Genomic DNA, 279,266 nt, shown 5'->3' on the forward strand with positions numbered 1-279,266 from the left:
TGTTTTTATTTTAGATTTCCAGCATCTGCAGTATTTTGCTAATGTTTAATTGCAAATCTGCATCAATTACTTCATTTTCCACATAGCACAGAAAATAATGTTTTCCTTTTAGAGGACTGAAATATTTATTAGGTTTCTGAGAAACAACATTTTGCACTAATTTTGTTCTAAAATAACATGACTTTATTAAAATGATATATTGTGATACACACTGGATATAGCATTTCCCAGTAAACGCTGCACGTTTTTTCTCAATAAATCTTCTTGAATCATTTCATTTTGATCCCGCCACATACAAGGGCCAGTCAATGCACCTCACAAAAAAGAATGTAAATTAGAAGAAAATACTACATAAAATTTTTTAAAATATAAGGCATATCCTGAGGCGTTGCTTGCAGGCCTGGGTCGGAAGCCAGCTCTGTGTCTGGCAGGGCCAGATGTGGAGGAGGCACGTCTGGATGAAGGCTGCAGGATGGGCTAAGGCTCAGAGTGAGGCTAGGCTTTGGTTGACATCTGGAGAACCTGAGCCCCCGCATACCTCCTCAAAGGAAGACAGTCGCTAATTGATCATTAGACAACTGAGGGTCTGAGCCCGCGTTAGGCTGGCAGGAACCCCTCATAAGTAGACTGGCTCACTATAAAATATGTGAATGCATTTCCACCATCCTCTTGACCGCAGCACAGACACACATCATACTCCAGGGAATGGTGGTTCCACCATTTGGTGATGCGGGGCTTCAACAGAAGCTATTTGCCTCTCAGGAAACCTATCATGGCAGGTACTATTCCCTGGATATACGAATGTGGGTTCTCATACCTGGCCTCCAGGTAACCCCTTTCAGCAGCTGTCGTCCTAAGCCTTGGAGTTTCCTCACCAGCTGTATGATGGACTGCCACTTTCAGCATGGTAGAAAGACCCATACAGGAGACTTTATGAGAAACCAGTCACCTTGACATTTTAGATATCCAAGTTCAGTGCTGTGTATTTGACATTAATTGCTTAATCCAGGTCCTTGTGTTTTGGCAGAGAGATATGCTCACCTTAAGACTGACTCCCTCTCCAGTATACTCAATCACATGTCAGTTTAGACAAGAACCCTCCTTCCCTGCAACTGTTTCCACTTTTTGCCACAACTTGACCACATTGGTTGGTCCGGAATCTTGCTCTTCTGTTCCATATCTGGGGGTTCTCAACCATGAAGAATTGTTTGGACACATGTCTTCTATGGCACATGCTTAACCTATATTGGGAATTTGCTGTCATTGTAAAAAAGACCAAAGTGGCCTTTGCCTTCTTCTCAGTGCTGTGTCAAGGCTAAAGTACCAGGTGCTGATTTGAATTAACGTTTAGGACAGATGCCCTTGTATCTTCTAAGCAATACCTTCCAGATCCCCTATTGAGTTATGCAAAGCCATAAGACACTTGGGAGCACCTATATATCCACTGGTTCGACCATTATCCAATTTCAATTGATTCCATATTGCTTATAAAATTGGCTGTATTGAACCATGAGAAAATCATTTACTTACAATCTTTATTAAAAATACAGAATATGTTTATGTCTACCTCAGATTCTTGCTGTCTAGCAGACGTGTTGGCACACAAGGAAAAGAAATGTAGCGAATAGAATCTCAGAATATCATGGCCTGTTTCCTGCCTTGTTCATTTCTCAATTGCACTATAATGTAGTGTGCAAAGGACATTTCTACAAAATTGCAGAACACCTAGACACCCCCTCATCCCATCTCGAGGACAATGGCAGGTGCCAGTAGACATGGTGCAGACAGGTTTGAAGTATATATTGTTCTGATGAAACAGTCATTAACAGAGTGTTAACTCTGTTTCTCTCTCCACAGACGCTGCCTGACTAGCTGAGTGTCTTCCAGCATTTTCTGTTTTTAATTTCAGATTTCCAGCATCCGCAGTATTTTGCTTTTGTTGAAGTATATGGAGGGCGGTTTTCAGGGCTCCGAATCTATTATCAATCTTAGCAGTTCTTCCCTCTAAACCTTTATGATCATTTTCCTATAGGTTTCTTACCAAGTCAAAATGGATTAAGTGATATGGAAATAATGAAACTGTTATATTAGGTTGCTAGATAGTAGGGATACAGGGGTAGATTTTCCCCGGGGGTTCCACAATCTCTCGGCGTAACAACGGAATCGCTCCGGGGATTCCAGAAAGGTGAGAGGACAAACAGGAGAACCCACTCCATCACCCTCCTTACCCAGTCTAGCCTATATGTGACTGCAGTCCCATACCAATGTGGTTGACTCTTAACCACTCTGAAGTAGCAGAGAAAGCCACTCATTTCAAAAAGAAAGCCCACCCCCACTTTCTCAGGGCAATTAGAGATGGACCATAAATGTGAGCCTTGCTAGTGACACCCAAACCTCAAGAATGAATTAAAAAAATTACTAATATTTCAATAAACTGTAGAACAAGGTTTTAAAGTTCTGTATGAAAGTAATTGCTGTAAGGAAAGATGCCAATACATAAATTGTTAATGTTAGTAACCCCCTTAACCACAATGTAATGTAAGAAACATAGAAAATAGGAGCAGGAGTAGGCCATTTGGCCCTTGGAGCCTGCTCCACCATTCAATATGAATCATGGCTGATCCTCTATCTCAATACCATATTCCCGCTCTCTCCCCATACCCCTTGATGCCTTCTGTATCTAGAAATCTATCTATCTCCTTAAATATATTCAGTGACTTGGCCTCCGCAGATTTCTGTGGTAGAGAATTCCACAGGTTCACCACCCTCTGAATGAAGAAATTTCTCCTCATCTCAGTCCTACATGTCCTAACCCATATCCTGAGACTGTGACCCGTCGTTCTGGACCCCTCAGCCAGGGAAAACATCCTCCCTGCAACCAGCCTTTCTAGCCCTGTCAGATTTTTATACGTTTCAATGAGATCCCCTCTCATTCTTCTAAACTCTAGTGAATACAGGCCTAGTCAATCCAATCTCTCCTCATACGACAGTCCTGCCATCCCAGGAATCAGTCTGGTGAACCTTCGCTGCACTCCCTCTATGGCAAGTAGGGATACAGGGGTATCCCTAATTGCACAGCTATTAATTTGAGGTGTTGAACAGTATGATGGTGCCCATGGAAGAAACAACAGCATGGCCAGTGTGTTACCTTGCCTGCCTTTGTCAGATTATTGAACTTTTTCCAGCACTGGTCTGCCATTCTGGAGCTGAGAGAGGTGGGACCCAGTGCCACTGCCATCTTCCTCCATATGGCACACATTTTAAACCACATTGATCGCCATTCTCACATTTAATTGTTTTCATTCATAAATATAATACATATTCATTAGTTTGATCGATTTGTTTATTACTTGAAGAAATTTAATAGCCACAGTTATTGAAGATCAGTTGTGCAGTTATAATCTGATCCTGCTCAAACACCAGCTGCAACATGGTCTGAATTCTTAACAGGTTATGCAAAGAAATCAATGTAACATGAAAGCAAAGATCATGTGGTTTAAAACAGTCATGTGAAGTGATTACAAATTGTTCATGTGTCAGTCACCCGATGGCCATTTTGAAGGAGATAATTCAAGTCAAATGGACTTAGTAACAAAATCAGCCAGGGTTACCACTACTGATTGTTATTGAGTGACCCCCTGCTAGGAGCCCTGGCAGCAGCTCTAAAGTGCTAGATTGTATAAATGCAGAGATTAGACAAGCGTGTAAGAAAGGCATAGTGGTCTTAATGGGGGACTTTAACCTTCACATAGATTGGGAAAAGCAGACCAGCAACTGTCAGAAAGGTAGTGAATTTCTTGAGTGTGTCCGGGATAGTTTTCTACAGCAGTATGTCCTAGAGGCAACAAGGGGGCAAGCCATACTAGATTTAGTAATGAGTAATGAACTAGATTTAGTTAACGGCTTAACTGTGCGTGAACATCTATCCAATAGTGATCATAACATGATCGAGTTCAATGTAGTATTTGAAAGGGAAAAAAGTGAATCAGCTGCTAAGATTCTAGACTTGGGCAAGGCCGACTTCAATGGGATGAGACAGAGACTGTCCACAGTAAACTGGGCAAATCTGTTAATGGGTAAAACGACTGATGATCAGTGGGAAATGTTTAAAGAAACATTTAACGTGATACAGAATCGGTTTATACCCCTGAGGGGCAAGAACTCTACTTGCCAAAAAAAACAGCCATGGACAACGAAAGAGGTAAGGGACAGTATAAGACATAAGGAAAGGGCATACAAAAAGGCAAAAAATGGCACAGATCCTGAAAAATGGGAAAGATACAAAGATCAACAAAGAGTCACAAAACAGATAGTAAGGGCTACAAAAAGAGTGTATGAAAAGAAACTCGCAAGGGATATCAAAACCAATACGAAGAACTTTTATAGTTATATTAGGAAAAAGAGGGTGGTCAGGAGCAGTGTTGGCCCCTTAAAAACTGAAAGTGGGGATATCGTCATTGACAATGGGGAAATGGCGGACATATTGAACGATTACTTTGCGTCAGTATTTACAGTAGAAAAAGAGGATAGCATGCCGGAAATCCCAAGAAAACTAATATTGAATCAGGGACAGGGACTCGATAAAATTAACATAAGTAAAGCAACAGTAATGAAGAAAATAACAGCACTAAAGAGTGACAAATCCCCAGGACCAGATGGTTTCCATCCCAGGGTTTTAAAGGAAGTAGGTGAGCACATTGCGGATGCCCTAACTATAATCTTTCAAAGTTCTCTAGATTCAGGAACTGTCCCTCTTGATTGGAAAATTGCACATATCACTCCGCTTTTTAAGAAAGGAGAGAGAGGGAAACCGGGGAATTATAGACCAGTTAGCCTAACATCTGTTGTGGGGAAAATGCTGGAGTTCATAATTAAGGATAGGGTGACTGAACACCTCGAGAATTTTCAGTTAATCAGAGAGAGCCAGCATGGATTTGTGAAAGGTAGGTCGTGCCTGACAAACGTGATTGAATCTTTTGAAGAGGTGACTAAAGTAGTGGACAGGGGAATGTCAATGGATGTTATTTATATGGACTTCCAGAAGGCATTTGATAAGGTCCCACATAAGAGACTGTTAGCTAAGATAGAAGCCCATGGAATCGAGGGAAAAGTACGGACTTGGTTAGGAAGTTGGCTGAGCGAAAGGCGACAGAGAGTAGGGATAATGGGAAGGTACTCACATTGGCAGGATGTGACTAGTGGAATCCCGCAGGGATCTGTCTTGGGACCTCAATTATTCACAATATTTATTAACGACTTAGATGAAGGCATAGAAAGTCTCATATCTAAGTTTGCCGATGACACACAGATTGGTGGCATTGTAAGCAGTGTGGATGAAAACATAAAATTACAAAGCGATATTGATAGATTAGGTGAATGGGCAAAACTGTGGCAAATGGAATTCAATGTAGACAAATGTGAGGTCATCCACTTTGGATCAAAAAAGGAAAGAACAGGGTACTTTCTAAATGGTAAAAAGTTAAAAACAGTGGATGTCCAAAGGGACTTAGGGGTTCAGGTACATAGATCATTGAAGTGTCATGAACAGGTGCAGAAAATAATCAAGGCGGCTAATGGAATGCTGGCCTTTATATCTAGAGGACTAGAGTACAAGGGGGCAGAAGTTATGCTGCAGCTATACAAAACTCTGGTTAGACCGCACCTGGAGTACTGCGAGCAGTTCTGGGCACCGCAACCTTCGGAAGGACATATTGGCCTTGGAGGGAGTGCAGCGTAGGTTTACTAGAATGATACCCGGACTTCAAGGGTTAAGTTACGAGGAGAGATTACACAAATTGGGGTTGTATTCTCTGGAGTTTCGAAGGTTAAGGGGTGATCTGATCAAAGTTTATAAAATATTAAGGGGAACAGATAGGGTGGATAGAGAGAAACTATTTCCGCTGGTTGGGGATTTTAGGAGTTGGGGGCACAGTCTAAAAATTAGAGCCAGACCTTTCAGGAGCGAGATTAGAAAACATTTCTACACACAAAGGGTGGTAGAAATTTGGAACTCTCTTCCGCAAACAGCAATTGATACTAGCCAAAGGCAGGTATATGGAGTTAGATTCCAGATCAGCCATGATCTTATCAAATGGCGGAGCAGGCACAAGGGGTTGAATGGCCTACTCCTGTTCCTATGTTCCTATGGGTGAGGATAGGTTTGGGCTTGGCTATGATGCCCTCTGCAAGGAGCTTACACGTGAAGGTAAGGATCAGGGGATGGCCAGTACCCAAGGAAACATAATTGAGCAAGGAGCCAAAACCTTCAGGAAAAGAAGATCGGGGAAGAATAACATTGGCAGATTTATAAACACAAGGAGGATCCATATGTATGTTTCCTAAAAAAGTTTCATCTATGGGAGAGCTTGAGCAGATGTTTTTTTTGGCTGCCACAGCCTTCACATTTGCTGTGACACCACTGACACTGGGAGAAGACTAAAGTTACCATTTGTGCCACCAGCATTCAAAACACAACAAACAGGATATTCAAAATAACTTGAGGAACATGGGAATTTTACACCACAGTATTTATAAAGGCAAATGGGAGCCAAGTAGATTCACTGATTAAGTTCCTGCTTGTTGTTATTGTTATGCATTGAAAAATGCATGTGTAACAAATGGATTTTCAATATCAGGACTCTCAAGTCAAGCACTCATGTATTTTTTTTAATGCTGGAAGTTTCAAATAAGTTACAATCAGGAAATGCAACATTACAGCTCAGGATTTCTTCAGGAAATAATTAAATTTAACCTTCTATGAATAACAATTGTCATTCATAATCATAGTGACATGGTTTGTGCCTGTTTGCAATGTTTAAATGATTTATGTGACCAGATTTCAACTAAGTGCTGAGGGAAAAGCCCAGCCACAGGAGATTGTTTTACTGTCTCAATTCCTCCATGGTGCTGTATAGAATTTCAAAGGAACTCACTAAAGGTCCTTATAGACTGAACAGGCTGGGGCTCTTTTCTCTAGAAAAGAGAAGGCTGAGGGGGAGACCTAATAGAAGTCTTTAAAATTATGATGGGGTTTCATAGGGTAGACGTACAAAAGATGTTTCCACTTGTGGGGGAGTCCAAAACTAGGGGCCATAATTATAAGATAGTCACTAATAAATCCAGTAAAGTATTCAGTGGAAACTTCTTTACCCAGAGAATCGTTAGAATGTGGAACTTGCTACCACATGGAGTAGTTGAGGCGAATAGCATAGATGCCTTTATGGGCAAGCCAAATAAGTATGAGGGAGAAAGGAATGGAAGGATATGCTGATAGGGTTAGATGAAGTAGGGTGGGAGGAGGTTGGTGTGGAGCATAAACACCAGCATCGGCCAGTTGGGCCAAATTGTCTGTTTCTAAACTGTAAATTCTATGTAATAGTATTCACACAGATTACATTCACTGACAATGCCGTAAGATTATCTTTGAAATCTGAAACACATTGTACACCATTTACAATGTTATCGTGTAATAAAATACTACTTATTTTCCTTTTGCAACTTACAATGTCACAACAAACATTTTTCTAGCAAATACAAATACCCGGGCCTGGATTTTCATTCTGGGACCCTGGGTGTGGTGTAACTCCAAGTGTTTCTGCAAATTTTACCCTTACAGTAAAAGTAAAGCTACAACCATCATTTAGACTTTCCCCTTTTTCTCTGGTGACAGCAGTAGGGAGCTCTGCGAGGTCCAAACGGCCTGCCAGTGAGTAAGAGGGCAAGGAAGAGAACATCCAAACGGTCAACAAATTTTGCTCCCCTTGTGTCAGTACAGATAAAATGGGTTGCTCTTATTCCTGTCACTATTTCTGAAACATTATCAGGACAGAAACAAGGCCTACATTAGACTGCAAAGACAATTTGCATTGTCATATGATAATTATTCCCTCTCTTACCTGAAGCCTTGAACCTCTTTCCATTACAGCCCTTCTCTTCCTATTTTATCGATACCACTATGCTCAGTGTTTTCTGCATTTTCTTCTCTTTTCTCCAAAGCTGTCCTTCAACACCGCCAACTTGCATTTATATAGCGCCTTTAATAGTAAAGCATCCTAAGGTGCTTCACAGGAGCATTACCAGACAAAATTTGGCACCAAGTCACATAAGGAGATATTAGGACAGGTGACCAAAAGCTTGGTCAAAGAGGTACGTTTTAAGGAGCGTCTTGAACACAAGAATAAGAAATAGGAGCAGAAGTAGGCTACATGGCCCCACAAGCCTGCTCTGCCATTCAATAAGATCATGGCTGATCTTCGATCTCAACTCCACTTTCTCGCCCGATCCCCATATCCTTTGATTCCCTTAGAGTCCAAAAATCTATCGATCTCAGTCTTCAATATACTCAATGACTGAGCGTCCACAGCCCTCTGAGCTAGAGAATTCCAAAGATTCACAGCCCTGAGTGAATAAATTCCTCCTCATCTCAGTCTTAAATGTCCGACCCCTTATCCTGAGATTATGTCCCCTACTTCTAAACTCTCCAGCCAGGGGAAACATCCTCTCAGTATCTACCATGTCAAGCCCTCTTAGAATCATATGTTTCAATGAAATCACCTCTTATTCTTCTAAACTCCAGAGTATAGGCCCATTCTACTCAATCTTTCCTCGTAGGACAACCCTCCCATCCCAGGAATCAGTTTAGTGAATTAACTGAGTTGCACCACCTCTAAGGCGAGTATATCCTTCCTTAGGTTAGGAGACCAAAACTTTTTTCTTTTATTCGTTCATGGGATTTGGGTGTCGCTGGGAAGGCCAGCATTTATTGCCCATCCCTAATACTGCACACAGTACTCCAGGTGTGGTCTCACTGAAGCCTTGTACAGTTGCAGCAAGAATATTTTAATAAAACACACACTCTTACCTTAGACAAACACATTCTCGGGACGCCCTTACTTCCTTATCACCTCCCCGCCTCACTCTTGTTTACCCTCACATATTCACTCACATTCACAGTCCTTTATAAACAAACAATATCTCACTTTCTCCCCAATAGACTTCTTTTTCATTCACCCTCACATTTCCTTCAAGAAGTGAGTACAAACCTCCCTTAATACAGTCTTACATTCACTTCTTCAAGTGAGCGATTCCAATAAATGGACAGAACACCTGCCTGCATAGAAGTACGGCTGCTGAGATCCATTCACCTACAACATGACCCCATTTTCATAACAGAGCTTTATACAAAGACAAAGCCAATAACTCAAATCAAACACCGAGGACTGGTTTTGATTATATATAATCCTCTTATTATAGCTTTAGAGGACTCCTTGTCATAGATTGGAATGGCAGCCAATAGAAATATTAGAGTGTACTGGGATCTCCAATTACAGCAACCCTGCAGGGATGAGCAAACTAGCACCAAATTAGGTTTGACCAGAACTGACCCACCCCATCAGCTATCTCAGCACACCATGTAACTGACCCTGGGAACTTAATTGTATCAAAGTTCTGTGCAGAATCATAGAATCTTAGAAAGGTTACAGCATGGAAGGAGGTCATTCGGCCCATCGAATCCATGCCAGCTCTATGCAGGAGCAATTCAGATCGTCCCATTACCCCGCCCTAATCCCCGTAGCCCTGCAAATCTTTTACTTTCAAGTACTTATCCAGTTCCCATTTGAAGGTAATGATTGAATCTGCCTCCACCACCCCCACCGGCAATGCATTAGAGATCCTAACCACTCGCTGTGTAAAAAAGTTTTTTCTCATGTGCACTTTGATTCTTTTGCCAAACACCTTAAATCTATGTCCTCTGGTCTTGACCCTTCTGCCAATGGGAACAGTTTCTCTCTAACTACTCTGTCTAAACCCTTCATGATTTTGAATACCTCTATCAAATCTCCTCGCAACAGTCTCTGTTCCAAGAAGAACAACCCCAGCTTCTCCAGTCTATCCATGTAACTAAAGCCCCTCATCCGTGGAATCATTCTAGTAAATCTCTTCTGCACCCTCTCTAAGGTCTTCACATCTTTCCTAAAGTGCGGAGCCCAGAACTGGACACAATACTCCAGTTGTGGCCGAACCAGTGTTTTATAAAGGTTCATCATGACTTCCATACTTTTGTACTCTATGCCTCTATTTATAAAGCCCAGAGTCCCGTATGCTTTTTTAACCGCTTTCTCAACCTGCCCTGCAACCTTCAACAATTTGTGCACATATACCCCCAGATCTCTGTTCCTGTACCCCTTTTAGAATTGCCCTCTAGTTAATATTGCCTCTCCTCGTACCTCCTACCGAAATGTATCACTTCGCATTTTTCTGCGTTAAATTTCATCTGTCACGTGTCCGCCCATGCCACCAGCTTGTTGATATCCTCGAAGTCTATCACTATCCTCCTCACTGTTTACTACTCTTCCAAGTTTTGTGTCATCTGCAAATTTTGAAATTGTGCCCTGTACACCCAAGTCCAAGTCATTAATTTATATCAAGAAAAGCAGTGGTCCCAGCACCGGCCCCTGGGGAACACCACTGTACACCTCCCTCCAATCCAAAAAACAACCGTTCACCACTACTCTGTTTCCTGTCCCTTAGCCAATTGTTTATCCCTGTTGCTACTGCCCCCTTTAGTCCATGGGTCGCAATCTTGATGATAAGCCTACCATGCAGCACTTTATCAAACATCTTTTGAAAGTCCATATACACTACATCAAATGCATTGCCCTCATCTACCCTCTGTTACCTCATCAAAAACTCTATCAGGTTAGTTAATTGATTTGCCTTTAACAAACCCGTGCTGGCTTTCCCTAATCAATCTACACTCATCCAAGTGACTGTTAATTCTGTCCCGGATTATCGTTGCTAAAAGTTTCCCTACCACTGAGTTTAAACTGACTGGCCTGTAGTTGCTGACTTTATCCTTACCCTTTTTTTGAACAAGGGTGTAACATTTACAATTCTCCAGTCCTCTGGCACCACCCCCGTATCTACGGATGTTTGGAAGATTATGACCAGTACCTCTGCAATTTACACGCTTACTTCCCTCAGCAACTTAGGATGCATCCCATCCGGACCGGGTGACTTATCTACTTTAAGTACAGCTAGCCTTTCAAGTACCTTTTCTTTATAAATTTTTAGCCTATCCAGTATCTCAACTATATCTTCCTTTACTGAGACTCTGCAGCATCTTCTTCCTAGGTAAAGACAGATGTAAAGTACTCATTTAGTACCTCAGCCATCCCCTCAGGGTCCAGGAGTAGATCTCCATTATGATCCCTAAATCGGCCACACCCCTCTTCTTACTATCCGTTTACATGCCTGTAGAAGACTTTTGGATTCCCTTTTGTGTTGGCCGCCAGTCCATTCTCAATCTCTCTTTGCCCCTCTTGTTTGCTTTTTCACTTCCCCTCAGAGTTAGCTGATGTCAGGCATCACGGCAGTCGGGGTGTTATAATAGACCTCAATGTCCCTAGGCTAGAAAAGGAGAAAGGAATCAGCAAATGTTCCACCTTCAGAGGTGAAGCCTCAGTGGGTGTCGGCTGTGGCTTAGTGGGTAACACTCTTGCCTCAGTCAGGAGGTTGTAGGTTCAAGTCCCACTCCAAGGCCTTGAGCACATAATCTAGGCCAACACCTCAGGGAGTACTGCACTATTGGAGGTGCCAGCTTTCGGATGAGACGTTAAACTGAGGCCCAGTCAGCCTTCTCAGGTGGACGTAAAAGGTCCCATGGCACTATTTTGAAGAAAAGCATGAGGGTTCTCCCTGGTGTCCTGGCCAATATTTATCCCTCAATCAACATCGGATAATTTAAAACAAATTATCTGGTCATTATCACATTGCTGTTTGTAAGACCTTATTGTGCACAAATTAGCTGCCGCGTTTCCTACATTACAACAGTTACTACACTTCAAAAGTACTTCACTGGCTGTAAAGCGTCGTGAAAGGTACTATATAAATGCAAGTTCTTTCCAGTTCAGCTTGGTGCCTTCCATAGCTAAATAGCTGATGCTTATTCATACTTGTGGAAAATTGCACACTTGACTGAGGTACTGAAGAGTGGCCAGTGCCTTTGGAATGACCTTTGGAATGAGTCACCATCTTCAGGAGAGGAAGAGAAGCTTTGTGTAGCCATTGAGTGCAGGATGAGAAAATGTCAACAACTTAGAAATTCAACAGCTTGATAACTCTTTCTAGCCAAAAGCAATAAGTATGTAAAAATATTTACCATTAATACCTTCAGTGGAGGGCTGTGTTTTTACATCTTCCATTGTTATATTCAGCACAAAAAAAACTGTATGAACTACACAGATGCCAACATCATAGCTCAGTTTGTGATCTCTGTTGTGTTATATTTAAATGCTCTCTGCTGAGAACACTTTTGCTGTTAATGGAAAAAATATATTTATGCCTATGGTGCTCACTGACTATCTGATCTGCAGTCTTCTGTCTCCGGCAGGCAAGACATGAGGTGCATTCTATTAATAAAATGCATATTTAGACTCTTTATTCTTGCCTTTTGTTGAGTTGCTAATGATGGGAAACTGAGTGTGTTGGCATCTCTCTCTCCCTGGGCCTGTTGAAATACAATTCAAAATTGGTAGGTAGCATGAATAATGTCCCTATTTGCAATTCATCTCGAGTGCACTTGTCATGCGCCATTTGACAGGGGACCTGAACCAGCTCTTTAAAATGATGACAAGCATGGATAATGTACGTGCATTTAGGCTATGGTCGCAGAATTAGAAGATATAGAATCATAGAATTATACAGCACTGAAGGCAGCCATTCATGGGGCTTGAGTGATAGTACAAATTAAAGAATTTGTGTCGCTCTCTCAGAGTAGTGAATATTTGGAATAGAGGCTGTTAATGCTATGTTGATGGACGGGTTTTAAGAAAGATAAATATCTGATTAAGAAAGAACTTTCTTCATACACTGGAGGACTGGTATTGATTCTATATAACCCTCTTATTATAGCTTTAGATGACTACTCGCTATAGATTTGAATGGCAGCCAAACAGCATTTTGGGTGCTCCAATTTCAGCAACTCTGCAGATAAGCAAACTAGCACCAAATTAGGGGGAAAAAAGCAAAATACTGCGGATGTTGGAAGTCTAAAAATAAAAACAGAAAATACTGGATAACACTCAGGTCAGGCAGCATCTGTGGAGAGAGAAACAGAGTTAAAGTTTCAGGTCGATGACCTTTCATCAGAACTCAAAGATGTTAGAGATGAGCAGTTTTTAAGCAAGTATAGGACCAGAGAAAAAGGGCGGGGGGGAAGGAAAAAAAAACATAGCGTAAGGTCTGTGATAGGGTAGAGGGCAGGAGTGATTAATCAGACCAGGAAAATTGACCCTGGGACTTCCCTTGTCTGCAAGGCGTGTGCTGAGTTAGTTGATGTCAGGCATTGTGACAGTGAGAGTGCTAGAATAGACCGCAATGTCTGTCAGCTAGGGGCGGAATAAGAAATCAGCAAAGGCTCCACCTCAGCTTGCTGCCTTAGATACAATGAGTTGCCTTGAGTTATGAGCATGATTTTTTTAAAAATTCGGAGCCAGGAACTCGGTAAGTAACGTGAGTAACCCAGAAGTCAAGTGGGTGCGTCGCATTCTGCGATTGCAACATAATTGAAGGCAATTATTCTTGCTTCTGGGCTCCCCAGGTGACAGCCAGCCAGATTGGCTGCCTGTCGTAAGGGAAAGGAGCTGCGAGTCAGGGCGAGATCGTGGGCCATGGACGACATTGGTGGGGGGGTGGCACCTTGGAGAAGGTCGGGCCGGGGGGGGGAGGCCTTGGAGAAGATTGGGATCAGGGAGATGATCGGATCGGCAGTAGCAGGTCTACCATCCGGAAGAGGGTGGGGGGCGGGGGCGGCCAATCGCTGGTGTCCCATTACATCAGGTGAGCTTGTTGGGCCTGGATGAAGCACTCCTGCTCCTCTGGGCCCACAAATAGTGCAATAAAGGCACTCACCTCATGGATCTGGCCCTTCTCACCTGCTTCCACCTGAAGGGAGTCAAAAGCGATAGGAAACCAGTGCAGGTGAGCTTAAATTTGTTTCAGCTTTAGAATCCACAAAAAAATTAAGTACCTCATCTATTGCAATGTGGTACATTGCCCCTTTAACAATCCACCCATCGGCATTAAGTGGGGATGGGACTTCAGTGTTGCAGATGCATGCGCATCCAAGTGCGCCTGGGATAATCCCACAAGTGGGCGCGTTGGATCTGGGTTGTGGTCCCACTTCAAAAAACAAATAGACCACAGACGGAGGCTAGTCAACCCAGGTTATAACATACCGGTAGATAGAAAACGGGCGGTAGCAGATGGGCTGTCCATTTTAATGTCGTCCGATTTACCTTTACTGACGGGTGAAAAACGGGCGGAAATCAATGGAAAGGAAAATTGGGATAAGGTGAAAAATGGGCGGCCAATCTACTACCGCAATCTACCCCAAATTGTGCCTGTGTTGGCTCTTTACTCCAGAAATCCAAAATTAATCCTACTGCCCTGCTCTTTCATCATAACTCTGTATCTCTGCTTCAAATGTTTATCTACTCTTCCCTTAAAAATGCGATGGTCTCTGCTTCAACTATTCCCTGTAGCAAAGCTTTCTATACGTCAACAAACCTTTGTATAAAGAAAACTCTCAAACTCTCTCCTCACTCTCCATGACAATTTTAAATTGATTAACACGGTCTCTTCAACCAGAGGAAATCATTTTTCGCTGTTCACCCTATCAAAATCCTTCCTAATCTTAAATGCCTTCATTAAATATCCTCTCAGCCTTTTCTCATCCAGTGGAAAGAGTTTCAGATTCTGAAGTGTCTCATCATAACGATAGTTTCTCATCCTCATCTCATGTTCAATTACTCAATTTTCTTCAGTGAAGAACATTTTAATTGAATTAGCCTATTCTTGCACTTTAGAGCTTTGAGTTCTGGAATTATTCTTGCCGCTCTTCCAAACCCTTTGTAACCCAGCACTGTCTTTTTAAAATAAGGCGTTCAAAATTGCACACTTGGATCCTGAAATTACGCTGTGTGAATATTAGCACAGCTGTGTTAAGTTGCAACAGAGGCAAAACCCTTTTAAAAAGAACAAGATGACACCCCCATTAATATAGCAAAAGGGATTACATAGGAATACATTCAATGCAGTCCACCATGTATGAAGGAAAGACTTGTTAATGTATCCCTCTGGGATTGCATTTTACCAATTTCAAATTAGGATGTGTTCAAATTTTCTGTGTTTCCTGCACCAAACAGCATTGCCTTGTACTTTCCATGCCAAGTGAAACAAGGAGTATTGGAATGCCATCTGTCATTCCTCAACTCATCCAATTAACTTGTTCAGATACCATTGCATGGTATCAACTTCTCCTCCACTGGTCACCCAGTCACATAACTATTGTCGTCTGTAAAGTTGACAATCTGGAAAATTAAGTGTTTTCCATTTAGCATGCATCCATCACATCATGCCTTTCAAAAGCATCACATGGAAGTGTGGTCTTAGAGATGTTCCACCTCTGTCACACTTCAGGGTATTAGACCTCAGGGCTTCAAATTTAAAGCATCACACATCTGTAGGCCAAAAACTAGTGATCCAATTGACTAAATGAATCATAGAATCTTCCAGCAGAGAAGGAGGCCATTCAGCCCATCGTGCCTGTGCCGGCTCTTTGAAAGAACTAGTCAATTAGTCCCACTCCCCTGCTCTTTCCCCATAGCCCTGCAATTTTTTCCTTTTTAAATTACAAACAATTACAAAGAAAGTATTCCACAGAAACAGGCCATTCGGCCCAACAGGTCCATGCCGGTGTTTATGTTCCACGTGAGCCTCCTCCCACCCTTCATCTAACCCTATCAACATATCCTTCTATTCCCTTCTCCCTCATGTATTTAGCTAGCTTCCCCTTAAATGCATCTATGCTAGTCACCTCAACTACTTCTTGTGGTAGCAAGTTCCACATTCTTACCACTTGCTGGGGGAATAAGTTGCTCCTGAATTCCCTATTGGATTTATTAGTAATGATCTTATATTTATGGCCCCTAGTTCTGGTCTCCCCCACAAGTGGAAACATCTTCTCTATGTCTACCCTATCAAGCCCTTTCATAATCTTTCCTGATAGATATAACCTCTCATTTCTGGTATCATCCGAGTAAATCTTTTTTGCACCATCTCCAGTGCCTCTATATCCTTTTTATAGTGTGTAGTGTGGACACCAGAACTGTTCGCATTAACCTAAGTGTGATCAAACCAAGGTTCTGTACAAGGTGAGCATAACTTCTCTGCATTTCAATTCTATCCCTCTAGAAATGAACCGCAGTACTTGGTTTGCTTTTTTTAAAAAAAAACCTGCATTGCTACATTTGGTGATATGTGTATCTGTACCCCTAAATCCCCCTGCTCCTCTACCCCGTTTAGACTCTTACTTTCCAAGGAGTATGTGGCTTCCTTATTCTTCCTACCAAAACGTGCCACCTCAAACTTATCTATATTGAATTAATTTGCCAATTACATGCCCATTCTGCAAGTTTATTAATGTCTTCTTGTATTTTGTCACAGTCCTCCTCAGTATTAACTACAGCCCCCTAATATGGTATCGTTCCCAAATTTTGAAATTGTATTTCTGATTTCAGGAGTCCAAATCATTTATGTAAATGGTGAACAAGTGGTCCCAGCACTGATCCTTGTGGAACACTACTTCCCACCTTTTGCCAGTCTGAGTAATTACCTTTAACCCCTACTCTCTGTTCTGTAGTCAGCTTGCTATCCATTCTGCGACTTGTCCCCCGACTCCACATGCTCTGACCTTAGTCACGAGCCTACTATGCGGTACCTTATTGAAAGGCCTTTTGAAAATCCAAATATATTACATCTACTGCATTGCTCTTGACTATACTTCCTGTTACTTCTTCAAAGAATTCAATAAGGTTGGTCAAGCATGACCTTCCCTTTTGAAATCCATGCTGACTATTCTTTATTATATTTTAGGTTTCTAGATGTTTTTCTATTACATCTTTGAGTATGGATTCCATTATCTTTCCTACCACAGATGTTAAGCTAATTGGTCTATAGTTCCCTGGACTTGTTCTATTTCCCTTTTTAAATACAGGAATCGCATTAGTTGTCAGCCAGTACTCTGGCACTATTCCCTTTTCTAATCAATTTCTATATATATGTAATAGTGCCTCTGCTATCTCTTTCCTAACTTATTTTAATATTCATGAATGCAATCCATCCAGAACAGGGGTTTTATTCTCTCTAAGTTTGATTAGATTGTCAATTATCTCCCCCTTCCTATCTTAAATTTCTGTATATCTTTTTAATCTCTTCTTCTAATGTCATGCCCACCATATTAGTCTCCCTGTCAAATACTGAAGCAAAAGTAATTATTTAATATTTCTGCCATTTTGCTGTCATTACCTGTGAGTTTATCATGTTTATCCCTTAGTGGCCCTATCCCTATCCTGATTTTTCTTTTGTTATTGATGTGTCTGTAAAATATTTTACTATATTTTTGATATTCCTTGATAATTCAATCTTGTGTTTTCTTTTTACCTTCCTAATAGTTTTTTTGAATGCTTTCTTAACCTCTTCGTATTCCCTTTTGTCATCCTTTTCTTTGTTGTCTGTGTACTTAGTGTATGCCTTTTTCTTTATTTTCAATTTTGCCCTTATTTCTTTATTCATCCATGGTGGTTATTACTGAGTCCAGGAGAAATATATCCAGTAGAAAGGGATATATTTCTACTGGACTCATTTTAAATGTTTCCCACTGCTGTTCTATTCCTTTGTTTGTCAGTAAATTTTTCCACTTTATTTTTCCTAGTTCCATTCTCATCTCCTCAAAATCATCTTTTTTTTCCAATTTATTACTTTGGCCTTTGTCTTACTTATTAAACCTTATTATGTTGTGATTGCTATTGTCTAGATGTTCCCCTATGCTTAATTCACTTCTCTTGTCTGTTCTGGTTCATTTCCCATTACTAGATCCAGCAGTGCTTCTTCTCTTGTTGGGCTTTTTACATACTGGGTGAAAAATGAGTCCTGCACAAATTGTAAAAACTCCATTCGCTTTACCTACCTCTTGCTAGTTTATTTGGGAGTAGTTAAAATCTCCCATGATTATCATTCTGTGCCCTTTACTTATTTCACATATTTGCTTACATGTTTCTTCCTCTACCTCCTTTCCAATATTAGGTGGTCTGTAGTATACCCCTATTAGCATGATCGATCCCTTGTCTTTTATTTCGTTCCATATCGATTCGGTTTCTATCCTTCTGTTAGTTATGTCCCTTATTTCCCACTGTCATTATGTTATCTCTAAATAGTACAGCTACTCTACCCCCTTTTCTTCTTTCCCTATCCTTTCTGATTAAGTTATAACCTGCAATTTTTAGTTGCCAGTCCTGTTCTTTATATAGCCATGTTTCAGTTATTCCTACTACATCTGGTTCCTCGCTTCAGATTATTACCTCCAGTTCCCCGGTTTTATTTTGGACGCTGTGTATATTGCTGTGCAGGCAGTTTAAATCTTCTTTAGTAGTCTTTATTTATCCAAATCCTTTTTGAAAGTTACTTTTGAATCTGCTTCACCATCCTTTCAGGCAGTGCATTCCAGATCATAACTCCCTGAGTAAAAAAAACAACTCCTCACTTCCTCCCTAGCTCTTTGGTCAATTATCTTAAATCTGTGACCTCTGGTTTCCGGCCCTTCTGCTAGTGGAAACAGTTTTTCCTTATTTACTCTACAAAACCCTTCATAATTTCAGATACCTCTATTAAATATCCCCTTAACCTTCTCGGCTTTAAAAAGAGAATAATCCCAGCTTCTCTATTCTCTCCACCTAGCTGAAGTCCATCATCCCTGATACCATTCTAGTAAATTTCCTCTGAACCTTCTCTAAGGCCTTGACATCCTTCCTAAAGTGTGGTGCCCAGAATTGGACAATACTTCAGCTGAGGCATAACCAGTGAGTTATAAAGTTTTATTATAACTTTGTTGCTTTTGTACTCTCTACCTCTACTTATAAAGCCAAGGATCCCGAATGCTTTAACAGCCCTTCCAATTTTTCCTTTCAAGTACTTATCCAGTTCCCTTTTGAAAGCCACGATTGAATCTGCCTCCACCACCCCCATCGGCAGTGCATTCCAGATGTGTAAAACAGTTTTTTCAGGACATTGCTGCAGGAGTTCCTCAAGGCAGTGTCCTAGGCCCAACCATCTTCAGCTGCTTCATCAATGACCTTCCCTCCATCATAAGGTCAGAAATGGGAATGTTCGCTGATGATTGCACGGTGTTCAGTTCCATTCGCAAACCCTCAGATAATGAAGCAGTCCGTGCCCACATGCAGCAAGACCACAACAACATCCAGGCTTGTGCTGATATGTGGCAAGTAACATTCGCGCAGACAAGTGCCAGGCAATGACCATCGCCAACAAGAGAGAGTCTAACCACCTCCCCATGACATTCGACGGCATTACTATCTCCGAATCCCCCACCATCAACATCCTGGGGGGGTCACCATTGACCAGAAACTTAACTGGACCAGCCATATAAATACTGTGGCTGCAAGAGCAGGTCAGAGGCTGGGTATTCTGTGGCAAGTGACTCACCTCCTGACTCCCCAAAGTCTTTCCACCATCTACAAGGCACAAGTCAGGAGTGTGATGGAATACTCTCCACTTGCCTGGATGAGTGCAGCTCCAACAACACTAAAGAAGCTCGACGCCATCCAGGACAAAGCAGCCCGCTTGATTGGCACCCCATCCACTACCCTAAACATTCACTCCCTTCACCACCGGTGCACCATGGCTGCAGTGTGTACCATCCACAGATGCACTGCAGCAACTCATCAAAGCTTCTTCGACAGCACCTCCCAAACCCGCAATCTCTACCACCTAGAAGGACAAGGGCAGCAGGCACATGGGAACACCACCACCTGCACATTCCCTTCCAAGTCACAAACCATCCCGGCTTGGAAACGTATCGCCGTTCCTTCATCGTCGCTGGGTCAAAATCCTGGAACTCCCTACCCATCAGCACTGTGGGAGAACCTTCACCACACAGACTGCAGCGGTTCAAGGTGGCGTCTCACCACCACCTTCTTAAGGGCAATTAGGGATGGGCAATAAATGCTGGCCTCGCCAACGATGCCACATCCCATGAACGAATAAAAAAAGTTTTTCCTCATGTCGCATTTGGTTCTTTTGCCAATCACCTTAAATCTGTACCCTCTGGTTCTGGATCCTTCCGCCAATGGGAACAGTTTCTCTGTATCTATTCTGGAGTAGGACTTGTATCCACAACTTTCTGACTCAGAGGCAAGAGTGCTACCACTGACTCTCTCCTACTCTCACACCACAGTCAGAACCTCTGACTGACTGAACAATTCCACAAGAGGTCTAGTAGAGCAATTGCTTTCTCGGCATTGTTTAAGTATCAGCCTTGGTTCAGCAGTAGCACACTTGCCTAGGAGTCAGAAGGTTGTGGTTTTAAGTCTCACTCCAGAGCCAAGCACATAATCTAGGCTCAGATTTCAGTGCACTACTGAGGGAGTGCTGCGCTGTCGGAGGTGCCGTCTTTTGGATGAGACGTTAAACCGAGGGCCTGTCTACCCTCTCACTCAGGTGGACGTAAAAGTTCCCATGGCAGGGGAAATCTCCACAGTGCCCTGGTCAATATTTATCTCAAACAATATCACAGACATATTATCTGGTCATTATCTCATTGATGTTTTCGGGACCTTGCTGTGTGCAAATTGGCCGCCGCATTTCCCTACAATTGTGATTGCACTCCAAAAGTACTTAATTCACTATAAAGCGCTTTGGGATGTCCTGGGGTCATGAAAGATGCTATATAGTTCTTTGTCGTTTCTTTATGAAAATTTTAAAGAGGAATTGCATAGAAATTGCAACAGAAAGAGGATGTTCAGTCCATGTTGGTATTTATCCTCCACATGCACTGTAATCCTCATCCTGTGTGCCTGCCTTGTTCCATATCTCTTTATTCCCCTTTCCTTCAACCACCTGTGTAATGTATTCTTAAATGTTCACATGGTCTTTGCTTAAATCACTAATATGGTAGTGCATTCCACAGCCTCTGGGTAAGAAAAGTTTCTCCTGCTTTCTGTTCTAAATCTCTTAAAATTACTTTTATATCAATGCCCCTTTGTTCTAGACCTCTCAACCACTGGAAACAGTTTCCATCAGATTTATGGTGCAATACTATTTTGCCTTCGTATGTCTCACACACATAGTAACAGTGACATCAGGAGACCTGCCATTTCAGGTTAGGTAAAATACCTAAGATGCACTTAGCTGCGGTAAGTCACAGGGTCAGGCAGTATGAAACACTACCAACAGAACAAGGGTCAGGTCCTTTTTTGTTCTTGTGTACTCTAGAATCCTTAAAATTCCCAGTGGATTTGTGAGCTATGACTTATTACTAATAACACCAAATGTTACCTGCCTTTTATCACCTCTGTGCCCCTTAGATGAACATTGGTTGAATTCTATTACTGAACTTGATGCTGTTGATTACCGTCCCTGAATTGATGCAGACATTGAATTTAACATTGTCTGATGATTCATTGATTTGAGAGCTTTGTGCACATTGGGTCAAGGGGAGGCCTTTCTATCTGGGACCTTAATTAATTGTTGATGCAGTTTCATAATCTGAATGACCGGGCCATCTTACTCCCCCAACTGTAATTGGTCTATAATTTGTTGACTCAGAAACATAGAAAATAGGAGTAGGCCATTCGGCCCTTCTAGCCTGCTCCGCCATTCAATGTGATCAAGGCTGATCCTCCATCTCAATACCATATTCCCGCTCGCCCCATACCCCTCGATGCCTTTTGTGGCCAGAAATCTAGTGATTTCCCTCTTAAATATATTCAGTGACGTGGCCTCCACAGCCTTCTGTGGTGGAGAATTCCACAGGTTCACCATCCTCAGTGAAGAAATTTCTCCTCTTCTCAGGCCTAAATGTCCTAACCCGTATCCTGAGACTGTGACCCCTGGACCCCCCAGCCAGGGGAAACATCCTCTCTGCATCCAGTCTGTCTAGCCCTGTCAGAATTTTATATATTTCAAAGAGATCCCCTCTCATTCTTCTAAATTCTAGTGAATACAGGCCTGGCCAACCCAATCTCTCCTCATACAACAGTCCTGCCATCCCAGGAATCAGTCTGGTGAACCTTCACTGCACTCCCTCTATGGCAAGTATATCCTTTCTTAGGTAAGGAGACCAAAACTGCACACAATACTCCAGGTGTGGTCTCACCAAGGCCCTGTGTAACTGCAGTAAGACATCCTTGCTCCTGTACTCAAATTCTCTTGCAATGAAGACCAACATACCACTTGCCTTCCAAATCGCTTGCTGCACCTGCACGTTTGCTTTCAGTGACTGGTGTACAAGGACACCCAGGTCCCTTTGTACATCAACGTTTCCCAATCTATCACCATTTAAATAATACTCTGCCTTTCTGTTTTTCCTTCCAAAGTGAATAGCTTCACATTTATCCACGTTATACTGCATCTGCCATGTATTTGCCCACTCACTCAACTTGTCGAAGTCACCTTGAAACCACTTTGCATCCTCCTCGCAATTCACAATCCCACCTAGTTTTGTGTCATCAGCAAACTTGGAAATATCACATTTGGTTCCCTCATGCAAATCATTGATATGTATTGTGGATAGCTGGGGCCCAATCACCGATCCCTGCGGTACTCCACTAGTCACCCCCTGCCACCCTGAGAAAGACCCATTTATTCCTACTCTCTGTTTCCTGTCAGTTAACCAATTTTCAATCCATGCCAGTATATTACTGCCAATCCCATGTGCTTTAATTTTGCACACTAACCTCTTATGTGGGACTTTATCAAAGGCCTTCTGAAAATCCAAATACACCACATCCACTGGTTCTCCCTTATCTATCCTACCAGTTACATGCTCAAAAAACTCCAGTAGGTTTGTCAAACATGATTTCACTTCCATAAATCCATGTTGACTTTGTCTAATCCTATTGATATTTTCTAAGTGTCCTGTTATCACATCCTTTATAACAGACTTTAGCATTTTCCCTACTGTTGATGTTAGGCTAACCAGTCTGTAGTTCCCTATTTTCTCTCTTCCCCCCTTTTTTAAATAGTGAGGTTATATTTGCCACCCTCCAATCTGCAGGAACTGTTCCATAATCTATAGAATTTTAGAAGATGACAACCAATGCATCCACTATTTCCACGGCTACCTCTTTTAGTGCTCTGGGATGCAGATTATCAGGCCCTGGGGATTTATCGGCTTTCAGTCCATTAATTTCTCCAGCACTGTTTTCTTACTAATACTAATTTCCTTTAACTCCTCCTTCTCACTAGACCCTTGGTTCCCTAGCATTTCTGGGAAGTTATCTGTGTCCTCTTCCATGAAGACGGAACCAAAGTATTTGTTTAATTGCTCTGCCATTTCCTTGTTCCCCATTATAAATTCTCCCATTTCTGACTGTAAGGGACCTACATTTGTCTTCACTAATCTTTTTCTTTTTACAAACTTGTAGAAGCTTTTACAGTCTACTTTTATGTTCCTTGTAAGTTTACTCTCATACTCTATTTTTCCCCTCTTAATCAATCTCTTGGTCCTTTTTTGCTGAATTCTAAACTGCTCCCAATCCTCAGGCTTGCTACTTTTTCTGGCAACTTTATATCACTCCTCTTTGGATCTAATACTATCATTAAATTTCTTTTGATAGCCACGGTTGGGCCGCTTTTCCTTTTGTGTTTTCGTGCTGGAACTCAAGAATAACTCCTTTTTTTCCACATTACCTATTCTCCAGTCATCAAGTACAAGTCTGGTGCTTGTGGAGCTCCCAGATATATTTTCCAGAATCTCACTTATTGCTTCATTCATTCACTTAAGAATATTATGGTTACTGCCATTTGGTGTTGGGCAGATATTTATTATTCTAGGGCCTTGAAATTTGTGGGTGCCCATTTTTGGATGTGGGAGGAGCACAGGATCCAATCCCAGTGCCTGAATGCGGAGGCCTGATACGCCCCCAATATTGGGCCTGGGGCCTCATTTCCATAGAACCAGTGAGCTGCGCAGAGCTGCAGGCAAATCCTAATTGAGGATCGAGCCACTGCTAGGTGCCACAGAGGTCCTCAGGTAAGTGAGCAAGGGTGGACGATTGGGCCTCGGGCCAGGATGAGGCAATTGGTGACCGGGGGTGGGCGATTGGTGGCCGGGGGAGGCAGCAATGAGGGATAGGGCTGGTAGCAGTAGCAAAGGAGGGTTGGTGGGTGGGGGGGGGGGGGCGGCCTACATTCTTTTAAGATGGGGTAGAGAGGAGCACTCCTGCTCCTCAAATGTGGGGGCCTTCCTGCCGGTTAGCGCCAATTTTGTGCTGTGCGAGTTCAACACATGGCAAGTGAAGCGCTAGGGAATTCGAAAATCGAGACCGGGTCTTGCAAGATGAGCAGGATCCTAATTTAAATAAATTATTCTGCCTTTCAAAAAGGTTCCCGACATGCGTTCCTGTTGCCAGCGCATCTACTTTATCCAATATTGTGGGCAGCGCGCTTCCGGATGGAAATTTGTGGGCGCTTCTTGCCCGCCATATTGGGAGCTTAGTAGGCCGGTTAGAGCCCGAAGAATGGGCATGGCACAGCCGAATTTCTAGGCCTGGGCTTTGTCATACTACATGTTTTAATGTGTATTTCATCCTTCTGTGCTGGCAAGCAGCAATCAATATGCATGCTTTTTCACCCACTTCCAAGCAGTGGATGGCTCCCATTCTCCACCTTCATCCTCAGTGTCTCCAGTCCCCAGAAATCTGCATTACTTCTGAGGCCCTCGTCCTACATTACACTGGAAAAACCCAGGGAATACATTCAAAAAAAAAGGTTGACCAAAAAAAGCAGGAAGCTCAAGAAAATGACAACCATTCAACAGCAAATCCCACAAGATAACAAAAGAAACACTACACAATTAAAAGGGAACCGAGTTCAATAGCTGAACATATACACAAAGGATTATTTAAAATTGGGAAGCAATGTTGAGAAAGTGAAACTAGGAGTAATGGAATGAACAGCTAACGGTGAAGCTATTTCAGTAATAAAAATAAACTGGAGTAGGATGACATGATGGAATCAAAATCTCCCATGGGTATGATATGTATTATGAAGTCTGTTCTTATAACCATATGAAGCATTGGAACCTAGGTACCCGAATACAAAGACAAAAGCTGCATCAGGTTAAAATCATGCTGGGTGATATTACTAACTCGTTAAAGTGTTTATATGAATTTTTTTTTTAAAAATGGTATTCTAATAAAAGGTGTTAAGCCATTTACACGTTATTTGAAATTATTGCACAGCGTGATTTTAATCTATGTGTTATTAATTTGTACGCATCAAACTGCATTGCAGTCCACCATCTGGATCATGCCCTTGAAATCGGTCAAAAACGTAAGTTAATATTAGGCCAGATAGAATACAGTTTCATATGCGTGCTGCAGGAGAGAGAGGTTGAACAGAGGATGCATGTTTAACAACTTGTATTAATATAGTGCCTTTAATGTAGTAAAATGTCCCTCGGCACTTCACAGGAGCGTTATCAAACAAAATTTGACACCGAGCAACATAAGGAGATATTAGGACAGGTGATCAAAAGCTTGGCCAGGGATAGATTTTAATGAGCGTCTTAAAAGGAGAAGAGGTAGAGAGAGGTTTAGCGAGAGAATTCCAAAGCTTAGGGCTTAGGCAGCAGAAGGCAAAGCTGCCAATGGCTTGCCACAATAAGGGATGGGAAAACAAATGAAAAGTTACTTTGGCCACCCTCACAGACTTCCCAATGACCGCTTTAAGAGCAATATTGACAGAGGTTTGAAAGAAGTTTATTTGGGGAATGGTGTGCAGTACGGGGAGATTAAACAGAGGCAGAAAATAAATGCAACAGAATTTTAAAATGTAGTCTGATACTGTCTTGCTGCACTTCACAGGATTTCTGCATTTCTGATGGATTATTTCACTGCATGTTGAATACAGATTTTAATTATGGACTGACACTCTTCTATATATCACAGACCACCTCAGAGAACAAAATAACTGCCACCTTCATGCTGAATGGAAACAGGGGACCCAATGGAAAAACAAGTTCTGTTTTGGTCTGGATTTTGTACCTGAACATCCAGTTGAGATTCACATGACTTCTGTCTCTTGGTCAGAATGCAAGTAATAAGCCATTTTGTTTGCCCTGTCAATCTTTGCTGAAGAACTGCATAGTTTAGCTGTCAGTCTTGATTTTTTTTTTTTTTAATTTTCCCTCCATAACTTTCTGAAAATTCTACAACCTCACCATGTCCTGAAGCCATTGACTCTTTATGATTCCTTGTTCATGTATGCGCCTTGGCAGCCTGTTAGACCATGATGGGGCATCACAGCTGAGGCCTTTCCTGTCTACGCCCAAATTCCACACTTCCACACACGCTTCCAGCAGGAGTCATTGGATAGCAATCAGGAGCGGGAACCCGCTCCAATTTTCCCTTCCCGAACACAACAACAATTTGTATTTATATAAAGCTCCTTGCACAGAGAACAGCAAGTCAGAATGTCTGACTAATTTGATTGAATTTTTTGAGGGGGTGACTAGGCGTGTGGATGAGGGTAACGCAGTGGATGTGGTATACATGGATTTCAGTAAGGCCTTCGATAAAGTCCCCCACAGGAGACTGGTCAAGAAGGTACGAGCCCATGGAATCCAGGGTGCCTTGGCACTTTGGATACAAAACTGGCTTAGTGGCAGAAGGCAGAGGGTGATGGTCGAAGGTTGTTTTTGTGACTGGAAGCCTGTGGCCAGTGGGGTACCACAGGGATCGGTGCTGGGTCCCTTGCTGTTTGTGGTCTACATTAATGACTTGGATATGAATGTAAAAGGTATGATCAGTAAGTTCGCTGATGATACAAAAATTGGTAGGGTGGTAAATAGCGAGGAGGATAGCCTCAGTCTGCAGGACGATATCGATGGGTTGGTCAGATGGGCGGAACAGTGGCAAATGGAATTTAACCTGGAAAAGTGCAAGGTGATGCACTTTGGAGGGACTAACAAGGCAAGGGAATACACAATGAATGGGAGGACCCTAGGCAAGACAGAGGGTCAGAGGGATCTTGGTGTGCAAGTTCACAGATCCCTGAAGGCGGCGGAACAGGTAGATAAGGTGGTAAAGAAGGCATATGGGATACTTGCCTTTATTAGCCGAGGCATAGAATATAAGAGCAAGGAGGTTATGATGGAGCTGTATAAAACACTGGTTAGGCCACAGCTGGAGTACTGTGTGCAGTTCTGGTCGCCACACTACAGGAAGGATGTGATCGCTTTGGAGAGGGTGCAGAGGAGATTCACCAGGATGTTACCAGGGCTGGAGCGCTTCAGCTATGAAGAGAGACTGGGAAGATTGGGTTTGTTTTCCTTGGAGCAGAGGAGGCTGAGGGGGGACATGATTGAGGTGTACAAAATTATGAGGGGCACAGATAGGATGGATACTAAGGAGCTTTTTCCCTTCGTTGAGGGTTCTATAACAAGGGGACATAGATTCAAGGTAAAAGGCGGGAGGTTTAGAGGGGATTTGAGAAAGAACTTTTTCACCCAGAGGGTGGTTGGAGTCTGGAACTCACTGCCTGAAAGGGTTGTGGAGGCAGGAACCCTCACAACATTCAAGAAGCATTTGGATGAGCACTTGAAATGCCATAGCATACAAGGCTACGGACCAAATGCTGGAATATGGGATTAGAGTAGACAGGGCTGATGGCCGGCGCGGACACGATGGGCCGAAGGGCCTCTATCCATGCTCTATGACTCTATGACTCTATGACTCTATGAGAATGCTTTCTGGAAATGAATAGCAGAGGGAAAGGAGAGATGAAAAACAGGGATTAGGAAGGGGAAGCAAAGGTCTGGTCAAAAATAAAGGTTTTATGGAGGTTTCTGAAAGCAGGAGGTCTCAAGTGGAGGGAATTTCAATAGGTAATCCTGAGGATGTGGGCATAGTGGCTCAAGGAGCAGTTGCCAATGATGGAGTGGCGGGAACAGGGTACAAGAAGTAGCCCAACAAATTGACGGTGTATATGAGACATAGGGCTGGAGAAGATTGCAGCAATAAGGTAAGGCAAGACCACAAAGAAATCTGAATGTGAGGACATGAATCTTATAGTTGATCTATTGGGGTAAAGGAAGAAAATGGAGCTTAGCAAGTACAGGTGTGGTGGGGGTTTTGGGCCTTCATCCAGGAGACCACAGGACATTACAATATATCCAGAATGCAGTTTACATTGGGTAGAATCAGGGTTGCTGTGAAGCGGAGCATTTAAAAAGTTGACCCTTGCGATGAACGCATGGACTAGGATCTCAGCAATGGTGCAGGAGAGGTAAAGCTGGAGATAGGAAATATTTCTGGTACAAAAAAGTGTCCTACTGATGGGTTAGATGTGAAGAAGGAAGCTCAGTTTGGAGAAAAGCAGGGCACCAAGGCTTTGTGGTTGTGGGCTAAGAAGCTTGGCTCAGAGTCGAGCAGGACACAGAGATTTCACATTCTGGGCTAGGTTTGATTTGGTAGCTGAGGAGGTTAATAGAATGCAGGGCAGAGGAACAGAGGTGTTGCCAGGAGCCAAAGAAGACAACTTCAGTTTTACCAAGGTTAAGCTGGAGAAAGCTATGACTTATCCAGGCCTTAATGTTGGACAGGCAGAAGATGGTAACAGTGGTCAAATCAAAGATTGAAGCAGAATGGTAAATCTGGATGTCCTCATTATACATGTGGAAGATAGCTCCATGTTTTTGAATGATGTCAAGAGGAGGCAGCATGCAAATGATGAGGAGGACAGAAGCAATGTTGGAACTTGCATTTATATAACACCTTTCACAACCTCAGGACGCCCTAAAGAATTTTACAGCCAATTACGTACTTCTGAAATGTAATCACTGTTGTAATGTTGGGAAGCACAGTAGCCAATTGTATGCAGCAAAGTCTCACAAACAGCAATGAGATAATGACTAGATCACCTGTTTTATTGATGTTGTTTGAGGAATAAATATTGGCCAGGGCACCGGGGAGAATTCTCCTGCCACGCGATCTGTAGGTGGTGCTGTTCTACATACATTAAACGGCGCATTAAACCATTTGCATCTTCAAGTGGACATTAAAGATGTTATGGCTGAAGAAGAGAGATAGGAGCTTGTTTATAAGACTACAATATAGGACTAGAGACAGAAGAGAGATTGGACTTATGGCGGTAGGTAGTTGGAGAGAATGGAAAGGTTGAGCCTGAAATATTTGTAGAGTAAGGTGATAACAGCAGAGGTAGGAACAGCTAAATGATGTCAGTGAGACAGCGCTCAGGAAGGGAATTTGGGCGGATCAGAGTTGGGGCAAGAGATGATTAGGGAATCAGATGGCGAGTTTCATGGATGTGATAAGATTCTTGAGGGATGAGCGATGGATGGTGGGGGGGGGGAAGAAACAGTTGAGTGTGGGAGACAGGGGCTCATTTGGGAGAAAGTTTGGAGGCGGTATGTATGGATGACCTCAATTTTGTAATTTATTTTTTAAAATTCTCAGGAGGTGGGCAATATTGGCAAGCCCGAACTTTTTGCACATTCCTAGTTGCCTTAAGAAGACGCCTCATAGAATCGTAGAAAATTTATGACATAGGAGGCCATTCGGCCCATCGTTTCCGCACCAGCTGTGAATCTAGCCTAATCCCATTTTCCCACATTTGGTCCGTACCCCTGCAGGTCACGGCTCTTCAGGTGAACATCTAGGTATTTTTTTTAAATAAGTTGAGGGTTTCTTTCTCTGCCGCCCTCTCAGGCAGTGAGTACCAGACCCCCACCACTCTCTGGGTGAAAAACATTTTCCTCATTTCCACTCTAATCCTTCTATCAATCACTTTAAATTTATGCCCCCTGGTTATCGACCCCTCCGCCAAGGGAAATAGGTTCTTCCTATTCAGTCTATCTGGGCCCCTCATAATTTTGTACACCTCAGCCTCCTCTGTTCCAAGGAAAACAACCCCAGCCTATCCAACCTGTCATCATAGCTAAAATTCTCCAGTCCTGGCAACATCCTCGTAAATCACCACTGCACCCTCTCTAGTGTAATTATATCCTTCCTGTAATGTGGTGACCAGAACTGTACACAGTACTCAAGTGTTTTATACAGTTCCAGCATAACATCCCTGCTTTTATATTCTATGCCTCGGCTAATAAAGGAAAGCATTCCATGTGCCTTCTTAACCACCTTATCTACCTGACCTGCTACCTTCAGGGATCTGTGGACATGCACTCCAAGGTCCCTTACTTCCTCTACACCTCTCAGTATCCTCCCATTTATTGTGTATTCCCTTGCCTTGTTTGCTCTCCACCATATGCATAACCTCACTTCTCCTGATTGAACTCCATTTGTCACTTTTCTGCCCATCTGACCAGTCCATTGATATCTTCCTGCAGTCTACAGCTTTCCTCTGCACTATCAACCGCACGGCCTACCTTTGTGTCATCCACAAATTTCTTAATCATGCCCCCTACGTTTAAGTCCAAATCGTTAATGTATACCACAAAAAGCAAAGGACCTAGTACCGAGCCCTGCGGCACCCCACTGGAAACAACCTTCCAGTCGCAAAAACACCAGTCGACCATTACCCTTTGCTTCCCGCCACTGAGCCAATTTTGGATCCAATTTGCCACATTCCCTTAGATCCCATGGGCCTTTACTTTTTTGACCAATCTGTCATGTGGGACCTCGTCAAAAGACTTGCTAAAATCCATGTAGATTACATCAATTACGCTACCCTCATCTATCCTCCTGGTCACCGCCTCCTTCCAGTTTTTACAGCTGCATAGCTACTCAACCACTTCAGATGTCATTAAGAGTCAACCACATAGAGAGTGGACCAGAGTCTTGTATCGACCAGACCAATCAGGGTGGCAGATTCCCTTCACTGAAGGAAATTTATAAACCTTTGGGTTTTTACTCCAACAGATAGCTTTCAAGGTATTTTTTGTTTTCTGGTGCCAACCCACATATAGAAGATTTATTAAATTCAATTTTACAAATTGCTATTGTGGGAGCTTTTTTAAAAAATTGTTCTGAGGATGTGGGCCAGGCCGAGTTTATTGCCCATCACTAATTTCCCTGAGAAAATGGTGGTGGCCTTCTCCTGGAACTACAGCAGTATCCAAATGTTTTCCTTATTTTTGAACTTAATGCCTTGCTAGGCCATTTCAGGGAGCATTAAGAGTCAACCATAATGTGGAAGTGGAGTCATGTGAAGTCCAGACACTTCCCTGAATGTCATTATTGAAACAGTTAGTTACTAGCCCAGTACTATAACCACTACACGTCTGTACCTGGACATGAAGGACTAACTGTAGTAGTGATAAGATGAGGATGGAACATAGGAAAAGGAGTTGGCCATTCAGCCCCTCAAGCCTGTTCTGCCATTCAATCAAATCATGCTAATCTGTACCTCAACTCCATTTACCCACTTTTGATCCATATCCCTTGATATCCTTACCTAACAAAAATCTATCAAACGTCTCAGTCTTGAAAATTTCAATTGATCCAGCATCTACAGTCTTTTGGGGAAAGATTTCCACTACCCTTTGTGTTAAAAAGTGCTCCTAAGTGGCCTAGCTCTAATTTTAAGATTGTGCCCCCTTGTTCTGGATTCCCCCACCAGATGAAACAGGTTCTTTATTTCTCTGTATCTATTCTATCAAGTCCCTTTATCATTTAAACACCTCAAATAGATCATCTCTCAATCTTCTAAACTCAAGGGAATGTAAGCCAAGTTTATGCAACCTGTCCTCATAATTGAACTCTTTAAGCCCTGGTCTAATTCTGGTGAATCTGCATTGCACTCCCTCCAAGACCAATATATCCTTTCTTGTGACGGAGGCCAAAACGATGGCTTTGATTTTACCAGCGTTTAATTTGGAGGAGATTGCAGTTCATCCAGAACTGGATGTTGGACAAGCAGTCTGACAACACAGAGGCAATGGAGGAATTAAGAGAGCTGGTGGTGAGTTAGGTGTTGTCAGCGTACATGTGGAACCTGAAGTCATGCCTTCGGATAATGTTGCCGAGCAGCAGCATGTAGATGACAAATAGGAGGGGGCCAAGGATAGATCCTCAGGGGACTCCAGAGGTAACGGTGAGGAGTTGACTCCATAACCTAGACTGGCACTCCAGTGTGGTACGGAGGGAGTGCTGCAGTGTAGGAGGTGCTGTCCCACGTACGAGACATTAAACTGAGCTCTATCTGTCCCTTCAGGTAGACATTAAAGATCCTATGGCTGAAGAAGAAAAGCTGTAAATTGTAATAGTGCTCTGATTAACATCCTTCAACAAACACCACCAAAAACTGATTAACTCGTCATTCATCTCGTTGCTGTTTGTGGGATGTCTCTGTGTGCAAAATGGCTATTGCTTTGGTTACAGAACAACAGTCACTTCACATCAAAGTAGGGAGGAGAAAATCAGCTAGGGTCTTAGTCCCAATCCATACTAAGGGGCTCCTGTTGGAAAGTGCATGTGTGTGATATCAATTGAGGATGGGATTGGGCTCCAATAACCTGCCAGCATTCATTTCTCTATGCACACACATGAAGAAAGGCCACTGGTGTACAACTGTGTGGGAACTGTACTCCAACTGAATTTCACAGCTTCAGAAGGAGGTGAGAAAATTGGAGAGAATTTCATTTAGCAGAGTTTTTAAAAAAAACTTGCATTTATATAGCGCCTTTCACGACCTTGGGATGTACCAAAGTACTTTACAACCAATGAAGTACTTTTGAAGTGTAGTCACTGGTTTAATGTAGGAAGTGCAGCAGCTAATTTGCACACAGCAAGCTCCCACAAACAGCAATGAAATAATTGACCAGATAATTTGTTTTTAGATGTTGGTTAAACGACAACAGTTGACTAAGACACCGGGGAGTAAAACATCCCAAGGTGCTTCACAGGAGCGTCATTAGAAAATATTTGACACCGTGCCACATAAGGAGATATTAGGGCAGGTGACCAAATGTTTGGTCAAAGAGGTAGGTTTTAAGGAGGAGGGAGAGGTAGGGAGGGAATTCCAGAGCTTAGGGCCTAGACAACCGAAGGCACGGCCGCCAATGGACAGGCGAAGGAAATCAGGGATGCACAAGAGGCCAGCAGAGTTCTCGGAGGGTTGTAGGGCTGGAGGAGGTTACAGAGATAGGGAGGGACGAGGCCATGGAGGGATTTAAACCCAAGAATGAGAATTTTAAATTTGAGGCGTTACATGAAAAAGGTCTTTGGAACCTGTTTTTAGTCAGTTAGGGACTTACATTTACTGATGTGAATCTCAGGTCAAAAACAAGTAGCAGGACGGTGGAGAAACAAACAAAAAGGCAATTTATTATTCAAAGATAAAACCAGTAAGAAAAAATAATCAATTTTAAATGTAGAATATTGCTAAGAATGACATGCATTAAACATTAAAGTAGCATTACAGAGTAAAAAAGTAAGATGGAGAACAGAAGAAAAGTTTTTCAAACTTGTTTTTTTTCCACAATGGTTTAGAACCAGTAAAAACAAAAGATTTGCATTTATTTAGCACCTTTCATGACCTCGGGACGTCCCAAAGCGCTTTACAGACAATGAAGTATTTTTTGAAGTATAGTCTTTGTTGCAATGTAGGAAACGCAGCAGCCAATTTGCACACAGCAAGGTCCTACAAACAGCAATGAGATAATGCTCAGATAATCCATTTTAGTGATGTTGGTTGAGGGATAAATATTGATGAGGACATGGGGAGAACTCCCTTGATCTTCTTCAAATAGTGCCATGGGATCTTTTACGTCCACCTGAGAGGGCAGGTGGAGCCTTGGTTTAAAATCTCATCCGAAAGACAGTACCTCAGGCAGTGCAGCACTCCATCAATACTGCTCAAGTCTTAAGAGTGGGGCTTGACCCACTTCTGGCTCAGGTGAGAGTGCTATCACTGAGCCATGGCTGACACCTTTTTATCAATATGATGCTATTATTACAATAATAACATTTCTGTAGACATCTGAGTATGATTTCTACTCTAATTTGAGAGGATTTTGGAGCATCACAAAGTGTGATTTAAAATATTTTAAAAATGGTCGGTCCAAGGAACACACAATTCCCAGGAGCTGCTGACAGTCCGGGGTTAAAATATTTGTTCCAGGTACAGGCTGGAATAACTTCAAACCACACATCTCAGCACGCAATGGGGTTGCTTCCAAAGTAAATCTAAGCAGAATGAAATGCATTACTTCAGATTGAAAAGTAACTAGTGTCATACTACACTGCCTGCACATTGAAGTCTTTATGCTGGCAGTACTCCCATTTCTTGATTTACAATATTGATGCCAGTATGAAACTGCAGCACAAGCAGGTCCAAGAGAGGTGAACTTTTATAACTTGTTTTGCACCATTAATCAGATGGATTTATACATGGGGACCTGACAATTTTGTTTTAAAAAAGGTTTGCAATTGTTGTTTGCGATTGTTTTCATAGTATACAGGAACACTGCAACTGCTAACGTATATTTCAGAGTGGCTTGCAAATGACCACAGCAATTGCCTGTACTAAGCAGTAATTGCAGGATAACCCCAAAAATTTCCTGCATGTCACAGAATCATACAGCACAGAAGGAGGCCATTCGGCCCATCGTGCCTGTGCCGACTCTTTTAAAGAGCTATCCAATTAGTCCCACTTTCCTGCTTTTTCCCCATAACCCTGCAATTTTTTCCTTAACAACAACTTGCATTTATATAGCACCTTTAATGTAGTAAAACATTGCAAGGTGCTTCACATGAGCGTTATCAAACAAAATTTGACACCAAGCCACATAAGGAGATATTAGGACAGGTGACCAAAAGCTTGGTCAAAAAGGTAGGGTTTGAGGAGCATCTTAAAGGAGGAGCGAGAGGTAGAGGGGTTTAGGGAGGGAATTCTAGAGCTTAGGGCCAAGCAGCTGAAGGCACGACTGCCAATGGTGGAGCGATTAAAAATTGGGGATGTGTAAGCGGCAAGAGTTGGAGGAGCACAGAGATCTCAGAGGGCTGTAGGGCTGGAGGAGGTTACAGAGGTAGGGAGCTGCGAGGCCATGGAAAGATTTGAAAACAAGGATGAGAATTCTAAAAATCGAGGCGTTACCGGACCGGGAGCCAATGTAGCACAGCGAGCACAGCAGTGATGGGTGAACAGGACTAGATGTCAGTTAGAATAAGGACAGCAGAGTTCAAGTATATATTTTATTCCCTTTTGAAAGTTACCAATGAATCTGCTTCCACCACCTTTTCAGCCAGTGCATTCCAGATCATGACAACTCGCTGCGTAAAAAAATTTCTCCTCATCTCATCCCTGGTTCTTTGGCCAATTACCTTAAATCTGTGTCCTCTAGTTACCGACCTTACTCCCAGCGGAAACAGTTTCTCCCTATCTACTCTATCAAAAATCTTCATAATTTTGAACACCTCTATTAAATCGTTCCTTCTCCCTCCCCCAAAATCTTTTCTCAGTTGTTCACATCATTAAAATTCATTTCCTCCTCCTTACTTCCCACAGTGGTATTGTACTTTCTGAAGCTGTGCTTGGTGTACCACTGAACCATGGAGATTGTATTATGGAAAGCTGCATTTGGGCTAAACATTTGACAAATGCAGCCTTTTAGAATAAGGTAAACTCAGCTTATAACAATTTGTAATATATATAAAAAATACTTAGAGATGTAAAAGAAAAATATACATGTTTCAAGAGAAAAGATATGATTTTCCACATTATGTCCAATTATACCTTGGAATAAGACAAAATGTTTGACAGGTGGAGCATTTTAGTTCTAGTACCTTGTGGCCTCACACCACCTTCTCCAGCCTTACTCTAGTCTCCTGTGCATCCCTCCTTTTGCAGTGCATGTGTGTAAACGCACGAACCATGCTAAACAAGGTTGGTGAGCTGCAGGCGCAAATAGCCACATGGGAATACGATGTTGTGGCGATAACAGAGATCTGGCTCAAAAAACGGCGGGATTGGGTACTAAGTATTCCTGGATACAAGGTGTTCAGGAAAGATAGGGAAGGAAAGAAAGGAGGAGGTTGTGGGGTGGGGGGGGGTGGGGGTTGTTGCTGGCAGTATTGATTAAGGAGAATATTGCAGTGCTGGAGAGAAAGGATGTCCTGGAGGGGTCAAGGATAGAATCTATTTGGTTAGAGTTAAGAGTCAATAGAGGTGCCATTCACTACTGGGTGTATTCTATAGGCCACCAACCAGTGGGAAGGATAAAGAGGAGCAAATTTGCAGGGAAATTACAGAGAGGTGCAAAAGCTATAGAGTAGTGATAACAGGGACTTCGACTATCCTAATATAGACTGGTATAGTAATAATATAAGGGGCAAAGTGGGGGGGGGGGGGGGGGGGGGGGGGGGAGGAATTTTTGAAATGTGTTCAGGATATCTTTCTCGAACAGTATGTTTACGGCCCAACAAGGAAGGAAGCTTTGCTATACTTAGTTCTAGGGAATGAGGCGGGCCAAGTGGAGCAAGAGTCAGTGGGGGAGCATTTAGGGAGCAGCGATCATAGTATCAAAGTTTAGAATAGCTTTGGATAAAGACACGGACCACTCTAAAGTAAAAATACTCAAATGGAGGAGGGCCAATTTCAGTGGGATGAGAACAGATCTGGTCCGGGTAAATTGGAATCAAAGATTGGCAGGCAAAACTGTAATTGAACAGTAAGTGGCCTTTAAAGAGGAGATGGTTTGGGTACAGTCTGGTACATTTCCACGAGGGAGAAAGGTAGGGCAACCAAAGCCAGGGCTCGTTGGATGACAAAAGAGATAGAGAGTAAGATAAAGCGGAAAAAAGGGCTAATGTCAGATGTGAGGTTGGTAACACAAGTGAGACCCAGGCAGAATATAAAAAGTTTAGAGAGGAAATGAAAAAGGAAATAAGGGGGGCAAAGAGAGAGTATGAGAATAGATTGGCGGCCAACATAAAAGGGAATCCAAAAGTCTTCTACAGGCATGTAAACAGTAAATGAATAGTAAGAGAAGGGGTGGGGCTGATTAGGGACCATAAAGGAGATCTACTCATGGAGGCAGAGGGCATGGCCAAAGTACTAAATGAGTACTTTGCATCTGTCTTTACCAAGGAAGAAGATGCTGCCAGAGTCTCAGTAAAGGAAGATATAGTTGAGAAACTGGATGGGCAAAAAACTGATAAAGAGGTACTAGAAAGGCTGGCTGTACTTAAAGTAGATAAGTCACCCGGTCCAGATGGGATGCATCCTAGGTTGCTGAGGGAAGTAAGTAGAAATTGCAGAGGTACTGGCCATAATCTTCCAATCATCCATAGATACAGGGGTGGTTCCAGAGAACTGGAGAATTGCAAATGTTACACCCTCGTTCAAAATAGGGAGTAAGAATAAACCCAGCAAATGTAGGCCAGTCAGTTTAACCTCGGTGGTGCGGAAACTTTTAGAAACATAAGGTTAAATCTCACGGGATCCAAGGTGAGGTAGCCAATTGGATACAAAATTGGATTGACGACAGAAGACAGAGGGTGGTTGTAGAGGGTTGTTTTTCAAACTGGAGGCCTGTGACCAGCGGTGTCCCTCAGGGATCGGTGCTGGGTCCGCTGTTATTTGTTATTTATATTAATGATTTGGATGAGAATTTAGGAGGCATGGTTAGTAAGTTTGCAGATGACACCAAGATTGGTGGCATTGTGGACAGTGAAGAAGGTTATCTAGGATTGCAACGGGATCTTGATAAATTGGGCCAGTGGGCCGATGAATGGCAGATGGAGTTTAATTTAGATAAATGTGAGGTGATGCATTTTGGTAGATTGAATCGGGCCAGGACCTACTCCGTTAATGGTAGGGCGTTGGGGAGAGTTATAGAACAAAGAGATCTAGGAGTACAGGTTCATAGCTCCTTGAAAGTGGAGTCACAGGTGGATAGGGTGGTAAAGAAGGCATTCAGCATGCTTGGTTTCATTGGTCAGAACACTGAATACAGGAGTTGGGATGTCTTGTTGAAGTTGTACAAGACATTAGTAAGGCCACACTTGGAATACTGTGTACAGTTCTGGTCACCCTATTATAGAAAGGATATTATTAAACTAGAAAGAGTGCAGAAAAGATTTACTAGGATGCTACCAGGACTTGATGGTTTGACTTATAGGGAGAGGTTGGATAGACTGAGACTTTTTTCCCTGGAGAGTAGGAGGTTTAGGGCTGATCTTATAGAAGTCTATAAAATAATGAGGGGCATAGATAAGGTAGATAGTCAAAATCTTTTCCCAAAGATAGGGGAGTCTAAAACGAGGGGGCATAGATTTAAGGTGAGAGGGGAGAGACACAAAAGGGTCCAGATGGACAATTTTTTCACTCAAAGGGTGGTGAGTGTCTGGAACGAGCTGCCAGAGGCAGTAGTAGAGGCGGGTACAATTTTGTCTTTTAAAAAGCATTTGGACAGTTACATGGGTAAGATGAGTATAGAGGGATATGGGCCAAGTGCAGGCAATTGGGACTAGCTTAGTGGTATAAACTGGGCGACATGGACATGTTGGGCCGAAGGGCCTGTTTCCATGTTGTAAACTTCTATGATTCTATGATTCTAATCCGGGACAGAATTAACAGTCACTTGGACGAGTGTGGATTGATTAGGGAAAATCAGCACAGATTTGTTAAAGACAAATCATGTTTAACTAACCTGATTGAGTTTTTTGATGAGGTAACAGAGAGTAGATGAGGGCAATGCAGTTGATGTGGTGTATATGGATTTTCAAAAGGAGTTTGATAAAGTGCTGCCTGGTAGGCTTGTCATCAAGATTGCGGCCCATGGAATAAAGGGGACAGTAGCAACATAGATACAGAATTAGCTAAGTGACAGGAAACAGAGAGTAGTGGTGAATGGTTGTTTTTTGGACTGAAGGGAGGTGTAAAGTGGTGTTCCCCAGGGGTCGGTGCTGGGACCACTGCTTTTCTTGATATATATTAATGACTTGGACTTGGGTGTACAGGGCACAATTTCAAAATTTGCAGATGACACAAAACTTGAAAGGGTAGTGAACAATGAGGAGGATAGTGATAGACTTCAAGAGAATATACACAGGCTGGTGGCATGGGCGGACACGTGGAAGATGAAATTTAACGTAGAAAAATGCGAGGTGATGCATTTCGGTAGTGAAAATGAGGAAAGGCAATATAAACTAGAGGACACAATTCTAAAGGGGATAAAGGAACAGAGAGATCTGGGGGTATATATACACACCAATCGTTGAAGGTTGTAGGGCAAGTTGAGAAATCGGTTAAAAAAGCATATGGGATCCTGGGCTTTATAAATAGAGGCATAGAGTACAAAAGTATGGAAGTCATGATGAACCTTTATAAAACAATGGTTCAGCCACAACTGGAGTATTGTGTCCAGTTCTGGGCACTGCACTTTAGGAAAGATGTGAAGGCCTTAGAAAGGGTGCAGAAGAGATTTACTAGAATGATTCCAGGGATCAGGGACTTTAGTTACATGTATAGACTGGAGAAGCTGGGGTTGTTTTCTTGGAACAGAGAAGTTGTGAGGAGATTTAATAGAGGTATTCAAAACCATGAAGGGTCTAGACAGAGTAGATAGAGAGAAACTGTTCCCATAGATTTAAGATGATTGGCAAAAGAACCAAAGGTGACATGAGGAAAAACTTTTTTTTTAAAAACACAGCAGGTGGTTATGATCTGGAATGCACTGCCTGAGGGGGTGGTGGAGGCAGATTCAATCATGGCCTTCAAAAGGAAACTGGATAAGTACTTGAAAGGAAAAAAATTGCAGGGCTACGGGGATACGTCAGGGGAGTGGGACTAGCTGGATTGCTCTTGCTTAGTGCCGGCACGGACTCGATGGGCCGAACGGCCTCCTTCCGTGTTGTTTCTATGATTCTCTGCCCTGTTGCTCTTCCACTGCTGGCCATGACTTCAGTCACTCTACTCCATCTGTAAACCTCTTTGCCTTGCTGCTATTCTACTTGCCGTGAAGAGTCACATCGAAACATAGCAAATAGGAGCAGGCGTAGGCCATTCGGCCCTTCAAGCCTGCATCGCATTCAATATGATCATGGCTGATCCTCCATCTCAATACCATATTCCCGCTCTCTCCCCATACCTCTTAATGCCTTCTGTGTCTAGAAATCTATCTCCTTCTTAAATATATTCAGTGACTTGACCTCCACAGCCTTCTGTGGTAGAGAATTCCACAGGTTCACTACCCTCTGAGTGAAGAAATTTCTCCTCATCTCAGTCCTAAATGTCCTACCCCATATCCTGAGACTGTGACCCCTCGTTCTGGACCCCCCAGCCAGGGGAAACTTCCTCCCTGAATCCAGTCTGTCTCGCCCTGTCAAAATATTATGCGTTTCAATGAGATCCCCTCTCATTTTTCCAGACTCTAGTGAATACAGGCCTAGTCAACCCAAGCTCTCCTCATATGACAGTCCTGCCATCCCAGGAATCAGTCTAGTGAACCTTCGCTGCACTCCCTCTATGGCAAGTATATCCTTTCTTAGGTAAGGAGACCAAAACTGCACACAATACTCCAGATGTGGTCTCACCAAGGCCCGGTATAACTGCAATAAGACATCCTTGCTACTGTACTTAAATCCTCTTGCAATGAAGGCCAACATACCATTTGCCTTCCTAACTGCTCGCTGAAACTGCATGTTTGCTTTCAGTGACTGGTGTACAAGGACATCCAGGTCCCTTTATACATCAACATTTCCCAATCTACCATTTATCACGTTAAAAATAATCTTTTCAACCATCCTTCAGTCATCTCTCTTGACTCTTACATAGGAGTAAAGGAAGAACATAGGAACAGGAGTAGGCTGTTCAGCCACTCCAGCCTGTTCTGCTATTCAATTAGATCATGATCGGTACCTCAACTCCATTTACCTGCCTTTGCTCCATTCCCCTTAATACTCTTACCTAACAAAAATCTATTAATCTCAGTTTTGAATTTTTCAAGTGACCTGCAGCTGGGGATTCTTATTGTTCACAGACCAAGAAAACAGCTTTTCTGGTTCTGGCTGATCTTACTTCTTCCGTGTATAGAGAGAAACATTATGCATGCGCAGAGATGGCAAGTCGCTATGTATTCTGGGGTGTGTTCAGCCATAGCCAGAGAAGCTGTTTTCAAGGGGCCCTGTGCGAGTAGCACAAACGGAGGCTGGAAAACCTGACTGTCTACTCCAAGAACAGATAGTTGGCAACTGTCACACTTCAGGGTCTGTTGACCAGTTTTCCACAGAAAGGTCTTAGAGAAAAGGAGTTGCTTTAAATATTGTGTTTTAAAATGTAGTGTATGCATATGGAGAGTTGTGAGGTTGTAGAATTCATTTCCAGGGTTAGTGGTTGAAGCAGATAACTATGTTTAACTAAATTAGCACAAATACTGTGGAGGACAAATTCCTGGAATGTATACAAGATTGTTTTCTAGATCAGTATGTTGAGGACCCAACTAGGGAACAGGCTATTTTACATCTAGTATTGTGCAATGAGAAAAGGTTAATTAATAATCTTGTTGTAAAGGAGCCCTTAGGGAAGAGTGACCATAATATGATAGACTTCTTCATTAAGTTTGAAAATTATGTAGTTCAATCCAAAAGTAGGGTCTTAAATCTAAAGAAAGGAAACTACGAAGATATGAGGCGCAAGTTGGTTGATTGGGGAACTACATTAAAAGGTATGACGGTAGACAGGCAATGGCTATCATTTAAATAATTAATACATAATTTGCAACAAATATGTATTCCTTTAAGGTACAAAAACCCAACAGAAAAAGTGGTCCAACTGTGGCTAACAAGAGAAATTAAAGAGAATATTAAATCAAAGGAAGAGGCATATAAAGTTGCCAGAAAAAGCAGTAAGCCTGAGGATTGGGAGCATTTTAGAATTCAGCAAAGGAGGACCAAGAAATTGATAAAGAAAGAGATTATAGAATATGAGAGTAAACTAGCGAGAAACATAAAAACAGATTGTAAAAGCTACTATAGGTATGTAAAAAGGAAAAGACTAGCGAAGGCAAATGTGGGTCCCTTACAGACAGAGACGGGAGAATTTATAATGGGCAATAAGGAAATGGCAGAGAAATTAAACAAATACTTTGTGTCTGTCTTCACGGAGAAATTAATGGGACTGAAAGTCGATAAATCCCAAGGACCTGATGATCTACATCCCAGGGATTTGAAAGAGGTGGCTATAGAGATAGTGGATGCATTGGTTGTCATCTTCCTAAATTCTATAGAATCTGGAATGGTTCCTGCAGATTGAAAGGTAGCAAATGTAACCCCACTATTTAAGAAAGGAGGGAGAGAGAAAACAGGGAACTACAGACATCAGTAGTAGGAAAAATGTTAGAATCTATTATAAAGGATGTGATAACAGGACACTTAGAAATAATAATAAGATTTGGCAGAGTCAACATGGATTTATGAAAGGGAAATCACATTTGACAAACCTATTGGCGTTCTTTGAGGATGTAACTAGTAGAATAGATAAGGGGGAACCAGTGGATGTGATGTATTTGGATTTTCAGAAGGCTTTCGATAAGGTCCCACACAGGAGGTTGGTAAACATAGTTAGAGCACATGGAATTGGGGGTAAAATACTGGCATGGATTGAGAATTGGTTAACAGACAGAAAACAGACAGTAGGAATAAACGGGTCTTTTTCAGGTTGGCAGACTGTGACTAGTGGGGCACTGCAGGGATCGGTGCTTGGGCCCCAGCTATTCACAATCTATATCAATGATTTGGATGAGGGGACCAAATGTAATATTTCCAAGTTTGCTGATGACACAAAACTAGGTGGGAATGTGAGTTGTGAGGAGGATGCAAAGAGGCTTCAAGAGGATATAGACCGGCTAAGTGAGTGGGCAAGAACATGGCAGATGGAATATAATGTGGAAAAATGTGAAGTCGTCCACTTTGGTAGGAAAAACAGAAATGCAGAGTATTTTTTAAAATGGTGAGAGATTGGGAAATGTTGTTGTACAAAGGGACCTGGGTGTCCTTGTACATGAGTCACTGAAAGCTAACATGCAGGTGCAGCAAGCAATTAGGAAGGCAAATGGTATGTTGGCCTTTATTACAAGAGGATTTGAGTACAGGAGTAAAGATGTCTTACTGCAATTATATAGGGCCTTGGTGAGACCCCATTGGAGGATTGTGTACAATTTTGGTCTCCTTACCTAAGAAAGGATATACATGCCATAGAGGGAGTGCAACGAAGGTTCACCAGACTGATTCCAGGAATGGCGGGATTGTCGCATGAGGAGAGATTGAATAGACTTGGCCTGTATTCTCTAGAGTTTAGAAGAATGAGAGGTGATCTCATTGAAACATACAAAACTCTTACCGGGCTCGACAGGGTAGATGCAGGGAGGATGTTTCCCCTGGCTGGGGAGTCTAGAACCAGGGGTCACAGTCTCAGAATAAGGGGTAGGCCATGTAGGACTGAGATGAGGAGAAATTTCTTCACTCAGAGGGTGGTGAATCTTTGGAAATCTCTACCCGAGGGTTGTGGAGGCTGAGTCACTGAGTACATTCAAAACAGAAATCGATAGATTTCTAGATATTAAAGGCATCAAGGGATATGGGGATAGTGCAGGAAAATGGCATTGAGGTAGAAGATCAGCCATGATCTTGCTGAATGGCAGAGCAGGCTCGAGGGGCTCCCATTTCCCTATTGCTGCTCCCATTTCTTATGTCAATATTGAAGATTAGATTGAATAGGTGGGTGAAGTAAAAGGGGATAAAGGTGAAAGGGGGAATGGGAGGACTATTTGCTCACGTGGAGGGTAAATGCTGATTGTGGACTGGTTAGGCCCAGCGGCCTGTTTCTGTGTTGTAACATCTAGGTATTTCTAAGTTTAAAAAAAGGCTCAGAGATGGTAGGTATTTAAGATACTAATGAGCATGCTTCGTTGTTGTTTCTCCATGGGCTGTGGATAATGAGTAGTTTGTTAACTTGTCTTGGTAATTATTGAACAACTTTTTGGCAGGCCTTCCCCTTCTGACTGTGAACAAGAAAGAAAGAAAGCGAGAGAAAGAAAGAGAGACTTGCTTTAATATAGTGCCTTTCATGACCACAGGACATCCCAAAGCACTATACAGCCAATGAAGTACTTTTTTTTTTGAAGTATAGTAACTGTTGCAATGTAGGAACTATGGCAGTCAAAATGCACACAGCAAGCTCCCACAAACAGCAATGTGAAAATTACCAGATTCTGTTTGAACGATGTTGGTTGAGGAATAAATATTGGCCAGGACACTGGGGAGAACTCCCCTGGTCGCCTGCGAGTAATGCCATGGGATTGTTTACACCCATCCGAGAGAAGATGGGGCATCAGTTTAACATCTCATCCGAAAGATGGCATCTCTGACAGTGCAGCACTTCCTCAGTACTGCAGGGGAGACCAGAACTAAGGGACATAAATATAAGATAGTCACTATTAAATTCAATAGGGAATTCAGGAGACACTTCTTTACCCAGAGGATGGTTAGAATATGGAACTCGCTGCCACAAGGAGTAGTTGAGGCGACTAGCATAGATGCATTTAAGGGGAAGCCAAACACATGAGTTGAATAGGAATAGAAAGATATGTTGATGGGTGGAAGGAGTCTCATGTGGAGCATAAACACCAGCATGGAGCTGTTGCACCAAATGGCCTGTTTCTGTGCTGTATATTCTATGTTATCTATGTCAGCCAGCCACCGATGTGCGGAAGGGCAGTGCGATTATTACTTTGTATTATTATGCCATGATAAATACTGATTCAATTAAATGAATCTGATCATAACCATTGCTTTGTATATTCACCCAGTGTGAAATGAATAAGCTTAGCTATTTTCGACTGGCTTGATCTCACCAAGCGTTCACTCAGTCCAGCCTTCCGGAGGTTGAAGAAGTTCACGTGTGCAAGACACAAATATCGGGTTCAGATCACAAGGGGGGGATTCTATTGTTGCACCCCTTGGTTATGCTGTCATAAAAGTAGATATAGGGCAGTAAGAGTTAACTCCAATAAAACTAAGACATTCAGACTGCTTACAGAGTTGACCGATGCCACTGAACAAGGTAGCTATGGCACATCTGAATTCGTGGAATGAGCCTTTGGCTTAGTGGTAGCATTCTTGCCTCCGTGCCAGAAGCTGCAGTGTTCATAGCCTGTGGTGGTGATTGGAGACGAGAGCTCTGGCTCTGAATTCAGGATTAACATCCACTGTGTGTTTGGTGGGTGAAGGTTGCCCCTCCTCACTATATGGGTTGTGGGAGCCCATAAAATCCTCCTGCTGCAACCCTAGGACTGTTGGCTAGTATAAAGATGACTTATAGCCATGGAAGGACTGTTCATGTTATGGTCTGTCAGACGGCGAATCCTTCCACTATTTCACACCCTTCTCCAAAGGGAAGAGTGATATGAAAACAACCACCTGAATTTGGTAACAACACAGGTGACATAAAAATGAAAGTTGAGGCATTGTTTGGACGATTTATTTTTTAAAAAAAACCTCTTGTATTTATTTTTAAAAAATAAATCACCCACCTTCATATAGACACACGCACATAGAGGCTTGTAGCGTACAGCCTTCCAACTGAACCACGTCGTGTGGAATTAGAGCTAAAAAGTCCACGTAATTAACGGAATAACCGGCAGAGGGGTTGAAAAAACAGACAGACAGACAGAGAGAGAAAGGAAGGGGCGGTGCACATGTTGCTAGAGAGCTGGAGGGGGCAGCAGTGCATGAAACCTGCTCTAAGTAGGAAGACGATCAAAACCGAAAGAGAGAAACCAGCCACGGGAGCTTTTTCCATTCCTCTCCTTCCCTTCCCCTTTTTAAAAAAAAAATAACATCCTAGTGCACATTTCAAACCAGTTTATACATGTAGTTTGGCATTTTAAAAAAATATATTAATCCTGTCCCATCCCACGGTTAATGCAAACACTTATTTCCAGAGCGGATCTATAGATATATATTCTCTCTCTTAAAACATTGAAACTTGGAAGTTCTCCAGACAGACAGACAGACAGACAAGAGGAGCAGAAGGAGAGCGAGCAATGAGGGTGAAACTAGGCTTTCTCTTACGGAGTTTGCTGATCATCGGGACTTTCCTGGCTCTTATGGTGCTCTGGTCCAAGCTGCTTTCATCCCAAAGCGACGATAACAACCCCTTCGAGCGGCAGATGGTGAGTGGGAGTCGGTCCCGGGGCCCCGAGGTGGAGCTGGCGGCTCCTGCGGCCCTTTAAAAGCGCGGTTGCCATGGAGATTGAACCAGTCGGTTTTTTTTTTGCAGCCGCCTTGTGCCTTGACTGGTTTTTGGTGAACACAGGAAAGGGGGGGAGAGAATAAGACTTTATTTATTATCAGTGTGTGTGGGGGTTTCTTTTTTTTTATAAAAAAAAAAGCCTTAATTTCAGGCCGAATCCAATTTAATTACGTGAAATCTCAAGAGTAATTTTTAATATTTTTTTTTGTGGTGGGGGTAAACAAAAAATAACGGTTAGATTTAATCCAGGCCAGGCTGCGGCCTGACTTCAGGCCCCAAGGATGTGGTTGTGACTTAAGGTATGAGTTTGAAGCATTTCCTCCATAGATAAGGAAGAGGTAGGGGAAGAGGGACTGGGTGGTGTGGGAACGCCTTGAATAGTCGGATTTATCATTACAAATTTGTAATTTGTAATTTTTTTTTCGAATTGCCTTGCTTTCAGTACCCCCTCCCCGTATAAGCACTTGGGTAACCAAACAAAAATCTTGAAGGGGAGCTCTGGTGTTAATTAAAAATATTTTTAGATTTTTTTTCCCCCCCTTTTCACCGTTTGTGCTTGCAATTTATTATGCATTTTCTTTTACTTTCAAGCTATGCCCCTGACAAGCAGGAAGGTGCCTCACTTTAGAGAAGTCAACTGAATGGATTTTGCTCCACTAGGAAAGGTCCACACCCACAAAGAATAAGTTATTGTTTTGAGTTCCTCTGCGCTTAATAACTATGAATCTGTTCTCTTTGCCAGCCTTGCCCTTTACCTTGACGTGCTGCTTCTGCCTGTTAGCTTTGATCCCTCAGGAATAGTGCTTTGCCCCTTTCAGACGAAAGTTTCTGACATTTCTTCCCCCCCCCCCGGCCCAGTAGAGGACAGTCATGCTGCCACTATATATTACTGTTTAGTTCTTTTGGAGGACTTCTCTGCAATAGACAGTAGAAGGCACTGCAATCTGTTGCATTCAATTAGATTATAACTTGGCTTTAAATAGCCTGTCTCCCATCATACTACTATGTAGTCAGCATTACTTATAAGTAAACGTTATGCCCAGTTACGTAGAATTACATAGAATGTACAGTACATAAACTGGCCATTAGGCCCAGCAGCTCCATGCCCGTGTTTATGCTCCACACGAGCTTCCTCCCACCCTTCTTCTAACCCCACCAACATATCCTTCTATTCCTTTCAATTTTGAAATTGTGCATCTGATTCCTGAGTCCAAATCGTTTATGTAAATTGTGAACAATAGTGGTCCCAACACCAATGTGTGTGGAACACCACTTCCCACCTTTAACTACCTTTAACCCCTACTGTCTGTTTTCCTTTTTGGTAGCCAGCTTGCTATCCATTCTGCTACTTGTCCCCTGACTCCACATGCTCTGACCTTAGTCATGAGTCTACTACACGGTACCTAATCGAAAGCTTTTTGAAAATCCAAATATATTACATCGGCTGCATCACTCTTGTCAACCCTTTCTGTTACGTAGTTGTTTACCTCATTTGTTCTTTTTCCCCCTTAAGAATTAATATTAGGCCCACAAGTCAGTTAGGCGTACCAAATGTCAAGCTTTCATGATCACTAGTTGATTTTTTTTCCAAGAAATAATTTTTATGATGTGCAATGTAGAAAAAAAGACTTGAAACATTAACTTGTTGGTCATTCTCAGATGTGAGCAACCTATCACCAGGCCATTTCTTGCTGTGTGTGAAAGACATTTTTAAAATGTACTTAATTTTGAATTCTCTAGGAAGTCAATTGCATATTGTTAAATTTACAGTACTCTCATGTATTTATTATATAGTGTGATCTGTGCATAAAGGACAAAAAAATTGAGAGTTGACATCTGCACTAACTTTTGCTAAAATCACAAAAGCTAACCAGATCCAGAATCTTCCTTCCCTATAGGCACCAACGATATAGGTAAAAAACAGGATGAGGTCCGACAAGCTGAATTTAGGGAGTTAGGAGTTAAACTAAAGAGTAGGACCTCAAAGGTAGTAATCTCAGGATTGCTACCAGTGCCACGGGCAAGTCAGAGTAGGAATGACAGGATAGCTAAGATGAATACGTGGCTTGAGAGATGGTGCAAGAGGGAGGGATTCAAATTCCTGGGCCATTGGAACCGGTTCTGGGGGAGGTGGGACCAGTACAAATTGGACGGTCTGCATCTGGGCAGGACTGGAACCAATGTCCTAGGGGGAGTGTTTGCCAATGCTGTTGGGGAGGGTTTAAACTAATGTGGCAGGGGGATGGGAACCGATGCAGGAAGTCAGTGGGAAATAAAATGGTGACAGAAACAAAAGGCAGTAAGGGAGAGTGTACAGAACATGACCGGACAGATGGTCTGAGAAAGCAGGGCAAAGACCAAGGGAAGTCTAGATTAAACTGCATTTATTTCAATGCAAGAAGTCTGATGGGCAAGGCAGATGAATTCAGGGCATGGATGGGTACATGGGACTGGGATGTTATAGCTATTACTGAAACATGGCTAAGAGAGGGGCAGGACTGGCAGCTCAATGTTCCAGGGTACAGATGCTATAGGAAAGATAGAGCAGGAGGTAAGAGAGGAGGGGGAGTTGCGTTCTTGATTAGGGAGAACATCACGGCAGTAGTGAGAGGGGATATATCCGAGGGTTCGCCCACTGAGTCTATATGGGTAGAACTGAAAAATAAGAAGGGAGAGATCACTTTGATAGGATTGTACTACAGACCCCCAAATAGTCAACGGGAAATTGAGGAGCAAATATGTAAGGAGATTACAGACTGCTGCAAGAAAAATAGGGTGGTAATAGTAGGGGACTTTAACTTTCCCAACATTGACTGGGACAGCCATAGCATTAGGGGCTTGGATGGAGAGAAATTTGTTGAGTGTATTCAGGAGGAATTTCTCAGTCAGTATGTGGATGGCCCGACTAGAGAGGGGGCAAAACTTGACCTCCTCTTGGGAAATAAGGAAGGGCAGGTAACAGAAGTGTTGGTGAGGGATCACTTTGGGACAAGTGATCATAATTCCATTAGTTTTAAGATAGCTATGGAGAAGGATAGGTCTGGCCCAAAAGTTAAAATTCTAAATTGGGGAAAGGCCAATTTTGATGGTATTAGACAGGAACTTTCAGAAGTTGATTGGGAGAGTCTGTTGGCAGGCAAAGGGACGTCTGGTAAGTGGGAGGCTTTCAAAAGTGTGTTAACCAGGGTTCAGGGTAAGCACATTCCTTATAAAGTGAAGGGCAAGGCTGGTAGAAGTAGGGAACCTTGGATGACTCGGGAGATTGAGGCACTAGTCAAAAAGAAGAAGGAGGCATATGACATGCATAGGCAGCTGGGATCAAGTGGATCCCTTGAAGAGTATAGAGATTGCCGGAGTAGAGTTAAGAGAGAAATCAGGAAGGCAAAAAGGGGATATGAGATTGCTTTGGCAGATCAGGCAAAGGTGAATCCAAAGAGCTTCTACAAATACATAAAGGGCAAAAGGGTAACTAGGGAGAGAGTAGGGCCTCTTAACGATCAACAAGGTCATCTATGTGCGGAACCACAAGAAATGGGTGAGATCCTGAATGAATATTTCACATCGGTATTTACGGTTGAGAAAGGCATGGATGTTAGGGAACTTGGGGAAATAAATAGTGATGTCTTGAGGAGTGTACATATTACAGAGAGGGAGGTGCTGGAAGTCTTAACGCGCATCAAGGTAGATAAATCTCCGGGACCTGATGAAATGTATCCCAGGACGTTATGGGAGGTTAGGGAGGAAATTGCGGGTCCCCTAGCAGAGATATTTGAATCATCCACCGCTACAGGTGAGGTGCCTGAAGATTGGAGGGTAGCAAATGTTGTGCCTTTGTTTAAGAAGGGCGGCAGGGAAAAGCCTGGGAACGACAGACCAGTGAGCCTGACATCTGTAGTGGGTAAGTTGTTAGAGGGTATTCTGAGGGACAGGATCTACAGGCATTTGGAGAGGCAGGGACTAATTAGGAACAGTCAGCATGGTTTTGTGAGAGGAAAATCATGTCTCACGAATTTGATTGAGTTTTTTGAAGGGGTAACCAAGAAGATAGATGAGGGCTGTGCAGTAGACATGGTCTACATGGACTTCAGCAAAGCATTTGACAAGGTACCGCATGGTAGGTTGTTACATAAGGTTAAATCTCATGGGATCCAAGGTGAGGTAGCCAATTGGATACAAAATTGGCTTGACGACAGAAGACAGAGGGTGGTTGTAGAGGGTTGTTTTTCAAACTGGATGCCTGTGTCCAGCGGTGTGCCTCAGGGATCGGTGCTGGGTCCGCTGTTATTTGTTATTTATATTAATGATTTGGATGAGAATTTAGGAGGCATGGTTAGTAAGTTTGCAGATGACACCAAGATTGGTGGCATTGTGGACAGTGAAGAAGGTTATCTGGGATTGCAACGGGATCTTGATCAATTGGGCCAGTGGGCCGATGAATGGCAGATGGAGTTTAATTTAGATAAATGTGAGGTGATGCATTTTGGTAGATCGAATCGGGCCAGGACCTACTCCGTTAATGGTAGGGCGTTGGGGAGAGTTACAGAACAAAGAGATCTAGGAGTACAGATTCATAGCTCCTTGAAAGTGGAGTCACAGGTGGATAGGGTGGTGAAGAAGGCATTCGGCATGCTTGGTTTCATTGGTCAGAACATTGAATGCAGGAGTTGGGATGTCTTGTTGAAGTTGTACAGGGCATTGGTGAGGCCACACTTGGAGTACTGTGTACAGTTCTGGTCACCCTATTATAGAAAGGATATTATTAAACTAGAAAGAGTGCAGAAAAGATTTACTAGGATGCTACCGGGACTTGATGGTTTGACTTACAGGGAGAGGTTAGACAGACTGGGACATTTTTCCCTGGAGAGTAGGAGGTTAAGGGGTGATCTTATAGAAGTCTATAAAATAATGAGGGGCATAGATAAGGTCGATAGTCAAAATCTTTTCCCAAAGGTAGGGGAGTCTATAACGAGGGGGCATAGATTTAAGGTGAGAGGGGAGAGATGCAAAAGGGTCCAGAGGGGCAATTTTTTCACTCAAAGGGTGGTGAGTGTCTGGAACGAGCTGCCAGAGGCAGTAGTAGAGGCGGGTACAATTTTGTCTTTTAAAAAGCATTTGGACAGTTACATGGGTAAGATGGGTATAGAGGGATATGGGCCAAGTGCAGGCAATTGGGACTAGCTTAGTGGTATAAACTGGGCGACATGGACATGTTGGGCCGAAGGGCCTGTTTCCATGTTGTAACTTCTATGATTCTATGATTCTCCCCCATTCCCTTTTTAAAAAATGATTTTAAAAACAATATAAGGCAAGTGATTTGTCTTGGTGGCATGTCCTGTGACAAATGCCATGACTACCTCTGCCTTTGGCATGCTGCCTGAGTTGTGCAAATTTGCTTGAAGTCCCAGTAGTCGCCATGTAAGTGAGCACAATGATGGCCGGAGCAGGTAAACTGAGCAGGAACAGCAGAAAAGCCGTTGTGAAGAGTGCAGAAAGACGACAGAAGGGCGCAGAGCTATCAATAGACTGAGACCCCGCCTGAGAGATATTACAATTGCCCCCATGATGTTGCCAATTTTTTTTTATTGCAACAAACCATTTGTCCTAATTATAAATAACTACATATACAGGGAACAATTTCAAGGCTGTAATCTAATTTTGGGCTTCAGATGATGGATATAAGCGACTCGGCACTGCTGTAGTATAGATCATATGAACCCATTAAATGACAGTTTTATTCTTACTTGCAGGTAGTCTGTGCCAATGATCTTCCATGTTGACTCTTAGTACTGTCTTTCTGCTTGCTGCACATCAATCCAGTGTAATTCTAATTTTCCTGCCTTTTGTCAGTGCATGTGGGTTTTCTGTACTCATTTATGTAAACCTTTCCTGCAGATCAAGCAATGAATTCAGACTGCTAGTTTTAATCATTGCACCTTTAGTAAAAATTGCTATTTTCTATTCTCATAGTCTGAACTTATTTTTGGGGGGGAAAAAGAAATCGGATTACATTTTGTTTATTCTCGTATTAGTTGGAGACCCAGGTTATAACTTTGATTTTTTCTTTAAAAGGTATCATCAGATCAGCAGTGTAGGTGTGCATGCAAGGAAATGTAGATATGTATATTTGTGCCTTAGAAAAGAAATGGAATATTGAATTTAGTAGAATGGAGAAAAAACTGCTTTCCCACTTATTTCCAACTTGTGTGAAAGCAATCATTTCTACACACAAAGGGTGGTAGAAGTTTGGAACTCTCTTCCGCAAACGGCAATTGATACTAGCTCAATTGCTAAATTTAAATCTGAGATAGATAGCTTTTTGGTAACCAAAGGTATTAAGGGATATGGGCCAAAGGCAGGTATATGGAGTTAGATCACAGATCAGCCATGATCTTATCAAATGGCGGAGCAGGCACGAGGGGCTGAATGGCCTACTCCTGTTCCTATGTTCCTATTTTTTTTAAATGTTAATTCTCTGCTTATGGGCATCGCTGGCAAGGCTGGCATTTATTTCCCATCCTCTGTTGCCCTGAGAAGATGGTGGTGGGCCTTCTTCTTGAACTGCTGTACTTGTTATCCTTTGTAGCGGTTTGCTATAACTGGGTGGCATGTTAGGCCACTTAAGAGATAAGTTAAGAGTCAACCATATTGGTGTGAGGCTGGAGTCATCTACAGGCCAGATTGGGTAAAGACAGCTGGTTCCCTTCTTTCAGGGACATTAGTGAACCATTTCTGTTTTTATGACAATCCAACAGTTTCATAGTCACTTTTACTGATACCAGCTTTTTACTTGATTTAAAAACAAAACTGAACTCAACTTGTTAAACTGTCATAATGAGAGTTGAGCTTGTGTTCTCTGAACTACTAGTTGAGTAAGATAATCATTACACCATGTTTTATACACCACAAATGGACCAAATTGCTTATGATGTATTTGCAAAATCTCAGTTCTGGCACTTGAGAGGTTTATTTTACAGTGTAATTGTAATTTTGAGTGCATAAATTGGAAGGGTTTTTATAATCGATCTGTAGAATGCTTCAGTGCTGCAATGGCATTGAGTATCTTGCACCTTTCATAGGCTGTGATGCAGAGATGGACTATGTAAAGTCTTTACTGACTAGCTGTTTAAAATGGAAGTTGTGAGCAAAATGCAAATAATATCTGTTCTTAGTTAATTTTACTCTACAGAATGTTGCAGTAGTGTTTTTCACTGGCTGGACACCTGTAGCTAGTTCTTTTGAGGTATTTATATCTTGATTTCTGATGCAACTACTTATGCAGCCTATAAGAAAGAAACAGGGCATCCCAAAGTGCTTTGTGATCAATGAATTACTTTTGAAGTGTGGTCACTGTTATTTTGTAGGCATATGTGGCAGCCAAATTGCACACAGCAAGGCCACAAAAAGCAATGAGATAAACAACCAGTTAATCTGTTATGGGGGTTGCGGGGACATCAGGAGAGTTCTTCTGCTTTTCAAATAGCGCCATGGATCTTTTATATCCTCAGTTTAGTTCTTCATTTGAAAGATGGCATCCCCAACATTGTAGCACTCCCTCAGTGAATTATAGCTTCTAATAATGTATTCTGTGTGTGAGAGAATTTCATGAGGGTGGGTGGGGGTGGTACCCAGAGCGTTCTATGACAAGTCCTTTCGCATGACAAACGAAGGAGAAAATTTACAAATTTCAGTAAGGCTGAAAAAAGTGGGATCAAAAACGGATTGCCATTTTATTTTCAATATTTTACACAGGTTGAACTGTTAACTAAAATTTCTGAACAGAACTTTAAGGTGATTGGCAAAAGAACCAAAGGCGACATGAGGAAAAACTTCCTTTACGCAGTGTGTAGTTATGATCTGGAATGCACTGCCTGAAAAGGCGGTGGAAGCAGATTCAGTCGTGGCTTTCAAAAAGGAATTGGATAAATACTTGAAGGGAAAAAATTTGTAGGGCCACGGCAAAGATCGGGGGAATGGGACTAACTAGATTATTCTTACAAAGAGCCGGCATGGGCTGAATGGCCTCCTTCAGTGTTATAACTATTCTGTGATTCCAACCAGTGTCTTCCGCATGCAGCGTACCTGCAGTTTGTACTCGATGAGAATTGCTTCAGCAATCATGATGTAAATATTTAATTTCTTATTGAAGTGAGAATTTTTTTGTACTTTTTATTACTACCTAATAAAACATTTTTTAAAATAATTTTTCAATATTTTTGAGATTAGTTCTTTTGTGTATTGCTGAGGAGGAGAGAGGACTGATTGTTCCATGTATATTTGTGTTGGGAGACCCAGTGGTAACTTGTAAAAGTCATCATTCTTCATTTGTATCATTGAGTCAGTTTGACAGTGGGAGGCAATCATTACTGAATGTAGCCCTGTCATCCTCCAGTATTGACAGGTGTTTGCAATAGGGCAGTCTGCACAATGTTTGGGAACTCAAGCAAATTTGTTTTTTTCTGTATCTTGAAGACTGCGAACCCTGTTGCATTGCCTTCACTGTAACTTCACTTGAGGTCAGCTAACACAGCACTGACCAAGCATTGGACCTAGACCTTCCTTATTTGCATTGCTCAGTGTCACACCACTCACTAAGCTGAGAAACGGTATTCTCTTGAGGGAGGGGATGAGAGAACTTCAGAGAACAGCAAGAAGAGAGTCATTCTACACACATGATTGAGAGCAGACTGAACAACATCAGCATTTCAGCTTGGGTAACAGCAGTACAAGCCTCTTGTTATGGGTGCAAAATTAGATGACCACAGGATAGCTCTGGCAAAAGTATCAGAAACTTAAGACCACTACAGTAAAGAAATAACAGTAAACTTGAAAACCCCTTTCAGTTATCTTTTAAAATGGAAGAAAAAATTATTGGTATTGTATGGGCATGTATTAATATTAAGTTCACAGAAGACTTGCAACTTAAGTGAAACTTAATGTCATTTGATATTAAATTATAAATTGAATGATTAACAGGCTAGATAATACGAAAACAAAAGTGGCCAAGCAATATGTTCATGTAGTATTTATTAATGAGATTGACAACGGTATTGTAAGTGGAATGCTAAAGTATATAATTTATATGGTAAGGAGGCTCCAAGCTAAATGCAATTTAAGCAACTGTTTCTCACAGTTGTGGAATAAGCTGCTATTTAGCAGAAGCTGTGACAGACCAGAGATCTGTCCAGTATTGGATTTTAGGAATCTCCATATATATTTTGAAATTAATTTTTAATCTGTCTGATGTCTTCCTGTTTTTCTAAAAATATTTTTCTGTAGCAACTGGATGGGAACAGCCTGCTTCTGTGGTAGGGATAGAAAATAAATCAGCATCCTTAGCTGGTATGTAGATGCTACTTCAAAGTTACCTGCTCCCTTTTTTTTAAAAAAACAATTGTTGGAAAACATAAATTCTACATGTCAGACATAGAAATAATTAACTCATCCATCCATTCACCTATGGCATTTGCAACTGTCCATTCAGGGGGCCATGCAACAAGACTGTCACCATTTGGCTGTATGCCCCAGCCCATCTCTCAGGCTGAATCAGACTGTTCGCAATCTCGGCATTATATTCAACCCCAACCTAAGCTTCTGACCCCATATCCAGTCTAAAACAAAGGCCACCTACTTTCACCTCCATAACATCGCCCACCTCTGTCCTTCTGCTACAGAAACTCTCATTCATTCATTCCTTTGTCACTTCCAGACTCGACTATTCTAAAGCTCTACTTGCTGGCCTCCTATCCTCCACCCATTAAAAAATGTCAGCTCATCCAAAACTCTGCTGCCTGTATCCCATCCCGTATCAAGTCCCGCTCACCCATCACTCTTGTCCATGCTGACCTATATTGGCTCCTGGTCCTCCCAATGCTTCATATTTAAAATTCGCATCTTCATGTTTAAATCCTTCATGGCCTCACTGGTCCCGACTTCTGTAACCTCCCCCAGCTGTGCAACACTCCTAGAACGCTCTGTTCTTCCAATTCTGACCTTTTGTGCATCTATGCATCCCTCTTTTCACCCCACCATTATCAGCTGTACCTTTAGCTGCCTTGGCCCCACACTCTTGAATTCCATCTCTAAACCCTTCCACCTCTTCACCCCCCCTCCCCAATTTAGGTGTCATCCTTGACTTGGTGGTAGCACTTCCGCCTCTGAGTCAGAAGGTCGTGGGTTCAAGCCCCACTTGAGACTTGAGCACATAACCTGGACTGACGCTTCATTGCAGTACTGAGGGAGTGCTGCACTGAAGGAGGCGCTGTCCTTCGGCTGAGACATTAAACCAAGGTTCCCGCCTGCCCCCTCAGGTGGACGTAGAAGATCCCACAGCACTATTTGAAGAGGTGCAAGGGAGTTCTCTGTGTCCTGGCCAACATTTATCCCTTAACCAACACCAAAAACAGATGATCTGGTCATTTATTTCATTGCTATTCGTGGGCGCTTGCTGTGTGCAAATTGGCTGCCGCGTTTCCTACATTACAACAGTGACTGTGCTTTAAAAGTACTTCATTGGCTGTAAAGCACTTTGGGATGTCGAACGGTCATGAAAATAAAGTTTGTTCTTTCTTTAACCCACCTCTTACCAATCTTTTGGATGCACCCCTTATATCTGCTTTGGTTTGGAGATCATTTTTGTCTGATTACACCTCTGTGAAGCATCTTGGGACATTTTTCTACATTAAAGATGCTATATAAATGCTTGTTGTTGCTGTGTGAATTGCTTGGCTGGTTTCTAGGAGATCACCCTAATAGCTGTGAAAGTTTGCCACTGGAAGCAAAATTTGCTTTGGAAAAGGTAAATGGAGAGCACCTGAACAGAAGCCGATTCACTTTTTATTTTTGAACGGTTTGCTTTCCTAATTCAGTTTAGAGTAGGTTAATACGGACCTGGTATAAGTGAGAGAAATGAAAAAGGTCTGATTAGGTCTTGGATTTACCCTTAAGTGCTGTGAATGAGCATATCTGTATGTGTAATTGCAAATTTTTTCTTGTCTTGCTGTTGAAATGCAGAGTGTTTGAGGAAATTCAGAAAAAATAGTTTTGTTCCCAGGCCAATACCCGGTTCACAACAATTTGGTGGATTGTACTGTAAATGCATGCTGCTGTTTTTTTTAAAAAAAGCAAATATGATTAATTGCTGTGTAAACAATGTAACTCAGAAAAAGACTTGTAACCTTGTTGGTCGTAGTTGCTAGGACAAATTAATTACTACTATCAGTATGCAACTTTATCCATGGACCACAAAGAGCTTGTACTGGTAGCCTATAAAGCCTTGGCGAGACAGCCCTTGGAGTGTAGAGTCCAGTTAGTCACTTAGTAAAATTAGAGGCATTAGCAAAGATTCAAAGATGGAAAGCCAGTTTTTAAATCGTCCATGCATTTGTTACCTCCAGACTAGACTATTCCATTGCTCTCCCGGCTGGCCTCCCATCTTCCACCCTCCGTAAACTTGAGCTCATCAAAAACTCTGCTGCCTGTATCCGAACTCTCCATGTCCTGTTCACCCATCACCCCTGTGCTCACTGACCTACATTGGCTCCTGGTCCGGCAACGCCTCGATTTTAAAAAATTCTTGTCCTTGTGTTCAAATCCCTCCATGGCCTCTCCCCTCCCTATCTCTGTGGCATTCTCCGGCCCTACAACCCTCCGAGATTTCTGCGCTCCTCCAATTCTGGCCTCTTGCGCTGGAATTCCCTCCCTCAACCTCTTTACCTCTCTACCTCTCTCCTCCTTTAAGTCGCTCCTTAAAACCTGCCTCTTTTGTCACCTGTCCTAATATCTCTTTTGTGGCTTGGTGTCAAATTTTGTCTGATAACGCTCCTGTGAGGCGCTTTGGGATGTTTGATCAAGTTAAAAGCGCTATATAAATGCAAGTTGTTGTTCATAGAGTTATACAGCACGGGTAGAGGCCCTTCGGCCCATCGTGTCCGCGCCGGCCGTCAAGCCCAGTCTAATCTAATCCCATATTCCAGCATTTGGTCCGTAGCCTTGTATGCTATGGCATTTCAAGTGCTCATCCAAATGCTTCTTGAATGTTGTGAGGGTTCCTGCCTCCACAACCCTCTCAGGCAGTGAGTTCCAGACTCCAACCACCCTCTGGGTGAAAAAGTTCTTTCTTAAATCCCCTCTAAACCTCCCGCCTTTTACCTTGAATCTATGCCCCCTTGTTATAGAACCCTCAACGAAGGGAAAAAGCTCCTTAGTATCCATCCTATCTATGCCCCTCATAATTTTGTACACCTCAATCATGTCCCCCCTCAGCCTCCTCTGCTCCAAGGAAAACAAACCCAATCTTCCCAGTCTCTCTTCATAGCTGAAGCGCTCCAGCCCTGATAACATCCTGGTGAATCTCCTCTGCACCCTCTCCAAAGCGATCACATCCTTCCTGTAGTGCGGCGACCAGAACTGCACACAGTACTCCAGCTGTGGCCTAACCAGTGTTTTATACAGCTCCATCATAACCTCCTTGCTCTTATATTCTATGCCTCGGCTAATAAAGGCAAGTATCCCATATGCCTTCTTTACCACCTTATCTACCTGTTCCGTCGCCTTCAGGGATCTGTGAACTTGCACACCAAGATCCCTCTGACCCTCTGTCTTGCCTAGGGTCTTCCCATTCATTGTGTATTCCCTTGCCTTGTTAGTCCCTCCAAAGTGCATCACCTCGCACTTTTCCGGGTTAAATTCCATTTGCCACTGTTCCGCCCATCTGACCAACCCATCTATATCGTCCTGCAGACTGAGGCTATCCTCCTCGCTATTTACCACCCTACCAATTTTTGTATCATCAGCGAACTTACTGATCATACCTTTTACATTCATATCCAAGTCGTTAATGTAGACCACAAACAGCAAGGGCCCCAGCACCGATCCCTGTGGTACCCCACTGGCCACAGGCTTCCAGTCACAAAAACAACCTTCGACCATCACCCTCTGCCTTCTGCCACTAAGCCAGTTTTGTATCCAAAGTGCCAAGGCACCCGAGACTCCATGGGCTCGTACCTTCTTGACCAGTCTCCTGTGCGGGACTTTATCGAAGGCCTTACTGAAATCCATGTATACCACATCCACTGCGTTACCCTCATCCACACGCCTAGTCACCCCCTCAAAAAATTCAATCAAATTAGTCAGACATGATCTTCCCTTGACAAAGCCATGTTGACTATCCCTGATTAATCCTTGCTTCTCCAAGTGGAGACTAATTTTGTCCTTCAGAATTTTTTCCAATAATTTTCCTACCACTGATGTTAGGCTCACTGGCCTGTAGTTCCCCGGTTTTTCCCTACTCCCCTTCTTGAATAATGGTACTACATTAGCGGTTCTCCAGTCCTCTGGCACATCCCCTGTGGCCAGAGAGGTTCTGAATATATGTGTCAGAGCCCCCGCAATCTCCTCCTTTGCCTCACACAGTAGCCTGGGATACATTTCGTCCGGGCCTGGGGATTTATCCATTTTTAGGCCTGCTAAAACCGCCAATACCGCCTCCCGCTCGATGTTAATATGTTCGAGTATATCACAGTCCCCCTGCCGTACTTCTATGTCTACATCGTCCTTCTCCATAGTGAAAACAGATGCAAAAAATTCATTTAGAACCCCTCCTACATACAGATTGCCATTTTTGTCCCTAATGGGCCCTATTTTTTCCCTAGTCATCCTCTTACCCTTAATATACTTATAAAACATCTTAGGATTTTCCTTTATTTTGCTCGCCAGTGTTATTTCATGGCCCCTCCTTGATCTCCTAATTTCTTTTTTAAGTATCCCCCTGCACTTTTTGTACTCCTCTAGGGCTTCCTCCGTCTTTAGCCTTTTGTATCTGCCAAAAGCCCTCCTTTTTTTCCTAATCCATTCTCGTATATCCCCTGACATCCAAGGTTCCCTGGAGTTCTTGGAACCACCCTTGACCTTTACGGGAACATGTTGCCATTGTATGGTCTCAATCTCCCTTCTGAAAGACTCCCATTGCTCCGATGCGGATTTTCCTACAAGCAGCTGATCCCAGTCCATTTTGGCCAGATCCTGCCTTATCCTATTAAAATCAACCTTCCCCCAATTTAGAACCTTTATTTCCGGCCCCTCCCTGTCCTTTTCCATGACCACCTTAAATCTCACTGAATTATGGTCACTGTCACCAAAGTGCTCACCTACTAGCACTTCTTCCACTTGGCCGGCCACATTCCCTAGAATTAGGTCCGGTACCGCCTCCTCTCTTGTAGGACTTTCTACATGCTGGCTCAAAAAGCTCTCCTGGATGCACGTTAAGAATTTTGTACCCTCTAAGCCTTTTACACTCTGAGTATCCCAGTTAATATTGGGGAAGTTGAAATCCCCCACTATTATTACCCTATTATTTGCACAATTTTCTGAGATTTGCCTACATATCTGTTCCTCTATCTCCCCCTGACTGTTTGGGGGCCTATAGTACACTCCCATCAAAGTGCTTGCCCCCTTTTTGTTTTTAAGCTCCACCCATATGGCCTCATTTGAGGAACCTGCTAATATATCATCCCTCCTTATGGCAGTAATTGATTCTTTAATTAATATTGCAACCCCCCCTCCTCTTATACCTCCCCCTCTGTCTCGCCTGAAGATTCTGTACCCCGGAATATTGAGCTGCCAGTCTTGCCCCTCCCTCAACCATGTCTCCGTGACAGCAACAATATCATACTCCCATGTGTTTATCAACACCTTCAGTTCATCCACCTTATTTGCAAGACTCCTTGCATTAAAATCGATGCCATCCAACCTTGCTCTTACATATTTGCCTTGTCTTCCAAGCTGACTTGTTTTTTTCTCAATATTTGGCTGCACATCACCCCCTATTGTAGCTCCACTCTGTATCCCATCCCCCTGCCAAGTTAGTTTAAACCCCCCCCAACAGTGCTAGCAAACCTCCCCGCAAGGATATTTGTCCCGCTCTGGTTCAGGTGCAACCCGTCCGACTTGTACAAGTCCCACCTTCCCCAGAAGCAGGCCCAGTGATCCAGGAAACTGAAACCCTCCCTCCTGCACCAACTCTTTAGCCACGCATTCATCTGCTCTATCCTCCTATTTCTATACTCACTAGCCCGTGGCACTGGGAGTAATCCAGAGATTACAACCTTTGAGGTCCTGCTCTTTAATCTGCTACCTAGCTCCCTAAATTCTTGATGCAGGACCTCATCTCCCTTCCTACCTACGTCGTTGGTCCCAATGTGGACCACGACCTCTGCCTGCTCACCCTCCCCCTTGAGAATGCCCTAAAGCCGCTCAGTGACATCCATGACCCTGGTACCAGGGAGGCAACAAACCATCCTGGAGTCACGTTTACGGCCACAGAAACGCCTGTCTGTTCCCCTTACGATAGAATCCCCTACCACTATAGCTCTTCCACTCTTTTTCCTCCCAGCCTGTGCAGCAGAGCTACCCCTGGTGCCAGGAAGTTGGCTGCTGCTGCCCTCCCCTGATAAGTCATCCCCCTCAACAATATCCAAAGCGGTATATTTCTTTTAGAGGGGGACGGCCACAGAGGACCCCTGCACTGCCTGCCTGCTCCTCTTACTCTGCCTGGAGGTCACCCACTTACTTCCTGCCTGTACAACCTTTACCTGCGGTGTGACCATCTCACTAAACGTGCTATCCACGACGTTTTCAGCATCGCGAATGCTCCATAATGAATCCATCCGCAGCTTCAGTGCCGCAATGCGGTTTGTCAGTCGCTGCAGCTGGATACATTTCCCGCACACATGGTCGTCAGGGACACCGGAAGGGTCCCTGATTTCCCACATAGAGCAGGAAGAGCATAACACGAGGCTGGGCTGTCCTGACATGACTTACCCTTTAACTAATTAATTCAAATTAAATGAATCCCACCAATTTCACTTCAATTAAAAGGTATACTCAAGGGCCCTTGCTAAACAGCAGTCCCCCACTACACAACAGAGACCCTAGAATCCACAAACTCTAACCTCAGACAAATTCAGCAGGAAAATACTCACCAACCAATCACTTACCTCTTCCTTGGTGACGTCCCACTTTGGATTACTTTTTGCTTCTTATTTATCTTAGGTCTAGGAGTTAAGTCCCTGAAAACAAAATATAAAAACGAACCTACCCTTTAAATTCCCTCTACCCCCCAAAAGGTTAGAGGGGGTGGGAGTCACTACTAGTGTAGTGTCTCGGGTTTAGCAACCGCTCCACCTATATACGGGTACCAATGAATTGGCCCCGCCCCCTGCCTTTGAAAAAGCCCGCGAAGCTCCTTCCCCGCTGGGGAAAAAGACTCACGTAGGTGAGTTTAATCACTCACCTCAGGCCTCCGCTGCTCCCTTTATCGACTCGCCAATCACCTACCCGCTGTCCTGTGACGGCAATCCTTGTTTTTTTCACCGATTGCCTCTCTGCGGGTAGGCCCTCGAGCCTGGGCCTTTAGTAGTCTCCGAGTCCCACGCTCTCTCCTAGGTCCGCTCCCGCCTGTAGCTCCGCTCCGAGTGTTGACAAGAAGCTGAGGGAATTTTAATGTAGCTTCATTGGATGAAAAGAAGACTGAAAGGAAGTTGTGACTCAAGTTTTTAAATTTGTGAGTGGAATTGATGAGGTAGACATGGAAACCATCTCTTTGCTATCCTAAAGAACATGACTTGTAAGGCAAGGAAGCCTCAAGCTAAATTCTCAAGTCAACTTGTGGGACAGATTGCCATCTGGTGCAGTTAAATGAAACATCTTGCCACTTTTTTTGACTGGTTTATTTTCCTAATTCAAATTAGAAGAGAGGGCTAGGGTCCTGGTGAAAGCGAGAGAGATGAAATTAGTCCGTAAAGGGTATTTTTGTAGTAAAGTTTGTTTCTTCACCTTGTCGTCTTTATAATGCACTGTTTTGGAATCTAGCGTTTTGTATATTTATTGGGAATTGTGCCACATAACTAGTCTAACTGTTGCACCATTATCCAGTCTGTTTTTGGAATTTATTGGAAGCTGAACGGAAGTATGCCTGTAAAGGAGAGTTTGCAGTTGTTTTGAAGAAATGGATGGGTGTTGCAATTGCAGGAGTCAAGAGAAATTGCCTTGTTTAAGAAGGAAGCAATAAGAAGTAGTGCCTCTTTATTGATTACAGTCATATGAACAGGAGTAGGCCATTCAGTCCCTCGAGCCAGTTCTGCCGTTCAGTTAGGTCATGGCTGATCTGTACCTTAACTCCATTTACTCAACTTTGCTCCATATCCTTTATATCTTTACCTAACAAATTTTTTTTCAATCTCAGTTTTGAAATTTTCAGTTGACCCCCAGTCTCAGCAGCTTTTTGAGGGAGAGTTCCAGATTTCTACTACCCTTTGTGTGAAGAAGTACTTCCTAACATCACCCGTGAAAAGCCTAGCTCTAATTTTAAAGTAATACCGCCCCGCCCTGTTCTGGACTCTTGCCAGAGGAATTAGTTTCTCTCTATCTACACTATCAAATCCTTTAATTATCTTAAACACCTCAATTAGATCACCCCTTAGTCTTCTATACTCAGGGGAATGCAAGCCTCTTCTATGCAACCTGTCCTCTATAATTTAACTCTATTTTTCCCAGTATCATTCTGGTGAATCTGTACTGGACCCCCTCCAAGGCCAGTATATTCTTCCTGAGAACTGGTGCCCAGAACTGAACGCAGTGCTCCAGATGCGGTCTAACTGGAACTTTATACAATTGTATAACAGTCATAACAGACCAGAATCATACTAGCCATCCTCTATTAATGATCATTGTAATTGTTGAGGTATCAAGTTTCAGAAGAAACTGAAATGCCGGTGTGTGCAGCTTATCTCTCCCAGCCATGCAGTCTTTCGATCTAATTCAAATAAGTTTACTGGTATGACCTGCTAATGGGATTAACCAGAATTCATTCATATGTCAGTTCCAGCTGCTATACTGGAGCCAGCATAATGTGAATGCTCACTCAGGCCCATGTCTTTGGAGGGTCTTGGGGGAAATGTAACATGAGTAACTGATTCCATGGAGTATACTCTGGTGTTGCCTCTTTTTATTCCCCTGTACTTATGCTAATGGAGAAGTAGAGCTGGGAGTTGTTATCATACATATTGGAAACTACCCCGTGACTACGGATGATGTCGCCAAAGACCAGGCCGAAGATTGACCCTTGGATGATTCTGGAAGTAATGATGTGGGGCAGGACTCCATAGAGTCATAGATTACAAGAGCAAACAGTTGATAAATTAGTAGAGGGTAATGGTTAGGCCACATTTAGAGTACTCTGTGCAGCTATTGGCCTTTTTTGTAATTTTATCTATCTATCTACATGCACTTTCAAGGAATTATATATTTAAACCCCAAGATATCTTTGTCCTTCAGAATCTTTCCATTGAGTGTAGTTTCCTCCTAAAAATGCATTACCTCACAGTTTGCTGCATTAAATTGAATTTGCCACCTGTCTGCCAATTCCACTACCTATATCCTCCTGAAGTGTTACTGTTCGCCAAACCTCCTACTTTGTGTCTTCAGCAAATTTCAATATTGTGCTCTTTATGCTAAAGTCTAAATCAGACATAGTATTTTATGTAAAAAGTGGACCACTCCAAGCAGCACTCGTTAACCCTAACCCTTTGTTTTCTGCCTGTCCACCAACTTTCTCTCCATGCTACTATATTTCCTTTTATAACTTGTCAAGATTGCTACCATCCTGTCACTACTAATGGTGCTAGGATTCTGTAATTACAGGACTATGAAATTTAAAATTTTGCAACCGGGGAAAGGAAAGCACTATTTCAGTTCAGTGGTGTTTGTTGATTTGATTCTGCTGCTTTGTCAGTGTTTCCTTTTTTGTGCAGGGTTCACTTGAATGTATTAAAGAGTTCCATTGTGTGTGTGTGTGTGTGTGTGTGCAGTTTCCTACATCTGAATCCCTCCTACTTGCACCACATTTGCATTTTCTAATCAGTCCAGCACCTGCTGTGTTGGATTGTTTAGTAAAGTAGGGACAATATGTCTTTCAGGTGAAATCCAGGATTCAGTGCCTTTCTCTGCCGTAATGTTTGACAATGAACTAGGAAGTAGAAACTAGTAAATGGATTCATTACAACCAGTTTCTCCACAAAATGGGCCACCAAAAACTCAAGGTCTTGCACAGTCTGTGTAGGCCCGTTTTGCAAAGATTATGAGGCACTTATTTTGCTGTTTGCAAATTGGATTGCTCTCACCTGGGAAACCCTTCAATTGGCAAATTCATATAATTGGGGCACCTGTTGTTATGAGCATTTAATTTTACTGCTAGTATATGCATGAGCATCTAATATGAGTGGTTTTCATTATATTTTGTTCCAGTTATATATCTTATCTAAAGGAGTGGTTGATAGCATATACTTCAGTTAAACTGCACAATGTCAACACTATTTCTGAACTCCATCACAAGTCCTTGCTGATTTTGGATTGTGAAAAATATAGTCATCAGTTAAATAGCTTCTCTTCTTCCCCCTCCCTTTCTTCCCCCTCCCTTTCTTCCCCCTCCCTTATCCTCCCATCCCCTAACATTGTGAGTCTCCTCCCAATCATCAATAAAGTAATGGAAGGAGTAATCAATAGTGATATCAAGCAACACCTACTTACCAATGTTCACTGATGCTTAGTTTATGTTCTGCCAGAACCACTCTGCTCCTAATCACAGACATGGATGCAAGAGCTGAATGCTAGAGAGGTAGCTGCCCTTGACATCAAGTCAAATTTTACCAAGTATGGCACTAAGAAGCCCGAGCAAAACTGGTCAATGGTGGGAAGTGGTCAAAGGAAAAGCCCTCCACTGGCTGAAGTTATACATGACGCAAATGAAGATAGTTATGGTTGTCGGAGGCCAGTAATTACAGCCTCACGACATCAGGAGTTCCTCAGGAAAATGTCCTCGGCCCAACCACCTTCAATTGCTTCATCAATGACCTGCCTTCCAACATAGGGTAGAGTGGTGTTGTTTGCTGATGATTCCATAATGTTCAGCTCTGCTCACAATTCCTTTGATAATGATGCATCCCATGCTAGTCTATAACAGGACCTGGAAGAATTGAAGGAATGGACTTGCATTTATATAGTGCCTTTCACAACCTCAGGACATCCCAAAGCGCTTTACGGCCAATGAAGTATTTTTGAAGTGTAGTCACTGTTGTATTGTAGGAAATGTGGCAGCCAGTTTTGTGCACAGCATGGTCCAACAAACAGCAATGGGATACTGACCAGATAACCTGTTTTAGTGATCCTGGTTGAGGGATAAATGTGGGCCGGGACACCAGGGAGAACTCCTCTGCCCTTCTTCGAAATAGCACCATGGAATCTTTTACATCCAACTGAATCCTGACTTGAACATGTGTTGCAGTTCCTTGGTCGTCACCGGGTTAGAATTCTGGAAATCCTTACCTAACACCATTGTGAGAGCGCCATCAGCTGGAGTATTGTGCCCAATTCTGGGCATCACACTGTAGGAAGGATGTCAAGTCCTTGGAGAAGGCGCAGAGGTGATTTATTAGAATGATACCAGAGATGAGAGACTTCAGTTATGTGGAGAAACTAGAAAAGTTGGGATTGTTCTCAGAGCAGAGAGGGTTATGGGGACATTTAACAGAGATGTTCAAAGTTATGAAGGGTTTTAATAGAGTAGATAGGTAGAAACTGTTTTCATTGACAGAAGGGCCAATAGCCAGAGGACACAGATTTAAGATAATTGTCAAAAGAAACAGATGTAAGGAATCTTACAACACCAGGTTATAGTCCAACAGTTTTATTTGAAAATCACAAGCTTTCGATTGCTTTCTCCTTCGTCAGGTGAGTGTGGGATTCCATGAAGGTTACCGCATATATAGTGAGAGAACAATGCCTGGTGATTACAGATAATCTTTCCAACTGCCCGTTGTCAAGGCAATCAAAGTGTTCAGACAGAGAGACATTACATACAGGACTACTGAATATACAAACAGTCAGAACCCAAAGAGAGAGAGAGAGAGAGAGAAAAACATCCAAAAGGAAGAGAAAGAGAGAGAGAATGACCAGTTGTATTAAAAACAGATAACTTTTTTTTGCTGGTGGGGTTACGTGTAGCGTGACATGAACCCAAGATCCCGGTTGAGGCCGTCCTCATGGGTGCGGAACTTGGCTATCAATTTCTGCTCGACGATTTTGCGTTGTCGTGTGTCTCGAAGGCCGCCTTGGAGAACACTTACCCGAAGATCGGTGGCTGAATGTCCTTGACTGCTAAAGTGTTCCCCGACTGGGAGGGAACCCTCCTGTCTGGCGATTGTTGCGCGGTGTCCGTTCATCCGTTGTCGCAGTGTCTGCATGGTCTCGCCAATGTACCATGCTCCAGGGCATCCTTTCCTGCAACGTATGAGGTAGACAATGTTGGCCGAGTCACAGGAGTATGAACCATGTACGTGGTGGGTGGTGTCCTCTCGTGTGATGGTGGTATCTGTGTCGATGATCTGGCATGTCTTGCAGAGGTTGCCGTGGCAGGGTTGTGTGGTGTCGTGGACGCTGTTCTCCTGAAAGCTGGGTAATTTTCTGCGAGCGATGGTCTGTTTGAGGTTGTGTGGCTGTTTGAAGGCGAGTAGTGGAGGCATAGGGATGGCCTTAGCGAGGTGTTCGTCGTCATCGATGACATGTTGAAGGCTGCGGAGAACATGGCGTAGTTACTCCGCTCCGGGGAAGTACTGGACGACGAAGGGTACTCTGTTGCTTGCGTCCCTTATTAGTCTTCTGAGGGGGTCTATGCGATTTTTCGCTGTGGCCCGTCTGAACTGTCGATCGACGAGTCGAGCGTCATATCCCGTTCTTACGAGGGCGTCTTTCAGCGTCTGTAGGTGTCCGTCGCGTTCCTCCTCGTCTGAGCAGATCCTGTGTATTCGCAGAGCCTGTCCATAGGGGATGGCCTCTTTGACGTGGTTGGGGTGGAAGCTGGAGAAGTGGAGCATCGTGAGGTTGTCCGTGGGCTTGCGGTAGAGTGAGGTGCTGAGGTGCCCGTCTTTGATGGAGATTCGTGTGTCCAAGAAAGAAACTGATTCTGAGGAGTAGTCCATGGTGAGTTTGATGGTGGGATGGAACTTATTGATGTTATCGTGTAGTCTCTTCAGTGACTATTGCAAAGAAGCATACCGACAACTGGACAACCACGAACACTACAGACGGTTACCCGCAGATCCGACCAAAGAACACACCCACCAGCTCAACAAACTGTTCAAGACCTTCGATCCAGACCTTCAAAGCATCCTACATACTCTCATCCCACGTACTCCCCACGTGGGAGACTTCTACTGCCTCCCAAAGATACACAAAGCCAACACACCCGGACGTCCTATCGTATCAGGCAACGGAACCCTGTGTGAGAACCTCTCTGGATACGTCGAGGGCATCCTGAAACTCATCGTACAGAGAACCCCCAGCTTCTGTCGCAACACTACAGACTTCCTACAAAAACTCAGCACCCACGGACCAGTTGAACCAGGAACACTTCTCACCACGATGGACGTCTCGGCACTCTACACCAGTATCCCCCACGATGACGGCATCACTGCAACAGCATCAGTACTCGACACCAACAACAGCCAATCTCCAGACGCCATCCTACAACTCATCCGCTTCATCCTGGATCACAATGTCTTCACCTTCGATAACCAGTTCTTTACCCAAATTCGCACCCCAATACGCCACCATTTTCATGCACAAGTTCGAGCACGACTTCTTCACTGCACAGGACCTCCAACCAACGCTATACACCAGATACATCGACGACATTTTCTTCCTATGGACCCACGGCGAAGAATCACTGAAGAGACTACACGATAACATCAACAAGTTCCATCCCACCATCAAACTCACCATGGACTACTCCTCCGAATCGGTTTCTTTCTTGGACACACGAATCTCCATCAAAGACAGGCACCTCAGAACCTCACTCTACCGCAAGCCCACGGACAACCTCACGATGCTCCACTTTTCCAGCTTCCACCCTAACCACGTCAAAGAGGCCATCCCCTATGGACAGGCCCTGCGAATACACAGGATCTGCTCAGACGAGGAGGAACGCGATGGACACCTACAGACGCTGAAAGACGCCCTCGTAAGAACGGGATCTGACGCTCGACTCGTCGATCGACAGTTCAGATGGGCCACAGCGAAAAATCGCATAGACCCCCTCAGAAGACTAACACGGGACGCAAGCAACAGAGTACCCTTCGTCGTCCAGTACTTCTCCGGAGTGGAGAAACTACGCCATGTTCTCCGCAGCCTTCAACATGTCATCGATGACGACGAACACCTCGCTAAGGCCATCCCCATGCCTCCACTATTCTCCTTCAAACAGCCACCCAACCTCAAACAGACCATCGCTCGCAGAGAATTACCCAGCTTTCAGGAGAACAGCATCCACGACACCACACAACCCTGCCACGGCAACCTCTGCAAGACATGCCAGATCATCGACACAGATACCACCATCACACGAGAGGACACCACCCACCAGGTACATGGTTCATACTCCTGTGACTCGGCCAACGTTATCTACCTCATACGTTGCAAGAAAGGATGCCCCGGAGCATGGTACATTGGCGAGACCATGCAGACACTGCGACAACGGATGAACGGACACCGCGCAACAATCGCCAGACAGGAGGGTTCCCTCCCAGTCGGGGAACACTTCAGCAGTCAAGGACATTCAGCCACCGATCTTCGGGTAAGCGTTCTCCAAGGCGGCCTTCACGACAACGCAAAATCGTCGAGCAGAAATTGATAGCCAAGTTCCGCACCCATGGGGATGGCCTCAACCGGGATCTTGGGTTCATGTCACGCTACACGTAACCCCACCAGCGAAAAAAGAGTTATCTGTTTTTAATACAACTGGTCATTCTCTCTCTTTCTCTTCCTTTTGGATGTCTCTCTCTCTCTCTCTCTCTCTCTCTGGGTTCTGACCGTTTGTATATTCAGTAGTCCTGTATGTAATATCTCTCTGTCTGAACACGTTGATTGCCTTGACAACGGGCAGTTGGAAAGATTATCTGTAATCACCAGGCATTGTTCTCTCACTATATATGCGGTAACCTTCATGGAATCCCACACTCACCTGACGAAGGAGAAAGCAATCGAAAGCTTGTGATTTTCAAATAAAACAGTTGGACTATAACCTGGTGTTGTAAGATTCCTTCCATTTGTCCACCCCAGTCCATCACCGGCATCTCCACATCAAAAGAAACAGAGGGAGAGATGAGGAGAAATTTCTTTACGCAGCGAGTTGTTATGATCTGGAATGCACTGCCTGAAAGGGTGGTGGAAGCTGATTCAATAGTAACTTTCAAAAGGGAATTGGATATATACTTAAAAAGGAAAAAAGTTGCAAGGCTATGGGGAAAGAGCAAGGGCGTAAGACTAATTGGATTGCTCTTATAAATAGCCCGGAAAGGCATGATGGGTCAAATTGGCTGCCTTCTGTGCTCTATGATTCTGTGATAAACAGCCATTCTAGAAGTATAGTAACTGGTCTTATAGTCTTATATTTTTGTCTTTCACAATAATTTCTTTACCTAGTTTGGAATCATATGACTGTATTACCAGATTAAATTGTGATGATCCTATTAGTAGAGAGAGTGGGTATGACTGTGTGGTTAAATGCCTGCATTCTACGAGCTAATTTCATAGCTAAGGCTCAGTCATTGCAATTATCTGTTGCTAGTTAAAATGAACATATTGTCCTGACTTATATTGGAATTGAGAACCTCAATTAGATTGAGCCTGATTGTAGAGCCTTATTTAGATTAGGAAGCCTCCGAAAGCTTGTGATTTTCAAATAAAATTGTTGGACTATAACTTGGTGTTGTAAGATTGTTTACATTTGTCAACCCCAGTCCATCACCGGCATCTCCACACCATATTCTAGAGTATTAAAATTATTAACAATGCAGCCCTTGTCATGTTTCAGGATTTTTTTGACCAATTTTCTGCAGTTACTTTTACCGTTGCTATGCAAAGCTTCTTCACACATTTAAAAAAGGTACTTAAATGAAAGGTGTAAATAATTTTACAACACCAAGTTATAGTCCAACGATTTTTATTTGAAATCTACAAGCTTTCAGAGGCTTCCTCCTTCCTCAGGTAATTGTCAGGAGCTCCTTGAAACCTACGCATTTATACATCATAGAACAATACATGGTGTTTACAGACTGCCCCTGCAACTGCCCGTTGTCAAGGCAATCACCGTGTTCAGACAGAGAGGTGTCACCTACAGAACCCCCGAATACACATTCAACAAAAAAACAAACAGGAAAAAAAAACAGAGAGAGAGAGAGAGAGAGAAACAGCTTACTTTTATAGGAGTTGACTCGCATCTACTTGCACAGTAACGTAAGCAAATAGCGTAACAAAACCCATGACCAGATATTCACGTCTTTCATGTGTATTTCTTAAATCTATCCGAAGGCACACCGAGCAAACACTGTCTGAACACGGTGATTGCCTTGACAATGGGCAGTTGCAGGGGCAGTCTGTAAACACCATGTATTGTTCTATGATGTATAAATGCGTAGGTTTCAAGGAGCTCCTGACAATTACCTGAGGAAGGAGGAAGCCTCCGAAAGCTTGTAGATTTCAAATAAAAATCGTTGGACTATAACTTGGTGTTGTAAAATTGTTTACACCTTTCATTTAAGTACCTTTTTTAACACATCATAAATGAAAGGTGGTTGATATGTTAAATGGAAATTGTTTACTCCAGAGACTGAACGCTGAATAATTTGTTAGCGTATCTAGGTAATCGGAAAAATGCCTCACACCTATTGTGTTGCAAAGTCCTTTGATCCCTATCTATGGCAAGGGAGATAGATAGAGGGCATGGGGAGGGGGAAAAAAATCTTGTTGAAATAGGAAGCCTGCGAGAGCCGTCTGGCTTTTCAATGGAGAGCTGTGAGATCTTTCAGCAGCCTCAGTCCGAAACACTATAGGAACAGTTAGAAGACATCTTGTTTTAATTCAAGACAGCCTGCTGATGTGAGGAAGTTTGGCATGTTGCTGGTTTTGTATCATTAAGCAAAGATAAGTTGTACTTATTGAACTATATGAATCTGATCATGACCACTGCTCGTATGTTCACTTGCTGTGAAATAAAGTAGCTTAATGATTCATATCAAGCCTCTCTTAACAGTGTTTGCTCGGTCTGCCTTAGGATAGATTTAAGAAATACACATGAAAGACGTGAATATCTGGTCATGGGTTTTGTTACGCTATTTGCTTACGTTACTGTGCAAGTAGATGCGAGTCAACTCCTATAAAAGTAAGCTGTTTGGACCGCTTATGGGAGTGACTGACGCCACTGAATCCGAGAATGGACTGATGGTAGATCTGAATTTATTACAAACTTTAATTCAGAGAATCATAGAATGGTTACAGCGTGGAAGGGGGTCATTTGGCCTCTTGAGTCCGTGCCGGCTCTCTGCAAGAGCAATCCAGCTAGTCCAGCTCCCCCGCCCTTTTCCTGTAGCCCTGCAAATTTTTTCCCTTCAAGTACTTATCCAATTCCCTTTTGAAGGCCATGATTGAATCTGCCTCCACCACTCCCTCAGGCAGTGCATTCTAGATCTTAACCACTTGCTGTGTTTTTTTTTAAAAAAGGTTTTCCTCATGTCGCCTTTGGTTCTTTTGCCAATCACCTTAAATCTATGTCCTCTGGTTCTTGATCCTCCCGGCAATGGGAATAGTTCCTCTTTATCTACTCTGTCTAGACCCTTCATGATCTTCAATACCTCTATCAAATCTCCCCTCAACCTTCTTTGCTCTAAGGGAACAATCCAAACTTCTCCAGTCTATTCATGTAACCGAAGTCCTTCATCACTGGAACCATTCTAGTAAATCTCTCCTGCACCCTCTCTAAGGCCTTCACATCCTTCCGAAAGTGCAGTGCCCAGAACAGGATGCAATATTCCCGTTGTGGCCGAACCAATGTTTTATAAAGGTTCATCATAACTTCCTTGCTTTTGTACTCTATGCCTCTGTTTATAAAGCCCAGGATCCTGAATGCTTTTTTTAAACCGTTTTCTTAACCTGCCCTGCCACCTTCAAAGATTTGTGCATATATACCCCTAGATCTCTCTGTACCTGCACCCCTTTTAGAATTGTACCCTTTAGTTTATATTGCCTCTCCTCGTTCTTCCTACCAAAATGTATCACTTCACACTTCACTGCGTTAAATTTCATCTGCCACGTGTCCGCCCATTCCACCAGCTTGTCTGTATCCTCTTGAAGTCTCTCACTATCCTCCTCACTGTTCACTACACTTCCAAGTTTTGTGTCATCTGCAAATTTTGAAATTGTGCCCTGTACACCCAAGTACAAGTCATTAATATATTTCAAGAAAAGCAGTGGTCCTAGTACCGAGCCCTGGGGAACACCACTATATACCTCCCTCCAGTCCGATAAACAACCATTCACCACTACCCTCTGGTTCCTGTCACTTAGCCAATTTCGTATCCAACCGCATTGCCCTGATTGACCCTCTCTGTTATGTCATCAAAAAACTCAATCAAGTTAGTTAAGCACAATTTGCCTTTAACAGATCTGTGTTGGCTTTCCTTAATTAATCCACACTTGTCCATGTGACTGTTCACTTTGTCCCAGATTATCGTTTCTAACAGTTTCCCCACCACTGAGGTTAAACTGACTGGCCTGTAGTTGCTGGGTTTACCCTTGCACCTTTTTTGAACAAGGGTGTAACGTTTGCAATTCTCCAGTCTTCCCGTGTCTAAGGATGATTGGAAGATTGTGGCCAGTACCTCCACAATTTCCACCTTTCCTTCCCTCAGCAACCTAGGATGCACCCATCTGAACCGGGTAACTTAGCTACTTTAAGCACAGCAGCCTTTCTAGTTCCTCCTCTATCAATTATTAGCCCATCCAACTACCTCTTCTTTTACTGTGGCTTTGGCAGCATCTTCTTTCTTCTATTATCTTGTAAAGCTTTTCCCTGCATCCTCAATGATAAGTCTCCATGCCAAACCTCAGCAGCCTTGGGAGCAGTAAACATGCCAACAGCAACTGTGAAACTTGAGCATGAATAGAATATTATTTTTTATGTATCTCTGTTCAAATAATGCTATAAACAGTCTGTGGTTCAATGTTATCCACGCTTCTTGAATACACTCACTGTTCCCTGTCTGTGTTGTCCAGTGTGTCCATTTGCAGAGTGTAGTCCTGAGACTTTCCTGATGTAATAAAACTGTTCAGCTGACTTCTCTGTTTTTCCGTATAAAAGAAAGAGAGACTTGCATTTATATAGCGTCTTTTGTGACCTCAAGACATCCCAAAGCACCTTACAGCCAATGAAGTACTTTTGAAGTGTAGTCACTGTTGTAATGTAGGAAACGTGGCAGCCAATTTTGCGCACAACAAGCAGCACAAACAGCAATGTGATAATGATCAGATCTGGTTGTGTTGTTGATTGAGGGATCAATATTGTCACGACACTTTGGTAGCCTCCCATGCACAAGATCCTATCGACATGTCACTGCACTGCCATGTGTATATTCAAAGTAAAACGCAGTGTCTATTTCTCCAATTATACCTTTTGCAGACCTGCTACTTGGATGTCCATAACCAGTGCCAGTCTCATTGTGCATGTAATGGGGCTGTCTCTGTGGTTCCATTCATTTTGCAAGAGGTGTCACTTTGCACCAGTGTGAAACTTCACCAAGAAGTATGTGAGCTGGGGGAAAAAATTTAGCAATTTTTTCCCCTCACTCTGGAGCCTGTGAATTAGTATCTGGACTGGTATGAAATGGATGTATGTATAAATGAATACAGGCTCTCCAGCATGCAAGCAGCCCATGCCTGATCATCAAAGCAGCTCCAGTTTTAACCAGAGACTCAAAATGGTAGGCTTCCATCAGAAAGGGAATATGCCACTAACACAAAAAATCTTTTAAAAATAATGCAGAGGAAGGAATAATTTTATACAGAGAGTATTTCACTTTTGTAAGTATAGTTCAGAGGGTAGAACCTTAACTAAATTCTGATCACTTATCAGAAGCTACTTAATGAATTTCTGATGAGTCTCTTGTGACTTTTAAAAAAAAAAGTAATAACTATCAATTGACTTTATTTCAGTGAAATGGAAAAGATTTGGTATGCTGCCTACTCTTTGTTCTCATCACTTGCACATTTTTACTGCTGTTGTGTTGCATTATTTGACAGTTAATTTTAGCATTTTACTACAACAATTTTCATTTACATAGCTCATTGTAAAACACCCCAAAACATTTGACAGAGGAGAAATTGATATTGAGCAGGAACAGAAAAATTAGAAGAAGTGACCAAAAGCATGATTAGAAAAATAGGTTTGAGGAAGCTTTTAGAGGTGAAGAGACAAATACGAAGGAGGAGGGTTTGGGGAGGGAGGCCCACAGATTAGGGTCAAGGTAGCTGAAGGCTCTGCCACTAATGGTGATATGAAGGGAAAATGGAGTGCACAGGAAACCAGAGGAGGAAGACCGAAGGGCAAAGCTGAATCGTAGCGCTGTAGGAGGGTTCAGCGATAGCAAGGAGGGAGGATGATAGATTTTGAATTCAGTGCGTTGAGGATAGGGAACAATGAGGTCGGTGAGTTCAGAGATAATGGGCGATTGGGAAGTAATGCATGTGGTGGAGTTTGGATGGGTTGGAGTTTATGTAGAATGCAGTTTAGGAGGTTGGTGGGGGATATTTTGGATAAATCAAATCTGGAGTTAATGAAAACATGGTGAAGGATTTTAGTGGCAGTATTATAAAATAGAATCATAGAAAATTTACAGCCCAGGAGAAGGCCATTCGGCCCATCGTGTCCGCGCTGGCTGAGAAATGAGCCACCCAGCCTGATCCCACTTTCCCGCATTTGGTCCGAAGCCCTGCAGGTCATGGCTCTTCAGGTGCATATCCAGGTATTTTTTAAATGAGTTGAGGATTTCTGCCTTGACCACCCTCTCAGGCAGTGAGTTCCAGACCCCCACCACCCTCTGGGTGAAACATTTCCTCAACTCCGCTCTAATCCTTCTACCAATCACTTTAAATCTATACCACCTGGTTATTGACCCCTCCGCTAAGGGAAATGGTTCCTTCCTATCCATTCTAGGCCCCTCATAATTTTGTACACCTCAATCAAATCACCTCTCAGCCTCCTCTGTTCCAAGGAAAACAACCCCAGCCTATCCAATCTGTCATCATAGCTAAAATTCTCCAGCCCTGGCAACGTCCTTGTAAATCTCCTCTGCACCCTCTCTAGTGCAATTACATCCTTCTTGTAATGTGGTGACCAGTGCAGTACTCAAGCTGTGGCCTAACTAATATTTTATACAGTTCCAGCATAACATCCCTGCTTTTATATTCTATGCCTCGGCTGATAAAGGAAAGCATTCCATATGCCTTCTTAACCACCTTATCTACCTGTCCTGCTACCTTCAGGGATCTGTGGACATGCACTCCAAGGTCCCTCACCTTCCTCTACACCTCTCAGTATCCCCCCATTTATTGTGTATTCCCTTGCCTTATTTGCTGTCCCCAAATGCATTACCTCACACTTCCTCCTGATTGAATTCCATTTGCCACTTTTCTGTCCATCTGACCAGTCCATTGATATCTTCCTGCAGTCTACAGCTTTCCTCCGCACTATCAATCACATGGCCTATCTTTGTGTCATCCACAAATTTCTTAATCGTGCCCCCATGTTTAAAGTCCAAATCGTTAATGTATACCACAAAAAGCAAAGGACCTAAGACCAAGCCCTGTGACACCCCACTGGAAACAGCCTTCCAATCGCAAAAACACCCTTCGACCGTTACCCTTTGCTTCCTGCCACTGAGACAATTTTGGATCTAATTTGCCACATTCCCTTGTATCCCATGGACCTTTACTTTTTTGACCAATCTGCTATGTGGGACCTTGTCAAAAGCCTTGCTAAAATCCATGTAGACTACATCAATTACGCTACCCTCAACGATCCTCCTTGTCACCTCCTCGAAAAATTCAATCAAGTTAGTCAGAAACGACCTCCCCATCACAAATCCGTGCTGATTGTCCTTGATTAGTCCCATGCCTTTTTAAGTGACAGTTTATTCTGTCCCTCAGAATTGATTCCAATAATTTGCCTACCACCGAGGTTAGGCTGACTGGCCTGTAATTACTCGGTCTATCCTTTGCTCCCTTTTTAAACAACGGTACAACGTTAGCAGTCCTCCAATCCTCCGACACTATGCCTGTATCCAGTGAAGTTTGGAAAATGATTGTTAAATCCTCCACTATTTCCTCCCTGACTTCTTACTAAACTCTCAAGTTGCTCACTGCGCCCACTGCACTCTGTGCCGGTTGCACTCACAGGCCCCTGTATTTCTACTGTTTGTGACTCAGATGAGTAAAGTGAGGTCAGCCTGGATGGTGAAAAGTTAAAGGAGCAAGTCTTTCTAAGATAAAGATTTAGGTCTATACTTGATTTTATGTTTTTCTCTGACTACGGTCCTCCACCTCTCTCCTCCTTTTAAGACCCTCCTTAAAGCCCACCTCTGACCTTCCTAGTATTTCCTTTGGTTCAGTGTTCATTTATTTCTTATTACACCTCTGTGAACTGTCTTGGGTTTTTTTTCATGTTAAAGGTGCTATATAAATGCAAATTGTTATTGTTGTCTTGGGTAATATTGGCCCATAAAACTCCTTACAACAGGGGTATTTCTAAGCTGGTTTTATATTGCAACCTGTATCTTGGGGGTGTGAGCTAGCAGGACTGCTCTCCACCTCCACCTCAACCTTTCTAATACCCAACTAGTCTGTAAACCAACTGACTCATAGGACCCATGCATACCCAGCCTGGCCACGGCATTTTAGCCAGTACACGTGCAGATTCGTGAATACCGTTATGTAAGTACAAAGGCAGGTTGTAAGACCTACCTTTTTTTTACAGTTGCCGAATCACTGGCCCCAGTATTTACAGGGAGGGAGCAGGGTTGCGTGTTTGCGGGGGAGGGGGAACCCGGAAACGTCAGCAACGCGGAGGTCCTGTCGAATTTAACGGCAGGATCTCATTATCTTTTTTTTTTACTCCCATTTCCCAGCCAGCCAGATTGCAGTAGAAGGTCGTAGCCGGTCCCTGGGAAGGTGGGTGGGGTGGAGCGAGTCGGACCGGGAGGAAGGAGGGACCGGGAGACATCGCGGGTTGGTGAGGAAGGGGGGTGGGGGAGTCGGACCAGCAATCGGGAGGGAGGGGGGGACTGGGTAACGTCACGGGTTTGGAGGGGAGGGATCATCCGATTGCGGCAGCAGATTTGCTTGAGAGGCTGGGGGGGAGCACTCCTACTCTTCCTGGCCCACAAGCAGTGATCTAAAAAGCACTTACCTGCTGGATCCGGCGGCTCCTGCTTCCCTTTAGCTGATGGGTTTCCCGAGCCCTGGGAAACCCGGCCAGCCAGCGTTAAATTCAAATGGCTGCCAAAATATCAGGAACAGAGTCTCATTTACATATTATAATTACGAAGCCGTCTCTCCAGAGCGGGTTACAAGGACGCCCCCAAACCCGTCGTGTTTAAAATGGAAGCTGGCGCATTCACGGCGGGCTGTGGTCGGATTACCCTATTTTAAAAAAAATTTCTAACCCAACCCAACCCTCTCCCGCCCAGCGTGCGGGGGCTGGTTAAAATTACCCCCGCTATGTTTATAAAAAATGACTACAAAATGCTGCAAATGCTCAGCAGGTTCAGGTCAAGACTTTTTTTTTATCAGAACCAGAAATAGTGTCTCCACCAGAAACAATTCACCTGTCTCATCTCATTTCAGGTGCTGTGTATTTCCATTATTTTGCTTTTTATTTCAGAAATCCAGCATTACCTCTAGTGTTCATTGTAATGTCATAAACAGAATGGTAATCTGAGTGCAGTAAATCAAAATACAAGCAAATACTGTGCAGCATTGGTGTTTGTAGATAGTTAACATACACGGGACAGTACCGTAGCATCTGTATAGTAGAATGTGTCGCCTCTCATGATTTTATTTTCCTGGGTGGGGAAGAAATAGCAGTGTTGTGTGTAATTGAGGTTACAAGTATAACTGCATTTGCCAGCTCTGTCCACGTATTGTGCAAATATTTGCACAAGAGATTTAGACCTTTCTCCCCACCCTCCTAGAAATTCAGGTTTGATGGCCTTGAACACGTAACTTGGAATTGCCTAAAGCTGTCCGTCGCATGCCGAAAGCTGCCCGTCATTAGTGTGTTGATTTCTAAATGTAGTACGCAATAGTTATTGACCACAGCCTGGAGAGTTGACACGTTAACACACGAAAAAGAATTGTGTTTAGAATAAAACTGGATTGGGCAGATCTGACAGAAGCAATGTACGCCTGAGCCCGCTTATGCAAAGCATTGCTATTTCTATTGCCAGGGTGCGAGACCAAAAGCAGCCCTCTGGTGCCACACTAAAATGACCATTGTTTTTCATAAGAATGTAGGTGGTGTCAGCAGGCTTTTCAACTATGAGAAGAATCACAGCCAGTTTCAATACATTCCTCACCCAAATTCCACAAGTGCACACTTGGAGCAGGGAGAAATCCATAGTATTCAAGTGTTAGAAAATGCAGTCCGTGACCACAGTTATTTTGACACTGTAGCAACTGCTTAAAAACTACTTCATCATCTGGGCCAAGCAGCTTTAGTAAGGGTTTTAAAATAATACATGTAATGTTATTGTGGTTTTACAATTTTTGTATGCTCTTTAACCTTCCACAGTATTAAGATAATGCCTTGTATGCAGTGTATTTTATATTATTCAAGATCACTTGAATTTTGTGGTGAGAAGCCATTCAAGAGATAATGATGCTAACACTCCATGCAGTAAATGAAAGAAAACCAAAATGTGACCAGACAGTAAATCTAACTGTACAGCTGAAAGCAAAAAACTATGAGAGCTACGGAGAGAATATTAAAAATTGTGCAGGCAGTTTTTGCCAGAACTGAGGGGGGTGGGGGGGGGGGGGGGGGCGCTATGAAGAAGGTAGGTTGAGTAGGATTTCTTTTGATTGCTTGATTATAAGTAGCTCTCCTGCCAAAAACTTCTTGTTGCCAGTTCTGCACTTAGAGATTTGTTTAGTCCTTATCTGAATAACTAGGCCGAGCACTGCTTTGCTTCACACAAAATTCCATTACTTTGGAATGAAGACACTGTGAAGCATGTGTGTGTGTGTGTGTGTACAGCGACAGGTGTGAGAGGCATGCTGCCAGCTCTATCCCTGTTGCAACCATGGAGGAAGATGGTTGAGCTAGTCATTTGGGGATGGGATGTGCTACCGAAGAAAAAATGAATAAAACACCCCACCGTTTGATTGCAAGCAACTTGTACCATAAATAAAAACCGAACATGCTGGAAAAGCTCAGCAAGTGAGGCAGCATCTGTGGAGAAAGAAACAGTTAACATTTCAGGTTGAAAACCTATAGTCAGAACTAGAAGATGTTAAAGTTTTTAAAGCAAGTACAGAGCCAGGGAAAAGGGTGGGGGGGTGGAGGGGAGGAGAGAAAAGAACAAAAGGGAAGGCCTGTGATGGGGTAGAAGATTAAATGACAAAAGGAATGATGGTGTAAGGCAAGGAGGCTGATAATGGGACAGGTTAACAAACAAAAGATGGGTCTGGAGTAGCTGTGAATGGCAACAGCAGAACTATTACCAGCACCTGCTGTTCGAAAAAATGGGAGCAGTGGTTATGATCTGAAGTTATTAAAATCAATGTTGAGTCCCGAAGGTTGTAAAGTGCCTAATCAAAAGATGAGGTGCTGTTCCTCGAGCTTCTGTTGAGCTTCATTGTCCTCAGCCTCTTACGCTGTTCCAGAGAGGTCAGGGTGAGAGTGGGAGTGGGACAGGGAATTAAAATGGCAAGCGACTGACACGTCAGGGTCACGCTTGCGGACGAAGCAGAGGCGTTCAGCAAAGCGATCACCCAATCTGCTTTTGGTCTCCCCGATGTACGTGAGACTGCGTTGTGAGCAGCGAATACAGTATACTAAATTGAAAGAAGTACAAGTAAACTGCTGTTTCGCCTGGAAGGAGTGTTTGGGGCCCTGGGAAGGGAGGAGGTGAAGGGGCAGGTGTTGCATCTCCTGTGCTCGCATGGGAAGATGTTGTTGGGAGGAGATTGGGTGTTGGGAGTGATGGAAGAGTGGACCAGGGTTTTGCGAAGGGAGTGGTCCCTTCAGAATGCTGAAAGGGGATGTGAGGGGGAAGATGTGTTTGGTGGTGGGATCATGCTGGAGGTGGTGGAAATGGCGGAGGATGATCCGTTGAATGTGGAGGCTGGTAGGGTGGAAGGTGAGGACAAGGGGGACTCTATCATGGTTCTGGGAGGGAGGGGAAGGGGTGAGGGCAGAAGTGCGGGAAATAGGACGGACACAGTCGAGGGCCTTGTCAACTACAGTGGAGGGGAATCCTCGGTTGAGGAAAAAGGAAGACATATCGGAAGCGCTGGTGTGGAAAGTGGCATCGTCAGAACAGAAGTGAAGGAAAAACTGGGAGAAAGGAATAGAGTCCTTTTATAGGAAAGCAGGGTGGGAGGAAGTGTAATCAAGGTAGCTGTGGGAGTCGGTGGGCTTATAATAGATATTGGTGGACAGTCTAGCCCCAGAAATGGAAATAAAGTCGAGGTATCATATATGCCAACTTAGAGAGAGGAATAAGGAAAAAAAACTTGCATTCATAGAGCGTCATTAAGTCGTTTTTGAAGCTTAGTCACTGTTGTAATGTAGGAAATGCAGAAGCCAATACAGCAAGGTCCCACAAACAGCAATGAAATAAATGACCTGATAATCTATTTTAGTGATGTTGGTTGAAAGATAAACGTTGGCCAGAACACTGGGAGAACTCCCCTGCTCCTCTTTGAATATTGACGTGTGATTTTTTTTTTATGCCCACCCGAGAGGCCAAACATCTTGGATTAACATCTCATCTGAAAGACGGCACCTCCGACAGTGCAGCACTCCCTCGGTACTGCACGGAAGTGCCAGCTGACATTGTGTGCTCAAGTCTCTGGATTGGGGACTTGAACCCACAACCTTCTGACTCAGAGGTGAGAGTGCTGCCACTGTATGTCTGTCCTCCCCCGAGAAAGTTTTAACTTTTGACAGCTTTATTTTGTGCATTTTCCAACATTTTGGAGCCTACTATAATTTTGTCTTTCAAGCCAACAATAATTTCTCCTGGAAGGATTAGGAATGTTAATAGATATGAAAATAAATGTTGATTTCAAACAGCTTTACAGAATAAAGTTAAAATGACATCCTCTGTTAAAATTGCAGATCAAGCATTTACTATATCTGGTATAATCGCCAACAATAATTTCTACCTTTTACAAAAAGGTTTTCTTGTACTGAAAATAATAATCATTAGAAAAGAAAATAAAGTACACAAAAGTATAGTTTATCCCACACTTGGTAGTACTGTGAACAGTTCTGGTCTCCATATTATAGAAAGGATACAGAGGCACTGCAAAAAAGAGATGGGTGAGATCCTGAATGAATATTTCACATCGGTATTTACGGTTGAGAAAGGCATGGATGTTAGGGAACTTGGGGAAATAAATAATGATGTCTTGAGGAGTGTACATATTACAGAGAGGGAGGTGCTGGAAGTCTTAACGTGCATCAAGGTAGATCATTCTCCGGGACCTGATGAAATGTATCCCAGGACGTTATGGGAGGTTAGGGAGGAAATTGCGGGTCCCCGAGCAGAGATATTTGAATCATCCACCGCTACAGGTGAGGTGCCTGAAGATTGGAGGGTAGCAAATGTTGTGCCTTTGTTTAAGAAGGGCGGCAGGGAAAAGCCTGGGAACTACAGACCGGTGAGCCTGACATCTGTAGTGGGTAAGTTGTTAGAGGGTATTCTGAGGGACAGGATCTACAGGCATTTGGAGAGGCAGGGACTGATTAGGAACAGTCAGCATGGTTTTGTGAGAGGAAAATCATGTCTCACGAATTTGATTGAGTTTTTTGAAGGGGTAACCAAGAAGATAGATGAGGGCTGTGCAGTCGACGTGGTCTACATGGACTTCAGCAAAGCCTTTGACAAGGTACCGCATGGTAGGTTGTTACATAAGGTTAAATCTCACGGGATCCCAGGTGAGGTAGCCAATTGGATACAAAATTGGCTTGACGACAGAAGACAGAGGGTGGTTGTAGAGGGTTGTTTTTCAAACTGGATGCCTGTGTCCAGCGGTGTGCCTCAGGGATCGGTGCTGGGTCCGCTGTTATTTGTTATTTATATTAATGATTTGGATGAGAATTTAGGAGGCATGGTTAGTAAGTTTGCAGATGACACCAAGATTGGTGGCATTGTGGACAGTGAAGAAGGTTATCTGGGATTGCAACGGGATCTTGATCAATTGGGCCAGTGGGCTGATGAATGGCAGATGGAGTTTAATTTAGATAAATGTGAGGTGATGCATTTTGGTAGATCGAATCGGGCCAGGACCTACTCCGTTAATGGTAGGGCGTTGGGGAGAGTTACAGAACAAAGAGATCTAGGAGTACAGATTCATAGCTCCTTGAAAGTGGAGTCACAGGTGGATAGGGTGGTGAAGAAGGCATTCGGCATGCTTGGTTTCATTGGTCAGAACATTGAATGCAGGAGTTGGGATGTCTTGTTGAAGTTGTACAGGGCATTGGTGAGGCCACACTTGGAGTACTGTGTACAGTTCTGGTCACCCTATTATAGAAAGGATATTATTAAACTAGAAAGAGTGCAGAAAAGATTTACTAGGATGCGACTGGGACTTGATGGTTTGACTTATAGGGAGAGGTTAGATAGACTGGGACTTTTTTCCCTGGAGAGTAGGAGGTTAAGGGGTGATCTTATAGAAGTCTATAAAATAATGAGGGGCATAGATAAGGTCGATAGTCAAAATCTTTTCCCAAAGGTAGGGGAGTCTATAACGAGGGGGCATAGATTTAAGGTGAGAGGGGAGAGATACAAAAGGATCCAGAGGGGCAATTTTTTCACTCAAAGGGTGGTGAGTGTCTGGAACGAGTTGCCAGAGGCAGTAGTAGAGGCGGGTACAATTTTGTCTTTTAAAAAGCATTTGGACAGTTACATGGGTAAGATGGGTATAGAGGGATATGGGCCAAGTGCAGGCAATTGGGACTAGCTTAGTGGTATAAACAGGGCGACATGGACATGTTGGGCCGAAGGGCCTGTTTCCATGTTGTAACTTCTATGATTCTATGAAAAAAGATTTACTAGGATGATACCAGAACTGAGAGGTTATAGCTATCAGGAAAGATTGAGCAGGCTGGGGCTCTTTTCTAGAGAAAAGAGGAGACTGAGGGGGGTGACCTGACACAGGTCTTTCAGGTATGAAAGGGTTTGATAGAGAAGATGTTTCCACTTGCGAAGGAGACCAGAACTAGGGGCCATAAATATAAGATAGTCACTAATAAATCCAATAGGGAATTCAGTAGAAACCTCTTTACCCAGAGAGTGGTTAGAATATGGAACTCGCTACCACAAGGAGTAGTTGTGGCAGCTAGCATAGATGCATTTTTTTATTCATTCATGGGATGTGGGCGTCGCTGGCAAGGCCAGTATTTGTTGCCCATCCCTAATTGCCCTTGAGAAAGTGGTGGTGGTGGTGAGCCGCCGCCTTGAACCACTGCAGTCCGTGTGGTGAAGGTACTCACACAGTGCTAGGGAGTTCCAGGATTTTGATCCATTTAACGGGAAGCTAGATAAACACATCAGGGGGAAAGGAATAGAAGGATATGCTGATGGGGTGAGATGAAATAGGGAGGATGGAGGCTCGTGTGGAGCATAAACACCAGCGGGACCTGTTGGGCCGAATGGCCTGTTTCTGTGCTGTACGTTCTATGTAATTCGATGTAGAATGGTTTGTGGAACAGGCACGGAGAGCTGAATTTAGTGCTGTTAGATGGGCCTGACTGACTACCTCTAGGCTAAGGTTTGCAATCTATTAAACTCTTAGTGATTATTGATGTCACTTGTCACAATTCCCCATTGATGTTGACCACTCTAATACGGATGGTGTGAGGTCTCGCCTCAGTTACTGCATGGTAACAAAGAAACCTCAATTATGCATGACAAACAAACTGAAAACAGCTTTCTAAATTACAGAACCTAACTGGGCAGTGTGACTCACTTTCACAAAAAAGCCAGTGATCCACATCAAACATCACTGTGGGAAATGGAGTAAAATCCCAAATATGGAATCTGCCTTTTTTTTAATTAAGTAAAACTCAATATCACTTCATTTCTTCTTCTGCCTTTTATTTCCAAACCCTGGCAGATCTGCAAGCGCAATGACAGGAATTCATAGAATCATAGAAAGTTATGGCACAGAAGGAGGCCATTCAGCCCATCGTGTCCGTGCTGGCCGAAAAAGAGCCACCCAGCTTAATTCCACTTACCGGCACTTGGTCCGTAGCCCTGTAGGACACGGTACTTCAGGTGCACAGCCAAGTACTTTTTAAATAAGTTGAGAGTTTCTGCCTCTACCACCCTTTCAGGCAGTGAGTTCCAGACCCCCACCACCCTCTGGGTGAAAAAAATTCTCTTCAGCTCCCCTCTAATCCTTCTACCAATTACTTTTAAATCTATGCCCTCTGCTAAGGGAAATAGGTTCTCCCTATCCACCATCTAGGCCCCTCATAATTTTATATACCTCAATTAAATCTCCCCTCAGCCTCCTTTTTGTTCCAAAGAAAACAACCCCAGCCTATCCAATCTCTTCTCATAGCTAAAATTCTCCAGCCCTGGCAACATCCTTGTAAATCTCTTCTGTACACTCTCTAGTGCAATCACATCTTTCCTGCAATGTGGTGACCAGAACTGTACACAGTACTCAAGCTGTGGCCTAACCAATGTTTTATACGGTTCTACTATAACCCCCCCTGCTCTCACTTTCCTTTATTAGCTGAGGCATAGTAGAAAATATCCCGTATGCCTTCTTAACCACCTTATCTACCTGTCCTGCTACCTTCAGGGATCTGTGGACATGCACTCCAAGGTCCCTCTGTTCCTCTACATCTCTCAGTATCCTCCAATTTATTGTGTATTCCCTTGCCTTGTTTGCCCTCCCCAAATGCATTACCTCACACTTCTCCGGATTGAATTCCTTTTGCCACTTTTCTGCCCACCTGACCAGTCCATTGATATCTTCCTGCAGTCTACAGCTTTTTGTATCATTTGCAAACTTCTTGATCATGCCCCCTATATTCAAGTCCAAATCATTAATACATACCACAAAAAGCAAGGGACCTAGTACTAGAATCATAGAATCATAGAAAATAGGAGCAGGAGTAGGCCATTCGGCCCTTCAGGCCTGCTCTGCCATTCAAAATGATCATGGTTGATCGTCTAACTCAGTACCCTGTTCCGACTTTTTCCCCATATCCCTTTAGTATTAAGAAATATATCTATCTCCATCTTGAATATATTTAATGACTTGGCCTCCACTGCCTTCTGTGGTAGAGAATTCCACAGGTTCATAGAAAGGGTGCAGCACAGAAGGAGGCCATTCGGCCCATCGAGTCCACGCCAGCTCTGTGCAAGAGCAATCCAGCTAGTCCCACTCTCCCGCCCTATCCCGTTAGCCCTGCACATTTTTTCCTTTTGTGTACTTATCCAGTTCCCTTTTGAAGGCCATGATTGAATCTGCCTCCACCACCCCCTCGGGCAGTGCATTCCAGATCCTAACCACTCGCTGTGTAAAAAAGTTTTTTCTCATGTCACCATTGGTTCTTTTGCCAATCACCTTAAATCTATGTCCTCTGGTTCTTGACCCTTCCACCAATGGGAACAGTTTCTCTCTATCCATTGTCTAGACCCTTCATGATTTTGAATATCTCTATCAAATCTCCTCGTAACTGTCTCTGTTCCAGGGAGAACAACCCCTGAGTGAAGAAATTTCTCCTCATCTCGGTTCTAAATGACATACCCCGTATCCTGAGACTGTGACCCCTGGTTCTGGACTCCCCATCCATCGGGAACATCCTCCCTGCATCTAGTCTGTCTAGTCCTGTTAGAATTTTATATGTTTCGATGAGATCACCTCTCATTCTTCTAAACTCTAGTGAGTATAGGCCTAGTCAACCCAAGCTCTCCTCATACGTCAGTCCTGCCATCCCAGGAATCAGTCTGGTAAACCTTCGTTGCACTCCCTCCATGGCAAGGACATCCTTCCTCAGATAAGGAGACCAAAACTGCACACAATACTCCAGATGGATCTCACCAAGGCCCTGTACAACTGCAGTAAGACATCCCTGTTCCTGTACTCAAATCCTCTTGCAATGAAGGCCAACATACCATTCGCCTTCCTAACTGCTTGCTGCACCTGAATGCTCGCTTTCAGCGACTGGTGTGCAAGGACACCCAGGTCTCTTGCACCTACCCTTTTCTCAATCTATCACCATTCAGATACTAATCTGTCTTTCTGTTTTTACAACCAAAGTGGATAAACTCACATTTATGCACGTTATACTGCATCTGCCATTTTCTTGCCCACTCACCCAACTTGTCTAAATCATATTGGAGTCTCTTTGCATCCTCCTCACAGCTCACATTCCACCCCGTAACAAAAATGCATTTTAATTAGGGTTATAAAAAGCCCTGCGGAACCCCACTGGAAATTCTCAAATAAAACTAGTTAAAGCATTCACACCAGGGGACATTCTCTTTATCTTGCCCTCTCTAGCTCTGTAACCTCCTCCAGACCTACAATCCTCCTATATCATTCTATGATCTCGAACAGAAGGAGGCCTTTTGGCCCATCATGCTTGTGCCGGCTCTTTGAAAGAGCTATCCAATTAGTCACATAGCCCTGCATATTTTTGCCCTTCAAGTAATTATCCATTTCCCTGTTGAAAGTTATTATTGAATCTGCTTCCACCACCCTTTCAGGCAGTGCATTCCAGATCATAACAACTCGCCTCTGGTTCTTTTGGTAATTGCCTTAAATCTGTGTCCTCTGGTTACTGATTTTTCTGCCACTGGAAACGATTTCTCCTTATTTACTCTATCATATCCCATCATGATACTGAACACCTATTAAATGTCCCCTTAACCTTCTCTGCTCTAAGGAGAACAACCCCAGCATCTCTAGTCTCTCCACGTAACTGAAGTCCCGCATCCCTGATGCCATTCTAGTAAATCGCCTCTGCACCCTCTCTAATGCCTTGACATCTTTCCTAAAATGTGGTGCCCAGAATTGGACACAGTACTCCAGCTCGGGCCTAACCAGCGATTTTATAAAGGTTTAGCATAACTTCCTCCTTCCAGAGATCTCGGTGCTCCTCCAATTCTGGCCTCTTGTTTATCCCCGATTTTCCTTCGCTCCACCATTGGCGGCCAGGCGTTCAGCTGCCTAGGCCCTAAGTCTGTGGAATTCCTTCCCTAAACCCCTCTACCTCTCTCTCCTCCTCTGTTGCTCCTTGAAACCTACCTCTTTGACCAAGCTTTTGGTCACATGTCCTAATATCTCTTTTAAGTGGCTCAGTGTCAAGTTGTGTCTGATAATGCTCTGTGTAACGCCTTGAAATCTTTTACTATGTTAAAAGCACTACATAAATGCAAGTCATTGTTGTTTAAAAAGCTGACTTTGTTTGTTTTAATGTAACAAAAATGCATTTTTTTATTCGTTCATGGGATGTGGGCATCGCTGGCGAGGCCGGCATTTATTGCCCATCCCTAATTGCCCTTGAGAAGGTGGTGGTGAGCCGCCGCCTTGAACCGCTGCAGTCCATGTGGTGAAGGTTCTCCCACAGTGCTGTTAGGAAGGGAGTTCCAGGATTTTGACCCAGTGACGATGAAGGAATGGCGATATATTTCCAAGCCGGGATGGTGTGAGACTTGGAGGTGAACGTGCAGGTGGTGTTGTTCCCATGTGCCTGCTGCTCTTGTCCTTCTAGGTGGTAGAGGTCGCGGGTTTGGGAGGTGCTGCCGAAGAAGCCATGACGAGTTGCTGCAGTGCATCCTGTGGATGGTACACACTGCAGCCACTGTGCGTCGGTGGTGAAGGGACTGAATATTTTAGGGTGGTGGATGGCGTGCCAATCAAGCATTTAATTAGGGTTATAACAAACTCTGGTTGGAGCTTTGGATCTAACCTGTACTGGAGTTCTGATGGTAGGGAGTCAGAGGCAATGAGAGTTGGGTTGAGAAACCATAGTCAGGAGAATAGAATGCTTCCAACTTGCTCTATGAACACTGAAACCATATTAAAATGACAAAAGCTTGCAGTTTTTTTTTAACTGAAGCTGTGCCAGCCAGCCATTCTTCCCATTTAGGAAAATCCCCTTGGCATGGTTTAATGGTTTGATAGCATTCTGTCTCATCAGTAGTGTAGTTGTAATGGTAGGAATTGTTGCGTCTTTTCTATTCCTTTCCCAACTCCCAAATTATGCATAGAATCTCAGATCCTTGTATTATAAATGTGCAGAACCCATCGATTTAATGAGAGCCTTGGAGCTTTGCAAGTCCCTCTGCAGCAGGGGTGTCCATTGGCCAAACATTTTGTCTTTGTGAGCCACATACGTACGTATCATGAGGCCTCATGGGCCACATAGAGTTTAAATCAGTGTTCCCGTATCACATGTTAGTGTAATGACTTAAGGTTTATCCATCAATGAGACCACAGTGCTAAGAACAGCTTACAGACCCACAAAATTCAAATAGGAAAATCAGCAAATGATTGTAAATGCAAAAAGATGTGACTCCAGAGCATCAGCAGCTAGTTAGCTGAGGTTCAGAGGCCACGTGCTGCACAGCCTGAGGTTTCGATACCCCTGGTCTACAGTACCCCTTATTCTTGTATATATTAGTTTTTTGAAAGTGCATGTTATTAATATTTTTGTTATCTGTTTACCTTTTAGCCTGGAAGGGATATCAACAACCACCTGCCAAATGTTGGAGATAATGGACATGCTGTGAATAACAAATTTCAACCCGTTGTCCCTTGGCCTCAGGTTGAAGGAGTGGAAGTGGACCTGGAATCTATTCGACTGAAAAATAAAAATGCACCGCAACAAGGTGCTGCTGGCAATAACCAACAAAACGCAATCCAGAAACAGTACGTTACTTTCAAGCCACAGAAACACGCTTACTCTGATCCTGTGTTGAGGAATGGTGTTTTGGGGAACTTTGAGGCCAAAGAACCAGAACCTCCTGGTGTTATCAATGGTCCTGGAGAAGGAGCAAAATCTTTTGTATTGGGTCCTGAATATAAAGACGCTGTGCAAGCAAGTATCAAGGAGTTCGGTTTCAACATGGTGGTTAGTGATCTGATCTCACTGGATCGAACGATCAATGATCTGAGACATGAAGAGTAAGTGTGCGTGAATGTAAGATTGTATTACTCTGTTTATACCCTGAATTGCAAGTCTCCTTTTAAGAACATAAGTTTTTTTTTAAAACAAGTCTTTTTGCTACTTACATCTTCCTGTTGCATTTTCTCCCCTTTTATTACCTGTGCTCGGTTACAGTTCCACAGGTGATGACAGCTCTCTATAGAACCTTGCACTAGTGCCAATTCTTCATCTGCAAGTGTTGGCGCACTATTTGACTGTTTGGAACAACACAGCTGAACATCAGCTCAGTTCCCACTCTGTAACTTTCCAGCAGTGCCTGTTGGATAGAGATCAGGAGTAGGAATCCTAGCATTTTTTCTATCCACCGAGGGGCACCAATACCAACTGGAGCCCTTCTGACACTGCCCAACTGAGATCAGATAACTCAGGATGGATACATTTGGAATTGAACCTGTCTCTCTAACTCCATGTTTCTGTGCTGCTATCAGTCAGTTTAGTGTGACGTGTGTCTTGTTGCAGATGTCTTTGGCTGTAGCCTGCTGTGATACTTAATGGGCAAAAGGATTGGTGTCTTAGACTGTATTGCTGTGTTCAAGTACAGATAGATGACTGTAGCTCTATTGATACTACAGACAGTGCAGGTCTTGTTTTTTTTATATATAAACTCAAAGTTTCTACAGATCAGCAGTCTTCAGTTGCATTTTTTTAAAATGCAGTTTTAGGATGGAATCTAGTAATTACTTACTGTTTGAAACCTTAAAAAGAGAAAGGCTGCCCCCTGATGCCCAGGGCCGAAACCAGAAAAGTAGGGATAATTTTCTACCCCATAGTTTTAACTAAGTTCAGTCATGCTGTTCTCAACTCCTTCCAGAGTGCCTCATTGACCTACCTCAGCAAGCTCTTGGAAAAACTGCTGAAAATCTATTCTTAGCAAGCTTTTCTCTTAAAAACAAATTTTAGAGCCTGGTTTCAGGTGTTTTCAATAATCAACTCGTCTATAATTCCATGTTGAGTTAGATGAGGATAATCATTGGGAAGAAGAGGAACTTAAAAAAATAATTTATATAAGCACTGACAGAGGTGCAAAGAAAAAATCAAAAATGACCGTAGCTGTAGATGCTAAAAGCAACATCAAGAATTTCTTGCAGTATTATACATTAAGAAAGTTATCAAAGAATTGAGAACTTTAAGGATGCAGACAGAATTGACACTAAGGATGAACTAAAAATAGTTGACATACTATATTGCTTCCTCAAAATAGTTATTAGTAACATGCCACTCATTTGTAGAAGATTCTACAAGTGTAATAAAAAGATTTATACCTCATTGGAATGGTGGTCCTGGACAGACTTAAAGGGCTTGAAATAAATTAATAGAACCTTCTGGTATTTGTTTTAAAGAGGGTGCAGGAACAGAGAGACCTGGGAGTGTATGTACACAAATCTTTGAAGGTGGCAGGACAAGTTGAGAAGGCTGTTTTTAAAAAAAACATGTGGGATCCTTGGCTTTATTAATAGAGGCATAGAGTACAAAAGCAAGGATGTTATGCTAAACCGTTATAAAACACTGGGTAGGCCTCAGCTGGCATATTGTGCTCAATTCTGGGCTCCACACTTTAGGAAGGCTGTCAAGTCCTTAGAGAGGGCGCAGAAGAGATTTCCTAGAATGGTACTAGGAATGAGAGACTTCAGTTATGTGGAGAGACTGGAGAAGCTGGGGTTGTTCTCCTTAGAGCAGAGAAGGTTAAGAGGAGATTTGATGGAGGTGTTCAAAATCATGAACGGTTTTGACAGAGCAAATAAGGAGAAACTCTTTCCAGTGGCAGAAGGGTCAGTAACCAGAGGACACAGATTTATGGTGATTGGCAAAAGAACCAGAGGCGACATGAGGAAACATTTTTTTACGCAGTGCGTTGTTATGATCTGGAATGCAATGCCTGAAAGGGTAGTGGAAGCAGATTCAATAATAACTTTCAAAAGGGAATTGGATAAATACTAGAAGGGGGGGAAATTTACAGGGCTATGGGGAAAGAGCTGGGGAATGAGACTAATTGGATAGCTCTTTCAAAGAGACGGCACAGGCAAAATAGGCCGAATGGCCTCCTTTTGTGCTGTATCATACTATGATATTGTCTGTTCCTGTAGATTTTGTCTCAAATTGCCTATGAATGCAGAGGTGGGTTTTTTTTTATTCGTTCATGGGATGTGGGCGTCGCTGGCAAGGCCAGCATTTATTGCCCATCCCTAATTGCCCTTGAGAAGGTCGTGGTGAGCTGCCTTCTTAAACCTCTGCAGTCCGTGTGGTGAAGGTTCTCCCACACTGCTGTTAGGAAGGGAGTTCCAGGATTTTGACCCAGTGACGATGAAGGAACGACGATATATTTCCAAGTCGGGATGGTGTGTGACTTGGAGGGGAATGTGCAGGTGGTGTTGTTCCCATGTGCCTGCTGCTCTTGTCCTTCTCGGTGGTAGAGGTCGTGGGTTTGGGAGGTGCTGTCGGAGAAGCTTTGGCGAGTTGCTGCAGTGCATCCTGTGGATGGTACACATTGCAGCCACAGTGCGCCGGTGGTGAAGGGAGTGAATGGTTAGGGTGGTGGATGGGGTGCCAATCAAGCGTGCTGCTTTGTCCTGGATGGTGTCGAGCTTCTTGAGCGTTGTTGGAGCTGCACTCATCCAGGCAAGTGGAGAGTATTCCATCACACTCCTGACTTGTGCCTTGTAGCTGGTGGAAAGGCTTTGGGGAGTCGGGAGGTGAGTCACTCGCCACAGAATACCCAGCCTCTGACCTGCTCTTGTAGCCACAGTATTTATATGGCTGGCCCAGTTAAGTTTTTGGTCAATGGTGACCCCCAGGGTGTTGATGGTGGGGGATTCGGTGATGGTCCTTTGGAAACAAGTCAGCGCTTGCCCATCTTCCAAAAAATTCCAAGAAACCCAGAACTTGCATACAAACATATGTAAAGAAGGGCAAGAAAAGATCGTCAGAGTCATTAATACTTTATCCATTAATGCCTGCAGCCTTGTGCACTCCCATCCACCCAGGTGCATTAGTCACTGGCAAAATAATGGATAACCTAGTAAATCTCAGTCAGCACTTCTTTCAAAAGCAGAGATCCTGCCTGAGTAACATTCTTAAATTAAAAGGAAGTAACATCCCAAGTTGACAGTAGGAAGTCCCATGAAGTAGTGTACCAAGAAAGCTTCTGATAAAGTTCTGCATAAAAGACTATGAAAGCATAAGGCAGTGGGTATCTGTAGTAAATCTGGAGGAGGGTAAGGAATTGGCTGAAAGAGAGCACAAAAGTGGTTAAAATCAGGTTGTGGCTGATGGAGATCTGGAAATGATAGTGGACTTGACACTCACCGTGTTCAGTCATTGCGGAGCAACAATCAGTAAAGCTAACAGAATGCTGAACTATATTGCCAAATCCCTAGAATATAATTCATGTGGATAGTACAGACTGCCAAACCTTGACCACTGCATTCAACTCTGGTCACCAAGTTGCAAGAAAAAAGCATCTAAATTCTGGAGAAGGTACAAAGAAGGGCAACAAGGCTATTCCCTCATGTCACAGGATTGAATTTTGAGGGCAGGTTCATAAAATGTGGCTTCCTCACCTGAAGCAAGCATATTCAATACGAAGTGAAACAGAAAAGGTAAATTTGGATCACTATTTTAAGTTAAACCATAACTGTGGAACAAGTCTATATAGGTACAAACTAATAAAATGTAAGCTCAGAATTGATATTAGGAAACAATTTGTCAAGTAAAGAGTATTCGATACATGGAAAAGCCTTCTAGATAGTTATGTAGAAACAGCATCTCTGGAATCATTCAAAAGGCAGTTGAGACAATATGACAAAGGGTAGGGAGATATGGTAGGTTTGCATGGAAGCATGAGCTAGATGGACTGAGGTATTAAATGAGTACTTTGCATCTGTTTTTACCAAGGAAGAAGATGTTGCCAAAGTCACAGTAAAAGAGGAGGTAGTTGAGATAATGGATGAGCTAAAAATTGTTAGAGGAGGTACTAGAAAGACTGGTTATGCTTAAAGTAGATAAGTCACCCGGTCCGGATGGGATGCACCCTAGGTTGCTGAGGGAAGTAAGGATGGAAATTGCAGAGGTGCTTTCCATAATCTTCTAATCCTCCTTTAGATGTGGGGGTGGTGCCAGAGGACTAGAGAATTGCAAATGTTACACCCTTTACACCCTTATTCAAAAAAGGGTGTAAGGATAAACCCAGCAACTACAGACCAGTCAGTTTAACTTCGGTGGTGGGAAACTTTTAGAAACGATAATCCGGGACAAAGTTAATAGTCACTTGGACGAGTGTGGATTAATAAAGGAAAGCTATCGTGGATTTGTTAAAGGAAAATCGTGCTTAACTAACTTGATTGAGTTTTTTGTTGAGGTAACAGAGATGATTGATGAGGGCAATGTGGTTGATGTGTATATGGATTTTCAAAAGGCGTTTGATAAAGTGCCACATAATAGGCTTGTAAGCAAAGTTGAAACCCATGGAATAAAAGGGGCAGTGGCAGCATGGATACGAAATTGGGTAAGTGACAGGAAACAGAGAGAAGTGGTGAACAATGGTTTTTCGAACTGGAGGAAGATATACAATGGTTTCCCCAGGGGTTGGTACTTGGACTACTGCTTTTCTTGATATATATTACTGACTTGGACTTGGGTGTACAGGGCACAATATCAAAATTTGCTGATGACACAAAACTTGGAAGTCTAGTAAACAGTGAGGAAGATAGTGATAGACTTCAAGGGGACATAGAAAGGCTCAGCTGGAGTATTGCGTCCAGTTCTGGGCACTGCACATTAGGAAGGATGTGATGGCCTTAGAGAGGGTGCAGGAAAGATTTACTATAGGGCTGAGGGACTTCAATTATCTGGATAGACTGGAGAAGCTAAAGTAAATAAGAGTAGATAAAGTACATTAAAGAGAAACTGTTCCCATTGGCGGAAGGGTCGAGAACCAGAGGACACAGATTTAAGGCGACATGAGGAAAAACTTTTTTACGCAGTGAGTAGTAATGATCTGGAATGTGCTGCCTGAAAGGGTGGTGGAAGCATATTCAATCGTGGCTTTCAAAAAAGAATTGGATAAATACTTGAAGGGGAAAAAATTTGCAGGGCTATGGGGAAAGAGTGGGGGAATAGGACTAACTGGATTGCTCTTAGAAAGAGCCGGCACGGGCTCGATGGGGTGGATGGCAGCCTCCTGTGTTGTAACCATTCTATGATTCTATGGCCCCTCAACTGTGCATAGATTTGTATTCTTCAGATGACTAACATTTATTTTCTTTGCTTCAGGAGCTGGGAAAAATTACCTTGTTTTGCTGCTCCAATACCACATTAACGAGTATAAACTACAATCCTGATTGAATACAAAGTATTGTAATCTGTTAACTAGAAGAGAGGTTTTTAAAAAATTGCTTGCATATTGGCCCTTATTTTTGTCTGTTATAATAGACTTCTTTTTGCACTATATGCAGAAATATCCATATATAGTGCATAAAGAAGTAGAAAGATGGGCAGAGATCATTAATACTGGATCTCTGCCTGTGCAAGTCATGTATTTCAGGTTCAGATATCAATGCCACTTTCTAGCCCTTACATCAGAATTACAAAACTTTTAAATTTCATCCCAATAAATTGGATGTTCAGGGTTGCTTGGCTGCACCTTTCAATTGAAAAGTCTTTTAAAGGGATAGCCTTCAACCTTTCAGGTGCAACTTAAAATATATATTTTTAACTTTTTATGTGATCAATTCTGTTTTTGATGGGGATTTACAGGATGGATTCTTTGCACCACTTTTGCAAGCAGCCTACCCCGCCGCGCCCCCCCCCCCCAACCCACCCCCGTACAATAGTTGTCATTATGGGAATCCTTCTTTATTGTGCGACTTGGAATTGGGCTTGTCTGGACCAATTTGCGGAGGCTTCGCTTTTACCTAGGAAGCTGTAACAGTTGTGTCACAGCCTGGCAAGAATGGCGCTGCCAGTGGTTGTTGAGGTCACTTCAGCCCTGAATTTTATCAACACTGGTTCATTCCAGTACTGTCACAGGGGACACCAGCAATATCAGTCAATCTGCAGTCCACACAAGCAGGGGACTGACCTGTTTCCCAGAGCAAGAAACTTAGACTCTTTCCTCATGGGCAACCTGCAGCGTCAGGAAACGAATGTATGGATTTTTCAAATGACCTGATTTTGTGAACTCAAGGGTGTCATTCATTGTTAGTCCTACATGCTCCTGCGCACATTTAACGTGAATTCATGAAATGAAAGAGTGCTACTCCCATCATTGTGCAGTTTGTCTGTGACTATTTGCACATGGTCATGTAGGTCAATGCCTGCTTTCCTGGCTGCTTTTATTTTAAAGCAGTCTGCTGTGGACTTCTCTTTCCTGATCAAATAATGGTGACAGTGTTTTCTTCTGGCAAACCAAGGCTATCCAGTACAGCCCTCAGCTCATGACCCCTCTATGGCAGTTAAGCACGGTATAATGAAGTGCAATCATCCACAAAAGCTATCATCGAGCACGCTATAGGTGCGGTGAAGTAAAGATTCCAAAGCCTAGACAGAGAACATTCTAGAGTACAGCCCAGCCAAAGCGTTACACATCATCATCGTTTTCTGCCTCTTCTATAACTTGGCAGTACAACCAAGAATCAACATGGATGACCGGAGGAGAGGGCACTGAGCATCAGCCATGAGATCACCGTGAGGGTGCTGCTCTTGAACCACCTTTGCCATTTGCAAAAGCCGTTCAGCAGGTGCTCGTTGAGAAGACCTTCTCATATTTACCCCATCGACCACTTGCCTGAACACTTCTTCCTGCATTTTCACTGTGTCCTCAAAAAATGTACCCTGGATCTACATTTTTACCAACTACTACACAACTGCCAACCATACCATTTCACTCACATGATATATAGTAACCAATATCATAGCAGGAACACTCTCTTGACAATATACGACAACAACTTCCATTTATATTGCACCTCTAACGGAGGAAAATAATCCAAGGTGCTTCACAGAAGTATAAGCAAACAAAAATGGGCACTTAGCCAAAGGAAGAGATATTAGGAGGGTGATGAAAAGCATGATCAAAGAAGGGGAATTAAGGGAGGTCTTGGAGGTGGCGAGGCGAAGGAGTTCAGGGAGGGAATTCCAAAGCATTGATCCTAGACTGCTGAAGGTACAGCCATCAGTGGTGGAGCGAAAAAAGTTGCGGGGGTGTTTACACAAAAGACGAGAGCCAGAGGAAGAGTTCGGGGGGTGTGGGATTGTAGGGCTGGAGGAGGTTACAGAAATAGGGAGGGGTGAGGCTATGGAGGGATTTAAATGCGCAGATAAGACTTTTAAATTGGGGGACTAGGAACCAATGTAGCTCAGTGAGCACAGCAGTGATAGATGAGTGGCACAGTGCAGGATAGGATACGGGCAGCAAGATTATGGATGAGCTAAAATTTATGGAACGTGGAGGATGGGAGGCCAACCAAGAGAGGATTAGAATAGTTGCGTCTGGAAGTGAAAAAGGTATGGATGAGGGTTTCAGCAGCAGGTGGGCTGAGGCAGGAGTGGAGGCGGTAATCTTTGTGATGGAGAGGATATGGGATTGGAAGTTCAGATCAGGGTCGAATAGGTTGCCAAAGTTGCAAATAATCCGGTTCAACCTCAAACAGCGGCCGGATAGGGGGATGGAATCAGTGGCAACGATATGGATTTTGTTGGGGAGGGGGACTGAGGATGATTGCATCATTGTTTGTTGCCTCTGGTATGTTTTTTTTATTCGTTCACGGGATGTGGGCGTCGCTGGCGAGGCCAGCATTTATTGCCCATCCCTAATTGCCCTCGAGAAGGTGGTGGTGAGCCGCCTTCTTGAACCGCTGCAGTCCGTGTGGTGACAGTTCTCCCACAGTGCTGTTAGGAAGGGAGTTCCAGGATTTTGACCCAGCGACAATGAAGGAACGGCGATATATTTCCAAGTCGGGATGGTGTGTGACTTGGAGGGGAACGTGCAGGTGGTGTTGTTCCCATGCGCCTGCTGCTCTTGTCCTTCTAGGTGGTAGAGGTCGCGGGTTTGGGAGGTGCTGTCGAAGAAGCCTTGGCGAGTTGCTGCAGTGCATCCTGTGGATGGTGCACACTGCAGCCACAGTGCGCCGGTGGTGAAGGGAGTGAATGTTTAGGGTGGTGGATGGGGTGCCAATCAAGCGGGCTGCTTTATCTTGGATGGTGTCGAGCTTCTTGAGTGTTGTTGGAGCTGCACTCATCCAGGCAAGTGGAGAGTATTCCATCACACTCCTGACTTGTGCCGTGTAGATGGTGGAAAGGCTTTGGGGAGTCAGGAGGTGAGTCACTCGCCGCAGAATACCCAACCTCTGACCTGCTCTCGTAGCCACAGTATTTATATGGCTGGTCCAGTTAAGTTTCTGGTCAATGGTGACCCCCAGGATGTTGATGGTGGGGGATTCGGCGATGGTAATGCCGTTGAATGTCAAGGGGAGGTGGTTAGATTCTCTCTTGTTGGAGATGGTCATTGCCTGGCACTTATCTGGCGCGAATGTTACTTGCCACTTATCAGCCCAAGCCTGGATGTTGTCCAGGTCTTGCTGCATGCGGGCTCGGACTGCTTCATTATCTGAGGGGTTGCGAATGGAACTGAACACTGTGCAGTCATCAGCGAACATCCCCATTTCTGACCTTATGATGGAGGGAAGGTCATTGATGAAGCAGCTGAAGATGGTTGGGCCTAGGACTCTGCCCTGAGGAACTCCTGCAGCAATGTCCTGTGGCTGTGATGATTGGCCTCCAACAACCACTACCATCTTCCTTTGTGCTAAGTATGACTCCAGCCACTGGAGAGTTTTCCCCCTGATTCCCATGGACTTCAATTTTACTAGGGCTCCTTGGTGCCACACTCGGTCAAATGCTGCCTTGATGTCAAGGGCAGTCACTCTCACCTCACCTCTGGAATTCAGTTCTTTTGTCCATGTTTGGACCAAGGCTGTAATGAGGTCTGGAGCCGAGTGGTCCTGGCGGAACCCAAACTGAGCATCGGTGAGCAGGTTATTGGTGAGTAAGTGCCGCTTGATAGCACTGTCGACGACACCTTCCATCACTTTGCTGATGATTGAGAGTAGACTGATGGGACGGTAATTGTCCGGATTGGATTTGTCCTGCTTTTTGTGGACAGGACATACCTGGGCAATTTTCCACATTGTCGGGTAGATGCCAGTGTTGTAGCTGTACTGGAACAGCTTGGCTAGAGGCGCAGCTAGTTCTGGAGCACAAGTCTTCAGCACTGCAGCTGGGATGTTGTCGGGGCCCATAGCCTTTGCTGTATCCAGTGCACTCAGCCGTTTCTTGATATCACGTGGAGTGAATTGAATTGGCCGAAGACTGGCTTCCGTGATAGTGGGGATATCGGGAGAAGGCTGAGATGGATCATCCACTCGGCACTTCTGGCTGAAGATGGTTGCAAACGCTTCAGCCTTGTCTTTTGCTCTCACATGCTGGACTCCGCCATCATTGAGAATGGGAATGTTTGCAGAGCCTCCTCCTCCCGTTAGTTGTTTAATTGTCCACCACCATTCACGACTGGATGTGGCAGGACTGCAGAGCTTTGATCTGATCCGTTGGTTGTGGAATCGCTTAGCTCTGTCTATGGCATGTTGCTTCCGCTGTTTAGCATGCATGTAGTCCTGGGTTGTAGCTTCACCAGGTTGGCACCTCATTTTTCGGTACGCCTGGTGCTGCTCCTGGCATGCTCTTCTACACTCCCCATTGAACCAGGGTTGATCCCCTGGCTTGTTGGTAATGGTGGAGTGAGGAATATGCCGGGCCATGAGGTTACAGATTGTGCTGGAATACAATTCTGCTGCTGCTGATGGCCCACAGCGCCTCATGGATGCCCAGTTTTGAGCTGCTAGATCCATTCTGAATCTATCCCATTTAGCACGGTGGTAGTGCCACACAACACGTTGGATGGTGTCCTCAGTGCGAAGACGGGACTTCATCTCCACGAGGACTGTGCGGTGGTCACTCCTACCAATACTGTCATGGACAGATGCATTTGCGACAGGTAGATTGGTGAGGACGAGGTCAAGTAAGTTTTTCCCTCGTGTTGGTTCGCTCACCACCTGCCGCAGGCCCAGTCTAGCAGCTATGTCCTTCAGGACTCGGCCAGCTCGGTCAGTAGTGGTGCTACCGAGCCACTCTTGGTGATGGACATTGAAGTCCCCCACCCAGAGTACATTTTGTGCCCTTGCTACCCTCAGTGCTTCCTCCAAGTGGTGCTCAACATGGAGGAGGACTGATTCATCAGCTGAGGGAGGACGGTAGGTGGTAATCAGCAGGAGGTTTCCTTGCCCATGTTTGACCTGATGCCAGAGTCAATGTTGAGGACTCCCAGGGCCACTCCCTCCTGACTGTATATCACTGTACCGCCACCTCCGGTGGGTCTGTCCTGCCGGTGGGACAGGACATACCCAGGGCCACTCCCTCCTGACTGTATATCACTGTACCGCCACCTCCGGTGGGTCTGTCCTGCCGGTGGGACAGGACATATCCAGGTGATGGAAGAGTCTGGGACGTTGGCTGAAAGGTCTGATTCTGTGAGTATGGCTCTGTCAGGCTGTTGCTTGACTCGTCTGTGGGACAGCTCTCCCAATTTTGGCACAAGTCCCCAGACTTGTGCCAAAATTGGGACCTTGCAGGGTCGACTGGGCTTGGTGTTTTGCCGTTGTCGTGTCCGGTGCCTAGTGGTCCGATGCCGGGTGGTCCGTCCGGTTTTATTCTTATTGTGACTTTCCATAGCGAGATTTTACAACTGAGTGGCTTGCTAGGCCATTTCAGAGGGCAATTAAGAATCAACCACATTGCTGTGGGTCTGGAGTCACATATAGGCCAGCGACCGGGTAAGGCCGGCAGGTTTCCTTCCCTAAAGGACATTAGTGAACCAGATGGGTTTTTACGACAATCCGGTAGTTTCATGGCCATTATTACTGATACTAGTATTTTAATTCCAGATTTTTATTTAATTAATTGAATTTAATTAATTAATTGAATTTAAATTCGCCAGCTGCCGTGGCGGGATTTGAACTCATGACTCTGGATTTTAGTCCAGGCCTCTGGATTACTAGCCCAGTAACATAACCACTATGCTACCGTACCTCGAGCTGATATGTAACAAAATCATATTTCTCTAAATGTGTCAGCTTTGGCTTATTGGTAGCACTCTCACCTCTGAGTCAGGAAGTTGTGGGTTCAAGCCTCACTTGAGATTTGAGCACATAATCTAAGCTAACACGTCAGTGTAGTACTGAAGGAATGCTGCACTGTCAGTGGTGCTGTCTTTCAGATGAGATGATAAACTGAGGCCCCAACTTCCCTCTCGGGTCGACCTAATAGATCCAACGGTACTATTCAAAGAAGAGCTGGGGAGTTCTGGTAGCCGAGCCAACTTTTAGCCCTCAACCAACATCACTAAAACGTTATCTGGTCATTTATCTCTGATGTTTGTGGGACCTTGCTGTGTGCAATTGGCTGCCATGTTTACCTACATTACAACAGTGACTGCAATTCAAAAAATACTTCATTGGTTGTAAAATGCTTTGGGACCTCCTGAGGTCGTGAAAGGCGCTATATAAATGTAATTTATTTCTTTTCCCTAAAATGTGATCGGTGTGTCTTGCTTGCAATTGCCATCCCGCTGCTTCTCCTTGATGCAAGTGTGTCACTAATGTGCTCTAATACCTAATATATTGCTGATTCTATGTGCTCCTGAAGTGGCTGACTGTTGTGTGTCCTTGAGAGGCTTTTGAGCTTCACATGGGCCCTCAACCTCTGTGAGCAAGGGCTTAAGATGGCCCAGGAACAGGGACCCGAGTTTTCCCAGGTGCAGACTGCACCACTTTGGTAGCTCCGAGGGCAGTCTGGCCCTGCTTGCCTTTTCACATGTGCAGTCATCAGAGAAGGGTTACAGATATGTTGTCATCCTGAGAGACAATAATATCGTCCATGCCATTCCACACCTATCATTTCCACTGGGTGTTGTCTCAACCTAGCCACTGATTTTGTGGCAGTAATGAGATTAGTGAAGCCCCATCAACGGAGACACTCCCACACCGCCCTAAGCTTGTCCATGAAGGAGGCAGCAGTGGAATCCAGCCCTGTATGGCAACAGTCTGAACATTCAGTGAGAGATGCAATAACTGGTCTTGGGGCCTTACCACAGGAATTCCACTGCAGATATCCATGGATTTACCATGTGTTCTTTGGACTGTAGTGTTTCGATTCCAGTAATCAACACAACACACATGCTATAATAATATGATTTTAAAGTAAGAGCAGAAGGAGTCCTGAGTCATAAGTCCTGAGCTGGGGCCAGGTTTCTAATTTCCCCGTCCCTTGCTTCCATAGTGTCTCTGCCTTTGATCTCAAAGGGAGCAAAAGAAGGGAATCTGGGGACCCCCTCCCCCCCGGGTGGAGCTTCTCTCCCTCTTGTTATATAGTTTTCTCCTGCAAAAGGCGTAGAAGGGGTTGAATCATTGACATTGGCGGACATACAGAGATACCTGTGTATCAGGTCCTGCCCGCAGTGGGTGTCATTACAGTAACGGGTATCATGCAGGGGCAGTAATTTTTTCAGGAGGAGCGACAGTTGAGGATATGAGGAAAGGAACAGTTGGCGGGAATGGGAGCTGCTGTAAAGTGTATGTTAAGCCTAATGGGTAACCATAGGAAGCTTTTAATGTACTGTAAGGCAATGTGGGTGAGAGGGTGCAATTGCATGAATATTAGTTTAAGGTGGAGTCTCTTGGTGAGATCATTAAACCTTTTTCACTACAGTAGCCAGGTCCACTGAACAGTGCTGTTGCATTTATATATACCGCCACCTCCAGCCTGACTTGATCATTTCATCATCAGAAAACTGAGGCACTCTGCTACTTGCACAACTGCTTTTTGAAATTGCTAAAGTCTTACATGATCTTGATTGCAAAAACACCAACTCCCTCCTTTAAACTGTTACAGCACTTTACAGCCTGCAGTAGATGCAATTGCCCACCCACAAATGGGTGACTGCTTAAATGATAGACATTACTCTCACCATTCCCACTAAACTGTTAACAACCCAACTTCCCTTCTAGCACCCCCCCCACCCCATGCTAAATGACATTGTAAACAGTTCCCTCTTCTCAGGCAGTGTCTCTGTCCCCCCTCAAAAACCCCACCCTGGACTCCTCAATCCTTGCAAACCTGCTCCATCTCCAACCTCTCTTTCCTCTCTTTGAACAAGTCACCTCACAAATCCATGCCCATCTTTCTAGCAATTCCACGTTTGGGTCTCTTCAATCAGGTATCTGTCCCTGCCACAGCACCAGAACGGCCCTAACCAAAGTCACAAATGGCATCCTCGGAGACTGCAACCATGGTACATTATCCCTCCTTGTCTTAGAAACATAGAAAATAGGAGCAGGAGTAGGCCATTTGGCCCTTCGAGCTTGCTGCACCATTCAATATGATCATGGTTGATCCTCTATCTCAATATCATATTCCCGCGCTCTCCCCATACCCCTTGAAGCCTTCTGTGTCGAGAAATCTATCTAGCTCCTTAAATATATTCAGTGACTTGGCCTCCACAGCCTTCTGTGGTAGAGAATTCCACAGGTTCACCACCCTCTGAGTGAAGAAATTTCTCCTCATCTCAGTCCTAAATGAGTCCTCAGCCCCTCGTTCTGAAACCCCCAGCCAAGGGAAACATCCTCCCTGCATCCAGTCTGTCTAGTCCTGTCAGAATTTTATGTTTCAATGAGATTCCCTGTCATTCTTCTAAACTCGAGTGAATACAGGCCGAGTCGACCCAATCTCTCCTCATACGACAGTCCTGCCATCCCAGGAATCAGTCTGGTGAACCTTCACTGCACTCCCTCTATGGCAAGTATATCCTTTCTTAGGTAAGGAGACCAAAACTGCACACAATACTCCAGGTGTGGTCTCACCAAGGCCCTGTATAACTGCAGTAAGACATCCTTGCTCCTCTAGTCAAATCCTCTTGCAATGAAGGCCAATATACCATTTGCCTTCCTAACTGCTTGCTGCACCTGTATATTTGCTTTCAGTGACTGGTGTACAAGGACACCCATATCCCTTTGTACATCAACATTCCCCAATCTATCACTATTTAAATAATACTCTGCCTTTCTGTTTTTCCTTCCGAAGTGGATAACTTCACATTTATCCACATTATACTGCATCTGCCATGTATTTGCCCACTCACTCAACTTGTCTAAATCGCCTTGAAGTCTCTTTGCATTCTCCTCTCACCTCACAATCCCACCTAGTTTTGTGTCATCAGCAAATTTGGAAATATTACATTTGATTCCCTCATCCAAATCATTGATATGTATTGTGAAAAGCTGGGGCCCAAGCACTGATCCCTGCAGTACCCCACTAATCGCTGCCTGCCACCCCAAAAAAGACCCATTTATTCCTACTCTCTGTTTCCTGTCTGTTAAACAATTTTCAATCCATGCCAGTATATTACCCCCAATCCCATGTGCTTTAATTTTGCACACTAACCTCTTATGTGGGGCTTTATCAAAAGCCTTCTGAAAATCCAAATAAACCACATCCACTGGTTCTCCCTTATCTATTCTACCAGTTACATCCTCAAAAACCTCCAGTAGGTTTGTCAAACATGATTTCCCTTTCATAAATCCATGTTGACTTTGTCTAATCCCATTGATATTTTCTAAATGTCTTGTTATCACATCCTTTATAATAGACTCTAGCATTTTCCCTACTACTGCTGTTAGGCTAACTGATCTGAGGTTCCCTGTTTTCTCTCCCTCCTTTTTAAATAGTGGGGTTACATTTGCCACCCTCCAATCTGCAGGAATTGTTCCATAATCTGTAGAATTTTGGAAGATGACAACTAATGCATCCACTATTTCCATGGCTACCTCTTTTAGTACTCTGGAATGCAGATTATCAGGTCCTTGGGATTTATTGGCTTTCAGTCCCATTAATTTCGCCAGCACTTTTTTTTACTAATACTAATTTCCTTTAATTCCTCCTTCTCACTCGACCCTTGGTTCCCTAGCATTTCTGGGAAGTTATTTGTGTCCTCTTCTGTGAAGACAGAACCAAAGTATTTGTTTAATTGCTCTACCAGTTCCCTGTTTCCCCATTATAAATTCTCCCCTTTCTGACTGTAAGGGACCTACATTTGTCTTCACTAAACTTTTTCTTTTAACATACTTGTAGAAGCTTTTACAGTCCACTTTTATGTTCCTTGCAAGTTTACTCTCATACTCTATTTTTCCCCTCTTAATCAATCTCTTGGTCCTTTTTTGCTGAATTCTAAACTGCTCCCAATCTTCCCTGACCCCTCTTCATGGTCGACCTCAGTATCTACCATGTCAAGCTCTCTCTCAATCTTATGTTTCATTGCGATTACCTCTCATTCTTCTAAATTCCAGAGAATATAGGTCCATTTTATTCAATCTCTCCTCATAGGACAACCCTCTCATCCCAGGAATCAATCTAGTGAACCTTCGTTGCACCCCCTCTAAGGCAAGTATATCCTTCCTTAGGTAAGGAGACCAAAACTGTACACAGTTCTCCAATGTGGTCTTACCAGAGCCCTATATAATTGCAACAAGACCTCCTTACGTAAAATCTAGGTAATAGGTTGGAGAGTCTAGAACTAGGGGTCATAGTCTCCAGATGAGAGGTCGGCCATTTAGGACTGAGATGAGGAGGAATTTGTTCACTCAAAGGGTTTGGAATTCTCTACTCCAGAGGGCTGTGTATGCTCCGTAGTTGATTTATATTCAAGATTGAGATCGATAGATTTTTGGACACTAAGGGAATCAAGGGAGAAGGCTGGAAAGTGAAGTTGAGGTTGAAGATCAGCCATGATCTATGGAATGGCGGAGGAGGCTCGAGGGGCCGTATGGCCTACTCCTGTTCCTTTTTCTTGCAGCACAGAAACAAGCCATTTGGCCCAGCTGGTCTCTGCCGGTGTTTATGCTCCACACGAGCCTCCTCCCACCCTACTTCATCTGACCCTATCAGCATATTCTTTTATTCCTTTTCCTTCATGTACTTATCTAGCTTCCCCTTAAATGCATTATGATACAAGAAAGAATTTATGGCTTTCCCTGAACAGAATTACCAATTTGTATTGAGTTGCAGGCATGTTTTGTGCTGTGGACCTCCTCCCACCAGGGTCTGTATCCCGTCTCTGGAAAAGATGTACACACAAGTCCCAGAAAGTGGAAGGGCACACTGCACCTAGCAGTCCCCAGTCTGTGCCCCTTAAGTTTTAGTTGAAACGTTATTTGTTATAAGTGTAACAGGCCACTTAAGTTGTATTAAGATCTGCTTCCAGCTCACACTGGTAACTGCACCGCAGATGTGCTGGAGCAGATGGGCAGTCAGTTTAGTGATCTAGTAAAATTGTAAACAATTCCAGTACCATGCATTTACATGCCAAAGTAAGAAATTACTTATTCCCTGGGATTTGATGCACTCTTAAGTGTGCTAAGGTTCTCAATGCACTGTCCAGGTATGCTGGAATGGCTGAATTTGTTGCAAGTCTGTGTTGAACCTGATTGGGTCGTCAGATGGTGGACTTGGTGCATCAGGCCTACAGAGGTAACAACAAATTCAGAGGTTTTGAGATGATGCTGTTTATTTTTGCATGAAATCTGTATTACTATACTGCTTTGCTCACATATGATGTTGTATGTGAAGGGAGTGAAGAGAGGAGGAGGGAATGCCAGTGATCTGGAATTAAGACAAACAAAAAAGATAAAAAGTGAATGGAACATTTTGAAGTACGTAAGAAGATGGCATTTGGAAAAACAAAAGAATTCAGTGTACTTTTACAGTTTTGATTGGAAAATTATGTGCAGTTTCCTCTGGTCAATTTTCTCCCCTTCCCTGAGCACATTGACTCCTTGCTGGGGATCCACTTCTAGTACCTCTCCCAAATAACCGTTATTCATGCATAAGCCTCAGTATGAAGTCAGTAGGCTATTTGGCAGTGGGTGCAGCGCAGCCAAGCCACTTGTCCTTGCCCAATGTTCAAGCACATGCGTTTCTAGCACAGGTTGCTGGGTAGCAGTTGGGAGCAGAAACCCTGGTTATCTTTTTCTCCTTCCTTAACTCTAGTGCACTGAAGGCAGTTGTACTTGTCTCTGTGGCTCGGTGACTCACTGGATGAACTCACTCAGCCATTGGGACAGACCCTATGAAGGCTGTGAACTGTGTAGGATTGTACTTCTGTGGAATGTTGTCCAGAATGTGCTCGCCTTGCTTTCCCCACCCCTCAATTTTTACAACCCAACCCATGTCGATGAATATTGGGCAGAGGGTTATGTCCTATAGAAACCTGCTATCCTAGTTAAGCAGCGCTGCCTTCTTTTTCAGGTTTCCACACTATATCAAACGTCATAGTATACGCCCATAGATAATTGCGCTGTGGTGTTTTGGAATGGTTTCTTTCTCCATTTCCACCCCAGCCACGTCCCACCCAGTCTATCCATCAATATAAAAAAGAAATTGCTGCAAATTACAAAGGATTTATTTTTCTTTGTTAAATTCAAGATAGCTTGGGCCTGAAACTTGAAATCTGTTCCATATATGTGATTTGAACTAGTCTATTGTCCTGTATTAAGTTTACACATTTAGAAGTGAAATTTTTCTATTGATATTATTTTATCCTCATGACTATCTTTTTTTTTGCTAAAGTTATCAACTGGAGGACTCTCATCCTGTTAGTTCTTTGAATATTTAGTTTGGAAATATATTGTGTTGTGAATGTTGGTTTCCCCCATACCTTAAATTCCATGTGGTAGATTTTGGTCTGGACCTATGTTCTTACCCTGACTCGACACTGTGCGACCAGCGTTCAATCGAACCAAGAGACCCAAGGATCGATTGAAATAGGTCCTCGGGTAAGGTTGCCAACTCTGGTTGGAGATGTTGTCACATGACCTTCTGCCTCCAACTGTCCCACTCCTGCCATTGGTCACCCAGCATGTCCATACTCGTGATGCACTGCCTTCCCACGGCCAATTGGAAAGCCAGTAGACTCTTCACTACCCGATTCGATGATACTTGACTGTCAATCAAACGTTTTTTTCTCCCCCGCCCCCCCCCCCTTCCCCCATTTCTGATATTTATTTATTATAGAATCATAGAAAGGTTACAGCCCGGAAGGAGGCCATTCAGCCCATCGAGCCCGTGCCGGTTCTATGCAAGAACAATCCAGCTAGTTTCACTACCCCTACCCTATCTCTGTAGCCATGCAAATTTTTTCCTTTCAAGTACTTATCCAGTTCCCTTTTGAAGGCCATGATTGAATCTGTCTCCTCCACCAACCCTTCAGGCAGTGCATTCCAGATCCTAGCCATTCATTGTGTGAAAAAGTTTTTCCTCATGTCACGTTTGGTTCTTTTGACAATCACCTAAAATCTATGTCCTCTGGTTCTAGACCCTTCTGCCAATGGGAACAGTTTCTCTCTATCTACTCTGTCTAGACCACTTCATTGTAAACAATTTTACAACACCAAGTGGAACAACATTCACCTGAGGAAGGAGGAAGCCTCCGAAAGCTTGTGAATTTCAAATAAAATTGTTGGACTATAACTTGGTGTTGTAAAATTGTTCACAATTGTCAACCCCAGTCCATCACTGGCATCTCCACATCTAGACCACTTCATGATTTTGAATACCTCTATCAAACCTCTTCACACCTTCTCTGTTCCAAGGAGAACAACCTCAGCTTCTCCAGTCTATCCATGTAACTAAAGTCCCTCATCCGTGGAATCATTCTGGTAAATCTCTTCTGCACCCTTTCTAAGGCCTTCACTCCCTTCCTAAAGTGAGGTGCCGAGAAATGGACACAATACTCCAGTTGTGGCTAAACCAGTGTTTTATAAAGGTTCATCATGACTTCCTTGTTTTTGTACTCTCTGCTTCTATTTATAAAGCCCAGGATCCCGTATGCTTTTTTAACCACTTTCTCAACCTGCCCTTCAACGATTGGTGTGTATATATACCCCCAGATCTCTCCGTTCCTGTACCCCTTATAATTATTATTTTTACAACTAAAAAGCAAAAGTGTTCAAGAGATTTTTTTTTAAAAAGACAATAATTTATTGCCCCTATGATTTTTCTCCCAGTTTGCTCCTGGAGGTTAGTCTTTAATTCCTGGAGACTCCAGGGCAATCCTGGAGGGTTGGCAACCCTATTCTCTGGCCTTGTCAGCATACTGGTCGTGTCTCCATAGGCAGCTCAGCCGAACAGGACGTTAATGTCTGGCTGCCTGCCTCGCTGGCAGCAGCCCTCAGATATGTCCCGGGAAGGGGGAATTGGAGCAGGCTACTGGAGGGAGGGGTCGTGACTCTTGTGGAGTCTCTTGGCTCCACCGAATGTTTTTTCTAAAAAATGTTTTTATGACTCTCCTTACTTTGGCGGCGCTGAAGAATTTTGAAACTGGGTCCTTTAACAGGCATTAGGACCCTAATTTACATATTTAAGGGTCTTCATGCCTGTTTTAAGTGTGCACCTGGGATGCCTTAAAAAAAAGCTCCCCTGAATTTAGGAGTGGGACCAGCGCCAGCACTGATTAGGCACAGGCCATCCCACTGCTAAATTGGTATGCATTGCTCCCGTTTTACGCCTGAAAAATGGGCGCAATTGGGTGCAACGCATACCAATTACTGCACCCTCGACTCTGACAATCGCTACCAGCTACAGGACTGGATGTGCGGCTGTTGACTTGTTCACCGGTGCCCTCTTCTGGTACATGGCAGGGTTGCAGGTAGCCATTTAGAAATATATACGGCAACAGTATACAGCATCAGTTTCAATGAAGTGATAAACTCGCATGTTTAACTGTGCAATTAGCATTGGGTTCATTTTGAAAAGAAAAGCAGCTTAAAAGGGACTTTATACGTGTAAATGTTTGCTGCAAATTACCTTTATTGCAGTAGTGTATTCAGTTACGAGGCAAAGACAGCAGTCTTGCCAGGTTATATTGTGCACAACAACTTTTACACAAGTTTAATTTTATTGCCTTTTAAGGGTTGGGTTGAGGAAACTGAGCAATTTATGATCTAAGATCGTGTGACAGCTGCATTGAATGTGCTAGTAATCCAAAATTAAACAGGAAAATGCCAGAAATACACAGCAGATCTTTTTCTTATTAGTAGTGAATAGACCGGCTATGTATTTCCAGCATTTCTATTTTTATTTAACCATATTACATATCACAATGTAGTTCTCGAGCATTTCTTCGAATTACAGTGCAGAAGGAGGTGATTCAGCCCCTTGTTTCTGTGCTGTGTCTTGTCACAGCAATCCAAAACAAATGCCACTGCCCTGATCTTTCCCCGTAGTCCTGTATCTACCTCAATTCAGTTTATAGGATTATAATTATATGGGGCTGATTGGTTGCGTTAATTTTAGGGTGAGAAACTTATGAATCTAAATTAAGAGCTTTTTTCCCCTCGTTTTGGAGGGCCAACTTTTGTGCTGTTCTAGATAAAAAGGGATCTGTGCAGTGGGAAGTGCAACACTTCTATTTTTACTCCCAATGTAGTCCTCGAGCATTTCTTCCAATTCAGCTGTAGCATGCAGCAGATGCAAAGACAACCCCCTGAAGTCCCAGTTGGCTCAGGTGGCTTTGAACTGTACAGCCTGGTTCCATTCTTGGTCTGTGCTGACTTACCCGCTCTCAGCTGGTGCGGCAATTGAGGGCTATACAATTGGCTGGAGGTGGTGGGAGGGGGAAATCGGTCAGAGTTTCCGCTTCTGATGATGTGACTCCTGCAGTAATCTGTGTGTGGGCATTGGGTGAAGATGAGATTGGGTTCAGGCTGTGATGCCCGCTCCCCGCTCCCCGCTCCACAGTTGAATGTAGATATTTTTATCAGACAGCAGCAGGGCTATGTAAAGTGTGGCTCGTTTGTCATCAATTGTTTTTTTGCACCAACCCAGCGGATTGAAAGCAGCGCATAAGGCGATGTTTACGAGATTGGAGTCTACCCTCGACTCCCGGGAAACGGGTGGAGGAGAGGAGATGGTGCAACAGATTGGGTGGTGTGTGGGGAAACTTTAAGTCACACTTTTTTTAGATTAAATTTCATGGGACACTGGCACCAATACTGGGACAAGAAGGAGCTGTACTGCTGCGTCGGAATGAGACCAAAGTCCTTGTGGAGAGGATAAATAAGGCGGTGGATGAGACTTTAAACTGGCAAGATAGGGGGAGGGATATGGTAGCAATAACAAAAGCCTAAAGATAAAAGAAACAGGAGATGAGTGTAAAGGTCAGACCGGAATAAGGAATAAAGATAACAAGGAACAAATACAGTTAGTAAACAGAAGTATAAAAGGATTGTTAAAAGTAAAGTAAAAGGAACAACTATTAAAGACGAATTAAACTGCCTGTACAGCAATGTACACAGCGTCCAAAATAAAATGGGGGAACTGGAATCAATAATCCGTAGCGAGGAACCAGATGTAGTAGGAGTAACTGAAACATGGCAACATAAAGAACAGGACTGGCAACTAAATAGTGCAAGTTATAACATAATCAGAAAGGATAGGGAAGGAAGAAGGGGGTGGAGTAGCTGTACTAATTAGGGATAACATAATGGCAGTGGAGAAAAGGGACATAACTAACAGAAGGATAGAAACAGAATCCATATGGATTGAAATCAAAATAAGAAGGGATCGATCACGCTAATAGGGGTATACTACAGACCACCTAATAATGGAAAGGAGCCGGAGAAAGAAATATGTAAGCAAATATGTGAAATGAGTAAAGAGCATAGAATAATAATCATGGGAGACTTCAACTACCTCCAAATAATGGGATAAATGGGTCACTTTCAGGTTGACAGGCTGTAACTAGTGGTGTGCCGCATGTATCTGTGTTTGGGCCTAAGCTATTTACAATCTATATTAACGACTTAGATGAAGGGACCAAGTGTAATGTATCCAAGTTTGCTGACGATACAAAGCTAGATGGGAAAGTAAGCTGTGAGGAGGACACAGTGTGCAAAGGGATATAGACAGGTTAAGTGAGTGGGCAAGAAGGTGGCAGATGGAGTAATACGTAGAGAAATGTGAGGTTATTCACTTTGGTAGGAAGAATAGAAAAGCAGAATATTTTTTAAATGATGAGAAACTATTAAATGTTGGTGTTCAGAGAGATTTGGGTGTCCTCTTCCAGGAAACACACAAAGTTAGCATGCAGGACAGCAAGCAGTTAGGAAGGCAAATGGCATGTTGGCCTTTATTGCAAGGGGGTTGGAGTACGAGAGTAAGGAAGTCTTACTACAATTGTACAGGGCTTTGGTGAGACCACACTTGAGTACTGCGTACAGTTTTGGTCTCCTTATCTGTGGAAGGATGCCATAGAGGCGGTGCAACAAAGGTTCACTAGATTGATTCCTGGGAGTAGAATGGGCCTATACTCTCTGGAGTTTAGAAGAATGAGAGGTGATCTCATTGAAACATATAATATTCTGAGGGGGCTTGACGAGGTAGATGGTGAGAGGTTGTTTCCCCTGGCTGGAGTGTCTCGAACTAGGGGGCATAGTCTCAGGATAAGGGGTCGGCCATTTAAGACTGAGATGAGGAATTTCTTCACTCAGAGAGTTGTGAATCTTTGGAATTCTAGAGGGCTGTGGATGCTGAGTATATTCAAGGCTGAGATAGATAGATTTTTGGACTCTAGGGGAATCGAGGGATATGGGGATTGGGCTGGAAAGTGGAGTTGAGGTCGAAGATCAACCGTGATCTTATTGAATAGAGGAGCAGGCTCAAGGGGCTGTATAGCCTACTCCTGCTCCTATTTCTTATGTTCTTATGCTCTTAATTGAACTAGCAAGAAGAGCTAAGTAAAGGGGTACAGAGAATTGAGATTTTACAGTGTGTGCAAGACTCCTTTCTTACTGGTATGTAAAAAGCCCAACAAGAGAAGAAGCACTACTGCATCTACTAATGGGAAATGAACCAGAACAAATAAGAGAAGTAAACGTAGGGGAACATCTAGGTAATAGCGATCACAACATAATAACGTTTAAGATAAAGATTGAGACGGACATAAGTAAGACAAAGATCAAAGTAATAAATTGGAAAAAAGCTGATTTTGAGGGGATGAGAATGGAACTAGGGAAAATAAAGTGGAAAAATTTACTGACAAACAAAGAAATAGAACAGCAGTGGGAAACAGCTAAAACAGTGATCAATGGAGTCCAGGAGAAATATATCGCACTAAAAAGCAAGAATAAACTAGCTAGTAATGACCGCCATGGATGAATAAAGAAATAAGGACAAAATTGAAACTAAAGAAAAAGGCATACACTAAGTACACAGCCGACAAAGAAAAGGATGACAAAAGGGAATACGAAGAGGTTAAGAAAGAAGTTAAAAAAAACAACTAGGAAGGCAGGGAAACTACGAAATTAAATTATCAAGGAACATTAAAAGAAAGAGTAAAGTATTCTACAGACACATAAATAACAAAAGAAAAATGAGAATAGGGATAGGGCCACTAAGGGATACACATGATAAACTCAGAGGTAATGACTGCGAAATGGCAGAAATATTAAATAATGACTTTGCCTCAGTATTTACCAGGGAGACTAACAAGGTGGGCATGACATTAGAAGAAGAGAGCAAAAAAGATATAAAGACATTTAAGACAGAAAGGGGGAGATAATTGATCAACTAATCAATGTTCCTATTGGGCCAAAGGCAGGTATATGGAGTTAGATCACAGATCAGCCATGATCTTATCAAATGGCGAAGCAGGCTCGAGGGGCTGAATGGCCTACTCCTGTTCCTATGTTCCTATGTTCCTGACATGGAGAGGATAAAACCCCTGGTCCAGATGGATTGCGTCCACATATATTAAAATAAGTTAGGGAAGAGATAGAGGCATTATTACGTATATATAAAAATTAATTAGAAAAGGGAATAATGACACATGACTGGCAGACAGCTAATGTGATTCCTATATTTAAAAAAGGAGATGGAACAAGTCCAGGGAACTATAGACCAATTAGCCTAACATCAGTGGTAGGAAAGATAATGGAATCTTTACTCAAAGATATAATAGAAAAACATCTAGAAACCAAAAATATAATAAAGAATAGTCAACACTGATTTCAAAAGGGAAAGTCATGCTTGACCAACCTTATTGAAGAAGTTACAGAAAGAACAGACAAGGGTAATGCAGTAGATGTAATAAATTTGGATTTTCAAAAGGCCTTCGATAAGGTACTGCATAGTAGACTCATGACTAAGGTCAGAGCATGTGGAGTCAGGGGACAAGTAACCAAATGGATAGCAAGCTGGCTACCAAAAAGGAAAACAGAGAGTATGGGTTAAAGATAGTTACTCAGACTGGCAATAAGTGGGAAATGGTGTTCCACAAGGATTGGTGCTGAGACCAATGTTATTCATAATTTACATAAATGATTTGGACTTGGTAAACGGAAGTACAGTTTCAAAATTTGCGGACGACACCAAATAGGAGGGTATAGTTAACACTGAGGACCGCGATAAAATACCAGGAAGACGTTATTAAACTTGCAGAATGGGTGTGTAATTGGCAAATGAATTTTAATATAGACAAGTGTGAGGTGGTACATTTTGGTAGGAAGAATAAGGAGGCCACATACTCCTAGGAAAGTAAGAGTCTAAATGGGGTTGAGAAGCAGAAGGATCTGGGGGTACAGATGCACAAATCAATAAAAGTAGCAACACAGGTTAATAAGGCCATTTTAAAAAAAAAACAATGCACTGGGGTTCATTTCTAGACAAATGAAATTGAAAAGCAGAGATGTTACATTAAACCGAGATAAAACCTTGGTTAGACCACTCTTGAAGCACTGTGAATAGTTCTGGCCTCCATTATATAAAAAGGATTTATAGGCATGGAGAAGGTGCAAAAAAGATTTACTTAGGTCTCGCCTCTCAGTTCTGGTATCATCCATCAGGAAAGATTGCACAGGCTTGGGGCTCTTTTCTCTAGAAGAGGTGGTGGGCTGAGGGGTGACCTGATAGAGGCCTTTAAGATTATGAACGGGTTTGATAGGGTAAACATAGAGAAGATGTTTCCACTTGCAGGGGAGACCAGAACTAGGAGCCATAAATATAAGATAGTCACTAATAAATCCAATAGGGAATTCAGAAGAAACCTCTTTACCCACAGAGTGGTAGAATGTGGAAAGGGGTAGTTGAGGCGACTAGTATAGATGCATTTAAGGTGAAGCTAGATAAACACATGAGGGAGACAGGAATAGAAAGATATGTTGAAGGGATTAGATGAAGAAGTGTGGCAGGAGGCTCGTGTGGAGCATAAACACTAATGTGGACCTGTTGGGCCGAATGGCCTGATTCTATGCTGTACATTCCATGTAATTCTGTGCTTGAGGTCCTCCAATTTAAAATTCTTATCCTTGTCTTCAAATCCCTCCATGGCCTCTCTCCTCCCTATCTCTGTAACCTCCAGCCCTACAACCCTTCGAGATCTCTGCGTTCTTCCAATTCTGGCCTCTTGCGCATCCCTGATTTCCATTGCTCCACTATTGGAGGCTGTGGCTTTAGCTGCCTAGGCCCTAAGTTCTGGAATTCCCTACCTAAACCTCTACACCTCTCTCCCCTCCTCCTTTAAGATGCTCCTTAAAACCTCCTTCTTTGACCAAGCTTTTGGTCACCTGTCCTAATATCTCCTTATGTGGTTCGGTGTCAAATTTTGCCCGATTATGCACCTTAGGACATTTTACCACGTTAAAGGCGCTACATAAATGCAAGTTGTTTCCTTCAGAATAGTATCGAAGAAAACCTAAAATGCATCAGTTAGCTGTTTGAAAACCAGAATGTTTTGACAGTCCAGTTTCAATCTGCACCTGTACGTACTGTCAATGCGCACTTACCTGTTTTTCGTGATTACACTGCGCCCATAAGGGTGCTGCGCCAACTTCTGAAGTACAGAATAAAAACAACATAACTGGTAATAGAAGAATCTCATCCCTTGCTGGAAATGTTGGTTACCGTGCCACAAAGGAATGTGCACATCCGAGCTTAAAAGGAGCTTTAAGCTTGATGATGCACATGAAGGAAGAAAGTAAGTATTTATGTAGTCACATGCAAGTTCCTACATAGTCGGATACAAGTGCTTCTGATCTGTTGCTTGTGTTACAGTTCCACAATTGTGAGGGGGAGGAGTTTAGAGCAACATGGGTGGGGGGTGGAAGGAGGGAAGCATTTATGTCTGCATAATCTCCAGCAATGCAGAACAATGGATCAAATATATTCTATGCACTAACTTTATGAATTTTAAAATAAATTCCCTCTTTCAAACCAGTTCTAATTTTGTGGTTACAGTACAAATAAATAAGTATTCTGTTTCACAGGATTTCTCCCCCCCCCCCCCACCCACCAGAAGGGATTAAATTACAGGAAGCTTTTTAAAAAAAATCTTATTGGATAAAGGTTGTACTAGTTACAAAGACCGTTTACCCATTTCAAAGCTTTTGCATTAAAAGCGAGTAAAGTAGTATGCCTCATAGAAAGGAGACTGGACAAGTACTTCGTTTGAAATGAACAGTGCAAGTTCAGTAATGAAATGTACCCTTCTAATAAAATACAGGGGCACTGTTCAGCCATTTAATTGTGCATGGTCCAACCTCTTTGGTATAGGCTTTCAGAAAGTGACTGTTGTGGCGAATCTTCATTCAAATGCTCCTTTTTGTGCTATTCAGCTTTGAATGAATTCCCTCCCCCAGGAGGCTGGTTGGAGGCCCCCATTTATGTCCGAGCAGCTCTGCAAGCTGTGGGGGGAAGGGGAGAGAGTGGACTTTCTTGGATGCAAGCCAGATTAGCAAATGGAGAAAGTTAATGTGTGATGGGAGATCAATTTGTAATATAGATGGTTCTTACTTTTTGCGTTTCAGTATAAGGTAGGGTTGCCAACCCTCCAGGTTTGTCCTGGGGTCTCCAGGAGTTAAAGATGAATCACCAGGACATTGCTGCGAGCAACCCGGGAGAAAAATCATAAGGGCATTAAAAAAAAATTGTGCTTTTTTTTCATTTTCTGATTTTTACACTCCTACTCTCACTCTGTTTGAGATCAGCTAATACAGCACAGACTGCTATTTGAACCTGGAGTTCTCCTGCTCAGCGTGGCTCAGTTCCACACTGGCCGATGCTTTTACAAACTCAGCCATCAGGAGAGACAACCTGTTGGTATTTTTCCATTATTTATTTATTTTATTTATTTAGTCTAGATTTTGACTTCTGGTATAAACAAGCTGCATGATGGGATTCTGCGAACGGAAAAATAAACCACCTGCAACTCGACCCAAATTTCATATAAACGTGTCGTAAAATGCCTCTGCGAAGCATCTTGAAAGAAGGAAAGAAAGAACTTGCATTTCTATAGTGCCTTTCAGGATGTCCCAAAGTGCTTTTTAGCCAATGAAATACTTTTTGAAGTGGAGTCACTGTTGTAATGTCGGAATCTTGGAACCTTTTCCTATGTTAAAAGGTGCTATATAAATGAAAGTTATTGTTGTATCTCATGGTTTGGGATGTGTTGCGAGGGGAGGAACTGGTGCTCTGTCAAGTCTACGTAACACTCAAACCACACAAGGAAAGCAATAGAAAGGAGAAAGATTCTCGTGATTACAAACACGGCAAAAAAAAATTAAAATCTAATCAGTTGTTTTGGTGCAAAAACACAAATATTTTGTAGTTGGTTAATCTTCACCAGGATAATTTATTTGTATTTAACAAAAAAAAAGCCATTCCTTGCTCCACAGCCATCATTTTACAGTTTTTGGAAGATGCCTCGCATCAGCACAGCTGCAGTTTAGTGTACAGCCTAGGTCTCAAGTAGTGACATGGAAAAGAGGAACAGCTGTTGATGGTACTAGGAGTTACAGTAGTTCAGAAGCCATAAAGGAGATTTATTGGAAGTGAAACACGAGTATAATCCAATCCACTATTTTTATAAATCCTAAAATGGATTCCTTGAAGCAAAATAAAGTTGACTTAACTTGTAGCCATTGAAATTGCTTTAAGGTAATGTCACTGTTACAAAAACCTGTTTTGTGTTGAATGTGTATTCCCTATTTAGGCCAATATACCTGCACAATATGTACTTTTAGAACAGTAAGTTAGTATTGGTTCATTAGAAATTTAATAGTAACCAAAAGAGAGGTTTGTGACCTAATGCTGCGGTTGGGACAAATTCAGTCGAAGAAACATGTCTCAGCTGTAATCTGCTAACTTTGAAATGTTTCCCGTGAAGGCCTGAACTATCTTAACGTTTACAGAAATGCATTTTCAGTCTCTTGAAATTACGGTGTTTCCAAACTGGTCTGGTTGGGCTAACAGATTGGATTTTAAAATAACTAGCAGTGGTGCCATGGTTTACTTCACATTACTGTTCTTTTTCAGCCTTATGAAAGAGTTAAGATAATTCAAGGCAGGAGAACTACAAAGTGGCAAGAATTTTTGGAGTCTCTTTATGATCAGGTAGAAGGGGACAGAATTATACTTAAAGGGGAAGGACGGGCTTCAAAGAAAATATTTTGGAAGAAATTAATTGACTCGGTGAATTTTGCCTACATTACAACAGTGACTACACTTCAAAAGTACTTTGTTGGCTGCAAAGCGCTTTGGGACGTCCTGAGTGTGCAAGGCACTATATAAATGCAAGCCACTCGAATCACATTGTCAACAAGAAGTGCCCTGGAGTGCCTTCATAGGAAAAAGCCTGAGAAATATGAATCCTGCAAAATCGTACTAACGCCTGGGAGTGCAGATTTCTCGGATTGGTCTAAAGTTGTGGCCCCTCCTGTTTCTTATAAAGTTGCTCCGGGTTGCTCCTCATTGGTGACTTCACTTCAGTGGTCGAGCAATGAGACAGACCTGGCTTGAATCTCCATCCCAGTGAGAATTGACTTGACATTTTGTAAATTGACTCGAAGATTTCTTTTTAAACATTAATCAAAATTCTCCTGAATCAATTATAGCAATAAAAAGATCCAGCAGAGAGTCCACACCTGAAACATTTTCCTGTATTCTCTACAAACTTGTAATGTATTCCCAGCACTTTCTGTTTATAACCCCAAGTCAATTATTTCCTTGTGTAAAATGGGAAGCACTTTGATCAAAGTATTCACCCCTAAATTTCCCTTCCCTAAATTTTTATTTAAATTCCTTTTTCTGCCTTTATGCAGAACATAAATCTATATGTTTTTGAAATGATTCGATACGAAAAGTGATATCAGCACACTTCAGGCAATAAGCAAACTGGGCTGGTTACCCGTGTACAATGACCATAAAATTAGTTTATACAATCCACCTTTGGGACTGACCTGAATTTATTTTCTTAGATTTTTTGGAAGAAAGGTAAACAAACTGAATTCAGCCTTGATGAAATTCAGTAAAATTGTGCTTTTCTCAAAAGTTTAAATGCTTTTTATTAGGCAACTGCACAAATGCAATGGAATTTAATTTTTAGCTTTACGTTGTGCTATTCCAGTGACAACCGGCAGATGGTGGTGCTATTTTTGAAAATGTAAATCTGTCACATGCTTTGTGCATAAGTTTCTACATTATTCAGGGGTTACAGTACACCGATTATAATCTCTTTATTCATTTTCTCAGTTCATTTCTAAGCACTGTGGAATTTTTTAGTTCACGTGTTATAAATGACCTTGAACTTGTGCAGATCTGGGCTTGTGTTTCTTCATACTGGAGCGAAATGGCTTGTGCAAATTCAATGTCTTGCTTATGAGCGTATAAATAAAATACCCGTAATACCTCCTAATTTCAAGTTGCGTCCAGTTTCACTTAACTTAGTATGTGTATGCTACAAGTTGCACTGCACTTTGTGATAATGCCATGCTGAGATCTCATTTTAGTGGTGATGTTCAAAGTGCAGAAAAGCTCTACTGGTGCGTGCCTATGTCAGTCTCAGCAAGACCACCTCCTACAAGTGGTCTTGCACCAAATTTGCTTCGCACCAGTGGTAATGTAACTACTGCTGAAACAAAACCTGAATGGCCTCTTGTGCTGCCTTTTGTATTTCCTACCAACTGGAAAAGTGCTGACTGCTGTGCTGGCTGTTTTCAATTTGTTAAACAGAAGTGACGTCCCATGGAAGCAGTGTTGCTCAGCCTTTCTTCCCCACTATCACTTCATAGCAGTGTGAACAGGCACTGTAACTATGTGCTCTTCATTTGCATTTCACATAAATGCTGGCGGTACTGGACTGTTATGTGAAGTAAGCAGCATAAATGTTCAGTCTGAACGAATACGTCTTCTTGGTGGACTGTATGCACTGTGGGCTCAGTGCATGATTTAAGTAGTATTAACTATGTTCGCATAGTAATGTACTGTGTGTATTATGTAACTGCCTTAGCTGCAGTTTGGCCACTGCATTCTGAAGAGGCTTTTCTTCATTTGTGAACCTAGGGTGCATGTCAGGGTATCTGACTATGAGCAGCATCAAGCCAAGCCCAATCCTGTCCATGCACATGCACTTTCCTACAGGAATTGCTAGGTCATGATCGGAAGCAGAACATTGGCTTATTTTTCCCCATAACCTTGACACAGTTGACCACACCATCCTCCTCCAATGCCTCTCCTCCATCATCCAGCTGGATGGGACTGCCCTCGCCTGGTTCCATTCTTATCTATCCAGTCGTAGCCAGCGAGTCACCTGCAATGGCTTCTCTTCCCGCACCTGCACCATTACCTCTGGAGTCCCCCAAGGATCTATCCTTGGCCCCCTCCTATTTCTCATCTACATGTTGTCCTCGGCGACATCATCTGAAAACACATCAGGTTCCACATGTATGTTGACGATACCCAGCTCTACTTCACCACCACCTCTTTCGACCCCTCCACTGCCTCTGATTTGTTACACTGCTTGTCCGACATCCAGTACTGGATGAGCAGAAATTTCCTCCAACTAAATATTGGGAAGACTGAAGCCATTGTCTTTGGTCCCCACCACAAACTCCGTTCCCTAGCCACTGACTCCATCCCTCTCCCTGGCCACTGTCTGAGGCTGAACTGGACCGTTTGCAACCTTGGTGTCCTATTTGACCCTGAGATGAGTTTCTGACCCCATATCTGCTGCATCACCAAGACTGCCTACTTCCACCTCTGTAACATTGCCTATCTCCACCCCTGCCTCAGCTCATTCGCTGCTGAAACCCTCATCCCATGCCTTTCTTACCTCTAGACTTGACAATTCCAATGCTCTCCTGGCCGGTCTGCCATCTTCCATCCAAAACTCTGCTACTCGTATCCTAACTCGCATCAAGTCCTGTTCACTCATTACAGCTGTACTCGCTGACATACATTGGCTCCCAGTCCGGCAACGCCTCAATTTTAAAAATTCTCATCCTTGTTTTCAAATCCCTCCGTTGTCTCTCCCCTCCCTACAACTATAACCTCCTCCAGTCCTACAACCCTCCGAGATCTCTGCGGTCCTTTGGCCTCTTGCGCATCCCTGATTTTATTTGCAGCTGTGCCTTCAACTGCTTAGGCCCTAAGCTCTGGAATTCCCTCCCTAAACCTTTCTATCCCCTCCCTTCTTCAGGATGTTCCTTTAAAACCTACCCCTTTGACCAAGCTTTTGGTTACCTGTGTACTACTATCTCCTTATGTGGCTCGGTGTCAAATTTTGTTTGATAATGCTCCTGTGAAGTGCCGAGGGATGTTTCACTACATTAAAGGCACTATATAAATGCAAGTTGTTGTTAATTAGTCCAACAGCGCTAAGCACCACTTCAGCTACCTAGGTTGAGTTCCATTACTCGTTGCTTTTGCCAACTGAAAAATGACTTTTCACAAGCAGATAATGTTGCTTGATGATCACTGCTTCTGAGTGATCTAATGTGGAGGCGATTCCTATAAAGCATCAATACTCGAGGACAAGAATGAGGGACTTCAGTTATGTGGAGAGATTAGAGAAGCTGGGATAGTTCTCCTCCGAGCAGAGAAGGTTAAAGGGAGATTTAATAGAATTGTTCAAAATTATGAAGGGTTGTGATCGAGTAAATAAAAAGAAATTGTTTCTACTAGCAGGAGGGTCGATAACCAGAGGACACACAACAAAGAAAATTGGCAATAAAACCAGAGGGGAGAGGAGGAGAATTTTTTTAAGCAGCGAGTTTTTATGATCTGGAATGCACTGCGTGTAAGGATGCTGGAAGCAGATTCAATGGTAACTTTCAAAAGGGATTGCATATATACTTGAAAAGGAAAAATTTGCAGGGCTATGGGGAAAGAGCAGGGGAGTGGGATTATTTGGATAGCTCTTTCAAAGAGCTGGCACATGCACAATGGGCCGAATGGCCTCCTTCTTTGCTGTATGATTCTACGACAGTCTCTGCAGAAATAGTTTAAAATATGGTTGAGTTTTTTTACAACATGGTAGGTGACCAGAGTATATTTTCTTGATTATATATTAAGGACTTGGACTTTGGGTGTGCAAGGCACAATTTCCAAATTTGCAGAGGACACAAAATTTGGAAGGGTAGTGAATAGTGAGGAGGATAGTGATAGACTTCAAGAGGGTATAGACAGGCTGGTGGCATGGGCGGACATGTGGCAGATGAAATTTAACGCAGAAAAATGCGTTAATTGATACATTTCAGTAGGAAGAACGAGGAGAGGCAATATAAATTAGAGGGCAAAATTCTAAAAGTGGTACAGGAACAGACATCTGGAGGTATGTGTACATAAATCGTTGAAGGTGGCAGGGCAAGTTGAGAAAGCAGTTAAGAAAGCAAATGGGATCTTGGGCTTTATAAATAGAGGTACAGAGTACAAAAGCAAGGAAGTCATGATGATCCTTTATAAAACATTGATTCGGCCACAACTGGAGCATTGTGTCCAATTCTAGGCGTCGCACTTTAGGAAGGGTGTGAAGGCCTCAAAGGGTGCAGATGAGATTTACGAGAATGATTCCAGGGATGAGGTACTTTAGTTACATGGATAAACACATTAAATTAACCATATACTATATTAGGGTACAGTAGCGTAGTGGTTATGTTACTGGACTAGTAATCCAGAGGCCTGGACTAATAATCCAGAGTCATGGGTTCAAATCCCGCCACAGCAGCTGGGGAATTTAAATTCAATTAATTAAATTTGGTTAATTAAATAAAATCTGGAATTAAAATACTAGTATCAGTAATGGTAGCCATGAAACTACCGGATTGTCGTAAAAACCCATCTGGTTCACTAATGTCCTTTAGGGAAGGAAATCTGCCATCTTTACCCGGTCTGGCCGATATGTGACTCCAGACCCACAGCAATGTGGTTGATTCTTAATTGCCCTCTGAAATGGCCTAGCAAGCCACTCAGTTGTAAAATCTCACTACGAAAAGTCATAATAAGAATAAAAGCGAACGGACCACCAGGCACCAGACACGACAAAGGCAAACCAAGACCAGTCGACCCTGAAATGTCCTCCTCACTAACATCTGGGGACTTGTGCCAAAATTGGGAGAGCTGTCCCACAGACTAGTCAAGCAACAGCCTGACATAGCCATACTCACAGAATCATACCTTTCAGCCAACGTCCCAGACTCTTTCATCACTATCCCTGGGTATGTCCTGTCCCACCGGCAGGACAGACTGACCAGAGGTGGCGGTACAGTGATATACAGTCAGGAGGGAGTGGCCCTGGGAGTCCTCAACATTGACTCTGGACCCCATGAACTCTCATGGCATCAGGTCAAACATGGGCAAGGAAACCTCCTGTTGATTACCACCTACCACCCTCCCTCAGCTGATGAATCAGTCCTCCTCCATATTGAACACCACATGGAGGAAGCACTGAAGGTAGCAAGGACACAGAATGTACTCTGGGTGGGGGACTTCAATGTCCATCAACCAAGAGTGGCTCGGTAGCACCACTACTGGCCGAGTCCTGAAGGACATAGCTGCCAGACTGGGCCTGTGGCAGGTGGTGAGCGAACCAACACGAGGGAAAAACCTACTTGACCTCGTCCTCACCAATCTACCTGTCGCAAATGCATCTGTCCATGACAGTAGTGGTAGGAGTGACCACCGCACAGTTCTCGTGGAGATGAAGTCCCGTCTTCGCACTGAGGACACCATCCAACGTGTTGTGTGGCACTAGAACCGTGTTGAATGGGATAGATTCAGAACAGATCTAGTAGCTCAAAACTGGGCATCCATGAGGCGCTGTGGGCCATCAGCAGCAGCAGAATTGTATTCCAGCACAATCTGGCCCGGCATATTCCTCACTCTACCATTACCAACAAGCCAGGGGATCAACCCTACTTCAATGAGGAGTGTAGAAGAGCATGCCAGGAGCAGCACCAGGCATACCTAAGAATGAGGTGTCAACCTGGTGAAGCGACAACTCAGGACAACATGCATGCTAAACAGCGGAAGCAACATGCTATAGACAGAGCTAAGCGATTCCACAACCAACGGATCAGATCAAAGCTCTGCAGTCCTGCCACATCCAGTCGTGAATGGTGGTGGATAATTAAACAACTAATGGGAGGAGGAGGCTCTGTAAACATCCCCATCCTCAATGATGGCGGAGTCCAGCATGTGAGTGCAAAAGACAAGGCTGAATCGTTTGCGATCATCTTCAGCCAGAAGTGCCGAGTGGATGATCCATCTCTGCCTCCTCCCGAAATCCCCACCATCACAGCAGCTAGTCTTCGGCCAATTTGATTCACTCCACGTGATATCAAGAAACGGCTGAGTGCACTGGATACAGCGAAGGCTATGGGCCCCGACAACATCCTGACTGTAGTACTGAAGACTTGTGCTCCAGAACTAGCTGCGCCTCTAGCCAAGCTGTTCCAGTACAGCTACAACACTGGCATCTACCCGACAATGTGGAAAATTGCCCAGATATGTCCTGTCCACAAAAAGCAGGACAAATCCAATCCGGCCAATTCCCGCCCCATCAGTCTACTCTAAATCATCGGCAAAGTGATGGAAGGTGTCGTCGTCAGTGCTATCAAGTGGCACTTACTCACCAATAACCTGTTCACCGATGCTCAGTTTGGGTTCCACCAGGACCACTCGGCTCCAGACCTCATTACGGCCTTGGTCCAAACAGTGACAAAAGAGCTGAATTCCGTGGGTGAGGTGAGAGTGACTGCCCTTGACATCAAGGCAGCATTTGACTGAGTGTGACACCAAGGAGCCCTAGTAAAATTGAAGTCAATGGGAATCAGGGAAAACTCTCCAGTGGTTGGAGTCATACTTAGCACAAAGGAAGATGGTAGTGGTTGTTGGAGGCCAATCATCACAGCCACAGGACATTGCTGCAGGAGTTCCTCAGGGCAGTGTCCTAGGCCCAACCATCTTCAGCTGCTTCATCAATGACCTTCCCTCCATCATAAGGTCAGAAATGGGAATGTTCGCTGATGATTGCACATTGTTCAGTTCCATTCGCGAGCCCGCATGCAGCAAGACCTGGACAACGTCCAGGCTTGGGCTGATAAGTGGCAGGTAACATTCGCGCCAGACAAGTGGCAGGCAATGACCATCTCCAACAAGAGAGAGTTTAACCACCTCCCCTTGACATTCAACGGCATTACCATCGCCGAACCCCCCCACCATCAACATCCTGGGGGTCACCATTGACCAGAAACGTAACTGGACCAGCCATATAAATACTGTGGCTACAAGAGCAGGTCAGAGGCTGGGTATTCTGCGGCGAGTGACTCACCTCCTGACTCCCCAAAGCCTTTCCACCATCTACAAGGCACAAGTCAGGAGTGTGATGGAATACTTTTCACTTGCCTGGATGAGTGCAGCTCCAACAACACTCAAGAAGCTCGACACCATCCAGGACAAAGCAGCCTGCTTGATTGGCACCCCATCCACCACCCTAAACATTCACTCCCTTCACCACCAGTGCACAGTGGCTGCAGTGTGTACCATCCACAGATGCACTGCAGCAACTCGCCAAGGCTTCTTCGACAGCACCTCCCAAACCCGCGACCTCTACCACCTAGAAGGCAGCAGGCACATGGGAACAACACCACCTGCATGTTCCCCTCCAAGTCACACCATCCCGACTTGGAAATATATCGCCGATTCTTCATCGTCGCTGGGTCAAAATCCTGGAACTTCCTAACAGCACTGTGGGAGAACCTTCACCACACGGACTGCAGCGGTTCAAGAAGGCGGCTCACAACCACCTTCTCGAGGGCAATTAGGGATTGGGCAATAATTTCCGGCCTCACCAGCGACGCCTACATCCCATGAACGAATAAAAAAAAAATGACACGAACATCTGGCTACCACTGAAGTCATTCAGAATTCGTCGGAATGAAAATGTTTTTTGCCAAAACAATTTGATCTTGTGCTAATAATAGTCCGTCTGACTTAGCAAATTAGTATATCGAATCATAGAAAGGTTACAGCACGGAAGGAGGCCATTCAGCCTGTTGAGTCTGTGCCGGCTCTATGCAAGAGAAATCCAGCTTGTCCCACTCCCCTGCCCTATCTCCGTAGCCCTGCAAATTTTTTCCTTTCAAGTATTTATCCAGTTCCCTTTTGAAAGCCATGATTGAATCTGCCTCCACCACCCCTTCTGGCAGTGCATTCCAGATCCTAACCACTCGCTGCGTAAAAAAGTTTTTCCTCCTGTCACCTTTGGTTCTTTTGCCAATCACCTTAAATCTATGTCCTCTAGTTCTTGACCCTTCTGCCAATGGGAACAGTTCCTGTATCTACTCTGTCTAAACCCTTCATGATTTTGAATACTTCTTTCAAATCTCTTCTCAACCTTCTCTTCCAAGGAGAACAACTCCAGCTACTCCAGTTTATCCTTTATGGAAGTGCCAATGTATCGTGCATGGAGTGGTGGACAGTAGTTCGGCTCACTTCTCTATCTCAGCTGTGGGGAAATCTAAAAGCCCAATTTTCACTGGGTGGCTGTTGTTTTGTTTCAAGGTGGCCAAGAAAAACACTGGCAGAATGTCGAAGAGCAGTTGAATAGCATATGTCATCCTTTTTATCCATAAGAGGTGTATGTTTTGGAGAGTCTAGTCCAAGAAGAGAACATTGGAGGGTAACAATGTATTAAAATCTCACTTGTTAATAGACCTTCCCCATTCTTCTAAACTCCAGTGTATACAGGCCCAACTTGTCCAACTTTTCCTCATAAGATAACCCCCTCTTCCCAGGAATCAGTCGAGTGAACCTTCTCCAAACCGCCTCCAAAGCAATTATGTCCTTTCTTAAATAAGGAGACCAAAACTGCACACAGTATTCTAGATGTGGTCTCACCAATGCCCTGTACAACTGTAGCAAAACATCTCTACTTTTATATTCCATTCCCCTTGCAATAAATGACAACATTCCATTTGCCTTCCTAATCACTTGCTGTACCTGCATACTAACTTTTTGTGATTCGTGTACTAGGACACCCAGATCCCTCTGTACCTCAGAGTTCTGCAATCACTCTCTATTTAAATAATATACTGCTTTTCTATTCCTACTGCCAAAGTGGATAAGTTCACATTTTCCCACATTACACTCCATTAGCCAAATTTTTGCCCACTCACTTAACCTATCTATATCCCTTCTCAGCCTCCTTATGTCCTCTTCACAACTTACTTTCCTACTTACCTTTCTGCCGTCAGCAAATTTAGCAACCATACATTCGGTCCCTTCGTCCAAGTCATTGATATAGATTGTAAATAGTTGAGGCCCCAGCACTGATCCCTGTGGCACTCCGCTCGTTACATCTTGCCAACCTGAAAATGAGCCATTTATGCCTACTCTCAGTTTCCGATTAGCTAACCAATCCTTTATCCATGTTAATATGTTACCCCCTACACCATGGGCTCTTATTTTGTGTAGTAACCTTTGATGTGGCACCTTGTCAAAAACCTTCTGGAAATCAAAGTACACCACATCCACAGGATCCCCTTTATCCACGTTGCTTGTTACTTCCTCAAAGAACTCTAATAAGTTAGTCAAACACTCTTTCCCTTTCACAAATTCGTGTTGACTCTGCCTGATTACATTGAGATTTTCTAAGTGCCCTGCTATAACCTCCTTAATAATAGATTCTAGCATTTTCCCTATGACAGATGTTAAGCTAACTGGCCTGTAGTTTCCTGCTTTCTGTCTTCCCCCTTTCTTGAATAGAGGAGTTACATTCACTATTTTCCAATCTGATGGGACCCTTCCAGAATCTAGGGAAATTTTGGAAAATTAATACCAATGCATCTACTATCTCTGCAGCCACTTCTTTTAAGACCCTAGGATGAAGTCCGTCAGGACCTGTGGAACCATATCCAAGATGCAACTTACTTACTCTAAATTCGGGCTTACCTTCCTCAAACTAAGCTGGTTCAGACTTTTAAAATTCAGGCAGCTTTCTATTGCTGCCTGCTAACCTCACAGCTCAATGTGGGAGGGTGGAGGGAAGGAGTGGGAGAGGGAGAGTGGGGGGGGTGGTGGGGAGAGCTCTGAGAACTGCTCCCCTTGAGTCAATGAGAGGGGGGCTCGGTCCACCAAGCTGTCAATCACAGTTACTACGCCAAGGTGACTCCCCAAGGTCTGCTTTAACTAAGCCATCCAGTTTGCAAATGGAATGGAAGGACATCCTGCCCCTCCAAGTATTGCAAAGAGTTATCTTCTCACAATAGCCCAATGCGTGCGTGCGTGCGGTTGCACCTCTGTATAACTAATTAATTAACACTTCAAAATACCATTGTGAGCTTAAAGGAACTTTCAGGCTGCTGGCTATTGTTGAGAAAAAAATGCTGAATCTAGCAATACAGAAATATTTATACGTTTTTTAAAAAAATCCAACTCGGGCAATACAGGTACATCCAGCAAGAAATGGTTAGCAGGTGAGGTTAGCCTTAAGGAGGAGAAAATTGGGGGGGAGAAAAAGAATCCTGCTTGAAATTTGATGATTTCTTCGACGGAGCTACCAAAATAAATTTCAGTGTTCTTGTACTGTATTTTGCCATGCCATTTTTAATAGCAGCCTAGCTCAATCAGACTAGTCTAGATAATCCTCAATTGTGGCGGTGAGTCCGTACCAGCTCCTAGATTTAAAAAATTGTCATGTATCGTAGATTCTTCTTGGCAAACAACTGCTATGGAGCCTGTCTTTCATTATTGTCTGACTTTTTGCTAGTGTAAAGCCTGCTGCAGACTAAGCATAAGGAATTGACATGACTGAAGGCGATTGTGGCTACCAAAATGTCAAGTCCTTCTTATTCTCAGTGTAGAGAGACCTCAGATCTGATTCAGTTTAGAAACATTCCTCCACTCCCAAATCAGACAATTGAACATGAGCAGGCAAGATCCCCCCTTAAAGAAAAACCAGTCGAGCCAGATTCTGTGCATGCTTGCGTTTCTAAGAAAAGGCTGGGTGACGGTCTCCAGGCTCCACGCATACCCCTTCCAACACTGGTCTCAAAAAAACATTCAACTCTCTGTCTGGCTTCAGTCCAGTGTTTCTGAATCAAATGACAAGAATGCATCAGTCTCCGACACAGCCGTCAGTGTCAAAGCAGTCACCTCGACTTTGAAATTAGTATCAGGCTGGTTGATTCTCACGTCAACACCAAGCCAACAGTGGCTCAAACCATGAAGCCAGCCCACCAACATTAACGGAGTTCATGTAGTCACCCAAAGAAGGTGGCTACTTTGCAGAAGGCCAAGTGCTTTCTTTGTGACGTCGCCAAAAAAGAAGAGGAACAGTAGAGAGGGGTGGGGTATTTTGAAAAATTGACCTATTGAGGGATATAAGAACATAATAGGAGCAGGAGTAGGCCAATCGGTCCCTTGAGCCTGCTCCGCCATTCAATAAGATCATGGCTGATCATTGGCTCGTGTAGATATTTATGGTCCTCTGGGGACTTAGGATCTCCAAAAGCATTCAAAGCCACTCCATTAAAGTAATGCGGTTGAGGGGAGGGAGGGCACAGTGTGAATCCCAGAGCAGTTCCATCCATTTCTAGAATAGCTAACACTTTGCTTCTGGAGACGGTACCAGAAAAAAAGAATTTGCATTTATATAGCGCCTTTCATAATCTCAGGACGTCCCAAAGCGCTTCACAGCCTTTGAAGTATTTTGAAGTGTTGTCACTGCCAGTTTGTGCACAGCAAGGTCCCACAAACATCAGTGAACTATTGATTGAGGGTTAAATATTAGCCAGGACACCAGGGGAAATCTCCTGCTCTTGGAATAGTGCTGTGGGATCTTTTACATCTGAGAGGGCGGGCAGGAACTTGGTTTAACATCTCATCCGAAAGACGGCACCTCCGATAGTGCAGCACTCCCTCAGTACTGCACTGGAGTATCAGCCTAGATTTTGCATTCAAGTCTCTGGAGTGGGGCTTGAAGCCACAAGCTTCTGACTCGGAGGTAAGAGTGCTACCCACTGAGCCAAGGCTGACACTGAGAGATTTGGGGTGCAGAAAGGCATAGAAGAACTGAATTCACAACATTTCCAAATGATTGGAGTTATAGTCTTCCATTTTTTTTCAAATTGCATAGGTGAGGGATTATCTTGCACTAAAGGGTTCTTCCCCCAACCCCTATTTCCCCCCCCCAACCCCTATTTCCCCCCCCCAACCCCTATTTCCCCCCCCAACCCCTATTTCCCCCCCCCAACCCGTATTTCCCCCCCCCAACCCGTATTTCCCCCCCCCAACCCGTATTTCCCCCCCCCCCAACCCGTATTTCCCCCCCCCCCCCCCCCCCCCCGATCTACAAAACTACTTCATCAGCTGTAAAAACTATTTATTTGTCATGGGGTCAGTTATTGTCATGGCTGTGACCCAACTGACATTGTAAATAAAATCAGCAGGTGTGGTTAAGCACTTAAATAGGAAGTGGTACTTGGCAGTAAGGCTACATGTTGTTACTGGTTTTTTTAAAAAACTATTCAGATATTTAAGTATTTGGAATATTGATGGCTGGAGTTAGACATTTTAACTTAGATCCAACACAAATTATTAAATACAATATTGGTACTATTCATTTTTTTTCTAGCTTTGTTCCCTGCTAATGGATTTCAAGTTATTGGATAAAATCCTTTGTGAAGCATGTTTTATCTCTTCCTAAAAGCTTGAATGTATTGGAACATCCTCTATGCTTCTTGTACCACTTACTGAAATGAAATTATATTGATTCTATCACCGTTTTGTTTTAATTGTTTTGTGTTCGTCTTGGCAAGTGATTGTGAGGGCCCTTTGTTTTACCTCCATAATGTTGCATTCAAATGTTAACTGGCACAGCTGTTTTTAAATTAGTTTTTTATGTTGTTAAGCAAGGCCCCATACTGTCTGTACCTGTAAATTGTATTAGCAGCAATTACCTCCACTGCCTCCCCCTGCCCCCTGCGTCGACAGCACCTGCTCTGTGTGTGTTTTTTTTAATGTTATCACAAAGAAAAACAAAATGTATAAATGATTATCAAATTCCCGTTTGAGAAGCCATGTGGTCTGCTCCATGCTGAATAGGGTCTTTACGTGAGCCAGCCAAGCGTCTTTAAAAGCCACAGGTGTGTTCTGTTGTCAGTTTGTGAGCGGTGTTAAAAACTCTGAATCAGAATTGTATACTCGGCAGATCCTCACTGGGCATAGATTTAATAAAAGAGTAAATTATTCATAGGTTAATTTTCTGGTTTTGAAATAAGGTACTTGGCATTAAAAGAAGAAAATTGCACTCTGTTAACCTATTTTGAGTACAAAGAAAAAATAATCATAAACTGGTTTGTAAACTAAACAGATATACTCGAGTGAGTTTTTATTTACCAGTTAATTCCATCAATATGATTCAAAAGTACTAACATAACTTGCATAGTTGAAGACAAAATATTTTACCCAAAACAATTTTTTCCTGTTTAAAAGTGACTCATCTAATCAAAACCATGTTATAAAAGAAAGTTAAAGTATGAATCAGTAATGATTTTACACAATCTCTCAATAAATAACATCAGTCCTTTAGGTTATTGGATAAGTTTTTATACAGCTCAATCCCAACAGCTGAACATGGCTTTGATTCATTTGGTTAATAGGGGACCCACCATGTGTCTTTTAAAAGCTAGACTCTGCAAGACTGTTGATGATTATTTATACATTTTAGTTTTCTGCTCTCTGCCATGGAGTATATTAAACTATAAGGGCAGGGCCAAGGCCAAGGAAGTTACCTTGTGGAAAGGAGAAGCTGTCCAACGTACCACAAACCAAGAGCTATGGTGAGCCCAAAGTCCATCTATCCTCATTTGTTGTACAGAAACCAAGCTTTGAAGCATATAATATGGGATTGGTTGTTTAGAGAAGAATCACAGCCTTTTTACATTTCCACATTCTGTATCAAAGGTTTTTCTCCAGGGCTGGGCTGGGGGTGGCGGGTGAGTGCAGGGCAGGGGTGGAAGGCAAGTGCAATTTAGGGACCTTAGACCATAGGTTAGAATGTAAAATTTGACCCAAGCAACCTAAAAAATTGACCTCTATTTTTTCGTGTGGTGCCATGATAAAATGTCTTAGTTTTGAACAGGCACTTGAAACAAGGCTTTTCCAGTTAGATACTGCCATTTTTTAAATAAGTTACTGCTTTTCTACAAAATATTTTTGTAACCTTACACAATGTGTATTCAATGGACATGTATATCAGAAGGCTTCATGTTAGTATACTGCAGCTTTCAGAATATTTATTTGCTGTAGTTTGGCATGAACCAGTGCTTTAAAAATATGCACAATTACCAGCTGTCAAATGTTAGGAGCATGACCACGAAACAAAACCATAAATAATTGTAATTCCAATACGTTTCTGTCTGAGTCGTGTTTGCCTCCCAAACGATTCCCCTGAGGTTTGCCCTCAATAAGTAAAAGTTGGCATTGAGTATTTGGCAACAGGAAGCGGGGAGGGGTTGGGGGGGAATGAGGCTTTTAATTACCATTGGTGACTAGAGAGAGACTGCATAACTGCAGCTGTGGCTCTGAGCAATTCAAAAGATGGCAAAATCAGCCGGCTGAGGCTGAAATCTTGCTCCTAAAGGATGTGTGAAAAAGACAAAGCATTAAAGCAACAAGTCAGACGGGGAGGAATTCATTGTTGTGAAAAAATGAACTTGAGTTCTTCGCACACAAAAAAGACACATGAGCCCTACGATTTTTTTAAGGAGCTCTAGAGGGTGTTTTTAAAGTTGTGAAAGTAGTGCTATAGAATTCTTGGTAATAAAATTCACTGTCTCAAATATCCTTGCATATGGAGTCAGGGTAAATTGCAGACATGTCTGTGTTTCCAAGATATTTTTGGGTCACTGTAAATGTATAGTGATGTAGCAAGCACATAATGAGTGAAGGGCAAGGGATCCCATATCCTCAGGCAATTAACCTGACCACCTTCTGTTAAATTATATGGACTTTATCTCCAGTCCTTCCACTTCCATTCCTGTTGATGGGAAAAATGATGGGTGTTGATTAATTTTAGATGCAAGACCAGGGTTGTCAACATTGGAGAAATGTTATGAGTGAGATTTATAGGATCATAAAGAGCAAGACCAGTTGCAAACCCATTAGAACACTGCTCTAGGTACTGTGAGAAGTGGGATGAATTAAAATAGATCTCTTTTTAAACCAAATTGAGTGAAAGAACTTGTTTCTATTGTAGCGCCTTTCACATTCTCAGGACATCTAAGTACTTCACAGCTAATGACAGCTCCAGTTTAATATCTCACCTGGATAACAACACCTCTACCAATGCAGCGCTCCCTCCATACTGCACTGAAGTATCAGCTTGGATTATTTGCTCATCTATAGTGGACCAATGTCCTTTTGACTCCAAGGTGAGAGTGCTACCAATTGAGCCGTTGACACAAGTGAGTGTCTGATCTGGAGGTGACTTCATAACTATCTCTTCACCCAAACGAAGTGCACTTATCATTTTAAATTGCTTCTATGCATCAAAAAGATCTTTGCTTATATCATAGGGTCATAGAATCATAAAGCACAGAAGGAGGCCATTCTGCCCATCATGCCTGTACCGGCTCTCTGAAAGCGCTACCAATTAATCCCACTCCCCTGCTCTATCCCCATAGCCCTGCAAATTTTTCCTTTTCAAGTATATATCCAATTCCCTTTTGAATGTTACTACTGAATCTGCTTCCAAGATCCTTTCAGGCAGTGCATTCCAGATCATAACAACTTGCTGAGTAAAAAAAAATTCTCATCTCCCCACTGGCTTTTTTGCCAATTGTCTTAAATCTGTGTCCTCTGATTACCGACCTCCTGCCAGTAAGAAAGAAGAAGAAAGACTTGCATTTATATAGCACTTTTCACTGCTTCAGGACGTCCCAAAGTGCTATACAGCCAATGAAGTATTTTTGAAGTGTAGTCACTGTTGTAATGTACGAAACGCAGCAGCCAATTTGCGCACAACAAGCTCCCACAAACAGCAATTTGATAATGACCAGATAATCTGTTTTAGTGATGTTGGTTGAGGGATAAATATTGGCCAGGACACCGGGGATAACTCCCCTGCTCCCCTTCGAAATAGTACTGTGGGATCTTTTACGTCCACCTGAGAGGGCAGATGGGGCCTCAGTTTAACGTCTCATCCAAAAGACGGCGCTTCTGAAATTGCAGCACCCTCAATACTGCAGTGGAGTGTCCGCCTAGATTTTTTTGCTCAAGTCTCTGGAGTGGGACAGTGAAAACAGTTTCTCCCTATCTACTGTATCAAACCCTCATAATTTTGAGCATTTCTATTAAATCTTTCCTTAACCTTCTGTGCTCTAAGGAGAACAATCCCAGCTTGTCTAGTTTCTCCACATAATGAATTCCCTTATCCCTGGTACCATTCTGCACCCTCTCAAAGGCCTTGACATCCTTCCTAAAATGCCTTGACCCATTCATGAGCATAGGAGCTATTTATTGTTACTGGAATTCCTGCCTTGTCTTTTGTGGTACCTATTTGGATTTTTAAGAAACTTGGTACATAACTTCTTGAGATTGAAATTTGCAATTAACTTTGGACTACCTTTTTGAAAATGGACCAAATGCCCTGAAACCAGTTTTGTGTCTCTTAACAAGCACTACCCTTAAATTTTGACTCTGCATCTACCTAAATCCAGATTTTAAACATGTCATTTTAAATTGAGTCAGCTGATCTCCAGTGAAGAGTCGGGAGAAAGAGTGGGTGTGGCCTCAACATGAGCAGGCTGGGCAGGGGATATCCACCATATCTTCTACTGCTGCAGCTGATTATGATCCAGTGATAGATGACGGAATTGCATGTGTGCGAGTGAGTGAGAGTACGTGTGTGGAGGGTCAGGGGTGCTCTGGATGCACACAAACACTCATTTTCACCAACGATTACTGATAGTGATGCCTTCTTTCTCCACCCCCACCAAAAAGGCACTATGCCCCACTGCCACTGTCCAAGCTCGGACATAATTGGATAGTGGGACTAATTGGGCAGCTCTTTCAAAGAGCTGGCACAAGCAAGATGGGCTGTGCTGTATGGTTCTATGATAAAGAATGGCACTTTGGATGAGGTATTGTTTGCTTCCACAGACTCTTGTGCAGCATTAGATGATGCCTTCAGAGGTAAGGGAAGAAAATCCAAGGGAGAATTAGAGGAGAAGAAAAAGTGACTGCCTCGCCACGTTTCTGTGACGTGGGGATCGTAGATGCAAACCCCAACACGGTGAGCTACTAAGCAGGGAGGTAACCAGGAAAACTTCCCCATTGGAAGTCTGAAAGACATATCTTGCCCATCCTCTAGTTGCTGATTTCAGTGGTAGTGGGCGTGGGATGCCCTCTTCACTGCTTGTGATGTGAGATTGGAGAGATTAAAACAGGCAAAGTGATTTAAAATGCTCGTCCTCATCCACAAAACTCTCTGAGCCCTTGCCCATTCCTACTTGCCTCTTTGGTCTTCCAACTTTGGCTTCTTCCCTCTTTCCCCACTCTACCTCTGGTGGTAATGTCTTCAGCCTTTACTACCCCAATTTTGCTACCTCTCTCACTAAAAGCGTCCTCACAGCCTATTTCTTCAATCATGCCTTTGGCTTTTCCCTTACTTCTGTTACTGCTTCATATCTGATTTTTTTCCCTCTGTAACACCATGGGGTATTTTACTGGATTAAAGGTATTACATACATGTAAGTTATTATTGTTCAATATGTTTTTAATTGGTATTGTTCTCACAAAAGAATGGCTATTTACTTTTAACTTTTCCTTACCTTTTTAACTTATGCCCCCTAGTATTGGAGTCCTTCACTATAATAAGCCCTTTGCTTGCATCCTATTTTGTCGATCCCATTTTGTCAATCCCCTTCAAAATCTTGAAAACTTAATGAGATCACTTTGAAGCCTTTTTTTACAAAATCAACTTACATTTATTTAGCAGCTTTTAATGTAGAAAGATGTTGCTTCACAAAATCGTAGTTTTTTTTAAATAAGGACACCAAGCCAAAAGAGATGTTAGGAGGCATGAACAAAGCTTGGTCAATGAGGTGCGTATTAAGGACAGTCTTAAAAGGGGAGAAAAAGGTGCGGAGGTGGAGGGGTGTAGGGAGAAAAGCCCAGAATGTGGGCCTAGATGGCTGAAGACATGGCCACCAGTATTGGGACGAAGAGGGGGAGGGGATTCAGAGGAATGGAGATTTCAGGGCCTGGGGTTTTAGAGCTGGAGGAGGTTGCAGAGATGGGGAGGGACGAGACAATGAAGGGATTTAAATATAGGAAAATGAATTTTAAATTGGAGACGTTGGGGGACCTGGAGCCAATATAGGTCACCAAAGATGGGTGATGGGTGAGTGGAACTTCGTGCAGGATATGGGCAACCAAGTTTACGGAGGGTGGAGGATGGGAGGCCAGCCAAGAGAACATTGGAATAGTTGAGTCTGGAAGTGAAAAGGGCATGGATGAGGGTTTCAGCAACAGATGGGGTGAGACGAGCAATGTTTTAGGTGGAAGTCAGTGGTTTTTTTAAATGGAGAGGAGTTCATCTCTGGGTCAAGTAGGATGCTGAGGTTGCAATCAGTCTCATTCAACCTCAAAACAGTGGCCGGGAAGGGAGATGGAATCAGTGGCAAGGATATGGATTTTTCAAAAACTTACTTTTTTGGTAGCAGGCGATCCCAAGGTCTGGTTTTACTGGGTGCAGTGAATGTGTTCTGTGTGGTGATTTTACGTTTTTTTTTTAACTTTCAGTAACACACAAATTTGTCTTATTTTCTTTGGACAGCATTTCTAAAACATTCATAGTTCTATTCTTTTCATTGTGGTGAGAATTGTTCAGTCTTTAGTTTGTATCTGTCCTTTTGCAAAGACTGAGCTCGAGGTTGAGGTAAAGGGGCCTGTTGTATCAGAGCACTGGTTGTCTTATTTAAAGTCAATTGGGCACAAATAAATTAAAACACTGTTAAGACTACAGCATTGCTGTGTGGGGCAGTAGAATAACAAAATTCTAGCCAACAAAAGTTCTTTGATACTGAATCAGTGATTCATTCAGCTTTTTCACGCTGAAGGAAGTAGGAAGAAAGATTTGTGTTCTTGAAGTTTTTTTTTGGTGGAGGGGCCCAAGTTGCAGTGCATTTTAAATTGCAGGTTTCATTTGGGTGAGGGTTTCTCTCTCGCGCCCTCTGCCCCTCGCGCCCTCTGCCCCTTGCGCCCGCTTGCACCCTCTGCCCCTTGCGCCCTCTGCCCCTTGCGCCCGCCCGCTGCCCATACAATTGTGATTGTTTCTTCTTTGTAATTAACATTTGTTTACTTTCCTTTGTGATTTTACTGTTTTCCCAACTTATTTTATGAAAAAGTGATTGTAATCTACCCTGATGGCCTAACAAGTTCATCCAGTTATTAATTGGGTTGTACAAGCTGGAGAGGTTCTAGGTCCAATTCCTGGTCTGTGCTGAGTTACCTGATCCCAACTGGAGCGATGGTGAAGGCATCAGAACCCTTGCGTTAGGGAGGGGGAAATTAGCCAGGCTTCCTGAGTCCAATCGCTATCCAGTGGCCCCTGTTGGAACTGCGTGTGTATACAGAGGGTGAGCATGGGATCAGATTTGACTGACTCCGTCTGGAGTTGAATAAGATGCTGATACTTGCTGTTGAGGCTCACACATGATTAATGACCACTTGAGAAAAGTACTGGATGACTAACAGAACCAACCATAGCCCAGGAAGGAACCAATGGGGTGGTGAGAAAACTGGTGAGACAAGTATGTGGGCAGGGAGGAAATGATTGGTAAACAATCATGGTTCATTAGTTTGTGTATGTGCTCTCAGTAACTGTTGCTGCAAACTCTGTAAAGTACAGATACCTAACTTCTGTTTTGTTCTTGCCAGGTGCAAGAATTGGCATTATGATGACCGTCTGCTCACATCCAGTGTTATCATTGTTTTCCATAATGAAGGATGGTCAACCCTTATGAGGACTGTTCATAGTGTGATCAAGAGGACACCCAAAAAGTATCTAGCAGAAATAGTTATGATTGATGATTACAGTAACAAAGGTAAGAACTTGAATCCCAAGCAGTGGAATTCCCTCCTTAAACCTCTCTGTCTCTCAACCTCTCTATCCTTTTAAGGCGCTCCTTAAAACCTACCCCTAACCAAGCTTTTAGTCACCCGTTCTAATATCTCCATAACTGGCTCAGTGTCAAATTTTGGCTGATAACAGTCCTGTGTAACGCCTTGGGACTTTTTACTATGTTCAAGGCACTATATAAATGCAAGTTGTTGTTTAAAAGCTGTTTTCCCTAGCAGGGTTCAGCAGTACAATATATATACTCTACAGTATAATGCATATACTGTACCAAATTCTGCAATTTTTTTTTTCCTTAGCGTCTGTTCACCCTCTTCCCTTCTTCCATCCGTCCGCCCCCCTGGACTTTGTGCCATCCAGTAACGTTTAAAAAAGAAAATTAGTCTTTTAGGAACCCACAAGGGGGCATCCTTTCCCAAGCTTATCATTGCATTGAGGCTACTTTTTTTTACTTTGATGGAATCTGTAGTGACTGCGAGAAATGCAGCATTAGATTCCTGATTCTGACTCCACTTGAATCCCAGCTTTTAAGTTTGCCGATTTCTGAGCTGGGTGGCGACCAAAACCAAATCCTTTCATAGTCATCTTATGGATTCTTGTGCTGTCAAGTAATTTGATATGTAAAATATCCTCTTTCATTTTTACTACTATAGAAGAAGTATAAAGCCTATGAGTATGCAGTGGCCTTCAGGTTTAATATGTCCTCACAACTATCAAAATAGGAAAAGGAAATCTGCACAATAATAGGGAAGGGAAGCTTGATTGGTGTATATTCCTTTTAAAGGACCAAAACCACTTGCCATAGAGTTCTCAAATTGACCCGCTATAGTGATCTTGTAAAGACTGTTACCATTAATTATATTTTGACAAATGTTTTCTCCTTGTAGCTAAACAGAGTTGTATAGTGCATTTCCCAAAGGGTTTGCCCATATTGTTTTCATAGAATGGATGTTTTAATCAGCTGATATTCTCATTCCATTGGAAATAAAATTGAATGTAGTTGTCTGAGAGTTAGAAATAAACACAGCTGGTATGTGGTAGTGGGTATTGCTTTATGTATGTTATGTGGGTTGTGTTCGCCTGCATTGTCCATTATACTATACATTGTACTTCATTGGCTGTGAAGCACTCTGGGACGTCCTGAGGTTGTGAAAGGCGCCATATAAATGCAAGTACTACTACTACTACTACCAGCTTCAATATAGCCATGTTAATTTCACCTGGGTAACTGGATGGCAGCTTTTTTACGTTAGAATTAATATTGAAGTCATTAATAAATTGTTTTATACTCTTGACCAACAATTAGAATCTAAGTCTGACCCTTTGGCCTGATCACGTTTGGCTGATAAGTGACAAGTAACATTCACACCATCCAACTGTCAGGCAATGACCATCTCCAACAAGGGAGAGCATAACCACCTCCCCTTGACATTCAGTGGCATTACCATCACCAAGTCCCACACCACCAACATCCTGGGGGTCACCATTGACCAGAAACTGAACTGGACCAGCCGCATAAATGCCATGGCTACTAGAGCAGGTCAAAGGTTGGGAATTCTGCAGCAAGTTAATTAGGATACGGTAGCATAGTGGTTATGTTACTGGACTAGTAATCCAGAGTTCAAATCCTGCCACAGAAGACGGGGAATTTAAATTCAATTAATTAAATTTTTTAAATGGTGGCCATGAAACTACCGGATTGTCGTAAAAACCCATCTGGTTCACTAATGTCCATACCCGGTCTGGGCTATATGTGACTCCAGACCCACTGCAATGTGGTTGATTCTTAATTGCCCTCTGAAATGGCCTAGCAAGCCACTCAGTTGTAAAATCTCGCTACGAAAAGTCATAATAAGAATAAAACCGGACGGACCACCCGGCATCGGACCACTAGGCACCAGACAAGACAAAGGCAAACCCAGCCCAGTCGACCCTGCAAAGTCCTCCTCACTAACATATGGGGACTTGCACCAAAATTGGGAGAGCTGTCCCACAGACTAGTCAAGCAACAGCCTGGCATAGCCATACTCACAGACTCTTCATCACCATCCGTGGGTTTGTCCTGTCCCACCGGCAGGACAGACCGACCAGAGGTGGCGGTACAGTGATATACAGTCAGGAGGGAGTGGCCCTGGGAGTCCTCAACATTGACTCCAGACCCCATGAAATCTCATGACATAGGTCAAACATGTGCAAGGAAACCTCCTGCTGATTATCACCTACCGCCCTCCCTCAGCTGATGAATCAGTCCACCTCCATGTTGAGCACCACATGGAGGAAGCACTGAGGGTAGCAAGGGCACAGAACATACTCTGGTTGGAGGACTTTAATGTCCATCACCCAGAGTCCTGAAGGACATAGCTGCCAGACTGGGCCTGCGGCAGGTGGTGAGCGAACCAACACAAGGGAAAAACCTACTTGACCTCGTCCACACCAATCTACCTGTCGCAGATGTATCTGTCCATGACTGTATTGGTAGGAGTGACCACCACACAATCCTCGTGGAGACAAAGTCCCGTCTTCGCACTGAGGACACCATCCAACGTGTTGTGTGGCACTATCACCGTGCTGAATGGGATAGATTCAGAACAAATCTAGCAGCTCAAAACTAGGCATTCATGAGGCGCTGTGGGCCATCAGCAGCAGCAGATTTGTATTCCAGCACAATCTAAAACCTCATGACCTGGCATATTCCTCACTCTACCATTACCAACAAGCCAGGGGATCAACCCTGGTTCAATGAGGAGTGTAGAACAGCATGCCAGTAGCAGCACCAGGCGTACCCAAAAATGAGGTGCCAACCTGGTGAAACTACAACTCAGGACCACATGCATGCTAAACAGCGGAAGCAACATGCTATAGACAGAGCTAAGCGATTCCACAACCAACGGATCAGATCAAAGCTCTGCATTCCTGCCATACCCAGTCGTGAATGGTGGTGCACGGTTAAACAACTAACGGGAGGAGGAGGCTCTGTAAACATCCCCATCCTCAATGATGGCGGAGTCCAGCACGTGAGTGCAAAAGACAAGGCGTTTGCAACCACCTTCAGCCAGAAGTGCTGAGTAGTTGATCTATCTTGGCCTCATCCCAATATACCCACCATCACAGAGCCCTAGTAAAATTGAAGTCAGTGGGAATCAGGGGGAAAACTCTCCAGTGGCTGGAGTCATACCGAGCACAAAGGAAGATGGCAGTGGTTGTTGGAGGCCAATCATCTCAGCCCCAGGACATTGCTGCAGGAGTTCCTCAGGGCAGTGTCCTAGGCCCAACCATCTTCAGCAGCTTCATCAATGACCTTCCCTCCATCATAAGGTCAGAAATGGGGATGTTCGCTGATGATTGCACAGTGTTCAGTTCCATTCGCAACCTCTCAGATAATGAAGCAGTCCGTGCCTGCATGCAGCAAGACCTGGACAACATCCAGGCTTGGGCTGATAAGTGGCAAGTAACATTCGCGCCAGACTAGTAGCAGGCAATGACCATCTCCAACAAGAGAGAATCTCACCACCTCCCCTTGACATTCAACGGCATTACCATCACCGAATCCCCCACCATTAACATCCTGGGGGTCACCATTGACCAGAAACATAACTGGACCAGCCATATAAATACTCTGGCTACAAGAGTAGGTCAGAGGCTGGATATTCTGTGACGAGTGACTGACTCACCTCCTGACTCTCCAAAGCCTTTCCACTATCTAGAATCATAGAAGTTTACAACATGGAAACAGGCCCTTCGGCCCAACATGTCCATGTCGCCCAGTTTATACCACTAAGCTAGTCCCAATTGCCTGCACTTGACCCATATCCCTCTCTACCCATCTTACCCATGTAACAGTCCAAATGCTTTTTAAAAGACAAAATTGTACCCGCCTCTACTACTGCCTCTGGCAGCTCGTTCCAGACACTCACCACCCTTTGAGTGAAAAAATTGCCCCTCTGGACCCTTTTGTATCTCTCCCCTCTCACCTTAAATCTATGCCTCCTCGTTATAGACTCCCCTACCTTTGGGCACAAGTCAGAAGTGTGACGGAATACTTTCCACTTGCCTGGATGAGTGCAGCTCCAACAGCACTCAAGAAGCTCGACAGGACAAAGCAGCCCGCTTGATTGGCACCCCATCCACCACCCTAAACATTCACTCCCTCCAGCACCGGCGTACTGTGGCTGCAGTGTGTACCATCTACAGGATGCACTGCAGCAACTCGCCAAGGCTTCTTCGACAGCACCTCCCAAACCCACCTAGAAGGACAAGGGCAGCAGGCACAACTGAACAACATCACCTGCACGTTCCCCTCCAAGTCACACACCATCCCAACTTGGAAATATATCACCATTCCTTCATCGCCGCTGGGTCAAAATCCTGGAACTCCCTACCTAACAGCCCTGTGGGAGAACCTTCACCACACGGACTGCAGCGGTTCAAGAAGGCGGCTCACCACCACTTTCTCAAGGGCAATTAGGGATGGGCAATAAATACTGGCCTTGCAACGACCCCCACATCCCATGAACGAATAAAATAAAACTGGCTCACCTAACTCCCCAAAGCCCCTCTACCACCTACAAGGCACAAGTCAGGAGTGTGATGGAATACTCTCCACTTGCCTGGATGGATGCAGCTCCAACAACACTCAAGAAACTTTTCACTATTCAGGACAAAGCAGTCCACTTGATTGGCACCCCATCCACTGGCTTAAATATCCATTCCTTCCACCATCCGCATACGGTAGCTGCAGTGTTTACTGTCTGCAGGAAGCGCTGCAGCAATTCGCCAAGGTTTCTTCAGCAGCAGCTCCCAAACCCGCGACCTCCACCACCCAGAAGTATAAGGGCGGAAAGTGTATGGGAACACCATCACCACCAAGTCACATACTATCCTGACTTGGATATAAATCGTCAGTCCTTCATAGAAACGTAGAAAATAGGAGCAAGAGCAGGAGTAGGCCATACGGCCCTTCAAGCCTGCTCTTCCATTCAATATGATCATGGCTGATCCTCTATCTCAATACCATATTCCCGCTCTCTCCCCATACCCCTTGATGCTTTTTGTGTCTAGAAATCTATCTATCTCCTTCTTAAATATATGCAGTGACGTGGCCTCCACAGCCTTCTGTGGTAGAGAATTCCACAGGTTCACCACCCTATGAGTGAAGATATTTCTCCTCATCACAGTCCTAAAAGCCCTACCCAGTATCCTGAGACTGTGACCCCTCGTTCTGGAACCCCCAGCCAGGGGAAACATCCTCCCTGCATCCAGTCTGTCTAGTCCTGTCAGAATTTTATACGTTTCAATGAGATCCCCTCTCATTCTTCTAAACTCGAGTGAATACAGGCCGCTTCGACCCAATCTCTCCTCATACGACAGTCCTGCCATCCCAGGAATCAGTCTGGTGAACCTTCGCTGCACTCCCTCTATGGCAAGTATATCCTTTCTTAGGTAAGGAGACCAAAACTGCACACAATACTCCAGGTGTGGTCTCACCAAGGCCCTGTATAACTGCAGTAAGACATCCTTGCTCCTGTACTTAAATTCTCTTGCAATGAAGGCCAACATACCATTTGCCTTCCTAACTGCTTGCTGCACCTGCATGATTGCTTTCAGTGACTGGTGTACAAGGACACCCAGGTCTCTTTGTACATCAACATTTCCCAATCTATCACTATTTAAATAATACTCTGCCTTTCTGTTTTTCCTTCCAAAGTGGATAACTTCACATTTATCCACGTTATACTGCATCTGCCATGTATTTGCCCACTCGCTCAACTTGTTTAAATCGCCTTGAAGCCTCTTTGCATCCTCCTCACAACTCACAATCCAACCTAGTTTTGTGTCGTCAGCAAACTTGGAAATAGATACATTTGGTTCCCTCATCCAAATCATTGATATATATTGTGAATAGCTGGGGCCCAAGCACCGATCCCGGCGGTACCCCACTAGTCACTGCCTGTCACCCCGAAAAAGACCCATTTATTCCTACTCTCTGTTTCCTGTCTGTTAATCAATTTTCAATCCATGCCAGTATATTACTGCCAATCCCATGTGCTTTAATTTTGCACACTAACCTCTTATGTGGGACTTTATCAAAGGCCTTCTGAAAATCCAAATACACCACATCCACTGGTTCTCACTTATCTATCCTACCAGTTACATCCTCAAAAAACTCCAGTAGATTTGTCAAACACGATTTCCCTTTCATAAATCCATGTTGACTTTGTCTAATCCCGTTGATATTTTCTAAGTGTCCTGTTAACACATCCTTTATAATAGACTCTTGCATTTTCCTTACTACTGATGTTAGGCTAACCGGTCTGTAGTTCCCTGTTTTCTCTCCCTCTTTTTTTTTTAAATAGTAGGGTTACATTTGCCATCCTCCAACTGCAGGAACTGTTCCATAATCTATAGAATTTTGGAAGATGACCACCAATGTATTCACTATTTTCATGGCTACCTCTTTTAGTACTCTGGGATGCAGATTATCAGGCCTTGGGGATTTATCGGCTTTCAGTCCCATCAATTTCTCCAGCACTATTTTTTTTACTAATACTAATTTTCTTTAACTCCTCCTTCTCACTAGACCCTTGGTTCCCTAGCATTTCTGGGAAGTTATTTGTGTCCTCTTCTGTGAAGACAGAACCAAAGTATTTGTTTAATTGCTCCGCCATTTCTTTGTTCCCCATTATAAATTCTCCCATTTCTGACTGTAAGGCACCTACATTTGTCTTCACTAATCTTTTTCTTTTTACATACTTGTAGAAGCTTTTACAGTCCACTTTTATGTTCCTTGCAAGTTTACTCTCATACTCTATTTTTCCTCTCTTAATCAATGTCATAGTCCTTTTTTGCTCAATTCCAAACTGCTACCAATCCCCAGGATTGCTACTTTTTCTGGCAACTTTATATGACTCTTTGGATCTAATACTATCCTTAATTTCTTTTGTTAGCCATGGTTGGGCCGTTTTTCCTTTTGTATTTTTGCGCCAGAATGGAATGTATAACTGTTGCAATTCATGTATTCGTTCCTTAAATGTTAGCCATTGCCTATCCACCGTCATGCCTTTTAATGAAGCTTCCCAATCTATCATAGCCAACTCACTCCTCATACCTTCGTAGTTTCCTTTGTTTAGATTTAGGACCCTAGTTTCGGATTGGACCACTTCACTTTCCATCTTAATGAAGAATTCTATCATCTTATGGTTACTCTTCCCTAAAGGACCCCGCACAACAAGATTATTAATTTACCCCTTCTCATTGCACAATGCCCAATCTAGGATAGCCTCTTCCCTGGTTGGCACCTCAACGTACTGGTTTAAAAAACCATCTCGTTCAAACTACAGGAATTCATCCTCCACAGTATTATTGCTTTTTTGGTTTGGCCAGTCCGTATGTAGATTAAAGTCACCCATGATTACTGTAGTACCCTTGTTACATGCATCTCTAATTTCCTGTTTGATCCCATCCCCTACATTACCACTACTGTTTGGAGGCCTATAGACAACTCCCACCAGTGTTTTCTGCCCCTTGGTGCTTCTTAACTCCACCCAGACTGATTCTACATCTTGATTTTCTGAGCCAATTTTCTTGCTATTGCTCTGCTTTCATTCTTTACTAACAACACCACCCCACCTCCTTTTCCTTTTTGCCTGTCCTTCCTAAATATCGTACCCTTGGATATTCAGCTCCCCACCTTGGTCACCCTTCAGCCATGTCTCTGTAATTGGAATTATCGTATCTGTTTACATCTATTTGCACTGTTAATTTGTCTACCTTATTATGAATGCTTCATGCATTCAGATACAGTGCCTTTAGATTTGTCTTTTAAACATTATTAGACATCTTAACATTTTTTTGTACTATGGCCCTATTTGTCTTATTACCATTTTTTTCTTACCCGGACCCTATTTGTTAGTGCATTCTTTTGTTTGTACGCTCTGTCCCTTCCGGATACAATCTGGTTATCCTTACCCCAATCTCTTTCCTGCACTGTATCCTTGTCTTTTCTCTGTAGCCATTCTAGATTTCTCTTCACCGGGACCCTCCTCCCCCTTATTTAGTTTAAAGCACTATCTACCTCCCTAGTTGTTCGATTCGCTAGAACTCTGGTCTCAGCATGGTTCAGGTGTAGTCCGTCCCAACGGAACAGATCTCTTTCCCCAGTACTGGTGCCAGTGCCCCACGAATCGAAACCCACTTCTCCCACACCAATCTTTGAGCCACGCGTTCATCTCTCTGATCTCCCTATGCCAATTTGCTCGTGGCTCAGGTAATAATCCAGAGGTGGTTCTGCTTTTTAATTTAGTCCCTAGCTGCTCAAACATTCTCAGCAGCACCTTTTTCTTAGTCCTGCCTACGTCGTTGGTACCTACGTGAACCACGACAACTGGATCCTCCCCCTCCCACTCCAAGTTCTTCTCCAGCCCGGAGGAGATGTCCTTAATCCGGGTAAGCAACATAGCCTTCGGGACTCATGCTCCTGGCTGCAGAGAACAGTGTCTATTCCCCTAACTATACTGTCGCCTACTACAAACACCTTCCTTTTGACTCCCCCCACTTGAACGGCTTCCTGTACCACGGTGCAGTGGTCAGTTTGCTCGTCCTCCCCGCAGTCCCCGCACTTGTCCACAAGGATTGCAAGAACCTCTAATCTATTGGACAAGCGCAGGGACTGAGGCTTCTAAAATACTACCTCCTGGATTCCGTACCTGCCTCACTCGCAGTCACACCCTACTGTCCCTGACCACGTTTCAATTCTAAAGTATTGAATCTAAGGGGTGTGGCTGCCTCCTGGAGCAAAAGGTCCAGGTAGCTTTCTCCCTCCCTGAGGTCTCACAACGTTTGCAGCTCGGACTCCAGCTCCTCAACACGGAGTCAAAGTTCCTCGAGCCGCGGACACTTACTGCAGACGTAGTCACCCTGGACAAAAATGTCCACAAGCTCCCACATGTTGCATAGAATCTTACAGCAGAGAAGGAGGCCATTCGGCCTGTTGTGCCTGTGCCGGCTCTTTCAAAGAGCTGTCCAGTTTGGTCCCATAACCCTGCAAATTAGTCCCTTTCAAGTACATGCCCAATTGCCTTTTGAAAGTTCCTATGGAATCTGATTCCACCACCCTTTCAGGTAGTGCGTTCCAGATCATAACAACCCTCTGTGAAAAATTTCTCCTCATTTCCGCTCTAGTTCCTTCGCCAATTATTTTAAATCTATGGCTTCTGGTTACTGACCCACTTGCCAGAGGAAACAGTTTTTCCCTACTTGCTCTATCCATACCCCTCATAACTTTGAATACCCTCTCCCCTTAACCTTCTCTGCCCTAAGGAGAACAATCCCAGCTCCTCCATTCCTCTCCACATAATTGAAGTCCCTCATCCCTGGTATCATCCTGGTAAATCTCCTCTTGTACCCTCTCCAAGGCATTGACATCCTTCCTAAAGTGTGGTGTCCTGAATTGTACATAATACTCCAGCTGAGGCCTAACCAGTGATTTGTAAAGATTTAGCATGACTTCCTTGTTTTTGTATTCAGTGCCCCTATTTGCAAAGCCAAGTATCCCATAAGCTTTCTTAACCGCCTTATCAACTTGCCCTGCCTCCTTCAAAGATATGCAAATATGTACTCCCAGGTCCCTCTGCTCTTCCTCTCCCCTCAAAATGGTACCATTTAGATTATACCGCCTCTCCATGTTGTTCCTCCCAAAGTGTATCACTTCACATTTATCCGCATTGTCACTGGGTTAAAATCCTGGAATTCCCTACCTAACAGCATTGTGGGAGTACCTTCATCACACGGATTGCAGCGGTTCAAGGCAAAGGCCCACCACCACCTTCTCCAGGGCAACGAGGGATGGGCAATAAATGCCGGTCCTGCCAGCGACGCCCGCGTCCCAAGAATGAAAGATCTGGCTCTATCCCGAACTGAGCTTCGTCCCCATCTGAGTTGAGTTATTAAGAACAGACTGCTTTCTTCCACCTTCGTAACACTACCCACCGCTGCCCTACCTCTTCTCCTCCACTGTAGACAAAACCCTTATCCATGCCTTTATAATCTAGAGTCTCAACTTCTCATGTTTTATTGGCCAGGTTCCTGCCTCAACCCTCCATAAATTACAAATCATTCAAAGCATGCAGCCCATGTCCTCAAAGTCCTTCTTCCCCATCACCCCTGTCCTGTCTAAGCTTCACTGGTTCCTTGTGTCTCAGTGTTTTAACTGCAAGATTCTCATCCTCTATCAAATCACTGTGTAGTCTTGCTCTACCATGGGTTACGGCTGGTCTTCTGTTCCTGCCACTCCACCTTTGGTAGCCATTCTTTTAGCCATTAAACTCCCGTTCTCTGGAACTCCCTCCCTAGATCCTTCTGTGTTGTCACCTCCCTCTTTGCTTTCAGAAAACTCAAAACCCTTCTCTTTGTCTCTCCCAATCCTGTCCATTTTTCCTCCTGCTTGGCATTTTCTGTCTTCCTTGCTCAATGTAAAGCACTTTGAAACATGGGGAGCGCCATATAAATATTTGTTGTCTGCTTCCCCACAATGACCCTATCCTTCCATTCAGAAGTTTTAACTGTTCTTGTCTTAAACTGGCCAAAGGGCAAGCATTTCTTTTTTAAAAACAGCACACAGAAATTGGAGCACGCACAGATGTTTTTTTTTAAATCTGTCTTTCAAATCTTTTCCAACAACTTCAATATGGTCAGAATAGAAGACTGATAAATCGCTCAGCGAGAGGCTGATGGCAGATGGTCCTTGTTTTGCCCCTACAGATTCAGTACTTGAAGCGACTGGCATAGTTCCATTTTTAAAAAGTGATTCAGCTCTTGCATATGACTGAGATACAAAATTCTTGAATGCTCTGTGCATTGGGATTTGTCTTAAACTATGACTTTTACTTCAAATGCTTTTGAGAATATCCCTGGCTCCAAGCAATTTAACAATTTTGATGATTTGTTTCCTTTGTTGTCTCGACTCCAGCACATTTAAAAGAGAGGTTGGAGGAATATTTGAAACAATGGAATGGGTTAGTCAAGGTATATCGAAACGAAAGAAGAGAAGGATTAATTCAAGCAAGAAGTATTGGTGCTCATAAGGCGAAACTTGGACAGGTAGAGTAAAATCTGGATTCTTATTCATTCAAAGTCTACATACTAATAGGCTTCCTGTCATCTACTGGTGGTGGGTGAATCACTTGGTGGCATTGTTTGAGGAATTCTCAAATTCATGGAAAATGCCTTCATTGCAGTAAAGTGATCTTTCCCCTTCTCTGCTTTCTTTTAATTTAAGGCCTTGTGAACAGCATTTTTGGTTCTTTCACTGGAGGCAATAGTATTTCAACAGGACAATTGTAATGCACTCTGAAAACCTGAATATTGAGACTGTCGCATCCCCATTGGCGGCTCTGCCTTCAGCCATCTGGGATCTAAGCTCTGGAATTCTCTCCCTAAACCCCTCCACTTCTCTATCCTCCTTTAACACGTTCTTTAAAACCTACCTCTTTGACCAAGCTTTTGGTCACCTGTCCTAATGTCTCCTTCTTTGGTTCAGTGTCAATTTTTGTCTGATTATGCTCCTGTGAAGAGATGTTTTACCACGTTAAAGGCGCTGTATAAATGTAAGTTGTTGTTGTCTTGTACTGTCAAAGCACTTGTTATTCCTGCGATGTCTGATTAAGAAGACACTTTGTGAAAGCATTCAAATTATCCAGGTATTGGCACTTGCAGATACTGCTTGTAGTCAGAAGCAAATTGTTTCTAGTAGTTGAGTGGTTAAGAACAAGGAACTCAAGATACAAAATTAAATGTAAGAGATTTAGAACAGAGGGCAGGAGATAGAAACATAGCAAAATTTACAGCACAGAAGGAGGCCATTCAGCCCATCATGTCTGTGCCGGTCGATAAAGAGCTACCCAGTCTAATCCCATTTTCCAGCACTTGGTCCGTAGGCTTGTCAGTTATGGCACTTTAAGTGCATATCCAAGTACTTTTTAAATGCGATGAGGGTTTCTGCCTCTACCACCCTTTCAGGTAGTGAGTTCTGATCGCTACCCCCCTCTGGGTGAAAAATTTTTTCCTCAGCTCCCCTCTAATCCTTCTACCAATTCCTTTAAATCTATGCCCCCTGGTTATTGACCTCTCTGCTAAGAGAAATAGGTCCTTCCTGTCCACTCTATCTAGGCCCCTCATAATTTTGTACTCCTCAATTAAATCACCACTCAGCCTCCTCTGTTCCAAAGAAAACAACCCCAGCCTATCCAATCTGTCATCATAGCTAAAATTCTACAGTCCTGACACATCCTCGTAAATCTCCTCTGTACCCTCTTTAGTTCAATCACATCTTTCCTGTAATGTAGTGACCAGAACTTCGCAGTACTCAAGCTGTGGCCTAACTAGCGTTTTATACAGTTCCAGCATAACCTCCCTGCCCTTATATTCTATGCCTCGGCTAATAAAGGAAAGATACTTCTTCGCATAGTTATGAGGCAGTTGGAATTCACTTCCAGGTTAATAAGGCCCTTAAAAAAGCAAACAAAGGACTGGGTTCATTTCTAGAGGGATAGATTTGAAAAGCAGAAAAATTATGTTAAACTTGTATAGAACCTTGGTTAGACCACACTTGGAGTACTGCACACAATTCTGGTCTCCATAATAAAAAGGATATAGAGGCACTGGAGAAGATGCAAAAAAGATTTATTAAGATGATACCAGAACTGAGAGGTTATACCTATCAGGAAAGCTTGAACAGGCTTGGGGCTCTTTTTTCTAGAAAAGAGAAGGCTGATGGGTGACCTGATAGAAGCCTTTAAGATTATGAAAGGGTTTGATAGGGTAGATGCAGAGAAGATATTTCCACTTGTGGAAGAGACCAAAACTAGGGGCCATAAATATAAGATAGCTGCTAGGGAATTCGGGGGAATCTTTTTTACCCAGAGAGTGGTAAGAATGTATAACTTGCTACCACAAGGAATAGTTGAAGTGACCAGCATTTAAGGGGAAGCTGGGTAAAGACATGAAGAAGAAAGGAATAGAAGGATTTGCTGATAGGGTTCGATGAAGAAGGGTGGGAGGAGGCTCTTATGGAGCATAAACACCGGCATGAACCAGTTGGGCCAACTGGCCCATTTGAGTGCTACATTCTATGTAGGTAGAAACTATGTCAACATTCAGGATTAGATTGGATAAGTGGACAAAGAAAAAGGGGTTGAAGGGATATGGGAACAGGATGGGTAAATGAGATTAGAACTGTATGCTCAGGTGGAGGGTAAACGCCAACATAAACTGGTTAGGCTGAATGGCCTGTTTCCATGTTGTAACTTCTATGTATTTCCAGGTATTCTATAACACTTTAATGTGCTCATTTTCTTTACTTGACAGTTGGTTAAATTAAGTGTATGGCCGCCAAGAAATAGTATATCACCTAAAAGTGTCTTTCTCTCTTTGTAACTGTTCCTTTTATACGTTTTCTGCTTGTGTGCATTCAAAAAAAAATATAGATATATATCTATATCATAGTAGGTGTAGCACAGGAGGCGGTCATTCGGCCCATCGTGCCTGTGCCGGCTCTTTGAAAGAGCTATCCAATTAGTCCCATTCCCCTACTTTTTCCCCATAGCCCTGTAAATTTTTTCCCTTCAAGCATTTATCCAGTTCTCTTTTGCAAGTTACTATTGAATCTGCTTCCACCACCCGTTCAGGCAGTGCATTCCAGATCATTACAACTCGCTGTGTTTAAAAAAAATGTTTCCTCATATTGCCTCTGGCTCTTTTGCCGATCACCCTAAATCTGTGTCCTTTGGTTACCGACCTGTCTTCCACTGGAAACAGTTTCTCCTTATTTACTCTGTCAAAACCGTTCATGATTTTGAACACCACTATCAAATCTCCCCTTAACTTTCTCTGTTCTAAGGAGAACAACCCCAGCTTCTCCAGTCTCTCCACATAACTGAAGGCCCTCATCCCTGCCACCATTCTAGTAAATCTCTTCTGCACCTTCTCTAAAGGACATCCTTCCTAAAGTGTGGTGCCCAATGACTTAGATGAAGGGACCGCGTTTAATGTATCCAAGTTTGCTCATGCTACAAAGCTAGGTGGGAAAGTAAGCTGTGAGGATGACAGAGTCTACAAAGGGATATAGGTAGATTAAGTGAGTGGGCAAGAAGGGGCAGATGGAGTATAATGTGGGGAAATGTGCGGTTATTCACTTTGGTAGGAAGAAGAGAAAAACAATATTTTTTAAATGGTGAGAAACTATTAAATGTTGGCAGAGAGATTTGGGTATCCTCGTACAAGAAACACAAAGTTAGCATGCAGGTACAGCAAGCAATTAGGAAGGCAAAAATGGCATGTTGGCCTTTATTGCAAGGGGGTTGGAGTACAAGAGTAAGGAAGTCTTGCTACAGTAGTACAGGGCTTTGGTGAGACCACACCTGGAGTACTGTGTGGAGTTTTGGTCTCCTTATCTAAGGAAGGACATACTTGCCTTCGAGGCGGTGCAATGAAGATTTACTAGATTGATTCCTGAGATGAGAGGGTTGGCCTATGAGGAAAGATTGAGTAGAATGGACCCATACTCTCTGGAGTTTAGAAGAATAAGAAGTGATCTCATTGAAACATATTAAATTTTGAGGGGGCTTGTCTGGGTAGATGCTGAGAGGTTGTTTCCCCTAGCTGGAGAGACTAGAACTAAGGGGCATTGTCTCAGGATAAGGGGTTGGCTGTTTAAGACTGAGATGAGGAGGAATTTCTTCAATGAGGGTTGTGAATCTTTGGAATTCTCTACCCCAGAGGGTTGTGGATGCTGAGTCTTTGAATATATTCGAGGCTGAGATCGATAGATTTTTGGACTCTAGGGGAATCAAGGGATATGGGGATCGGGCGGGAAAGTGGAGTTGAGGGCGAAGATCAGCCATGATCTTATTGAATGGCAGAGCAGGCTTGAGGGGCTGTATGGCCTACTCCTACTCCTGCTCCTATTTGTTATGTTCTAACCAGTGTTTTATAAAGGTTTGGCATAACGTAATATATACATAAATGATCGTTTAAAAGTGGACGGGCCTGAATAGCCTTTAGTCATTCTTCACCTTTTTGTGTTCTCAGGTGATTATCTCTAGGATCTGGCAATACTCAGTTAAGGTATCGATTAAATAAAACATTTGTCCCTTGCATTTTTAGGTGCTGATATATCTTGATGCTCACTGTGAAGTTGCACCTAACTGGTATGCACCACTTGTAGCCCCCATTTCTGCAGACAGGTAAGGCAAGCTGTTTTATTTCAAACCTGGTTCAGGTAGGGCTAGAAGATAGGGACTTGGTTACTAGAAGATCATGCAACTGCTTTTAGTGGCTTTAATTAATTTGGAATTGTAATTTACTCAAATGGGATGATGCAAATTTCCCTTCAGCTCCTGCCCCATCTCTACCCTAGATTAGCACAATAATATTGGAATGGGTGGTTTATTTGTTTCTTGCTTGGGTATGGAAGCTCCTCCACAGTTGTACTGCCAAAGCATCCTTGCACTTATTGTGACAATTGTAAATCTTTTATTTTGCCAAGCAGCCAAGATCACAAACAGTAGAGCATATGTGCCCTTCCCCAAACAAGGTGGTCAGAAGTGCAAGCCCCAGGACTTGATTATGAATCTGTGTGTGGCTGTTAGGAATGAATTGAATTGGTTTCTCCATGTCTTGCTACAATGAGATCAATGAAAACTATGAGCAAATATGATTCCTATTAGTGGATCATAGATCAGCATTGACAATGGAAGCTTTGCAGTGAAAAGATTAACAATTTTTTTGGAGGAGGGCATTAGAGAAATTAAATTGTGAAGTAAATGAAAGAAAAGCCGTAGGATAGAAAAATAAAGGACAGCAAGACGTTCAGATGAACATTAAAGATCCCATACTATTTATAAATTTATAAAATAGTGCCACCTTTTATATTTTTTTAAAAAAAGGATTGACTGGCCATTCATTCCATTGCTGCATCTGGAAACCCTGCCGTGCGCAAAATAGCCACCGTGTTTTACCTACACGAGGCACTGCACTTCAAAGTAATTCATTGTAACTTGAAGTGCTTTGAGATGTTTGTGAAATGCAAGTCTTTCCTTCCTTAATGAAGGATCAATGTGCTTAACCCTGAATCAGTGCAAAATGCCTTTGTATATATTTACATACATTGTTGATGAGGATAGAAGGAGCAGGAGACAGGGGTTTAAGGAGACTGTTGATAATGGAGAAAAGAAGCCGGGGGTTATCTTTGCATTCCAGAATTATCCTGGAGTAGTGAGCAGTTTTGGCAGAGGAGATCAGGGCCCGATAGTACTTGATATGGTCCAGCCATATCTGGTAATGAATGGCTAAACCAGTTGTGTGCCATACACATTCAAGTCTAGGTCCCTTGGACTTAATGGAGCAAGCAAAGATGGGGGCCGTACCAGGGAGGACGACCGGGGGAAGAGAGATTAAGGGTATTACTGGTGACAAGAAGTGAGGGTGTGATTGAGTAGATGGATACCTGCAGAAATATCATGGCGAATGGAGGGCCAAAGGCTAGACAGTTGTGAGTTTGAAAGTGCCGTTGTAAGTGATATGGGGAAGAGTTTTTTTCCAGGGCTAGGCGCAGAAGGAATTGGGGTTGGAAGGGGAGATGTAAATGGTGAGGGGTACAAGTGATCAGAGATGGCCTTGTCTTTTTTTTTCATTCATTCATGGAATGTGGGCGTCACTGGCAAGGCCAACATTTATTGCTCATCCCTAATTGCCCTTGAGATTGAGATCTCTGATTGAGACGATGGGAGTAGAGAGGCCAAGTGAGATAGCAAGGTCGAGGGGGTGGTCATGAATATGGGTTGGAGAGTTTATATGGAGGAAGAGGTTAAGGCAGGACAAGAGGGCAGTGAACTCAGAGAAGCGAGAGCAAGGTGAGTTGAGATGGAGGTTGAAAACACCAAGGATGAGAATTCGCTCAGTGTAGAGGCTGAGGGAGGAAAGGATATCTTGGTGAGAAACTTAGGGTGGGGCTCGTGGTCAGTAGAGAACAAGGATTTTAAAGGAGAGGCTAGAGGGGTGGCACAAGGTGAGGTGCTGAAAGGAGGAGAAGGTGCCAGAGGAGTAGGGAGACAGACCAAAATGAGATTTTGTGATAAGGGCCACACCGCCACCATGGAGGTCTGGGTGGGGCAAGGTATAACCAGACAGGGAGGCATCACTCGGGGGAAGATGTCATCACCCATGAGCCACGTTTCCATCAAGGCCATGATGTTGATGCAATCATGACAATAAGCTCATGGATGGCAAGGACATTGTTCAATGGATATTCTGGAGGGAGATGCGGCGATGAGCGGTGATTATTGATCCGTTAGCAAAGTCCACGGGGTCAGTGGTGGGAGGGGTGAGTGGGATAGGAAGGAGGTTGGCAAGATTAGCTCCCGGCAATGTGCTGGGTGGGAAGGTCGGCAAGAGAGGAGGATGGAGCGGTTGGGGTTGCTGCTCATAAAGAGGCAGCGACAAGTGGCTTGATGGGCCCTTCAGAGAATGCCGAGAGAGGCAAAGAAGGAAACAGTGAGCTTACCCAGGAGGGAGTCAAGTCTTTTTCCACTGGAGCAGAAAAGGCTGATGAGATTTAATTGAGGTTTTTAAAATTATGAAGCATTTTTGACTGAATAGTGAAAGACTATTCCCTTAGTAACAAGGGGCCATCAATTTAAAAGTCACACTAGGAGTGAGAAGAGTGGTTAGAAGAAATTTCTTAGTCTTTTGTTGCAGCTTAGAGTGCTTTGCCACGGGGAGTGGTTGAGGTAGAGACCATTGCATTTTTTAAAAGGAAAATTAGATAAATATTTGCAGCAAAGGAAGATACAGCTCTTTGGGGACCGAGAGGGGCAGTGGGATTAGTTTTGCATTGCTGTAACAAACAGCCGGTGGAGACACAATTGGCCGAACAGTCTCCTGTGCTGTAAACTACTATGGCTCTACATCATTTCAATTGCAGGCAAAAAATACATTATCATGGCAGCAGTCATTTGTACCATGGGCAGTGCTGTTTTTTCCAGCACTGCAATTCAACGATGCAAAATAAATTTTAAATTGTCATAAGGAGACTGCATTTTACAATAAGGAACACATATGTACCTGTGGATGGTTAAATTACATTAAATACTGGGTCAAAATTCTGGAACTCTCTACCTAACAGTACTGTGGGAGTAGCTTCACCACACGGACTGCAGCGGTTCAAGAAGGCGGCTCACCACCACCTCAAGGGCAACTAGGGATGATCAATAAATCCTGGTTTTACTAGCAACGCTCATATCCCAAGAATAAACTTTTTTTTTAAAAGTATTTCTGCACTTGAGTTTATACAAAGTACTTAAGTGATCAGCAGCTATGACTTCTTAACACAATAGCCAGGTTTGCATGGTGGGCACGTGCATATCCCAATCAAAATGGTGGCAGACAAAATCTCCTGGATGATTCGAATGTTATGACTTCATCTGTTATGGATGTTGTGACACATCACACAGGCATGGCGACTAAAGTGTCAGAGCTACCTGGGCATTCGTTTATCACTGGATTTCCAATGCAGAAACTGGTCTGCATGTAAAACAGCGCCACTTGTAGCACACATACATGGGATGGCAGTGCAGGCGGGTTACTAGACTGCAGTATAAAAATGCCCTTAACTGGACTCTCCCCAGCTTTGAAAGAAAAACACTTCAAATACTTACAATTATAGTGCTTTATCATGTCTTCATCAACATCTCAAACCCCTTCATATAGTGAATTACTTTGAGTACATTTGGGAAATTCAGCAGCCATTTTCGTAGTATCATAGTAGGTACAGCACAGGAGGAGGCCGTTCGGCCCATCGTGCCTGTGCCGGCTCTTTGAAAGAGCTATCCGTTTAGTCCCGTTCCCCATAGCCCTGTAAATTTATTCCCTTTAAATATTCATCAATTCCCTTTTGAAAGTTACTATTGAATCTGCTTCCGGCAATGCATTCCAGATTATTACAACTCGCTGCGTAAAAAAATGTTTTCTCTTGTCGCCTCTGGTTCTTTTGTCATTCATTTAAATCTGTGTCCTCTGGTTACCGACCCTTCTGCCACTGGAGACAATTTCTCCTTATTTACTCTGTCAAAACCAGTCATGATTTTAAACACTTGTATCAAAAATCCCCTTAACGTTCTCTGTTCTAAGGATTAGTTTATATTAGCTCTCATTCTTCTCTGCATTAAATTTCATCTGACCTGTGTCTGCCCATTTCCCCAGTCTGTCTATGTCCTCCTGACGTCTGTTACTATCCTCCACATTGTTTACTACATTTCCAAGTTTCAAGTCATCTGCAAACTTTGAAGTTATACCCTGTATACCCAACTCCAGGTCATTAATATATATCAAAAATAGCAGTGGTCCTAATACTGACCCCTGGGGAACACCACTATATACTTCTCTCCAATCTGAAACACTACTGTTCACCACTACTCTCTGCCTTCTCTCTCCTAGCCAATTTTGTATCCATGCTGCCACTGTCCCTTTATACCCATGGGCTTTAATTTTGCTAACAAGCTTATTATGTAGTACTTTATCAAATGCCTTTTGAAAGTCCATATACACAACATCAACCGCATTACCCTCATCAAAGGGTTACTTCATCAATCAAGTTAGACAAACACGATTTTCCTTTAATAAATCCATGCTGACTTTCATTTATTAGCCCATACTTTTCCAAGTGCCAATTTATTTTGTCTTGGATTATTGTCCCTAAAAGTTTCCCCACCACCAACGTTAGGCCGACTGGCCTATAATTGCCGAGTTTATCCGTCTCCCCTTTTTTGAACAGGGGTGTAACATTTGCAATCCTCCAGTGCTCTGGCTCCATCCCCATGTCAAAGGAGGATTGGAAGATTGTGGCCAGAGCCTCTGCAATTTCCACCCTTACTTCCCTCAGTAACCTAGGATGCATCCCTCCCATTTTATGCTAACAGCATCCTCCAAACAACAATGGGAGAAATGTTGGTCAGGACAGAGAACTCCCTGCTCTTCTTTGAGTAATGCAGTGAGATCTTTAACATTCACTTCAACAGTCAAATGGGACCTGGTTTAATGCCTCTAACTGGTACTAGTTTTGATGGAAATCAAGAACAGTCCTGTGCCCAAAGATTATTTCCATCCACAGGAACTGCACACTTGGCACCGGTTCAATGGAAGCTAGATGGGCACTCCCCTTGTGGCCAATTTTTGACTAAAGGTTAGCTGTTGGCAACTTCGACATTTTTTTACTTCAATTCCCCTTCGTCACATTTTGTGAGTAATTTAAAGCTCAGTTATTCATGAAAGCTCAAGTTGAGAATGCACTTCTGACTTTCATGTCACTGATCAGTGCGACTGTACCTCATTGCCTATTTAATAAAACCAGATGAATCTCTTTCCTTCCTCAAGTAGCAGTTTGTAGCTCATGTGTAATCGCCATACAAAAAGCAGAGCATTTGTTCTGCTCCACTGTCTATGTACAGGTTGGTACTGATGCAAAAACAAAACAACCTCACAGTGTGCAAAGGAAAATCACTCAAACCACTTGTCTTTTAAATAGAGGGGGAGAAAAAAGCTGAGCTTAGACTCTCAGAGGTGTCCTACGTTAATTTATAATAAAAATATCTTACAACGATAAGTACAGATACAGCACCTTTTCATTGGAAGGCTACATTCTTCCCATCGCAACGTCTAGCTGCTTCTGAATTTCCAGTGCTACAGTTTTTGTGCTTTTCATTACGCTAATATCCCTGTTTAGTATTCGTGTAGTTGTCGAACTTAAATTTTTTTGCACTAAACTCCCCACTGTTCCTTGAAAAGAAAGGATAGACTTGACCTCCCTCCCCTTCCCCCCCATGCAGTCACACTGTACAGCATAAAAGCTTCACTCTCTATGCTTGCCACTGACTGAGACAAAAACAACTCTCCTGTAAACTCTTGACCTTTTTTCAATGGCTGCTCTGAAACTATTATAGCATTTTCACTATCATACCAAAATGAAAATGTTGTCTTCCATTCATCGAAAGTCTAAATTTTCTAGTTACTGTATACAACAAAATGATAAAACACTCCTTTTCTGCCTAGTACTGAAACCTCTGCAATAGTTCTGACCTGTCTGGATGATGCTAGGTTACTGTTGGTTTATCTCAACAACAAATACAGATAACCAACAGAATAATTTTTCATGGTGCTGTACTGCAATACAGTCCTTAATTATAATAGAAGACGTTTTGATTTGCTACTAAACCCTAAGTATTGTGCATCAATTTGTCCTTTTAAGTGTAAGAAATCCTGTTAATCGCAATGTGCCGCTCAACTATCTTGCATCGCTGAAACAAATGTTTTTGTTCCAAGTGTCAATTTGTGTGCCCATTTTGAAAGAATTGCTGTGTGTATACATTTTTTTAAAAAGGTACAATGCAAATAATGAGTCATAAAATGTGTATCCAGGGTGAATTATTTACAACAAGACTAATACTTGATACAAGACATGCCGCATGCATACAGGCTACAGGTGCTTAGGACCCCTGATCGCTTGATGAATAAATGCACCACTGAGCCATGCAGATCTGGAGGACACGGGTTCCATCTCCTGGTCTTTGCTGAATTAGTTGACCTCAGCTGGGATGCTACAACTGCCCACCAGTGACATTGCAGCACTTAAACATTATAATGTAAAAGTAGTCTGGCTGAATGACATAAAGTGACTCCAGACAAAGGCAGCTTTAAGTTATTAAAAACATGCTACTGGTTCCATGCACCGTATCCCTAATACAGTAAAATTAATGGTAAAATTGCTTTTTCTTCTTTTCGTTAAATGCCACCAGTAGTTCAGCTTTGCCCAGGCTTTGTTACACTTTGTATGCAGCTAATTGTTAAATGTGTAGGTTCAAATTGGTAACCACCTATTTTTGGTATCTATTGTGTTCTTGAATGTTTGTTTCAGAACTACATGTACAGTTCCCCTTATAGATTACATAGATGGCAATGACTTTACCATTGAACCACAGCAAGGTGGGGATGAGGATGGTTTTGCCAGAGGGGCCTGGGATTGGAGTTTACTGTGGAAGCGTATACCATTAAACAGTCGTGAAAAGGCCAGAAGAAAGCATAAAACTGAGCCTTATCGGTAATCGCAGTTGAATTTATTTACTGTTTGCTTGTCGATATATCTCTAAGTCCTATCATCTCTCCGTTTTTCCCATGTATTCTGCTGCATCCCTCACCCTATTTCCAATAATATGTTGACGCATGGATCCTTGCACCTACCCTTTCTGCCTCCACCAACGATATTGCCAATGCTGCAGAACCACATGTACTGTGCCCCTCATAGATGCCATAAACGGAAATACTTACGAGATATCGCCACAAGGGGGTGGTGACGAAGATGGTTTTGCTAGAGGAGCATGGGATTGGAGCATGCTGTGGAAGCGTGTCCCTTTGTCCAAGCGGGAGAAGGAAAGGAGAAAACATAGAACTGAGCCATATTGGTAATCATTAAAACATTTGATAATTACCACAGTTTTATAAAAATCTGCGCTCTGATTCTGTATCCAGCTAATGTCCATTTGTGTTTTTGTTCCTGTTTTATATGTTAGGTATTTATTTTTTCCTTTACCTGAAAATATGTTCACAATGAACTGACAAGGCTGCACTCATATATATTGCCAAAATCTTTCTAGCTTTAAACATGAGAACCATTGAATTTTTTTTTAAAACTATTGAATCATTTAAGCCATGAAGTGCTTGTTGCCAAGTAGGGATCGACCAATAATCCTTTGTCAGTTTTTGTGTGGAGACTGCACCTGAAGTACGACAAATCAGAAGTCGAGGCAGTTGGTTCCAGTTTAGCACAGTATGGAATCGCCGAGATACAGCTCCTACTTATAACCTGAGCTGGTGTTCATTGCTGAGGGAGTGTCCGGAACCCACACAGTGGCTGCAATCATCTTAACGTTTTCCAATAGTGCAACTGGAGGAAATAGCGCAGCGTGGAATATTAATTGAATTGAACGTTTCTGTTAAAATGTACAGAGATGAATGTCTTGGAAGAAGATTGGTTTCAAAAGGGAAAAGCTGAGTAATCATTTGTGTTTTCCACTGAGAACAATTTTACCTCCGTACATATGAATTTTACAATATCCTCACACATTGCCACGTATTTTTCTCCCTACACACCAGATCTTGGCATCAGGTGTGGATTTAAGCCACTCCTTTTATTACATGTACACATGAGTGAGTGCGTTTAGATAAGTAAACAAAAGGCTTCTATTATTTCTCCATTGCTAAAGCCTGAGAAGAAATCGAGTGGAAAATCGGTTTGAATCACAGTAGTGTAAAATTACACAAGGCACTTGAGAATTGAACACAGCTTTAACCCCTTCCTGAATCAGTTGGCAGCCATCGAATCCCACACCCAAACCTGTTCCCTCAGTTAGAAATACTGTGCAAAAGTGGAACTAGTTCAAGGCATTCATTACCATCAAATCAGCCAACGTTTTTTCATCAATCTTGCACTATCATTGCACGTTTGATGCTATTAAAATGCTGCTCTTGTGAATAATTAGAATGGATTAGAAAACAAGTGGAGAAAATTAACAGGCACAATATTTTAGCTGCAGTGCACAGAAATGGATCTAATTATGACTGGGCAATGGGAAACAGAGAGTCTTTGTAAAACTGGTTAACTAACAGGAAACAGAGAGTAGGAATAAATGAGTCTTTTTCGGGGTGGCAAGCAGTGACTAGTGGGGTATCGCAGGCATCGGTGCTTGGGCCCCAGCTATTCACAATATATATCAATGATTTGGATGAGGGAACCAAATGTAATGTTTCCAAGTTTGCTGACGACACAAAACTAGGTGGGATTGTGAGTTGTGAGGAGGATGCAAAGAGGCTTCAAGGCGATTTGGACAAGTTGAGTGAGTGGGCAAATACATGGCAGATGCAGTATAACGTGGATAAATGTGAAGTTATCCACTTTGGAAGGAAAAACAGAAAGGCAGAGTATTATTTAAATGGTGATAGATTGGGAAATGTTGATGTCCAAAGAGACCTGGGTGTCCTTGTATACCAGTCACTGAAAGCAAACATGCAGGTGCAGCAAGCAGTTAGGAAGGCAAATGGTATGTTGGCTTCATTGCAAGAGGATTTGAATACAGGAGCAAGGATGTCTTACTGCAGTTACACAGAGCCTTGGTGAGACCACACCTGGAGTATTGTGTACAGTTTTGGTCTCCTAACCTAAGAAAGGATATACTTACCATAGAGGGAGTGCAGCGAAGGTTCACCAGACTGATTCCTGGGATGGCAGCACTGTCGTATGAGGAGAGATTGGGTCGAAGCGGCCTGTATTCACTCGAGTTTAGGAGAATGAGAGAGGATCTCATTGAAACATATAAAATTATGACACAGCTAGACAGACTGGATGCAGGGAGGATGTTTCCCCTGGCTGGGGTGTCCAGAACGAGGGGTCACCGTCTCATGATACGGGGTAGGACATTTAGGACTGAGATGAGGAGAAATTTCTTCACTCAGAGGGTGGTGAACCTGTGGAATTCTCTACCATAGAAGGCTGTGGAGGCCAAGTCACTGAATATATTTAAGAAGGAGCTAGATAGATTTCTAGTCACAAAAGGCATCAAGGGGAGAGCGGGAATATGGTATTGAGATAGAGGATCAGCCATGATCATATTGAATGGCAGAGCAGGCTTGAAGGGCCGAATGGCCTACTCCTGCTCCTATTTTCTATGTTTCTATGTTTGTAAATGAGAAGTGTAACGAGTGTATGGGCTTTGATGAGTGGACTGCTGCAGGGCTTGCTGTTCGGACTAGTATTTGTCAACATTTTCAAAAGTGACCTGGAAAAGAATGTCGGTGGCTTCATCTCAAAGTTTGCAAATGATGTCAAAATACTCGGGTGGTTAAAATGATGAAAGGTGGAGAAAAGCTGCGGTGGAATTGGACTGTTGGGTAAGGTGGGTGGATAATTAGCAAATGCAGTTTAATGTTGATAAATTATGCACTTGGGGATACAAAATAAGCAGGGAGATTATAGGATTAATGGGAAAATACTGACCATAACAAATCAGGAATGGGATCTGGAAGTCATAGTAAATGGATCTCTCAAGACAAGGTCTGGTTGCTGTCAAGAAGGCAATGGGATGTTTTATATTAAAAGAGGAATAGAGTTACAGATTGAAGGAAGTTATTCTTCCGCTGTACAGTGTATTGGTCAGATTGCATCTCAAGTATTGTATACAGTTCTGGAACCCTCACTACAGAAATGGTGGAACCAATCTCAAAATGTGCAGAAAACACCTATGAGAGTGACTGGGGTACTAGATCACAACATGTATGAGGATGCCCCCACAGAACTGGGATTCTTTTTGTTGGAGAGAAGACGACTGAGGAGGGATATGGTTGAGGTATCCAGATTAATGAGGCACAGGGATGTAGAAGATATTGCAGGAATATTCGATTTGGTACAGCATAGCAAATCAAGGAGACATGAGTATAAACTGAAAAGGGGAAGATTCAGGCAGGATATGAGGAAGCATTACTTTACTGAGAGTGGACAGTTTTTGGGTTAGCTTACCAAGGGAGGTTGTAGAGGCTTAGATCTTCTCAAAAGTCAAATTAGATAAATATCTTGAAGAGAAACACACATACAGCAAGAAGGCAGTCTCGTTCTGGCCTTGAGACTTTTTATGTTGGATACCCCTAACTTGGGCTTGCATTTTTATGGCAATCTCGAACTATCCAGAAATTCATGATGGCCCTGTTTTTGTGAGCTTGCTGTTTTCAATTTCTTTGGTTGTATTATTGAATCTACAGTATCCAATATAGACTCGTGCAGATGCAGTACTAAACTGTGAGTCACCACATGGTAATAGTGCTTTTTGTTGATGTATTCATCATTAGATATTGGTCGATCCTTACAAAACAAAGTTATGTATGATATTGCCTGGTTTATCCTGTTTTGTAGGGAATAAGATGCACTACTAACTTATCTGAAAAAATGAACCATTGACTAAAGTATTCTTGATTATGAATCGCACAGCAGAAATGCCTTTACTATATTTGGTCACTCTTTAGACTTCCATTTTTATGTTGGATAAAACAAATCACTCACATCTGCCTCTCTGTATACATTATAGCGGCTGCATTTTAAAGATTTAATTTTTTTTTAAAATCCAAGTAGTTGAAATTGCACGGTGCGATATTAATGACTAGTTGTAATAAACTGGTTGATGCCTTAATTAAAATAGAGGACAAAGGAATTTTGTAGGAATGCACTGAATTGTTTGTCACTAATATTGCACCCCACCATGTCAACCCACAAATGATTAGGAATTTTTGTTGCATCCTTTGGAAAGGCCTAGCTTTTGATGGCCAGTGTTGTGGCCTGACCCAGTATATATGAGCACACAGCTGAATGTGTCGTTGCTGACTTTCACAGTTTTCATTGCAAATTTCTAACCATTAAAAGTACTAATGTAGGCAAAAAAAAGTACTGTAAAATATAGAGCTTTCACCTCACTGTAATGCATCTTATACTCTGCACAATATAGTAAACAAAAAAAAAGATAAAATTATAGCTCATTGGCATTTAGTGAGTGCAGCGGGCTTTAACCTGATTCCCTGATTCTGCCTTTCTAATACCCTTAGATTTTCACTGCGCTGTCCTCGTGTAAGATATGAGATTCTCTTCTGCTCTCCCTCTCCCTGAACAGCCTAAGTTTGAGTCTCTGGTTCTACTTTCCTTGTTCTGATCATCTTGGACCCACCTTACCTGAACATATTATGGTGCTCTGCAGATCTGACCAAATAAAAAGCTGTGATCAAATAAAAAGCTGTAACCAAATGAAAAGCTGTGACCATGCATGGGGTTCTGCTGCCGCATGTATTTCCATGTTTTAATTTGCATTCCTAACGTGATTCTTTCCTTTTTTAAAAAGAAATCACTTCTGTGAGGCTTTTTAACTTCTGATTTTTGTTTTCTGCATTTAAATGTACTTTTCATGAACATAAATAGCCTGCTATATTTAATACTGTAAATATTATGCAAAATGTTGTGTAACCTTGGTTTGCAAATTGCTTTACCTTTATTGTTACAGCATTTAGTTTACAAATCAAAATGACCAGTACTATTTGTTATGTAATTTTAATGAAAGGAGAAACTGGTTAAAGTAGTACAAATCAGATGTGGCCTTTTTAAAAAAAAATTTAGAACCTTTGATCTTAAGAGAGCTGTGTATTGTGCTGCGCTTTGCCTGCTTTACCTAAAGAGAAGTCAGTTTTTTTTTAAAAATAGGCCAGTTCAGCACAGAAAGAGTAATGCAATAAGATATTTCCAATTTCTCCAGTTGACATGTTTTGAATGTGCGCACAGTTGACTGTAGCATGCACTGGGTGGAATATTTGTTTTTAATTTTTGCTTTGCAATGTTAAAGAAATTTATAGTCCAAAGGTGCCAGTAACTTTTTACTTGGACACGTATTTCATACATCATCAAGGCACGTTCTGGTGTTTTGTAGCTAATGAGGGCCATGATATGATTGCCTTGGTCACATTAGCTCTAGACAATTACGTGGATTATCATTTGTATGACAGTTGAAAGAAAATTAAAATGAAATGCATGTTCTACCTGTCATCTGCCATTTTGTTTAACTTGGGTGAAGTGGAAAAGTTGGAGTCAAGCCACGCAGTGGAGGTGAAATCTGTTCTGAATCCTTCAGTGAAAAACATACTCAACTAGACTTATCAGTTGAAAGCAATGTAAGCTACAAACAATAAGTTTAGAGTAGATTATTAAACAAAAAAACTTTACCTGTAAGAGGAGAATGTTGGAAGATATTGAAACAGCTGGTAGATGTTGAAACAAAGCAAGCAACATTTGAAGTTTATATACTGTGTTCGGGTGGGGGGGTGGAGAGAGAGAGGGGGAGGAGGAAGTACAAAGGTAAAGGGATCAAGGTTTCAATACTTAAAAGTTAGAAATACAGATGTGCAGCATAACAACCAAGACCAATTGCAGACAGGTCCAGACTTGCAGTCAGGATTGAAGTAAATGGATAACCAAGCACAGGGACTTGCCTGTTCTCAAATCAGCAGGATGCACTTCCATTACATTTATAAACTACAGATCTAACAAGACATGTATTGTTCAATGGGGGAGGGGGGAATGGGGAAAGGACAAGATAAAGGTAAAGGTGATTCTTCCTGTTAAAACAGTTCAAAGGTTCTGAATTAGACTCTTGCATTGCTTTGCTTTGCTTGCTTTTAAACGTTTAGTTGGCGTTGTATTTCCCAGTAAATAGAGGTTGTATGTAATTAAATAAAAAAACTAAAAACTACAAATGCTGGCAATCTGAAATAAAAACAGAAAATGCGGGAGACATTCAGCAGCACACTGCAGGGTTTCACCTGAAGCTTTAACTTGCCTGATTTTTTTTCCACAGTTGCTGAGTGTTTCCAGCATTTTCCATTTTTTAAATTTTGTATGTCGCTCAGTTGCATTGCCCTTTTTCAGGGTCTTTTGTTTTTGGCCTATACTGAAGTCTTCCAAATGTGTTTATTTGACTTTCTACACATTTTATTCTCCTTGTGTTAATTACTGTTTATCAGTTATCTAAATGGTGCTACATTGTTGTATTTAATGATGGTTCCTAACCCTCTAATCAATTAATATCTCCCGATCAACAGTTGGCATATTCTTCTTTGGAAAAGGGCATTGCAGCTTTAAATTAGTTTTATATGGATTTAATTTTTGAAACTTACAATTCAGAAAAGGTTAGGAGCAGAAAGAGTAATACAACTGTTGGAAACTTATAATTTGCTATCTATTTGTCCAACAATGACTTTCCCAGGTCCCCAGCTATGGCTGGGGGTTTGTTCGCTATTGAAAGAGACTACTTCTTTGAACTGGGGCTGTATGATCCTGGCCTTCAAATCTGGGGAGGTGAAAACTTCGAGATATCCTATAAGGTAATGTACAGATATACAATAAAATTTGAGGTATTATTCCTAAATTCATAACCCAATTGCTGATAAAAGGGCACCATTAGCACTGGAACATCATTGGTGGGGCTCTTCAATGTTAACACAAACCACCATGCCATCACTTGTGTCAGAAAATGGCATATCCCGACAACAAAATAAAGTTTTGTACCAGTGCGGATTTATTATCGTGAGGGTTAAGCAATTTACGAAAAGTTTCCTTTGTACGGGTTGTAGTTCTAATCTGAAAATATAATCTGGGTAATTTTACCTTTTGAAGGTGTGCGATTCGTGTGATATAATTGTTGAGAACTTGCGTGCGATATAATTGTTGAGGACTTTTATCCCTACACAACAAATGTTTTTTTTTCTCTTGTTCCATGTCTCTCTAGATATGGCAGTGCGGTGGAAAATTGCTGTTTGTACCGTGCTCTCGTGTTGGACATATTTATCGCCTACATGGGTGGGCAGGGAATCCACCACCTGCTCATGTTGGGTCATCCCCGACATTAAAGGTATGTCTCTGTCCAATTACCCAACTTTAGTAATATCCCTAAATGGCTTTTATTAATAATATTAAATGAAAATGTGATGGCCTCTGTTTTGCAATATGGAAAGGATCTTAATAATTTTACGTCCAGCTTTCTCTTCAAATTCTTTTGTGTGTATATTTATTAGATATTTTAATAGATGTAGAATTGGTGATGGTCAGTTGTGTTTCTGTGCTATTTCTTTAAATCCTTGATAAGATTTACTGTTGAGCATTTTTCTGCCTCTTCCACTACCCCTATCCCACCCCCACCCCAGTACAAAAGGATCATAGTAGGTACAGCACAGGAGGAGGCCATTCGGCCCATCGTGCCTGTGCCAGCTCTTTGAAAGAGCTGTCCAATTAGCCCCATTCCCCTGCTCTTTCCCCATAACCCTGTAAATTTTTTCAAATCTGGATGGATTGGTGGACTGACTGGCTTTGATTTGGCACAATTTCAAAATTTGCAGATGACACAACTTGGAAGTGTAGTGAACAGTGAAGAGGATAGTGATAGACTTCAAGAGGACATAGGCAGGCTGGTGGAATGGGCGGACACATGGCAGATGAAATTTAACGCAGACAAGTGCGAAGTGATACATTTTGGTAGGGAGAACGAGGAGAGGCAATATAAACTAAAGGGGTGCAGGAACAGAGAGACCTGGAGGTATATATGCACAAATTGCTGAAAGTGGCATGGCAGGTTGAGAAAGTGGTTAAAAAAGCATATGGGATCCTGGGCTTTATACATATAGAGGCATAGAGTACAAAAGTAAGGAAGTTATGATGAACCTTTATAAAACACTGGTTCGGCCACAACTGGAGCATTGTGTCCAATTCTGGGCACCGCACTTTAGGAAGGTTGTGAAGGCCTTAGAGAGGGTGCAGAAGAGATTTTCTGGAATGGTTCCAGGGATGAGGGATTTCAGTTATGTGGATAGACTAGAGAAGCTGGGGTTGTTCTCCTTAGAGCAGAGAAGGTTGAGAGGAGATTTGATAGAGGTATTCAAAATCATGAAGGGCCGAGACAGAGTAAATAGAGATAAACTGTTCCCGTTGGAGGAAGGGTCAAGAACTAGAGGGCATAGATTTAAGGTGATTGGCAAAAGAACCAAAGGCAATATGAGGGAAAACTTCTTTACACAGCGAGTGGTTGTGATCTGGAATGCACTGCCTGAGGGGGTGGTGGTGGTGGAGGCAGATTCAATCGTGGCTTTCAAAAGGTACTTGAAGGGGAAAAAATTTGCAGGGCTACGGGGAAAGGGCGGGGCAGTGGACTAGCTGGATTGCTCTTGCAGAGAGCCGGCACGGGCTCGATGGGCCAAATGGCCTCCCTCCATGCTGTAACCGTTCTATGATTCTGTTCTATGAATATGGTCAAATGCAAGATAACGAAACTACAGGAAAGAAATAAACAGTGAGAATATAAACTAAATGGCTCTAGGTACAAGAGAGGGATCTGGGGGTGTTGGTGGATAGCTGACTGTAACAGCACAGTGTGAGGCAACAGGTAAGGAAAGCTATCTGGATCTTGGGATCTATAGCCAGAGAGATAGAACCTGTATCTTAGGTGAGAATTCCTAGAAATTCGAGCATGTCCAACAACATGGGCATGGAGAACTATCAGGGAAGGATAGGTAGCAGTCGGTGACTATGGAGGCCGGGGTTGAGGCGGTGGAGGCCGAGGTTGGGGTGGGCAGAGGCCAGGAGTGGCTCGCATGGTTTGAATGTGGAGTCGGTAGGAACATTGGCGGCCGCATTTTCCACATAAAACACTGACCACACTTCAAAAGTACATCATTGGCTATAAAATGCTTTGGGACGTCCTGAGGTTGTGAAAGGCGCTATATAGACGAGTGTTCCTTCTTTCTTTTCCCATTGTATACCCCTAAAAATAAAATTTATCACAAGATCAACCATGATCTTATTGTAAGGAATCTTACAACACCAGGTTATAGTCCAACTGTTTTATTTGAAAATCACAAGCTTTCAGAGGCTTTCTCCTTCGTCAGGTGAAATGTGGGATTCCTTGAACGTTACCGCATTTATAGTCAGAGAACAATACCTGGTGAGTACAGATAATCTTTCCAACTGCCCGTTGTCAAGGCAATCAAAGTGTTCAGACAGAGAGATGTTACCTACAGGACCACCAAATATACAAACGGCCAGAACACAAAACAGAGAGAGAGAGAGGGAGAAACATCCGAAAGGAAGAGAAAGACAGAGAATAACCCGTTGTATTAAAAACAGATAACATTTTTTCGCTGGTGGGGTTACGTGTAACGTGACATGAACCCAAGATCCCGGTTGAGGCCGTCCTCATGGGTGCGGAACTTGACTATAGCCAAGTTTCGCACCCATGAGGACGGCCTCAACCGGGATCTTGGGTTCATGTCACGCTACACGTAACCCCACCAGCGAAAAAAAGTTATCTGTTTTTAATACAGCGGGTCATTCTCTGTCTTTCTCTTCCTTTCGGATGTTTCTCTCTCTCTCTCTGTCTTTTGTTCTGGCCGTTTGTATATTCGGTGGTCCTGTAGGTAACATCTCTCTGTCTGAACACTTTGATTGCCTTGACAACGGGCAGTTGGAAAGATTATCTGTAATCACCAGGTATTGTTCTCTGACTATAAATGCGGTAACGTTCAAGGAATCCCACATTTCACCTGACGAAGGAGAAAGCCTCTGAAAGCTTGTGATTTTCAAATAAAACAGTTGGACTATAACCTGGTGTTGTAAGATTCCTTACATTTGTCAACCCCAGTCCATCACCGGCATCTCCACATCACGATCTTATTGAATGGCAGAGCAGGCTCGAGGGGCCGTATGGTCTACTCCTGCTCCTATTTCTTATGTCCTTACAACAAAAAAAGTCACACAATCCAAAAACTCTTTCCCCACCCCGCCCGCATCACCCCCCACCAAATTTCCAAAATTCGCAGTCTATACGCAGCCAACTGATGTCCTGCAGGCGACTTTAAACAGACGGCCCAAACAGGCATGAAGTCCGGGGGACAGCCGAGCCATCTGTCCAAAGCCAGTGAGCTGCGGCTTGCCAATTTTCAGAGGGCGCGGAAATCATAGAATCATAGAAGTTTACAACATGGAAACAGGCCCTTCGGCCCAACATGTCCATGTCGCCCAGTTTATACCACTAAGCTAGTCCCAGTTGCCTGCACTTGGCCCATATCCCTCTATACCCATCTTACCCATGTAACTGTCCAAATGCTTTTTAAAAAACAAAATTGTACCCGCCTCTACTACTGCCTCTGGCAGCTCGTTCCAGACACTCACCGCCCTTTGAGTGAAAAAATTGCCCCTCTGGACCCTTTTGTATCTCTCCCCTCTCACCTTAAATCTATGCCCCCTCGTTATAGACTCCCCTACCTTTGGGAAAAGATTTTGACTATCCACCTTATCTATGCCCCTCATTATTTTATAGACTTCTATAAGATCACCCCTAAACCTCCTACTCTCCAGGGAAAAAAGTCTCAGTCTATCCAACCTCTCCCTATAAGTCAAACCATCAAGTCCCGGTAGCATCCTAGTAAATCTTTTCTGCACTCTTTCTAGTTTAATAATATCCTTTCTATAATAGGGTGACCAGAACTGTACACAGTATTCCAAGTGTGGCCTTACTAATGTCTTGTACAACTTCAACAAGACATCCCAATGAAACCAAGCATGCTGAATGCCTTCTTCACCACCCTATCCACCTGTGACTCCACTTTCAAGGAGCTATGAACCTGTACTCCTAGATCTCTTTGTTCTATAACTCTCCCCCCACGCCCTACCATTAACGGAGTAGGTCCTGGCCCGATTCGATCAGCTGGCTCCTATGCTGAGCGAGCCGGCAGGTTGGGCCCGGGAGCGGGGGAGAGCACGGGGCCAGCAGCAAGCTGCACCATGTCTCTGGAGCCAGGAGAAGTACTCCTGTTCCTTCTGGCCCCACATAAGTAAAAGAAAAGGAGATTTGGGGGCCCTATTCCTGAGAGACCGCCTGCAGTCCCTTTATAGGCTGCACACTGCCTGGTAGAAATGGGCAAAGCCCAATGTCCTTCGAAATTGCAATTGGGAATTGTACAGGGACGTAGGATCTCGATTATGCATATTTAAACAGCCTCCAGCTGAAACAGGTGGGTGTGCTATACGCCCATTTACAGGCCCACCTAAAAATTGCATCAGGCGGACCTTGGGCAACAACAGAACACCTGAGGTTCACCCCTCCCCCCTGATTTTCCTCTGCCTGCTGCCCATTTCTCAGGAGAGAAACGGGGTTTGCAACAGTTGAAAATCCCCCCCTCCCTCCACAGTGTTCAGAGCACTAATATAAAAGCCCTGATGCAAGTTACTTGGGAGTCAGTGAGCCGTGAATCCTCTTGCTGTCTGGAATCATTGTTCATGGTCTGCTTACTAGGGATATAAAGGGCAAAGTGACAAAAATTACGAGAAAAAGGAAGAAGTATAAGAACACAGAGAGGAAAAGAGGAGGAAAGAGACAAAACAGATGGATAAGAAAGTGGAGGTGATGAAGGGAAAGTGAGTGGAATTGATGAAATAAAGAAGCACAGAGAAAAGTAAGAGATGGAGGAACAAAAGAGGAAATCAGACTCCATTGCCAATGACTAAATTCCTAACTTAACTTAGAAAAGGAGCCGGAGGCGTCAGGAAGATGACTGAAAATGAAAACAGTTGAGTGTTGAGGAATAAATGATGGGTGTATGTTGGAGAGGGCGAGAAGGTTTTTCATTACATGAGCAGTGGGAACGTAGGAGATAATCCAGGGTGAGAGAGAAAATTAGGGATGTGAGGGGGAGAGACTGGGACTAAAAACACAGGATGAATGGAATTAGAGACCAGCAGGGAAACCAGTAGAGGAGAAAATACTACAAAAACTGGGAGAGAAAATACAGATAGAATACAGAAATAAGACAAAATATTTTTAAAAACCTAGAGAGAGAATAATTATTGGATAGAAAATACAGCAATCGCTTATAATTTGACTAGATCAATACATTAGATGAAGTTGTGTAGCAGAAGACTGAAAAAACACACCAGCTTGGTGGTTACAGATAGAGCAGGCAACAAATTTAGTCCATTGTGGCGAGTGGATGGAATCAGCAAACAAGTATCCCTTAGTCTGACAGGTTTTTATTAAATGACAAACATTCTCTTAAATATTTGGTCATGGTTTGGGTGCTGAATCTCTGGTGCTCCAAAAGCTTGGGTTATGTTCCTTTTAGAGTCAACTAGGTAAAGTTCTTGGATTGGAAGACCACTCGGCTTCTAGCATTACTGTTGGTTAGATGGATCATGATCTAGTTACCAACTCATTGGGTGACCTTCAACTTCAATTACAAGCCAAAGTTGTCTCGGAATTCAGTCTTCCATTGTACAGCCTGAGAGTCTGAAAGTGAACACTAGTTCCACCACATGGACAATACAGCACTTCTCTCTCGGAACTTTGAGCTCTGGTGTCTCCGTCTCTAATGTTCACTAATGAAGTCTAAATTTTCATAATGTGGTTTTCATTTTTCATAATGGACAGCTTTTAAGCTAAGTTATTGTGCCTCATGTTTCAATTTCAGATGGGTGCAAGTTTTTCTGCCCCTTTGGATCACCGTGCGAGTCATGAAATTATTTTATCTAGCGTTTTTTTTTTATAAAATGAATGAATTGAAATTATTCTTTACAGAATTATGTTCGTGTTGTAGAAGTCTGGTGGGATGAATACGCCGACTATTTTTATGCAAGTCGTCCAGAAACAAAAGCCATGGCTTATGGAGATATATCTGAGCTGAAGAAGTTTCGTGAGGACCACCACTGCAAGAGTTTTAAATGGTTCATGGAAGAAGTAGCTTATGACATTCCAGCCAATTACCCACTGCCACCTAAAAATGTAGAATGGGGAGAGGTAAAGTTTTTAGTCATGTATTCAAACTAGATTAAATGATGGATTTTTTTTTTCCCCCAGCGATTGTTCAATATTCTCCAAAACTTTAGCACAGTCAGACAAAAAAAGTCACTGCTGTCTACAACTTTATTGAGACAGTGCAGGTTTGTTAGATGATTGGATGCAGTACTGGCATTAGTACAGAATTTGCAGTGTTGCTGTACATTGAGATTAAAAGTGAAGATGCCAGATTTGATCAGTATGATCAGTCTTGGCCAGGGCACCAGTCTTAATGCTTTAATTGGCCTCAGACAATTCTCTCAGGAAATGATGAGCATGCTGGCATTGTGCCAGCAGCTGAGGACAGGATTGGATTGGCTATGATGGTCCCTATGATCAAACAACCTGCCTACACTCAACCTCTAGATTTTCTTGTGAATAATGGCCATTTATGTAAGATTCCTGGTAGAACCATATCCCAGTATGAGTTTGCTATCTTCAAAATCAAGAGAACTTTTATAGTTATATTAGGAAAAAGAGGGTGGTCAGGAGCAGTGTTGGCCCCTTAAAAACTGAAAGTGGGGATATTGTCATTGACAATGGGGAAATGGCAGACATGTTGAATAATTACTTTGCGTCAGTCTTTGCAGTAGAAAAAGAGGATAGCATGCTGGAAATCCCAAGAAAACTAATATTGAATCGGGGACAGGGACTCAATAAAATTAACGTAAGTAAAACAACAGTAATGAAGCAAATAATAGCACTAAAGAGTGACAAATCCCCAGGACCAGATGGTTTCTATCCCAGGGTTTTAAAGGAAGTAGGTGAGCAGATTGCAGATGCCCGAACTATAATCTTTCAAAGTTCTCTAGATTCAGGAACTGTCCCTCTGGATTGGAAAATTGCACATGTCACTCCGCTTTTTAAGAAAGGAGAGAGAGGGAAACCGGGGAATTATAGACCAGTTAGCCTAACATCTGTTGTGGGGAAATTGCTGGAGTCTATAATTAAGGATAGGGTGACCGAACACCTCGAGAATTTTCTGTTAATCAGGGAGAGCCAGCATGGATTTGTGAAAGGTAGGTCATGTCTGACAAACCTGATTGAATTTTTTGAAGAGGTGACTAAAGTAGTGGACAGGGGAATGTCAATGGATGTTATTTGTATTCACTTCCAGAAGGCATTTGATAAGGTCCCACATAAGAGACAGTTAGCTAAGTTAGAAGCCCGTGGAATCGAGGGAAAAGTACGGACTTGGTTAGGAAATTGGCTGAGCGAAAGGCGACAGAGAGTAGGGATAATGGGTAAGTATTCACATTGGCAGGATGTGGCTAGTGGAGTCCCGCAGGGATCTGTCTTGGGGCCTCAATTATTCACAATATTTATTAACGACTTAGATGAAGGCATAGAAAGTCTCATATCTAAGTTTGCCGATGACACAAAGATTGGTGGCATTGTAAGCAGTGTAGATGAAAACATAAAATTACAAAGGGATATTGATAGATTAGGTGAATGGGCAAAACTGTGGCAAATGCAATTCAATGTAGACAAATGTGAGGTCATCCACTTTGGATCAAAAAAGGATAGAACAGGGTTCTTTCTAAATGGTAAAAAGTTAAAAACAGTGGATGTCCAAAGGGACTTAGGGGTTCAGGTACATAGATCATTGAAGTGTCATGAACAGGTGCAGAAAATAATCAATAAGGCTAATGGAATGCTGGCCTTTACATCTAGAGGACTGGAGTACAAGGGGGCAGAAGTTATGCTGCAGCTATACAAAACCCTGGTTAGACCGCACCTGGAATACTGAGAGCAGTTCTGGGCACCGCACCTTTGGAAGGACATATTGGCCTTGGAGGGAGTGCAGCGTAGGTTTACTAGAATGATACCCGGACTTCAAGGGTTAAGTTACGAGACGAGATTACACAAATTGGGGTTGTATTCTCTCAAGTTTCGAAGGTTAAAGGGTGATCTGATCGAAGTTTATAAGATATTAAGGGGAACGGATAGGGTGGATAGAGAGAAACTATTTCCGCTGGTTGGGGATTCTCGGAGTAGGGGGCACAGTCTAAAAATTAGAGCCAGACCTTTCAGGCGCGAGATTAGAAAACATTTCTACACACACAGGGTGGTAGAAGTTTAGAGCTCTCTTCCGCAAACGGCAATTGATACTAGCTCAATTGCTAAATTTAAATGTGAGATAGATAGCTTTTTGGCAACCAAAGGTATTAAGGGATATGGGCCAAAGGCAGGTATATGGAGCTAGATCACAGATCAGCCATGATCTTATCAAATGGCGGAGCAGGCACGAGGGGCTGAATGTCCTACTCATCTTCCTATGTAAGAGAGGAAGGGTTTGGGGAGAAATTTGGGAGGGGGAAAAGGAAAGAATCTGTGCTGTGAATCTCTGACCTTGCAGCCCAGATCTACAATGAGGACCAGATATGAGAGTGTTTAACTATGATATGGAATCATAACCCTAAATAGTACAGGTTCCAAAGTATGTAACAATATTTAGTAACTTTTGCTCAAATACCCAAGCATAAGCTTATTGTAGGGCCTCATTCTAGAGCTAGTTCAATGATTGCATGCTGTTTACTGCACCAACTTTATGGACCTTTCACCTTTCATTTCAGATCAGAGGATATGAATCTGATTACTGCATAGACAGCATGGGCCATACCAATGGTGGGTTTGTCGAGCTGGGGCCTTGCCACAGAATGGGAGGAAACCAGGTAACCCAAGAAGGGGTTCACTTACTTTAAACCAGTGCGTCTTACACAGTTTTACAGTGGCAAGTAAAAGAAAATGAATTTCAGCATAACCAACTTATGCATAAATAAGTAAGAAGCCTATAAGTTTAGGTCAGGACTGGTAATTTTGGCACTTGCCTTTGCTTGAGATTTAGTGAGCCAAAGAAGTGAGTGCACACGTGAGAAACTCTGTTCAATGTGTGAGAAGATTTGCAGGGTTCTAGTTAGTTAAATACGGGTGGATCATGAGTCACTTAGTCATTGTTCTCACTACATATGGCGCACTGTTTTGTTTCCCTTTTTCTTTTAAAAGAGGTGGGAAGTCGGCCAACTCCTGAAACGTTAAAAGTCCTCCAGCTTAATAAAAAGTTAATTTTAAGATTTTGTACTGACAGAAGAAAAGTACGTGATAAATATGAAGGAAACTACAACTGAAATAGGCATTGAGAAATCACCTCGGCTATATTAATTCTAATTTTCTTCCATGCTTGTGTAGCACTGCTACAGTCTGGCAAGTGATGCCATTCTCCCACATCCAACCCGTTACCCTAGTTTACAGAGACACTGTTACCCCATCCAACTCCCCACCCCTTCACAGACGCATGCTCTCCTCCTCCAATTCTTCTAGTTCATAGTGGCATTCTGCTCCCTCTTCTCCCCCACCCCCCCGCCACCTTCCGATTTAACCTTGCAGTCTTCTCTGCCTCCAACCCAGTTCAAGTTGGTACTCTTCTTCTACCCTCCCACCATTCAAGCTGGTACTGTTATGCCCTCCTTCCCCACTTTTCAAACTGGCATTCCCCTCACACTTATGCTGGCAGTTTCTCACCCCCATCCCCAGTTGGCATTTTTCTTCCTCCCTCACCTCAAAGTCCCACTTTCTACCTCTTCCCCGTCCCTTTTGTCGCCATCCAATTCTCCTTCCCTGTGCCATTTCCCCCCCTCTTACGCCGCTTCTCAGCGCTGTTCCTATCCGAGTCCTGCTTCAAAGTGATTCTGGCCACTGCATACTGTAAGGAGGAGCTCCTGTTCTCATGAGAATTCCAGCCTACTGTATGCAGTGCCAGATATCACTTTGCAGTAGGACTCAAGACAGGAATAGAACTGAGGAAAGGGGCCTGGTCCATGTTGGCAGCATTGCTGACACACACAACCGGGCCCCCAAAGCACTGTCAACCTGCAACTCTGCATCAGTCGACTGTACCATATTCTTGGTCAGGAACACCTGACAGTAGCTTGGCAACAGGTAGCTAGGGGAATGCTGATAGGCAGAGACTCCGTGACTGGGCCTGGATAACTTGGAGACTGGAGTCTTGTGTAATTTTCCTTCCTGCATCCTGCTTCAGATCCTGTTGAAAATGTCCCTGCAATCCTGTTTTGTTACTAGTTTGCATTCACAATATAACTTTCTGCTTATCTAGCTTGTGCCGGACACGTTCAGAAACTCCTTTCAAACGGCCTTGTAGATTATTAATGTCTGAAACCAAAAAACTTTCTTGTAAATGCAATGTGTTTTGGTCATAGTGCTACAGTGGTGAAAAGTAAAAATAAACTTCGACCATCACAAGCTGAACATTGTTTTTCAGTTATTCCGCATCAATGAGGCCAATCAATTGATGCAGTATGACCAGTGCTTGACCAGAGGACCTGATGGGTCAAAGGTTATGATTACACACTGTGACATGAATTTATATAAAGACTGGCAGTATTTCAAGGTAAAGTAAATATTATTACTACTTGTTTGCAGTAAGATTGAACAGGCTGGGGCTCTTTTCTCTAGAAAAGAGAAGGCTGAGGGGTGACTTAGTAGAGGTCTTTAAAATTCTGAAGGGGCTTGATAGAGTAGATGTAGAGAAGATTTTCCACTCATGGGGGAGACCAAAACTAGAGGCCAGAAATATAAGATAGTCACTCATAAATCCAATAGGGAATTCAGGAGAAACTTCTTCACCCACAGAGTGGTTAGAATGTGAAACTTGCTACCACAAGGAATAGCTGAGGCAAATAGCATAGATGCATTTAAGGGAAAGTTAGATAACACATGAGGGAGAAAGGAATAGAAGGTTATGCTGATAGGGTGGGAGAAGGAGGAGGCTCGTGTGGAGCATAAACACCGGCATAGACCAGTTGGGCCGAATGGCCTGTTTCTGTGCAGTACATCCTATGTAATTCTATGTAGTGCAGCTTTGATGTTGTCCTGTTAATGCAAAATTGTATTTTCAAATTATAACCTATGATTAACTGTAAGTTTCCTTATCATTTTACTATTTTAATTGTTTTTTAATATATATTTATTAAAATTGCTGAGTGGGTCACAACATTCCATTTGAAAATGCATTGAAAAGTCCTATGTCATAGTATCACAAAGGGAAAACCCATAATAAAAGTGTCAACATTTAACTGCAGTACCCGATACACCTATTGGTGCAGTGATGGGTTTGTTCAATGGAAAATGTAACGTAACGTTAGCGGCTAAAACAGCTGCTCAGTGATCTATTGAGCTTTTTAACGATCTACTCCCAAGTTGCATTTCCCCCCCCTCCACTGACCATTATTCTCCCCCCCCCCCCCCCCCCACCCTCCACTGACCATTATTCTCCCCACCCCCTCCACTGACCATTATTCTCCCCCCCACCTCCACTGACCATTATTCTCCCCCCCCCTCCACTGACCATTATTCTCCCCCCCCCCCTCCACTGACCATTATTCTCCCCCCACCCCTCCACTCACCATTATTCTCCCCCCCCTCCACTGACCATTATTCTCCCCCCACCCCTCCACTCACCATTATTCTCCCCCCCTCCACTGACCATTATTCTCCCCCCCTCCACTCACCATTATTCTCCTCCCCCCTCCACTCACCATTATTCTCCCCCCCCACCTCCACTGACCATTATTCTCCCCCCCCCCTCCACTGACCATTATTCTCCCCCCCCCTCCACTGACCATTATTCTCCCCCCTCCCTCCACTGACCATTATTCTCCCCCCACCCCTCCACTCACCATTATTCTACCCCCCTCCATTGACTATTCTTCCACCCCCCTCCACTGACCATTATTCTCCACCCCCCCCCCCTCCACTCACCATTATTCTCCCCTCCCTCCCTCCACTCACCATTATTCTCCCCTCCCTCCCTCCACTCACCATTATTCTCCCCTCCCTCCCTCCACTCACCATTATTCTCCCCTCCCTCCCTCCACTCACCCCCCACGGACCGTTATTCCCTCCCCCCACAGAGTCACATGTCAGCCCATCCCTGTCTCCATTAAGTAGCATCTGCATCTCCGCTTCCCATTCGCTCACTGAATATCCTTGCCATCTAGTCCCCTTCACCAATTATCTCCATCCCCACAAGGGACCTTTCCATTCCCCCACGCCCCCATAAACAGCATTTTGTCCCCCCAACTAAGTAGGGGAATCATTCCTGGCCACGGCCCCCTCCTCCACATGGGATCTAAGTGGACCTTGGGAAACTGTTTTCCCCCCCACTACAAACTAATCATCCAAACACCTTTTACCTCCACCCCCTCTTTCTCCCCTAGCCCCCTGTGATTCCTGCCCCATCCCCCGTCCTCATCACCTTCCCCCATCTTGCTCACATTCCCTCTCCAATGCCAATGTATTGGTTTGATCATTACATTGTACAGCTTCACCACAACTTCAGTATACTTTCATTTACATGGCACTTTTTTGAGGTTGGAACATCTCAATGCATTTGACATGAATTACCTTTTTTTAATTAAAAAAAAATGCCATGACCGTTACAGGGACGAGCACGGCAGCCACTCTCTGCCAGCAACATCCCACAAATAGTCGTAAGGAGAACAGTCAATCTTTTTTTAGGTGGTACTGGTTGAGTGGGGGATGTTGGATGTAGACTGTTTTTTGGTTTTTTTTTAGCCAATGCTAGACTGAAAGCAGCTTAGTTTAATCAACATGACTCTCAGATTGAAAGTGACCTTTCCCTTCAGACTTTACACAGATTCACACACATTCCCACGGGCAAGTGCTTAGACCGTTCCGAGGTTCTTCACCAGATTCTCATCTCCGACTGCGACTCTGGAAAGACCACACAAAAATGGGAGATGAACAACCTTCTAGCAGTGTAGAACTACGGTGTAAGCTACTAGTAGTTTGTCATATATGTACAAGATGGAGAATTATCTGTATATTGCTGCAAACAAAATATGTACAGCTCAGCGTGTAAATATTTTTGACGCCCTTTTCAATGAAGGATCTAGATAAACTGTGATAATGTAATATGATAGTCAAAAATCATGAAATTACAAAATTACAGTCTAATTTTTTTTGTTACCTTGGAAGTTCTTAGATGTTTACAACTTATTCTGCTGTCATCTTGAGACACGTTGTATCTTAGTAAGGTGCAACCCTATTTTTTTGGGATTACACTCAGGGGCGCTGAACAATGGTGGCTTTTCCTTAATAGGTTTGTTTCAATGGGCATGTTGTGATCAGGGTCATCTATTTTCCCCAATAAGGCGAGCACTGGATTTTGAGTTCTGAAAGTTCCTGTATATTTGGTACATGTTCATTATACATAGCCCTAAAAAAAATTTTAAATAATGTTTTATTCGATGCCTTGTGTTTAATTCTTCCCCCTCCCACCTCAGACGTTCAGAAGTGGTTATCAGTGAGGTTCTGATGGATCTTGCAGCTGAGTCATTTTCAAACTTTTCTGTGTGGGAGGGGGTTCCCTGCAAATATTGACACGATCCTGGGGAAACCCTGAAAATATCAGCTGCTAAAAGGAAAAACAATGCTGTTGTTGCAGAAAGCATTGATTAGTATAGAATATCATAAATTACATGTTAGTTTTTTTGAAACAAATACAGAAATCTGATACAGACAGAAATCTTGGCGACCTTATGGACTCCCTGGAAACCCTTTGGGTCCAGAGACTGCCTCCCTGCCCCCAGATTGAAAACTTATTTTGTAGCTTTTGGGGCTTTTCTTGTTCAAGGAAATTGAAGAGTTCCTACCTGTGTTTCTGATTTTCGGCATTGGTCCGAGACTGATAACAAAATTACTTAAATCTCTGCCATGATCTTGCCTGACCTGCATTTAGAGCTTTGCTACAATGCTGCTCTACAGCAGTGGAGCCCTAAAACCTAGGTGCTGCTTTGTAATCATCCTATTTATTGAAATAATTAATATTGTTATCTTAAGGAGAGTGTTTTTGTTTTATTTCCTAGTGATGGCAATTTTTAAGCATCTTAAGTTTGTTGCTAGAGTTCGCTTCACACAGATGATAGTTTCCTCCAAATGATTTTCTCTCTTTGGGGAAATTAGCTGATCTTGATCAGCTCCTTGCCTTATTGAAATATATTTTTCTATAATGTACTTGAATGTGGGTAGGAATTAAGGTATTTAACTTAGTACTTTAATGTAGTGGCTGCAGCAGCTGGTCACAGGGAAAGTAAGTTATTTTTTTTCTTAAGCACTACCATATAAAAAAAATTGAATTGCCCTGAAATACCTTGAAGATACTGTACTATTTGAGTCATGTACTTCACTCCAGCAGCTGCTATTTGTAAATGATTGGATGGCAAGTTCAAAATTCATCTGCCAAAACACATCATTTGTATCTAATCCATGTCTTATATCGTTATACAAGAGGATTTTTGCTTTTGGTTATGCATACTATTGATCCATTGTAAATATTGCCACAAATAGCAATTTCTGTACAAACTGTATAATTGGGGAGGACTGTTTAATGGACTAAAATTTGGGATTGAAATGATATGCAATGGTTCTCAAAAAATCAAACCATAGTTCGTTCTGCTGTACATTTGTTCTGGAGTTATCACTAAGCCAAATAAAACGGACTACAACATACCTGAACAGTCTTTTTCAATGTGACTGGCCAACACTGTTCAAGAGTTTATACTTGGATAGTTTCCAAAATCATAGGCCATATCCAAAACTAAGGTCATAAATATAAGATAATCACTAGTAAATCCAATAGGGAATTCAGGAGAAACTTCTTTACCCAGATAGTGATTAGAATGTGGAACAGGGAGTAGTTGAGGCGAATAGCATAGATGCATTTAAGGGGAAGCTAAATAAGTACATGAGGGAGAAAGGAATAGAAGGGTATGCTGATAGGGTTAGAAGACCTTTTCAGTCATTCATCTGACGAAGGAGATAATCTCCGAAAGCTTGTGATTTTAAAATAAATTTGTTGGACTATAACCTGGTGTTGTAAGATTCCTTACATTTGTCCACCCCAGTCCATCACCGGCATCTCCACATCAGGGTTAGAAGAGGGGTGGGAGGAGGCTCATGTGGAGACCAGTTGGGCCAAGTGACCTGTTTCTGTGCTGTACATTCTATGTAATTCTGTGGATACGGTTTTCCTCATTTGTCCAACCTTCTTGCACAAACGGGAGTTGTTGTCATCACATGAGGGGATGCGATACGATGCTACCTCCTGCTGTATCAGAGCATCAACTTTTGACAGGTCTTTGGTTCTTCTTTTCCTTCTTCTGAAGCAAATAGACCTGTGCAGAATGACCCTTAACGTTTCCTTGTCCAGTTGGGGAACAGTACAAGGTTAATGAGTTAACCTGAAGTGTTATGCTGAAATAATACCCAAAACTCTAGCTTGGTAAAAGTCCTTCCTTCCATCTACACTTTAGGTTAGAGCCCTGCACACATTAACTAAATGATACCTCCCTTCAATAGGAGATATGTGAGTTGCTAGTTAAAACTTTGGCAGTGTGATTTACTAAGACAACCTGCACTTATATAGCACATTTAACATAGTGCAATGTTCCAAGGGGTGACTTTTCATAGATATGTTATTGGCAGACTCACCATCTTGAACAATGGATGACCAGTGGTATGTGTGGTGAGTCCTCTTTTTCCCCTCCCCCAAATGCAGAGTAATGGTTTGGTACGGCTCGAGGGCATTTTTAAGATATTGACTCGGAAGGTATAAAGGATGCCTAGTATTGTTGATTCATATCTGTACGTGAGAGTTCTGGTGAATTCCAACTTGAGCTAGGACACGGTTCCTCAGGACTGCATTGGCAAGGAATGAAGGGCGCTGTGTACGTTCTCGTCTCTTAACACTGACAAAGTAATGCGGATTAAGCTGGTTGAGTATAGGATGTGTTCAAACAGTTCTCCTTCATGGTTCAGAGCTTTAGGCATGCAACGTAAGGGCTTCCTCCAGCCCACGTGGGAGGCGGTGAAGATAAGCATCACAAATGTTTTTGCTGGAAAGAAGCTCTGGTACTGTATGCAAACTTTGAAGCCAAGCACTAGCAACAAACAATTGCCATGGGACCAGGATTCATCAAGGTTTGCATCATTTGAAATAGCCATGATGTGGAGATGCCGGTGATGGACTGGGGTTAACAATTGTAAACAATTTTACAACACCAAGTTATAGTCCAACGATTTTATTTTTAATCCCACAAGCTTTCGGGGGATTTCCCCTTCCACACCGCCTGAGGAAGGGGAAAGCCCCCGAAAGCTTGTGGGATTAAAAATAAAATCGTTGGACTATAACTTGGTGTTGTAAAATTGTTTACAATCATTTGAAATAGTCCAGGTAGGCTGCAATGCAAGATGATAATCTAATGGTAAACAACTTGTGTTCAGTCTGAAGCACAAGAAATGAAGGAACACTGATGAGACTTAATTTCTACTCTTCCTAAGAACTGAATGCACTGCCATAAATCTTTTGAATATAGTAAACACATTTTCCCAAAATAAAATCTGGACTTTTCGAGGTTAAGATAATTGGCAAAAAAAAACAGGGGAGGGGAGATGGGGAGATGAGGAGAATTTTTTTTACGCAGCGAGTTATAATGATCTGGAATGCACCGCCTGACAGGGTGGTGGAAACAGATTCAATATTTTCAAATGTATACAGACTTCGTGTTTGGTTCAGTTTGTATTTGACTGACAGGTTTCCTTTTGAATTTGAGAGGTCAGATATTAAAATCCAGGATATCCCAATGCTGTAACTCTTAATGGGACACAAAAGAGACAATTCTGTTTGAGTCGGAGAAAGGCAGTTGGAAAATCCTATAAGAAAGGTAATTCTTGAAACCTCAGAGAAGCAACCAGTGGCAGTTTGAAATGCACTGATAGTTTAAAATTCCTGGAATAAAGGAGAAAACACTGTGTATATTTAAAAGTAATTTAGAAAAAAACAGATTAGTTCTTGGAGTTACCAGGGGTGAATTTCCACAGGGATTAACCGCTTGTCCACCAGAACTTCAGCGAGGTTTCTGCAACTCTTAGAGGGAAAGTATTTGCTTTTATATAGCACCTTTCATGACTTCAGGACATCTCAAAGCACTTTACAGACAATTATAAACAGTTGAAATGTAGTGTCTAGTAATGTAGGGAGACGCAGCAGCCAATTTGCACACAGCATGATCTCACAACTGCAATGAGATAATGACCAGATAATCTGTTTGTGATGTTGGTTGAGGGATAAATATCGATCAGGACATCAGAAGAACTCCCCTGCTCTTCTTTGAATCGTGTCAACATCCAACTGAGGGGGCAGACAGGGCTTCAGTTTAACATCTCATCCAAAAAGCAGCACCTCCAACAGTGCAGCGCTCCCTCAGTACTGCACTGAAGTGTCAGCCTAGATTATGTTCTCAAGTGGGACTTGAGCCCACAACCATATGCCTCAAAGACAAGAGTGCTACCACTGAGCCAAGGCACAGGGTCAAACAGAATCATAGAATGATGCAGTGCAGAAGGCCGCCATTTGGCCCATTGTGCCTGTGCCAGCTCTTTGAAAGAGCTATTCTATTAGTCCTACTCCCCTGCTCTTTCCCCATAGCCCTGTAATTTTTTTCCCTTCAAGTATTTATCCAATTCCCTTTTGAAAGTTATTATTGAATCGGCATCCACCACCCTTTCAGGCAGTACATTCCAGATCATCACAACTTGCTGCGTAAAAATATGTTTAATCATGTCGCCTCTAGTTCTTTTGCCAATCACCTTGAATCTGTGTCCTCTGGTTACCGTCTGCCACTGGAAACAGTTTTTCCTTATTTACTCTTATCAAAACCGTTCATGATTTTGAACACCTCTATCAAATCTCTTAACCTTCTCTGCTCCAAGGAGATCAACCCCAGCTTCTCCTGTCTCTCCACATAACTGAAATCCCTCATCCCTGGCACCATTCTAGTAAATCTCTTCTGCACCCTCTCTAAGGTCTTGACGTCCTTCCTAAAGTGCGGTGCCCAGAATTGAACACAATACTCCAGTTGAGGCCTAACCAGTGTTTTATAAAGGCTTAGCATAACTTCCTTGCTTTTGTACTCTCTGCCTGTATTAATAAAGCCTGGCAATCCCATATGCTTTTTTAAACCTTCTCAACATGTCCTGCCACTTTGAAAGATTTGTGCACATACATCCCGAGGTCTCTCTCTCTTCCTGTACCCCCTTTAAAATTTTGCCCTTTAGTTTATATTGCCTCTCCTCATTTTTCCTACCAAAATGTATCACTTCAAACTTCTCTACATTAAATTTCATCTGTCATATGTCTGCCCATTTCACCAGTCTGTCTATGGCCTCCTGATTTCGGTTACTATCCTCCTCATTCTTTACTACATTTCCGAGTTTCATGTCATCTGCAAACTTTGAAATTATACCCTGCACACCCAGGTCCAGGTCATTAATATATATCAAAAAGAACATTGATGTTGTGCACTAATGTTCAGTCTGAGGAGGCAGCTGGGGGTGGGGGTTGTTGGAGTCTGAAAGTGCATAATTATGGCAAAAGCATCTCTGGAGTCAAAGGCTGGAGAGTTATTGTTGGGCATCATTGGTGTACATGTGGCAAGTGACCAGTAGCTTGTGGATTATGTTGCTGAGGGTAGCATGTAGATACTGGGAGGAGACCAAGGATGGGGCACACCAGAAGTAATCGTGAAAAGAAAGAAAAAAAAGAAGTGAGCGTGAATGCATAGAAACAAATCATTTGCATTGGGACAGGTGGGAGTGGAACTACGGGAGTGGTGCCACAGAGGCAGGTCTATGTAGGGGGGATAGCGAAGGAGAGTGATGTGATCAACGGCATCAAAGATGAAGAAAGAGAACACTTATCCAACAATGAAACAACTTCCCCATCAACAATGAGAGGACTTCCCTATCAATAAGTGTCAAAGTTGGGAGATAAGTTGAGGAAGACCAGGAGTTTCAGTGAGTCACAGTCAAACAAGATATTTGACTGTGATCAATCTGATAGACTTTTTTGAGGCAGTAATGTCCCAGGTTGATGTGGTGATCCTTAACTTTGATAAAGCACCACAGAAGGGCCCATGAAAAACTTAGGTCAGGGTAACAAACCGGAACAATGAGACTACCCTAGTCAAAGCCATGAATGACGTCTTGTGACATTGACTGTGGTACAGTATCTCTTCTTATCCTCCTCTTTCCACAGCATATTTGACATCACTAGTCCATTGTCCAGCTCCGAAAGACTGCACTTGCATGGGTCCACTCCTACCTATCTGGACACAGCCAGCATATCTTTAGTGATGACTTCTCTTCCATCTCCCACACAGCCTACTCAGGAGTTCCCCAACAATCTATCCTTGTGTGGTCATTCAGCCTATTTATCATGGTCTCCTCCTTTAAAAAGCTTCTCCAAACCCCTCCTAAATTCTCCCCCTTAACTCTGTGTTTCATTCCTCTTGTGACTAAAGTGCCATGGGACATTGTTAAGGAAGCTCTATAAATGTAAATTATTGTTGGAGCATTTGTGTTAGGGAAGTCGTTTCATTGCTGTTGGGGAAGTTGTCTTGTTGGGAGATTGGCCTCATTGCTTTTGGTGTGTTTGTGGAAGTTCTGTCATTGTTGGGAAGTTCTCCTGGAGAAGCTCTCTCATTGTTGGGAAGTTCTCCTGGAGAAGCTCTCTCATTGTTGGGGAAGTTCTCCTGGAGAAGCTCTCTCATTGTTGGGGAAGTTCTCCTGGAGAAGCTCTCTCATTGTTGAGAAGTTCTCCCGGAGAAGCTCTCTCATTGTTGAGAAGTTCTCCTGGAGAAGCTCTCTCGTTGTTGGGGAAGTTCTTCTGGAGAAGCTCTCTCGTTGTTGGGGAAGTTCGCCTGGAGAAGCTCTCTCGTTGTTGGGGAAGTTCGCCTGGAGAAGCTCTCTCATTGTTGGGGAAGTTCACCTGGAGAAGCTCTCTCATTGTTGGGGAAGTTCTCCTGGAGAAGCGCGCTCATTGTTGGGGAAGTTCTCTTATTCCTGGAGATGTTCTCTCATTGTTGGGAAGTTCCCCTGGAGAAGTGCTCTCATTGTTGGGGAAGTTCTCCTGGAGAAGCTCTCTCATTGTTGGGGAACTTCTCCTGGAGAAGCTCTCTCATTGTTGGGGAAGTTCTCCTGGAGAAGCTCTCTCATTGTTGGGGAAGTTCTCCTGGAGAAGCTCTCTCATTGTTGGGGAAGTTCTCCTGGAGAAGCTCTCTCATTGTTGGGGAAGTTCTCCTGGAGAAGCGCTCTCATTGTTGGGGAAGTTCTCCTGGAGAAGCTCTCTCATTGTTGGGGAAGTTCTCCTGGAGAAGCGCTCTCATTGTTGGGGAAGTTCTCCTGGAGAAGCTCTCTCATTGTTGGGGAAGTTCTCTTATTACTGGAGATGTTCTTTCTCTCTTGTTGAAGTTCTCTGCTATTAGGCCGATTTCTGATGCTGGGAATGTTCTCCTTGTTTGAGCAAGTTTTCTCTGTTTCTAGGATAGTTCTATCTTTGTCATAGAGTCATAGAGTTATACAGCACGGATAGAGGCCCTTCGGCCCATCGTGTCCGCGCCGGCCATCAGCCCTGTCTACTCTAATCCCATATTCCAGCATTTGGTCCGTAGCCTTGTATGCTATGGCATTTCAAGTGCTCATCCAAATGCTTCTTGAATGTTGTGAGGGTTCCTGCCTCCACAACCCTTTCAGACAGTGAGTTCCAGACTCCAACCACCCTCTGGGTGAAAAAGTTCTTTCTCAAATCCCCTCTAAACCTCCCGCCTTTTACCTTGAATCTATGTCCCCTTGTTATAGAACCCTCAACGAAGGGAAAAAGCTCCTTAGTATCCATCCTATCTGTGCCCCTCATAATTTTGTACACCTCAATCATGTCCCCCCTCAGCCTCCTCTGCTCCAAGGAAAACAAACCCAATCTTCCCAGTCTCTCTTCATAGCTGAAGCGCTCCAGCCCTGGTAACATCCTGGTGAATCTCCTCTGCACCCTCTCCAAAGCGATCACATCCTTCCTATAGTGTGGCGACCAGAACTGCACACAGTACTCCAGCTGTGGCCTAACCAGTGTTTTATACAGCTCCATCATAACCTCCTTGCTCTTATATTCTATGCCTCGGCTAATAAAGGCAAGTATCCCATATGCCTTCTTTACCACCTTATCTACCTGTTCCGCCGCCTTCAGGGATCTGTGAACTTGCACACCAAGATCCCTCTGACCCTCTGTCTTGCCTAGGGTCCTCCCATTCATTGTGTATTCCCTTGCCTTGTTAGTCCCTCCAAAGTGCATCACCTCGCACTTTTCCGGGTTAAATTCCATTTGCCACTGTTCCGCCCATCTGACCAACCCATCTATATCGTCCTGCAGACTGAGGCTATCCTCCTCGCTATTTACCACCCTACCAATCTTTGTATCATCAGCGAACTTACTGATCATACCTTTTACATTCATATCCAAGTCATTAATGTAGACCACAAACAGCAAGGGACCCAGCACCGATCCCTGTGGTACCCCACTGGCCACAGGCTTCCAGTCACAAAAACAACCTTCGACCATCACCCTCTGCCTTCTGCCACTAAGCCAGTTTTGTATCCAAAGTGCCAAGGCACCCTGGATTCCATGGGCTCGTACCTTCTTGACCAGTCTCCTGTGGGGGACTTTATCGAAGGCCTTACTGAAATCCATGTATACCACATCCACTGCGTTACCCTCATCCACACGCCTCGTCACCCCCTCAAAAAATTCAATCAAATTAGTCAGACATGATCTTCCCTTGACAAAGCCATGTTGACTATCCCTGATTAATCCTTGCTTCTCCAAGTGGAGACTAATTTTGTCCTTCAGAATTTTTTCCAATAATTTTCCTACCACTGATGTTAGGCTCACTGGCCTGTAGTTCCCCGGTTTTTCCCTACTCCCCTTCTTGAATAATGGTATTACATTAGCGGTTCTCCAGTCCTCTGGCACATCCCCTGTGGCCAGAGAGGTTCTGAATATATGTGTCAGAGCCCCCGCAATCTCCTCCTTTGCCTCACACAGTAGCCTGGGATACATTTCGTCCGGGCCTGGGGATTTATCCATTTTTAGGCCTGCTAAAACCGCCAATACCTCCTCCCGCTCGATGTTAATATGTTCGAGTATATCACAGTCCCCCTGCCGTACTTCTATGTCTACATCGTCCTTCTCCATAGTGAAAACAGATGCAAAAAATTCATTTAGAACCCCTCCTACATCTGCCGGCTCCACACACAGATTGCCATTTTTGTCCCTAATGGGCCCTATTTTTTCCCTAGTCATCCTCTTACCCTTAATATACTTATAAAACATCTTAGGATTTTCCTTTATTTTGCTCGCCAGTGTTATTTCATGGCCCCTCCTTGATCTCCTAATTTCTTTTTTAAGTATCCCCCTGCACTTTTTGTACTCCTCTAGGGCTTCCTCCGTCTTTAGCCTTTTGTATCTGCCAAAAGCCCTCCTTTTTTTCCTAATCCATTCTCGTATATCCCCTGACATCCAAGGTTCCCTGGAGTTCTTGGAACCACCCTTGACCTTTACGGGAACATGTTGCCATTGTATGGTCTCAATCTCCCTTCTGAAAGACTCCCATTGCTCCGATGCGGATTTTCCTACAATTCTAGGCAGTTTCTTTTTTTTCCCTTCTCTCTCTCCAGTAGTGGACATCTGTCATCTAGACAAAATTAAATATAATGTTGCAGAAGACACTGGATTGGTAATGTATTATTTGACTTTGATTTCAACAGCCATTTTGGGATTTGAAGGAACAATGTAACGCCGCTTTCATGGCCCAGAATTTCCTGGCACGGCGTAAATCAGACAGTTGTGCTCTCCGATATTCTTGAACTATATTTACACCAAAGGTTCTTGGAAAATCAATTTGACCAGGGCATAGCGAGTTCAATGACGAATCAGGGACCATGTTTGTGGCGCTGCCGATGGCTTACCCTGCAGGCCTGCAACGTTGCACTGTAAATGTGTCGGCCGTAGCACAGTGGTAGCACTCCTGCTTCTGAGTCAGAAGGTTGAGAGTTCAAGCCCCACTCCAGAGACTTGAGCACAAGATCTAGGCTGACACTGCACTGCAGTACTGAGGGAGTGCTGCACTGTTGGAGGTGCCATCTTTCAGAGGAGAAGTTAAACCGTCTGCCCTCTCAGGTGGACGTAAAAGATCCCATTGCACTATTTTGAAGTAGGGGTGTTCTCCCTGGTGTACTGGCCAATATTTATCCCTCAACCAACATCACTCGAAGCACTGATTATCTGGTCGTTATCACATTGCTGTCTGTAGGACCTTGCTGTGTGCAAATTGGTGCTACGTTTCCTGCATTACAACAGTGACAATGCTTCCAAAGTACTTAATTGGCTGTCGAGAGCTTTGGAGTGTCCCGTGGTCGTGAAAGGCGCTATATAGATGCAAGTTCTTTCTTCCTTAAAAAGCTGAGAGTAAGGCTTGGCAATGGGAGGTAAGTGAGTTGCCTTTTCTGAAATCACCTTGAAACAATTTTAGTTAAAAATTGTTGTAAAAGACCATAAAAAGTAATTTTCAGTGTCTGCACACCCCTTTTCCACAGATACGTGGCAGAGTCAGGAAGAGGCCAAGAAAAGGGCCGCAAACTTTGGGGATGAGAACCTGCGAGCCCTCCTCGATGAGGCAGAGCAAAGATAAGACCGGCTATATTTAACGAAGTTGGGTGCGCAGCGGACGAGGTCTTCTGTCATCTGTTGAAGGCAGTTCCTCACGGCTCCTTGGTTGATGTTGCAGAGGTCTCCAGTGCCTGACTGGAGGGAACCAGAGCCTGTAGAAATTGAGGGCCAGCATCACCTTCGTTCCCACTGGCAAGGCCCTGCGGGAGGCAGACCGTGGATTCTGGTCTTCCAGCAGCATTTTTGCAGAGGTGGTCAATTGCTTCCTTGGTGGAGCACAGTCGGCGCACACACAGCTCCTCCAACAGTGCCTCATATGACATTTTCTTCCTGTACACTCCCTTGCGGGGATAGTAGCGAGTTCGCTGCAGTCTTCAGCCATGGTGCCTCAAGTGCCGCTCCTTCTCCCTCTCAGCTCCTCCTCCAGGCCGTCCGTGATAATCAAGAACAGACGAAATGTCCAGTGGATAGGCTTTAACCCCTTAATGCGTCGAGAGGAGGGGGGCTGTGGGGAGGGGATTGGTCCTGAAAGTATTGCCTTCAGACACTCAGAACTCTAGATGACAAAACTGGCGAGACTTGCAAAACTGAGAGAACCAAGTACAGAAAACCTGAGAACAATTTCCAGGCTGCAGGGATGAGGCTCCACACTCCTGCTCCTCCCGGCCCCTCCAAAATAAAGTGAAACTTGCCTGTCTGCTCCTCTTCGGCCCGTCAGCTGATACTGGGCGGAGTGTGCACGGACCACGCTTCACCCAGTTCAGTCCAAAAATAGCATTGGTATCCTATTGGCATCGTAGGACCCTTTATTTAAATATCTAAATCCGCCCTACTAAGATGACCCTGACAAAATGGAGGCAACCATAATGACCGCGAGAACAGGGAGGTAAATTCTTCCATGTCATTCATTTTCAAGGCACGGCAGCCCTGTTTCCTCCAGCCGGGAAGCCTCAAAATTCAGCCCGTATTATCAAGGTGGGAATTGTAAGTCTGTTTTATGAGAAAAGTACTCTTGTGCATATGCTGTTTGCCATTTTTTACATCGAGAGGGGTAGATTTCCGCATTTACGCCATTTTCCCGGGATTTCCTTTCCTCATCCGCCAAAGTTATGGCGAGAGAACCCTATGGAAATTCCCTCCGTGCTATTCAACACTGCGCAGAGGGGTTTCTTCTTATAGGCTGCTCCTGCACCATCTCCACTTTCTTGCCCTTGTCTCCCTCGGCGTGTCATCTTGCCGTCCGGCAGAGGCCCCATTGAAATGCTCTCTACACAAGAGTCCTTCCCTGCACCAATGGGGATCTGGGATGGAGAGTGTTGCACGGAGCAATAGTGTGCAACAGTTTTTCAATCACCTTCACAGACACCGAGGCCACATGTGATTTTTGCGACCTAGGAGCCCATGTATATATTCAATGTGAGAGGTTGCAGCCCCTGTATAGTTACCTGAAGGGGTTGCTCCACAACTTTTAGTTACACTTTAGCCCCACGCTCCTAATCTTTGACTGCCTGGTGCGGCAAGCTGGAGGATCTTCTCGTGGACTTGCTCTTGGGCCTGGCTAAAACATCAATTTGTAGGTCCAGGGTGGGCAGGGCCCATGGGGGTGGTTGCTGTGGCTGCCTGCCTCTCTTCCACGGTCCTGTCTATGCCCGGGTGGCCCTGGAGAGGGAGCATGCAGTGTCCACGACCGGTGGGCACCGCAGGGTAGAGTGTCTAATAGAAGCCGATAACATTTTGATTTAGTTGGGAAGGTTCCCTTTGCTTTTGTTGGGACTTTGTTTCTTATTTTGGCTTCTTTTAGTTTGATTGGACCATATGTTTTTTTCCCATATTAGTGGTTCCCTAAAGGGGGCACTTGTTATGCTGATTCTTGTTTGGTGATCCTGGAATAACCCAGTGTCACCCTTATTGGTACATCTAAAAAGGCTCTGGCATCCAAATAGGAGGATTTTCAGGCTATTTAAATATATGCCAGAAATGAGAAGAGTCCGAGAAAGGACTCACAGGCTACCCCAATCAATGCCTCCTGTACTGCGACTTAGAATACCTTGTGACTACCCTTTACTTGCACCAGTTAGTATCTCTTACAGTTGGAGCCTACGGGACTGTACCTGGCTGTCCACCAGCAAGCTGCATGCACAGTGATCTGGGAGGCATATGTTACAGGTTAGCGTAGTGTTCATAGGTGTATTGATGAACATAGACACATGCACTTAAAATCATAGAAAAGTTACGGGTACGGTAGCATAGTGATTATGTTGCTAGACGAGTAATCCAGAGGCCTGGACCAATAAAGTGGAATCATGATTTCAAATCCCGCCACGGCAGCTGGGAATTTAAATTCAATTAATTAAATAAAATCTGGAATTAAAATACTAGTATCAGTAATGGTGACCATGAAACTACCGCATTGTCGTAAAAACCCGTCTGGTTCACTAATGCCATTTAGGGAAGGAAACCTGCCATCCTTACCCTGTCTGGCCTATATGTGACTCCAGACCCACAGCAATGTGGTTGATTCTTAATTACCCTCTGAAATGGCCTAGCAAGCCACTCAGTTGTAAAATCTCTTTACGAAAAGTCGTAATAAGAATAAAAGCGGACGGACGACGAGGCACCGGACACGACAACGGCAAACCAAGCCCAGTCGACCCTGCAAAGTCCTCCTCACTAACATCTGGGGACTTGTGCCAAAATTGGGAAAGCTGTCCCACAGACTAGTCAAGCAACAGCCTGACATAGCCATACTCACAGAATCATACCTTTCAGCCAATGTCCCAGACTCAGCCATCACCAGCCCTGGGTATGTCCTGTCCCACGGGCAGGACAGACCCACCAGAGGTGGCGGTACAGTGATATACAGTCAGGAGGGAGTGGCCCTGGGAGTCCTCAACATTGACTCTGGACCCATGAAATCTCATGGCATCAGGTCAAACATGGGCAAGGAAACCTCCTGCTGATTACCACCTACCGCCCTCCCTCAGCTGATGAATCAGTCCTCATCCATGTTAAACACCACATGGAGGAAGCACTGAGGGTAGCAAGGGCACAGAAAGTACTCTGGGTGGGGGACTTCAATGTCCATCACCAAGAGTGGCTTGATAGCACCGCTGCTGGCCGAGTCCTGAAGGACACAGCTGCCAGACTGGGCCTGCGGCAGGTAGTGAGCGAACCAAAACGAGGGGAAAACTTACTTCACCTCGTCCTCACCAATCCACCTGTCGCAGATGCATCTGTCCATGACACTATTGGTAGGAGTGACCACCGCACAGTTCTCGTGGAGATGAAGTCCCGTCTTCGCACAGAGGGCACCATCCAACGTGTTGTGTGGCACTACCACCGTGCTAAATGGGATAGATTCAGAACCGATCTAGCAGCTCAAATCTGGGCATCTATGAGGCGCTGTGGGCCATCAGCAGCAGCAGAATCTGTAACCTCATGGCCCGGCATATTCCGCACTCTACCATTATCAACAAGCCAGGGGATCAACCCTGGTTCAATGAAGAGTGTAGAAGAGCATGCCAGGAGCAGCATCAGACCGAAAAATGAGGTGCCAACCTGGTGAAGCTACAACTCAGGACTACATGCATGCTAAACAGCAGAAGCAACACGCTTTAGACAGAGCTAAGCAATTCCACAACCAGCGGATCAGATCAAAGCTCTGCAGTCCTGCCACATCGTGCCGTGAATGGTGGTGGACAATTAAACAACTAACGGGAGGAGGAGGCTCCGCAAACATCCGCATCCTCAATGATGGCAGAGTCCAGCATGTGAATGCAAAAGACAAGGCTGAAGTGTTAGCGACCATCTTCAGCCAGAAGTGCCGAGTGGACGATCCATCTCTGCCTCCTCCCGATATCCCCACCATCACAGGCGCAAGTCTTCAGCCAATTCGATTCACTCCATGTGATATCAAGAAACGGCTGAGTGCACTGGATACAGCAAAGGCTATGGGTCCCAAAAACATCCCGGCTGTAGTGTTGAAGACTTGTGCACCAGAACTAGCTGCGCCTCTAGCCAAGCTGTTCCAGTACCGCTACAACACTGGCATCTACCCGACAATGTGGAAAATTGCCCAGGTATGTCCTGTCCACAAAAAGCAGGACAAATCCAATCCGGCAAATTACCGCCCCATCAGTCTACTCTCAATCATCAGCAAAGTGATGGAAGGTGTCGTCGACAGTGCTATCAAGAGGCACTTACTCACCAATAACCTGCTCACCAATGCTCAATTTGGGTTCCGCCAGGACCACTCGGCTCCAGACCTCATTACAACCTTGGTCCAAACATCGACAAAAGAGCTGAATTCCAGAGGTGAGGTGAAAGTGGCTGCCCTTGACATCAAGGCAGCATTTGACCGAGTGTGGCACCAAGGAGCCCTAGTAAAATTGAAGTCAATGGGAATCGGGGAAAACTCTCCAGTGGCTGGAGTCATACCTAGCACAAAGGAAGATGGTAGTGGTTGTTGGAGGCCAATCATCTCAGCCCCAGGGCATTGCTGTAGGAGTTCCTCAGGGCAGTGTCCTAGGCCCAACCATCTTCAGCTGCTTCATCAATGACCTTCCCTCCATCATAAGGTCAGAAATGGGGATGTTCGCTGATGATTGCACAGTGTTCAGTTCCATTCGCAACCCCTCAAATAATGAAGCAGTCCAAGCCCGCATGCAGCAAGACCTGGACAACATCCAGGCTTGGGCTCATGTGTGGCAAGTAACATTCGTGCCAGACAAGTGTCAGGCAATAACCATCTCCAACAAGAGAGAGTCTAACCACCTCCCCTTGACATTCAACGGCATTACCATCGCCGAATCCCCCACCATCAACATCTTGGGTGTCACCATTGACCAGAAACTTAACTGGACCAGCCATATAAATACTGTGGCTACAAGAGCAGATCAGAGGCTGGGTATTCTGCAGCGAGTGACTCACCTCCTGACTCCCCAAAGCCTTTCCACCATCTACAAGGCACAAGTCAGGAGTGTGATGGAATACTCTCCACTTGCCTGGATGAGTGCAGCTCCAACAACACTCAAGAAGCTCAACACCATCCAGGACAAAGCAGCCCGCTTGATTGGCACCCCATTCACCACCCTAAACGTTTACTCCCTTCACCACCGGCGCACTGTGGCTGCAGTGTGTACCATCCACAGGATGCACTGCAGCAACTCACCGAGGCTTCTTCAACAGCACCTCCCAAACCCGCGACCTCTACCACCTAGAAGGACAGGAGCAGCAGGTACATGGGAACAACACCACCTGCACGTTCCCCTCCAAGTCACACACCATCCTGACTTGGAAATATATCGCCTTTCCTTCATCGTCGCTGGTTCAAAATCCTGGAACTCCCTTCCGAACAGCACTGTGGGAGAACCTTCACCACACGGACTGCAGCGGTTTCAAGAAGGTGGCTCACCACCACCTTCTCAAGGGCAATTAGGGATGGGCAATAAATGCTGGCCTCGCCAGCGACGCCCACATCCCAAGAACGAATAAAAAGAAGTTTACAGCATGGAAGGAGGCTAAGGCTATTCGGCCCATCAAGTCCACGCCAGCTCTATGCAAAAGCAATCCAGCTAGTCCCACTCCCCCGCCCTTTCCCTGTAGCCCTGCAAATTTTTTCCTTTCAAGTATTTATCCACTTCCCTTTTGAAGGCCATGATTGAATCTGCCTCCACCACCCCCTCGGGCAGTCCATTCCAGATCCAAACCACTTGCTGTGTAAAAAAGTTTTTCCTCATGTCACCTTTGGTTCTTTTGCCAATCACCTTAAATCTATGTCCTCTGGTCCTTGACCCTTCCGCCAATGGGAACAGTTTCTCTCTATCTACTATGTCTAGACCCTTCATGATTTTGAATACCTCTATCAAATCTCCTCGCAACCATCTCTGTTCCAAGGAGAACAACCCCAGCTTCTCCAGTCTATCCATGTAACTAAAGTCCCTCATCCCTGGAATCATTCTAGTAAATCTCTCTGCACCCTTTCTAAGGCCTTCATATCTTTCCTAAAGTGCGGTGCGCAGAACTGGACACAATATTCCAGATGTGACCGAACCAGTGTTTTATAAATGTTCATCATGACTTCCATACTTATGTACTCCATGCCTCTATTTATAAAGCCCGGGATGACATGCTTTTTTAACCACTTTCTCAGCCTGCCCTGCCACCTTCAATGATTTGTGCACATAAATTCCCAGATCTCTGTTCCTGTATCCCTTTCAGAGTTGTGCCCTCTCGTTTATATTGCCTCTCCTCATTCTTCCTACGAAATGTATCACTTCGCATTTTTTTGTGTTAAGTTCCATCTGCCACGTGTCCGCCCATGCCATCAGCCTGTCTATATCCTCTTGAAGCCTATCACTATCCTCCTCACTGTTTACTACCCTTCCAAGTTTTGTGTCATCTGCAAATTTGGAAATTGTGCCCTGCACACCCAAGTCCAAGTTATTAATATATATCAAGAAAAGCAGTGATCCCAGCACTGACCCCTGGGGAACACCAATGTACACCTCCCACCAGTCTGAAAAACAACCGTTCACCACTACTCTCCGTTTCCTGTCCCTTAGCCAATTGTGTATCCATGTTGCTACTGCCCCCTTTATTGCAATCTTGATGATAAGCCTACCGTGCGGCACTTCATCAAACGCCATTTGGAAGTCCATATACATCACATCAACTGCATTGTCCTCATCTACTCTCTCTGTTACCTCATCAAAAAACTTCATCAGGTTAGTTAAACACGATTTGCCTTTAACAAATCCATGCTGGCTTTCCCTACTCAATCCACCCTCATCCAAGTGACTGTTAATTCTGTCCTGGATTATCGTTTCTTAAAGTTTCCCCACCACTGAGATTAAGCTGACTGACCTATAGTTGCTGGGTTTATCCTTACACCCTTTTTGAACATTTGCAATTTTCCATCGCTCTGGCACCACCCCCGTATCTACGGATGTTTTGAAGATTATGGCCAGTACCTCTGCAATTTCCACCCTTACTTCCCTCAGCAACCTAGGATGCATCTCTTCCGGACCAGGTCTACTTTAAGTACAGCTAGCCTTTCAAGTACCTCTTTATCAATTTTTAGCCCTTCCAGTATCTCAACTATATCTTCCTTTACTGAGACTGTGTGCAGCATCTTCTTCCTTGGTAAAGACAGATGCAAATTACTCACTTAGTTCCTCAGCCTCCATGAGTGGATCTCCTTTATGGTCCTAATCGGCCCCACCCCTCCTCTTACTACCCGTTTACTGTTTACATGCCTGTAGAAGACTTTTGGATTCCCTTTTGTGTTGGCCGCCAGTCTATTTTCATACTCTCTCTTTGCCCCTCTCATTCCCTTTTTCACTTCCCCTCTGATCTTTCTATATTCTATCCAAATAGATTCTGTCCTTGACCCCTCCAGGACATCCTCTCCAGTACTGAAATATTCTCCTTAATCAATATTGCCAGAAAAGTAACTAAGACCCACGCAGCCTACAAAACTCATAGGCCCTTAAGTCAAGCAATGTTACATTAGTGGCCAGGAATTTCCTGGATATATGCGCCACAGGTGACCTGATATTGGTGTGATCGATGGCCCTCACATAACTCAGTCTGGGAGGCCAACAAAATGATCAGTAAGGCTGTGGAGCCTTATCGCTGCAGTCTGAAAATTGTTCAAATTTTTATACCGATTCTCTGAGTTTAGCAGTCTCGTCAACCATCCAGCACAGCATCCTTAGGTGCACCAGAAGCCATGCTTGTGCCAAAGGCCCTAAATATGTTGCAGTGCACAAGTAATTGATGTGAGTGCAAGCTTGATTCTCCTTTGGGAATAATTTTTTCTATGTCCCCCACAGGATGCCACTCTAATTTTTCCTTTTAAGTACTTGGGGTGGATGAATCTACAAGCATAGGACATGTGCCCCAGATATTAAAAATGATCTTGTCCGAGGTTTGAGAGCATGTCGACAGCCTGAAAAGGCGGCAGCTAGGACTCCGGCCCAACTGCTCTTTCAACACAGTGCAGCAAGATCCCAGCAACTTCAAATCCTTTATGGTCAGTTCTGCCAAAGGGGTAAATGATGTTTCCATACAAAGGGATTTTCTACTTTTATTATTTGTGTGGGTACTTACTATTTTTTATTGCTTTCCCACAGCTCTACACCTATCTATTCAGCCAATTATCAAAGCATGCCAATTCTCAATATATTAAAAAAACTAGGTCCAACTTTTATCTATTGTAATATAATATAAACTATATATCACTTTCAAACACATTGAGCATGAGGTTCCAAGTGACTATAGGAAAGACCATATTTATATTCAAAATTTCTCAAGCTCACTGGCCAGGTATGCCTCAATAATTTGGAATGTTGTGCTGTTATATCCAGGTTAGTTTGCATTGATTATAGTAGCAATCTCTCTAAACTGTGCTTGTCTAAGCATCTTAATGTAAAAATAAATGTCAACCACAAGATAATGTTTCAGTTTTATTAAAAAAGTATTGATTCTTATCATGATCTAACCATGAGAAGTTAGCAATCACATGTAGTGACAAAAGATCTACAAAAACCATCTGCAAAAAATTGGTATTAACTGCATGACAAAAAAAAATCCTCACTACTTTTGCCATTGAAAATTTCACACAAAACATTAAATAGGCAAAAACATTCCATCACTCTGGAGTCCCTCTCTTCTTGAAAGGCAGTGCCTTTAAAAAAAATCAGCTACTTACAATTAAAACAGTACAGGGCCTGGCTACGCAGTGTAAAAATACAACACTAACTATACACAGTTTTGTACAGTTTCTTTACACCTAAGCCATTGATCCAAATTACAAATGAGTTCACATTTCCTGTCTTTGCAAAAAAAATAGATCAAGCTTAGACAAAGATTTTTTTTTTACATCTGTAGTTATTTAATCGTCATCCTCATCATCATCCTCTTCTTCCTCATCTTCATCCTCCTCATCCTCGTCATCTTCCTCCTCCTCTTCCTTCTTCTTCTTTGCAGCCTGAGCTGGCTTAGCAGCAGGTTTCTTACCAGTTTCACCCTTGCATTTGGCACGATATGCTGCAACTTCCTAGAAAGCAAGAAAACAGTTACCATGACACATTCAATACTATTTACCTATACTTCAACTATTTACTAGGCTATTGTTTCAAAATAAAGCTAGCATCTTCCACTGCCTACCAATCAAGAGCTTTAGCAGCTTAATGCAAAAACATGACAGACCAATATGCTGGAAAATGTGGTAAACTTATGTCAGGCAGGTGTCCAGTTACTTAATAAAGAGAGTTAGACATATAAGAACAGACTGTCAGAATTTACTTCCCCTCCCCAAACAAGAGTGATTCAAACATCAACTTTCTGTAATATATCTCCCATGCTCAGTTTTTTAAAAAAAAATCTATTCCCACAACTCTGCTTCTCTTCCACTACATAATCTGTCTGTTTCTTTTTGTCTTCCAGTCTGTCTCCCTCTGTGTGTGCATCATACACATTCATCGTCATCTCTATCAGTCGGCACCCAACTCTAATTCTCACACTTCCTCACTACTTTCTCCAAGCCTCTGACTCTCATAATATACACCTTTCCTCATGTAATGAATCCATACAGTCCAAGGTATGCAGCAAGATAACAGCTAACATGCACCAACTCAGAGCTGAGTACTAAGATCCAAGTCATCTGTAAGGTTGTGCAATACATATAGGTGAGAAATTATCAAACATTGTACTGAAGCTGCAAGAGAGTTTGGAGTTGACGTGGGATTGGAAGTGGAATAGGACTTTGCAGAACTTGGAGAGAAAGGATAATGTGGAAGAACTCATAAGTGAAAGGATGATCTTTTGATGTGGCAGCACCTGTGTGTGTATTTCTAGGGATGAAGACATCTGGGATCTAGCAGTATTTAAGCACAGAGCCTGGAAGCAGCAGTGTACCAGGGCTTAACTCATGCAAGCATAAACTGGCACCAAAGGTACTAATGGATTGAGACTACCTAGAGACCCCAGAGATCCACAGATTTTGCACAAGTATGGAAGCTTCAGACACAAAACAGACCTCAAATTCCAGAGGAGCTGGTCGTCAGGCATTTCTGCAGTCAAATGGCTGTCAGTAATGACAACATTTTTGCTCCAAGTGTAATGGACAAAATGTGGTGCAGCATATATGTGCTAGATGCAGGACTATACAATATAGATATATAAATGTATTCTTCAGTAACTAAGGGTATGAAATTAAATTATGGAAGTGATCACACCCCATCACTTTCACATGCATTCAGCCACCCAGCTGAAGTTGTAGTCTGTCAGGCCTGAGGGCAACAAGCACCATAGAAAGAAATACACGAAGTTGGGCTTAAATTCAGACATTTATATTGGGCTAAAGACACTCCCACCTATTATGAAACTAGAGTTTCTTCTTATCATTTTCTTATTTGAGTTGAAAACTACTGTCAATATGATTTCTAATGGATACTCTTTACAAGTACCAGATTAGAAATGAACCTACATCTCAAAATGAATACGTAACTTCTCCACGTTAGGTTTAATATAAAGAATTAAGTAAATCCCACAGAATCAAATAAATCAAGGTAACTTTGTAGTTAACATGAAAAGTAGAAACCTGTTCATATTAAGATTTTTCTTTTTTCAGAAGAGTTGAGGCAGGAAAAGAATAAATCACACCAGACATAAGTAACATAACAGCCAAAGTTTTCAAATGTGCTATCTACCTTTTCATACTTCTCCTTTAATTTAAGTGCCTTCTGCTCATATGGTTGCTTATCCTTGGGTTGCACTGTAGACCACATCTCCCCCAGCTTCTTAGCGACATCGCCAATGGTCAGTCCAGGAGTGTCACTCTTGATCTTTGGACGCTTCTCAGAGCAGAAAATGAAAAATGCTGATCTGCAAGGATAAACAACTTATTTAAAAAACAAGATTTCAGCTGAAAAAAAATCAAGCTCTTTAACTGCAGTACATACGGTGGTCTTTTGGGGGCATTTGGATCCTTCTTCTTTTTCTTGTCCCCATTAACAGGAACATAGTTCTTCATTTCTCGATCATAACGGACCTTGTCATTCCTTGCCAAGTCTTCAAACTTTGACTTCTCCTTGCCAGACATGGTCTAAAAAAGAAAACTATTTAAGCTATTACAAATACACAAAAGAAATTTGAAACAGTGTTCCAAAATGTAAAGCTCAAATCAATCCCACCTTCCACCTTTCTGAACATTTCTTGGAGAACTCTGTAAAGTTGACACTGGCTTCAGGGTGTTTCTTCTTGTGCTCCTCTCGACAAGTCTGCACAAAGTATGCATATGAGGACATCTTGCCCCGGGGCCTATTGGGATCTTTTCTAACCATGACCAGTTTGTATCTACAATACAAAATAAAAATGTTCGGGTATCCAAAGCATGACATTTGAGTAAGACTAAAAATATAAATGCTTTTGTATACATTGACATGGAGTTCAGTTTAAGGATATAAATGTTGCCCCGAGAAGTTCTCTCCATTCATGAAAAGTCATCAAGCTGATTTGGTAATTGCTTATTTTTCCTTCAGCAGTTTTCGCATCAAGTCACTTTAAGCACTGAGTTTAAGCACGAATGAATTTGCATTTATATCCGTGTCTTCAGGACATCCTAAGTGCTTCACAGCCAGGGAATTACTTTTGAAGTGTAGGCAGTAGCCAATTACCACAGCCCAAACAGCAATGTGATAAATGAACAGATAATGTTTCGGTGTTGATTGAGGGATGAATTTTGGACGACATTAAAACCATCATAAGCACATGGTTCAGTTTGTACTCCAAATTTTATGGAAAATTAAAATTCTGGCAGTTTAGGAGGATTTGACTTGAAGTGTTATTTGCAACTATTGTAAACTTGGTGAAGTTTTTTTTGTAAACAAAGTCAGCTTCTATTTAGTCTGTAAAATAATTTGATTTTATGCAATTTAATGAAGGAAGACAAGTCTCTACAGATGCACCTCTAAAACATATCACTGTGCTTTAACATATAATGTCTATGGCTCTATCAGAGGATGATACAAGGCTATGGCAAGGATTAGTTTTGAATTGCTCGAGCGCAGACACAATGAGCCGAATGGCCTCTTTATGTGCGGTAAACTTCTGTGGTTCATGTTGCCGGTCAACGTAGGTCCCAAGAAAAACAAAGTACACTCCAGACAAGCAATTAGTTAATGTCTTTCCTGCTCATTACATCTAAAAAAAAAATTGTCTAAAATGACACTGTGTGGTAGGAATGCAGGTGGTGCTCCTTTTATTTAACATTGACTGAAATATTCATCAACCCTCCCCTCCTTATCGCCAGACCAACATCCTACTCTCAGTAACTGTTTAATAACTACTAGTAAACATCCGATTTTAAAAATCTTGCACCAATCTTTTGCTCAACTATAACTCAACCTACACAACTTTATGCTTACAAGTGAGGGAAAAACACCTGCAAGAGAAATTGTACTGAATCAAGAAACGGCCATGCTACATACCATTGCTAATTTTTAAATATATAAAAAAAATTAGTGCTTCCATATCAAACTTATGTATAAAGAACGTTCTATTTAAAAGTTGAATCAAATCGAGAAAAGTTTGTCCTAATTAATGTGAAAGGAATGATTTTTAAAAAAATTATATGCACACGCACGATTTAAACTTTTTCCTCCCCCCCCCCCCCCAAAAAAATGTTTAAAGATTATTTTATGTATTTACGCGCGCGCGATTATTACACATGTATGTATCGCCAAACATTTTTTAAAAAACTTCAGAAAGGGAAGGTGGGTGAAGAAAAAGAAAGAAAAAAAAAAGGGGAAAAAATGAATGAAAGAAAGGGCGGGCTGCGTAGCAGATGTGGAACTGCCTCGCCGTCCATCCACCTCCATTTTACACACAACACACACACACAATACCAACCAGATGGAGCAGCACTTGCACAAACACAAGTAACTCCAGGGCTCTTGACCAAAAACAAACAACTACTAAACCCCCCCCCCCCACACACACACACACAAAATTAAATTACATGAATGATTGCAGATTTGGCTTTTTGAAAAAAAAATGTATATATTTTTCTTTGTAAAAAAAATAATAAAAAGTCATCAGACGGGAGGAAAATGTAAATCTCAGCAAGTCGCTGCCGGGAGCAATCACTGCGCACTTCCATTACGAGGACACATTATCAGCACCGCTACCGAGAGGCGGCCATTTCCAAACGCAAGCCCTTTTTTTTTTATTATTTTCCTTCCCCCTTTTCACAACTCCAGATTTCGAGAGCACTCCAAGAACACGCACACAGACAAAAGTTAATTTCTCTCTACAAAATAAAACTTCACGCGAGGGTTTTCTTTAAATTATTTTTTTTTAAATCAAATCTTTCTTGAAAACGGACTCCCCTCACCACACACTTTAAATGCATTTAGTTGAACTGAACGTTTTTTTTTAAAAAAACCAAGAGGTTGTGGCACTTTTTTTTAAGTAAAAAAAAAACCCTATATTTTCACGGTTAATCTATTTTCTTTTTTTAAAAAAAAAGGTCGATCAGAATGATATTTTTTAAAATACAACGCTTAAGGAAAAACATCCCGTATATACACACACACTGTTCCATTATATACATAGGGATACGTACCAGGCTCACACTACACAACGCGTCAATGGACTACAAAGCTACACAGGGCGCTGGTTCCCACTATGCTACCGTTCACCCTAACTTTCTTACACGTTTCCTCCCCCCCCCCCTTTCATTCCCTGTCAATCACGCCCACCGTCAGCGCTGACTGGTCGGGAGGCGGGCACGGCGGGGGTGGGGGGGCTGGTCTATTGGTTAGCGTCCACGTCAATCGAGCTCCGAGGGCGGGGCAGGCAGGCGCGCGCCGCCATCAAGTTCGGCTGCGCTCCCCCACCTAGCCTCGCTCGACAAACAGTCAAACCGTTCCCTCCCCCCCCAACCCCGGACAAAAATCATCCCCACCCCTCCCCCCTTTTTTTTCCCTTCGCTACGGGATGTACCAGTTTGAATCGCAGGCGGTCACGATCTGATTGGTCGGCGGGCTTCTGTTTTCGTCCTTGCCCCCACCCCCCCACTGCGAAATGATTGCAATTCGGAAGCTGATTGGTCGACCGGGTGACGGTTCCGCCCATTGATTCCGTTAATTTTGTGACGTGTTTATTTTTTAAAACCTGAAACGGCCGGCGACGCTCGAGCGCAGGAGAGACAAAAGGACAGGTGTCAGCGGGAGCCTTCGGCAGAGTTACCAGTGGAGTGTCAAGGGCAACTTTAGAGAGACCGAGCCCCTGCGAAATCAAACAAAAAAAAAAGAGAGGAAAAAAAAACACACACAATACTGGCTAAGCATTTACTTGTGGGTTTGTTGGATAATAATTTCATCGTGTTTACTGGTTTTTGAGGAGTTTTCCTCGTGTCGAGTCTGGGGTTGGGGGGGGGTTCTGTTGTTGAGACTAATTGATAGGGACAAGATTAGCCAACTAATCAACATTGTGCGACCAGAAGGCGGATTAGGTAGACTTTGGCTTCTTTTATTTTACGTTTAGTAATTGCTGTATAGGTGGTTATTTTTTTTAAAAATCCAGTAGTCACAACCCGAAGCATTAGCGGGGGTTTCCTGAGATTATATATCTGCCTACGGTTTACAATAGTGTGCACTGCAAGCATGGTACCTTGAGAATTGATTTCTATATTTGTTGATTTAATATTAAAAGAAAAGAGCTTGCATTTATATAACGCATTTTCTAATCCCAAATGCACCACGGCCAACAAAGTATTTTTGAAGTTGTAATATAAGGAGATGGCAGTCAATTTACACACATTTGAGGTTCCACAAACAGTAATGAGATAAATGGGCAGATAATCCGTTTTCTGCAATGATGGCACTGTTTTCCATGCCCTCAAAATCATCAACAGCTGCCCCTTGATGAGGTCATCCAAAAACACGATGTCAGGTTCCATATGTATGCTGACTACATCAGGCTTTATTGACCCGTCCACTCTTGTCAGACTGCATTTCTGACATCCAGTCCTGGATGAGTCAAAATTTACTCCAATTAAACACTGGGAAGACTGAAGTCATCATCTTTGAATCCTGGCTACAAACTCCATTCCCTAGCCACTGATTTAATTCCCCCTCCCTGCCCACTGTCTCAGGCTGAACCAGACTGCAACACCAGTGTCCTTTTTGACCCTATATCCTCTGTCACCAAGACTGCCTCATTCCACCTCCGTAATATCGGCAGTTTTCGCCCTTGCCTTAGCCCATTTGCTGTTGTAACCCCCGTCCGTGCTTTTGTTATCTGCAAACTCGAAGATTCCAATGATCTCCTGGCTGGCCTTCCAGCTTCCATCCTCTATAAATTTATGCTTATCTAAAATTCTGCTGCCTGTATCCCAAGTTGCACCAAGTCACGTTCACCCATCACCCCTAACTTACGATGTGGAGATGCCGGTGATGGACTGGGGTTGACAATTGTAAACAATTTTACAACACCAAGTTATAGTCCAACAATTTTATTTGAAGTGCTCCACAACATTCACCTGAGGAAGGAGGAAGCCTCCGAAAGCTTGTGAATTTCAAATAAAATTGTTGGACTATAACTTGGTGTTGTAAAATTGTTTACAACTCACTAACTTACAGTGGTTTCCGGTCCAGCAAAACATCAATATTAAAACTTTTATCCCTGTGTTCAAATCCCTCCATGGCCTCACCGCTCTCTAGCTTTGTAACCCCCTACAACCCTTCGAGAACTCTGTGTTCCTCCAATTCTTGCCTCTTGTCCAATTCCCCCCTTCCTTCACACAACCATTGGTGGCCGTGCCTTCAGTTGTCTGGGCCCTGAGCTCTGGAATTCTCTCCCTAAACATCTGTCTCTCCATCTCTTTAAGACCCTCCTTAAAACCTACCTCTTTGACTGAGCTTTTGGTCACCTGTCCTAATATCTCCTCCTTTGGCTCAGTGTCAATCTTTGTCTGATTACACTTTCTGGTGAACTGCCTTGGGATGTTTTACAATATTAAAGGCGCTATATAAATGCAATTTGTTGTAAGTTCAAATTATTCCTGATTTGAAACCTACTTCTGAGGTAAGAAGCCATGATCATTTTGCAGCAAAGGACTTGCTGTATTTACAGTGTCAGTTGGACTTTGCTGAATATCAGATGAGTCCAGTCTCAGGTTGGCAGGATTGTTTTACTGTTCAAGTTGATGGTCAGACCACTGAGTTCGGATGAAATATCTAACTTCCTGAAGTCACAATCCTGTAATCTCGGCCACAACAGGAACATTCTGGAGTATTCTGATATCCATGGTTTTGTCCTGAGAGCTGTTGGCCAATGTGATCTATTTCACCAGGGTGCTGAATATATTTAGTAATCTAATGTTGAAAGTCATAGCTTGAGTAAAATCTGGTTTTAAAAGAATTTGTAAATTTAAAAAACCATGTGCATATTATGGCTGAGCCCTGACTAAAATTCCACAGATGCATCTGAGTCAACTATATCCTCTTAGGCCTGGCATAAAAATTACAGTTCTTTTACCAGTGCACTGGCAGGGTCCCATACCCTGAGGGTGACTCTGTGGCGCTATATGCTGAGATATTCTCTCACTAGCAGTTAAGTTTTCTATGCTAATAACATCGGCCCTTTCTGAATTATGACATTTGCAAATCCTACAAATGTAGTATGTAGCATTAAAGTCAAGACTTTGAAAGCTGATTGGCACAAATAGTGCCTGGAGAAGGGTATACAAGGGTCAGATTCATCTTTCTCTTGAATGTTATTGGAGGTGAGAACATTTCTTAAGTCTGGAGAAAAACTAGATTGAGATAACACTAAGATGGTCAATGGGAGATTTTTTTCTTGAAATTAATATGCATTTTCTTGATTTATAAAGTAGAAATTGGAATTAAGTGAGCAAGTGTCTCTTAGGAAAAAGATTTTAGACTGTCAGAACTGTAGCTCGTCAGATCTCGAGGTCACATTTTGAAGTCAGCTTCAAACAACAGATTGAGCTCATCTCTGAAAATACTTCCATTTCAAAGGTGTGACTCAACAAAGATCTTTCAGGGACCTCCATTTTTAGTTAAAATCAGATGTAGGGAGGTGAAGGAATAATCTTTGGAAAACAAATAATAAAGTTAGACCAGGCCTAACGACTAAATAGATTGGCATTCCAAAGATGTTTACATCAGCACATCAAATGAGAGGCTGCCTCAATGGCTTGTTGATGCAAGAATGGGTCAGAGTTCTGAATCATTCTGCACATCATCCAGATTGTCATCTGTTTAAAGAGTCTTTTGTTTGTAAACTTGAGAGAGTTAATATTGGTGGTTGAATGCTTTAACACAGAAGTTGGGGCAGTTATACTCATACCAGATTGAGCACATCACAAGAGTGATTCCGATCAAACTGGTCAGGGAATTACATATGCAGAATCAGCTCATTGGCATCCGAATGGTGGTTGAATATACAAGTTAGTAAAAATTACTGGACTCTTCTGAGAATGAAAAAATGTCTTAAAGTTAAAATAGTTTACTTCATACCAGCTGCAGTGATATAAATCAACAACCTTGATGTGGACATTTTAATTGTTTGCATAAATTCAGTTCAGGATACTTCAATAATATAGTACCATATTCAATTTGTCAGGTGTTAATTGCAGTGGTTATGTTACTGAACTAGTAATCAAAATGCCTGGACTAATCCAGAGAATGAACGTTCAAATCCCACCATGGCAGTTTGAAAATTTAAATTGAGTTTTTAAAAAAATAAATCTGGAATTAAAACTCCAGTAAGAGTAAAAGTGACCATCAAGCTGTCGGATTGTCGTAAACACCCAAACTGGTTCACTAATGTCCTTTTAGGGAAAGAAACCTGCCATCATTACCCGGTCTGGCCTATGTTATCGCAGTCCCACACCAATGATGTTGACGCTTAACTGCCCTCTGAAGTAGCCTAATAAGCCACTTGTATCAAAACAGTTAAGCACCTTCACATGGACTGCAGCGGTTCATGAAGAAGACCCACCACCTGCTTGACAACTAGGGATGGCCTTGCCAGTGATGCCCAAATCCCGAGAATGAATTTTTAAAAAAACTCATACACTTTCACTGGTTGAAGTTTTTTTTTATATATTCGTTCACGGGATGTGGGCATCGCTGGCGAGGCTGGCATTTATTGCCCATCCCTAATTGCCCTCGAGAAGGTGGTGGTGAGCCGCCTTCTTGAACCGCTGCAGTCCGTGTGGTGACGGTTCTCCCACAGTGCTGTTAGGAAGGGAGTTCCAGGATTTTGACCCAGCGACGATGAAGGAACGGCGATATATTTCCAAGTCGGTATGGTGTGTGACTTGGAGGGGAACGTGCAGGTGGTGTTGTTCCCATGTGCCTGCTGCCCTTGTCCTTCTAGGTGGTAGAGGTCGCGGGTTTGGGAGGTGCTGTCGAAGAAGCCTCGGTGAGTTGCTGCAGTGCATCCTGTGGATGGTACACACTGCAGCCACAGTGCGCCGGTGGTGAAGGGAGTGAATGTTTAGGGTGGTGGATGGGGTGCCAATCAAGTGGGCTGCTTTATCTTGGATGGTGTCGAGCTTCTTGAGTGTTGTTGGAGCTGCACTCGTCCAAGCAAGTGGAGAGTATTCCACCACACTCCTGACTTGTGCCTTGTAGATGGTGGAAAGGCTTTGGGGAGTCAGGAGGTGAGTCACTTGCCGCAGAATACCCAGCCTCTGACCTGCTCTCGTAGCCACAGTATTTATATGGCTGGTCCAGTTAAGTTTCTGGTCAATGGTGACCCCCAGGATGTTGATGGTGGGGGATTCAGCGATGGTAATGCCGTTGAATGTCAAGGGGAGGTGGTTAGACTCTCTCTTGTTTGGATTTTTATAACTTGACACTTGTATTGAAAAATAATTGGCTGGTATACATTTAACTCAACAAGTGGAGCAGTCTCTGTCCTTCACCTTTCCACAGCATTTAATACAGTTGACCACAATAACCTCCTCTAACACTCCTCTGTCATCTAGCTCTTTAGGCCTACCCTTGCATGGTCCTATTCCTACCTATCCCAATGTAGTGCATTGTCAGTAAATGGGAGAGGCACTGGCTGCATCGCTTCCACCACACCATTATTTCCCTCTCCTCCACCACTCACTGACTGCCTCTGTGCTGACAGACTACTTGTCCAATATCAAGTCCTAAACGAGTCACAACTTCCTCCAATTTGACATTGGGAAAATTGAAGCCATCATCTTCATCCTGACCACAAACTACTCCCCTGCTACTAACTCCATCCCCCTCCCGAGCCATTCTCTTTTGGCCTGAACCAGATTGTTTATAACCTTGATGCCCTATTCAACGCTCAGCTGAGCACTAGACCCTGCATCCAATCCATTACCAAGATTGTTTGCTTCTGCCTCACCCCTCACTGCTGAAATCCTTATTCATGCCTTGGTCACCTTCAGACTCAAATATATTTTGCTTCCTGGCCTCCTATCCTCCATAAACTTCAGTTTGGTCAAAACTTTGCCACATATACCTTGTCTTACAGTAAATCCTGCCTGCCCATCCCCTTGTCCTTGTCCTTGCTGACCTACACTGGCTTCCTGTCTCCCAGGATGTTAAATTCAAAATTTTTGACTTCATCTAAAAATCCTTCCAAGGCCTTGCTCCATCAATCTTTGCAATCTCCTTCAGTCCTGTATCTCTTCCTGAACTTTCACTTTTCTAACTCGGCCCTTCTATTCATCTTTTTGCCCGACTGTTGATGGCAGAGCCTTCAGCTGCCTAAGTCCTACTCTCTGGAACTCCCTCCCTAAACCCCTCTCTACATCTTAATAACAACCTCAAAACTCATCACCTCAAGATTTTGGACAGGCCTCCTAATTTTTCCCTTTATGTTAAAGATGCTATATAATACAGGGTATGGTTATGGTTTAAAAGTAGCTTGGCTCCTTCCCTGAAACCTACAGTTTGAAAACGAGTTTGAAGCAACTTTGCAATATACGTACCAAGTTTGCCTGGATCATGGTTTTTTTTAATTGCAGTTGGCTTTAAACTTTTTATGACTAGGTTTAAAGGGACAGTTACAAAGCCAAACCCAGATAAACAAAATATTGCATTTCTATCAGTCCCCATGCCCCTTTTTGAATATTGGTGTTACATTAGCTACTTTGTAATCCTTGGGGAGTAATCCCATTTCTAATGTTCCCCTAAAGATAGTGGCAAGGACATGACCGATTTTTCTGGCCACTTCTTTAAATACACTTGTATGAAGACCATCTAAGTTTGTTACTTTGTTTTCCTTTATCTTCAGACACGTGGTGACTATCTTATCTGTGACTTCTATTTCTTTTAGTACTTCCACTACCCCGCTTCCCCTGGAGGACATTTAACTTCGTTGTTGGGAAGACTCTCCATGGTCTGTTCCATGAACATGGGACAATTCATTTAGTACTAGACTTCCTGTATGCAACACCACAGAAGATTGACAAGATTAAGTGTAGTCTTCAAGTAAGGCAGGGATAATTGGACTAAGGCTTGTAGACATAATTTTGTCTCTATTTTAAAGTCATACATTATGGCCTTATTTTATATTTGTGTTATACATTCCTATCACATTTATAATGGAATAACCAATCTAAACTTGTCATCCTATAATTACACCCTTCCCTAAAGTGCCTCCACAGGTGGGAGGGGAGGTGGAGATGGATGTAATTACAGCATCACAATTTTACATTGACAGTTTCCACAATAAATATGGCCATTGGAATTTATAATGGAAAAAGTTGACAGGAAGTACATGAACATATGAATTAAGAGCAGGAATAGGCCAGTCGGCCCCTCGAGCCTGCTCTGCCATTTGATAAGATCATGGCTGATCTGATTGTGACCTCAACCCTACTTTCCCGTCTACCTACTATAACCTTTGACTCCTTTGTTAATCAGGAATCTATCTAACTCAGCCTTAAAAATATTCAGTGACCCTGCCTCTCTGGGGAAGGGAGTTCCACAGACTCACGACCCTCTGAGAGAAAAAAATTCTCCTCATTTCCGTCTTAAATGGGAGACCACTTATTTTTAAACTGTGTCTCCTAGTTCTAGTCTCTCCCACAAGGGGATACAAATGAGTGTTAAGATTTTTAATATTTATAGATATTTGATGCCCCATGGTCATTTAATATCAAGTTACTTTTGGGATTATCGATGGCCTCACGTTTCCTTTTATTAACCTGCTTGTTGCATATAAATTAATAGGTATGCTACATATTTCTTTTAATATTCCGTGCTATTTTCACATTTTTCTATTTAATCTCCTGACTGGTTTCTTAACCTTTGTTACCTTGTGTTTTTATAGTTGTCTCTGACCACCATGCTAACTGCAGCTTTATACTTTTTTTGCCCTTAACCCCAACATTGCTTTCTTTGCTAGCTACATTGGTCTTTTCCCTCTGTTACACTTCTTCTCTAGTTATATGTTTCTGTTCTGTAGCCTGTATTTCTAAATAATCCACTTTTATTCCATGCAGTTTCCTTCTAACTGTGCTCTTCATTTCCCTTAGTTCACTCTTCATGCCTTCAAAATTTGCATTTGTAAAACTGAATGTTTCTATTTTCATTTTTTTCCATCATTAGCCTACCCTTAAACTGCACTATATTGTGGTTATTATTTCCAAGGTATTCTAACTGACCTGCTCCATCATCTCAATTATATCTTAGAAACATAGAATGGTTACAGCACGGAAGGAGGCCATTCGGCCCATCGAGTCCGCGCCAGCTCTATGCAAGAGCAATCCAGCTAGTCCCACTCCCCCATCCTACCCCTGTAGTCCTGCAATTTTTTTCCTTTCAAGTACTTATCCAGTTCCCTTTTGAAGGCCATGATTGAATCTGCCTCCACCACCCTCTCGGGCAGTGCATTCCAGATCCTAACCACTCGCTGTGTAAAGAAGTTTTTCCTCATGTCACTTTTGGTTCTTTTGTCAATCACCTTAAATCTATGTCCTCTGGTTCTTGACCCTTCCGCCAATGGGAACAGTTTCTCTCCATCTACTCTGTCTGGACCCTTCGTGATTTTGAATACCTCTATCAAATCTCTTCTCAACCTTCTCTGTTCCAAGGAGAACAACTCCAGCTTCTCCAGTCTACCCATGTAACTAAAGTCCCTCATCCCTGGAATCATTCTAGTAAATCTCTTCTGCACCCTTTCTAAGGCCTTCACATCTTTCCTAAAGTGCGTTGTCCAGAACTGGACACAATACTCCAGTTGTGGCTGAACCAGTGTTTTATAAAGGTTCATCATGACTTCCATACTTTTGTACTCTATGTCTCTGATTATAAAGCCCAAGATCCCGTATGCTTTTTTAACCATTTTCTCAACCTGCCCTACCACCTTCAACGATTTGTGTACATATAGCCCCAGATCTCTCTGTTACTGTACCCCTTTTAGAATTGTGCCCTTTGGTTTATATTGCCTCTCCTCATTCTTCCTACCGAAATGTATCACTTCACATTTTTCTGTGTTAAATTTCATCTGCCACCAGCCTGTCTATATCCTCTTGAAGTCTATCACTATCCTCCTCACTGTTCACTACACTTTCAAGTTTTGTGTCATCTCCAGATTTGGAAATTGTGCTCTGTACACCCAAGTCCAAGTCATTAACATATATCAAGAAAAGCAGTGATCCCGGTACCAACCCCTGGGGAATACCACTGTACACCACCCTCCTGTCCAAAAAATAGCCATTCTTCCGTTTCCTGTTACTCAGCCAATTCTGTATCCATGCTGCTCCTGCCCCTTTTATTCCACGGGCTTCAGTCTTGATGACAAGCCTATTATGAGGCATTTTATCAAACACCTTTTGAAAGTCCATATACACCACATCAACTGCATTGCCCTCATCGACCCTCTCTGTTACCTGATCAAAAAACTCTATCAAGTTAGTTATTTTTCTGGTGATTTTTTAAAACATTTTTAAGGTTATTTTTGTTAAGTTTAGTAAATAATATAATAAAAAGAGGCATAGCAGGGCACCTCAGTCCAGTCTTCCTGTGCCATGTGGGAACTCCAGGACGCTTCCCATGTCCTGAACAACCATAGGTGCAGGAAGTGTCGTCAGCTGGAGGAGCTCGAGCTCCCGATGTAGGAAATGTTGGAAATATGGCAACCAATATGTGCACAGCAAGGTCCCACAAATAGCAATGTGATAATGGAAAGTTTTGAATAAAATTCTAAACATTTATTAATAAGTTTGAATTGATGGGTTAGTGACACCCTCCTTCGTGTAAAATGCCATGTCTTCATTTAGATGGCCCTGGTAAGGGCTAAGGCAAGTGATTTACTATCACTCCAGTCCAATCATCTTATATAGAATGTACAGCACAGAAACATGCCATTCGGCCGTGCCGGTGTTTATGCTCCACCCGAGACTCCTCCCACCCTTCTTCATCTAACCCCATCAATGTATCCTTCTATTCCTTTCTCCCTCGTGTTTATCTAACTTCCCCTTAAATGCATCAATGCTAGTTGCCTCAACTGCCCCTTGTGGTAGCAAATTCCACATTCCAACCACTCTGGGTAAAGAAGTTTCTCCTGAATTCCCTATTGGATTTATTAGTGACCATCTTATATTGATAGCCCCTAGTTCTGGTCAACCTGCAAGTTGAAACATCTTCTCTAAATCTGCCCTATCAAACCTTTTCATAATCTTAAAGACCTCTATCAAGTTACCCCATAGCTTTTTCTAGAGAAAAGGGCCCCAGCCTGTTCATTCATTCCTGATAGGTATAACCCCTCAGTTCTGGTATCATCTTAGTAAATTGTTTTTGCACCTTCTCCAGTGTCTTTACATCCTTTTTATAATATTGAGACCAGAACTGTTCTCAGTACTCCAAGTGTAGTCTAACCAAGGTTCTATACAAGTTTAACATAAGTTCTTTGCTTTTCAATTCTATCCCTCTATCTTGTTTTTTTTTTATGGCCTTATTAACCTGCGTCACTACTTTGTGATTTGTGTATTTGTACCCCCAGACCCCTCTGCTCCTCTACCCCATTTAGGCTCTTATTTTCCAAGGAGCATGTGGCCTTCTCATTCTTACTATCAAAATATACCACCTCACACTTATCTATATTGAAATTAATTTGCCAATTACACGCCCATTCTGCAAGTTTATTAATGCCTTCCTGTATTTTGTCGCAGTCCTCCTCAGTGTTAACTATAGCCCCCAATTTGGTGTCATCCGCAAATTTTGAAATTGTACTTCCGATTCCCAAGTCCAAATCGTTTTTTGTAATTGGTGAACAACAGTGGTCCCGGCATCGATCCTTGTTGAACACCAATTTTGCCAGTCTGAATTACTACCTTTAACCCCGACTCTCCCTCCTGTTTTTTAGCCAGCTTACTATCCACTCTGCTTCTTGTCCCCTCACTCCACATGCTCTGGCCTTAGTCATGAGTCTACTGTGTGGTACCTTATCGAAGGCTTTTTGAAAATCCAAATATATTACATCTACTACAATACCCTGTCTACCCTTTCTGTTGCTTCTTCAAAAAATTCAATGAGGTTGGTCAAACATGACCTTCGCTTTTGTGCTGACTATTCTTTTATTATATTTTCAGTTTCTATATGTTTTTCCGTTACATCTTTGAGTAAGGATTCCATTATCTTTCCTACTACCGATGTTAAGCTAAGTGGTCTATAGTTCCCTGGATTTGTTCTATCTCCCTTTTTAAATATAGGAATCACATAGTTGTCTGCCAGTCCTCTGGCACTATTCCCTTTTCTAATGATTTTTTATATAAAAGTGCCTCTGCTATCTCTTCCCTAACTTATTTTAATATGCGTGGATGCAATCCATCCAGACCAGGGATTTTATCTTCTCCAAGTTTGATTAGTTTATCAATTCTCTCCCCCCTTTCTATCTCAAATGTCTCTCTCTTTTTTGATCTCTTCTTCTAATGTTATGCCCATCATGTTAGTCTCCCTGGTAAATACTGAGGCAAAGCAGTTATTTAAGATTTCTGCCATTTTGCAGTCATTACCTGTGGGTTTATCATGTGTATCCCTTAGTGGCCCTATCCCGACCCTGATTTTTCTTTTGTTATTTATGTGTCTGTAGAATGCTTTACTATTTTTATATTCCTTGATAATTTAATTTTGTAGTTTCTCTTTGCCTTCCTATTTGTTTTTTTGACTTCTTTTCTAACTTTTTCGTATTCCTTTTTGTCATCCTCTCCTTTGTTGTTATTTCTTTATTCATCCATGCTGTGTCATTACTGACTAGTTTGTTCTTGCTTTATATTGGGATATATTTCTCCTGGACACTGTTTCAAATATTTCCCACTGCTGTTCTATTTCTTTGTTTGTCAGTAAATTTTTCCAGATTATTTTCTCTAGTTCCATTCTCATCCTCTTAAAATCATTTTTTTTCCAATTTGTTACTTTGGTCTTTGTTTTACTTATGTTCTTCTCAGTTTTTATCTTAAACCTTATGTGGTGATCGCTATTGCCTAGATGTTCCCCTACACTTACTTCTCTTATCTGTTCTGGTTCATTTCCCATTAGTAGATCCAGCAGTGCTCCCTCTCTTGGGCTTTTTACATACTGGATAAGAAAGGAGTCCTGCACAAATTGTAAAAACTCCATTCCCTGTACCTCTTTAACTACTTCTTCTTGCCAGTTTATTTGAGGTAGTTAAAATCTCTCTGATTATTATTCTATGTCCTTTATTCATTTCACATATTTGCTAACATATTTCTTCCTCCACCTCCTTTCCACTATTAGGTGGTCTGTAGTCCATCCCGATTGGTGTGATCGATCCCTTCTTATCATAGTAGGTACAGCACAGGAGGAAGCCATTCAGCCAATCGTGCCTGTGCCAGCTCTTTGAAAGAGCTATCCAATTAGTCCCATTCCCCTCCTCTTTCCCTGCAGCCCTGTAAATTTTTTCCCTTCAAGTATTTATCCAATTCCTTTTTGAAAGTTATTATTGAATCTGGTTCCACCACTCTTTCAGGCAGTGCATTCCACATCATTACAACTCGCCGTATAAAAAAAAATGTTTTCTCACGTCGCCTCAGGCTCTTTTGCCAATCACCTTAAATTTGTGCTCTCTGGTTACCGATGCTTCTGCCACTGGAAACAGTTTCTCTTTTTTTTTATTCGTTCACGGGATGTGGGCGTCGCTGGCGAGGCCAGCATTTATTGTCCATCCCTAATTGCCCTTGAGAAGGTGGTGGTGAGCCGCCTTCTTGAACCGCTGCAGTCCGTGTGGTGACGGTTCTCCCACAGTGCTGTTAGGAAGGGAGTTCCAGGATTTTGACCCAGCGACAATGAAGGAACGGCGATATATTTCCAAGTCGGGATGGTGTGTGACTTGGAGGGGAACGTGCAGGTGGTGTTGTTCCCATGTGCCTGCTGCTCTTGTCCTTTGAGGTGGTAGAGGTCGCGGGTTTGGGAGGTGCTGTCGAAGAAGCCTTGGCGAGTTGCTGCTGTGCATCCTGTGGATGGTACACACTGCAGCCACAGTGCGCCGGTGGTGAAGGGAGTGAATGTTTAGGGTGGTGGATGGGGTGCCAATCAAGCGGGCTGCTTTATCTTGGATGGTGTCGAGCTTCTGAGAGTTGTTGGAGCTGCACTCATCCAAGCAAGTGGAGCGTATTCCATCACACTCCTGACTTGTGCCTTGTAGATGGTGGAAAGGCTTTGGGGAGTCAGGAGGTGAGTCATTCGCCGCAGAATACCCAGCCACTGACCTGCTCTTGTAGCCACAGTATTTATATGGCTGGTCCAGTTAAGTTTCTGGTCAATGGTGACCCCCAGGATGTTGATGGTGGGGGATTCGGCGATGGTAATGCCGTTGAATGTCAAGGGGAGGTGGTTAGACTCTCTCTTGTTGGAGATGGTCATTGCCTGGCACTTATCTGGCGCGAATGTTACTTGCCACTTATCAGCCCAAGCCTGGATGTTGTCCAGGTCTTGCTGCATGCGGGCTCGGACTGCTTCATTATTTGAGGGGTTGCGAATGGAACTGAACACTGTGCAGTCATCAGCGAACATCCCCATTTCTGACCTTATGATGGAGGGAAGGTCATTGATGAAGCAGCTGAAGATGGTTGGGCCTAGGACACTGCCCTGAGGAACTCCTGCAGCAATGCCCTGGGGCTGAGATGATTGGCCTCCAACAACCACTACCATCTTCCTTTGTGCTAGGTATGACTCCAGCCACTGGAGAGTTTTCCCCCTGATTCCCGTTGACTTCAATTTTACTAGGACTCCTTGGTGCCACACTCGGTCAAATGCTGCCTTGATGTCAAGGGCAGTCACTCTCACCACACCTCTGGAATTCAGCTCTTTTGTCCATGTTTGGGCCAAGGCTGTAATGAGGTCTGGAGCCGAGTGGTCCTGACGGAACCCAAACTGAGCATCGGTGAGCAGGTTATTGGTGAGTAAGTGCTGCTTGATAGCACTGTTGACGACACCTTTCATCACTTTGCTGATGATTGTGAGTGGACTGATGGGGCGGTAATTGGCCGGATTGGATTTGTCCTGCTTTTTGTGGACAGGACATACCTGGGCAATTTTCTACATTGTCGGGTAGATGCCAGTGTTGTAGCTGTACTGGAACAGCTTGGCTAGAGGCGCAGCTAGTTCTGGAGCACAAGTCTTCAGCACTACAGCTGGGATGTTGTCAGGAGGGCCCATAGCCTTTGCTGTATCCAGTGCACTCAGCCGTTTCTTGATATCACGTGGAGTGAATCGAATTGGCCGAAGACTGGCTTCCGTGATGGTGGGGATATCGGGAGGAGGCCGAGATGGATTATCCACTCGGCACTTCTGGCTGAAGATGGTTGCAAACGCTTCAGCCTTGTCTTTTGCACTCACGTGCTGGACTCCGCCATCATTGAGGATGGGGATGTTTGCAGAGCCTCCTCCTCCCGTTAGTTGTTTAATTGTCCACCACCATTCACGACTGGATGTGGCAGGACTGCAGAGCTTTGATCTGATCCGTTGGTTGTGGAATCGCTTAGCTCTGTCTATCGCATGTTGCTTCCGCTGTTTAGCATGCATGTAGTCCTGAGTTGTAGCTTCACCAGGTTGGCACCTCATTTTTAGGTACGCCTGGTGCTGCTCCTGGCATGCTCTTCTACACTCCTCATTGTACCAGGGTTGATCCCCTAGCTTGTTGGTAATGGTAGAGTGAGGAATATGCCGGGCCATGAGGTTACAGATTGTGCTGGAATACAATTCTGCTGCTGCTGATGGCCCACAGCGCCTCATGGATGCCCAGTTTTGAGCTGCTAGATCGGTTCTGAATCTATCCCATTTAGCACGGTGGTAGTGCCACACAACACGTTGGATGGTGTCCTCAGTGCGAAGACGGGACTTCATCTCCACGAGGACTGTGCGGTGGTCACTCCTACCAATACTGTCATGGACAGATGCATTTGCGACAGATGGATTGGTGAGGACGAGGTCAAGTAGGTTTTTCCCTCGTGTTGGTTCGCTCACCACCTGCCGCAGGCCCAGTCTGGCAGCTGTGTCCTTCAGGACTCGGCCAGCTCGGTCAGTAGTGGTGCTACCGAGCCACTCTTGGTGATGGACATTGAATTCCCCCACCCAGAGTACATTTTGTGCCCTTGCTACCCTCAGTGCTTCCTCCAAGTGGTGCTCAACATGGAGGAGGACTGATTCATCAGCTGAGGGAGGACAGTAGGTGGTAATCAGCAGGAGGTTTCCTTGCCCATGTTTGACCTGATGCCATGAGATTTCATGGGGTCCAGAGTCAATGTTGAGGACTCCCAAGGCCACTCCCTCCTGACTGTATATCACTGTACCGCCACCTCTGGTGGGTCTGTCCTACCGGTGGGACAGGACATACCCAGGGATGGTGATGGAAGAGTCTGGGACGTTGGCTGAAAGGTATGATTCTGTGAGTATGGCTATGTCAGGCTGTTGCTTGACTCGTCTGTGGGACAGCTCTCCCAATTTTGGCACAAGTCCTCAGATGTTAGTAAGGAGGATCTTGCAGGGTCGACTGGGCTTGGTTTGCCGTTGTCGTGTTCGGTGCCTAGTGGTCCGATGCCGGGTGGTCCGTCCGGTTTTATTCTTATTATGACTTTTCGTAGCGAGATTTTACAACTGAGTGGCTTGCTAGGCCATTTCAGAGGGCAATTAAGAATCAACCACATTGCTGTGGATCTGGAGTCACATATAGGCCAGACCGGGTAAGGACGGCAGGTTTCCTTCGCTAAAGGACATTAGTGAACCAGATGGGTTTTTACGACAATCCGGTAGTTTCGTGGCCATCATTACTGATACTCGTATTTTAATTCCAGATTTTATTTAATTAATTGAATTTAATTAATTAATTGAATTTAAATTCGCCAGCTGCCATGGCGGCATTTGAACTCATGACTCTGGATTTTAGTCTGTCAAAACCGTTCATGATTTTGGAAACCTCTATCAAATCTCCCTTTAACCTTCACTGTTCTAAGGAGACCAACCCTAGCTTCTACAGTCTCTCCACATAACTGAATTCCCTCATCCCTGGGACCATTCTAGTGAATCTCTTCTGCACCCTCTCTAAGTACAGAGGAGATCTAAAAAGGGATCTGTATTCAGCCTGGTTCTCTTCTGTATATTGAACCTTACATTTGTCATAAGGCTCCTTTTTCTGTTTCATTTTTATCTCTACATCTTTAGTCATCCACGGAGCTCCAATTTTGGATGCCCTTCCTTTCCCCCTCATAAGGATGTGTCTACTCTAAACCCGAACCAACTCCTCCTTGAAGGCCTCCCATTGTTCACTTACTGTTTTGCCTACCAATTTTTGATTCCAATCCAACTAGGCAAGATCCCTTTTTAACGCACTGAAATTTGCCCTTCTCCAGTTAAGCATTTTTCACATTTGATTGTTCCTTGTCTTTTTCCATAACTCTTCTAAACCTAATGATACCATGATCACTGTTCCACAAATGCTCCCCCACTGAAATGTGCTCCAGCTGCCCCACTTCATTCCCCAAAACTAGATCTAGCACTTTTTCCTTCCTGGCTGGGCTGGAAAAACATTATTCCAGAAAGTTTTCTTGAATTTCAAGAATTCCTTCCCCTCGTTGCTCTTTACACTGTTACTGTCCCAGTCTATATTGGGATAATTGAAGACCCTCTATTATCACTACTCTATAGTTCTTGCATCTTTCTGTAATTTGCCTACAAATTTGTTCCTCTATCTCCTCCCCACTCTTTGGTGGCCTATAGTATACACCTAGTCGCGTAACAGCTCCTCTATTGTTCCTTAATTCTAACCAAATAGATTCTGTCTTTGACACCTCAACTGCGTCATCCCTTTCCAGTGCTATAATAGCTGCCCCCCCCAGCTCCTTTCTTTCCTTCCCTATCTTTCCTGAATACCTTGTAGCCAGAAATATTAAGTACCCAATCCTTCCCTTCTTTGAGCCAGGTTTCTGTTATTGCCACTATATCGTAGTCCCATTTGGCGACTTGAGCCTGTAGCTCATCAACCTTATTCACCACGCTACATGCATTTACGTAAATGCACTCCAATCTCATTTTAGACTGCCTCACATTTGCCCCCTGTCTGATCCCTCCTATTTCTGAACTATTCTTTACTCCAGTGCTACTTGTCTCTCCCAGACCTCTGTGCCCCTTGTTTCTCTTCTCTAATGTTTCATCCTGGTGCCCATCCCCCTGTCAAATTAGTTTAGACCCTCCCTCACAGCACTAGTTAACCTCCCCGCGAGGACATTGGTCCCAGGTCTGTCGAGGTGCAACCCGTCCATCTTGAACAGATCCCTCCTGCCCCAGAACTGGTCCCAATGCCCCAGGAATCTGAAGCCCTCCCTCCTGCACCATTGCTCCAGCCACGGATGAACCTGTCTTATCCTACTATTCCTTTACTCACTAGCATGTGACACTGGGAGTAATCCAGAGATTACTACCCTTTGAGGTCCTGCTTTTTAACTTCCTCCCTGGCTCCTGAAACTCTTGACTGTACGACCTCGTCCCCTTTCCTTCCTATGTAATTGGTTCCCACATGGGCGACGACTTCTGGCTATTCTCCTTCCTCCCTAAAAATGTTCTGCATCCTCTCAGTGATGTCCTTTACCCTGGCACCAGGGAGGCAACACACCATGCGGGACTCACATCGGCATTTGCAGGAATGGCTGTCTATCCCTGACTATCGAATCACTTATAACAACTGCATTTCTTTTGCCCCCCTGTGCAGTCGAGTCTCCCACTGTGCCGTGGATTTGCTCCTGACTGCACTCCCTCGAGGTGTCAACACCCTCACTGGTATTCAACACTGGATAACGGTTTGTGAGTGCCACACTCCCAGGGCACTCCTGCACTGCCCACCTGTTCCTCCTGGTCTGTGTGGTGGTCACCCACTCCCTCTCCGCCCGAACTTTCCGTAGCTGCGGGGTGACCACCTCCTGAAACGTGCTATCCATGAAACTCCTGTATGTACTGTAGTGACACCAGCCGCCCCTCAAGCTCAGAAACTTCAAGCTTGAGCAGTTGGTGGTACTTCTTGCACATGTAGTTTTCAGGACACACAAAGTGTCTGGAGTTCCCACATGGCACAGGATGTGTTTGCGACTGGCCCCAGCTAACCTGCCATGTTAGCTAAGAGTTATTTAAACTGTTTGTTTAGCTTTAAGGCACTTTACTGTTTATCTGAAACTAAAACACAAACCACTAAAAAAAACACTAACCAACCATTAAGAACAATAACCACTAAAAATACTAACCAATGAACTAAATATTTACTGACTTACCCTCAGCGTTCCTCCTTGTCTTGTGACGTCACTTTTTGACTTTTGCTTGATTTTTGATTCCTCGCTTGGCTCCCTTTATGCTCCGCTCAGTCTTAGTCTATAGTTCTTTGGTTTAAATCACTTAACACCTAATTCCCACACTCACCAAATTCCCAGTTGAAAGTCCTCACTCTGTTAGCAATTTACTCTATTAGAGGTTCACTCTCTGCCTTTCCCAATCTCTGTGCTCAAGCTCTGGAACATATGGATTCTGTTTCTATCCTTCTATTAGTTATGTTCCTTTTTTCTACTGCTATTATGTTATCTCTATTTAGTTCAGCTACTCTACCAACCCATCTTCCTTCCCTATCCTTTCTGATTATGTTATAACCTATAATATTTAGTTGCCTGTCCTGTTCTTTATTTTTTTTTTATTCGTTCATGGGATGTGGGCGTCGCTGGCGAGGCCGGCATTTATTGCCCATCCCTAATTGCCCTCGAGAAGGTGGTGGTGAGCCGCCTTCTTGAACCGCTGCAGTCCGTGTGGTGACGGTTCTCCCACAGTGCTGTTAGGAAGGGAGTTCCAAGATTTTGACCCAGCGACAATGAAGGAACGGCGATATATTTCCAAGTCGGGATGGTGTGTGACTTGGAGGGGAACGTGCAGGTGGTGTTGTTCCCATGTGCCTGCTGCTCTTGTCCTTCTAGGTGGTAGAGGTCGCGGGTTTGGGAGGTGCTGTCGAAGAAGCCTTGGCGAGTTGCTGCTGTGCATCCTGTGGATGGTACACACTGCAGCCACAGTGCGCCGGTGGTGAAGGGAGTGAATGTTTAGGGTGGTGGATGGGGTGCCAATCAAGCGGGCTGCTTTATCTTGGATGGTGTCGAGCTTCTTGAGTGTTGTTGGAGCTGCACTCATCCAAGCAAGTGGAGAGTATTCCATCACACTCCTGACTTGTGCCGTGTAGATGGTGGAAAGGCTTTGGGGAGTCAGGAGGTGAGTCACTCGCCGCAGAATATCCAACCTCTGACCTGCTCTCGTAGCCACAGTATTTATATGGCTGGTCCAGTTAAGTTTCTGGTCAATGGTGACCCCCAGGATGTTGATGGTGGGGGATTCGGCGATGGTAATGCCGTTGAATGTCAAGGGGAGGTGGTTAGACTCTCTCTTGTTGGAGATGGTCATTGCCTGGCACTTATCTAAATCTTTATGTAGCCATGTTCAGTTATTCCTACTAAATCTGGTTCCTCGCTGCAGATTATTGCCTCCAGTTCCCCCGTTTTATTTTGGAAGCTGTGCACATTGCTGTACAGGCTGTTTAATTTGTCTTTAATAGTTGTTCCTTTTACTTTATTTTTAACAGTCCTTTTATAATTCTGTTTTATAACTGTATTTGTTCCTTGACCGTTTGTTATCTTTATTCCTTACCCTGGTATGACGTTTACACTTGTTTCCTGTTTCTTTTATCTTTAGGCTTTTGGTAATGCTATCTATCGGATCCCTCCCTCCAACTTGCTAGTTTAAAGCCTTATCCATTTTGAAACTTGCATTTTTACTGCCTCTGGAAGTTTTCATGAAAATTGCTGTATTTGGGGTAGGTGGAAATTTGTGGGATTCGTTGTGGGACTGCACAATTAGACTCCACCGTGCCAAATCATTCTCATTAGGAATTGGCTGTATGAAGAAGCGTGGGTATAAACTGCTATCCTACTTCTCTTAGACATAGAATGTTGGAAGACTAATGAGTCACATTATATAGTGTTACAGTTTAAAAACAGTTCCTGATATCGACTAAAATTTGTCTGCTTAAATGATTGAGCTTTAAGTTACACAAGCAGAAAGAGGCATGAAATGACACAACGCCAAAAAGAGCGAGGCTGTAAACTAAACCCAAATAATCTGATGCAACACGCACACATTCCCAGTTATGTGCTATTGAATAAGCTTAATTTCAAGATTCTGTGATTTTTTTTAGTGACTATGTTTGCAATGTCAGTGCTAGTTATAATTTACTAAACTTTTATTAAAATAATTGCAAACATGATTAGTTGCCTGCAGGGAATGATGCACTTTACATTTTTTTTTAAAAATGTTGTTTTGTAATTAGTTAATTCTGCCGTTAAGTCTTTGTGCCTACTTGACTGTTGGGGACATGGAGATGGAGCAAACCAGCATTACTGAAACTATGCGAATCAAAAATAAAACTGCAGATTCTGTAAATCTGAAAGCAAAGGGTCCACACTCCAAACGTTAATTCCTCTTATTCGCAAAGTTGCTACCTGGCCTGCTTAGTGTTCCCAGTGAAAATACAATCTATTTTACTTATACCCTTTCCACATTCTCATCTGTCATGTTTTTTAAAAAAAAACATTCTTGTGGTGTGGGCTGGTATTTATTGCCCATTCTTAGTTGCCCTGAGAAGGTGATGGTGGGCCTTCTTGAACCGCTGCAGTCCGTGTGGTGAAGATACTTCCACAATGCTATTAGGTAGGGGATTCCAGGATTTCGACCCATCACAATGAAGGGTGATATATGTACAAGTCGGGATGATGTGTGACTTGGAGGGGAACCTGGCGGTGATGGTGTTCTCATGTACCTGATGCCCTGGTCTTTCTAGGTGCTGGAGGTCCTAGGTTTGGGAGGTGCTGCTGAAGAAGCCTTGGCGCGTTGCTACTTTGCCCGATTTTAAATTAATTCTCCCCTCATTATACTATGGCCTTTGTCAAAATAGGGTCCTAGTCCCAGTCGGATTCTTTACTGACGCGAACATATCGTACACGTGGTTTTTGCACTCAACGTTTATTGTGCAATTTGAGTCCTCCTTACACCACCAGCCAGAAAAAAAACTTTGAGACGGCTGCCTCAGTTCTAGGACGTACTATGTGAATATCTCGCACATCTTACTCATCTGGTTTTCTTTTTCCGTGTTCAACGCTTCCTGGTAACGTCATACCAAGAACTGTAATTCATGATGTATGGCACCGCAGGCCCAAACCGTTTCCTGCTAAGGCACTCTACCTTTCCCTACTTTGTAGCTCACAGTAGTTTTCTTCATCCAATTGTAATTTACTACGTCTCTGGGGCAGGATTTTTTTTAAAATTTAACTTTCACAGTGCCGGTCCATAAACTGTGCATTTAGTGGGTTCACGTGATCTCACAGAAACCCCACGCATTACACTTTGTAGTTGCCAAGCGTTCTGGTTTGGTACCGAATTTATGCGGACGAGCTTCGTACAATCTTGAATAGCGTTACCTGATAACATTCCAAGCTTCCGGAATTATTATATTTTCTGGTACAGAAAGTAAACAGGGAGAGAGCAGTAACGAGAACGCCAATAGTGCACACAAAGAGCCTGTTCGCGTAATTGAGGAGCGATTTTAAACTCCCCCGGCAGAGTGTCAGAACCAAAAACTCCCCACGATTTTTATTTTTTAAGCAACGCACTTCACACTTTATTTGCCATTTCACTTAATCGCGGATTAAAGCACGGCGTCACCTTTACAAACAGCGCGTGCAATTTAGTTACACACCATTTTAAAATGTGCATTTTTTTTTCTTGCTATTCACGATACTCGTGCTTGTCGTCCCCCCCCCCCCCAAAAAAAAAGCCCCGACAGTGGAAGCGAGGCGTGTGCAAGGTTTTTTAAAAAAAATCCTGCGCTCATTGTCTCCCCCCCCCGCGGGAGCTCTGTGTGTGCGCGCGCGCACGCGTCAGGACGCGAGTTCTCCCTGGTAAGGCGTGGCGTTGTGGGACTTGTAGTTTTCCCCGCCGGCCGGCCGGCGGGCGCGCGCGCGTGACGTGCGCGGGAGGGAGCCGAAAGAAACTACATTTCCCGCGGTGCGCCGCTCGCTCCCTCCCATTCCTTCCGTGCGCCTTTAGAACGCTGCGAATGTAACAGTGCAGGGTCATTATTTCCTGATTCCATTTGGAAGGGGATTTTTTTTTTACATGGCAACAGCTGTTCGGCAGAACCAGTCCAGCTCGATCCCAAGTACTGCAGTCAAAGTCGACCTGCAGCGGGCGGACGTCATGTAATTTATTTTTTTTTGTTGTGTGTGTGTGTGTATTTTTGTTGCCCCCCCCCCCCCACCACCTCATTCTTGGAGAAGGGGGGAGTGTGGGAGAGAAAGAAAGAACGTGTTTACGTATCCCATAAACTCGAGGTTTGTATTTTTTTTACGTGTGCCATGGCTGAATGAAAACACCGTACTTTAATCCCGGGTAGTTAACATTTTTCTCTTTCTTTCTCTTCCCCCCCCCCCCCCTCTTTTTTATATTTTTCTTCTACAAAGACGCGCATTATCGCCGCAAGAAGGCGAATAATTGTTACAAGGGTTTGCACGGGACAGCTCGGCCATTGTGAGCTGGTTGGAGAGTTGCATTTTTTTTAAAAAAGGGACAGAAATTAAACCCACTGCGAAAGTTGCAATGTGAGTTGTTTAACCCGCCGTTAAAGAGACACGTTCTGCCATATTGAATTTCTTTTTTTTTTAATTTATATATATATATTTTTTTTAAAAGAGTTTTTTGTTGTTGTGGAACTGGGAGTGCTGTCGCCGGTCTCGAACCGACACACACGCGCCGAGTTGATAGAACCATTCTCTGAAGGGTGTTAAGTAAAGCAAAAAAAAAATGAACGGTTTTAGTACCGAAGAAGACAGCCGGGATGGCGGCGCTGGGGCTCCGGGCTTTGGCCACATTTGCTGTTTGGTTGATGATGGAGAGAGGTGCAACCGCCCTGCCGGCAACGCCAGCTTCAGCAAGAGGATCCAGAAAAGTATTTCACAGAAGAAACTCAAACTGGAAACCGACAAGAACGTAAGTCTGTTGGTTTTTTTTTATTTTTCCCCCCTTCAGCTTTCAGACTGATGGTTTCTGCTACTTATATTCCGCAAAACTAACCAAAGTAAAATTATATATAAAGCCGGGGGGGGGGGGCGTTGGGGGTGAACAGTTTACAGTATCTGCAATTCAGCAATTATACTGAATACAAGATGTGAAACAAGACTGTCATGAGGTCTTTCAAAGGCCTGAAACGTAGTAGATTTCAATACCCTGTAATGACTTAACCTGGTAGCAGAGAATCGTCTTTTAAAATTTAAAACATCCGGTCAGATTTTTGTTCTCTTCAGCCGGTATCCTGGTTTTAGAAGACCAGCATTTTCACAAGCTTACTGCTGTATTAAACTCGCGCACGTTGTACGCCTAGTGTGACCTACAGTTTTAACATTGGGGAATCTGTGGCAAGAGTAATCGTAGTCCTGAGTGAGTGAAGTAGTTACCCAGGCTGTACGTTAAATCGCATTGCACAGTTGGTAAATGCGCAGCCTAGTTTGGAACTGAGCCGTACAGATCAGGCGAGCTCCAGCTTCCATTCTTGATTTGTGCTGCTTTAACTGATATCACTTGGGGAGGTAGTAAGGGTGTACAATTGGCCTCGGTGGTCTGCTTAGGGAAAGGAAAATCAGCCAGGTCAGGTTCCTCATGGGGGCCACAGTGACCCTGATGGAAAGTGTGTAGAGTGAGGATATGTTTTTTGGCTTGTGATGCCCTCGTGGTCCAATAGCCTTCTGACGCACTGTCGGCTCACACATTGTAGCGCCTTTCACGATCTCAGGACGTCCCAAAGCATTTTGCAGCCAATGAAGTACTTTTGAAGTGCAGTTACTGTTGTAATGTAGGAAACGTAGCAGCCAATTTGCGCAGAGCAAGGTCCCGCAAACAGCAATGTGATAACAACTAAATAACCTGTCTGTGATGTTGGTTGAGGGATAATATTGGCCAGGTTTACCCTGCTGCTCTTCAAATAGAGCCGCGGGTAGTGTCAGCATGGATTATGTGCTTGAGTCAATAGAGTGGGACTTGAACCCACAACCTTCTGACTCAGGAGAATGCCACGGTTGACACCTTACTGAATCGCCAATAACCACTGGGTCGGAGACTGTATATGAGGTATGATTTTTGTGACATTGCCACCTGTGTCATCACTGCTACCTGTTGACTGGCATGACGTGCTGTATTTTGGAAGTGTGAGAAAGGAGATCAGTATTTTCTCTCTCCTGAAGGTGCTGCCTTGAGCTGGTACCTGCGTCCTTGGGCAGCGAGAGCCCTTTGGAACCTTACTCGGATGGCTGTTCCCGATATATGAGCAGGGACAGTCAATACGGGCAAGCTATTTGATCATGAGAGTACCACAGCCAAACCTAAACCTGTCTGAACAATGCGTTTTCCAGTATTGTATGGTGATCAAGAATGGGAGTTCTGCCTAATTTTTTTTTTCTCCTGCCTCTCAAGCCTAGGGGTGTTATCATAGAATCTTACAGCACAGAAGGGGGCCATTTGGCCATTGTGCCTGTGCAGGCTCTTTGAAAGAGCTATCCAATTAGTTCCAGTCTCCCGCTCTTTCCCCATAGCCCTGCAGTTTTGTTTTGGCCAATTTTAATATCGCACGTGCTACCCTACCAGAGATCAAACGTTGAAACTTTCTGGTCTGTCGAGTTCAGTACTTCCCCCAGATGCTACCCACTAAATCATGAGCTCCGGAGACATATCTAAACAATTATTGGGGGAATTTCCATCGTAAAATTCTGTGCTGTAAGTTTCAGAACAGTCATTATTGCCAACTATAGCACTTGGCATCTGACCGGGGCTGCAGCTTAATGACCATCTCTGTCGACTTCTTGAACTGTGCAGCATTTTGAGGCCAACTTCTGCTTCAAGCGGACTAGATTCTGGAGCAGATCTATCCAGGATCAGAGGGCATCACTTTTTTTAACTACAGTGAGGTGTTGATTATACTGAATAATATTGGAAGGAACAACTGACACTGAACATGAGCTTGTTTAGCTGTGGAAGTAATATGTAAAGGAAAAATTGGGCATCTCTTGCATACATCTGAGAACATCCGTACCTGTAATGTTGCTGTACTTGTCCTGTGTTTGGCTCCCGCTCACCGTGCTTACTTGTGATTGTTCAAATCCCTCTGTGGCCTCGCCCCTCCCTATCTCTGAAACCTTCTCCAGCCCTACAACCCTCCGAGAACTCTGCGTTCCTCCAAATCAGGCCTCGTGCATCCCCGATTTCCTTGGGCATTGCACTTCAGAGAGGATATATTGGCCTTGGAGGGGGTGCAGTGCAGATTCATCAGAGTGGTACCTGGGCTAAAAGGGTTAAATTATGAGGACAGGTTGCATGGGCTAGGCTTGAATTCCCTTGAATATAGAAGATTAAGGGGTGATCTATTGAAGTGTTTAAGATGATTAAAGGATTTGATAGGGTAGATAAAGAAACTCTTTCCTCTGGTGCGAGTCCAGAACAAGGGAAAATAACCTTAAAAATAGTGCTAGGCCGTTCAGGGGCGATGTCAGAAAACACCACTTCTCACAAAGGGTAGTGGAAATCTGAAACACTCCCCCAAAAAGCTATTGAGGCTGGGGGTCAATTGCAAATTTCAAAACTGAGATTGATGGATGTTCCTATGTTAAAGGCACTATATAAATGCAAGTTGTTGTGACTCTGTGGCCAAGTAGAAACCAAATCACAGCGTTGCCGGTATAGTTGGCAAGTTCTGCATCACCAGTACCGTTGACTACATAAGAGTAAGAGCCAGGTGCAAGATTAAGTGCTCAAGTCTCTGGAGAGGGACTTGAACCCACAACCTTCTGACTCCGAGGCGGGAGTGCTACCACTGAGCCAAGGCTGACACCTCAGTGTATGATGTGGAGATGCCGGTGATGGACTGGGGTTGACAATTGTAAACAATTTTACAACACCAAGTTATAGTCCAGCAATTTTATTTTAAATTCACAAGCTTTCGGAGGCTTCCTCCTTCCTCAGGTGAACGAAATTACCTCAGTGTATGGGGAATCTTGGCTTTGAATTGTGTGGCACACTGTACTGGTTTTCAGTGCCATGGTGTTATTTTCTGGTTTACTTTTTAAGAAGAAGTACACCTGATTTGTGACCTAAAAGTTTTAATTTAAAAAAAAAAAAAAATTTTGAACAATGGCTGGATTAAATCCGTAACACCACTTCAGGTTTGTTGCCTAGTTTAAGTTTCGTTCCATACAAACCAGTTGAAAAGTTCATGAAAATACTTCAGCTATTTTGGTTGCTATCTAATATTATCAGCTATTGGTCCTGTACTTGTATCACTGTGCAATCAACATAGAATCATACAGCGCATTCGGCCCATTGTGCCTGTGCCGGCCCTTTGAAAGAACTATCCAGTTAGTCCCACTCTCTTTGCTCTTTCCCCATAGCCCTGCAATTGTTTCATGTTAAAGTATATATCCTTTTGAAAGTTATTAAATCTGCTTCCACCACCCTTTCAGGCAGTGCATTCCACATCATAACTTGCTTGAGTAAAAACATTTATTCTTATCTCCCCCCTTGGCTTTTTTGCCAGTTATCTTAAGTCTGTGTCCTCTGGTTACCGACCCTGCTGCCAGTGGAAACAGTTTCTCCCTATCTACATTAGACATGTTCCTTAGCCTGTCACCGCGCAGCCGTGACAATCTATTTGGTACTTATGTCATAGTTCCAACCCCCCGGTAGACTGGTATACTGCTAGAGATATGAAAATCTTGTCCTGAGTACATCTACCTAATTTCTCTGATTTGCAAGCTGTCAGGAGCCTTATGGTGGACCCACTACTGATTTTAAAAGACACAGAAGCAATGCAGTTTCTGACAAAAGGCCTGACTCTTTTTGTGGTAGACGCATAGAATCTTGCAGCACAGAAAGCGGCCCATAGTGCCTGTGCCGGCTCTTTCAAAGAGCTGTCCAATTTAGTCCCACCTGCAGCTTTTCCCCATAACCCTGCAAATTAGTCCTCTTCAGGTACATGTCCAATTGCCTTTTGAAAGTTCCTATGGAATCCGCTTCCACCACTCTCTTTCAGGTAGTGCGTTTCAGATCTTAACGATCCTCTGTGGAAAAATTCTCTCCTTATTTCCTCTCTCTTTCTTTTGCCAATTATTTTAAACCTCTGGTTACCGACCCATTTGCCTGAGGAAACAGTTTCTATCTATTTGCTCTATCAAAACTCCTCATTATTTAAAATACGTTCATCAGATCTCCCCTTAACCCTCTCTGCTCTAAGAAGAACAGTCCCAGCTTCTCCATTCTCTCCACATAATTCAAGTCCCTCATCCCCTGGTATCATCCTGGAAAACCTCCCGTGAACCCTCTCCAAGGCCTTGACATCCTTCCCAAAGTGTGGTGCTCAGAATTGTACACAATACTCCAGCTGAGGCCTAACCAATGATTTGTAAAGGTTTAGCATAACTTCCTTGGCTTTGTAAATAGGGGCATTGAATACAAAAACAAGTATTCCATATGCTTTCTTAACCACCTTATCAACTTGTCCTGCCACCTTCAAAGTTTTGTGAATGTGTACCCCGGGTCCCTCTGCTCTTGCACCCCCTCAAAATGGTACCATTACATTATACTGCCTCTCCATGTTATTCCTCCCAAAGTGCATCATTTCACACTGAAAATGCATCTGCCTGGTGTCTGCCCATTTCACCAGTCTTTCTGTCCTCCTGAAGTTGCTGCTATCCTCTTCACTAATTACTACGTTGCCAAGTTTTGTATCATCTGCAAACTTTGAAATTGTACTCCCTAACCCAAGTCCAGGTCATTTATATGTAACAAGAAAAATAATGGTCCTAATACTGATATCTGGGGGACCCCACTGCATACTTCTCTCCAGTCACCATCCATTCACCACTACTCTGCCTCCTATCCCTTAGCCAATCGCATACCCAAGTTACTGCCATCCCCTTAATCCCATGTGCTCCCTTGACAGCAAGGGACCTCATCATCACCACCCATGTGGGTTTCTTAATTTGGTTTGGAGATTCAAGTGTTCCTGTTTCCCGATATGGAGTGCGCACTCTTGTGCTGAAGGGACACAGCCCACTTACCTAAGAAATTAGGCACAGGCTGGCACCCAAATGCATCCAGGATTTTGAGTGGCTGAAACCCACACTGCTTCCTGGCATAGCATAGAAGTAAGCTGGTTAGGGCATTAGCTTGCAGGGCTGTCACAGTGAAAAGAATCCCAGTCCCCCAATAATGAGTCTATCCCTCCAGGCCCCATCAATGAGCCAGGTTGTTTAGTCAGTCAACAGTGCTCTGGAGTGATGTGGACCTGCTTGGCTGAGATGTTTGATAATGAGACTGCTGTGGAGAATTGCCAGGCATGTAATCTTGCAGCTAACTTAATCGCAAAGCGACTTGCCTCCTTCCCCTTCTCCTCTTGTACCCCCTCCCTCCAAAAACCAGGATAGTCACTAGTTGGTCATGAGAGCTGATAGTTTTGAGTCCCACTAGATGAACAGCAGGCATCGGGAACTCTTGCACTGTGAACTTGGGAAAGCTGATAATTCAAGTTCAGATGTCAATTCTGTTTCGCTACATTTGCCCTGCCACCACTCTGCAATGAGTTGATTACAGCGTATTGTAACGTGCTGTTTTATAACATTTATTTTTCAGGTCCGACATCTGTACATATGTGACTTTCACAAAAGTTTCATACAAAGTGTGCGAAATAAGAGAAAGAGAAAAGGTAGTGATGACGATGGGGGTGATTCACCAGACCACGATGCTGAATCCCCAGAGGTAAATGTGTCCAACACCAGTAGTTTTGGTGGGTTTTAAGGGAATTTCATAATAAAGTTTTTAAAACCTACTTGCCTTTTACTTCAAAATAATGCTTTAACATTGTACATTGGCAAATTTTCCACACCCAAATTTCCAAGCCCTCCTTAATACATTGACTCCTTGCTGGGTTGCTCTTCATGCCCTTAAGTGCCTACCATTCACTTGTGAACATTGATGGTGAGTGTCGTCAGTCCGCTCACTGCGGGGAGGCATCGCAACCAAGTCCAGCCACGTCCCCATTCAGCGTGCAGGACGCATGCACATCTAACAGAGTTGTTGGATAAGTGTTTAGGAACACGAACACTGACTGCCCTTTCCCCTATCTTTCTAAACCAAGGCTACCAAGCCCAGTTGTAATGCCCTGCTTTCATTGCACCCCTTACCAGGACTGATGAGGCTTGATGTATGCCAACCACTGCCCCCATGAGAGTGGCTAACACAACTCAGATCATGGATTGAAGCTAGGCCCTTCCTGATCTATATGATTCAGCTACTCGCTGGATAGCTGGCTGAGCTCCTTGAGAGACCTTGCTTGCAAACTTTCAAATAACTTTCTTCCCCTCCCACACAAGGGTGTTCCTGCATCATTTATTAGTAAACTTCCTGTATTCACATTTGATGTAATGCAAAGTAACAATGCCTCACCATTTGATCTGTTTTGATCTTGGGAAGGAGAAGAGAAAGATGGTGATTATATGGGAAATGTTGACTATTTATGGCATTAGTGCTGTCCTCCAAAGCTTTGTTTTTGCAACTGCTTGGGGAGGTACAACATTTAAGATTTATTTTTTAACCTACATTTGACTTTTTTTAAGAGCTCTCACTATCACAAGTTAGAGTAGAAAGAACTTGGTTCTGGTCCATCTTCCATCAGCTTGATGAGGACCATTTAAAAAAAAACTATCTTTCAGGATCACCTTTAGAACTCTGAGTAAAGTAAGAATAGGATTCTTTTATCTTGTTCATTTAGACTTTTTGTTTGAGAATTCTCCCTCTTAAAGAAAGACTTGCATTTATATAGTGCCTTTCATGACCCCAAGACATCCCAAAACACTTTACAGCCAATGAAATACTTTTGAAATGTAGTCACTGTTGTAATGAAGGAAATGTGGCAGCCAATTTGCACACAGCAAAGTCCAAAAACAGCAATGTGATAATGACCAGATAATCTGTGTGTGATGTTGGTTGAGGGATAAATATTGGCCAGGGCACCAGGGAGAACTCCCCTGGTCTTTGAATAGTGCTGTGGGATCTATTATTTCCACCTGAGGGGGCAGACGGGGCCTCGGTTTAACATCTCATGTGAAAGAGGGTACCTCTGACAGTGCAGCACTCCCTCAGTACTGTACTGGAGTGTCAGCCTAAATTATGTGTTCAAGTCTCTGGAGTGGGACTTGAACTCACTTCCTTCTGACTGAGGTGAGAGCGGTACCAGCTGAGCCACAGTGACTTTCCCAGAGGCACTGACTCATGCTGGTTATATGCTTTCACGAGTGCCAGCCATTGATTAGTACCTTTCCATAAGAGATAGGAGCAGGAGTAGGCCATTCGGCCCCTCGAGCCTGCTCCGCCATTCAATTAGATCATGGCTGATCTGATTTTTACCTCAACTCCACTCTCCCACCCTTTCCCCATATCCTTTGACTCCCTTGCTGATCAAAAATTTGTCTAACTCAGCCTTGAATGTATTCAATGATTCAGCCGCCACAGCTTTTTGGGGTAAAGAGTTCCAAAGGTTCACGACCCTCCGGGAGAAGAAATTCCTCCTCATTTCCTTAAACGGGCGACCCCTTATTCTGAGACTATGCCCCCTAGTTTTAGATTCCCCCATGAGGGGTAACATCCTCTCAGCATCTATCCTATCGAGTCCCCTCAGAATCTTTTGTTTCAATAAGATCTCCTCTCATTCTTCTAAACTCCAATGAGTATAGACCCAACCTGTTCAATCTTTCCTCATAAGACAGCCCTTCCATACCCGGAATCAACCCGGTGAACCTTCTCTGAACTGCCTCCAACGCAAGTATGTCCTTCCTTAAATAAGGGCACCAGAACTGTACGCAGTACTCCGGGTGTGGTCTCACCAGCACCCTGTACAGTTGTAGCATGACGTCCCTGCTTTTATACTCCATTCCCCCTAGAAATAAAGGCCAATATTCCGTTTGCCTTCCGGATTATCTGCTGCACCTGTATGTTGACTTTTTGTGTTTCATGTACGAGGACATGCAGATCCCTCTGTACCGCAGCATTTTGTAGTAAAGTTGCTTCCCAAGGGAGTATTACTGTTGACACATCTGTACCTGTTGATGTCATAATAGTCCATAGTTTGAGTAAAATTAAACATTTGGAAACTATCCTTTAAATAACTATTTCTAAAAGCAGTAGGTGGAACAGTTGTCTATGATTTGGTATAGATAAGGGAGTGTCAGCTGTGGCTCAGTTGGTAGCGCACTCGGCTGTGAATTCAAGCCCCACTCCAGAAACTTGAGCACGCAATTTATGCTGACATTCCAGTGCAGCACTGTCAGAGTTGCTGTCTTTCAGATGAAACGTTAAACCGAGGCCTCGTCCGCCCCCTCAGGTGTACGTAAAAGATAACTATTTTGAAGGCGAGCAGTAGAGTTCTTCGTGTACTGGCCAATATTTATCCCTCAACCAACATCACAAAAACAGGTTATTTGATCATTATCGCTTTCCTGTTTATGGGATCTTGCTGTATGCAAATTGGCTGCCGCATTTCCTACGTTACAACAGTGACTATACTTCAAAAGTACTTCATTGGCTGTAAAGCACTTTGGGACGCCCCAAGATCGTGAAAGGTGCTATATAAATGCAAGTTTTATTTTCCTTTCAAGGTTCTTTGCAGAGACATAATACAACATGTCTTTCTTTCTTTGTAATAATGCAACAGCATTCCAGACCTGCTCAATAGCTAAACCCATGACATTGTATGGCACTGAAGTGTCCTGACCAGAATGATTTGTGTTTTAGTCCTTGGAACTGAAATGTTCCTTTGACTGACATGAGCTGGGTGATCATGGGTTCCATATTTGATCCTGGTACTTGTGTGCCTGGAAGACACAAATAATTATTCAGGTTTCCCACTCCTCGTGGCTGTCTAGACACGTGATGTTGTGGGGGCCTTGGGAGAGGGATGTGTCAGAGCTGCTTCAATGCTGTTCCTTTCTCCTGCCTGCTGCTCCCATGTTCAAATAGCCTGAAAGCAGTCACTTCCACCTCTGGGCTTGGAAGACAAAAATGACTACTTTTGCAAGCTATTGGAGAGGCAGCTCCACGCATGGAACTAACTTCAGCATATATCACAGCCTCCAGGGGAGAAAATTGAAGGGGAGGAACTATTCATGAATGTATGCAGAATCATATAGCACAGAAGGAGGCCATTTGGCCCATCGTGCCTGTGCCGGCTCTTCGAAAGAGCCATCCAATTAGTCCCATTCCCCTGCTCTTTCCCCATAGCTCTGCAAATATTTCGTTTTCAAGTATATAAGTGGATAAATATTGTAATTAAGATTTCCTACTGGCACTGTTCTGTCTGATGTAAGTTTAATAATACATGAATTTAGCACACTGCTAGCAGTGGCATGTTCTATGTTGCCAGTTCCAAGTATGTGCTCTGCAACTTCCTGATGTAGTGTGTCTATGGTTGAGAGTTTGCTATGTGTGATGTCAAAAGCCCACAACTCAGTTCAGATCTATAGATGTTTGCAGATTGGAGAATTGGGGAAAGTCTTGTGCAGGCCCATAAGCTTTAGCTGCTTTTTTTTTTCAATTCTTGTGTCCTGAAATAATCCCCCACTCAAACCGTCACAGTCGTCATTTCTGTATTTTGAAATTATTTCTCCGTTTTTAAGTTTTGTTGTCTCCAACTTGATTTGGCCGAAAGATACTCAACTTTTTTTTATTTCTTTTAGGTTGATTTGTTTCAATTGCAAGTAAATACACTGAGGCGTTATAAGAGACACTTCAAACTACAGACCAGACCTGGACTAAATAAAGCTCAGCTAGCTGAGGTATTATACATCCTAAGTGGGGTTTTTTTTCGGAAGTATTTATTTGCCTGAGTACGGCAACGGTAGCAAAATAAGCCAAACGCAGACTGGGTGATGCTTTTATTAAGATTGCTTTACTAAGTATAGATGCTAAATTGTGAATAGGGTGCTACAAAGTTATGTTAGTAAAACTACCCATTAAGTACCCAATATGGGTTTTAAATGATTACTTTTTAGTATAGCTCACTTAGCTGGGGGAAAAAATATTATACACCTGACCTGTATGCTCACTGGCTGAGAATTGCTACAGAAATGAATGGAAGTGGTAGAGGGGGTCTACTGACAACATTCAGCTTTTTCTAGGGTATTGCACCTCAAGGCATGTAGAATGTGTGAATTGCAATGGTATTGATTGGGGTGGTATGATAAAATATAGACTACATATGACTAATATTCTAAGAGTGAAGGATGAGAAAAGGCCAGTCATAGAACCAGAGAAGTTTACAGAACAGGAGAAGGCAGTTCGGCCCATTGTGCCTGGGCTGGCTGTTTTCTATGGCAATCCAGAACTAATCCTGCTGCCCTTCTTTCACATACTTATTCAGTTTTCCCTTAAACGATGCGGTGGTCTCTCCTTGACTACACCCTGTGGCAAAGCATTCCCTGCTTCAATAACCCTCTGCATAAAGAATTTTTTCCTAATCGCTCTTCTCATTCTCTTCATTGGTCACTTTTAAATCTCCTCTTGGTCTCCCCAGCTCCAGCGTTAGTAATCTCTAGTCTCTCATGACTATAGGTTCCCATTATCCTGCTGAATCTCTCTGGCTTTAATATCCTCTCTATACTGGGGCACCCAAAACTGCACACACTGCTGTAATTGGTCTAACTATTGCCTTGTACAAATTTTCTAACCTCGGTGCTCTTGATTTTTCTTATTTGTTCCCTGAATGTGGGTGACATCAGCAAGAGCACATTTATTGCTCATTCCTAGTTGTCCTGAGAAGGCAATGGTGAGCTGTCTTCTTGAACCCCTGCAGTTCTTGCAATAGTGCTTGCACTATGATGTTAAATAGGGAATACCAGGATTTTGACCCAGTGACTGAAGAAAGGGTGATCTATGTTAAATGCAGTATGGTGTTTGACTTGGAGGTGATAATGTTCCATGAAAATGCTGCTGTTTGTCTTCTCAGTGATGGGGCTAGGAGATGCTGTCAAAGTAAACTTGTCTTGTAGATGGTGGGGGACTCAGCAACGATGATGCTGTTGACAGTCAGGGGAGCTGGTTGAGCTTTTTCCTTTTAGAGATGGCCATTGCCTGGCAATTATGTGGTGTAAATGTTACCTGCCATTTGTCAGTCCAAGCCTACATGTTGTCCAAGTCCTGCTGGTATGGGCTGTTTAGTTATCATAGGACTTATGAATGGAGCTGAATACTTGAATCAATCCTGACCTTACGACAGGGGAAGGTTATCGATGAAGTAGCTGCAGATGGTTGGGCCATGGGTGTTGCTCTGAGAAACTCCAGCAACGTCCTGGCGTTGTGATGCTTGGCCTTGATTAATCGCAACTCTTCCGTTGTGTATCGTGTAACTCCAGCCACTGGAAGGTTTTTCGCCTAGACCTCCATTGTCCTCAGTTTTGCTAGAGTTCCTTAGTCCCATACTTGGTTAAATGCTTGCTTGATGTTAAAGACAGTTACACTTGCTTCTTGTTTTCAGTATCCCTATTTATAAAACCCATGATGTTATTGGCCTTTTTCAATGGTTTTATATACCTGCAGTCACATTTCAAAGGAAGTATGGATTTGTTCCCCTAGAGGTCTATGTTCATCCACACCTTTTGAGTCTTTTCATTCAATGTATACTTCTATTCCTTGTTTTTCCTCCCAAAATGTATTACGTCACTCTTTTCCACATTGAATTGTATCTGCTACCTGTGCTCATTTTGATAACAAGCCTACGTCTTCCTGAGTTCTGCTTCTCTGTTTGCCAGTTCCCCTACTTTTGTGTCATCAGCAAATCTTCACATGCTCCCTGTGCCCAAATCATGTATATATGTACAGAACAAAAGTGGACCCAGCACTGACCGACCCCTTGCCTGCACCACTTCCTAACCTTCACCAATCCCCGTAACCTTGCTTACTGTCCATCAACCAACTTTGTCACTGCTGCTACATTTCCTCTTGTATGTCAGAAAAATTCAAACAACTCTCCTATGAGAGTTTGTTGCACATCTTCTGAAAATCCATATACACTGCTAATGCTTTTCATATAACCATCCAATTGGTCACTTAAAAATTATTTTAAAATTTGTCGTGGAACAACTTGCCTTTAATAAATCCGTGCCGGCTGTCCTTGATTAATCCATGCATTTTTAAATGCTCACTAATTTTAGCTCAAATTGTGCATTTTAAGAATTTGCTCATAACTTGTCATTTATACTTGATCTGGTGATCTGTTTTATCCTTCCCTTCTTGAGCAAAGGTGATACATTGCTTACTGTCCAGTCCCACATCACAGTTTGCATATTTAAAGATTACTGAGTCTTTGCTATATCCTCTCTGACTTTTCAATGACCTGGGGTGAATTCCATCAAAGCTCAGTGACTTACTCCTTGGGTTCTGCTAATTTCTTTCAGAACTAATTAATTCCTTTTCTACAGTTATCTCTGACAATTGACATCTTCTAGGAAACCTCCATTCTCTAGTATCCATAATATATCCAATTGCATTTGGGCACGCCCAATGTTTTTATCTCGACTACCCTGCCTGGCAATTATTCCATTCATTACTTTTTGAATTAAAACAAAAAGTACAACCATCTCTCTTAAATTTGCTTAGTGTTAGCTTGGCTCAGTGGTTGCACCCTTGCCTCTGAGTTAGAAGGTGTGGGTTCAAGCCCCACTCCAGGACTTGAGCACATTACACTAACACTTCAGTGCAGTATTGAGGGAGTACTACGTTATCAGCTGCCATCTTTTAGGTGACGTGTGCTTGTTCAGGTGGAGTTAAAAGATTCCATGGTACCATTCACAGAAGAGCTGGGGAATTCTCCCATTGTCCTGGCCAATATTTATCCTTCGGCTAGCATTAACCTTTTAACCAACACCAATGAAACAGATTAACTGGTCATTTATCTCATTGCTATTTGTGAGACCCTTGCTGTTTACAAATTGGCTGTTGTGTTGCCTACGTAATAACCTTGATTGCACTGCAGAAGTAGTCCATTGACTTGGGCCATTCTGTGGGCATGAAAGGTGCAATATAAATGCACCATCTCCTTTCTTGAAGGTGCTTTAGTTTAACCTCTTATAGAATATTAATGGTAGAATGCAGGGCTGTGAATTTCTCTCACGAGTAATAAAAACTTTTATTACTCAAAACAATCGTATTCCAAAAGTTATCTGGTTGCTCCAGGCTCTGATCATCGCGAAAGTTAACAGATTGGTTTGTTTGGAACTGGGTGGTGATGGGGTACCTGCTCCATTTCCATACAAGGATGGTCCACCAGTCCTTGGATCCGCTTCATCATAACTTTGGTTTGTGCTTCGCTACCTGATCATGAAGGAGATTATTCTGGGGCTTTTGTTATTCTCTGATCTGATTCTTGGGCTTGACAGTTGTATGTGGTACCTTGTCTGTGATTATTTGAAACAAAGCTGAATATTAATTTTCACGACACTATCTCTGCCTGAGGGGGGAAGAGAACAATGATTACTGTCTTTTCCCAAAGCTAATGAAGCACATTGTGAATAGTTTATTTTATAGGTGTTGGAGACTCCTTTTGAACTTGTTTATAGATAGGGCAAGTGATTTGGTAAGACATGTGTAACAAATCCTGCAAATATTTATACCACCTGGATATTGTGTAGTTTTCTGCCCAAGTACTGTAATTTTTCATTAAAACATTCCAAAGGAGGTGGAAATGCCGATTTTTGTGTATTTTTCCCTGCACAATAGCCAATCACTTGACCTAGTTATAGGTTATTTGAAAAGGATTGCTTCTGTTAACTCCTGGAAATATCAGTCTTTGAGGTTAAGTCCTTTGTGTTTGTAAAACTGGTCTTCTATCCAATATCCATATGAGTGCAAGTAAACTCATTCCCCAGAGATAAATAACCCTTTTCTTTTCATTTGTTATCAATGCATATACCAAAAGCCTTATGATTTTCCCAACTTCACTATAGTTTGTGTTTTTCCTCTTGTCAAATGCTGTTTTTTTTTTAAATGACGTTCCAGCTGTGTTCCCCAAGGAAGGAACATTTTAATATTTTGCCAGTTCTTATCTAATTGTTGCAAGTGTCATCTTGGTCAGTGAAAGTACAATATTAATATTGTGAAGTATGTTACATAGAATGTACAGCACAGAAACAGGCCATTTGGCCCAACAGTTTCATGCCGTTGTTTATGCTCCACACGAGCCTTCTCCCTCCCTATTCCATCCAACTCCATCAGCATATTTTTCTATTCCTTTCTCTCTCATGTTTATCCAGCTTCCCCTTAAATGCATCTATGCTAGTCGCCTCAACTACTCCTTGTGGTAACGAGTTCCACACTCTGGGTAAAGAAGTTTCTCCTGAATTCCCCATTGGATTTATTAGTGACTATTATATTTGTGGCCCCTAGTTCTGGTCTCCCCCGCAAGTGGAAACATTTTCTCTACGTCTACCTTATCAAACTCTTTCATAAACTTAAAGATCTGTATCCCTTAGATTAAATACTTTAGAATGGACACGTGGTCAGGGGCAGAAAGGTGTGACTGCAAGTGAGGCAGGTACGGGGATCCAGGAGATAGTATTGCAGGAGCCTCAGTCCCTGCGATTGTCCAATAGATTGGAGGTTCTTGCAATCCTTGTGGATAAGTGCGGGGACTGCGGGGAGGACGAGCAAACTGACCATGACACCGTGGTACAGGAAGCCGTTCAAGTTGGGGGAGTAAAAGGGAAGGTGGTTGTAGTAGGCGATAGTATAGTTAGGGGGATAGAAACTGTTCTCTGCAGCCAGGAGCATGAGTCCCGAAGGCTATGTTGTCTACCCGGTGCCAGGGTTAAGGACATCTCCTCCGGGCCAGAGAAGAACTTGGAGTGGGAGGGGGAGAATCCAGTTGTCGTGGTCCATGTAGGTACCAACGACATAGTAGGACTAAGGAAGAGGTTCTGCTGAGAGACCATGAGCAGCTAGGAACTAAATTAAAAAGCAGAACCACAAAGGTGGTAATCTCTGGATTATTACCTGAGCCACGAGCAAATTGGAGTAGGGTCAATAGGATCAGGGAGATGAATGCGTGGCTCAAAGTTTGATGTGGGAGAAGTGGGTTTCGATGTGGGGCACTGGCACCAGTACTGGGGAAAGAGCGCTGTCCTGTTGGGACAGACTACCCTGAACCATGCTGGGACCAGAATTCTAGCGAATCAAATAACTAGGGAGGTAGATAGGGCTTTAAATAAGAGAGGGGAGGGTCCCGGTGGAAAGAAATCCAGAATGCTAAAGATAAAAGACAAGGAAGCAGTGCAGGAAAGTGATTGGGGTAAGGCTAACCAGATTGTGTCAGGAAGGGACAGAGTGCACTAACAAATAGGGTCTGGGTAAGAAAAAATGCTAATAAGACAAATAGGACCATAGTACAAAAAAATGTTAAGATGTCTAAAAATGTTAGTCAGATCTAAAGGCACTGTATCTGAATGCACGAAGCATTTGTAATAAGGTAGACGAATTAACAGTGCAAATAGATATAAACGGATATGATATAATTGTGATTACGGAGACAGGGCTGCAGGGTGACCAAGGCTAGGAGCTGAATATCCAAGGGTATTTGATATTTAGGAAGGACAGGCAAAAAGGAAAAGGAGGTGGGGTGGTGTAGTTAGTAAGGGATGAAATCAGCAATAGTGAGAGGATATTGGCTCAGAAAATCAAGATGTAGAATCAGTCTGGGTGGAGTTAAGAAGCACCAAGGGGCAGAAAACACTGTTGGGAGTTGTCTATAGGCCTCCAAACAGTAGTGGTAATGTAGGGGATGGGATCAAACAGGAAATTAGAGATGCATGTAACAAGGGTACTAGAGTAATCATGGGTGACTTTAATCTACATACAGATTGGCCAAACCAAATTAGTAATAATACTGTGGAGGATGAATTCCTGGAATGTGTACGGGTTTTTTTTAAGACCAGAACGTTGAGGAGCCAACCAGGGAACAGGCTATCCTAGACTGGGTATTGTGCAATGAGAAGGGGTTAATTAATAATCTTATTGTGCGGGGTCCTTTTAGGGAAGAGTGACAATAACATGATAAAATTCTTCATTAAGATGAAAAGTGAAGTAGTCCAATCCGAAACTAGAGTCCTGAATCTAAACAAAGGAAACTACGAAGGTATGAGGAGTGAGTTGGCTATGATAGATTGGGAAGCTTCATTAAAAGGCATGACGGTGGATAAGCAATGGCTAACATTTAAGGAACGAATGCATGAATTGCAACAGTTATACATTCCTTTCTGGCACAAAAGGAAAAATGGCCCAACCGTGGCTAACAAAAGAAATTAAGGACAGTATTAGATCCAAAGAGGAGTCATAAGAACATAAGAAATAGAAATAGGAGCAGGAGTAGGCCAATCGGCCCCTCGAGCCTGCTCCGCCATTCAATAAGATCATGGCTGATCTGGTCCTAACCTCAAATCTAAAATCATGTCCAATTTCCTGCCCGCTCCCCGTAACCCCTAATTCCCTTTACTTCGAGGAAACTGTCTATTTCTGTTTTAAATTTATTTAATGATGTAGCTTCCTGGGGCAGCAAATTCCACAGACCTACCACCCTCTGAGTGAAGAAGTTTCTCCTCATCTCCGTTTTGAAAGAGCAGCCCCTTATTCTAAGATTATGCCCCCTGGTTCTAGTCTCACCCATCCTTGGGAACATCCTTACCGCATCGACCCGATCAAGCCCCTTCACAATCTTATATGTTTCAATAAGATCGCCTCTCATTCTTCTGAACTCCAATGAGTAGAGTCCCAATCTACTCAACCTCTCCTCATATGTCCGCCCCCTCATCCCCGGGATTAACCGAGTGAACCTTCTTTGTACTGCCTCGAGAGCAAGTATGTCTTTTCTTAAGTATGGACACCAAAACTGTATGCAGTATTCCAGGTGCGGTCTCACTAATATCTTATATAACTCTAGCAATACCTCCCTGTTTTTATATTCTATCCCCCTAGCAATAAAAGCCAACATTCCGTTGGCCTTCTTGATCACCTGCTGCACCTGCATACTAACCTTTTGATTTTCTTGCACTAGGACCCCCAGATCCCTTTGTACTGCAGTACTTTCCAGTTTTTCGCCATTGAGATAATAACTTGCTCTCCGATTTTTCCTGCCAAATATAAAGTTGCCGGGAAAAGTAGCAAGCCTGAGCATTGGGAGCAGTTTAGAATTCAGCAAAAAAGGACCAAGAGATTGATTAAGAGGGGAAAAATAGAGTATGAGAGTAAACTTACAAGGAACATAAAAGTAGACTGTAAAAGCTTCTACAAGTATGTAAAAAGAAAAAGATTAGTGAAGACAAATTTAGTCAGAAACAGGGATAATTTATAATGGGCAACAAGGAAATAGCAGAGCAATTAAACAAATACTTTGGTTCTGTCTTCACAGAAGAGGACACAAATAACTTCCCAGACATGCTAGGGAACCAATGGTCGAGTGAGAAGGAGAAATTAGTATTAGTAAAAAAAAAATAATGCTGGAGAAGTTAATGGGACTGAAAGCCAATAAATCCCCAGGGCCTGATGATCTGCATCCCAGCCATGGAAATAGTGGATGCATTGGTTGTCATCTTCCAAAATTCTATAGATTATGGAACAGTTCCTGCAGATTGGAGGGTGGCAAATGTAACCTTACTATTTAAAAAAAGGAGGGAGAGAAAACGGAACTACAGACTGGTTAGCCTAACATCAGTAATAGGGTAAATGCTAGTGTCTATTATAAAGGACGTGATAACAGGACACTTAGAAAATATCAATGGGATTAGACAAAGTCAACGTGGATTTATGAAAGAGAAATCATGTTTGACAAACCTACTGGAGTTTTTTGAGCATGTAACTGGTAGGATAGATAAGTGAGAACCAGTGGATGTGGTATATTTGGATTTTCAGAAGGCCTTTGATAAAGTCCCACATAAGAGGTTAGTGTGCAAAATTAAAGCACATGGGATTGGCAGTAATATACTGGCATGGATTGAAAATTGGTTAACAGACAGGAAACAGAGTAGGAATCAATGGGTCTTTTTCAGGGTGGCAGATGGTGACCAGTGGGGTACCGCAGGGATCAGTGCTTGGCCCCCAGCTATTCACTAGAGATATCAATGATTTGGATGAGGGAACCAAATGTAATGTTTCCAAGTTTGCTGACGACACAAAACTAGGTGGGATTGTGAGTTGTGAGGAAGATGCAAAGAGGCTTCAAGGTGATTTAGACAAGTTAAGTGGACAAATGCATGGCAGATGCAGTGTAGCGTGGATAAATGTGAAGTTATCCACTTTGGAAGGAAAACCAGAAAGGCAGAGTATTATTTAAATGGTGATAGATTGGGAAATGTTGATGTGCAAAGAGACCTGGGTGTCCTTGTACACCAGTCACTGAAAGCAAACATGCAGGTGCAGCAAGCAGTTAGAAAGGCAAATGGTATGTTGATCTTCATTGCAAGAGGATTTGAGTACAGGAGCAAGGATGTCTTACTGCAGTTATACAGATGTAAGGAATCTTACAACACCAGGTTATAGCCCAACAGTTTTATTTGAAAATCACAAGCTTTCGGAGATTATCTCCTTCGTCAGGTGAGATAATCTCCAAAAGCTTGTGATTTTCAAATAAAACTGTTGGACTATAACCTGGTGTTGTAAGATTCCTTACATTTGTCCACCCCAGTCCATCACCGGCATCTCCACATCATGCAGTTATACAGGGCCTTGGTGAGACCACACCTGGAGTTTTGATCTCCTTACCTAAGAAAGGATGTACTTGCCATAGAGGGAGTGCAGCGAAGATTCACCAGACTGATTCCTGGGATGGCAGCACTGTCGTATGAGGAGAGATTGGGTCGACTAGACCTGTATTCACTCGAGTTTAGAAGAATGAGAGGGTATCCCATTGAAACATATAAAATTCTGACAGGGCTAGACAGACTGAATGCAGGGAGGATGTTTCCCCTGGCTGGGGTGTCCAGAACGAGGGGGTCACAGTCTCAGGATATGGGGTAGGACATTTAGGACTGAGATGAGGCGAAATGTCTTCACTGAGGGAGGTGAACCTGTGGAATTCTCTACCACAGAAGACCATGGAGGCCAAGTCACTGAATATATTTAAGAAGGAACTAGATAGATTTCTAGACAGAAAAGGCGTCAAGGGGTATGGGGAGAGAGTGGGAATATGGTATTGAGATAGAGGATCAGCCATGATCATATTGAATGGCAGAGCAGGCTCGAAGGGCTGAGTGACCTACTCCTGCTCTTATTTTCTATGATTCTATTTGGTCACCGCTCAGTCTTTTCTAGAGAAAAAAGCCCCAGCCTGCTCAATCTTTCCTCGGTTCTAGTATCATCCTAGTAAATCTTTTTTTGCACCTTCTCCAGTGCCTCTATTTTTATAATATGGAGACCAGAACTGTTTGCAGTACTCCAAGTGTGGTCTAACCAAGCTAAATATTCCCTTTTTGTTCACACCCACCCCCAACCCCCCACTTCATTTCTGCCCTTCTCTTGTATGGAGCCATTCGGGGATCATTCAACAGGTGCTAACAACCCTGCAAGAGCCCGTTCTTTGTCTGTGAGCCTAAACAATGAGTTTCAGTGGACTATTTGACTTTTTAAATTCATTTTCAGGATGTGGGCACTGCTGGCAAAGCTGGTATTTATTCCCCAATCCCTAGTTGCCCTTGAGAAAGTTATGGACCAACTTCTTGAACCACTACATTGTAGCCATTTGATACAACTGAGTGACTTGCTAGGCCACTTCAGAGTCCAGTTAAGAGTCAATCACAATGTGGGACTTGTCACATATAGGCCAGACTGGATAGAACAGCAGGTTTCTTTCCCTAAACGACATTAATAAAGCAATTGGATTTTTACATTGTAGTCACTTTTACTGGTGCCAGATTTTTCTCAAACTGCTATGGTATGATTTGGACACTCGTTCTCTGGTTTACTAGTCCACTATGACTATAACCACTACACTACCGACTTTGGGATTCAGAGCTGAGACTGCTCCTATCCATCTGATGTCCACACAAATAACTATCCAGGGACCTTCCCACCTTGGAAATTAGATTTGTAGTACACTGATTTCCCTGCCCCCCCCCCCCCCCCCCTGCTGCCTCCCTAGCATAGGCTTGCTGAGACCAGTTCTAGTGTCCTCATCACCCTTGCTGTGCACTAATTCAGCATAGTCCAAGGTTAAAACGTGAGATCTTCATGGTTTGTGTGGCTCAGCATCACACCATAAGGTGTGTTTAACCTTAACCTTGTATGTTTTACAATGGCAACTACAATGCCTATTTACTTCATAATTTGAGTAATTTAGTGAACCATCTGCAAGTTTTGCAAATATCTTTCTAGTTTTTTTTAATGCTAAGGAGTGGGACAATTTTTTTTCTGCTTTCCTGTTGGTGACAATCCATTATGGTTCAGAGATTTCCGTATATTAGTTTACACAATTGCCCAGTCCTGCAAGCTAGGCAGACTCATCTTTATGTCCCAAAGATGTGTAAATTTCTTGGCTGGTTTCTGGGAGCCTGCCCTGATACCTTTTTGAATACAACTTTTAATTGATCATTTTATTTTAACAAGGTACCTTAAGTTGTCACAGCTTGGACCCCAAAGGAAGGTGAAATATATAACCCAGGCTAGTAGCCTCATTTCTTCAGTGTTTAACGACCTCATTGTGCTGCTATATATGCTCTGGGAGCTGGTGGAGATCAGTCTCATATAAACCTTTTCCTCACAGATGTGCGATCCATATTATGACAATTAACTGTGGCTTCAAGACTTCACTTTTAAAAGAGGTGCCGAGTTAAGTGAGGTCTACCTGAAATACAGGTTTTAATCTTGCTTCCATTAATCTTGCTTAATAAACTTGATTCATACTTTTCAACTTAAGTCTAATGATCTGTTAGTACGTCATGTGCAGTCAGAGCGATGGTGAGATCCAGTACTGTTAGTACGTCATGTGCAGTATGGTGAGATCCAGTACTGTTTCCAGTGCAAACATTAATGATTTTAAGAGTATTCATCGTTCACACTGCAGCCCGCCATCTCAATACCTCAAGCGGCAGGTCATGTTTAGGTTCATGGGAAGGAAGGGTTTGTCTGTGAAAGTAGAGTTGTGTTAGGTGTGGGAGGGAACTATCTGAAGTGAGCTTGAAATGTAACACTAACTTCTAATGAAAATGTCCAAATAAATTCAAAATTTGTTTTTATAATTCATTTCTTTTCTCTCTAGACAATCAGTCGTCATTTTAGGACCATTCCAGTCAATGAAAAGGAAACTCTAACCTATTTTATCTACATGGTGAAGAACGACAAAATCAGGCATGATCAGAAACCTGACAGCAGCATTCACTGAAACAGACATTTAAATTGTGCTTTTATTGATCACATGATCATGCAGTGACATGAGTTCCACTTCTAAAGTCAGTTGTGCTTCTGCATTTTATTCTTTAAAACAATCAGCTGGAATTGGCATGATGTAAAACATATTAAAAAAAATTCATTTTGTAATTGAGTTCCAGTCTCCAGAATTTTCATGTCTAGAATATGTCATTATAGTTAAATGCAAGCTACAAAAAAAACAAATTCCGTTAGTGTAATTTTTTTTTTGAATGAGGTCAAGTTCTGAAAGAGAAATTGATGCTATAAACTATACAATACTTGTAGGAGGTTTCCGGGAGCTGGCGACCTCCCTTTCTGTTTTGTTTTTTTGTCCCTTTCTATTGGAAGCTGCCTGGCTCTGATTCGATGCCTTCCCTGCACCCAGTACAGCTGAAGATCGACAGCGTTGCAGAGTGCGGGAATGCAGATCTGCGTCGCAGTAATGTTGTGGCAACAGTGCACAACGATTTTATTTTCTTGACTAATGGGAATTCACAGTAAGAAAACTCAACTCTGGAAAAGAAGGCACGCAATCAAGAATTTTGTAGCGCTTATGAATCCATTTTTTGTACTGTAAAACATTTATGGTAGTTGGAGGTGAAACACCGTCCTGTCTGCAATATGGTGATCAATTGTAAAGTTTGAACTTTTTTGTGCACTGGGATTCTCTTAAGATTGATTACAGTGTTAATTTTTTCCCCTGTGTGCACAAATATACAATGTACTGTACAATGACACTGTCAGGATTTTTGTAATATTTACACTTGTCAGCTTCAGTGTGGTGTGGTTGCAGAGATATAGGTTTGTTACTACTGTACCTTACGGGCTACTTAAGACCTGATTGTCAATTTTGCATTAAACAGATGTGCACAAATTCTTTGCTCTTTGTTATTTGGCAAGCTCAGGAAATGTAGGTAATTGTCAACATTGAATTCAGAACATTCAGGGTTGGTGTATTTAGAGCCATTTTTTCCCTCCAGAGGACATGTTGAGGTGGATCTCTAAAATGACTAAAGACAAAAGATTCAGTAAAAGATTTAAAAATAAATAAATGGGAATGCTGGAACTGCACAGCAAGCTCCAAAAAGGGAAAGAGCAACCAAAATTTCAGATTTACCCTTCAGTGGTACGTGCGTGGTCAAGTTGGATAAGTGCATTTTGTAGATTTGAGAGAGCAAGTCTTTAAGTGCCCAAGAAGCTCAACCCTGTGACAATTAACACACGACCTCAATATAACATTTTGCAATGGATCAAGGATAAAGTAAGTTTTTTTTCCCCTAATCAAGGCATTGACTCATGTTGGGAGCATAGTTTCACAAGAACTGGAAGCCCTTTAGATATTTTGCCATTCTGTTGTGAGCCAAGTCAATGAGTGTTGACAGGCCAGTTGTAGTGATCCTACTACTGCCCTGTCAGAGTGCCCTGAGCTAACTCAATACAGACTGAGGATCAAACCTGGCTTTCCATTCTGAGCTGTAGGGGGTACTCCAGTAAGAATGTTTCTTTTAAGCCAATTTTGGCCCCTTAGAAAAAATAGAAGCACTCTTATGATGGCCCTTCAAATTAAGGTGTACTCCATGGTGTACTGAGCCATGCAGAGCAGAAAGATTCTGGGTTTTGTTCTTGGTGTTGAGTTAGCTGATCTCGGCTGTGATGGCAGTGAGGGGACTACAATAGTCGTAATGTCCCAGGCTAAAGGGGAAATATCCAGCCTGAGTTCTACTCCTGATTGATATTCAGTGATCCCTGTTGAAAAGCGCCCCTGTGTGGACATAGAGAACAGAGTTGGGATCAAGTTGTGCACTCCCACGGTTTCTGTTGACACTCACTACTGAGGCTCACCATGAAGGTTAGGTGCTTGAACAGAGTATCTGGGAACAAGAGCTTTCATCCCAGTGAGTCACTGGCTTGAGTGTAAAAGGGAACAATTGAAAGAAGGTGGTGGAAATGTACTGCGACCTTTATTTTGTTTTCTACATTAATCCCACTCCTCTATTCTTGTACTCCCATTTACTGGATTGCTGCATGCAACAATGGTGGAGGAAGTGTGGTATTGAGTTGGATTGACCTGCAAATGAGCATCTTGTACGAGCCAACAAATGCACTAATCGAGACACTATTTGTGAACTTTTTAAATGAGTGTTTCCAAGGTGGGATTTGGTTGTTGAATAGTTAATGTAGTACTGCTAACAAACTGGAATATTAAAAGTTAGAAGTATTATTACATAATGTTGAGAAGTGGGGCTTCTTTGGTTGACTGCTGCAAAAATTAGGGTGTGCTTTTACTTTAAGGTTCAAGACCACGACTCTCTTAAAAGATGAAGTAGGCTTATACAGTGAATAGCTGAGCCTCATATATCCAAGACTGCCCAAGTGTGGCTCCCCAGTGTGTGCTGAGTTTGCTGATTTGAGGCAGGGCAGCGGCAGGGAAGCTACATTTAACCTTGGTTCCTCGGGGAAAATTTGACAAGGTTTCCTGCTCTGGACTGCTATTGTGTGACCTCTACTGGAAATAGAGAGAACTGTTTCATGTTCTGCACTCCTCCAAATGACATAACTTACTAATACTGTCAATTTTCGCAAGATATTGGAGGATGACCATTGCTTGTAGAGTAATGCCCCCAGCAAGAAGTCAGTCTTCAGAAGGAAGGTGGGAAATTCAAGATCAAATAGTTTCACCTAATGCCAAAATGCAATTCTATAAATCATCTTTGCATATTTAATGCTGCATTGTAGAATTTTGCTTTGAGCAGTGGTATTAAAAGAGATGACTCTATCCTATCTCTAGGTGTGGATAAATTGCAACTTATAGGGATGGGGAATTCAGGCTTTGGCTTTAAAGTGTCCATAATTCAGGTCAACCAAAACTCAAATCCAGTTGTTAAAACTGCTATATCCAGGTCCAAACAACAGCTGTTCTTTGGATTCATGGTGTAGTTGAAACTTTTAAGACTAACGGGTTATGTTCTCTTACACCACAGATCATAGCAACTGCTGGTGGGCTGAATATCCACTACGGGGGTACCTGCTACTCCGCTCCCCACTGGAGTATTAAGAGGCCGATAGATGCTCTGCTTAGGAAGGAATTGTAAGTCTTCATGGATGGAGGAGTTAGGTGGGGTGAATAGCCTCAGTTATCTGTATTTGTTTTTGTAAATTATCCAGGATCTAATACTTATTGGAAAAATAGTGTTCCTGTGTTGATGTTAATCATGGTCTCCATTTTTGAGTCATCTGCAAATTTTGATATTGTGCCTCCTTTTCCCAGAGTCCAGATCATTTATGCATATTAAGAGGAGCAATGGACCCAACACTGACTACTGTGGAACATCACTATTTATATCCCTTCAATCCAAAATCATCCATTAACCATGACTCTGTTTTCTGTCATTTAACCAACTTCTTATCCATGCTGTCACACCATGTACCTTCATTTTATGAACAAGCTTCTTGTGTGACACCTTATCAAAGCCAAATGTATTGACCGATTGCTGGGGTAGGATTGTACAGATATTAGTCATTTTCCAGTATCTCAGCTAAGTGGCTGTTCCTCATGTGTTGAGCCTAGACATAAGACCATAAGAGATAGGAGCAGGAGTAGGCCATTCGGCCCCTCGAGCCTGCTCTGCCATTTAATGATATAATGGCTGATCTGATTTTTACCTCAACTCCACTTTCCCCATAGCCTTTGGCTCCCTTGCTAATCAAAAATTTGTCTAACTCAGCCTTGAATGTATTCAATGACTCAGCCTCCACAGCTTTTTGGGGTAAAGAATTCCAAAGATTCACGACCCTCTGGGAGAAGAAATTCCTCCTCATTTCCTTAAACAGGTGACCCCTTATTCTGAGTCTATGCCCCCTAGTTTTAGATTCCCCCTTGAGGGGTAACATCTTCTCAGCATCTACCCTTGAGTCCCCTCAGAATCTTGTATGTTTCAATATGATCGCGTCTCATTCTTCTAAACTCCAATGGGTATAGACCCAACCTGTTCAATCTTTCCTCATAAGACAACCCTTCCATACCAGGAATCAACCTGGTGAACCTTCTCTGAACTGCCTCCAATGCAAGTATGTCCTTCCTTAAATAAGGGCACCAGAATTGTACGCAGTACTCCAGGTGTGGTCTCACCAGCACCCTGTACACTTGTAGCATGACTTCCCTGCTTTTATACTCCATCCCCCTAGAAATAAAGGCCAATATTCCATTTGCCTTCCGGATTACCTGCTGCACCTGTATGTTGACTTTTTGTGTTTCATGTATGAGGACACCCAGATCCCTCTGTACCGCAGCATTTTGTAGTATTTCTCCATTCAAATAATATTTTGCTTTTTTATTTTTCCTCCCAAAGTGGATGATTTCACATTTTCCCACATTATATTTCATCTGACAAATTTTTGCCCATTCGCTTAACCTGTCAATAACCCTTTGCATACACTTTGTGTCCTCATCGCAACTTGCTTTTCCACCTATCTTTGTATCATCAGCAAATTTGGCCACAAGACACTCTGTTCCTTCATCCAAGTCATTGATATATATTGTAAATAGTTGAGGCCCCAGCACTGATCCCTGCTGCACTCCAGCTACAGATGGCCATTTTGAAAATGATCCTTTTATCCTGACTCTGTTTTCTGTTAGTTAGCCGATCCTCTATCCATACCAGTATGTTACCCCCAACACCAGTATATTACCCCCAACACCATGAGCTCTTATCTTGTGCAGTAATCTTTTATGTGGCACCTTATCGAATGCCTTTTGGAAATTCAAATATACTGCATCCACTGGTTCCCCTTAATCCACCCTGCCTGTTACTTCCTCAAAGAACTCTAATAAATTTGTCAGACATGATTTCCCCTTCATAAATCCATGTTGACTCTCCTTGATTGTATTATGAGTCTTCAAATGTCCTGTTACTACTTCCTTGATAATGGATGCTAGCATTTTCCCAATGACAGATGTCAGGCTAACTGGTCTATAGTTACCTGCTTTCTGTCTCACTCCCTTCTTGAACAGGGGTGTTACGTTTATGGTTTTCCAATCCGCTGGGACCTTTCCAGAATCTAGTGAATTCTGGAAGATTCATTTGAGCACCTGCAGACTATTTTGTCACAGGAGTATCAGTGCCTAATCTCAGTCTTGTAAATTTCAATTGTCCCAGCATCCACAGCTTTTTAGGGAAGAGAATTCTACATTTCTGATTGGTGCACTGTAGCTTTCTCACTGGTTCAGTGTTTCTACTGTTTCTGATTGTTATATTTCAGCAGGACGTGGGTCGGTAAGTATCCTGCAGGACATTTGGGCGATGTGCCTGTCATGGTTGAATAACTGCCAGTGTGCGTGACCTTTGAGTTGTGGGTGTGCGGCTTGCAAAAGTTGTAATGTGTGAGGGTGAGAGGAAGCATCTGATTGGAAGAGTTGAGTTTTGATTGAAAGAGTTTTTTGGTAGGTGGGTGATGGGGGGTGTAGTCCGTGGAGCAGTGGATGCGGCTAGTGGTGCAGTTGGTAGGAGATGTCACTTGACAGTTGACCTCACTCACCTTGACCACTCATGTCAAAGCATTGAACTTCTTCCTGCACTGCATCCATGTTTGTGGTGCTATGCGTCTGGCATTGACTTCATCCCCTACTGCCTCCCACTGCCTCTTGAGTATATGTCTGGAGGGCCTCTTGCCCCACTGTGGATATAGGAGGCCCCTCCTTCTGTCCACCTATTGCACCAAGGTCTCTACTGCATCAGTGGAGAACCTTGGTGCATGCTATCTCGCAGGCCTGGTACAAACTCAGATTGGTGAGGTCTGGCGTGCAGATTGGCGGATGTGGGATTTAGTGGTGCGCAACCTTTATTCAACATCATAACCTTTATTTAACATAACTCATCAGTTTGTAAACATAGGGACCGGACCTGCACCTGTGTTTTACATGTGCGATGTCTGATCTCCGTGCGGACCCGCATCTTATATTTTGCTCATAAGAGGTGCGAGGCACTCACGCGGTCCTCCTGCTAGTGAGAAGTCATTCAACAGCACAGCCAGGCGTGGTTGCTCGCGCCGGAATCAGGTAAATGACCAGGCAGCACGAATCTCACGGTGGGGGGGAGGGGGGGGTTAATCGTGCAGCATGATTCTCGCGCATGGATTCGGGGATTATCGAATTTAACCCCCAAAGGGTTTATTTCAAACTTACTTCTATAATACCTCTGCAGGCTCTCTGCTGCTTGCTCTCCAGGCCTTTCACTACCAGCTTAGGACTTTCCAATTCTGCTGCCCTCCCAATCTCTGAAAGGCCTTGGCCCCACTGTTCCACTCACTCCCTTGTCTCCACACTCACCACAGTTTGCTCGGCCTCATCCCTAGCCCACAGGCAGTGGGATATGTACTAGGGTTTATTTGTTCAAGAGTTTGATTCTTCTTTGCTTTGGGCTCCTGCATCTATATAGAAAAACCTATAATTATAGTTGGAATGTTTGTGCATAAAAAAAAACCTTGAGTGGTTGGAATTGTTTCAGTAATTTTTATTAAATCATGTAAAATAATTACAATATTACAACAAAACTGCTTTAACATATAGTAAGACAATCTATAAAATGGGGTGTTAAATAGTTCCTATATTAAGTTTTAAGACCCCACTTAAATAATATCAGCACTTATAAATGTTACTTGAATGTAAATTTTGGAGTAGGTAAATCAGCACTCGATTGGAAAACACACTGTGCAGGATCAGTACAGATTTATATAATTAGTTTGGATAAATGTCAGTATTTTAAGTGCATTTTGAGCTTGAAAAACTGCTTGTTTTTTTTTTAAACGACAGTTTTGTAAGATGGACAACAAAGACTGTTGAATGAAAGGTTAGCTGAAAGAAGCATGTATACGACGGAGTATATTTTAGTGCTTATGCTGTGTCATTTTGGGAGTCTACAAACATAGAAAATAACTTTACGTTTGCTCACTGGAAGTAGCACCTCTTGTATTGAATGGTGGTGGGTCACTTTCTATAAATGTTTAAGAAAAATCATAGGAGAAGAATTCTGTACACAGGGAAGCGCTTAATCCTCCATTTGATTCCTGGTGGTAATTAGTTTTCCGTCTGTTGTTAAATTTCCTTTTATTGAGTATTGCAAGGAATCACAAAAGAAATCTTTGGTCCAAAGAATATGTCCCTGAAACAGAACAAGGTTGGTACAGTCACGTGAAAAGCCAATAAATGTTAGCAGTTCCTTCCAATGTCACATTTCAGCTTTGACAGATGCGGTTGACGGTAAGTAGTTGAATGGTGCTAATCAAATAACTGGTTCATCAATTTAGTATCGGACTGCAGCGGTTCAGGAAGAAGACCCACCACCAGCTTCTCAAGGGCAATCAATGCCCAGCTTGCCAGCAACACCCAGTTCCCAAGTATTATTTTTTTTGTTTACTACTTTAAGTTAATAAGACAGCAATTTTTTTTTCCCTCTCTAATTTTCTCCCCTCCTCTCCTAAAGGCGTTAACTCCCCTGCAGCAGTGCAGGTCGAAGCACCTTGTTCAAGAGCCCATTGTCCAAGTCTAAGCCTCAGAGTGAGTGCTGACAGACTTATTCCACTATCGAGGGTGTCACAGCCAACTGCAATCCTGTCCTCATGTGATATTCACACACAGACGTTTCCAGCAGGGGTCGTTGTGTAGTGATTAGGAGTGGGAACCCTGGCTGACTTCTCCCTTCTCTAGCACAGGGCTACAGCAAAACAATTGTACAGACAGTGCCACTGTCCTACCCAAGGCCAGCTAATTCAGTACAGGCTGGGGGTTGAACTTGGGACCTTTCTGCTCTGTATGGCACAGAAACAATAACTTTATCTTTGAGTCATTGTGGGGGGGAGACAGCATCTGTTTATATAAGGCTACAGTAACTGAAGTTTTGTTTTTACTCAGTCAAATGAGCACAAACAAATGAAATATATTTTTATATATATAGAATACAATCAAGGTTGCACTAGCTGGTAAGACTATAAACTACTAATGCACTATTCACACAATTTATTAGATTATGGTAACTCATTACCAGGTATCCATTATTATCCATGTAAATTCTATTTAACTCATTTTGAGGCTGAATCCGATAACAAATGACATTTACTTTGGAAAAAAAAATTGTTTGACATGCAAATCTTTATTTGTAGAGGGCATACATTAATATGTTTTGATTTAAGATGTTTTAAATGTGATTGATCTAGCTGTTTTTTATTATTATTGCCGACATTTTCCAATTTGCTCTAGTGCTGGAAGCATATTTACAAAAGGTTAGTGTGTCACAAGCGTCTCCATCCCCTTCACTATCAAAGGTTGCTGACCCTGGGAATGACCATTCCAATGCATTTATTCATTGCTGAATCCTTTTTTATATAGTGCAGATGGGGCTAGACTCATTGACAAAAGAACTATACTTTATATGTGTGTGCTATTATGCCTCAGTTGTATTGAGACGTGGTATCACAATCTGGGTATATGTCATTGGTATCGCTGAAGTGGATTTGTGGAGACGCTTCAGTTTATGGTGTTACTGACGTGAATTCCTGGAGCTATGGACAGCAGTTGTAGACCGACGCCTTTTTCTTTTGGCTGTGCGCATGTACATGCTCTTCTTACACCCTTTTTTGTCTCTCCTTTATCCCTGCCATTGCTCTTTTCTACCCAAGACATCAACTCCTTGCCATGGCATAGTTCAAACTCACCCTCTCGTATTTCACCCAAATGGCCATTATTTATCTGTAAGCTTTGACCGGGAATGCTCTGGCCAAGATATGTGACTCTGGGGGCATCACAGCTAAGCCAGATCCTCCACGAGCACGATGTCCACACTCCAGGGGTGATAAGGTGAATTGTGGCACCTACTGCCGTTCCAACTGCGATCAACCAACTGACCAATGGTTGAAACTGGGACCTTCCTGGTCTGTATGACCAAGTTACACCCTGCATAAACTCGCTGATGCACTGTGGGGAGCATTGCTTCAAGTATCCTTATAAGAGCAGGAGTAAGCCAATCGGCCCCTCGAGCCTGTTCCGCCATTCAATTAGATCATGGCTGATCTGATTTTTACCTCAACTCCACTTTCCCGCCCTTTCCCCATATCCTTTGACTCCCTTGCTGATCAAAAATTTGTCTAACTCAGCCTTGAATGTATTCAATGACTCAGCCTCCACAGCTTTTTGGGGTAAAGAATTTCAAAGATTCACGACCCTCTCGGAGAAGAAATTCCTCCTCATTTCCGTCTTAAACGGGCGACCCCTTATTCTGAGACTATGCCCCCTAGTTTTAGATTCCCCCATGAAGGGTAACATGCTCTCAGAATCTACCCTATCGAGTCCCCTCAGAATCTTGTATGTTTCAATAAGATCTCCTCTCATTCTTCTAAACTCCAATGAGTATGGACCCAACATGTTCAATCTTTCCTCATAAGACAAACCTTCCATACCCGAAATCAACCTAGTGAACCTTCTCTGAACTGCCTCCAATGCAAGTATGTCCTTCCTTAAATAAGGGCACCAGAACTGTACGCAGTACTCCAGGTGTGGTCTCACCAGCACCCTGTACAGTTGTAGCATGACTTCCCTGCTTTTATACTCCATCCCCCTAGTTTGCCTTCCTGATTATCTGCTGCACCTGTATGTTGACTTTTGGTGTTTCATGTACGAGGACACCCAGATCCCTCTGTACCGCAGCATTTTATAGTATTTCTCCGTTCAAATAATATTTTGCTTTTTTATTTTTTCTCCAAAAGTGGATGACTTCGCATTTTCCCACATTATATTCCATCTGCCAAATTTTTGCCAATTCACTTAACCTGTCAGTATCCCTTTGCAGACATTTTGTGTCCTCATCACGACTTGCTTTTCCATCTATCTTTGTATTATCAGCAAATTTGGCCACGACACTCGGTTCCTTCATCCAAGTCATTGACATATGTTGTAAATAGTTGAGGCCCCAGCACTGATCCCTGCGGCACCCCACCAGTTACAGATTGCCATTTTGAAAATGACCCTTTTATCTCGACTCTTTGTTTTCTGTTAGTTAGCCAATCCTCTATCCACGCCAGTATATTACCCCCAACACCATGAGCTCTTATCTTGTGCAGTAATCTTTTATGTGGCACCTTATCGAATGCCTTTTGGAAATCCAAATATACTGCATCCATTCGTTCCCCTTTATCCACCCTGCCTGTTACTTCCTCAAAGAACTCTAATCAATTTGTCAGACACAATTTCCCCTTCATAAAACCATGTTGACTCTCCTTGACGGTATTATGAGTCTCCAAATTCCTGCTACTACTTCGTTAATAATGGATTCTAGCATTTTCCCAATGACAGATATCAGGCTAACTGGTCTATAGTTACCTGCTTTCTGTTGCACTCCCTTCTTGAAAAGGGGTGTTACGTTTGCGGCTTTCCAATCCACTGGGACCTTTCCAGAATCTAGTGAATTCTGGAAGATTACAACCAATGCATCCACTATCTCTTTAGCCACTTCCTTTAAGACCCTCGGATGCAAGCCATCAGGTCCAGGGGACTTGTCAGCCTTTAGACCCATTAGTTTACGTAGTACTTTTTCTCTAGTGATAGTGATTGTTTTTAGTTCCTCCCTCCCCTTTGCCCCTTGATTTTCTACTATTATTGGTATATTATTAGTGTCTTCTACTGTGAAGACAGATACAAAATATCTGTAGAATTCCTCTGCCATTTCCTTGTTTTCCATTATTATTTCCCCAGTCTCATCCTCTAAGGGACCAATGTTTACTTTAGCTACCCTCTTCCTTTTTATATACTTGTAGAAGCTTTTACTGTCAGTTTTTATATTTCTCGCTAGTTTACTCTCATAATTTATTTTCTCCCTCTTTATTATTCTTTTAGTCATCCTTTGCTGGTTTTTAAAGGAATATGAGGAATATATATATATTTATAATCTGTGGCCAAAGTATTTCTCTTTGTCCTTTAAACTTTACCTTGGAGCTGGAGTACACTGGATTGTAGGCAGAATATCAAGGCTGTGGTGTATAATAGAGGTTGGGGGAGGTCGTGGGGAAGAGGGGGGTTGAATTGATGATGATGGTGGTGGTATAGTATGGAATCCATTGCTTGGGTTGTATTTACTTATGTGTCTGAATCGATGCCCACGTGAAGCTGACATCTGAACTCTATCTGTTTTTTTTTAACGAGAGCTGATTCAACACTGGTTGTACTCCAACTTGGGAGGATGTACTTCAGCCTATTTCAGAACCGATCTGATCATATAACCAGGGTGAAAGTGCTCCTTTGATTTATTCTTTCAGTACTGCTCAGTAATCTAGAATTGAATATAGACTCAAAAAGAAAAACATTTGCACATCTATGAGGAAAGAGCTGGGGAGTGGGACTAATTTGATAGCTCTTTCAAAGAGCTGGCACTGGCACGATGGGCCTGTTACTGTGCTGTATGATTCTATATGCCCAAAGGTTCAAACAACATTTTGAAATAATTTTTGTAGTGTGGATCTAAGTTTTTATAACATGGTTCTGATTCATCACCCAAGATGCCATGAAAGCTTTTAATGAACGTAGTGTGCTGTGAGTGAGCATATCCCTTACTCATGCTTGGACTGCATCACATATTTGTGCTCCAGCGAGGGGGAAATCTCCTTGAACCTCACACTGACACTATGTCCAACGCTGAGGGATGAGAGGGAGTGACCTCAGAAGGCTTTCCGAGTGACCAACAGTCTAATCAGAAGCAATCACTTCCTTATAGCTTGGCATGAGAGATTAATCGGAGATATAATCTTGGAGCGCAAATATATATAATCTCAATTCTACAGGATAAGTGATGGACAGCCTTTGGTGATGCACCCATCTATCGAACCCTGATATTTAATGAGGAAAGGGGTACTCTGGCAACATTTCAACACACTGGCAATGAAAGCAAACTGAATGTGTATGGGAGTGTAATGATAGATGTTTATTTGATGGTGTGAAACAATTCTTAGTGTTGCTGAAGAAAATATCACCTTTAAGGGCCATGATACATTGAAATATTGCATAAATGTGGTCACATAACACAAACTGTGATCGTCTTCATTAATGTTAATAATCCAAAGAAAAGAAAGATTTGCATTTATATAGCGCCTTTCACAACTTCAGGACGTCCCAAAGTGCTTTACAGCCGATCAAGTACTTTTGTTTGAAGAGTAGTCACTATTGTAACGTAGGAAACGCGGCAGCCGATTTGCGCACAGCAAGGTCCCACAAACAGCAATGTGAAAATGACCGGATAATCTGTATTTAGGTTTTGTTGAGGGATAAATGTTGGCCAGGATAACTCCCCTTTTCTTCAAAAAGGGTGCCATGGGAGCTTTTATATCGACCTGAGAGGGCAGACGGGGCCTTATCAGAAAGGCAGCACTTCTGACAGTGCAGCACTCCCTCCATACTGCATAGGAGTATCAGCTCTGATTTTTTTGCTCAACTCCGTGGAATGGGACTCACACCCACAACCTTCTGACTCAGGCAAGAGCACTACCCACTGAGCCATGGCAGATACATCAATTAAGGGTATCTCTTAACAAACATTGTCACAGTTGCTGAGTGCTGGAAGCATCTTTAAGAAGACATTGTGAAACTGGAGACAAAAAATCTTCATATTTAAATTTATAAAAGTTAAATTTGCACCAGGTGCAGGTAAAAAAAACCCACATAAAAAAAATACAATTTCACAGAATTCAAAGAAACTGGATAAACCCCAATATCTGAAGTCTCCTGCTTGCTTGCTTACTAACTACCCACATAAATAAATGACATGGCTGTAATCTGTTAGAAACCGCACAGCAACATACTGGGCATAATATTTTATGAGCTATTAAATATGTTGGCTATCAGACTCAATCAACTTCCAATTAACCTCATGCGTGAACTATAGCTGTACTAGGGTTCCTTTACAGCGTATTATCTAATTGCCAGCAAAGTGTATGTATTTGGGGCATTTGGATTTTATGAACTTGACACTTAGAGTTTACGATATCACTCAAATCTGTTTTTCTCTATGTGATAGGTAAGGGTCTAAGTATATTGTGGTTATTCTTCACAGGTTTGATTAAGTGCAGTATGGTATCACCTAGTCTAATTTCCATACACTTACTGCTCAGCTGTTCCGACACTAAGGCAATTTCACCATTTCTGACCATTCTTTTCCTGGAGAATAGTGGACCTGTGGAACAGGCTGCTGCCTTATGCAGTGGACTCAGATTCTCTGAATTGCTTCAAGCAAGGGCTAGATCTGTTTCTGGCTGGGGCGGAGATTACCTCGCACAAAAGGTAGGTACTGCATAGCATTATCAGGACCAGAGTGGTCTCCTGGACTAGTTTTGATTGCCTAAGGGGGTCAGAGAGGAATTTCCCAGATCTTTCTCCCAAAGTGGCTTAGATTTTCATCTGTTTTTTTTCCCGGGAGATCACATGGCTTGGGGTGGGGTAGGAAGTGTATATATTGTGATAAACAAGGCATCGCAGTTATGTTCGACAGGCTGGATGGATCAGAGGGTCATTTCCTGTCCGTCATTGTTCATATGTGTGTAATCTCTCTGTATCCTTTCAAGTTTTCAAATATACCCAACTCTACTTAAAGGAAGGATATTCCTCAATTGGTGTTATTGGTGAAAGCATCATTAATATTAGGACTTTACCACTAATGGTCTGTCAATTTGAAAGGGAAAAAAAGACCCTTACAATGTCTCTCAAAAATGTCTCAAAATGCTGTGTTACACAACAACCTAGATTCATATAGCATGTTTGATGTAGAAAATATCTTAAGACATTTTACAGAGAGAGCAGAAAAAATAAGTAGCAGTAGATAAGTGAACAGATGGCAAGCCATAGAGGGAGAAATTGAGGTGACTGAAAGCTTGGTGGAAAAGATGGATTTGGAGAAGGTTTTTAAAGGTGGAGCGGCTTAGAGAAGGAGCTTGAGTGAGAAGGGTTGAAGGAATAAAGGAAGGGGAGGATGCACTAAAGGCCAGAGTCAGAGGACTGAAGGATGTAAGTGTATAATGGTTGTGAAATGCAGCGGTTATATTGCACACAGCAAGATCCCTCAAACAACCATAAGGTTAAACCGAGGCCCTGTCTGCCCTCTGAGGTGGACGTAAAAGATCCCATGGCACTATTTTGAAGACGAGCTGGGGAGTTCTTCCTGGTGTCCTGGCCAATATTTATCTTTCAACCAACACCATTAAAAACAGATTATCTGGTCATTATCACTGCTGTTTGCGGGACCTTGCTGTGTGCAAATTGGCTGCTGTGTTTCCTACATTACAACAGTGACTACACTTCAAAGGTACTTCATTGGCTGTAAAGCGCTGTGGGACGTCCTGAGGTCGTGAAAGGCGGTATATAAATGCAAGTTCTTTCTTTGTTTCCAAATAATTCATTGTATGTTCATTCTTGGACAGATCTCTAAAAGAGCCTTTCTTTTATTGTGAATGGATAAATATTCTGTGACTTTATTATTCGATATTTCATGGTATTTATCATTGACGGACCGCAGTAAAATTACAGGCAGTAAGTGTGAGTGACTCATTCACTCCCTGGCAGTGTTTGCACACACGGTTTAGTTCATTAATAGTGGCGTTAAGGTGCGCCCCCCGAACGGTGGGGGAAGAGCGACTTACTTGGGGCAGCAGAGCAATTCTCGGAAATTGCAGTAGCACACGACCTCGCAGTTGTCTCCGGCCCAGAAGTGATCCACCAGCCCCTTATCTATGGGTCGCAAGTGTTCGGTGCCTTCAGGGATATTATGGCAGTTTCGTCCCTTCAGCGGCTTTTTGTAACACGACGGACGATTGGCGGGCATGGCCTCAACAGCGAGCAAGAAGCTCAAAAGCATAAGAACAATGAGCTTCTTCATTCCTCTCATAGCCTGTGGGGCAAAACATGCAAAGCCCTTCCTTTATCAACATTTATATCTTTAGACATATGCATAAAACAACCTGAGGACTTTGCAATCTTGGGACAAAAAAATATGTTGATTTTATTTTTCCTTCTTTCCGTTTTTGCAATACCTTTCCTAAAATAATTTCATATTTAAAAAAAATATATAATTTCAATTACAATTTCATATTAAAAATAATTTCAACCAGGTAAATTTACACATCCACCGACTCAGATGTAATCTTTTTACTGTCTGCGAACGAAAGAGGTAATTGAATTGTATGTTATTAACTGGAAGCACATCTATTAAAGACGAATAATCTCAGAACCCAGCAAGGCGTGAGGGTCGATCAATATAGTCAGTCTCAGTCAGACAGGGTGGTTGCCTTTAGCTACCAATTCATGTGGAAATCCAGATGTCTTGAACAGCAAAAAAAAAAGTTAAATGTATTTATCTTGCTTGCTTTTGTGGGAAATTTTTAAAAAATGAGAAGAAAACATAGCAACCCACATATAGAATTTTTTTTTAAAATCAGGATAATAGAATAAATCCCTAACCATAATCTTCATTTCCAAATTCGAAATAATAAGTAACTTGGCTTTTAACATTTAGAGGATTTTAAATTATGCCGATTTAAAAGGGAATTGTCAGGAGCAGTATATATTTTACTTTGAATACTGGTCGCCAAGATGTATTGCTGTTCCCAGATTTTTTTTTCAGATACTGGAGCCACGGTTTCAAAATACATTTGTGTGTGTATATATATATATATATATATATATAGAGAGAGAGAGAGATAAATGTTTGACTATGTGGTTGAAAGATCACTTACCTTTCTGAAGTGGTGTGAGCCTGCAGCTGAGGAGGGCAGTTGTGAACGATTCTCTCCGTTTCAGTGGTTTGTAAAGACACAGCCACAAACGGGGCTTTGTGCTGGTCGGTTTGTAGCCAAGGCTGACAGCCTCTCTCTCCCCCACAGCTATCCAGGGATTAGAATAATTACCTCACTTCAACAGTCGGGATCCAAGGGACTACGTGTGAACAGAGAGAGAGAAAAGAAACGAAATCACTGCACTTTGGAAGAAAAAACAACGAATGGACACAGCAGGAGAATGGAGAGACCGCCCTCCCTCGGATATATTTATTGCTTTGCAATATTTTTCTCCTTAATCATATGCATTGATGGTTCAGGTATATAAGATAGAATTAAGATCCAGCTCAAAGCCAGTCTTCGTTCCTCAGTCCTTTACAGATCTCTGTGTTTTGAACAGTTATTTTATCTACTTGAAAAGAAAACAATCTACTTAAAAAGTAGATGGGGAAAGTGCAGGGGGAGTGGGACTAATTAGATTGCTCCTGCAGAGAGCCGGCACTGGCATGATGGGCCGAATGGCCTCCTTCTGCGCTGTATAATTCTAAGATTTTACAATTCTGTATTGCAGCTGTCGAATCGAGTAAAAAAAATTGCAAATCATACAAAAGGAGGACGTTTCCTATTACCCACGTGTTTCTATTTTATGTTTGATGGCTAGTTTTTTCAATGCATGTTGCTTTCTTTCTGGCGCTACAAGTTATTTTCCAGTCATTTTAACCGCGTAACACTGTAGACACATCTCAAGTGACTACAGATTGTGACTCTTGGACAGAAACATTTTAAGTAGTTTACCTAAACCTTCGAAAGAATATTGAAGAATGAAAAGACTTGTGACGCTTATCTCTTCGACATTTTTTTAAAAAATGATCCAGCAAGCCGTTGGAAATTGGTACGATTATAGCTGAACTTGAACAAGAATAAGTCCGTACAAGGATATTAGTGACCGAACCAAGGAACGATTTTCTACATGGCCGCGTTAGTAACTGGAACAAAACCTTTGTCCAGACATTTTTGCTACATCTGTTTCACGTTTTCACAATGGCTACATTTGGCTACATTTCTGGTAAGCAGGACTGTACTTGCTATACAAAAGCCAATTACACTTGGATCGCAGAGTGAACTGAAAGCCAGTTTGGCAAACAGCACTTCATATATTCCAAAGATCAACGCTAATAAGTCTCACAAGGAGTAGGAAAGGCTGAGCTATTTTTTGTTTGAAGGGGGAGGGGAGATGCTCTGCCCTCTACTGTCCGTTGGAACTGTGCAGAATAGAGAAGAAAACACGACCCCTACAGTACACGAATCGATTTACTGTTATTAAAGGGCCTTGGGGATATTTCACTATAGGAGCAATGGGAGTCTTTCAGAAGGGAGATTGAGACCATACAATGGCAACATGTTCCCGTAAAGGTCAAGGGTGGTTCCAAGAACTCCAGGGAACCTTGGATGTCAGGGGATATACGAGAATGGATTAGGAAAAAAAGGAGGGCTTTTGGCAGATACAAAAGGCTAAGGACGGAGGAAGCCCTAGAGGAGTACAAAAAGTGCAGGGGGATACTTAAAAAAGAAATTAGGAGATCAAGGAGGGGCCATGAAATAACACTGGCGAGCAAAATAAAGGAAAATCCTAAGATGTTTTATAAGTATATTAAGGGTAAGAGGATGACTAGGGAAAAAATAGGGCCCATTAGGGACAAAAATGGCAATCTGTATGTAGGAGGGGTTCTAAATGAATTTTTTGCATCTGTTTTCACTATGGAGAAGGACGATGTAGACATAGAAATACGGCAGGGGGACTGTGATATACTCGAACATATTAACATCGAGCGGGAGGCGGTATTGGCGGTTTTAGCAGGCCTAAAAATGGATAAATCCCCAGGCCCGGACGAAATGTATCCCAGGCTACTGTGTGAGGCAAAGGAGGAGATTGCGGGGGCTCTGACACATATATTCAGAACCTCTCTGGCCACAGGGGATGTGCCAGAGGACTGGAGAACCGCTAATGTAGTACCATTATTCAAGAAGGGGAGTAGGGAAAAACCGGGGAACTACAGGCCAGTGAGCCTAACATCAGTGGTAGGAAAATTATTGGAAAAAATTCTGAAGGACAAAATTAGTCTCCACTTGGAGAAGCAAGGATTAATCAGGGATAGTCAACATGGCTTTGTCAAGGGAAGATCATGTCTGACTAATTTGATTGAATTTTTTGAGGGGGTGACTAGGCGTGTGGATGAGGGTAACGCAGTGGATGTGGTATACATGGATTTCAGTAAGGCCTTCGATAAAGTCCCCCACAGGAGACTGGTCAAGAAGGTACGAGCCCATGGAATCCAGGGTGCCTTGGCACTTTGGATACAAAACTGGCTTAGTGGCAGAAGGCAGAGGGTGATGGTCGAAGGTTGTTTTTGTGACTGGAAGCCTGTGGCCAGTGGGGTACCACAGGGATCGGTGCTGGGTCCCTTGCTGTTTGTGGTCTACATTAATGACTTGGATATGAATGTAAAAGGTATGATCAGTAAGTTCGCTGATGATACAAAGATTGGTAGGGTGGTAAATAGCGAGGAGGATAGCCTCAGTCTGCAGGACGATATAGATGGGTTGGTCAGATGGGCGGAACAGTGGCAAATGGAATTTAACCCGGAAAAGTGCGAGGTGATGCACTTTGGAGGGACTAACAAGGCAAGGGAATACACAATGAATGGGAGGACCCTAGGCAAGACAAAGGGTCAGAGGGATCTTGGTGTGCAAGTTCACAGATCCCTGAAGGCGGCGGAACAGGTAGATAAGGTGGTAAAGAAGGCATATGGGATACTTGCCTTTATTAGCCGAGGCATAGAATATAAGAGCAAGGAGGTTATGATGGAGCTGTATAAAACACTGGTTAGGCCACAGCTGGAGTACTGTGTGCAGTTCTGGTCGCCACACTACAGGAAGGATGTGATCGCTTTGGAGAGGGTACAGAGGAGATTCACCAGGATGTTACCAGGGCTGGAGCGCTTCAGCTATGAAGAGAGACTGGGAAGATTGGGTTTGTTTTCCTTGGAGCAGAGGAGGCTGAGGGGGGACATGATTGAGGTGTACAAAATTATGAGGGGCACAGATAGGATGGATACTAAGGAGCTTTTTCCCTTCGTTGAGGGTTCTATAACAAGGGGCATAGATTCAAGGTAAAAGGCGGGAGGTTTAGAGGGGATTTGAGAAAGAACTTTTTCACCCAGAGGGCGGTTGGAGTCTGGAACTCACTGCCTGAAAGGGTTGTGGAGGCAGGAACCCTCACAACATTCAAGAAGCATTTGGATGAGCACTTGAAATGCCATAGCATACAAGGCTACGGACCAAATGCTGGAATATGGGATTAGAGTAGACAGGGCTGATGGCCGGCGCGGACACGATGGGTCGAAAGGCCTCTCTCCGTGCTGTATAACTCTATGACTCTATGACTAGGTGCTGTATGAGTGCTAGTCGTTACTGTTTTTGTTAATTAATCATGACTTCGTGTATCGAGACTGCTGAATATTGTTGTTGCCTTATAGAAATTGAAGCTAATTTTCAAACCAGCAAACCAATTTGTTATCAATTCTGTGCGACTTAATTTTTCAAATAGCCTTCCTCAGCAATGGTGACGGGACAGCGATATACATCCAAGTGTGTGACTTGAAGGGGAACTTGGAGGTCATGCTGTTCCTATGATATTGCTGCTATGCCCTTTTCGGTGGCAGAGGCCATAGAGCTGGGAAGCGCTGTTGAAATAAGCTTGCTGTAGTACATGGTGCAGATAGTGCTTACTGCAGCCACAGTGTGCTGGTGGTGAAGTGGTGGATATTGAGTCCAGTGGCAGAGGTATGTATCAAGCAAACCGTTGTGTGCTGGATGGTGTCGAACTCCTTGAGTGTCGTTGCAGCTGCACCCATCCAGCTGAGTGGTGAGTATTCCATCACACTCCTGGCTTCAGCCTTGTAGATGGTGGAAATGCTTTCAGTGGGTCAGGAGGAGAGAGATTCATCACAGAGTACCCAATCTCTACCCTGCTCTTGTAGCCACGGTGTTGATATGGCAGGACCAGTTAGCCTTCTGGTCAATAGTGACCCCCAAGATGTTATTTGCGGGGGATAGGTGTTGCCATTAAAGTTTGGGGGAGGTGGTTGGGCTTTCTCTTGTTGGTGATAGTTATTACCTGCCATTTATGTGGCATGAATGTTACTTGCTACTTGCCAACCCAAGCCTGGATGTTGTCAAGATCCTGTTGTAAGGCTGTTCATTAGTGGAGGAGCTGTGAATGGGACTGAACAATATGGACTCCCACCCGTGACCTTTAATGGGAGGAGGGTTATTGATAAAACTGGAAAATGATGGACTGAGGACACTACCTCAAAGATCATCTGCACCAATGTCCTGGGCCTGTGATGATTGGCTTTTGACAACCGCAACTATTTTACTGTGTGTCAGGTATGACGACAGTCACCAGTTTTCCCTTTTGACCCCTCATTGAGCTTGCTGGTGCCATACTCGGTCAGATGCTGCCTTAATGTCGGGAGCAGTTACTCTCACCTCTCCTCTGATGTACAGCTCTTACCTCCATTTCTAGATGAAGGCTGTAATGAGATCTGGAGCCAAGTGGTTCTGGCAGAGCCCAAACTGAGCAGCAGTAAGCAGACTATAAGTGTCACTTGATGGCACTATTGATGACTCCTTCCATTACTTTACTGATAATTGGGGAGGAGGCTGATCTGATGGTATTTGGCTAGATAAGGTTTATCCTGTTTTTTGTAGATAGGACATAGTTGGGCAATTTCTACATTGTTGGGTAGATGCCAGTGTAATAGATGCACTGGACCAGCTTGACTGGGCAGCAGCTAACTATGGTGCACAGGTCTTCAGCACTACATTCAGGAAATTGTCAGGGCCCATAGCCTTTGCTTTGTCTAGTGCAGTCAGCCACTTCTTAATGCCATGTGGAATGAGCCAAATTGGCTGGACACTGGCATCTATGATGATGAGAACTTTGGAAGGAGGCCGAGTTAGAATCATTCAGTTGGCATGTATGACTGAAGATGTTTATTAACACTTCAGCTTAGTCTCTTGCACTCACGTGATGGACTCCACCTTAATTGAGGATGGAGATGTTCATGGAGTCCTCTCCTATTATTTGCTTGATTGTTCATTATTCTCGACTGCATGTGGCAGGGTTATAGAGACCACTTAGCTTTGTCTATATCCTGCTGCTTTTGGTGTTTAGCATGAAAACCAACACCAGACAACTTTTATTTCAAACTCTATAATAGTGCCAAACCTTCACTTTTGCTATCACCAAGTTCAACTTCTCAAATGCTCTCCTTGCTGGTCACACACTACAGAAACTCCAAATCATTTAAAACTCTGCTGCTGAATCCTGTCCGGCACTAAGTCCAACCCGGTCCTCACCAATGTCCAATGAGTTCACCCCCCCCCCACCCCCCCCCCCCTCTGATACATTGAATTAAAATTCCTTGTCCTCTTTTGCAAATCATTTCAAAGTCATGCCCCATCCTAATTCCACAACCACCTCCAGCCTTACGTCCCAGCCCAGGCCCTTTGGTCTTCCGACTCTGGCCACTTCTGTACACGCCCTTTGCCTCCGCTGCACCATCAGTGACAGAGCATTCAATGATCTGGCCCTACATGCCAGAACTCCCTTCTTAAAGCCTCTTCACTTTGCTAAACCTCCTCAAAACCTATTCCTTTATTCATTTTGTTAATCTTCCGCCCCATATCTCCTATTACTGCTCGGTGTTCCTTCCTTCTCTGTGAAATGTCTTTGAATGTTTTACTATATAAAAGGCGCTATAAAAAATGCAAGTAGTTGTTATCGTAGATTTACAAAATAGTCAAATTTGCTGCTCACTGTATTTGAGTGTATAAGTGCCTGAAATATATATTACTGTTGGACAGGAGACGGAGAAACATTTGTCCAGCACAAATTACATGTTGAACGTTATATTTTTAAAAAGAAATAGACTGAAACTACTCTATGGTTCCTGTAAATTCACTTGTTTGGAGTCCTGTATCACATGCTTCAACTATTTTGGGGTAAGAGAGAATTAGAAACAAGATGTAATTTTCTTTTATTCATTCTTGGGATGTGGGCATCACTGGCACGACCGGCGTTTATTGCCCATTCCTAGTTGCCTTGAGAAGGTGGTGATGAGCCTTCTTCTTGAACTGCTGCAGTCCATCTGGTGAAGGTGCTCCCACAATGCTATTAGGTAGGGAGTTATAGGATTTTGACCCAGCAACAATGAAGGAACGGCGATATATGTCCAAGTTGGGATGGTGTGGAGCGGAACTTGGAGTTGATGGTTCCCATGCACCTGCTGCCCTTGTCCTTCTAGATGGTGGAGATCACAGGTTTGGGAAGCCTTGGTGAGTTGCTGCAGTGCATCCTATAGATAGTACCCAGTGGTGGATGTTTGAGGAGGTGGCTGGGCTGCCGATCAAGTGGACTGCTTTGTCTCGGATGTTGTCGTGCTTCTTGAGTGTTGTTGGAGCTGCACTCATCCAAGCAAGGGGAGAATATTCCATCACACCCCTGATTTGTGCCTTGTAGGTGATAGAGGAGCTTTGGGGAGTCAGAAGGTGAGACACTCACCGCAGAATACCCAGCCTCTGACCTGCTCTTGTAGCCACAGTATTTATGTGGCCAGTCCAGTTCAATTTATGATCAATGGTGACCCCCAGGATCTTGATGGTGGGGGATTCAGCGATGGTAATGCCGTTGAATGTCAAGGGGAGGTGGTTAGGTTCTCTCTTGTTGGAGATGGTGGTTGCCTGACACTTGTCTGGCGCAAGTATTACTTGCCACTTATCAGCCCAAGCCTGGATGTTGTAATTAACAACCGAATAATGACTTTCTGAGGACATACCTAACATAACAATACCAACAACTGATTAAGATGTCAAGGCAGGAAGTGTGCCTCAATCACAACAGTCACTGAACCAAAATAATTCATTTTACATGAAAAGCCATGAGGAGTTTATAGGAGATGTGAAAAGGTTGCTGTGCAAATGTACGTCTTTTCTAAGGGTTAGATGCTTCAGAGACTTGACTACACCATTTAATGTTTTGTTTCCTTAAGAAGTGAATTTTTTAATCCTGCAATGTAATATTTTAGTTCTGTTCAAATAAAATCAGCCCATGAAGACTGGCCCCTCCCTTTTCCTTCCTGGAATAGCTGTTCTTATTTTTGCCAAAAAAAATGGCAGTAAATTGAAATATGTAGCAAAACGCTATGCTAAATTAAAGTGTATTAAAGTGTAACTCTTCCACGGTAGAGTAGTAGCTTTCTGGGAATAAGGTTTAAAATCTCAAATTTCAACTCAGGCATGAAAAATAATCAGGACTAATGCACTGGTCACATCTAATCCCTATTTCCAATTGATGCACTTTAAGGAATGAGTGGTAAAGGGCACTTGGAAAATATCTAGCTGTATTAGTTGATCAAATGTAGAAAGCATCAACGTCGTAAGAATTTTTAAGAAGCAGAATAGGCCATTAGGCCCTCCCGACCCCCCCTAAACAACAACAACTTGCAATTATATAGCACCTTTAACGTAGTAAAATGTCCCAAGGCGCTTCACCGGAGCGATTATCAGACAAAACTTGACATCGAGCCACATAAGGTGATAGTAAGAGAGGTGCTTGGTCAAAGAGGTAGGTTTTAAGGAGTGCCTTTAAAGGAACAGAGAGGCAAGGAGGTTTAGGAACATAGGAACAGGAGTAGGCCATTTAGCCACTCGAGCCTGTTCTGCCCTTTAATGAGATCACGGCTGATCTGTGACCATACTCCATATACCCGCCTTAGCCCCATATCCCTTAATACCTTTGGTTAACAAAAATCTATCAATCTCAGATTTAAAATTAACAATTGAGCTAGCACCAACTGCCGTTTGTGGAAGAGAGTTCCAAATTTCTACCGCTTTTTGCATGTAGAAGTGTTTCCTAACTTCACTCCTGAAAGTCCTGGCTCTAATTTTTAGGCCTAGAATTTCCAACCAGCGGAAATAGTTTCTCTCTATCTACCCTATCAGTTGCCCTTAATATCTTGAAAACTTCGATTAGGTCACCCCTTAATCTTCTAAATTCCAGTAAATTCAACCCTAGTTTGTGTAATCTCTCCTCATAATTTAACCCTCCGGGTCTGGGTATCATTCTAGTAAATCTACACTGCACTTCCTCTAAGGCCAATTCCTTCCCTTTAAGGGAGGGAATTCCAGAACTTAGGGCCTAGGCAGCTGAACGCACAGCCGCCAATGGTGAAGCGATGAAAATTGGGGATGCACAAGGGGCCAGAACAGGGAGGAATGTCTGCGACTGTAGTACATTGAAAGTATCCTGACCAGCGCAGATCCTCAGGAGACCTCTCAAGAAGCCTCCAAACCTCCTCCTAGGTGAAATCTCATTGATGAGACCAACATATTGTCTTTCCTGGATTTTGGTTGTTGTCAACACTACTGTGGTCATCCTCTAAACCAATCTCCACGAGTAATGGAAGAAAATGATTGGCTTGGTGAGTCCCAGGGGTTTGCTGTATCCAAATGGGAGGGATTATTCAGCCCGTTCTTCAGTTTGTCAAACTCACTAGCGCAGTGTCCAATACCACAGCCTGTATGCAATCGCACGTTGCACTATACCTTGGGTTCTATCGGATTGAATCATGTCCCGGTCTCACTCCTGATATATCTACATTCCGTATGTAAAAGGCTCTTCTTGTTGGTGTGTTCTAAATAAAAAAAAACCTTGTGGAACATTAGCTAACTGATGACCTTGAGATTACTAATAAGTCTATGAAGACTGAAATATCTTCCCAGGGCATGCGACAGGCCTGCTAGAGAGGGTGGGAAGTTATTTCCACAAAGAATACAAAGGGGAAGAACTAACACACCAAAAGACCGTGATATGAGACTGCGGAACTAAAACAAGCCCTTATGGCTCCGTAAGGTACGGTTACAAAAGAAGTATCACCTATCATAATGTCAGAGAGAACGTGTCATGATTTTTCTCAAGCTAGGGTGAACATCCGTGATAGAAAGAACTTGCATTTATATAGAGCTTTTCACAACCTCAGGACGTCTCAAAGTGCTTTACAGCCAATTAAGTACTTTTTGATTGTAATCACTGGTGTAATGTAGGGAAACGCGACAGCCAATTTGCGCACAGCAAGGTCTCGCAAACAGCAATGTGATAATGGCTAGATAATCTGTTTTAATGATGTTGGTTGAGAGATAAATATTGGCCAGGATACCGGGGAGAACTCCCCTGGTCTTGTTCAAAATAGACGTCCTTTTATGTCCACCTGAGAGGCCAGATGAAAAATGGTAAGAAACAGGAAGGCCGGTCATCGGCACGATCAGGAGAATAGAGAATGTGCAGACAATTCTGGTTATATTTTCAGATGCAGAGGAAATCAAAATATTGAGGGATGTAGTAATGGATTTCCTGTAATTACAGTAAAATGCTGTGGACTATAATGGACTATAACTATTTGTGACCGTATTAGAATTTGGCGCCATCGTGTGTTCGATTGTAACATTAGCTCTTACTCTGGGCTTTGCATTATTAGATGGGGACTGAAACTCATTTGAGATCCAGGATTAAATATTAAAAAACCTCTCAATAACAATAATCACATTGCTAACATTGGCAATGATATCCTGGAATATGAGTATTTACGTATCAGAAGGTTTGATGGAGGAATGCAAATCTCTTGATGGGCGTAGAGGGAAAAAAACCTTCGTGAGGGTAATAATACTGTACTGCAACTGTAATAATACTGTACTGCAACTGTAATGATACTGAACTGCAACTGTAATAATACTGAACTGTGTTTGTAATAATACTGTACTGCAACTGTAATAATACTGAACTTTGATTGTAATATTGTACTGTAACTGTAATAATGTACTGTAACTGTAATAATACTGAACTGTTTATATAATAATACTGAACTGTGATTGTAATAATACTGTAATGCGACTGTAATAATACTTTACTGCAACTGTAATAATACTGAACTGTGATTGTAATAATACTGTACTGCAACTAATAATACTGAACTGCAACTGTAATAATACTGAACTATGTTTGTAATAATACTGTACTGCGACTGTAATAATACTTTACTGCAACTGTAATAATACTGAACTGTGATTGTAATAATACTGTACTGCAACTAATAATACTGAACTGCAACTGTAATAATATTGAACTGTGTTTATAATAATACTGAACTGTGATTGTAATAATACTGAACTGCAACTGTAATAATACTGAACTTTGATTGTAATAATACTGAATAATACTGTAATAATACTGAACTGTGATTGTAATAATATTGTACTGCAACTGTAATAGTACTGAACTGTGATTGTAATAATACTGAACTGTGATTTTCAAGGAATCCTTGGGCCTCCCCTACCTCGAGCTTCCCATGATCGGCAGGACTCCCCCCATCACCTACTTTGTCAGGGAGCATTCCCACGCTCTCCTGATAGCGCAGTCCTGCCCCCCTTGCCCGATTCTCACCCGTCGACCTGGCGTCATTGACGTCAGGTTCTGGCAGGAGTCGGGCCTTGTCTATTTAAGTGAGGCCCGGGAGTTAAAATGGCCTGGGCCTCACATTGGCGAGTCAGCGCAAGCTTGACGCTCACCCCTCCTGCCTCATGATCACCGGTCACAAGGAGTTAGAATCGGGGCTTTAGTTTGGGCAGAGTGCTAGCATGTGATTTTGATTACGCCTCATTATATATTTTTAAATGCTCATCGGAGTGAGGGATGTCAGTGGTGCAGAATGGGCCACTTTCCATTTCAGGCATACATTGTCAGTATTAGGCACTTTCTGGTCAGGTATAGCACAACCAGAGGCAGAATAAACTTTGCCTCAGAGATGTTCCTCAGCCCCATCTTTAGGCCTGTCTGAGGGACAGAGGTAGTTTTGTGTTGTCAACTCTTGCCCACCAGGACCTGGATTGAGACTGCCCAAACTCATTTCACATTCCAGCAGCAGAGGAAAATATCCATCCCATCAGTCTGGGCTAGATTTGAATCCAAGTCCCAGAGGGGGAAAGGCTGGTGTTTAACCCACTGCGACACCTAGTTCCCACAAGCTTAGTTTTAATTTAGTAGGTGGGTTAATGTTTTTTTTTGTTGTATGTGGCCAGCAGGGGTTTGATGCTATGCTGGCCCATGAAAGCAACAAGTGTGGACACCCCTGATTTACCCAATTTAACATTTACCTGAGGAAGGAGGAAGCCTCCAAAAGCTTGTAGATTTCAAATAAAAATCGCTGGACTATAACTTGGTGTTGTAAAATTGTTTACAATTTAAAAAGAGTGCTTGACGACAAGACGGGTTTAGCAAAATGGCCTGATTTGAATGTTCTGTACTTCAATTCTATTGAGATGTCACTGAAAATATAGATTAAAATGTGTCATATTCGCTCAGCAGGTGATAGTGGAGCAGACAATTTAATAACGTTCTGTGCTACGATCTGCGATCTGTCTCCAGACCTCCCCCCAGAAGTACCCTAAGTGATAAGGAGGTTTTTCTATCTCTTGGTGGGTTTTCTAATGCAGCTCATGTTTCCTGAAAATTTGTGGAGGCTTGTTTACGATAGGTTGTTTCATTCAAGATAAACCAAGAGAATAGGCAAGGTGGCCAGGACAAGGATTCAAACTTGCAACAAGTGAATTTAGGACCGTTGTCAGAAAGTTCTTCTTCATTGAAAGGGTGATTAACATCTGAAATCCAGGTAAGATATAAATGCAAGTTCATTTCATCCTTCTTCCAGGATTGTGGAGGCAAAGAGGAGGCTGGGATTGAAGGATAGAGGCCGGGGGGGGGGGGGGGGGCGCGGGGGGGTGGTGTGATGGGGAGTGGGGAAGATAGGAGACTGGTGGGAGGGTCAGAATCATAGGCCGGGGTGGGGGCGGGGGGGTCAGGAACGGTGGCGAGCTTTCGTTAGATGTAGGGTTGAGAGGAGCACTCCTGCTCCTCCAGGCTGCACATTCAGATAAGTAAACATGAAGAACTTAACGTGAAGTAGGTCGCAGGTGGTCCCAAGGTCTGGTTTTACCGAGTGAAGCCAGCACTGGCGCAGGCTGCCTCAAGGGAAACCAGTCGAAGTGGGGGCCTCAAATAGATGTCAGGCTCCTTATTTGCATATGCAGAAGACCTAAAGTTTGCTTTCAGGCATGGAACCTGGACGCCTAGTTTTCCTTTTCCAATATGGCGGCCGGCGTAATTCTGGCCAGAAATGTGTCAGCGCCTCCTGCCCGCCAAATTGGGCACTTAGTAGGCCAGTTAGCGCCTGAATTCATAGGCCCTAATCTGAGCGGTAAGACCAACTGGACCAGAAGATCAATTTCAGCCAAATATGACCGCCAAAGGGGTTAAAAAAAACAAATATTTAAAAATATAAAATAAATAACCAACTAAATCTTAAAACAATTAAGTCTGTACCTGGCTACTTACCTTGCAGAAGGGAAAAATCAACATGATTAACAAAGAGAAGAGAAAGGAAGAAGAAATTTATTCATTTGCACAATTTATAATTAAAGTTGCTCTCAAATGCCACCTGTTGGACAGTGCTTGAAACAGCATGGAGACTGAATGCAGTTTTGCTCCCAAGATATGAGTACCCCAAAGGACACTCACTAAAACAATGGTTGTGATGAGACAGGGGAGTGTGACACCTCTAATATTGAAAGACCAAGTGCATGGCCATGAATATAGATGGGAGAGCTTTATATGGAGGGAGAGGCTTCAGGAGGACCAGAGGGTAATGAATTCAGAGAAGAGGGCAAGGGGAGATGAGATAGAAATAGAGATTGAAATCACCAAGGATTAGGAGACATTCAGTGTTAGACTAAGGTGCGACTTGGTAATAAGGGCCATGCGGCCACCTTCTCAGTTTGGGTGGGGCAGGTAGCAGAAAGTATAGTGAAATACGGGAGCCAAGTTTCAGTCAAAGCCAGGATGTTAATACAGTTATCTGCAATGAAGTAGTGCACGGCAAGGGCTTTGTGA

General features: G+C 43.1%; 4 protein-coding genes across 5 annotated transcripts; 2 read left to right on the top strand and 2 right to left on the bottom strand.

Annotated features, from left to right (window-relative positions):
- The first annotated feature begins 45,785 nt into the window (after nucleotides 1-45,785).
- Nucleotides 45,786-183,277, top strand: galnt7 (UDP-N-acetyl-alpha-D-galactosamine: polypeptide N-acetylgalactosaminyltransferase 7). 2 transcript variants are annotated; one of them, XM_067982484.1, is made up of 12 exons: nucleotides 45,786-46,231; nucleotides 90,173-90,624; nucleotides 139,034-139,200; nucleotides 150,196-150,326; nucleotides 154,389-154,468; nucleotides 161,191-161,373; nucleotides 168,116-168,233; nucleotides 168,638-168,760; nucleotides 174,470-174,688; nucleotides 177,304-177,402; nucleotides 179,007-179,135; nucleotides 181,393-183,277. In XM_067982484.1, the coding sequence occupies exons 1-12, from the start codon at nucleotides 46,103-46,105 to the stop codon at nucleotides 181,528-181,530; spliced, it is 1,968 nt and encodes a 655-aa protein (XP_067838585.1). In that variant the 5' UTR covers nucleotides 45,786-46,102; the 3' UTR covers nucleotides 181,531-183,277. The 2 variants fall into 2 exon arrangements, with proteins under 2 accessions (XP_067838585.1, XP_067838584.1); XM_067982483.1 differs by lacking the exon at nucleotides 161,191-161,373 and adding an exon at nucleotides 161,552-161,734.
- Nucleotides 183,278-200,778: 17,501 nt separating this feature from the next.
- hmgb2a (high mobility group box 2a) lies at nucleotides 200,779-206,056 on the bottom strand. Its single transcript, XM_067982490.1, has 5 exons — nucleotides 205,954-206,056; nucleotides 203,522-203,684; nucleotides 203,291-203,433; nucleotides 203,039-203,213; nucleotides 200,779-201,384 (listed from the first exon to the last, which is right to left on the bottom strand). Exons 2-5 carry the CDS (start codon nucleotides 203,669-203,671, stop codon nucleotides 201,220-201,222), a joined length of 633 nt encoding a protein of 210 aa, XP_067838591.1. The 5' UTR covers nucleotides 203,672-203,684; nucleotides 205,954-206,056; the 3' UTR covers nucleotides 200,779-201,219.
- Nucleotides 206,057-227,980: 21,924 nt separating this feature from the next.
- On the top strand, nucleotides 227,981-251,282 carry sap30l (sap30-like). The gene is made up of 5 exons (XM_067982491.1): nucleotides 227,981-228,270; nucleotides 228,400-228,925; nucleotides 234,608-234,733; nucleotides 238,705-238,803; nucleotides 250,260-251,282. Exons 2-5 carry the CDS (start codon nucleotides 228,740-228,742, stop codon nucleotides 250,380-250,382), a joined length of 534 nt encoding a protein of 177 aa, XP_067838592.1. The 5' UTR covers nucleotides 227,981-228,270; nucleotides 228,400-228,739; the 3' UTR covers nucleotides 250,383-251,282.
- Nucleotides 251,283-256,965: 5,683 nt separating this feature from the next.
- Nucleotides 256,966-267,348, bottom strand: LOC137320425 (scrapie-responsive protein 1-like). Its single transcript, XM_067982125.1, has 4 exons — nucleotides 266,999-267,348; nucleotides 266,165-266,363; nucleotides 265,073-265,320; nucleotides 256,966-257,565 (listed from the first exon to the last, which is right to left on the bottom strand). Exons 3-4 carry the CDS (start codon nucleotides 265,315-265,317, stop codon nucleotides 257,511-257,513), a joined length of 300 nt encoding a protein of 99 aa, XP_067838226.1. The 5' UTR covers nucleotides 265,318-265,320; nucleotides 266,165-266,363; nucleotides 266,999-267,348; the 3' UTR covers nucleotides 256,966-257,510.
- Between the last annotated feature and the right edge of the window lie 11,918 nt (nucleotides 267,349-279,266).

This window comes from Heptranchias perlo, chromosome 4, assembly GCF_035084215.1.
Source record: "Heptranchias perlo isolate sHepPer1 chromosome 4, sHepPer1.hap1, whole genome shotgun sequence".
In the NCBI taxonomy this organism is placed as follows: Eukaryota; Metazoa; Chordata; class Chondrichthyes; order Hexanchiformes; family Hexanchidae; genus Heptranchias; species Heptranchias perlo.

Excerpts from the sequence above, each read along its gene's own strand:
- galnt7 (XM_067982484.1), top strand. The coding sequence starts at position 46,103 with ATGAGGGTGAAACTAGGCTTTCTCTTACGGAGTTTGCTGATCATCGGG. Across the intron at positions 90,625-139,033 it reads AATGATCTGAGACATGAAGA|GTGCAAGAATTGGCATTATG; the intron begins GTAAGTGTGCGT and ends TGTTCTTGCCAG. Across the intron at positions 161,374-168,115 it reads CATAAAACTGAGCCTTATCG|GTCCCCAGCTATGGCTGGGG; the intron begins GTAATCGCAGTT and ends TGACTTTCCCAG.
- hmgb2a (XM_067982490.1), bottom strand. The coding sequence starts at position 203,671 with ATGGTTAGAAAAGATCCCAATAGGCCCCGGGGCAAGATGTCCTCATAT. Across the intron at positions 203,214-203,290 it reads AATGCCCCCAAAAGACCACC|ATCAGCATTTTTCATTTTCT; the intron begins GTATGTACTGCA and ends TTATCCTTGCAG. Across the intron at positions 201,385-203,038 it reads TAAAGGAGAAGTATGAAAAG|GAAGTTGCAGCATATCGTGC; the intron begins GTAGATAGCACA and ends CTTGCTTTCTAG.
- sap30l (XM_067982491.1), top strand. The coding sequence starts at position 228,740 with ATGAACGGTTTTAGTACCGAAGAAGACAGCCGGGATGGCGGCGCTGGG. Across the intron at positions 228,926-234,607 it reads AACTGGAAACCGACAAGAAC|GTCCGACATCTGTACATATG; the intron begins GTAAGTCTGTTG and ends TTTATTTTTCAG. Across the intron at positions 234,734-238,704 it reads ACGATGCTGAATCCCCAGAG|GTTGATTTGTTTCAATTGCA; the intron begins GTAAATGTGTCC and ends TATTTCTTTTAG.
- LOC137320425 (XM_067982125.1), bottom strand. The coding sequence starts at position 265,317 with ATGAGAGGAATGAAGAAGCTCATTGTTCTTATGCTTTTGAGCTTCTTG. Across the intron at positions 257,566-265,072 it reads GAATTGCTCTGCTGCCCCAA|GGACATATTCTTTGGACCAA; the intron begins GTAAGTCGCTCT and ends GTTCTGTTTCAG.